Here is a 288,358-nt window from a genome sequence, read left to right as displayed (position 1 = left end):
CCACTGCATCCTGCGGGAGGATGGGGCTTTCACAGAGATCTCATAAGAACATAAGAACAGCCCCACTGGATCAGGCCATAGGCCCATCTAGTCCAGCTTCCTGTATCTCACAGCAGCCCACCGAATGTCTTAGGGAGCACACCAGATAACAAGAGACCTCATCCTGGTGCCCTCCCTTGCATCTGGCAATCTGACAAGCCCATAGCTCCTCTGGGTAAGGGAACATTTGTGCCTTCACTAAAGAAGGGTGCAACTGGAACACAAGTGAAATATGTGCTGTAAAGGCCCTCCTATCCATAACTATTACGTGATAGTGCCTAATGGTGCCTTAGAGCAGCTACTCATGGAGCCCACCAGAGGACAGGTGACTCTGGATTTAATATTGTGCAGTACTCAAGACCTGGTTAGAGATGTCAATGTTATGGAGCCATTGGGGAACAGTGATCATGCTGCGATCTGTTTCGACATGCACATCGGAGGAAGAATACCGGGCAAATTTCTCACAAAAACCCTTGACTTCCGACGGGCGGACTTACCTCAAATGAGGAGGCTGGTTAGGAAGAGGTTGAAAGGGAAGGTAAAAAGAGTCCAGTCTCTATAGAGAGCATGGAGGTTGCTCAAATCAACAGTAATAGAGGCCCAGTGCAAGTGTATACTGCAAAGGAAGAAGGGCTCCACTAAGTCCAGGAGGGTGCCCGCATGGCTAACCAGCCAAGTTAGAGAGGCTGTAAAGGGTAAGGAAGCTTCCTTCCGTAAATGAAAGTCTTGCTCTAATGAGGAGAATAAAAAGGAACATAAACTGTGGCAAAAGAAATGTAAGAAGGCGATACGGGAGGCCAAGAGAGACTATGAGAAACACATGGCCAGCAGCATTAAGGGGAATAATAAAAGCTTCTTCAAATATGTTAGAAGCAGGCAACCCGCCAGAGAAGCAGTTGGCCCTCTGGATAGTGAGGGAGGGAAAGGGGAAATAAAAGAAGACTTAAAGATGGCAGAGAAATTGAATGAGTTCTTTGCATCTGTCTTCATGGCAGAGGACCTCGGGCAGATACTGCTGCCCGAATGGCTCCTCCTGACCAAGGAATTAAGTCAGATAGAGGTTGAAAGAGAAGATGTTTCATTGATAAATTAAAGATCAATAAGTCACGAGGCCCTGATGGCATCCACCCAAGAGTTATTAAGGAATTGAAGAATGAAGTTGCTGATCTCTTGACTAAAATATGCAACTTGTCCCTCAAAATGGCCACAGTGCCAGAGGATTGGAGGATAGCAAATGTCACGCCGATCTTTAAAAAGGGAAAGAGGGGGGACCTGGGAAACTATAGGCCAGTCAACCTAACATCTATACCGGGTAAGATGGTGGAATGCCTCATCAAAGATAGAATCTCAAAACACATAGACGAACAAGCCTTGCTGAGGGAAAATTAGCATGGCTTCTGTAAGGGTAAGTCTTGCCTCACAAACCTTTTAGAATTCTTTGAAAAGGTCAACAGGCATGTGGATGTGGGAGAATCTGTGGACATTTAGTTATTTGATTTTTCTCTGTAAACTGCTTTGTGAACATTTAGGTGAAAAGCGGTATATAAATACTGTTGTTGTTATTATTATTATTATTATATATCTGGACTTTCAGAAGGCGTTCGACACGGTCCCTTATCAAAGGCTACTGAAAAAACTCCACAGTCAGGGAATTAGAGGGTAGGTCCTCTCCTGGATTGAGATCTGGTTGAAGACCAGGAAACAGAGAGTGGGTGTCAATGGGCAATTTTCACAATGGAGAGAGGTGAAAAGTGGTGTGCCCCAAGGATCTGTCCTGGGACCGGTGCTCTTCAACCTCTTCATAAATGACCTGAAGACAGGGTTGAGCAGTGAGGTTGCAAAGTTTGCAGACAACACCAAACTTTTCTGAGTGGTGAAGACCAGAAGTGATTGCAAGGAGCTCCAGAAGGATCTCTCCAAACTGGCAGAATGGGCAGCAAAATGGCAGATGTGTTTCAATGTCAGTAAGTGTAAAGTCATGCACATTGGGGCAAAAAATCAAAACTTTAGATATAGGCTGATGGGTTCTGAGCTGTCTGTGACAGATCAGGAGAGAGATCTTGGGGTGGTGGTGGACAAGTCAATGAAAGTGTCGACCCAATGTGCGGCGGCAGTAAAGAAGGCCAATTCTATGCTGGGGATCATTAGGAAGGGTATTGAGAACAAAACAGCTAATATTATAGTGCCATTGTACAAATCTATGGTAAGGCCACACCTGGAGTATTGTGTCCTGTTCTGGTCGCCGCATTGAAAAAAGGATATAGTGGAAATGAAAAAGGTGTAAAAGAGGGCAACTAAGATGATTGCTGGGCTGGGGCACCTTCCTTATGAGGAAAGGCTACAGCATTTGGGCCTCTTCAGCCTGGAAAAGAGACACCTGAGGGGGGACATGATTGAGACATACAAAATTATGCATGGGAAGGATAAAGTGGATAGAGAGATGCTCTTTACACTCTCACGTAACACCAGAACCAGGGGACATCCACTAAAATTGAGTGTTGGGAGAGTTAGAACAGACAAAAGAAAATATTTCTTTACTTAGCGCGTGGTTGGTCTGTGGAACTCCTTGCCACAGGATGTGGTGACGGCATCTGGCCTGGATGCCTTTAAAAGGGGATTGGACAAGTTTCTGGAGGAAAAATCCATTACGGGTTACAAGCCATGATGTGTATGTGCAACCTCCTGATTTTAGAAACGGGCTATGTCAGATGCAAGGGAGGGCACCAGGATGCAAGTCTCTTGTTATCGGGTGTGCTCCCTGGGGCATTTGGTGAGGCCGCTGTGAGATACAGGAAGCTGGACTAGATGGGCCTATGGCCTGATCCAGTGGGACTGTTCTTATGTGATCATCCAAGATAAAGTTGGGTCCAGGAGTATCCCCAAACTATTAACCTGCTCTTTCAGAGGGAGTTCTACCCCATCCAGTGAAGGCTATATTCCTCAATCCAGACTGGCTTTCCTGCTGACCAGTAACATTTCTGTCTCATCTGGATTCCACTTCAGTTTATTCACCCACATCCAGTCCATCCCTGATCCCACACACAGGGTGACCAGATTAAATGGAGGACAGAGAGTGCCTATAGCTTTAACCAGTGTGCAGAATAGGAAATTTTAGCAGGTGCAGCTCAACATGGAAGGGTTTAAAAAGCTACACCTGCCAAAATCCCCTCTTCTATACACTGGTTAAAGCTATAGGCATTCTGTCCTCCATTGTATCTGGTCAGCCTGCCCACACGTCAATTACAATTGATTACTTTTTTTTTTCTGAAAATCTGCTGATTCCCTTTTTCATTACTTCAGAGTCTGAAAAGATCTGGCAGCATCTCCATCCAGGGCACTTGGAGAAAGTAGTAAATATGTTTTCTCTGAGCTCCATATTTAGAAGGTTCTATTGTAATTTTCAAGGCCTCAGCAGACAGTTTCATTGCCACCAGCTACCTTGTCATTCTGGAAGCCCAAATTGTTTGAAGCGCGGCTATTGCATGTTCCTGAGCCCAAACAGGTCCAAGGTTCTTTAGAGACTTTTGATGGAGGAAGCCAACTGAGCAGATGTAGCCACATGCTAGTTCTTCCGAGGGCATTCTCTTGCATCTGACTTAAGTGTTGCAAGTGCCATACAGCCTCTCCTTGGGCAGTGCGTGCTATTCCTGGCTCTACTGTTGACTTGGTGCATGACTGTGGGATTATTACATCATTGCCTTGTGCTTCAACTTCCCCTTCTACCTTATCTCTGTCTGGTCTGATTAAAGTATAAGCTGAACACGGCAAGAACTATTCATCTACTGGGCTTGAAGACAGCATCCGGAGCAAAGGGCAACTTGAGCTGGAAGAAATCCTTGGGGTGTAAAAATAACTTGTAACATCCTATTCATAAAGCATGTTGGAATAGTGTCACAAAAATTTTTTCATGTGTCTTCTGGAAAATAGTATTTTCCCTTAAAATGCAAGAATGTTCAACCCAAATCCAATATTTGGGGTTATTTTTTAGACGCTTTGATTGAGTGACTGAGTGGTGACCAAAAAGTATGAAACTTTGGCCTTCTTATAAGTGAGCTCTTTTTCATGAGCACCAAGTGTGCCTTCTGGAACTAAGTGCCTCATTGGGACAAAATGCCAGGTAAGACAGAGACAAGTGAGTTAAGCATCTGTGAGAGTTGAGCATCAGGGCATGAGATCCAGGGCAACAAACACTTCCAATTCCAAGCATTAAACTTCCCTTGCAGAAAGGCAGTGCTATCCAATGTATTGCACAGAGTGTCCTAGAACCAGATCAGTGGATGCCAAATCAGTGGATAACAAGACATGACCTGTAATTGCTTTAAAAGTGTACTAAGTAGGTGATATTTTTGGTATAGTGTCAGCAGATGCAGTTACAGTCGTTACCCATGCACCCTTCCCATTAAGAACATAAGAACATAAGAACAGCCCCACTGGATCAGGCCATAGGCCCATCTAGTCCAGCTTCCTGTATCTCACAGCGGCCCACCAAATGCCCCAGGGAGCACACCAGATAACAAGAGACCTCATCCTGGTGCCCTCCCTTGCATCTGGCATTCTGACATAACCCATTTCTAAAATCAGGAGGTTGCGCATACAAATCATGGCTTGTACCCCATAATGGATTTTTCCTCCAGAAACTTGTCCAATCCCCTTTTAAAGGCGTCTAGGCTAGACGCCATCACCACATCCTGTGGCAAGGAGTTCCACAGACCGACCACACGCTGAGTAAAGAAATATTTTCTTTTCTCTGTCCTAACCCGCCCAACACTCAATTTTAGTGGATGTCCCCTGGTTCTGGTATTATGTGAGAGTGTAAAGAGCATCTCCCTATCCACTCTGTCCATCCCCTGCATAATTTTGTATGTCTCAATCATGTCCCCCGTCAGGCGTCTCTTTTCTAGGCTGAAGAGGCCCAAACACCGCAGCCTTTCCTCATAAGGAAGGTGCCCCAGCCCCGTAATCATCTTAGTCGCTCTCTTTTGCACCTTTTCCATTTCCACTATGTCTTTTTTGAGATGCGGCGACCAGAACTGGACACAATACTCCAGGTGTGGCCTTACCATAGATTTGTACAACGGCATTATAATACTAGCCGTTTTGTTCTCAATACCCTTCCTAATGATCCCAAGCATAGAATTGGCCTTCTTCACTGCCGCTGCACATTGGGTCGACACTTTCATCGACCTGTCCACCACCACCCCAAGATCTCTCTCCTGATCTGTTACAGACAGCTCAGAACCCATCAGCCTTTATCTAAAGTTCTGATTTTTTGCCCCAATGTGCATGACTTTACGCTTACTGACATTGAAGCGCATCTGCCATTTTGCTGCCCATTCTGCCAGTCTGGAGAGATCCTTCTGGAGCTCCTCACAATCACTTCTGGTCTTCACCACTCGGAAAAGTTTGGTGTCGTCTGCAAACTTAGCCACTTCACTGCTCAACCCTGTCTCCAGGTCATTTATGAAGAGGTTGAAAAGCACCAGTCCCAGGATAGATCCTTGGGTCACACCGCTTTTCACCTCTCTCCATTGTGAAAATTGCCCATTGACACCCACTCTCTGCTTCCTGGCCTCCAACCAGTTCTCAATCCATGAGAGGACCTGTCCTCTAATTCCCTGACTGTGGAGTTTTTTCAGTAGCCTTTGGTGAGGGACCGTGTCAAACACCTTCTGAAAGTCCAGATATATAATGTCCACGGGTTCTCCCGCATCCATATGCCTGTTGACCTTTTCAAAGAATTCTATAAGGTTCGTGAGGCAAGACTTACCCTTACAGAAGCCATGCTGACTCTCCCTCAGCAAGGCCTGTTCATCTATGTGTTTTGAGATCCTATCTTTGATGAGGCATTCCACCATCTTACCCGGTATGGATGTTAGGCTGACCGGCCTATAGTTTCCCGGGTCCCCCCCTCTTTCCCTTTTTAAAAATAGGCGTGACATTTGCTATCCTCCAATCTTCTGGCACCGCCGTTTTGAGGGACAAGTTGCATACCTTAGTCAAGAGGTCTGCAACTTCATTCTTCAATTCCTTAATAACTCTTGGGTGGATGCCATCAGGGCCCGATGACTTATTGATCTTTAATTTATCAATGATATCTGAAACATCTTCTCTTTTAACCTCTATCTGACTTAACTCCTCGGTCAGGAGGGGCTGTTCGGGCAGCGGTATCTGCCCAAGGTCTTCTGCCATGAAGACAGATGCAAAGAACTCATTTAATTTCTCTGCCATCTCTAAGTCTCCTTTTATCTCCCCTTTCCCTCCCTCACCATCCAGAGGGCCAACCGCTTCTCTGACGGGTTTCCTGCTTCGAACATATTTGAAGAAGCTTTTATTATTCCCCTTAATGTTGCTGGCCATGCGTTCCTCATAGTCTCGCTTGGCCTCCAGTATCACCTTCTTACATTTCTTTTGCCACAGTTTATGTTCCTTTTTATTCTCCTCATTAGGGCAAGACTTCCATTTACGGAAGGAAGCTTCCTTACCCTTCACAGCCTCTCTAACTTGGCTGGTTAGCCATGTGGGCACCCTCCCGGATTTAGTGGAACCCTTCTTTCTTTGCGGTATACACCTCTGCTGGGCCTCTATTACTGTTGTTTTAAGCAGCCTCCATGCACTCCGGAGAGATTGGACTCTTTTTACTCTCCCTTTCAACCTCCTTCTAACCAGCCTCCTCATTTGAGGGAAGTCCGCCCGTCGGAAGTCAAGGGTTTTTGTTAGAGATTTGCCTGGTATTCTTCCCCCAACGTGCACATCAAAACAGATCGCTGCATGATCACTGTTCCCCAATGGCTCAGTAACGTTTACATCTCTAACCAGGTCCTGCGTACCGCACAATATTAAATCCAGAGTCACCTGTCCTCTGGTGGGCTCTGTGACTAGCTGATCTAAGCCACAGTCATTTAGCATGTCAATTAAATAATTAAATAATTAAAAACAAAATAAAACAGTTTTTTAAAAACAGATTTCAGGGTGGATTTCTTTTTTTTTTTTTTTACAAAAATGAGAAACACAAAAAGTGTTGCTATGTGTTTTTATTTCATTATCACTGTTTTCTTCCACCTCTATTCATGGGCATAAGTTGTGGGTGTGTAATCAGTGAAAAGAGCTCTAGGATCACAGGGCTTCCTAGGAGCCCTGGGAGCTGACCTAGAGGAGCAGAGAAAGTCAGGGAGGACACTTACCAAGACTTCCAGGGATGTGAAGGTATTGTCCGCAGAAGTACAGCTCTTCAGCTGCCATGGAAGGAAGTCTCTGGACTGACATCTGAGGACGTCATTCTGCAGAAGAGGGAAACCTTCCTTCAATGATGACCCCAGGAGATTCACCCATATTCACTGGCACTAAGAATACCTGTTTAGGTAAGATCGGCCAGTGAGGGTGCAGTAAGGAACATAGATGGGGTATCTGTAATAGAGGTATGGACCACATGGTGACTTGCCTGGTGCAAAGGTCGATAAATTGCTAACTGAGAAAATAACCAATTGAACTTGATTGTCAATTTTTTTTCCTGCTGTATTATCTGAGTGGGAAAATGGCTATGGGGTGGTGTGAAGATCTCCTCATTCTCCCATACGGTATTTCCAGATGCGCTGCTACACCCCTCCTTCCTTGTTCTGATTTAACTTATGCTTCCACCAAAACCACTGGCCCCCACATTGCCTCTTCGCCCAGCCCTCCTGTCCAGAAACACTATCATCTTCCATTTCATACATGAGGAGATGCAACATGAGGAGATGATCAGAAGTTTTGTTTTCTCTGCTAGGGAGGGACTATGAGAGGCCTTAATCAAAATGTGAGATTTATTAAGGATTGTGTCAGTGGTTCTCAAACTATCTGGGAGAGTTTGAGAGCCACTAAGTTCTTGCGTGGGTGGGAGGGGGGAGGCAGCCCCTGCAGCCCCCCTGAGCGGTGCAATCCTGGGGATTGCACCGCTGCCTCCTCCCTGCCTCCAGGCTGCCCCTACCTCTTAAGGGGGCAGCGGCCAGGGCCCGCAGGCTGGGGCATCGCGACACCCCAGTTTGAAAAGCCCTAGATTATGTAGAAAGTGGTCAAGCTAGCTTCAGGTCTGACTGAGGGCCTCCGTATTTCTCTGCTGCTGACTTCTTCACTCAGATAAGGCAACCCTGAAAGGTCTCGATGTGCTTCCCACAGAAGCCTCTCAGACTTAAAGGAGTCTCCGTGGTTGGTGAGCCATCAGCTGCATGTGGGAGGAATGCCAGGGCCTGCCAGTTCCAACATAAACTTTATTTCAGGATTTTGTATTTCTCATGGAAACTATTATATAACAGTTATGTATAGCAAGCTATGACTATGGTAATTTAAATTAATCTGAGAGGTTGTGACATGTACCTAGTCCAAGAAAGCGTCGGGTACAGTTCAATCTACCCTTAAAAGTAACAAGGCACAACAGATATTCAAATAAGGAACAAATATTTGAGAGTGATAAAAGAAGATTCAAAAAATGAAAGGCCTGTTTGCAGGCATTAGGGTGGTGCTTTGAACATATTTGAATATTAATTGGACTTTGTTTGATCATTTGCATACTTATCAATGGAGGTTCAGGAATCTACAGAGCTCAAGCAGCTCACAGGCACAGAATGTAAACCCATAAAACTTTATTCCAACTGCAAGGCAACACATTGCAGGGATCATAGGCAAATGACAGGCAGAGAAGGAAGCAAAAGCTGTTGGTAGCAGAGGATAGAATGTAACATGGCTTCTTAAACTGTAACAGAAAATCTCTCCCCACCACAGGCATCACCGATTTTACTTTTGAAACAATTCTGGCAGCTGTGAGCATAGGAAGCTCTTGCAAACATTCACAAATTCCTTTTGCATCCAAAAGTCTCAACTTTTGTCCAAACTGAAAAGTCTCAACCAAGCGCTCTCCTCTCAGTGTTATTCTCTTCATGACAACAATGGCCATAGTGGAGCAATCACTTAACGTATACAATGTGCTTTTTGGTTGTAACTTACAATATAGATATAAGATATTCTACAAATATATCTAAGAACCTGCTTTTGACCCAGTTGAATCTCATTGCAGACCATCACTGTTTAGAGCCTTATTCTTGAGGCATTTTGTAAATACAGTAATAAACGTTTATTACAGGGATCTCCAAACCTCGGTCCAGGGGCCAGATGTGGCCCGCAGCGAGCCTCTATCCAGCCCGCAACCAGCCTCTTGTCCTCTGAAAGCCTCTGGCCCTCTCGACTGAACGTGACCAGAGCTGTGCTCTGATTGCATCTGGAGGTGTTCTGCGGGCCGGAGAGGCTGAGTGAACAAGTCCAATCATTCATTTATTCATTCATCTAAGTTCTATCTCTAATTTATTTATTTAAATTTTATATTTAAATTTTTTTCCGGCCCTCAGCACTGCGCCAGATATTTCATGCGGCCCTCTGGCCAGAAAGTTTGGAGACCCCTGGTTTATTGCAATGAGTTCAGTCATTCAACTTAGTAGCATCAGGATTTACTGCACAGCTTAACCCCAAATATGAATCATGGGCCCATTTCAAGCACTTCCTTGGCTAGCTGATCCTTTCACATGGTAAAGGCACAGGTCCATTTCCTTTCCCCACTACATGCCTAGAGCAACATGTGATCTACATGGCCCTCTACATGGGCCACATGCACAAGGAAGAGATTTGTGTGATATTTCCACTCCAAAAAAGCGTTTTCACACATGTGGGCCTCCACTTACATTATGTCTATCAAATTTTTATTCTGCTCCAACCCATGAGTGTCCTAAAGGTGGCTCAAAAATGTGTACTGTATATGGCACGGTCTGTTACAGCCCTCTTGTAGGTCTCAGTCTGGTCTGTGCCACAATGCAGGATCTCCTGGGAAGCCCACGTATGTCATCTTGAGTTCCGGTATGGAAAAATGGTGGGTTATAAATATGTGAGATGGGGGAGGGGCTGCACACACATTCCCCCACCAAATCCATTGAAGTGTAGATAAAAGGCTAAAACATGTATTGCCTTAAACATGTGTTGGCTCACTTCAAAACACAGCATGCAAAACATGGGAAAACCGTAGGGACTGGGGCACAGTAGCACTTTGCCCTAGCTGTGGTTCTGATTCAGACTACAACCCAAGCACTATTTATAGAAGGGGGGGGGGGAACTTCAATTTGCTTTCAAATGAAGCTTTTTTTCCACTATAAGCAGCATATAGTGGCACAAAATCCAGACTGCAGCTGGTATTAAAGGCCCCCGACCCAACCCATCTCTTCCTGGGCTTTGCCACATCACACAAAATCAAAGTAACATGCATTTTGTCCCTTAGTAAATGTGTAAACTATGCCTTCGTCCCTGCCTGCATTGATTGTGTTTGACTCACTATTGGTTTGTATTTCTAACAGTGTTCCTTCACATGAGAAATGTATCTTACATATTCGGGATTATTCAGTTAGGCTGACTTTATGGGACCCTGATTTCTAGTCAGAAAATATTAGTGCAGATAATGCAGATAAGGTGCAAGTAGAGATGCTTTGCTGGCCCTTCACTGTTTACTCCCCTGCATGACTAAACCGCTAGTCATAAAGAAACTGTTCTCTCCAGATTTAACTAACAAGAACAAACAACCAGTTTGATCAGCGTGAGCTTATTCAGTTTGTCTTTGTTTCATTCTCTTCCCTAGAAAGAGAAGTACATACAGAAGGCATCAATAATGAAATAAAATGTTTGTCTAGATGCTAGCAGATTGGCCTTTCCTATCCTATGTTACCGTGAATGTCTAAAATATCATGTGGGATCCAGTGTTCCTTGGGTTCATCCTATGGCATGGCCTGAATCCAGCATCATGTGGGCATCTGTTTTACAGGTCCTTTCCAGCTGCATCACTATCCCATTCCAATAAAGTGATGATTGGATAGGAAGGACAGACACACACAATTGACTTGACCCATGTCTGGGCCCTTTCAACTCTGCAGCAGACAAAGGGCACAATCCTAACCTTGAGTCGCAAATGTGCCTAGGAGGGTCGCAAACACGCCATAAAGCAGGTTTGTGCCTCCTTAGGAGCAAGCCATGCCAGTGCACAGAGGCTGAATGCAGCTTGGTGGCTTGCGCCAGGAAGTTGCATCGGCTGAGCTTGGCTGATGCTGGGGTCTGGGGAGAGCAGGGAGGAGGCGGGAGGGAGGCATTCCAGGGTGGGGGAAAGGCAGGTGAAGGGCATTCCAGGAGGTGGGCAGGGAGTGGGAGGCAGTGCTGGACCTGGCAGTTATGGCAGATCCTAACCCCGTTCCCCAAGCAGTGCGGAGCGGCTCAAAGCCACGCCGTTCTCTTCAGAGTTGTGCCACCTCCTGAGGTGGCGCAGGTCTGAGGATACCCATTGGGACTGTGGTGGGTAAGGGGAAGAGTTTCCTCTTGCCTCCTGCTGAGTGAATTCTGGATACAGGCCTCCTGGCCTGCCTGTTACAGCACAAGATAGGATTGTGCTGCATGCCATAGAAAAGCAGGTATCATTCTGCTGCTGTAAAATACACAGCATGGCATGGCTTTGGTTAAAATGCAAGTGGATATTTCATAGAAGTCTCCTCTGAAGCCACTTCAGTTTAATTATAGTGACTCAGTCTATTCAAGACAGCACAATCACACTACTACAGAATTATGCAGTTTTACCCATGAATGGGAATACATAAGAGGAACGTTGAGCATTCGACCCACCCAATGTGCAACTGCACTCGTCATTAGCAGTGTGACTGACTGTGCTGCTGTGAAAAGGCAATGAGTCGATATAATTAAGCCCACGTTGGCCCAGATGAAATGAGTATGCAATAAGTGCATGCAAACCTAAATATCACAAAGAGGATCTTGTCTGGGGCTTTCAGCACTAGTACGCAGATAATAATTATTGAAATAAAACTCCGAACCCTTTAATAGTCCTCTGCAGAGATTCAAAAGCAAGCAGGCGGCCCATGCCAGGCAGAGGGCCTTTCAACAAGTTAACAAGTTCTTCTCTGAACATTGCCTCTTACTCAAACGGCATTATTGGTTCTCTCTCCATTTTATCGGGGGGGGGGGGGGAATATATATTTTGCTCTGTGAAGCGCACTTCAAAGAAGTCTTTGATACCCTTCTATTTCAATATGAAAAGAACAGGAGACCTGTTCAGCTGAGACCCTGAATGGGTCCTGTTTTATTTCATGTGATAATCTCAGCATGGGGTTTAAAAGGGGAAAGAGGGAGGGTTTCTAAAGGTTAATCGCAAACTGCCTGCTGCATTCATTGCAGGAATGGCAGATTGATGGTCACCATTAATCACTGACCACAGGGTTAGAGGTAATGTTGAAGCACCAGGGTGGGGGGCATGGGTGAGGGCAAAGAAAGACGCGCAAGGGTGCCCAGACGCGAGCCAGCACCCAATCAGTGAAGAGTGTGAACTGTGGCTGATGACGAGACACGTGGCCTGCACACCTGCTCTCTGTTGGAAGTGCTGGGACTTTCAAGCTTCATTCTTCCTCTGGGGGAGCTGAGCGTGCCAGCAATATGGATTGTATATACATGGCCAGGCAAAGAAAGAAAGAGATTTTGCCCAGCTAACTTGCTGCTCACATATGCATTTAATTGTCCAATTGCACGTGTAAAATAGTATTGGAGCCGTGGTTTTCAACTTGTGAGACAGACCTTGCCTAGGCAATGGGGGTCTTTACTACAGGAAGAGCAGGCAGTTAACAAGTGAAAGAAAGAGCCTTCATCTTAATCTGTGGAGAGTGAAAAGTGTTTGTTGGGAATTGGTTATTTTATTGTGTTTGTCAATCTTTAGGCCACTCTCTTTACTGAATTGAACTCCCTTGGGACCGTATTTTTCTCGAGACAATCAAAGCCATAAAAGCCCACCCAAGTGGGGTCTGTGTGAGGTAGGCAAGCAATTCAACGTACAGGCTTTCCACTTTTCTGACCCAAATTAATATTTGGTGTAACTGGAACTAGAATATCTGGCAACTTGAAAGGTGCTTGCACAATGCTGAAAACAGCATCAGTCCTTAAGGTAAGCTGCACCACCCTCCAATAAGTATTTTGGTTACTTGTAGTACCAAGCCAGATTCAAATGGGACTATCAGATTAACCTGGAGACTTGCTTATATGGACTATGGGTCAATTGTGGACCAAAGCATACGGTCTTGGCCAATTTGTCTCTATGTGTCCCATAAGGTTAGGGTGACCATGTTATGTCACATTCCTGTTGACATCCTTCAGTCTCGGAAGACTGGTATCGTGCTCTGAATGGTGGTTCCGGAACAGAGTGTCCTCTCCAGTGCGCGAAGCCTGGGTAAAGTAGATATGGAGGATAGACTGTTACCCATGCAGCAAATCCCCCCTCTCCATGTCACTGAAATAGTCCAATGAAAAGGCAGAGGCCAATACAGTTGGTTCCAGCGGCGTCACAGGAGTTGCCAGAACGTGACTGTGTTCAGCCATGAACTGCCTCAGGGACTCCGGCTCCGGATTTTGCCTCAAGGTTGACTCCTGAAGCCTATGTAACCACAAGGCAGTGGAGGTTTGGGATCAGAGTTTTCCTTCTTTCAGATGAGTTGCCTTCCCAAGCTAACAATTCCCATCTACCCAGCGGTGGTTAAGTCACCTCTTACGACAAGTACAGCCAAAAATACCCACATGGTGTCACATACCCACCATCAAAACACTTATTTTGCCACATTCAGAGTTCGAGAGAGCCAAGAACATGTAAAATGAATGCATGAAACTGCCTTTGCCTGAGCCAGACCATCAACCATCTAGCCCACTAGTGTCAACTCTGACTGCTTTTCAGGGGTCTTTCCTAAATTGGAAACTTGAGAACTTTTCAGTCGTCTGTCTTGTTTCTTCTTCCCCATCTTCAGGCAAAGATCCACCTTAAAGAGCAGCATGAATGTTCATTCATGTCAATATTCATTTATCCCATTGTTTGTTTATTTATGAAATGGAAAATCCCTTTTTTTAAAAAAACTGCAAAACTTCCCTGAGGATGAAGACAAGCAAGGCTGTGATGTCACAACCAATCATTGCTGTGCATGCAATCAGCATCTGGATTGTGGATATTTCTTCTGATGGAGCAACACAATCACCTACAGTTTTGGGAATCCTGCAGTGGTAACATTGCGAGAAGATTCCTTTCCCTTAATCCGTTTGTGCAATTCATTATTTTTGCCCCAAGTACAATAATTGCACATTAGCTTTAAATTTCCGTTGGCTTGTAGAGATCAATTAAAGAGCAGGAGCTGAACCACACTCTGTACCTGTTCAGACTCTGGCTCCTCTTTGAAGAGATTGCCAGAACATTTGCCCTAATTAGTAAATTTTTAGAGACATACTTTCTGGAAAATTGCCCCCTAGGAACCAATCTTTATTTTCACACACATTGGGGGGGGGGGGAGAAAGAGAGAGAGAGAGAGAGAGAGAGAGAGAGAGAGAGAGAGAGAGAGAGAATATAATTTTATTGTATTTTAAATATAATAATCTCAATAAGATACAGAGTTGTTTTTTGTTTTGTTTTTTTATGTATGGTGTATCTTGCATAAGCCAAATCAGACATATGAAAGATATGCTATACCTTACAGGCAGATCCTCCTATTGCATTTTGTTTTCCAGATACTTAACACAGGCTTTGTTTGGAAATGCCCTAGATTTCCTTGGTAGGGCCAGATTCATCACTGAGGGTGCGCACACATGGGATTTGACTTCAGAGTATTCAGTCCTTGGGTGCATTCATCTACATTCCACAGCACTCTTGCATTGCAACAGCATGCAAAAGACCTATGCAACAAGGTGCCTTCTGATTTCAGAAGGAAATGGCTTCCCATATTTCTGGCTGACTTCTGAAATAGTGAACAGGGATGTCAGCTTGCTCTGGGGCAGAGGAGTCCCTCATCTTTGTTGGCTTTGTTCTTTCAGATGGTAATAATCTGCAATATTGATCTCTACTTAGGGACTCTAAGGAAAGTCTGCATCTGTTGTTACAACATACAGTACAGATTAATGGCACAGTCCTGAATCTTGTTGGTGCAACTTAGAAATCTTTGCAATTTTAGATGCATGACTTGACTCTAATGTTTAATTATTATTTTTTTGCTTTTATCCTGTACAGAAAAGATTGTCATCAGCATTCACATGCAAATGAGTGAATTTCAAAAGCCAGCTAAGATTAAGAGTCAGGGTTATTGTGTAATCAAAAATGACTGCAGGAAGGGAATTCTGTGGGTCTAAGTTCAATAGATATAAAACGTCTCATGTGTAGGCTCTTACTGTGTCTCTTTGGCACCTCAGAAAGGACCAAAGCCATACTGAGTTCCTTGAGTCATGCCTGGTTTTGAACAATTCTGAATATGATTCAGCCTATATACCCTTAGTAAAGAATTATTGTGCATTTATATAACTCTTCCAGCTGACATACTTTCCAGTCATACTCATAAGGCTGTGAGGGAGGTATATGAACATAGGTGTAATAACATGACATTTAAAGAATTAAACCTTAGAACCTTCTGGTATGGGTTGGAGGTAGACTCCACCCTTAGACTTTCCTTTCTTCTTCCTTTTAGTTTTTCACTTAGTTGTGTTCTGTGCTACATCCAAAAAAGCATGCTTGTTTGATTGCAATAACAGTGAGTAGAGCCCTATACAAAAATAGGAAATTGTGATACATTGACAGCCCAACTGAATCTAAATCCCATGCACTGATGCAGCAGCATGGGCTACACTGCACCCTGTGGGAAAATTTTTTAGACTGCTAGAGATCTCCTTGGAGTAAGAAGACATTTGTCCCCTTGCCTCAAGGTAAGTCCCAGTAGCCACAATAGGTTAATATCACTGGCACATGTCTGCATTGATCCATACGAATGGATCAGGCCCAGAAAGGGGCCTGGGATTTGACGTGTGCTGCCACTGCTGATGCCACCATACCCTGTCTCTTCCTCATTCTGCCCTCCCCTGTCTCTTCAACCCCCTCCATGCCCTCCCCTGTCCAGTTCCGCCCCTCCCCCACACATGGTTTGCCTGCTCCATTGGGCCTCTGTCACTCCACCAGCACATATGAGAAGGCTCCAGTCTTTCCACAGGCATGCTGGCTCCCTGCACTGTGGCAAAACTCTTTCTGTGCTTTTGCTTTGCCACTGACCTGCAGCTCCTCCCCATCATTAGATAAGCAATCATTAGACCCATTTTAAAGGTATGGAATCAAGTTTCCAAAAATAGTGGCTGCCTAAAAGTCACACATACGGTTCATAGCTAATCTCAGTCCGTGGGTAATACAGACATCCCTTTGCCCTACTATCACCACAGAACATATGTAATGATGAGAGAAACCAGTGACGTCTGATTGGCATATGGTGAAGAAAAATTGACTCTAAACCTCCTGTGCCAAAACAGCAGAATGCTTTTAATTAAAATTCTCAAAAATGCTTGCCCATTAACCCATTTTTGTCCAGCCCGCAGGTGTACACATTTGGTCCCTGTTGCATATATGCAACGTTGGGCAGAGATTGCTTAAGAACTTACAGACTAAATGGCAATTTGGCCAAAAATAAATTTGAATTAAAGTTTGTGGTGTCTGGTTTTTGCTGAACTTGACACAAAACACATTATCCGGCAGCTTGCATCTTCTTCCTCTTCCTGGTTGTGAGATCAAATAATGGCTTGATGCAAACTGCATGGGCTGCTTGTGCCCCATGAATGCCAGGGACACCCAACAACACAAGGTCTGTTTTCAAATAATGATTTTAAATTATGTTCCCTAATTATGTCTTCCTGTACATAGTCATTTTATCCTATTCCCTGTGCAACTATCTTTCTACTGCGGCTCAGATTTACCAAATGAAAAGTGAGGGGGGGGCAAGGTACCTCCCCCCCCATCTCAACACCTTCTTCCTCCATCCCACATCTCCCCACCCAGTGCCATTCTCCCAGCTTTTCACTATCGAGTTTATTTACAAGGAGTGGAACAGGATAATGGGGGCACACAAAGAAGAGAATGCAAAGGCCTCCACAAAAGGCTGCATTGTGCCGTGCTCCAGAGATGAGGGGGCTGAAAGAGAGATGGGGAGAGCGAGGGGACTACTTTGATCCATGTGGAGAAGGAGAACCAGAGGGGAGGCAGGGAGGAGCAAACAGGGAGGAGGGTCTAACAGCCCAAAAATAAACAAAACAAAAACTCTCCCAGCTGGGACACAAGTCAGAACCTTCCCTTTATTTAGATGGATAGAGCCAGACACAATGAGCGCACTGACCCACTTTCATTGTTCCAGAAGTTGGTGTGAACTCTTTCATACCCTTCTTTCCTAAAGGGCTTCTCCCTCCCACTCTTTTCACTTCTGCACCCATTTTCTTTCTTTCTACAGTCCTGATTTGTGAAGAAAGAAAGAAAGAAAGAAAGAAAGAAAGAAAGAAAGAAAGAAAGAAAGAAAGAAAGAAAGAAAGAAAGAAAGAAAGAAAGAACAATGTGGAATACATTTATTAAGGGGGTCAAAAGAGATGGAAAGTTCTGATGACAGAGGAAAAAGAGAGAACCAATAAAATGAAAGCACACGAACCAACTCAAGGTGCTATTGTTGCGGGACTTTCAAAATAAAGTGAAGCACTTGAGATACAGATAAGTGTGACACAGTCCCTGCCCAGCGTGCCTGTTTTTCAGTTTCCTGTTTGTTTTCCAGTGCCAATCCATCAAAAGACTTCACTTTTCCATTGTGGTAAATTTGAATATCCATTACACAGAGGTTTTGTTTCACAGGTATACATTTATTTACGCGCATGCGTGCATGTGTGTGTGTGCATAGGAAAACAGGCTGGGTTAGAACCTTTTTCTGTAATGTGTTAGGGCCCCATCCTATCCAACTTTCCAGCATCAATGCAGCTGCCATGCACTCCCAAGGTAAGGGAATAAACATTCCCTTACCTTAAGTAGGCCTCAGTGACTGCCCCTCCATGGCAAGATGCAGTTCATACCCCTTTGGCACAGCCGAATCAGTGCTGGAAAGTTGAATAAGATTGTGCCCTATGTGATTGGAAACGTTTGTAACTTTTGTATATCTGTCTCCAGTTACATCAAACCTCACCGAAAGTCATTTGCAGCTTGGTATTTACTATATATTCACCTAGAGCAGTAGTTCCCAAAGTGTGGGTTGAGAACCAACAGTGGGTTGCAGCCTGATTTCTGGTGGGCTGCAGAACTGTCAAGCTGATAGCCAACAAGGAAAATGTACCAAGCCCCACAGAAATGGAAAGGAGCTGCATGTGCTTGCTTACTTGTGAGTAGGTGAACATGCTTGGTTCATTTTGAAGGGCAGGTTGCGGGGAATGCAATGCCACCAGAATGGTCCTGATCCAATGGATGCTGGCCCTAACAAACTCGTGAGAAGGAAGTCCTCCCTTCCAATCTTACAAGGAAAATGTATTGAGCCATATGGAAAGCGAAACTGAGCATGTATACTCATGAGTAAACACATGTACTTATAAGTAGGCAAACATGCCTTGGCACTTATTGAAGGTCAGGCAAGGCCACCAGAATGCTCCCGATCTGATGAACATGGAGCTCAACAAATAAGCTCAACAAGTGCTCCAGAAGCCCCCAACACCATAGTAAAAAGGATAAAAACTGAGACTTAAGCAGTTGGTAAAGTAAAACATCTTTTTAGTCTCCTAAAGCTAGGTGGGTCCCAATAGAGTACCATTTTAAAAAGTGGGTCTCAGTGCCAAAAGGTTTGTGAACCACTTGACCTAGAGGCTTTTCATCCCACAATAACTTAATTAGCTGCAATAGAGTATGAGATATACAGTGCAGCCCTTGTTATCCACAGGGGTTCTGTTCCTGGAATCCCCACAGAAGCCAAAATCCATGAATGTTTGAATCAGCAGATTTGGGCCACCTGGACCCTCCAAACATGACCAGAACAAGGTTCCAGTCACATCGAGAGCCCTTCCGAGGCCCACTGTCATGTCTGGGAAGTCTTCAATGGGGTCCAGTGATGAAATCCACAGGTTCTGAATCCATGGATACAGAGGGCCTACTGTATATCTTGTGCAACAAGATGATGGAAGGTGACAAATGTCTGTGCCATGAAGGTCTCCTTGCTCATTCACACCATTGGTGAAAGAATGAATGAAAGAAGCGTCAGGGCTTCCTGCACTCACAGTTTAGAGCATACTTGCCGAACCAACAGACCAGGAAATTGCAACTTAACATTAATTCTATGACATCAATTCCAAGTTGATGCTTTTCAAATACTCAAAATGACCTCTCAAGTTCCAAAACCTTTACAACTGAACAGTCTCTGTTTGAAGGTTGCTCCAGTAATATCCATTTTAAAAATCAGACATGTGGTGGGGAGAGGGTGGCTGATAGTGGATTGTGTCCTGAGAGCAGGCGGGATTGGTGATAATGGTGGATGCAGAATTCTATCCCCCTTCCTGGGCCGGAAAACCCAATGTGAGGCAAGTCGGACTTGCACCAGCTATTTAGCTGATACAGATCCAAGTTACCCCATTGAGAAGGTTTCACATGGAAGGGAACAACATTCAAGCATGCTAGTTCTTTCCCATCACAGACAACTGCATGAATTTCACTGCACGAATGGAGCAGCTCTGCTAAATTGAGCATAATATTCTTAGCACTTGAAGGCTTCATGTCAACCGGGAGACAGCTTGATCTCTAACAGTACAGGAAGAAAAAAGCCCTTATTCTTTTAATGTAATGTGAAGGGATCTTCATCACAGAGTTTATGAAGTTGCTTTATTCTTAATGATGCTTCAACCTTTTCCTTGAAGGATGGGGTGGCTCAAGAAAAATGGTGATATATGAAACATTGCCCAGCCTATAATCCCCTTTCTGTTGGCTGAAGGCATAAAGGAGGCAACATAAACATAAACAAAAAGGTAGATACTTTTCTTGTCTGTTATAATGAAGCTAATAAAAGTAACCACCATGTTTATGAGTTGTTGCTGTTTGCTCTCAGCTAAGGCTGTGGTTGTAAGACAACTTCCTGGAGAGGGCATTTGCAATTTTAATGTCACCACTCAAATGTTCCTGCCTCCCATGCTTCTACTTCTGACTATTGCTCCTTCCCTTCCTTGGGCTGCAGTGCAAAGCTGGAGCAAGACTGCTAGCAGCAAAAAAAAAAGGAGGGGTTAGCAAACTGCTGGTGGAAAGGGAACCCAGTCCTCAAAGCACAGCTGGCTTTAGACCAATTTGACCAATTGGGGTCCACTCTTAAGGGGGTCCCATGCTAGGCTAGTGGATTGTGGCACTTGCCTGAGTCTTAAACATCACTTCCAGGCAGCACCACACCAAACCAGAGGAAGAGAGGCTACCTGGACCAAGTGAGCACTTGCAAAGCACACATCTGGCCCAATACCAGAGCCAGGGATGAACTTAGAAAAGGGGTGTCCAAATTTTTTGGCAGGAGGGCCACGTCATCTCTCTGACACTGTGTTGGGGGCCTGGAAAAAAAAAGAATTTACATTTAAAATTTGAATAAATTTACATAAATGAATACATTAGAAATGCAACTTTTGTGAATGAATGAAGGTTTTGTGGTAGCTCAAGGCCTATAAAAGACCTTGCACAAAGCAGGCCGGCCTTTCCTTTGCTGCCACTGCTGCTCCACAGACATGAAACAGCAAGCTCTGGAAGGAGCCCTCATCCCACAGCTCATGCAAGAGTCAAACAGTCGGCTCTCATGCTGAGAGAAGTCATGTCGTGCCAGTGTGAGCTCCAGCAAGTCTCTGGAGGGCTAGAGGGTCATTGGAGACTGGGGACTCCCAGCGGACCAGATTAGGGGTTCCCGAGGGCTGCAAATGGCTCCCAGGCCGGGGTTTGGGTACCCCTGCCTTAGAGCAATTCAACCAATTAGACCAAATCAAACCTTGCACCTGGAGGGGACCCTTGCTCGGCCAGCGAGTGGAGTGGTCGCAGCCACAATCAGCACCTCTGGAGTTGACACTCTGGCATGGAATCCTTCATGCCAAGGTGTCATGAGAGTGCAGCAAGAGGAGCTTTACTGCTGGATGGCCCTCCTGCTCACTCCTGCATTTGGTTGGCTTGAAATTGCCGCCCCCCCCCCCCAGCAGTTGGTGATGATGTTATCAGATCACTGCCAGCTACTTCTGGGTGCTGGACTTTGCACAGGGTGCCATCGGCCCTGGACTCACCACTGCTGCTTGTTCTGGTGAGTAGGGGCCCGGCAAAAACGTTTCGCATTGGACACTGCAGCTCCAAAGGCCAGTCCTGGCTTAAAGGCAGGCAGATGGGTTTTATTGCTGTTGAAATTATCTGCAAACTCCATCCAGGCCAGGATCTGGTAATCCCACTTATCTTTGTCTAAGCAGATGCTTACTTTTGAGATAGTATAGTATGCACAAAAAACCCCCACTAATATTGGGAGAAATTATATGCATTTCAATTAATGTATTTTAACTTGCAAACTCCATTCTGATACTGAAGTTTGGATTTTTGCAGAATTCAGAATATTTGGGAACACAATTGGAAGGTAATAAAAAAAAGAAGGGGGACATGGAGAAGGAAAGGGAGGGAGATGGCCTCTGCAAGACACAGAAACCCAAGGCCTGAACACTGCAAACTTAGCAATGGGGCTTCAACAATGTTTGCTCTGCAGTCCTAGAAAAGCAGGGCTAGAAATGTCTCCTTTTTAAAATGAAAGCTGAGATTAGCAAAAAAGGACGTTTTGCACAAGAGTCTGCACTTCAAATTCACCTTTCAATGATTTGGGGACAATTCAGAAAATGTCTCCAGTTACAGCTGCTGTTGACATTAATAGCCTGACACTGTGTCAGGGATTCTCTTGCTACACTAATAGGCATTTTCAAACTTACTGAGCACATATTGTCCCTTTTTCAAAAGCACTGCTTGTGGGCACTGTGACTATTTGCCACCCTGTGCTAAGAGCTGCTGAGTTCAAATTAGCAAGGACTTCTAATTAGCAAGCTCCAGCCTGCCAAGTTCAATGAAGACCTGAAGTCTGTCCAAACAAGAACTGTTTACTAAAGTAAAAATGGCAGAATTTTTACAGCCAAGATAAGAATATTATCTTGGCTGTACAGGCCTACAAAACTGAGGGTCAGAAAAGTTTTCCAAACTTTATGGTGGTTTGATATGAATTTGGGATGCCAATTCCAAAAATAGCACCCGTTTTGCCCTGTAACGTCTAGTTTTGGAGACACGGCATAGCCTCTTTAGTGAATGGTTCAAGCAGCTTCCTCATGAGGAAGCCATGGTGTAGGCTTCCTCATGAGGAAGCTGCTTGAACCATTCACTAAAGAGGCTATGCCGTGTCTCCAAAACTAGACGTGATAGGGCAAAACAGATGTCATTTTTAGAATCTGCACCCCAAATATACCCAGGAATTGGTGTAACGTTTAAGGAAGCAAAATGTGTGTTGGCCTGTGTAATCATTTCAAATTGAAAAATGTCTGAGTTGGTGTTGACTTGTGATTCTGGGATTTCTGTAGAACAAATAAACAAGAATATTTTAAGAATAAAATTGCCTGGGAAAAGTCATTGGCCTTTCTCCCCTTTTCTCTCAGGATTATTTTGGTCATGGCAACCTTCCACTTGCTCCCCTCAGAATAAAGTTAGAGGTAAGGCAATTCTTATGCAAGGATATCTTGACAAACCTCTGATCCTTATTCATTTGCCTTACTAAGTAAAGGTATCTCCTTATTACCTCTGGGTATAAAGGAAATTGTCTACTCATCAACCAGTTAACAATGGACCAGGCAGATTCTGACATCTTTGTCAACTCTGTACAACTATGGAACAGGAATGAAATGCAACACAGCAATAGAAGAGATACCACAATTAAGACTTCATGCCAGCCTCTAATCACCAAACATCCCCTCAATAATGTAGGACTTCTCTACCTTTTAACCCAGTCCAGTGAAGTGAGCCCATTCGATCACAATCTACATTTGGAAAGCCGAAAGTTTAACACAGAAATATACCCTAAGCCACTCTCATGGCCAAAAGTCATAGTTTTGGTTGCTTTATTTTCAGATTTTCCATTAATAGTTCAATATTATGATTTGCAATTAAGATATTTTATAAACTTGTGAATAAAGGTTACAGGAGCAGGGTTACCCCTTCCCCTGATGACAATAAAACAGTCATGTTACAATAATAGCAAAAGTGGACTATCACCTAGAATTAGCTGTATTGGTAACATTCTCACCAATATGGGGATCTGTGTGTTTGTGTAAAAATAAATACTAACTCACTCACCAAGATTGTCACCTAAGTAGTTCAGCATCTACTGTGATTTGCCATGACAACACCATGACCTGAGTGAACAGAGAACTGCCATGTGCATTTGGATTTTTATTTCTGATAGCAACACATGAGTTGCTATCAGAAATCAACACATGAGAAATCAACACATGCTATCAACACATGAGTACACCAAACTGTGAACATGTTTAGCCAACATGTTGCCATTCATTGTCAGCATGCAGCTGCTGTATTCCACTTCCATCCGCTGTGCAAACAGAAAGAGGCTCCCACTGTTTCACTACCACACAAGGGGAAAATTTAGCCTACTCCTTGAGATATCCCCCACCCCATTTGCCATGGATGGCTAAGGTTAGCATCTGTAAAGGAAGAGCAGGGACCATTACAGCCCAGAAAATCCTCTCCAGCGCTAAATGTGTATGTGATAAACAAACTCAAAGATAATGCTATCCACAGTACTAGTCTATGAATAGCAATCTAAGCAGTAGTAAAATATATTAATTATTATTATTATTATTATTATTATTCCTACTTCTGTCTCTCTGACATCCCCATTCCAACACCCAGGACAACAGAAGTGCACAGTTTCTAACAACAAAAGTTATTTATAAATAGATTTTATTTATAAAGTCAATTTACATAAAATAGGATACTCTTTAAAAACTGCATATATACAACTTGACAAGATCTAGCAAGTGCATATAAAAATACCTTCAATACATTAAAAATAAAACTTCAGGGTTTTTTCCCAAATAAATGAACCTTCACACCATACCCAAAGAACAAACAAAAGGTTTGGATATTTTCAGACAAACAGCTTTACACTCCTTTAGTAGAAAATGTTAGGAAACTTATCTACGTTGCACAAGTTCTCAAAACATCCTAGCTGGCAGTGTTAAAAAGCCAAGGGCTGAATGAACCTACAAATTTTTCCTCTCCTTTTGCAATGTCTAAAGATTTTTGTATAAAAATAAGTCTTCATATTAATAGTGTTCCCTTAGGCCATTCAAGTTATACATATAAAGTCTGTTTTTCGACATTACAAAAATCCCCTCCCCAGTCAGAAAAAGGAAGCATCAAGTTTTAATTGTTTCACCCCATTCCTTATAAAAAGTACGCACATTAAAAGACTGGAAGCTCAGGCGATCTCCACCTGTCACTGGAATCAGAAATAAGCCTTTTCATTGGTAAATCAGGAGTCAGAGGGCACCATAAACTACTGTACAACAGCAGGTAAAAACATTGGTCCCTATTATCTATTTACATAATTGCACTTTTTAAAAAAAAAAAAGAGAGAGAGAGAGAATGATCACAAACTACCAGGCTTTTGTTCTTTGAAAGAACGTTGAAACAGTTATGTCAGAGACATCTGACCATTAAAAATCCTTTAGGATGAGGCTTGAGGAAAGTAGGAAGCATGTTAAATTTCCTTGTTGCTCCTCTTCTTCATCTTAACAGGCACCTGGGACAATGAGGTACTGAGGTCCTAAACAGCACTGCTGCTTTCAGTGTTGCTGCAAAGAAAAACAGAGAGGCCATTAGGAGCATGTCACTGACACATCCAATAGAGTTCAAGGGAGATATCCAGGGGTTCATGTTCCTAGACAAATCAGAGCATTGTAACTCACTCACTCACTCACTCACACTTCTGTTCAAGTGATTGATTGTCTTTAAAAGTCTACAAAATGCAAGCAGATTTTGGCCCTCATGGTGTTTCAAAACGCCTACCCTGTTTCAGAAGGGAAAGGTGGTCTCCTATACAAATCTAGGGTCTTCCTGTTTTCCTCAGGAAGATATGACTGGATTTATGATGGGGAAGGAAAACCATTATAGCATTCTGATGAAAAGTTTCTTGCGCATAAGCAACAATCCTAAATTACCCTGAAGTGAAATCCATAGGCCTTACTCCTGAGTGAACAGATTTAGGATGAATATTTGTTAGTTAACTTGCAGGACAAATATACCTGCAAGCATTAATTTTCACCTTGATTTCTGTTCTTTCTAAATAATAAATCACAAGTGAGTCACAGACACAAAGCTCTTTCCTGCTCAAACAAAAGAATGAGAAATGATGAAACTGCAAACAGTATCCAACCTCAGATCAGAATGTTGAAAAGTTATGCAACAAACTGGTACACACCTTAGAAGAGCTATCAGTTTGGGCATTCCCCCCACCCCCAGCTTCTTGAACAGAAGTCTATTCAACTGAACACCAAGGTCAGTGATGAATCCACTCCAAGCACGTTTCTGTGGCAGTCTTAGGGCCCAATCCTATCCAATTTTCTAACTGTGCAACTGTGCCGATGGGGCATGCACTGCATCTTGTGGTTGGGGCAGCAGTCACAGATGCCGCCTTGAGGTATGGGAACATTTGTTCCCTTTCCTCAGGGCTGCGCCAGTGCTGGAAAATTGGATAGGATTGGGCCCTTACTCATTTCCAGTTCCATTCCTTGGAACTTCAAAACTGCGTAGTTAGGAGGATTCCACAATGCAAGTCACAGTCCACTGACTTGAGCCTAGAGTAAGGTAACTTTGCATGATACTGTTGGCAACTTTGCAGAATACAATCCTCAACCATCTCAAAGCTGATTCACACACCTGTATCAGCCTGCAGCAAGAGTGGTTTTCAATCAGTCAGCGCATCAAGCTAGCCAGGCTGGTGCAGAATGCCACTACCATGAACTCCACCAAGATCAGCTTTTAATCACTTCTGTGCTAACAGGCCCAAACCCAAATCTAAGCTAAGAGCAGTGATTAGACCATGATGGCAAGGCTAAGATCACTGGCATGGCAATCAGCATGGGCTGGTTGAAAACCACAGCTGCTCCCAAGAGTTGAGAGCATTGTGTGGATTCGATTCTAGCATAGTCCTAAAACAGGCCCAGCTTGTTACACCAAAAACATCAGAAGATTCTGGAGAACCGTTTTGCTGACCAGCCAACAGTTCAATGCTATGCATATTTACTCAATCACAAGTCCTGCTATGTTAAATAGGGTTTACTCTCATGTAAGGGTACACAGTATGCATCATGCAAAACTCAATGGGCCATGCATATTGTTCCATGAGCTTGCAGCTCAACTTAGGGCCCAATCCTATCCAACTTTCCAATGCCAGTGCAGCTGCAATGCAGTCCTGAGGCAAGGGAGCAAACATTCCCTTACTTGGAGGAGGCCTCTGTGACAGGTCCTCTACTGTAGGATGCAGCGCATGCCCTGTTGGCATGGCTGCACTAGCGCTGGAAAATTGGATAGTAGTTGGCCGTTAGGCTGCAATCCTATCCATACTTACCTGGGAGTAAGCCCCGTTGATTATAATGGGATTTACTTCTGAGTAATCACGCGTAGGCTTGGGCTCTCTTAAGTGCTGTGGATCAATAGACAGTCCAATCCTATGCATGCCTACTCAGAAGTAAGTCCCATTGTAGTCAATGGGGCTTACTCCCAAAGAAGTGTGGCTAGGATTGCAGCCTCAAAAAACATTCAAAAGAAAGTGGCCTGGGGTCCTGCAAAGCATATAGACAGCCTAACCCTTTGCTTATTTACTCAGAAGTAAGTCTCAAAAAGCATTCAAAAGATGGTGAAAGCAGCCTGGGGTCTTGCAAGGTGTACGGACAGCCCAATCCTCTGCGTGTCTACTCAGAAGTAAGCCCGATTGCAGTCAATGGGGCTTACTGCCAGAGAAGCGTGGCTAGGATTGCAGCCTCCAAGGCATTCAAAGCAGCCTGGGGCGCTGCCCCATCCTCTGCCTCCCAGCCAGGTCCGCGCTGTTCCCACGAGCCCCCTACCTGCTCCGGGGCTGTCAGTAGTTCCCGAACCAGCTGGTGAAGTCGAGCAGCTCCTGCTCCTCGGGGCTGAGCGCGCCCTCGTAGCCGCTCTCGTCGGAGGAGTAGGCGGAGTGCGGCGAGCCGGGCACGGAGCTGCCCTCGCGGCCGTCGAAGGAGGGCGAGGCGGAGGAGTACGAGGAGCCGGCGCAGGCGGCGCCGGGGACGCGCGCGGGCGGCAGGAGGCCCTCCTGGAAGGCGGCGCTGACGGCGTCGTGCTCGTCGAGCAGCTGCTGCAGGGCTCGGATGTACTCCACGGCCGAGCGCAGCGTCTCCACCTTGCTCATCTTCTTGGCGGCGGCGCCGTTGGGCACGTGCTGGCGCAGCGTCTGGAAGCCCAGGTTCACCAGCTTCACGCGGTTCCGCTCCCGCTCGTTGCGCCGCGCCACCGCCGCCGCCCCCCCGGCGCCGCCCCCGGCCAGGCCCGGGAACGCCAGGCGCCTCTTGCAGCGCAGCAGCTCCGGAGAGCTCGAGCGCCGCTTGGAGCCCTTGCAGCCCGCAGCCCTGGCGGGGGGCGGCTGCTGCGCGGGGCCCGGGCAGCCCTTAGCGGGGGCGGCCCACTGCGGGGGCCCCGTCGGGCAGGAGGCGGCGGCCTGCAGCTTCATCCCCAGGGAGCCTCCGCCGCAGCCGTGCAAGGGGAAGCTTTTGCACGCCGCCTGTTGCATCGCCGTCGCCACTGCCCCGCCGTTCATCCTGGCGCATCGACCCAGCCGTCGGGGCGCGCTCAGCCTGCGAGGAAGATGCCAAGGCTCGCGAGGGGCGGCAGCCGGACAACGGCGGCTGGAGGGCAGCTTCCGTCGGGCGCAAACGTGGGGAGCAGCAGCAGCCCCCCCGCTCCCTTCTCGCAAGCCAGCACCCCGCTCCTCCCGCGCGCGCTGTCAAGGCGCCTCTGCAGCGCGCTCCTCTGGGCTCTGCCCCTTATCAACACGCGCTGCTGCTGCTGCTCGCGAGCCCCCGGCAGCAGCACGCGACGGGCCGCGCGCCACACACACACACACTCGCCTCCCCGTCCTGCCACCCGCCTGGCTCCCGAGTCGCCTCCCACCCAATGGGAAGCTCGCCTGGCAACTTCGTGCGCCCGGCGCGTGGCTCCCGGCGGAGGTTCCATAAACAGTCCCTCCTCCTTGCGAGGAGCACGCGCTCGCCCTCATTTGCATCCCAATGCGGCCGGGACGCGGTCTGGGCCAGCTCTGCCTCCGCTCCGCTCCAGCACCTGCGGAGGCGAGGCGAGGCCAGGCCGGCCTGCTAGCCAGCCTCTGGTTTGCGCGGGGCCGCTGGAGAACGTCTCGGGCGAGCTCTGCTGCCCGTACGCCTCGGTTAAGGCGGCTTACAGCCAAGCCTGGGCGTGTCTACTCGGAAGTAAGTCCCATTATAGTCTATGGCGCTTACTCCCAGGTCAGTGTGGATAGGCTGGCAGAGGCTGCAGTTCAGTCCGCATTTTCCTGGGAGTAAGCCATTGACTATAATGGGACTTACTTCTGAGTAGACAGGCACAGGCTTGAGTTCTGAGAGAACAATCCTATGTGTGTCTACTCGGAAGTAAGTTCCATTATAGTCAATGGCTATACTCCCAGGTCAGTGTGGACAGGCTGGCAGCCTTAGGCTGCAATTCTGACCACACTGACCTGGGAGTAAGCTCCATTAACTATAACTGCAATTACTTCTGAGTAGACAGGCACAGACTTGGGCTCAGAGAGAACAATCCTATGAATGTCTACTTGGAAGTAAGTCCCATTATGGTCAATGGTGCTTATGCCCAGGTAAGTGTGGATAGGCTGACAGGCTGAAATCCTGACCACACTGACCTGGGAGTAAGCCCTACTGACTATAATGGGATTTACTTCTGAATAGACAGACACAGGCTTAGGTTCTGAAAGCCCAATCCTATGCATGTCTGCTCAGAAGTAAGTGCCATTATAATTAATGGGACTTACTTCCAGGTAAGTGAGGACTGGATTGCAACCTTCAAAAATAATCTCGCATGCAATCATTCTAGCATAGTCCTAAAATGAACCCAGCTGGCCACACTGAGAACATTTACTCAAACAAGTGCAATTCCTGCTGTGTTCAGTGAGGTTTACTTCCACATAAGTGTACATAGAATGCCTGCGCACTCATATTGCCCATCTTAAATGCTGTGGATCTTACTACCTGTAGTTGCTAGGAGCTGTAGTTACGTATTTGGAACTGTCATCAACTGAGTCTGGCCACTGATTCATCCTGGTCTCTGACTGGCAGCCCCTCTCCAGGATATCATGACATGTTGTACAGGTATTACAATGAGTGGGGTGGGCAGGATAATCTGTATGTGTTTCTGATCACAGTGCCTTTGGCTGAATATAGGCATTGCACTTTCAAGAACACTGCTTGCATGGTTGTGTATGCGCATAGACTATGCAGACATTCAGCTGAATGCAGAAAGGTTGGGAACTGGGACAGCAGGTGAATTCCCCCTCCCTCTAAAGTGTTCATTGTAACTTCTGTGCAGTCCTGAGTCTCATTAGGTTTGCCAACACCCTGCTGTCTGAAATCCGCTGAGAATGAACAGAATTTAAAAAATGCACATTATACACAGGGCTCTGGGTACAGAAATGGATCTAATATTCATGGGAGCAGAATGTAGCAATCTGAGGAATGTGACTTTCAAAATATAAGTTTCTATCCCTCATGGCTAGAATTGCAAGATTGTAATTCATGGCTCATTGTAATCATATCTCTTTGCAGGATTGCCTGACAAACACTGAAGCAATGCCTGGTGGAATATCAAAATCTCAGCCAAGCAACAGGTTTGAGGAGAAGTGTGTGTGTGCGCGCGCGCGCGCACCTGCATGTATGCACTAAATTGAGCATGCATCATAGAAACTCACCTATAAGGTGAGAAATGTTTGCCAATAAATCAACCTTAGATTGTCTCCTTGCCTTATCTGCAGGTCCTTCAGGAGTCAGGGCTATTCAGACATGTCATAGCAGCTAGGAGAAGCCCAGAGGAGAGCAAGAGGACACAGAGGAGGAGAATGCAGAGCTTCAGTGCTAAGTTCTCTCTTCCTGCCCTCTAGGCCAGTGTTTCTCAAACTGTGAGTTGGGACCCACTAGGTGGCTGTGAGCCAATTTCAGGTGGGTCCCCATTTATTTCAATATTTTATTTTTAATATATTAGACTTGATGGTGCAATGGTATGTGACTGCATTAGGGGAAATGTTACAGATCTGTACTTTTAACAGACTACTATGTCTATGCTTTTAACAATGATAGTAAATGGAACTTACTCCTGGGTGTAGGCAGTGGCATAGCTAATGATCGTGTACCAAGCTCAGAATGTTGCCCCAGAAGTGATGTCACAACCGGAAGTGACATCATGCCCGGGTTTTTTAAAATGTGAAAATTGGGAGGAAGCTACCTCCGCCCCCCCCCAGCAGTTCACCATTCACTTGCTCTGCTTCCTCCCCCCAGTCAGTGGCATAGCTAAGGCATCTATCTGTTACCCGGGGTCAAAGAACATTTTGTAGAGCCCCTGCATGATAAAAATCAAATTTAAATAAATAAATAAATAAAAAGTTATTAATTCCATGCTGTATCATAATAACATCTCACTGGCACTCAGAACAATCAGTCTCATAGGTCAGTTTGGAGTTAAGCAAATCCACTTTTTGTTCCACAGGTCAGTTGTGTTTTCATTTTCTGGTTAATCGGCCATAACATTTGATAGAATAAAGATATTCCAATGCAGTTTATTTCATTGCATTCTGCATTAAATTACCTTTCCAGTGATATCTAACATGATGGTGTTATTCATACATACCAAGTTTTTCACAATTTTGGTCACTAGTGTCAAGCTCAGCTGTTGCCCCCCTAAATGATGCCCGGTGCAACTGCTACCCCCTGCTCCTCCTTAGCTATGCCACTGGGTGTAGGTAGGATTGAACCCTAGAATTGTTCAATATTTTCCTGCTTGATGATGTCACTTACAGTCATGACATCACTTCCAGTGGGTCCCAACAGTTTCTCATTCTAAAAAGTGAGTTCGGGTGCCAAAAGCTGTTCCAGGCCATTCCATTACACAGAAGGGGGGAATGGCGCACAGTACTGCATAAGCACCTTGTTAACATCTTCAAAAAATGTGGTGATGCTCAGATTCTTTCTCCCTTTTCAGTCAGGCTACAGGGCAACCAGGCTCCAGGGCAAGCTGCAGTCAAAATTAATATTTTCATTCCTCCTGCGAAAAAGTAAGCCAGGGCTCAATGCTTCCATTTAAATCAAGCAAATCTTATCCTCAAGCCTGACCCTTCTGCACCATCCTTCCATCTTCATTTCCATCTGAAACAAAGTCCGAGGATACAATTCAGTGCACCTTTTCTTAAGAATACCGCCCATGGAAAGCAATGGATTTACTTCTGAGGAAATCAGGTTGAAACTATATGTAGCTGAACTTGCTAACACTCAGTCCTTGTTGCTTGTCTCTCTGCTGTGAATTGAACTACATACTCCCAGTTATATGTTATATGTAGAGCCTCTGGATTAACATACCAGGCATTTTAAAGAAGGATTTGATTAATAGTTCTGCTGGGATGTTGTTTACAGTGCACTTACTCTGATAATGTTTACAAAAAGGTTGTGAAGAACAGAATTTAAAAAGTTAATGGATAAAAATGTATCTTATGATCTTTTACTAAATTTTTAATAAATTAGAGACTGTAGCATTCTTAGGAAACAATTACTGGTAGGTTATTCTTCAGGATCTTGCCTCATGAAACTCAGACAAAATTATAGTCAGACACTCCCAATTTATTTAACTCCCCCCCCCCAACTTATTCAAAGTCACAGAAAATTCCATGAGTTTTGGCTCAAAACCTGCCCTTGACTTATTGTGAGATCAGCTTATACTCAAATATCTACAGCATCGGTACCCAGAGTCCTACTCAAATGTTGGGACCATTCTAAGTTGTTGAGGGGGCAGGGCAGGATGAGGGAGGTTGCCCCAGCAGCGCTGCAGCAATCACAGCTCTGTGGGGACCCAGGGACATCCCCACGTACCTGGGGGTGTCTTGCAGCCTCCCAGGGGGTCCTGGAAGCTTGCAACCACCTCCATGGCTCTCCATGAAGTTGCAGTGAGCTAAAATCTGCTATTGGAGCTCTCTTCCAGTTTGTTTGAAGTGAGCTTCAATAGCAGATTGGAGTTCATTGCAGCTCCACAGATACGTGGGGATGTCCCTGAGTCCTCGCAGCTCCGTGATCAAGTAAAAAATCTTTTTTACTTACCTCCCGGTAGAATGCCTCATCGCCTATGGGTCTCCTTGGGCCCCTGCCAGCTATTTTGCTGGCATAGTTCCAAGGAGAAGAAGGGGGCAGGGCAGGTTATAAATTTACTTGACAGCATCCAGTGTGCACCTTTGCTGCTGAGATTCACCCCTTCCAGCCCACTCCCCTTTTTGTGTCCTCCCTGCTCCCCAACCTGAGCCACCTACAAAGGTGCCCCCTCTGGTACCTTACCTGGTCTGGCAGAGCATCTGGGTAAATCAGGCATGTGCACAGAGCTGCTGGCCATTTCTGCCAGCAGCTCTATCACATGCAATGGCAGTGTGGCTTTGTGCTGTTGCAACAAATTAAGAGTTCGCGAGATCCACTGCCATATTCCTGTCATAGGATTAGGTCATCAGCCAGATTAATACTCCATTTAGCCCATTGCTGCCTGTGTGCAATAGCAGTACATAATTTCAAGCTGAGATCAATCCTCAACCTGTTCCCCAGGTTTGGTGCATGCAACCAAAGTGGTCCACCACTGAGATTTACACCCTGGCCACCTCCCCTTAAATTTCACTAATAGATCTAACCTGTATTAGAAATACCTAAAGATCAGAGATTTACAATAGGGTTATTCAGACTGGATTAAAATATGTAGCATTCATAGGAGTTGCCAGTCCAAAAAGTCTTCTGTAAGAAGTTCCTAATATTTTTTTAAAGCAGTTTTCTCAACGACATTTCATTAAAAGAATTTGGTACATTGTCAGTACCAAGCACTTCCACTACTTAAATTAATTTTTAGTTGGGTCACCATGGAGTTAATTTTCCTAGTTTCAGCCCTGTGTGTTGGGTGTGAACATGTAACAATAATAATTATGCTGTGATGCTGGGGGATTGCCATTGGAGAGGTTGGAGGCCTTCAAGTGCTTTCTTTCTGAGAGTGTTCTGGTATGTGCTGTAATTTTCAAACAATAATGATGTTATGGGTGATCCCATTTAGAACACAAACATTTTAATACCTGTATATCAATTTCCTGAGGCTTGCCAGTTAGGATTCAGGCTACGACACAGTGGTTTTTGGTTCAAAAACGCTGGTAACAATCCTCTTGAGCAGTGGTATTCAAACTGGGGTGTCGCGACGCCCCAGCCTGTGGGTCCTGGCCTCTGCCCCCTTAAGGGGCGGGGGCAGCTAGGAGGAAGGCAGGGACACTGCAGGGGCTTGGGTGCACTTGCCCAAGGCTCCTGCAGCCTCCCGGGAGTGCGGGGAGCCCTGCGCAACCTTTGGCAGGACTCCCCAGGTCAGGAAAAGTGAAAGCGGAGTAATCACGTCCCGCTCCACAAAACTGGAAGCGGAGTACGATCGCTCCGCTTTCCCTTCTGATGGGGCTGCAGGGACTGGGGTGCACCCTCCAGTCCCTGCAGCAGCCGTCTGTGTGCGGGGAGCCCTGCGCAAGTGCCTGCAGGGCTCCCCAGGTCAGGGAAAGGGAGTGTGGGGTGATTCCGGGAGTTTGAAACCCGCAGTAAGTCTTTGTGGGGGCGGGAGGCAGCAGGAGGCTTGGGAAAGTGCACCCAAGCCCCTGCAGCCCTGCCTTCCCCCTGTCTCCAGGCTGCCCCCGCCCCTTAAGGGGGCAGAGGCCAGGACCCACAGGCTGGGGCATCGCGACACCCCAGTTTGAATACCGCTGCTCAAGAGGATTGTTACCAACTTTTTTGCACCAAAAACCACTGCCTACCCCCTGCCCCTGCTGCCTCTCTCCCCCTCCCCCCCGCAAACACTTACTGCAGGTTTCAAACTCCCAGAGAGTTTGAGAGTTTGAGTTTGAGAAGCTCTTGAGAATGTATTTGCATGATGGCACAATCCTAACCAGGGCTACTCAGAAATAAGTCCTATTATGTTCAATGGGCCTTACTCTCAGGAAAGTGTGGTTAGGGTTGCAGCCTGAATGTCTAGCTTGACCATACACAGATCTCAATAGTGCTGCCCTCTCCCGTTCAGTTTTAAATGAAAGGAATTCATGGAAAGCAGGACTGACCAACCTGTCATCCAGGAGTCAATTTAAGCCATTTCTGCCCAATGTTGCATATATGCAGCAGGGACAAATGTGTACACCTGTGGGCCAGGCAGAAATTAAGGTGCCTGGTGATGCTTTCTTCAGCTGAGCTTGCAAGAGATTCACAATAAAACTTCATGTTCCTGTTCCCCTGCAAACACTGCCAACTGGCAGTGCTACTGTGCAGTTTAGAGTTGTTTATATAATGACAAGGCTTCTCTGCAACATTTATTTAATTGCTACTTGAAAACCCTTCACCAGCAGATTCACTTTGGACTGAGTTACAAATTTGAGAAGTCATCAGAAGGAATTTTTAAAGGCCACTTGTTGCCTTGTGTTCGGAGTTTAAAAAACATTGTCAAAGACAGGCAAAAGTGAAGAAAAAATTGCCAGTATGTCTCTCTGCTCAGAGTCTGCTACATCATTCCTTTAACTGGTGTTGAATAATCTGGTGTTTCCACTCTCAGCATAAGATGCCAGCAGAATATCTTTCATCTAATTCAGTATTTCTTACTGCCTGATTGTGAGACTCACTGGACCATTAATAGAGGTGTTTGAAAAGTGTTATTTACTTTACTTAGAAGTAAGCCCATTGTGTTCAGTAAGACTTTGACCATAAACCTACCTTACTCACCAGAAACAAAGACCTCTAGCCATTAGTGAAGCTCACAGGGTCCTAAGGATTACTCCCATGAGAGAAAACTACATCAAGTTCTGAATTGCCCCTGGCAGTGGAGCCAATTTTGTTGTTCATTCACCCAGTGTGTAAAATTACTTTTGGAGATCTTAACTGTCTGCCTGGGTTTTTTTTAATCTGTCCCAAATAATTTGGTGTTATCCTTATGTGATGGACTGTAGACCACAAAGGCTTAGGTGGAAATAAATGTGCTACAGCCCAGTTCTGAGCTGCTGGCGCATGGGGCTGTAGCAGTGCTGAAAATGGCTGCCGCTGCATCCAGCATGCCCCAAGCAGCCTCCACCACCTCCTTGGGAGAAGAGAACTTTCATCCCCTTCCCCTGGGTAAAGCGAGTAGCCCCGCAATGGGGCTGCTCAATTCTACAGTGACCAGATGGTCAGCATAGAATTCAGAGCCTCTGTGTCAGATGGACAGCCCAACACAGAGCTTCAGGATCCAGTGGAGCTAAGCTCCAATGGTTCTGCCTCCCTCCCGCCCCCTCCCTTCTCCAGCACACCTCCTCCCTGCCCTCTTCTTGCCCTCCCCCACCCCAGAATGTCTCCTCCCCACCTCCCCCCATGCCCCCCCACTTCTCCGCTGCCCACCCACTGAGTGGCAGAGCTCTGGTGGAGTGCCAGTGCTCCACTGTTGCTAGGGCCCAGGTTTGCAACAGTGTGCACCAGTGGTGAGCTGACAAGCACTGGTTCGAATTGGGCCCCTAATTTATGACTGTACCACAAGAACCTTTGTTATGTTTGCTGTTGCACAACTACCCCTCTGGAAGTTATTTCTAAACTAAGTTATCTCACTGCTTACCCCAACTGCAAATCATTTATGCATTGTTTTGGTCTCAATGTACATCCTTGAGGGATCCCACTGTTTACCGTATATTCTTGTGTTTAAGTTGAGAAATTTAGGTCTTAAAATTGATCCTAAAAACTTGGGTCAACTTATACACAAATGTATACAGAAAATCCGGTCACAAACTTGCCCTTAGAGCAAGTCTGAGAGGCAAATAGAGGTCCTAGAGAGAGAGAGAGAGAGAGAGAGAGAGTGCACAAGCATTCACCTGAGTTTTCTGAGCTGCACAGAGCATGTTTGCAGCAACACTAGCATGGTGTAATGGAACATTCTATTCCATTGCACCAGCATCAGGTTTGGTTGCAGCAACACCAGACTGGGTATATCGAAGGGTGGGAATAAACCTGTATGGCAGTGGTTTTCAAACTCTCCAGGAGTTTGAAAACTGCTCTAAGTCCTTGCAGGGGCAGGGGGAAGGCAACGGTGTGATCCCCAGGATCGTGCCGCTCAAGGGGCTCCAGGGGCTTGGGTGCACTTACCAGAGCCTCCTGCAGCCTCCCAGGGGTGCAGGGAGCCCTGTGCAACTGTCTACGGGGCTCCCCAAAGCTGCAAAAGTGAAAGTGGAGCGATCATGCTCCACTTTCACTTCTAAAGTATCGAGGAGCCCTGCAGACAGTCGCGCAGGGCTCCCTGCACCCCCAGGAGGCTGCAGGAGGCTCTGGTAAGTGCACCCAAGCCCCTGCAGCCCCCTGAGGGACACAATCCTGGGGATTGCTGCCTCCTCCCTTCCTCCTGGCTGCCCCCACCCCTTAAGGGGGCAGAGGCCAGGACCCACATGCTGGGGCGTCGCAATGCCCCAGTTTGAAAAGTCCTACTGTATGGGATAGAATGTTCCATTCCATTGTAGTAGCCTCAAAAGTTCTGAACTGTGAGCACCTGCGCATTGCCGTTGCTGCCCCAATGGCTCCGATGGCAAGTGGGAGGCACCTCTTACATGGTGTGTTGCAGGGACATGTGGTGATAGTTTTACCAGTGAGGCCCAACTGCCACCAAGCAGCATGACACGAAGTGACATCACTTTTGGGTTACATCCAGATGTGACCACTCCAGTTGCATCCAGAGGTATTCTGAAGGCTAGAGAGGCTGCATGCAGCCTCTCCAGCCCTCAGAATGCCTTCTGAGGCCTCCAGAAGGCCTTAGGAGGGTACTTCCAGTTTTTTTTTCCTAAACCAGTTTTTTTTCTGCAAACCAGTTTTTTCCTGTTTTTTTTTCAAACAGTCTCTCTGGTCCTCAGAACAACTCCGAACATGACCAGAGTTGGGCAGCTTGGGTCACATGTGGCCCTGTGTCAGGAAAGGCACTGCCTCCCCTGCCTATGGTGACAGCATGTTGTGGCACCTGCAATACTTACTGTGATGCCACCCCTGGCTACGCTACTGTAAAGGAATTTCCCATCATATACACAACACAAACATGTTTCTTTGTCACAAATATCTTTCAGATTCAGCTGACATGCTTTTTCTTCTTTGTTTCGCATCAGAGGTTTATATGGATTTTTTTGAATTCAAGTAATAGAATCAGCATACTAGAGTTTGGGTCATCGAGTTAAATTCCCTGTTCAGTGCAGGCAGCTACATCATCCTTGACAGGTGGCCATTCAGCCTCTGCCTGAAAACCTCCAACGAGAGAGAGCCAGAGCTGTTCCAGTGCTGGACAGCTCTTACAGTTGGGAATTTTTGCCTCACTTATAGCCTAAATCTACTTCCCGGTAATTTCAACCCATTAGTTCTGGTCCTGCCCTCAGAAAGTCAGATCTCCCCTTCTATGTGACAGCCTTTCCGATATGTGAAGTCTCTATTATATCTCCCATTAAGGGCCCCTATTTGATGTCACACACTATGCATCATATCCTGTCCATATCCTGAAAATGCCATTCTGACAACATATTGACACTAGTCCAACAAGAGCCAAATGCCACACCTATCCTGACAAAGCAACACTGTCATAGCCCTTCCCAATAACACCCTGATATCTGTGGGCACACTGACACAGCCTATTATCCATGGAGTTGTGTCCTGATAGCAGAATATCATTCCCATGATGTGTGAGGTATGTATGTCATCACCGTGAAGTCAGCATGTCATCTGTATGACATCCATATTCCATTGCCTTGAAGTTGGTGTGTCATTCATGTGACATCATCGATGTGATGTCCAAGGACCCAATCCCTGGATCCAATCAGCCCCAACCCTGGCAGCCAGAGAAGCACAGCCAGGGTGGACTGAACAGGAGGCATGGGCAGCGCCAATGAACAGCCAGTGCAGAAGAGATGTCTCAGCCATTAGGAATGAGCAATACAACAGGCACCACTCAATCATGTTTGAAAATGTCATTCATAGACAGTCGTGTGCCGAATTTGGATTCTCTTTCATGTCTGGAGTAGCCAAGCCTCCTACTGAGTTTGGCATGTGCCTATCAATTGGGCAGCCAAACCAGTCTGTCTAGGTAAAATGGGCTGGATAGAGTGACCCAATCCTATTGGGCCACACTACCAGTAGAATGTGCGTTCCACCAGTGGCAACTACAAATAAACAGCTGTAAAACATCCTCTAGTAGTGCACCAAATAGCATGCTGCCAGAGCACTGCAGGAAGGCCAGAGCCTTCCCGTGTGTGTTGACAGATCACCAGCCACCTGCTAAGGAAAGTAAGGTGGCAGGGAGGTGGGGAGGGGTCAGAGAGGGCAGAATGGGGGCAGGAGATGTGAAACTGGGCAGGGAGGGGGAAGGAACGGTGGGCAGGGAGGCTGTGGGCTATGGATCCAGCAGCCATGATGTGCAGCAGATCCTATCCCTTCTGGCAGCAACCTTCAAGCCCCTTTCCTCTCCTTGGACTTGCACCAACTATATTTAAGGGCTGCAGGGCTGAAAGAGAATTTCCTTTCCCTTCTAAAGCCTCCCACTCCTCCCCCTCCCCACTGGATACAGTACATGTCTTTTGGTATGGCTGCAGGGGGGGGGGGAAAGGATAGTTTGAGCTACAAATGTTACCTATCAGACAATAGTATGATATCATCAAATCAGATTACTTCAGCAAGCATGGGGATGCTTGTTATGTGTTTCTCTCAGGTCTGCCATGAAATCTGATGCTGCTCATGAAAGCCACACCCACATACTCACAAATAAGTGTAGGGAGCAAGGTTCCTGGAACAACATAAGTCACTGGCATTCCTGCAAAGGGGGGGGGGAAATGCAAAGTTTTTCAGGTGCCTGAACACCTGTGTAAAGTGGCCCCTCCCCCTCACCTCCAGAGCCATTCAAGGATGTGAAAGCAAAGTGACTTGCCCATCCTGCAACAAAGCACCCTCAAACGTATTTGGTGGTCTGGAGCTACTTTAAACATTTGAGAGCTGCGAAGTTTTCCATGTCCTTGCAATAGTCTTACCTTAAGCATCAGGCTGTTGCGTCTAGGCCAGGGTTTTTCAACCTTTTTCATCTCATGGTACATTGTCAAGACACACCATCAGTTGTTTTTTTTTACAATTGACAAGGCACATCACACTACAGGTGCAGGCTCACATACCCTATTGGCCCCACTAATAAATTACCCTTCCCCAATCTCCTGTGGCCCACCTGCAGACCATTTGCAGCACACCAATGTGGCAACAGCACAGTGGCTAAAAATTGCTAGTGTGTGTGTGAGTGTATGCACCGAACCCACACATCTGTCCTATAAGTTTACTGAGGCCATTTCATATTTTGCTCTGCATGACCTTCAGGTTATTATGTGTTCATTTAAAATGACAAATATCCCTTCACATATTGCATTTTTTCTCTTTTCTATGGAAGGAAATGGCCACAGCCTATGTCTGTGGAGAGTGAATTGAAAAAAAGAAGAGAGAAATGACTCTTCCCTCCTTCCCTTTGGTGCTCTTTTCATATGCAATGTTTTCCAAAGGTGAGTGGGCTTCTCTGGCCAAGTCCCTCAGCATCCCATTCACTCCCTTTAAATTCATTTGAAAATGCCTGGAACTCCACTTGGGTTTCTAAGGAGCATTTTGAAAATTCCCCCCCCCCCATTGGAGATTTTTGTGGGTTTTTTCTTGGTTTGGTTTGGTTTCTTTTAAGCCAGCTACAGTCCAACTTTGTTTCCATTCACTGTAGAGTCACATCATGAATGTTAAACCTGGCAAACCCAACAGCCCTCCCTATGCAACCTCTTCCGCTTCTTCTCCTCTTGAAAAGGAGACAGGCCTGGGTTTAAAAGTTTATTTTAGCTTTGATTGTGTGTATCTGCAAATGCATGTTAATCAGCTCTCACAATGCGTCCTTGTGAGGCACCAGAGAATGCAGACTTGGGCTGTAGGGGCTTTTTGTTCTCAGGTAATTGTGATGGTGAAGGGGAGCTTGCTCTAATTAATTTAGTTAGTGTATGTTTTGGTGAGGGAAAGGGGGTTGGTGATTTATAGTGCAGTGCTTTTATTCTCTTTAACAAGCAAGCTCCAAAGTGCATATAACCATATTATAGGCAGTAGGTGAAGGACTGAATGCAAGGAGCCAGGGCCAACACCCCCTGTAATTTTTTGTCCTCTTCTGAGACTGATTTCTGCAGGAAGGGAAAAGTATTTTCAATGCCCTGCTTCTTTGACTGTCTACAGTCTTGCATGCCATGAATGTCTGACTGAAACAATTTTTCATCCTATTGCTTTGTCTCAATCCCAGACAAATGCCCAGGAGACTGAAGTCCTCATAGTGGTTTCATAAGAAACACCAGATCAAAAGTCAGAATGGGATACCTAATATCAGAAGAAAAATTTTTCTTCCTTTTTACTTTTCAGCAGCAATGTTTTGGAATAAGGGGAAAGCCTTTAACTCTTGGCAATAGTAGATTCTCATTTCGGCAGCATGATATGGCACAGAAAGTTTGTAGCAGGGAAAAGGCAGAAGATGCTGGACAGATCTTGTAATTGCGGAGGGCGTTCATGGTGGGTCAGGTGGTTGAATGTTACCATAGAACTAAAATGAAGTTGTGCCTACTTAGCTTGATTGTAAACATACTTGTACATAAATAGTTACTACCTTGCCACAATGGTAGACCTCAGCCCTATTTCATTATGAGATCATCTCTATTTCACACTTATGCTGGGACAGTCTCTAAAAACTTCTGAGAACTGTGTGTTGTTGGAAGCATCTTACATGTATGTTGTGAACATTGTGGCTTTTATCAGGACTTCAAGTTCCACAGAGTTCACTAGGATAATAATACAATAGGGCCTACCCACACATTATACAGACTACAATAATATCTCCTATAACAGTGAAATATGTTCCTGGAAATCAGAGTGCTGTGTGAGACAGAGCGGTAGGAGGTAAATACAACATTGCTCTAATGTTGATTTGTTCACAGCACTGGACTCTCCAGCGTATTAATGCAGAGCCTGCTACATAATTGACTACTGCTGCTGTCATTCCTTCTGCATGGCAGTGATGGAGCATGAGCCAGGTTGTGAATCATTCTTGAGAAATACAGGCTTCTTGTTGGAGAAGACATCTAGGATAGATTGCCATGCCCACAGTTTCCTCTCCTGAAGCATTTATTGTAGCAAACAAAAGGCCCTGTGCTAGCCAGAACACACAGCTCTCATTTGTGCAGTGCTAGAATACACAACTTCTGTTGGCTAAAAGAATAGGGCAGACAGATGTACTTTTTTAATAATACTGTAAAAATTACACTCAGGACAAAGAGTGCTATAACCAAACAGTAGAAGCAGTGTCATAGAGGTACTACTGTAAGTAATGTACAGTACAATCCAATTCATGTTTACTCAGAAGTAGGTCCCATTGTGTTCAGTAAGACTCGGGGCCCAATCCTATCCGTTTCAGCACTGATGCAGCCATGCCAATGGAGCATGCGCTGCATCCTGCAGTGGGGGGCAGTCATGGAGGCCTCATCAAGGTAAGGGGACATTTGTTCTCATGTCTCAAGGCTACATTGCAGCTGCATCAGCAGCAGAAAGTTGGATAGGATTGGGCCCTTATTCTCAGGAAAATATACATAGGATTGCACCCTAAGACAGCGTTTTTCAACTGCTGTGCCGCGGCACATTAGTGTGCCACAAGACAGCCTCAGGTGTGCCACGGGACCAGAGGAAGCAGGCAGCAGCCATGAGCGCGGGGGAGAAGTGGCTGTTTTGACCCTCACGCAGCAGAAGCTTTGAAAAAGGAGCAGCTACGGCTGCTCTGCATCTCCTGCTGCTCAGCAAGAGGAAGGCTGCAACCTGTTCCTCATTTACCTGGAAGTAAGCCCCGTTGACTATTATGGGGCTTACCTCTGAGTAGACACGCCTAGGATTGGGTATCAGGTCCTTTGTTGCCTGCCCCACGTGCTGATTGGGCAGCCAGAAGAGCCTGGAGGAGGTCTGGGCGGAGTGAGTGAGAAGAGGGAGCCAGGAGCAGGCAGGCAGGAAGCCAGGGAGTCTGCTGAGGCCAGCAGCCTGAGAATGGGCTGGCTGAGGGTCCAGGAAGTCCCTTCTCCTTGCCACAGTTGCCTGCAGCGCCCCAAAGCCTTTGCCTTTCAGAGGAGGGGTGTTGGGCCACAATCCTATTCACACTTTCCTGGGAGTAAGCCTCATTGACTATAATGGGACTTACTTCTGAATAGACAGGCCTGAGCTGGGCTCTTAAGTTCCTCTCCTAGCCCCACTTTACTGGGAGTAAGCCCCATTGACTATAATGGGATTGACTTCTGAGTAGACATACCTGGGCTCTCAGGTTCCTCTCCTAGCCCCACTTTCCTGGGAGTAAGCCCCGGCAGGAGTAAGCCCCATTGCATATAATGGGGCTTGCTTCTGAGTAGACATGCCTGGGATTAGGCTTTTGGTTGCACTCTTTCTTAAATACAGGAGCAGGCAATTGGAAGTGGGGGAGTAAGTGGGGGGGAGAGAATGTGAGGCAAGTGTAAGGCAAGAGAGGTGCTAACTGCAATTATGAGATGGGGGAATGTGCCTGAGGGAGGGGGTGGGGGAGAGGAGGAGAGTGAAGTGCCAATTGCCTGCTCCTGTATTTGAGAAAAAATAGTACAACCAAAAGCCCACTCCTAGGCATGTCTACTCAGAAGTCCCACAGACACATCCCCCCCCAGGTCATCCCCCCCTTTGGCTGCAATCCTAGCCATACTCTCCTGAGAGTAAACCCCGTTGAACAAAATAGGACTTACTTCTGAGTAGACCTGGTTAGGATTGTGCCCTTTGTCATGTACTGATTTAATTGTATTAATTATATTAATTCAAGATTAATTGTAATGTAGTAATTTAATGTAAGTAAAAAACTGGGAGTGTGCCTTGACAATTTTAGTGCCTTGACAGTGTGCCCTGAGCTGAAAAAGATTGAAAATGGCTGCCCTTAAGATAAGGACTTTAAGGGCCAGATCCTATGCAGTGCACCAGCCTTACCACCAGTGGTAGGTGTAGTAAAGGTGCCATAAGGCCCTTTACCACTGGCAGCAGACACCCAGTGCCGGCAGAGAGGCCAACATCTTTGCATCAGAGAGGGCAGCCTCCAAATACCTAATAGGAAGACATATTATACCAGTGTAGGTAACATGCACACCAGGCAGGCTCCAATCTCTCATTTTAGAAAAAATGTGAAAGTTGTTATGGTTAAAAAAAAAACTAGCACTTACTCATCAGGGTAAATTAGAGTAGGGTTGTGGAGTTGATGTACTCCTAGGTCCACTTTTAAATCTGGCACAGATACATAGAATTATTCTTGGACTAAGAGCAACAAGAAGAAGCAGGTATACATTATTTTCCTATTACCATATTCATTACAAGGGTTACTACAGGGCACATCACTGGAGAGAACAAAGATCTTACTGAATATGTTGTATAATAGTAAACACTAATCTCCAAGGTTTTAGTCACACAGTCTTGCAGAGTGTACTCTAGCAATGTCTTTTTTCTTTGCAATCTTTCTGTACACTCCTCATAGTGCTACATCAAGACCCAGTAGCAGTGCCGGAGGGTGGGCCTACCTGCTGAGGGCCCCTAAGGCCACTGCCAGGGATGATCTGAAAATCTAAATGTGTGTGGTCATGATGACTAGATTGTCCTAGCTCTGTATAAAGGTCCTAGCTCTATGTGCACTCCCCCACCCCCTACATAAGGCAACTTATGGACAAGCCAACCCTGTTTACAGAAGAAACAAAAAATATAACAATTTGAGAGAGTTGGCTGCTTCTGAACTTTTGGTTTATCAACATGAAAAGAAAGTTATCTTTAAAATATCGCAGATTATTTCAGATTTGGACAACATTTTGGATCTATTTTAGATGTCAAAACAGAGTAAGAACTTGTGTACAGTACTGAGCTCTGCATTGTGAAAGGGTGTAAGGACTGCACTTTCAATAAGAGTTTGTGATTTTCCTCTTCTGAGCTTCAGAGAAACTGATTTTGGAATGACCATTATAATTTTACTCCTTAAAAGATTTACAAAATATATCACATGGGAATGGAAGAAACACAACCCTGCCAAGCACCAAGGACAGATTTTATTCACATGGGGTGGTACACAGGCTGGTAGACATTGCAGGAAGTTACCAAAACTATCCATGTGCTTTTCCAAATCCAGCCGACTTTTGACCCCACAGTATTACATTTTGTGAAAATGACCAGTAAAATTACATGAACCAATTTTATATTTGAAGCCGCCTTGAGTCCCTTTGGGGAGAAAGGCGGGGTAAAAATAAAGTATAATAATAATAATAATTAATATTTATTAACTACAGCACAATGGTTTTGGGTTTGTGTGTGTGTGTATGTGTGTGCGCCAATAAATGGAAAAATCAGCAAGCTCCCCAAAATAAGAGAGAGGATGGAAAAAGTACTGGCATTAACAGATCATTTATCCAAAACAGAAAGGTAATTATGCACAGCAAATGGATGTCTGGAGACCATTTCTGATTTTTATTATTAACTCATCATTGGCTTAATATTCTTATCTTAGGTATCTGTATCTATTTTAAGTGAATGTGCTGGGGAGTACCAGATTATATATTTTGCAGTGACTTGATTAACCTTCTATTTTTCTATTTGTATCTTTTTTTTTTATGAGATTGGTAATGTGAGGGGCTTGGAAATTGTGCAAAGGACTGTATTCTTGTTATCCAGATAGGAAATGAAGAGGCAAAACAACTTCTGTAAATTACAAGGAATGTTTCAAAGAGACAGTCAGTAAGGTTCTAGTCTAGTGAGTTCTGATGGTCTCCTTAACACCATCTGATACATCATGTAACATGACTGGTGTAAAAAATGTGTATTATTGTACTTTAATCAACTCCAGAATAAAAATAAAAATGAAAGCCTCTTTATTTGAAAAAAAAAAAAACCAACAAGAATAAATCCTTCAACCTCATGAACTAAGCATTTGGAAATGTGAGGTGGAGAAAAAACCCTGCTGAGCTCCTCTAAGGCAAACATATTAGGCAAAGGTCCACCTCATTCCTATCTTCTGCTGCTAGGTTCACATATCACAAATGAAGGGAAGAGGATAAGGTAACCCAGCCAGAAGGCAAGGTTGTTTGCTGGTTATGATGTTATCTCATCATCCCAAGAAAGCTCCCACTTCATGCCCACAAGGCTTGTTCTGAAAGATCTACTGCTGTAGGTTCCCTAGTTTCATCAGGTTATAGGCAGGATTTTGCACCAGATGAAGAAACCTTGTACACCAGCTGCCCACCCAACTTGAAAGTAAGCATAGTTTTAGAATATATTCTACTCACACACAGGAAATCATCAGTCTTCAACTATATTAATTATGATGATAAAAGAAGGATGAAATTATATTTCAGGGTCACTAGGTTATGAGCTGTAGCAAGGGTGAACAAGCTCAAGATTGCCTTGAATTTGCATCTAACTGTGCTATGGTTTGTGTGAATGTGTCCATTCATGCTACGCCTCTCAAGCATGAAAGGGGGTTGGTATTGGCAGCAGTGTTGTTGCCGATATCTGATCCCCCTTCCTGGCCTCAATATACCTCCCTGGGTCCACTTGGACTTGCACAGCCATTCATCTGAATTCAATCTAATCCATATAAAATGATCTTGACTTTGGTTGGGGTGAGGGCAGGAGAAAGCAGAGCCAGAACACATACTGTCACATATTGAAGACCCACTGACTTCCCTTTGCAAGATTTGGTGCTCCTTAGAAGCTTCTTCCTTATAGGGTAGAGAGACTCCTGAAAACTTAAGGTCCGCAAGGTTTTGCAGTATGGATTGTCAGCCCAATCCTACCTAAATCTCCCCACTGATGCAGCTGTGCCACCAGAGCATGTCCTGCATCCTACAGGAGGTCTCCTCTTGGTAAGGAAACTTTTGTTCCTTTGCCCAGTGATAAGCCTTTACTGTCCCACTGGATTTACTTGGACCTGCACCTGTACTTTTCTGGTGCAGGTCCAAGTGGACCCAGGGAGGCGTATTGAGGCTAGGAAGGGGGATCAGATATCAGCAACATCACTGCTGCCAACCCCTCTTTCCAGCCTTAATCTCCTCCCCTCCCTGTAAACTGGGGAAAGCTATTTTGCTTGCACAGGGCTGAGAAGTGTACGGGTGGGGGAAAAGGAAGGCAATAGGATACAGCCACATGCAAGTGCCACAGAACCCACCCTCTCCATCACTCATTCTGCCTCTCTCCCCACCGCCTCCCCATCCAGAAGCTCCATCAATCTTGCTTTTCCCCTGCTTCATTCTGCCCACCACTCACCCCCACTGCCAACTGACCAGCATCAGTAGATACAGTCAGCTGCACTGGTCAGCGCACCAGGCTACTAGCAGCTTCACAGGGCTCACCAATGGAAGCTACATTCTGCTGACATCCACCTGCTTCCATTGGCAGGGCAGAGTTCTTCCAGCAGGGCAGCAGGATAGGATCAGGCTGAAAATGATTCCTAAGCATTCTTTCCGTGGTCTCACTCAACAAAGCAGGGATCGAGTCAGGTGACTCAAGTCTGAGTCCTGAAAATCAGTGTTTTTTACTGACTCATGTACACTCAAGTCAGCTGCACCAATGACTCCAGAATTGACTCAAGTCTGAGGCCACTGACTCTGCACTCGGTTCCCATGCATGCAGACTCAAGCCTCTGTCTGGGTGTGTTTGCTTACTTTTTTGCGGCATGAAAGATCTTGTGGGGCCATCATTCGAACCTGGCAAGCAGCAGGGAGGTTCCAGCCAAGAGGCAGGGAAGGGTTAATGCTTGCTTTTGCATCAAGCAGAAGGGAGGCAGTAGTGAGCTCTTTTGCCCATCTCTGATAGGAAAGAAGGAACCAATGATCACTGGACAAAGGATGGGTGGTCTAATTTGTTTCTTTGGGTGAGGGAGATCAGGGGCCCAAGTGGGTTCTTTCCTTGGAATTGGCTGGAGAAGCCTAGGGAAAAAGGCTGTGGGGAAGCGGGAGGGAGGTTCATAGTAATCACGCTTTCCAACCACATGGCTGCTGTGAGCGCAGTTGTTACTTGGGAGGAGATAGCCCCATTGAATAACCAGTACAAGTGGGACTACTTCTTAGTACAGCTGCAAAGGATTGAGTCATTCTGGTAAACCTCAAAGTTGCTGTGTGTTTTGCCCCCCTTCCTCTTGTAGCTTCAGTCTCTGCTCCCACACAGCCCATCGCACCCCTCCCGCCTTGTCTAAAGATGGGTGGGGACATCAGGGGTATGTTTAAAGAGATCTCAGATGCACACACACATACCCCAGTAGCAACTCTGGTTTTCTTTCCATGGCAGGCTTTTTAAAGGGAACACTCTGGGCAACTCATAAAGTGCCCCTGTTATGACTCGTTTTTGAGTCCATGGGGGGCGGAGAATTGTGACTCGACTTCAGTCAAGTCACAGTTGACTTGCCCATCCCTGCAACAAAGCACCCTCAAACATTTGAGAACAGTGTGGGCTATAAGCCTGCATTGTAGGATGCAGGGTTTAAAGAAGGGGAAAGGTATTTTTGTTTTCCAGCCACTGATCCATTGAATATACAGTCGGTTCTCTTTACATGCTCTCTGCAAATTTGCTTATCCATGAGGGGCATAATTGCTACCATCTCTCATTATCCATGCCACCGGTCTCATGATCTGCTATGCAAAGACTTTCCGGATGCTGCAGGAATCTTCAGAATGGTGCCTGTAACTAGCGTGAACCCCTTTAAAATGGCCAGCAGAAGAACAATTTTAAAGGGCTCTGCGCTGGTTGAAGACACCATTCTGAAGGCTCCTGCACCCTCTGGAAGATCTCTGCAGCATTCAGAGATCTTTCTAGCATTTCCTGCTGCATCTGTTGACTTCCCAAAGGTCTCTGCTGGATTCTTCTGATGGCACCTCTTCCCCCCCCCCATAGTTCCCCTTGTACCTAATCCTAGCAGATAACAAGAACTGATTGTATTATTGGCTGCTTCTTCTAGCAGTAGCTCTCTGAGGTCTCACCCAAATATTATTTTCAGCTCTGCTACTTGAAATACTTTAGCGATGCTAGGAACTGGAACTTGGACCTTATGCAAGCAAAGCATGTTTCTCTATGGCAGCCATTTTCAATCTTTTTCAGCTCAGGGCACACTGTCAAGGCACTAAAATTGTCAAGGCACACTCCCAGTTTTTTACTTACATTAAATTACTACATTACAATTAATCTTGAATTAATATAATTAATACAATTAAATCATTACATGACAAAGGGCACAATCCTAACCAGGTCTACTCAGAAGTAAGTCCTATTTTGTTCAATGGGGCTAACTCTCAGGAAAGTGTGGTTAGGATTGAAGCCAAAGATTGGGGGGGGGGGGATGTGCCTGTGGGACTTACTTTTGAGTAGACATGCCTAGGATTGGCCTTTGGTTGCACTATTTTTTCTCAAATACAGGAGTAGGCAATTAACACTTCTCTTCTCCTCCTCTCCCCCACCCCCTCCCTTAGACACATTTCCCCCATTTCATAATTGCAATTAGTACCTCTCTTACTGTCCCTCCCCTCACTAGTCCACACCTTCCAAAGGTCCAGAATCACTTGCCTCACATTCTCTCCCCTCCCAAATGGCCTGCTCCTGTATTTAAGAAAAAAGAGTGCAACCAAAAGCCCAATCCCAGGCATATCTACTCAGAAGTAAGCCCCATTATATTCAATGGGGCTTATTTCAAGGAAAGTGGGGCTAGGAGAGGAACCTGAGAGCCCAGCCCAGGCATGTCTACTCAGAAGTAAGCCCCATTCTTTTCCGAGTGGTAAAGACCAGAAGTGATTGTGAGGAGCTCCAGAAGGATCTCTCCAGACTGGCAGAATGGGCAGCAAAATGGCAGATGCGCTTCAATGTCAGTAAGTGTAAAGTCATGCACATTGGGGCAAAAAATCAAAACTTTAGATATAGGCTGATGGGTTCTGAGCTGTCTGTGACAGATCAGGAGAGAGATCTTGGGGTGGTGGTGGACAGGTCGATGAAAGTGTCGACCCAATGTGCGGTGGCAGTGAAGAAGGCCAATTCTATGCTTGGGATCATTAGGAAGGGTATTGAGAACAAAACAGCTAGTATTATAATGCCGTTGTACAAATCTATGTTAAGGCCACACCTGGAGTATTGTGTCCAGTTCTGGTCACCGCATCTCAAAAAAGACATAGTGGAAATGGAAAAGGTGCAAAAGAGAGCGACTAAGATGATTATGGGGCTGGGGCACCTTCCTTATGAGGAAAGGCTATGGCGTTTGGGCCTCTTCAGCCTAGAAAAGAGACGCTTGAGGGGGGACATGATTGAGACATACAAAATTATGCAGGGAATGGACAGAGTGGATAGGGAGATGCTCTTTACACTCTCACATAATACCAGACCCAGGGGACATCCACTAAAATTGAGTGTTGGGCGGGTTAGGACAGACAAAAGAAAATATTTCTTTACTCAGCGTGTGGTCAGTCTGTGGAATTCCTTGCCACAGGATGTGGTGCTGGCATCTAGCCTAGACACCTTTAAAAGGGGATTGGACAAGTTTCTGGAGGAAAAATCCATTATGGGGTACAAACCATGATGTATATGCGCAACCTCCTGATTTTAGGAATGGGTTAAGTCAGAATGGCAGATGTAGGGGAGGGCACCAGGATGAGGTCTCTTGTTATCTGGTGTGCTCCCTGGGGCATTTGGTGGGCCGCTGTGAGATACAGGAAGCTGGACTAGATGGGCCTATGGCCTGATCCAGTGGGGCTGTTCTTATGTTCTTATGTTCTTATATTCTAGTCAATGGGGCTTACTCACCAGAAAGTGTGGATAGGATTGTGGCCCAACGCCCCTCCTCTGAAAGGCAAAGGCAAGGCAGGGAGGGTGGCTTTGGGGAGCTGCAGGCAACTGTGGCAAGGAGAAGGACATTAGAAGGACCCTCAGCCAGCCCATTCTTAGGCTGCTGACCTCAGCAGACTCTGTGGCTTCCTTCCTGCCTGCCTACCCCTGGCTCCCTTGTTCTCATTCACTCCCCCCAGACCTCCTCCAGGCTCTTCTGGCTGCCCAATCAGCACACAGGGCGGACAATGAACTATACTCAATCCTAAGGTGTGTCTACTCAGCAGTAAGTCCCAGAATAGTCAATGGGGCTTACTTCCAGGTAAATGAGAATCGGGCTGCAGCCTCCCTCTTAATCAGCAGCAGGAGATGCAAAGCCGCACTGCTGCCTACTTCCTCTGGCCCCTGGGCACACTTGAGACAGCCTCACAGCACGTTAGTGTGCTGCGGCACAGCATTGAAAACTGCTGCTCTATGGCCTTAGTGTGGCTAAGTGCAGTTACACCCTTGGGTTTAAAGCACAGATGAATAGCTTGGTAGAATTTTGCTAAGATGCAAGATTTATGTGCTCCAAACTTGCAGGACTCGCATCAAAACCCATTTTGCATTGAGACCTTTGGATCTAGTTTGCAAAGACAAGAAATTTCTGTACACTTATTGGCTCAACTCTTTTTGCTGTTAATCCAATATTAAAGCCTGTGTCTCTAACTAATAATTATAATAACAGGCAACCCAGGCTGATCTTTTAAATAAAGTACTCCGTAGTTGGGTTGACCTATTTCTGAAGTGTGGCTGTTGCCACCTGCAGGCCTTCCACTTAAAGGCAAGAGGAAGAGGAAGAACAAAGTGGACAGTTTGGTCTTCGTTTAACTGCATGCTACAAGTTGCTGGTGCTCTGCTCATATCTGTCTGAGTTCTCTTGAGTTATCTCACACCAGTGAGATGTCATCCTGCTGACAGCCAACTATCAGTGATGTGAAGTGGGAGCTAGACCACACAAAACAACATTATGTCACATTGTACGCCTAGATGGTACAAGGAAGAAGAGGGAAATTCATCTGAAGAAGCAGCATTATATTTATCATGAAGTCTAATTAAGACTTTGGTGAAACAGAAGAAATTGTGATTGATTCACACACCCGTGTATAGTCATATTATTCAATGTCAGATAACAAAGATGTGAACTTGTTTTCAGGGCGTGCATTCACCAGACAACTTTATGCATGGGAAGGATAAAGTGGATAGAGGGATGCTCTTTACACTCTCACATAACACCAGAACCAGGGGACATCCACTAAAATTGAGTGTTGGGAGGGTTAGTACAGACAAAAGAAAATATTTCTTTACTCAGCATGTGATTGGTCTGTGGAACTCCTTGCCACAGCATGTGACGGCATGTGGCCTAGATGCCTTTAAAAGGGGATTGGACAAGTTTCTGGAGGAAAAATCCATTACGGGTTACAAGCCATGATGCGTATGTGCAACCTCCTGATTTTAGAAATGGGCTATGTCAGAATGCCAGATGCAAGGGAGGGCACCAGGATGCAGGTCTCTTGTTATCTGGTGTGCTCCCTGAGGCATTTGGTGGGCCGCTGTTACAGGAAGCTGAACTAGATGGGCCTATGGCCTGATTCAGTGGGGCTTTTCTTATGTTCTTAACTTTCCCATAATTTATATATCAGGATATGACTTGTATATCAGCTGACAATCCTGCCTCTGGTCCTGATTAGCAGTCTGCTTTTTAAAAGCAGTTTGACTTTTTATCAGAAAAGGGCATCATACAGTATTAAACTAGCAGCCCTGTCCTATCCATTTCCCCACCAAAATAGGCTGCTCTGCATGCTATGGTGAGGGGTGGACTGATCAGGAAGCTTGGAAGAGGATGGGAACCTATTTTCCCTTACCATCCCACAAGCCTCCCAATTGCCAATGGGTCTCCTCTGACCTGTGCCCTCTCTTTGACTGGTGCAGGTCCAAGGAGAGAAAGGGAGCATGTCAGGAGATGAGGAAGGGGGTAGCATACTGGTGCAGGTCACATGCCACACCTCTCCCACTCCTGACCCCTCCCCAGTCTCTTCCCCTTTTCCACCCACCCCACCAGCTTAGCTATGATCCTATGTGGAACCAGGAGCTGGAGTGGCTCATCACCTTTGTGGCCATTTCTCATGGCAGTTCTGAAATGGCTGCCGGTGACCCATTCTTTTTGACGCCTTAAGGGATTCAATCCTATGCTCACCGTGAGGTTTACTTTTGAGTAGTCATATGTAGGATTGGGCTGTAAAATTCCTAATTAGGTAATTTAATGCTGCAAAGATCTGTTCCTAGAAATATACTTCCTTCAAACCAAGGGTTTCACAAACCTAATCACTGTCATTTTATCTCTTACCTTTATTGCACCATTGTTGAGAAGCTGATGTGCCCATATCCCCCTATTTACCAACCAACCACCATTAGCATTGTCCTCACATAAGTGCCCTGACCTTCAGCCAGCTGCATTTATTCTGCAGTTCCACATGAACATATGCTCCCCCTCTCTTTCATCTTACAAAGCCCAGTATAGCCCAAATGCTACTCCTATGTATTACATTATTCAGTTCACCAAAACTGAGGTCTCCAGCTTTATAAACATTCCTGAATCATGCCAACAGCTTATAGCAGAATTCGGATTTCTGTATTTGAATAGTTCTAGAGAAGGAAACATTGGCAGATTAAGCTTCTCAGACCTATACAGCTATACAGCTTTAGCCATGACAAGCTGCCGCTTCTGAAAATCTCTAAAAGAGATGGTATCTTGAAAATGTGGCCATCACTGGCATAAACCATGTAAGGGCTGCTCACCACACAATGGCACTTTTTGCTATGCTATGCAGAAACACCTTAACAATAAAAAAAGCTATTGCTTATAGCACATTGATGAAGAAAGCAAACTGGTTCTTTTAGTCTCTGAGGTCCTCTAGTGGGCAAAGTGAATTAACACCTGATTTTCCTTTATTCTACAATTTTAGAAAGGAAAAAAATATTAGAAGAGCAAAGCTGACATTTTGCCTTTTTTCCATTTTGCCTTCTAAGGGCCCAATCCTATCCAACTTTCCAGCACTGAGGCAGCTGGGTGCACATTGCATACTGTAGTGTGGGGGCAGTCTCCTCAAAGTAAGGGAACAAATGTTCTGTTACCTCAGGACTGCGTTGCAGCTGTGTGGGCACTGGAGAGTTGGACAGGATTGCATCCTTTAAGACATTGTTATCAAAGCTGTTTAAGCTATGAGCAATGAGTACTGGACTTCTGTTCCCCTGGACTTCGCGTTCCCTCCTCTGTTGGCAACCTTCAGTCTCGAAAGACTATGGTATCGCGCTCTGAATGGTGGTTCTGGAACAGCGTCTAGTGTGGCTGAAAAGGCCGATTCGGGAGTGACAATCCCTTCCACACCAGGAGCAAGTGCTGTCTGTCCCTGGTCTGTCTCCCTGGCTATGGGCCTTCCTTCTTTGCCTCTTTGCCTCAGACTGTTGGCCAAGTGTCTCTTCAAACGTTCCCTCCTCTATACTTACTCAATGTCCATTTATTAAGCCTACGTTGATTTATTACAAAGGAAAAAGGATTTTCAAATGTAGAAATACAGCACACATTTTCAATAATTAGATTTTGAAACTTTGACAAGTATAGCTTTCGTTTACTGCAAACATTTTACCTCAAGCAACCACACCTATACCTTCAAACTCAGTACAGTTCAATTTTAGTTCATTATCACTATATACAATTGCCTCCACACTTTATAACTTGCCGGGAAAACTACTCTTGATTATAGCTATCCATAAGAGCTAAATTACACATGATGTTCAGTCATACATAGTTTGACTTTGTTTTACAAAATGTAGCTGTGAAAACCACAAACTGAAGTAGAAGATTGGCATGAGGAGGTGATGATATAACTTTCCCTCATGACATTTGTTTTCTCCTAAAAATCTCACCCCACCCCACTTGATGTTTTTTGTTCTGCAGCAGAAATGACACATAGCTCTCTACTCTGCAGCTATGGTAGGAATTGAAAATGCATTTCTTCTCAGAAACAATAGGGGGGAAAAACATTCTACTGGGCTTTAAAGGCCCTTTCTCCTTAAAAAGTTCAGTTCATAGAGGTAAAAACAAAGATCGCATTAGAAGAAAGGTACTGATCTACCCAGTATGATACTGACTTTCGGGTAATTTAACTCAGCAAATCTATGCCCAGTATATATCCTGACTTTTGTACTGCCTGAAAAGCATGCCTCAGCATTGTCTGTGATGCTGGAAGTAGGATTAACACTAGAATTTTAAAAAAATGCAATTCAGAATGAATTTTAGGGTTCCTCCAAAGGAGAAACATCAGAGAATTTTCAAGGAAAGCCAGAGAAGTTTTTGCAAGACAAATGTCTTGACAAGATTTCAGTGCATTCCTAGATGGAAGGAAGACTGGGGACATTTCTCAGATGAAGTCACAACATTTGAGTATGTGTAAGGCAAGACTTACACACCAGGATTCTCTGCAATATCAGAAGGGATCTTTATTTTTATTTATTTATTTATTTATTTAAAAGCATATAGTCTGGTTTTTTTAGGCATGTGGCAACACAAAACAACGTATGCTCAAAAGAAATGGAAATACAGTAAAATGTGAACAATGAACAAAACCTGAAAATCAGCTGCAAAGAGCAGTAGAAGGTAGACCTCCCCCACTTAACAGAAAGCTGGTGCTAATTAAAATCATAATTAAGCTGCCCATCAACCAGCCAACAAAAGTGGAACAACCACAAAAGTATCTGGGAGTTCACTGGTCAGCTTGATAGAAAAACAGATGGCGTTTGGGAACTGGTAAACTGCTGTGGTCTGGCTCTGTCCTGCTCTCACTTCATGACCTTGTTTCTTCCCCTGCCATGTCCACTGTACAAACATCTCTCATTAAGGACATAACATCGCTAATATTAAGTTATGGGTAATCTAATTTCTTTGTGAGAGAACTACCATCAAATACACCTTCGTCCTCATACCTCTTGTAAAAATGTTCACTGCTGAGAGAATATTTTGCTGTGGTTAAAAGCCAACTGCATCTTGCAAGGCTTACGGGATGCAGCTCTACAGATTGTGTAATAGGCTTTCCCACACATAAGGCCTGTTTTTGCGCAATCTTTGTTTACCATTTTTCAGTTTGTAGCATGTGGTTTATTCTTTCCTGCTTTTATGTTGTCCTCATTGTTTTGTTCATTGTTCCTATTACAATGTTGTGAAACATTGTAATTATTCCAGTATTCCTTCAAAAACATTCCTACAAATGAGTCTATCCTGACAATTATGGAGATATGTTAGAACTGGCCAGCATTAATCAAGGAACTTACACTATTCCCTGCTTCCAATTGCATCTCGGCTCAGAATTCATCCAGTTCATCTCTCTCTCTCCCTCTCTCTCGCTCTCTCTCTCTGGACTGATTTCCTAATGACGATCCTGGAGTTGGAAACAGACTCAAACAAGTGCTGTGTTCTCCTGCATCTGTCTATCAAGGGTTCTTTACTACAAATGAGCCTAGACTGCTAATGCGTATAGGGCCCCCAAGCATTCACAGTGACAGGCATCTGTATAAAGCTGGTGCTGTGAGGTCATAGAATCATAGAATCATAGAGTTGGAAGGGACCTAATAGGTCATCTAGTCCAACCCCTTGCCTTAGGCAGGAAATCCTCTTAGACCATCTCCAACAGGTGCTTGAACAAGGAAAGTCACCTTGAAAAGGTGACTCCAACAGGTCACCTTTTGAAACTCATTTTTAATGCAGAATGCTCATTTGATATTTTTTGACAGGAGAAGAAAATACATCACGTGAAGAAGGCTGAAATGTGTTATGGGGCTAAGCTAAAACAAAAGCTTTTAGGTTCTTTTGTGAGTTTCAAAAGTGAAACTCTTGGAGAAGCATGAACAGAAAGTATTCTCACAGTGGTAACTGTACTAACAAATAATTGGTCAATAAGGACACCTCCCAAGATAAACACCTCCTATAAGCCAGCCCTTCTGGTCTGAAACTGTACTTTCAGCAAGTTCCCCACCTACTGATTGCCAGTATCTAGCAAGAAGAGGAAGGCATGGGATACTGGGTTCGGGCTATGAAACGTCAGCTGCTGGTGGCCAGTCTCTTTGTCATGGTAATGAAGTGAGGAGCTACTGTATGCAGAAATTGTGTTGACTAAACAGATTATGACATCTGTCAGAGGTGTTAATTTAATTTAATTAAGAAAAGTGTTAATTTAGTGTGGTTTTGAAGAGGTGTCAGCAAGGTCTAGTTAATCGGCAGGACTTGTTAATGAGTCGTTCGGGTTGTTATTGCAACCAAGCAGCTCTGCCTTTTGCTTCTTTTTTGGCTTGTGGTTCCTCTATCTGCCATTCCAAACGTTCTGAGGAAGTCCTTGAGAAACATCACACCAACAGACGTTGCCACTTGAGAGCTAAGATAGTAAAAGTCTCATTCTTTTGCTCAGAAAAAAGTCTTATTAGTACAAATAATACAAATGTAAAGGAAAATTGTATTAAAAATTGGAAAAGTGTGGGTTATCAATCATTTTGGAAATTAGGTTTATTTCCAAAATGATTGATAACCCACATTTCCCCCATTTTTAATACAATGTCTGGAAGATACAGCTTTGGATGATTTATTGGATAGTTATTGTAAAATAATCTTTTTCTTATAGGCATTTCTTTTGATTGGAAAGGATTTCTTGAAGACCTGGCCTCCTGAAATTTATTATTATTATTATTATTATTATTATTATTATTATTATTATTATTATTATTAAGACATAACCCATTTGTTGTCCAGATGTTATGAAATGCAAGGATCCTAAGCAGGCAAGTTTCTGCCAAGTAATGAAAGATAGACTCTTGATGCTTGCTTCTTGTACATTAGTGTCTTGAGATCTACAATTTGTAGTGTCTTTACTGAATATCATTTCTTCCCATTGACTTTTTTCAGCTGCTTTCATTATCGGTAACCTTTCTGACAATTATTACCTACTATGGGAAGCATTTCACTGTCATCAATGATGTCTCTTTGGAGAAAAATCCCTATAGAATTTTTCACAGTGTAGGTAAGTGCTGGGACTGTGGGAAATAGTAAACAATGAGTAGGATTCCTATCTCATATCATAGACAGAGTTTAAAACTACACTTTTAGGCTGCTGAAGAATTTGGCTGCTGGTAGGAATGCATTCTGTTTTATATTTCCTGCCCGTTTCCTTTTTTTTTCAACAGCCCTGAATTTAATGAACTTTTAGAGAAGTTGCTATGAAAGGAATACTAGAACCTGCATGTTGTATCTCAGTTTTTAAAAGAGTTTCAAATTTGAATCATAGACTGATCAACTGAAGCTTCAGAGTAATGACACCAAATTTACAGTCCAATCCTACCCAAATCCCCGCATGGCAATGCAGTGACACCAGCATGGCTATCCCCTCAGGGGATTTTTGGCTGATGGAGGTCTGTTCGAGGTAAGGGGACATTTGTTTCCTTGCCCTGGGGTAAGCCCCAGAAGCTACTATGGGTCAACTCAGACCTGCACCTGCTCAATTGCTGGCACAGGTCTGCGTTCAGGCCCAGGAAGAGGGTCAGGATTCAGTGTGTGCTGCAACTGATCCTGCCCCAGTTCTGGGCCTGATCCACTCTCCTCCCACCCCATCACCACCCCATTCTGTTCACTCCCTCCCCCATTCTGCCCAACCCATTCAAACGCATCCCTGCCATCTGCCAACCCCCTACACAGGCTTACCTGCTCCAACGGGTCTTAGTGCATCTGCTGGTGTACAGGAGGCAGTGCCAGCCTCCCCACCACTGGGCCTGCCAATAAAGACTGCTTTGCAACTGTCATAAAGCAGCCTTTGCCAGCACAGCACTTGTTATACCAACAGAGGAGGGGGATAGGATTGGACTGCTTATTCTTAAGGATGAATTTTAATTGGTGGAATTGAGATGAAAGGGTATATTGTTTTATTTGTTTGTGTGTTTGTGAGGCTATTTTGTTTCTGGTGTGTTATTGTAACAGGGAATGGGACAAAAAATATTAAAGATGACTTTCTTTCTAAAAATGAGTGGCAGCTTTGTAAAGTAGCTGAAAAAGAATATTGAAATTTCAATGATATGCAAATATATTTAAATGTGATATATTAAAAGACATAAAGGCAATCAACTAAAACTTCCCAATCACATGCAGCTCTACTCTTCCCTTCCCCATTAGACCTAAGGCCCCTCAGTGTGGAAAACCACATAGGTAGTTAGAGGTGAATTTAACTTGGAAGGGCAATGCCTCATCTCTGAATTGGAATGCAACACGCCTTCCTCTATATTCTGAGTGATCACTGGTGTTCAGGAAGCTCCTCTGTATCTAACATGTGGGGCGAACCAGTTTTTCATCTCTTCACTGGAATGTGTATAAATTCAGTGGTAACTTTGCCAACTCCTGGTCCGTCAGCTTTACATAGGCATTATTACAAACTGCACAGAGTGTCAGTGAAGGACATAATACATAAATCATCCTTCTGTACAGCTACTACAACTCAGCTTTCTGGGGAATTCTGTTGGGAATTATTATTTAGAACATGACCAAGAGAATCAAAGCACTGACTGCAACCATGTTCACAACATGCTGCTTTAGGAGAGTCTTACTGTACATAAAATAAGACGAGCACTGCCGGATCAGGCCAAAGGTCCATCTAGTCCAGCTCCTGTTTCCCACAGCAATCTACCTGCTGGAAAGTCCAGAAGAAGAAGAGAAAGGCGGACTGTCTCCCACCATTGCTCTTCTGTAACTGGTACTCACAGACATGCTGTTGCTGAACCTGGAGGCAATGCATGGCCATCAAGACTAGTAGACACTGATTGACTGTCCTCCATCCAAACAAGTGGCTGTCACCACACCTTGTAGCAATGGATTTCACAAACTAATGATGCGCTGTGTGAAGAACTGCCTTCTTTTGTAAATCCAAAATCTCCCACCAATTACTTCCATTGAATGACCTCTGGTTCTAGTATTGTGAGAGAGGGAGAAAAAATTCTATCTACTACATCATACATAATTTTATAGGCTTCCGTCATGTTCCCCCGAATTGCCTTTTTTCCAAGCTAAAAAAAAACAAAAAATGCTATAACCTTTACCTCATAAGCAAGGTATTCCAGGCCTCTCTATCATTTTGTTTCCTGTAATGAGTTCTGTGTTTGGAAAGGGTGCAGCCTATAACAGGAAAGTCATCAATGAATGGAGACTAAATTAAAAATGTCAGCCTATGTGCACTTACATGTACCTCATCTCCACTCCTCAGTTTTCTTTGCTGGGATATGTCTGAGCAGTATCCTAATCATAGCTGTCCTGCTGAGTATCGTTGCCACAGTGAGAGAACTGGAGGGCGCCATGGCAGTGGTAAGTAGAATAACATTGGACTAAAACAAACAAGCTTTCCACATTCGGGTTTTGTACTTTAGGAGTGTAGAAAGAGCAAGTCATAACTTTTCATGTCACCGTGCCGCAACTGTCATCTCACAGTGTTGGCCATCCCAGGAGGGATGTTATTTCCTAACCATGGAATATGGCGTATGGTGTGTTTCAAGGGAACAAGCAAAACTCAGTTGCTAGTACAGGGGTGTTAAAGATAAGGCCCGTGGCCTGGATCTGTCCCACAGAGCCATTTTGGACGGCCCCCCCAGGCTTTGGAGGAGTTTTGGGCTGCCCCACACCCGTTCACTCCAACTGCGAGCAGAGCTCTGCGGTCAGAGAGAGTTGGCAGGGCTGGAGCAGCCACGTGTGGAAGGGAAGACTGAGGGTTGGAGCAGTGGCGCATGGCATCCCCGACCCACGGTCTTCCCTCCGGGCGTGAGCAGGGCTCGCCCGCAGCTGGAGAGAGTTCTGAGGGCTGGAGCAGCAGTGCGCGGCATCCCCAGTCTTCGGTCCTCCCTCCAGCTGTGGCCAGAGCTCTCCTGGGCTTCGGTCATGGGGGGCCTGGGAGCTGAAGCCGCTGTGTGTGGCTTCCCTGGCCCTGAATAGTGGCAGGCAGGTGGGGGCTGGGGGGTGACTGGGAGGCTTGGCTGGCTGGCAGGCAGGGGATGCTTTGTGTTAGGATGGAGGACTGCGGGTGACTGGGACGCTTGGCTGGCTGGCTGGCAGGGGATGCTTTGTGGTAGGATGGGGGGGCTGGGGGTGACTGGGAGGCTTGGCTGGCTGGCTGGCAGGAAGTGGTGCACGTCCCATTGGCACAAGGGCACCAGCACTAGAAAATTGGATAGGATTGGGCCCTTAATCATGTCATTTAGGGTAAAACTTGATGTAGTGTGTGTGTGTGTGTGTGTGTGTGAGAGAGAGAGAGAGAGAGAGAGAGAGAGAGAGTATTAGCCGCTAGAGGGCAGCATCATGGGGTGGAACTGTAGTGAGGTGAGGCAGGGGTTTAAGATTTGGTCTAGCAATGACTCGGATTCCAATCACACCCTTTACATGCTATCTTAGTTTTAGAAACGGTTCTGTTGGCTTTTAGTCAAACCATTTTTTTCATTGAAAAGAGCAGGAGTGTCCAAACTTTTTGCCAGGAGGGCCACATCATCTTTCTGACACTGTGTTGGGGGCCGGGGAAAAAGAATTAATTTACATTTCAAATTTGAATAAATTTACATAAATGAATATATTAAAGATGGAACTTATATGAATGAATGAAGGTCTTGCAATAATTCAAGGCCTATAAAAGGCTTTGCACAAAGCAAGACCAGCCTTTCCTTTGCTGCTGCTACTTCACCACAGACGTGAAACAGCAAGCAGTGGAGGGAGCCCTCGGCCTGCAGCTCACACAAGAGGTTGAACAGTTGGCCATCATGCTGAGAACAGTTGTGTCAGGCCAATGCAGGCTCCAGCAAGTCTCTGGAGGGACAGAGGCTCATTGGAGACGGGGGGGGGGGCTGCCCACAGGCCATATTGGGAGTCCTCAAGGGCCGCAAGTGGCCCCAGGGCTGGGGTTTGGGCACCCCTGAAATAGAGCATGGAGGTGGAAGCAATCAGAATTGGAGCCATAGCAGGGGCAAAGTCCTAGAACCATCTGCCCTAATTCCCCCACTGTGGTTTCACTCTGTTTTGCCCCCCCTTCTGCTATTTTTTGTAAACGTTAGGTCATGTTACATATTCAGTGTAACATATTGTGTGACCCTGAGTTTCATTAGCTGCCCCACAGATATGTAAGGGTTTCAAATTCTGCCTAAGACATCATCTCATGTGCATTTCATGACCCTCACTGCCAGACATTCATTTTAGTTTAGTGTTCCACAAGGGTGGAACTGTCTTATCAACACAGATGTAAATGTGCCATGTCAGATAGGGGTGTTATCACTTTCATTAGGTAACTGGGGAAATGCTTGCTTTCACTTTTCACACGGTTGGTCTTAGGGATTGGTAGGAATGCAGAGGCTTCTACATGCAAAGTGACTCTGAGGATCAGGTATTCAGTGTCACTGGCACCTGCATCCAGCCCCTTCAGGACAGTACATAAGTGGGGCCACCATCTCATAGTACCATAGTAATGTGTGTGGCATTTTACCCAGCCTTTACTCAGATGGGTAAATATCTGCATCCCACACACCCTACTGCAGCCTTGATCCTTCTGTCCAGGCTATTGTGGTAGAGGTAGGCAAACCATGTTAGGAGGGGTCGCCTATGATAAGGAGGACAGTTCCTTCTAAGGTGGGTAGCCCCTCAGCAAGGGAGGGCTTTTCATATACTGGCTATACTGAAAACGTTCTGAGATGGATACTGAATAAACCGGTACAGAGTTGATTGTTTCTTATTTTGTTTTCATTAAAGCAGGTTTTACTTTTACTTAAAAGCAGTTTTTTCTCATTTTCCTTATACTGCATTTCCATTTGTATGAGGTAGCTCACAAACATAATAAACCATAATAAAAAATAACAAGCATTATTATGGCACATAATAATAAGCATACGCTATGAATTATGCTGCAGCCGCCTTTATTCTTAATCTCCTCTAAGAAGCACCAGTAAATCATTCTAAACAGCATGCAATTAAATAGACAGCCACTCAAGTCCTCAAAGTTGCTTGGATAAATTAGACTCACAGAGCTTCTTGAATCTTACGCCAGCAAGCCATCTCCGGTCATTCGTTCCAAAATCTTGGCTGTTGTGCAACAAGGCCCTGCTCTTCTCCACTGTTACTAGAATCTTCCCATGCTGGGACTCTGATCAGAGCTTGTGATGAATGCCCCATTTTTCCCTTCCTTTTAGTCTAATTTCTCTTATTTTTGGACATTTCTAGCCTCCCCCAGAAGACTTTGAGGTTCTTTGTTTGAAATGCCATTCAAACAAAGCCACATATGCAGAATGTGGATTGATTTTTGTCTGAGCCTCTCTGAAAACAATAGTTCCTAGCCAGTCCTCCTACTGAGCATGGTGTGTGACCATCAATTGGACTGACAAGCCCACCTGTCTAAGTAAAGGTCTAGGACAGGGATGCCCAAACCCCAGCCCTGGGGACACTTGCAGCCCTCAAGGCCTCTCAATGTGGCCCTCAGAGAGCCCCCAGTCTCCAGTGAGCCTGTGGCCCTCCGGAGATTTGTTGGAGCCCGCTCTGGCCCGACGCAACTGATCTCAGCGTGAGAGTGACTGTTTGACCTCTCACATGAGCTGTGGGATGAGGGCTACCTCCACTGCTTGCTGTTTCATGTCTGTGATGCAGTAGTGGCAGCAAAGGAAAGGCCAGCCTTGCTTTGTGCAAGGCCTTTTATAGGCCTTGAGCTATTGCAAGACCTTCATTCATTCATATATTCATCTTTAATATATTCATTTATGTAAACTTATGTAAATTTATTCAAATTTGAAATGTAAATTAATTCTTCCCCCCCCCCCGGCCCACAGTGTCAGAGAGCTGATGTGGCCCTCCTGCCAAAAACTTTGGACACCCCTGGTCTAGGATTTGGCCAGTTAGATAACCAAAATACATAATCAAGCCTAGATGTCTTAAGATGGAGCACAAGAACGCTTGGATGTGGTTTGCCAGGTCTGCTGTTGGGACAAACCATTTACTTCCCAGTAAGTGTAGACAGCCAGCATTCCTAGGTCAACATATGTAATAGGCAATAGGGAACTGTATTTCTAGCTAGATGCATTTAAGGAATTAATTTGGTTTTACTTGTTCTTTTCACTCCAAGCCAACCTGCAAACAACCACTATAGAGACTTAGGGGTTAGTTTTGTTTTCTTAGTAGTTACCTGGCTCCCCTTGCTGGGTATTACTAGTTACTGCATCTGATTTTGCCAGCTGTGTCTTTGTGGCTGTCATTAAAAAAATCAACAATTTTTCACCAGTTTGTTTGTTGCACTTCTATCCACCTCATCTCTTTTTTACTCAATTTTTGTTTTGTTGTTTTTTGGACTCACAGAGCTTCACCATACTGTATAAAAACAGTTTCACCTTTCCTGCTGATCAAGCCTCTCTTTTTATCCTTTTCACTATTTGGGGGACGGGGGGGGACGGGACAGGGACGGACACAACTTCTGGAGGGTTTGTTGAGCTCATGTTCATCAGAGCACAACCATTCTAGTGTCCTGCTCTTTAAAGTAGACTGAGGCACATTTGCATACTCACAAGTAAATGTGCACATGTGGCTCAGTTTCTCTTTCCATAGGGCTCAATACATTTTCTTGTCAGCTTGGAAGGGGCACCTTCCTTCTTGAGTCTTTTTTGGGGGAGGGGGGGCTGAATTCATCAGACTGGGACAGTTCTTGTGGTGTTGTTTTCCTCTTGGCCTGGACTTTGAAGTGGAATGAGGCACACTTGCCTACTCATGAGTAAACATTCACATGTGGTTCAGTTTCACTTTCCAGAGGGCTCAATACAGTCTCCTTTTCAGCTATCAGCTTTCAGTTTCACAACCAACAATCAGGTCATGACCCACTGGTGGGTTCTGACACATAATTTGGGAAACACTGGCATAGCAGAATCCAAACAATGGGTGTGTTGTTGCTATGGGAATTGTACAGCCATGGTTTAAAAATTTCTCTGTTATGAAAGTGGTTAGCTGCAGAAACCAGCACATGTTTACTTAAAAATAAGTCCCACAATGTTCATTAGGGCTTATTTGTAGGTAAGTATATATTTGAGCCCTACTCTGTACCTGTACATTTTTGCCGGCTTTGATAATCTTGCAGATTCCCCTGGAGGAAAAAATATTGCATTTGGGAGTCGGCCATCAGTGGGTGGCAAGCAGCCAGCAGTGAAATAGGCCCAGCCTAATTTGATTATAGCGAAGTGGCTGCTGCTGTCTGTCATGCTGTCTGAGTGGAGGGGCATTATCTTTTACTAGTCTTAGTACAGGTGGACTGTCTCTGTAATTTTTTCATGGCACCCCTACAGTTCAGTTGTTGTGTTTTCCTTGGAAAGGAGATGAATATTATCAAGTTTAAACTCATGTCCTGAAGCAAAATAGTCCCTTATCTACTTGCTCCTGAAATATGCCCATGCCACCACCTTTGTCATGTTCCACAAGCAGAGAGCAGTTGCAACCCTACCCAAGCAATGTTATAGGCCCCAATCCTAACAGGGCCTTATGCAGCATTAAAGGGAATTCGCACATTCTTATCTCCCTCCTTGGAATGTTATTGCCACATATTGCCAGACAGAGAGAGGACCAATGGTACACAGAGACTTTCTGCTTCAGCAGACGTAGTGAGCACGTAATGTGGAGGCTTAATTTTTCAAAGTGCATCTCAGCCTGCATCACAGTACACAGTTTAGGAATCGCTCACTTAAACATCCCACAGACTTCTGCCTAGAACTCCCTCCCTAAACACTTAGTTGGTCTCCATAGGAAGCTGCCTTCTCCTGAGTCAAGCCGCTGGTTCTTCAAGCCCAGTATTGCCAACACAAACTGGCAGTGGCTCTCCAGGATTTCAGCCAGGGATAGTTTCCAGTTCTTCCTTGGAGATGCCAGGGACTCAAGATGGTGCTTTCTGCAAGCAAATTCTCCCTAAAGATCCCTGCTCTCTCCTCCTCCTCCTCCTTCTTCCATGAAACCTTTGTCTTAAACCCTCACAATATAGCTGTTCTTGTTCACTCAGAAATTAAGTCCTACTGACCACAACTGGACTTGCTGCCAAGTAAGTGCACAAAGGAGTGCAATCTTTGTTCTCCCCCACAAATGGAAACCAAGTCCTAAGGCCAGCTTTAAGCTAATTGGACCAATTGCTCCCAACTGGACCACACAACAGGGTAATCTAATCTTGTATGCAATTTTATATTAAAATATGCTTAGATTAGATCAGTTTGGTCCATTAACTCACATGCATTTTCAAGTTCACATTTTGATTGTTTTTTATTCTACCATAGTCCCATATTCATATTCATTATTTCATATTCATATTCATAATTTCTATCTCTAAGTCTCTACAGACCTTGACTGTGAACCTGGGGCCCTGCAAAAACTCTTTCCAGTTGGGCTCCACAACTCCTAAGGCCAGCCCTGCAAAGTTCACATACTTGTAACTAGGTTTTATTTTGTTTCTTGTTTGTTTTGTACATTCTTCTCCTATTACATTTATATCTTCCTTTCCTCCTTTTTGTTGAATTTTAGATTGTGTTTACTAAACTTATCAAAATCCCTATATACAAATAAAATGTGCTTCTGTTACTCTGTACATGTACAGTGATGGTGCGATATAAATAAATAGGTGCAGAATGGTCTTGACTAAATATAATCTGTATTCCAAAAGAAAGTGGGAGAAAACCAAATTACTGAATGTGATATTCACTATTATACCACTAGGGGACACATAATTCCTCAACATAACTCCTGCCTGACATTCTTTCTGCTCTGAGTAAGGATTATCACTTTTGCTTCCTCTGTTCGTAGAGTCCACCAGTTCAGATGTTATATTTCACTGATACAAGAGCAATGCCTGTATTGCCATACATTGGTAAAAGCTATAAGGATTTATAACATGGGGGCTGAGCTGTGGACAGACTGATTGAAAACCGGCATTCAAAACAAGTTTGGAACTGCAGTAACTTTGTGGGTAAACAATTCAAGTATTTGCACCCAAAAAAATTAGCTTCAAACATGCCTCGGAAAGCCCCATATTTGAAGTAGGAACGCATTATTTAAACTCTGTACAACCAAGAGAATGATCATTCCTCTTCCTGGAAGATTATAGTGAACATAATTGGCCTGCATTCTTGTCCACAATTAGGCACAGGTAAATCTCATTATGTTCAGTGTGACTCACTTGCATATACAGTAATTGCTGGAATGGCTGCAGCCTTAACAATGTGCAACCAGTGGCTATGAAGTGGGATGAAGTTTAATTCTGAGCCACCACATCCATAGAAGGGAGGCAGCTACTGCACTCACTGGTGGCCACACTCAGGTGATAATAATCAAGGAACGGGAGCACCCAAACACTGGCATGTATCCAAGTCCATGCATAGGTCTCATGCCTGCCTCCACACCTGGGGAAAGCCTACCAATCTCTATTCTGGTCCCTCTTGTAGAACATGACCTGGAAGGATGGGAATCCAATGAAACAAACCACATTACAAATATCTCTATCTAAAGTTATAGCCAAAACACCAGCAGGGGTGGGGTAATGGTACATCACCATGCCCACTGCCAGGGCCTAGGAGAGGGGGGTAAAGGGGGTAATTTGTACCCGGGCCCAGGGTCAAAAAGGGGGCCCAGGAGCCAAAGGCCCAGTAATTTCCTGGGATCTTACACTTTCCTATTTACTCTGACTTGTTGCCCGCACGGAATGCTGGGAACACTACCACGAGTGCAGCTACTGCAGCTGCCAATCCACATGGGTGGGTAGATTTGGGCTCCAAAGACTTCTCCAGCTGTCTCCACGCTCCCCCCATCCCTTTGCCCCTCTCTGCCACCACTCTGCTTGCCCGTCACCACCCTTCCCCGCTCTGTTTCACCCCTCCCCCTTTGCAAAATGGCCCAAAATAAACTTTTGTACCCCCTGATAAAATTCCTCTCAGAAGCCCTGCCCACTGCCTGGGACATCACTGCACCCACTGCATAGGAGGAAGCCCATCATAGGGGTGACAAGCTGGCCTCCTGTACTGGGTGACACAAACCCTAGTGGCACCATTGTGGAGGCTCAATCCTATTCAACTTTACGGTACTGATGTAGCCATGCCACAGAGTGTGCGCTGCATCCTGATGGGGGGAGAGCAGTCACAGAGGCCTCCTCAAGATAAGGGTACAAATGTTCCTTTGTCTCAGGACTGCATTGCAGCTGCATTACTGTTAGAAAGTTGGATAGGATTGGGCCCTGCATCAGATATTGATCTGAGGTTCTGGAAGTACACAACGGAATGAGGTGGGAGAATTCAGAAGTAGTACAAGGATCTATACCAAGGGGCACCTTGGTATAGTACAAGGGGCTGGGGCACCTTCCTTATGAGGAAAGGCCTCTTTCAGCCTCTTGGCTGAAACGAAGCCTTGGCCTCTTGGCTTCGTTTGGGCCTCTTCAGCCTAGAAAAGAGACGCTAGAGGGGGGACATGATTGAGACATACAAAATTATGCAGGGGATGGACAGAGTGGATAGGGAGATGCTCTTTACACTCTCACATAATACCAGAACCAGGGGACATCCACTAAAATTGAGTGTTGGGCAGGTTAGGACAGACAAAAGAAAATATTTCTTTACTCAGCGCGTGGTCGGTCTGTGGAACTCCTTGCCACAGGATGTGGTGCTGGCGTCTAGCCTAGACGCCTTTAAAAGGGGATAGGACGAGTTTCTGGAGGAAAAATCCATTATGGGGTACAAGCCATGATGTGTATGCGCAACCTCCTGATTTTAGGAATGGGTTAAGTCAGAATGCCAGATGTAGGGGAGGGCACCAGGATGAGGTCTCTTGTTATCTGGTGTGCTCCCTGGGGCATTTGGTGGGCCACTGTGAGATAAGGAAGCTGGACTAGATGGGCCTATGGCCTGATCCAGTGGGGCTGTTCTTATGTTCTTACCACTGACTTCTGTAGCTGGGGTCCACACTTTCATGAAATGTTCCCTTTCATTAGAAGTTCTATGCAACCAAAGTACACAACAGGAAGAGGAATGGGCTGAAACCTTCTTTGCTTAAGAGCCAGACCTTTTTTTTCTGTTTACTTGAGGGTGCATTCAAAACCAGTATTTCTCACCAATTTGAAGCATACTAGAATGTTTTCAGAATGTGGTTTTCTTTAAAATGAGAGAGCTTGAAGATGAGATTAGATCTTTTCAGGACAACTGTGGTGTTTGAAAAACCAGCTCTGGGTTAGTGGTTATAAAATTTAAAATCCAGAATGTCTAGCTGATCCAACCCTGTTTTTCTGTGTACAGTATATGCAAATTATACCCCCCTCCTAGCAGACACTGAACATAAGCTGTCTTTGCTTTACTGCTCCCAGAGGTGAAATTGCTGGCAAATGTGTCAAGAGATTTTTCACAGTGTACCTTTCAGAACTGTTTTGTTGGGTTGCCTGTGTTAACATTTGTCTTGTACCCTCTTTGTCAATAAGGACATCATTCAGCCTGGGATGTGTCTCTGGTCGTACTGTTTCCTTCATAAAATGGCCCATGAGAAGAATGGTTGTCTCTGTGTCAATGGACCCAAAGAGGTTTTTCATAAATTTCATTGTGCTGTAGCACAACGACAGTAAAGTTACTACTACTACTCTTATACCTCCCTTCCCCCCAAAAATGCTGAATTCTTTATATAACAAAAATACTCCCCCTCCCTCCAAGTCCAGGAACAAACTGAAAAATGACAAATTCCAGTCAGGGCCCTGTGGCTTTGCACACTCCATGGCAGACAGTGAACCAACTGGTCCAGCCAGAACTCACTGGCACCTGTTACTTGGCTATCAGTTGGAGCATTTGCAGTTGAAGGACAGTGGGAGGAGATGGTTGGCAACCCCAGATGTGTGTTTCTCTTTCAGAAGCTCGCTATCACTGACATACTGGTAATTCAATAAAAACGTTGACTTGCTCCCTCTTTGTTAGCAGAGGGATCTCTCAATCTCACTTGAGTTTTCTAACATCAGCTGGCATCAGGGTGGGTCTCAGGGGGATTCTCCGCTCTCAACATCTGCAGCATCCTCATTTCATGACTCCTTGGGCTCTGGGGGGCACTCCTCTATGGTCATGAGCCCCTAATCACTGCTGCCACGGTGTATGGAAGATAGTTGCAGGGGGTGGAAAGGGCAGCTTATGGACAACCACATTGGCAGGCAGCAGTAATGAAGCAAAGGCCATCCAGTAGGAGTGTGGGTGTGGGTGTGGCTAGCTGCACAGGCTGCTGCAGCACATGCCCTCTGTCATGTGCCAGCCCAATGATTAGCCCATGCCGTGTCCCTCTGACAGGTCCATGCGCTATCGCCTCCCAGTCAAGTTATGCCAGGTGTTAATTGCTGGATAAGGTGCACTTGGTCTGTCCTGCTGTGGCTGGATGGTTAGAGGAGCTTTGTGAAATAGATCGTTTGGCTGGTGTCCATATCCACTGTGTATTTCCTATTTTAACAGTCCAAGTTTATACACGCGCGCGCACACACACACACACACACACACACAGAGGGGGGAGGGAGGGGGGAGAGAGAGAGAAAAATACTTTACTCAGATCCAAGCATCCATGACAACCAACTGAGATCATGAATTGTGAGGTCATGGTGACAAAGCATCTAGATTTGTTGTGGTAAGTCCCTCACATGCATCATATTATCACACATGCAACACTACCCAGCAAAAGAGAAAACAGATCTGTAAAACAGAAAGGTTAACACAGCTATTTTAGTGAAAACTCCCCTGAAAGCTAGTTGGCTGTAACTTTTCCTTTCCCCACAAAGTTTATCAGAAGCATTGAGAAAAACCTGAATCAGGAAGTTTGAAGGAACTTACTAGGTCACCTATAGCCCAACCCTATTTGGATGATGCACTAACACAGACGTGACTGCCATTTTCTAAGCCCATCCAGGCAACATTACTGCAGTGGAGTCCTCCTGGTAACACTGGTCCAGCCCTTCCCAGTGACAGCAACAGTGATGATGGAAATTCTGACACAGAGTGGTGTCAGGCATGGATATGCCTGGAAAAGTGTCCTAATGTCAGAACATCATTGCATCATGGGTGCAATAGCAGTATGACATACAAGGAGCCAATCACTTCCCAGCCCTAGTGCTGGCAGCCAGAGAAGTGGCTCCAAGATGAACCAAGCAGGGGGCAGGTGCAGGGCCAATGAGCAGCCATCACTGGGTGGGGGGGAATGCCTCTTCCAGCCACTTGGAATGAGCAACACAACAACAAGCACCACCCCAACCATGGGGAGATTCCTCAAAGACACCACACACACAAACATGACATGGTACGAGGATGCCACAATATCCCCACCCTCTCCAGGAGCTATTGTGGCATCAGCAGCAAAGGGTAAAAGCAAAGAACCACTAGGAATTACCACAGCCAGGGTTTAAGTACCCTTATCCCACAAAAACACACGTTCAAACATTACTTCTGTGAGCAGAGCAGAACAAGAGGAGAAAGACAGCTCTCTTAGAAGAGGGTAAGACTGTGAAACAGACACACAGTTCTTTCCATGGTGTGCGTACAAGTCCCAGTGGGAGCATTCGGCAGCTAGAAGGAACCCTTTTGCCAGGGGAGGGACTAGGACAAGTCTTAGGGGAAGCCTCCATGGCATTTGGGCAAAGCAGGGTACTGGCTCTCAGCTTGTGTCATTGCACAAAGACATAATTTGAGAATCAGGCAAGACAAGTTTTGAATCCAACCAAGGGACTTGCCCTCACCAACAAGGCACTCACTTTTTGCAAGACTGGCCAGAAACATCTATGGCATGGACAAAAAACGGGAAGGGGGAAAGTTCTAGAAAGTTCTAGAAATGCCCTGCTTTCTTCCCACTGTAAATGTTTCTCTGCTTCTCCTTTGCCAATCACAGAAAACCCAGCACAAAGCAATTGAAATATCAGAAGAGCAGTGCCTTTATTTTTAAAACCATGGGCACAACCAAGAATAGTCTCCTGCAGCTACTATTCTTTGATTCCAGTGTGCAAGGACATTAGAAAGTGTAAAGGAATGCATGAAAGATGTTCTTTCCTTCTAATGAGTAGTAGCTTACCCTACCCTAAAAAATGAGAGCTTGCCCTTCATAAAATTTTACTCTAAGGGACTTTTTTAAAAGTTTCATAATATGTACAATAAGTTTTGCCTATGGTTTAGCCCAACAGGATCAAGTTGTTAGTAACCACACTTACAGCAATTGTTTACATTCTCTCAAGCACTGGCGGTCCTAGAGGGGGGCAAATAGGGCAAATACCCCGAGCGCCGACCCTCCAGGGTGCCAACTGAGCCGCCCTCTCCCCTCCTCCTTTATAGGAGGATAGGAGACTGGCACCCTAGAGAGGCACTGACACTCTAGGGCACCCATCTCGTCTCCTCCTATAAAGGAGGAGGGGAGGGGCGGCCAAGTTGGCGCAGAGACGCTGCCTCCCAGGAGCACTCCTGGGTGCCCCTACTCTGCCTCTGAGTGCATCCCTCAGAGGCAGAGTGGAACCGGCATGCGCCTCCTCTGACTTTGGAGGAGACACGCACTGCTTCCCAGGACCCCACGGAGCCTTCTGTGCCACTTGCAAGCAGCGCAGAAGGCTCTGTGGGGGCCTCAGCTGCCTCCTCCATTCCCCCTTGTTTTCGAAGGGGTAACGGAGGAGGCAGCTGCGCGGAATTGTGGTGACGATTACGTCACCGCTATTACTTCTGGGTCAGGTGTGGGGGGGTGAAGAAGGGGGGCGAAACGGGGTGTGGGGGGGCAGAAAACTGGGTGTTGCCCCAGGCGCGGAGACCCCCAGGAACGCCACTGCTCTCAAGCCAACAAAAGTGCGATGAACACTGAATCTTTTACTTCTATATATGAAACAGTGTGGAATACAAATACTAGAAAATGCCATATTGTCACTTCCCAGTGCTGAAGGAGTATTTGTTCTAATGATGCCTTCTGTTCTCCTTAGGGGTTCTTCTGTTTTGCAGTAGTGTTCTGTGCATCAGTACAGGCAGTATGCTGGTCAATTACCAGCAGTACTAAGGTAAGTGTGGCTTCTTCTTGCAGTGGCAAGAAAGGTGATTGATAGTTGACTAAAATGCTGCAACATACATTGCTTGTCAAAATGATTGTGCAACTTCACTCATTCTAATTACAAAGTTCTCACTCGTATATAGACCTTGCACAAATTTTAAGACACAATTTGAATCTCAACTTTGATGAATGTCTGTATGTCTCTACAACCTGTATGTCTCTACAGCAAGACTGGTACACAGTTTCTGAGACACTGACAGCACAAGCCTATGAGTGTCTACTCAGATGTAAGCCCTATTGTGTTCAATGGTGCTTACTCCCAGTAAATTGTGTAAATAGGATTGCAGTCTTATGAAATATACCACAGTTTGGGAATTAGAAAACTGCTAAGTATTCAGAAAAATCCTCTTTTTGGTTGCAGCGTTTCCAAGATATTTAGGATAGGCAATTTCATGGCTTTGGAGAAAACTGGAGTCACATTTGGAATAATAATACCTTTATTTTTGGAGTGATCTGAAAAAGACTGGAGAACACAGCTGCATGTGTAGCATTCAGGGACTAGTCGACCCTTTCTGTGGTTACTTCTTGTCTTCTCTAACCCATGTGGTTTCTTTAGGCCAGTGGTTCCCAAACATTTTAGCACTGGGACCCACTTTTAAAAATGACACTCTATCAGGACCCACCCAGCTTCACAAGAGGTTTATCAGATCGGGACCATTCTGATGGCCATGTGATCCCTTCGCCTGGCTTTCAGTAAGCTCCAAGCTATGGTCACCTACTCATGAGTAAATGCACATTTGTGGCTCAGTTTCACTTTCCATAGAGCTCAATACATTTTCTTTGTGAGCTTGGGAGAGGAGGGTGGGACCGGCAAAGCCCTATTCCATTGGATTCAACGCAGATGCAGATCTTTCATCCGCAGTGGCAAATTAGCTGGTGCAGATGCGAGGAGATCCATTGCCAGAGCTGGGGCTTTCCTCAGGGGAAGGGAACAAAAGCCCTCTTCCCCTAAGAAAACTCTCAGCAAGTAGCTGCTTTGGTGCCACTACTCCAGCAGGTGCCAGGAAGCATAGAACTGGGCTGCCCCACTCTTGAAACTGTTGATAATTGCAACTATAATTTGGGCAGCTGGCTCATCGCTTATCTCACAAGCTGTGAAGCTTTGAAGATGTTGGAAATGCCTGCAGCCAGTGGTTAGGTTGGGCAGGAGGCTGTGTGTGTGTGTGTGTGTGTGTGGGACGAAGGAAGAGAGAGAGAGAGAGAGAGAGAGAGAGAGAGAGAGAGAGAGAGAGAACACATGCTTAAATGTGAATGTTTTTTTTTTTAATTTCCAGTCTCAAAACTGGTAGCATGCTATTTATAAGCAGCAAAATACACTCAGCTATGCAATTTGTGACAACTCTGTTTTATGTTTCAAACTGTGGTCACCAAGCCTGTTATGTTCTTGAGGTTAAACTGAAATGTTTGTTCATTGTGAGCACACCCTGGAAGGGCAGGCTCGGATGCTATCAACAGCCCCGCTGGAAAGCTGAAATTGTACTTTATATAGTGCAGTGTACACCAACTCCTGAATATCAAAGCAGTGTCAAATGTAGGGTGAAGCGGTGAAGGATGAGGGCTGCTGCATAAGAAAAAGTACTCTTATGGAGATAGATTTTACCTTGCACATTTCTGAACCAGAGCTGCAATTTACATTTATATTAGGATAGCTTATCCATTAACTGTAAGGAGCTGAATTTCAAAAGGTTTAAATATGCTCACTTCAGCTGCCACAAGACACATTTGTATGAATTCTTTCTTTCACTTTGCAGAAAAATTGCCTACTTGAGTAGAAGTGCTGGATGCTCTCCATTGTGCACAGGCACTCTGAGCCTATATCCAGGCAACTATCCAATGACAAGTGCTTTGTCTGGGCACCGTTCAATGAACACTCGAGACAACACACATGGGAGAAAGGGCCACTTTATTAGAATTTTAATACAGAAAGGAGGCTGAGACCTGCAGTTGCTGGGGCAGCGAAAACCCCTGTGTGGTGCAGAGGCGGGACCACTGTGCGGCCCCAGAACCAACTCTGTCCCCCAGGCTGGATATGCACCTGACTTCAAGCTGCACCCCGTTCTTGGGCAGCTCATCCAGGTCTGTCCCATAAGGGGAAGGCAGCCGGACCGCGGGCTGTGCCGCCTCGAGCCGCTGAGCCCCTGAGGAGGACACCCGCGGTCCCGGCCAGGGCCCCAGTGCCGCTGAGCCCCTGAGGACTGCTATTGGGTTCTGCCCTGCCTATGCTGTCTGAAGGTGCACTCCAAAGTCCCAAGCACGCCTCTACCGCACCACCTGCCACAAGGAGGGGTCAGCCTAGCACTTGACCCCCCGCTCCCAAACAGGGGGAGAAGCACCTTAAGGCCATCCTGCAGGTCTCTCAGAAAGATGTCCGCCCCCTGCTCAGACAAGTGCCCCCATCTCCTCTGTAGAGAGCAGGCATCGAGAAGGCAATGGCTGGATGCACAATGACCCGTCCACCGGTCCGTGCCACAAACAGACCAATCTCTTTGGCAACCTTCCTCCTCATCCTCTCCACCTTAGCACAGTGGCTGGCACCATGGCACACCCGCCACTGTAGGAAGTCCAACCAGACCACCGTGATGCCAGGCAGCCAACTCTGAAGGGTGGCAAGCTCCTTGCCTGCTCTGGGTCTGAGTGGCAGCCCGGACATCCCTCACAGTTCATTTTCATGCAGGTGGATCACCAATACATCAGGCGACAAGTTCTCCTTCAATTACTCCACCATTGCAAGCAGCAGCTGGCCCCACCACATCCCCTGCTTGGCCAGCCAGTCAACTTTCATGGTGGGGCCGAGCCCGAGCTGTGTTCCAAATTGCCTCGTGGCCACCCACTTGCGGGCCCAAACTACCATGGAATGGCTGCAGACAGTTCACAAACCGGCTTCTCACCGCATCCTGCAGAAGGAGAAAGAGAAGTTATTGCCACAAATAAATGGGAGGTGCCAATGAAGGAGCCTGCCTCTAAAAGATTGGAACGTAGCGCCTATAAGCTGCAGAACTCCAACGTCCTATCTGCTGAATGTTGCCCCCGGACAGGCACAACGCTGCAGCAGCAGAAGCCGCTTCTATACACAGGGAATGAAGGCTATACTCCTTTGGCTGCCACTCCAGGGCTATGAGGGCATGCAAAAAGACCACCCTAGACTGGATTAAAGTCAGTGGGGAGCCATCCGCTTGCTGGATCAGGGCTCCTGCTCACGCCGCTGAATGTGCTACGTACTCCTGCAGCGCCTCAACCAGGCACAGCGGCAACCCGCCTGTCAAGCAGGTTGGAAAACATCACCCCTCTCTTAAAGGAGTAGGGGTAGCTAAGCAGGTTGTCATCAGAACATCGCCCCTCCCTCACCAGAGCAGGGACCGCTCACCTGTTAAGTGAGTTGGTGGCATCGCCCCTCTCTACAACGGAATAAGGGCTCCGTACTTGTTAGCAGGTTGTTGACAGCACATCCCACCTCTCCCACTGGAGCAGGGACAGCACGCCCATTAAAGCAGTTGGTAACACTGCCTGTTAAGCAGGGTGGTAGCAACATTGCTGACATAACGTCACCCCTCCCCCGCTGGCGGGGTGTTGACAGAATGTCACCCCTCTCCCATTGGGCAGGGGTAGCACACCCATTAAGTGGGTTGGTAATAACATCGCCCTTAAAGCAGTGGGGGCCGAGCACCCGTTAAGCGGGCTGCTAACAGAAAATTCCTCCCTCTCAAGGAGAAGGGCCACAATTCTGTCAAGCGGGCTGCTAACTAGACATCACCCCTTTCCTAGGAGGAGGGGCAGAGCACACATTAAATGGTTGCTAATAGAACGCCCCCCTCTTGAAGAAGAAGGGGCCACAGATCCATAAGTGGGTTTGTAGCCAAACATTGCCCCTCCCCCAGGAGCTGGCATAGTGCACCCATTAAGTGGGCTGGTAACGAAACATCACCCCTCTCTGAGGAGAAGCGGCTAGGCAGGTTGTTAACAGAAACCTCCTCCCCTCTTCCAAAGGCCTAGGGAATTATGCCCACTAAGTGGTCTCCACTGGAACACCCCCCTTCTCTGAAAAGAGTAGGGGCAAGCGCGCAAGGGGCAAGTCCTGGTAAGCACGCTGTTGACAGAATCACCACTGCCCCCACAGGAGTCGGGTAAGCACACCCGTTAGGCAGGCTGGTAACAGATCGCCATCCTCCCCTAAGGAGAAGGGGTAGCATGCCGGTTAAGCAGGTTGGTAATGGAACGCCACTCTTCCCTTAAAGGTGTAGGGGCGGCGCACCCATTAAGCGGGGTGGTTCAGAACATATCTCCTCTTTCAAGGAGCAGGAGCAGCATGCCCACCAAGTGAGTTGCTAAATGCCCTGCTGATGCCCAGGGAAAACATAGTATTAAATGCACCAGTGCGTCCCCATCCACTCTGCTCAATTCCTTGGTTGCTGAAGCCTGGCCAGGCAGCTTTCAAAGTGGCTCCCACATAGATAGAGTGCATGCTGTAAGCAATGAGATGGCCAGTGGCTCCCCATGTGCCTCTAAAAATCCTCTGAAACTGATGAAGTATTAACAAGGAGGAGGTCAGGTGCCTGGGAGGAGATTGTTGCGGGTGGTTGGACTGGTGTAAGCTGGGCAGATGTGACAGTTAGGGGAGCCACCACCGCACCATCGTCCATGCCCCTTCTGGTCAGTCTCATCCATCTGCAGGTGGCAGTATGTTGTGTTAAGACTCAACCTGCCAAACCTGGATTTGGCAAGCAGCTTGTTGGGGGGGGATGCGCCCCCTTAAAGATACCCAGTTACTAGGCTGCCCAGTGAAGCCTCACCAGCCAAAGTGCAACAGTGAGCAAATTTCATGTTAATCCTCGCACATGATGCTGGGGGTAGCTGACTTGTGCCCATCAGCAACTATAAAGGCGGCTCTACTAAAACCCGCCAGTATCTTCCATATTTTGCAAATCCCTAGCGTAATCCCACCATCCGCTCCTGGGTCTAACTGAAAGACCTTTTTCTCTAGCACCAGTAGTGCACCAGCATGAGAGACAAAAAGGGGGGGGGGGAGGACCTTCCTTTGGGAAGGGAGCTGACCTGCCAAATCTGCTGAACCTGCATGTCTTCCTCCGGCAGCTGGATCTGAAAGGTTATGCCACCCATGCTCAGGTGGCATACTGGTCCATGTTGAGCCAAGGCACTCAGAGTCGAGGTGTGCCCCTGAGCCGTCTGCCAGGATGCTCTTCCTAAAAGGGAGAAAGAGCCTCAGCTCTGTCCTTATTTATTCAAGAGACATGCTGGGCAAAAGTGTCTGCATGTTCATTTCAAAATGCCTATAGAAGTGAAGCTCTCCCCAGACACTTGCAGAGTCCCAATGCTGGTTGCAACTTGGAACTTACAAAACTAACAAAATACCTTTGTCCCAGGCCAAGAAACTAGCAAATACACTGGTACATTGATTTAATGGTGACTGATGGTCGGGTCAAAGGCTTCAACAAATGAAGTAAACGGGGGGATCTAACCGGTGCCGCTCCCCTTTCTGGCTGCTGGCAGAGGCAGTGCATCCTCTGCAGCTATCCCGTGCTCACCCTCAGGGTCTATACCGGGCCAACTCCACCCTAAAGTGTGCGGAGACTGCTTGCTTTATGCTGCAGGCATGTGCTCGTAAGCAGTTGCCCCTAGTGAAGTTGCCGGCCAAGCTGCCTTCAAAAGTGTGTGGGATCTGCACCCATGGCACATCCCCCAGCACCTAGGACTACTAAGCCTTGCCACTAGCTATCAGGTGACTGCTACCTTTCCAGCTTCCCCAAGATCCTTTGGGTGGCATAACCACCCATGCCTCGAGCCCCACTGTGGGATTCTCCACCCCCAGTGGGGTTTTACTAGGTAGTGAAAGCCCTAAATCTAGAAATGCTGCTCACAAGCATAGCCCTGCTGAGCACAATACACCATAGCCCTGACCGGCATGGTGTCTTATGTCCCCATATTCCGACTGACTAGCCCCAGAGGGCACATCTAAATTACGGCTGAGGCGTAAATGAAAATCCCTTTTGCCAAATTGCCCAATACTTGCAACTCCCTCTCCTCCCCAACCAAGGGGGGGGGGGTAATATCCCTGTAAGATACTGTGAGTTTCTCTACCATCCCAACCACCAGAACCTGGGCTGCTCCTTGTCAGGCGCACAGTCTGTTGCCCCGTTTTTTGTTTGTTTGTTTTTTTTTGGGGGGGGGGGGAGGCAGCAGCCACAGCCACCCGCGCAAGCCAGTAAGGTGCTCCCTTTTAGGGCACCCTGGGGGGGGGCTGAATTGGACTGAGGGTAGTGCCCTCCTACAGGCCTGTGCAAGATGGGAAGTCCCAGTTCCTTGCATTCCCATGTACCCCTTTAGGACCTACTGGATTTGTGCTGGCTTGCACTCACAGGAGCTCATCTTATGCCTGTATACTCATCAGTAAGTCCCATTAAAATCGATGGAACACACTCGGAGGAAAGTGTGGACAGGATTATAGCCTTAAATCCAGCTATGTCTACCCGGAAACAAGACCCCTTATCCTCAGTGGGACTTATTCCTTGGAAGCTGGAGCAAGGATCTGAGCCCTATGTTCCAAGCCTCTGCATGCCGACTCAAAGACAAGCCCCATTATTGCCCCCAAGGGGCTTACGCCCTGGCAAGTGGGTGAGGACTGCAGCCCTATGACCAAGCCTCTGTGTGCCTGTTCAGAAGCAAGCCCCATTATAGCCCATGGGGCTTACTCCTTGGAAAGTGGGGCAAGAACTGCAGCCCTATGATCCAAGCCTCTGCATGCCCATTCTGAAGCAAGGACCCTTATAGTCCATGGGGCTTACTCCCTGGAAAGCCTGGCAAGGATTGCAGCCAAAGTCCAAGGCTTTGCCTGCCTCCTCAGAAGCAAGGTCCATTATAGACTATGGGGCTTACTCTCAGGAAAGTGTGTCTAGGATTGTGGCCAGAGTCCAAGGCTCTGCCTGCCTCCTCAGAAGCAAGGCCCATTATAGTCCAAAGGGCTTACTCCCTGGAAAGTGGACCAAGGACTGCAGCCCATGATCCAAGCCCCATGATCCAAGCCTCATTTACATTTAAGGAAGAGAGGTTGTGTTTCTGTGGAGCTCCTGGGGTGAGGCAGGAAAAAACACCTTTTTACCCCCCCCCCCCCAAAACAGAGGGTACCTTGGATCAAGGAGCAGCACCATGTAGGGGAGTCTCTGGGGTTCCGGAGGACATGGAAACCACTCCTGTACCTCTTCAGATGGAGTCAAAAAACTTTCAGGAAAATATGGATTCCTTCTTCTCTGCTGAGGAAGATGACATCTTAGGTGAGCTGCAAGCAAGCCCTGTGCTAGGGGGGACCCTGAAATCCAACACCATCCGGATTCTGGGAGGGAGGGAGACCCCCCAGCAGTTACCTGCAGGTGCCCAACAGTCTGGGGAATGACCCTATGAAGAAATTACGGGGCCTCCCCTCACCCCTGCACCCCCAGAAGGATCTTTCGAACTCATAGACCTCAATGGGGAGGATGCTCTAAGCAAGTCCCAGGCTTTTCAGGCCTTTACAGGCCGAATGGAGCAACAATTGTTTAAAGTGGAAAGCAATGCAGAGAGCTTCCAGGAAAGTGAATCTAGGGCTATAGGAGACTCCCAGTCTTCGCCACAGCTGTTCACTCAGAGGGAGGGAACTGTGGAAGGCCCCAGGCCTAGGCTGGGAAGGCTTCGCTAGGCCCCAACACAGAAAGCAACGGTGAAGAGGCTTCTGTGGTTCTGCAAGGTTGCATGGCGGGGGAGCGACTTCTGAACCGACCGGGGGGGGGGGCCCTGATTGCAGAAGAAATACCGTGTGAGCCGGCAGGCTCTGCCCAAGCGTGGCAGGAGGCTTCCACATCCCACCAAACAGATGGTCAGCTAGAAAGGAGGAAGGGAACCAGATTAAAATTGTCCTACGGCAAGCATGAGGGCTATAGCGATTCTAAGATGGCCATGAGGAACAGGAGGCACAAGGCCCCGGTGGTAACACCGGTAAATAACAGGGATCGCTCCCCTTTGAAAGAAGCAGGCTTAGAAATGAGCTCTCCCAAACTGGAATGGCAAGGGAGGAAAAACCTCTACCAGGGGCACAAGATGTACCAAGGGGAGAAAAGGAAAACTGAGGAAAGGAATACTGTGAGACTGGCCGAGTTTTCACAACCGCCGGAACCCCCACGCGCACCACAAGATACCCCTGAGCCGGCAGTGACTATCGACAGACCTCCCACGAGCGAACTGGAACACACTGACAACGGGGAGTCGGAAGACTTTGAGATGACGGATCAGGCGGACAGACCCAGACCCAATCCCAGGGACAAGGAGAGACTGATCGGATGGAGGCATCAACTCAAAGGGCCGCTTGAAGAGGTACACAGGTGGCTGCTGACCCCACCATTTGACGATAATGACCTGGTGAGGATCTGGGCCTATGTGGTAGCCCATTTGAGCTGCCCAACCAGTCCCGTGACTAAGGACTTCAACAAATACAGACAACAAAAGTCTTTCCAGTTCCTAACAAAAGCAAAGGATCTCCTGGTAGGGTTCTGAGAGAATCTCCACCTGTCTTGCCTGCCAATGCTAGCTGGATGAAGGCCATGACTCTGGCCATGACGGAGAAGATTTTGTTGATGCGTAGACTTAAGAAGACAAAAACCCTGTACCCGGAGTGGGTGAAGGAAGATGAACGCATCAAACTGTTCCAAGGTGTTTTGAGACACTGGGAGGACAGACAAGAGGTACAAGCCTCATTGGGGGATGCTGCTAACTTAACGGTGGAAGGACGCCACCGATGAGAGCTCTCTCATGCCAACTGATGACTTTGTGGACTGGTTGGCTAAGCTCATCATGTACCTGAAACAGAGGAGGAAACTGAGACAAGAGGAGGAACGACAGGACCGGGAGACCAGGTCCAGATCAACAGGCAGTAAGAGAAGACCTCGAGGCACGATCAGACGCAAGGCCAGTGACAAGAACGTGGACGACGGTGACGGAGATGAGCGGAGGAGCCCTTTCGGCATCCAGGCGACCGCCTCTGCGGAGGTGTCCTCCCAAATGGGTGAGGAAGATCGTAAGGGAAAGCGATCGACCCTGGCAAGGGAAAGGGGGGCAAAAGCGGCTCTCACATGACATTGCAGTGGGAGAAGGGAGGAGGGGACAGAGAATCTAGAATGAGTAGTGTCAGCGCAACTTCAGATCCAGAGTCCCTGCCCCCTCTGTCCTTCAACTGGGCGTCAGAGGCCGAGATGAGGGAAGAAGAGGAGATGGAACTGGGACAGGAATTGGAACTGGGAAAGGAGAAGGGAGGAGAAGGGGAAGAGATGGAACTGGAAAGGGTGGAGAAAGGGAAGAAGGTGGTGGAAAGGGTAGAGGAAGGGAAGAAGGTAGTGGAAAGGATGGAGGAGGCGGAGAGGGAGAGGGTGGAGGAGGTGGAAAAGGGGCTGAACCAAACATCCAAAGGGCAGCATACTTTGGTTGCCTCTGTTTTACCTTTAACCTCTGAGGAAGCAGGATGCAAAGAAAGAACTGGCCGAACCCCTAGCCACGGCTTTTAATAGAGCCTTATGGGAGGAGGACAAATTTAGAGATAGTTTTTATGGAGAAATCTTAACCTTCATTTATAAAGAGGGGGACCCTACTCTGCCTAAAAACTGGAGACCCATTACTCTGACAAACATCAACTATCGGATATTAGCAAAGATTTTGAATGACAGACTTTCCAAAATAGCCCCTAAGTTGATTATGAGGACCCAGACTAGTGCTGTCCCAGGGAGGAAGATGATCGATTCCTTAGTTCTGGTTAGAGAGATCTTTCAGATGGTGGAGGAGAGTGGAAAGGGATACTACAAATGGACAAATCTAAGGCCTTTGACAGAATAAACAGAAAGTATCTCTGGCAAACAGTGATGGCAAAGGGTGTCCCAGAGGTTTTCATAAACTATATAAAAACTCTGTATGAGCAGGCATCGGTTATGCCACAGGTAAACGGATGGAAGGGAAAAGTCATACCCATAGAATCAGGGATACGCCAATGATATCCATTGAGCCTGCTCCTCTGTGTTTTGGCGTTAGATCAGTTGCTGGCCATACTCCAGGCAGAGCCTAGAATAACGGGAATCTGCATGGGTGGGGAAGGGAAAAGCACAGAGGCTGGGAATGCCATAAAAACGGTAGCCCACGCAGATGATGTGTACGTTATGGTTAGAGACATGGGTGAGATGGAGACATTGAAGGGAATAATAGATGAATACAGCAGGGCCTCGGGAACGGTGATAAACGAGTATAAAACCAAATGTTATTCTCTTGGGTCGAGGGGGAAAAACATAGAGGTGAAAGCCATGGGGGCTGTTTTTGAAACAGATGAAAGGAAGTAAGAGGTTCAAAAGGTGGAATCTGTAAAAATTTTAGGTATAATTTTTGGACTGAAACAAAGAGGGTGGGAAGAGAACTGGAAACTGTGGGCCTCTAAGGTGGAGGAAAAACTGAAGAGGTGGAAAAAATGGAATTTGAACCTGTACCAGAGGGCACGTTACGTCAACGTGTATTGTGTTCCGATGGCATCCAATTTGGCGGCGATCTATCCCCCGCCGAAACAGGTGGTGGAGAAGGTTATCCATCAGGTTTTTGTTTTCTTGTGGGTCACTGCCTTCTTCCCTGTTGCCCGAGCGATGGCATATAAGAAAGTGAAAGAAGGAGGACTAGGGGTTTTGTTCCTGGGACCTTTGTTCTTGGCGACCTTTGTCTCCTATAACTTTGGCAACTGGGCAAAATGGAGGCAGAGGCCACAAGAAGGGGGAGCCTTTGCATTTGTATGGGCCCAATTCGGAGACACTTGGGAAAAGACGACCTGGGGACAGAAATGATGGGCAAAAGAAGAGACGGGATATGTACTCACTCAGGCGATAAAACGATCTTTGCCGGAGTACATGAGGGAAGAATAAATGTTTGAGGGTATTTTTCTGGTTATTATTACTTGTAAATAAATAAATAAAGCATTTCTTTTTAGATCTTTAAAAAAAAAAAGTCTGCTAAACCTAGGTGGGTCCCAATACAGTGTCATTTTAAAAAATGGGTTCTGGTGCTAAAAAGTTTGGGAACCACTGCATTATGTTGTTAAATGGTTCAAGTTCAAAGAATAGGTAAAACTCCCAGGCATCTTTCTGGTTCAATACTGAAACATTATACACACTTTTCTCCAACAATAGTTCCAATTATTTTGGCAGAGTCAACTAAAATGTGACAGGTCAAGTATTATTAGTCTTACATCTTATGAACTGCTAAAATATTAGCAGCACAGTATTGCCTATAGCAGAAGAACAGTGACAGGACCATTGCGTCCTGAACAACTGTGTCCTAGACATAGTCCTAGATGTAGTCTGTGTCCTAGATGTACCAATCTGCCCCAGCAGTGGGCTTTTGATTTTTTAAATTTGCGTCCCAGGCATTCCAGTATATGTATATTTATTTTAGATGTATTTTTTATTTTGAAAATGCAAAGGTAGAGTTGGGGTTAAGGCTGAGATAAGAGGCTTAGCATATGTTTTGTTGTCCAGTTATAGTGGACAATAAATAACTGGTGCACAAATAACTGGAGCACAGAAAAAATCCCAGACTCAAATATACAGGGATGCCAATGACCAGGATGCATTTGATTAGGACACAGTCTTCCAGGACACAAATACCCTGGTACCCTGAAGAACATAATCTTCAACATATAGTAGGATAGAGCAGCAGTTTGTCAGCTGTATGGTTAGCAAGACTAATCAGAATAAGCATAAAGGGCAAGGAGAATATGTTTGTGTATTCATACAGGATCCCATAAAGCTCTGCTTAGTCACCTTAATTACAGACAGGGGAGAATTTAATCTAGCAAACTTTATAAACACATGCTGTGAATGCAAGAAGATGTTTAGTATTCTGTAATGTGTCTTGTATATTGATTAAAATTTGTGGGAAGGCTCTGGAAGAGACATCCAGAGCCATGGAGGGTGATGCTACCAATATGCTGTTGCTACTGCAGCTGCTCCAGGAGCTGCAGTTTGTTCTGAAACAATACCTGGAACTTGGGTTAGATCTACAAACTTTAAGCTGTATTTTGCTAGTTGATGGTCTGTGACTTCTGGGGAAGTGTGTCAGTCTTAATGAACCAGATGTGCCACCTGGTGTTGTACCTCTGAGCTCAGCACTGCTTCTGGATGCTCTGGTAGTAGCTGTGCGGGAGATGCATCTAGTTACATCTGATTCCCTAGCTGTGCTTTTTTTCTGGAAGACAAGGACCTTGACATAGTTGCTCAGGCTCCATCAAACCTCCTGGATTGATGGTTGCAATGTGTTCCATGCAGGGCTACCCATGGTAGTCCAAGACAGAGCTGCACAACTGTTAATGGAGGCAAGCCACAAAGCACATAACATGGCCTTTTCACTTGATTGTGCTGGTTCTCAGTTAGCTTCCAAGCACAATTCAGGTTGCTGGTAATCACTGCTGGAACTTTAAACTATTAATTCAAAGCTATGTGTTGGGATGATCAGTTTAAATAATTAAAAGTGACGGTGTGGCCAAAGTACTGCCATAGAGAGGAGACTGCGGCTTTGTCAATTTGTTCCTCTGACTCTGCTCCCTTCCACTTGGTGCCTGCTGCAGGCCAATAATTCTCCCCATTTCTTCATTGTGTGTGCAATAGGAACTTTCAGGCACTCTCTTCCTAACCTCTGGCACAGCAAATTTCCTCAGAAAAGGCTGTGTGGCACTGCACTGGACTTGCCTTTCTCTGATCAGGAAACACACCCAGAAAAGTGATTCTGGCAAGAAAACAAGCAGTATTCTTTTTCCATTTTTTTTTTCCTAAAAAAGAATGTGTCACAGCTATCAAAAGTCTGGTCTCCATACCCATTGTAGCATTTGCACCCATATCAACCCTACCCCCTTTGGCTTCACATACTAGGATCTATGAGGGAGGCCTTGCTCTGCATATGAGAGCCCAAGAGGCGGGCAGCCCAATCCTGAGCTGCCTGGCACATGGAGCTGCAGCAGCGCTGAAAATGGCTGCTGTTGCATCCAGTCCCCCCCCCCCATGCAGCCATCGCCACCTCCTTGAGAGAAGGGGACATTCGTCCCCTTCCCCTGGGTAAAGCGAGTAGCCCTGCATTGGGGCTACTCAATTCTACAACAACCTGAGGGTCAGCGTAGAATTCAGAGCCTCCTTGTCAAGTGGACAGACCAAAATGGAGGCTCACGATCCATTGGAGCAAAGTTCCACTGGTCCCACCTCCCTCCCTTCTGCTCCCCCCGGCACACCTCCTCCCCACCCTCTCCCGTCCCTCCCTCTGTCTTCCCCCACCCTGGAATGCCTCCTCCCCACCTCCCCCCATGCCCCTACCCACTTCTCTGCGTGGTCTTCTTCACGCAGCCACAGAGTGGTGGAGCTTTGGTGCTCCACCAGCACTAGCCCAGTGCCAGCCAGTACTGGGCTAGCACAGGCACTCCACTGGCGTTAGGGCCTGCAAACATGCCTTATAGCGGTGAGCTGGCGTGCACTGAATAGGATTGAGCCCTCAATCTGTTGCTGTTCAAGGCAATGATCTCCACTGCTGGGACCATTTTTGGGACTCTCTTCCCAAGTGAATCCAGTCATGTGGATCTCTTTGTACATTTAGGAGACAGGAAACAAAGTGTGACATTGTGTTCGGTGGGGCTTACTCCCATGAAAATGTGTATAACAATGCTTCCCAAACTCCTACAAGGGAGGTGGAAGCACTGAAAGTTGTCATTGGTGCACAGCTATCCGGGGATTCCAAGGGGGGTCCTAAGGAGGTCCGGGGAGCCCTCCTCAGGGCTTTTGCTTGCAGAAGTCTTTTTAAAAGGGGGAAAGGGGGCACTTCCAGTTTCGTCATGAAAACCAGAAGTGTCTGGGTTTTTTTTTTTCTTTTTTTAGACTTTTGCATGAGGCATGAGGAACCCTGCAGAGGGCTCCCTGGACCCCATGGACCCCCTAGATGCAGTGCTGGTTGCAGGTAAGTAAAAAAAATACCCTCCCATCCCCAGAAGCAGCACAATTCTGGGGATCATATTGCTGCCTCCCTCCCTTCCTGCCCCTTAAAGGGGCAGGGACAAGTGCTTCCCTGCTGTTGGGTCGCAGCACACCAGTTTGGGAACTGCTGGGGTACTATATAGGATTGCAGCTTTAGGCAACCAAGTAGGTGACTGTGTAGGCCCTATCCTTCACTTTTAATCCATTCCTGCTGGCATGATGCTTTGGCCTCCTTTCAATACAGTTCAATTCAGCAGGTTTTTCTAGTGCTAGACTCCAAAGCTCACTCCTGAAGCATGATTACACTGCAACAATTGCTATGGTCACAATGCACTGTTAGAACAAGGAATCTGGAAGGTGTCTTCTGGCAGTTGACAGTGCAATAGAGAAAACAGATGGGAAAATAAGAAAAAAAATATCAAAACACATCTACTATGAAAACAGGGAAGGGTTCAAAATGCTTGGTCTCTTCACCCTCCCAGCCCAGGGCAAGACAAGCTGCATGCAGAAACAGGCAAAGTTGGCTGATGGAGTACTTTGCTCATGCCCATTTCACGTTCAGAAACAGTAATAATGTGGACAAATTATCTAATTACAGGGAATCACATGCATTACCCTGCATTTAGGCAAATAAATACAGTTAACAATGAGGGTCCCATCCCTTCCAAAGTTATAATTGACCACCCACTGTAAAACAGCAGGATTTTCAGTTGTGGCACTTTTTCTTCTTGAGTCTGTGATGGGTTGCCTGATGTTGCTCAGTGATGCATCTTTTGTGGGCATCCAGTTAGCTCTGAAACACTGTAATAAGATGCTACCATAAGAAATGTTGTGTGAGTCAGGTGGCACATGGTATTGCTAGATGGAAAACACATGGCATTGCTGAAATATTAAATGCACTCATGCACCCAAACAGATTATCAGATATCTTACCTAATCCTCAATCTCTCTGTGACAAATGCTGAAGTGTTCTTTGTTAATTATTGCTTAAATGTCTAATGGCAGTGGCTGTTTTGAGCTACACAAGCATTGTTCTGCCACAAGGGAATTCATGATCAGAAAGTACTCTAAATTAATAGAAGATGAAATACCCCATGCACAGTTCTTTCAGGAAATTACACCTTAAATCAACTGCATTCAACACATTTAGTTGATAAATTTAGCTGTTGATAAATGATAACTAAGGTCAGTGGTCTCACCTTGTGCAATGGTGAGTGTATATTTGCCTATGTAAATGGGCACAGGTACATCCATTGATTGGGGAAAATCAATGAGATGCTGGCAATAAAAAATGATTAAGTATCAAGTTTTTTTCTTAGATTGTTTTAAATTATTTGTCCTTTTCTGTCTTTTAAGCCAGTTTTCTCCAAAGCAGAGATTTAGCACTGCAGCAGCCACCAAAATTTGCCATGCTAAATTTGCTGAAAAGCCATTGAAGCTACAAGGTGGAAGTGGAGCTTTTGACTGCAGCTTTCCTCTCTCTCCTGCCTCTTTCCTAACCTCTCCTGGTTAACTGATTGAGAGGTGCCTGTGCTAGTTCCCTAGAAAAGATTTATTCACTGTCTTTTGGTCTCACTGATAGGACCATCAAGGTGGCTTACAATATACAATATACTCGTACACGTTTAAAAATTGTTAAACAGTTTAAAGAAAATCCCAAAGTAGAGAGAAACATCAATAACTAAGGCCAGGAGAGAAAAAGATAACAGAGCAGGGCAAAGATAACAGAGCAGTGGTTTGGCAGCACACATGGGCCAGCAAAACCACCCAAGCAGCTCTGGAGAGGGACAAAATAAGTGAAGTAGCACATTCAAGATTATGTATATTAAAAAGTACCACATGTCCTTCTGGGGGTTGGCCACTCCTACTGTAATGTATGCTGATGGTTGCTGATGGTTGCTCCTACGAGAGCTGCTACATGTTGGAACAAGCAACACCTGTTTTCCTTCAGAAGCTCCTCTCAACCCCCTTACTCCAGGCCACAGGCCAGCCCATTGATTGATCCCAGTGTTACACTGCAAAGTCTTAGTAATGGGGAATTGAATGAGAAAAACCATTTACAGCACAATCCTATAAATGTCTCCTCAGAAGGAAGTCCTGTTGAGTTCAATGGGGCTTACACCTGGGTAAGTATGTTTATCATTGCCCCTACATTTGTGAAAGGCTTTCCCCAGTTTTTCCTTATCATTATTTATATATTTGCAAATACTTTTAGCATTTCATTTATTGTGCATCTAATTCACCCTATTGCAAATGGCAATGGCAAAAAAACATCCTTCCAGCAACTCAGTTCATGAAAAAGTAAGTGTTCCTGAAAGTGTCCTTGAAGAGTATTTAATGCTTTTTGGGCTTGTTCCTGAGAAGGAAGCCGATGGATCCCTTTCTCTTCCTGACATCTCTGTCCAATAACTGCTGAGATGCCTGTGCTTGCAGCAGCTTGCTAGCTTTTGCAGCCTTTGCCTTGGGGAACTGAAAGGCCCATTTTGGTTTGAATTGATAACCAAGTATCTCAAGCCAATACAATTAAAATGAAGAGTGGAATTGACCACCTATTTATGGAAAATAAAGCGGCACCAAGGCTTTCATAAAAGAAAGTAAAAGGACAGGCTTGTGAATAGGAATTAAAAAGACAGCTCTTTAAGATGAGGAGGGGGCCTATTCTTAGGTCCAAAATAATCTAATTCATCATGCCCCTTCTAATTTCAAAAGAATTTGAATCAGGTCCTTAAAATGTTCTTCCACACCTCATTTTCAAGGTCTTAGTTTTTGCCCTAGAGTGGCAAAATTTATATTTATAAATTTTCATTTCATTTCTATTTATTATTCATTTCATTTCTTGTTTCATTTTTATGCCAGTTTATCTTTTCCATTCGTTCTTGCCATTCTAACCCTCCGTTGGCTTCTTATAAATACAGCATTGTACATATGTATCTTAATAGTGCAATCCTATATGTGTTTACTCAGAAGCAAGTCAAACTGCATTCAGTGGGGCCTACTCTCAGGTAACTGTGCATAGAATTGTAGCCTCACAGCCCAATCCTGAGCAGCCCATTGCACCGGCGGTTCCTTGGGGGCAAGGAACTTTCGTCCCTCTCCCTCAGGTAAGGCAAGCAGCCCTGCAGTGGGGCTACTCAATTCTGCAGCAGCCCTTGGGCCGCAGAATCAAAAGCCTCCGTATTGGGCTGGCAGCCTGACACAGAAACTTGTACCTTAACAGGCAGACAAATGTTAACAGTGACTACAGTTATGCCTATTTTATTTCTGAGTTGCACATTTAGAAAATTCCAGTACAGGGCCTTATATTTGTGTGCATGCACACTACTCAGAGACTGCAACATCAGATTTTTGAATGTGCATTTGTAAAGCACATTTGATCTTACATATATCAAACATAATGAGAACATTGCAGGGGGAGGCCAAGGGTCCACCTACCCTAGCATCCTGTCTCTAACAACGGACAGCAAGTTCCTTACCACAAAGGCAGGACATGTAGGAAATGCCTCTATTTTTCTCATCAGTTTATCTCACAGGTTTCACAACCCAATCTTGAAGCCGGCATCTCCACCAGGTGCAGCTGTGCCAAAATGGCTACCGCTGTATCCAGCAGCACTGTAGGACGTCACCTCCAGAGGTCTCCAGCAGCCACCAGAGGTCTCCTTAGGGGAAGGGGATGAAAGTCCCCTTCCTTGGAGTAAAGGTGCAGGGTACACAATTGGTTTCCTCCAGTCCGCACCATTTTGCCAGTGTAGACTGGAGAAGCTCCGTGTCGGACTTTTCAGCCCAACATACAGAACATACAATCTGGTCCCACTTGCCAGTCCCACCCCCCTCACACCCCAGTTCCTTCCCCTGCCCTCCCCTCCCCCACCCCATTCTGCCCACTTTCCGCCTCCCCCCACCCCAAAACTACTCACCACTGGCCGGCGCTGCTGGAGCACTGGGCGGCCCTCCATGCAACTCTGAGGCTTCTCCTCTCTGGGTGCCATGGATGTGCCTACGGCATGTTTGGGACACCCAGCACAGCTGCTGGAGCTCCATGCTGGCATTCAGGAAGTTTAGGATTGGGGCCTCAATTATTCTGGCTGCTAGTCATTGATAAACCTATCCTTATACATTTGTCAGATTTGAGGAATGTAAACCAGAACTGACCAAAACTACCCTCACCCCTTCAGATGCCAGTGGGGAGACACATTCATATACACAGGAGTCAGATCCTCCGCTTCTTGACACAGATGCTGAGGTCAAGGGATCCAGTCTGGTTCTTTTCTTTTGAATAAGGTTAGAATCTTGGCTCTTATAACGTAGTCAGACTATGAAATGGAGTGAAGAAAATGTGTTCTGTTCCATCTCTTTATCCCTTCCCAAAAACACTAATAGTAATAGATTAGTAATAAATACTTCTAATGCAGAGAACAACAACAGCCACTCTTTATAGCGTTCATAGATCTCATGAAGGCTTTTGACCTGGTCAGCAGGGACGGCCTCTTCAAGATTCTTCAAGATCAGATGTCCACCCAGGCTCCTCAGCATCATCAGGTCTTTCCACGAGAACATGAAGGGCACTGTTGTCTTCGATGGCTCCACATCAGACCCCTTTGACATCTGAAGCGGAGTGAAGCAGGGTTGTGTTCTCGCGCCGACCTTGTTTGGGATTTTCTTTGCTGTCCTGCTGAAGCAGGCCTTTGGAACTGCAACAAAAGGCATCTATCTCCAGACCAGATCAGACGGAAAGCTCTTCAACCTCTCCAGACTGAGAGCAAAGTCCAAAGTCCAGCTGAAATGTCTTCGTGACTTCCTCTTTGCCGACGATGCAGCTGTCACCGCCCACTCTGCCAAAGATCTCCAGCAGCTCATGAAGTGTTTTAGCAAGGCTTGCCAAGACTTTAGACTGACAATCAGCCTGAGGTGATTGGTTCAGGTCATGGTTCAGGTCATGGTCATGGTTCATGGATGTGGACTCGCCTCCCTGCATTACAATCTCTGCGCACAAACTGGAGGTTGTCCATGACTTTGTGTACCTTGACTCAACGATCTCCGACACTCTTTCTCTCGATACTGAGCTAAACAAATGCATCGGTAAAGCAGCTACCACATTTTCCAGACTCACAAAGAGAGTCTGGTCCAACAAGAAGCTGACGGAACATACCAAGATCCAGGTCTACAGAGCTTGCGTCCTGAGTACACTTCTGTACTGCAGCAAGTCATGGACTCTTCGCTCACAACAGGAGAGGAAACTGAATGCTTTCCACATGTGCTGCCTGCGACGCATCCTTGGCATCACCTGGCAGGACAAAGTTCCAAACAACACAGTCCTGGAATGTGCTGAAATCCCTAGCATGTATCCACTGCTGAAACAGAGACGCCTGCGTTGGCTCGGCCATGTCGTGAGAATGGATGATGGCCGGATCCCAAAGGATCTTCTCTATGGAGAACTCGTGCAAGGAAAGTGCCCTACAGGTAGACCACAGCTGCAATACAAGGACATCTGCAAGAGGGATCTGAAGGCCTTAGGAGTGGACCTCAACCGGTGGAAAAACTTGGCCTCTGAGTGGCCCGCTTGGAGGCAGGCTGTGCAGCATGGCCTTTCCCAGTTTGAAGAGACACTTGGCCAACAGTCTGAGGCTAAGAGGCAAAGAAGGAAGGCCCATAGCCAGGGAGAGAGACCAGGGACAGACTGCACTTGCTCCCAGTGTGGAAGAGATTGTCACTCCCGAATTGGCCTTTTCAGCCACACTAGACGATGTTCCAGAACCACCATTCAGAGCGCGATACCATAATCTTTCAAGACTGAAGTTTGCAAACACAGGGCTGAACTGGAATTGCATTTTCATTGGAAATGGATTTGCCACCTTGCTGCACCAGAAGTAAATTTATGACTGTCACTATAACCTGGGGACTGTGCTTGTAAACCCCTGCATGTTTTACCAATTGCAACTTGTAATTTTGTGAAGGACAGAAAGCTATAAATATACAGACTGATGGGATGGCATTAGACTGAAGGAACTGAAGGCAGAGTAAGGGTGACAAAGATGACAATGTACTAAAAGGTTGTACAAAGACAGTCTGGTCCAACAAGAAGCTGACGGAACATACCAAGATCCAGGTCTACAGAGCTTGCGTCTTGAGTACACTTCTGTACTGCAGCGAGTCATGGACTCTTCGCTCACAACAGGAGAAGAATTTGAAGACTGCCGATCTAAACATTTAGATGCACACTCATTATACCTTACGTTCAAGACAGTCAGTTTTTAGAAATCATGCCTAACTTGGGGTCAAAACAAATGTGACTTTAATTCCAACTCTACCAATGGAGACCTAGTTCAGTGAATGACTGTCTAGTTTTCTCATTACATGTACATGGAGAGGTACATGTATTCTGATGCGTGGAATACTCTTTCTGCATGCCCTGTGTGTTCATCATCATGCCTTCACTCCTTTGCCTCTTCCTAGGTCACTGCATTCCTGAGAATTTCTGTATGCATTTCAATAACCTTCAGCTGATAGTCGATCCACAATTGGAGAGTCAGCAGGGAACCCAATACTGAATGCAGCATGACTGAAACTTCTCACTTCTGAAAGAAATAAAAAGGTTCACAGGACAAAAAGAAAGACAGGGACACAAACGGACAAAAGGCTCACAGGACAGGGACCCAACTATGCATTTAGTATCATGTTTCTTTTGCTCTAGAAGGGAGCAAAATGAGTCTGCAGGCTGGAATATTGACCGGGAAGTGCAGAACAGAAGGCAGAATATACAACCAAGTGTGGAAGCTTTTATTCCCTTACCAGGGTTACTGTTGACTAATTAGGTAGGTTGTGGGCAGAGAAGACCACTAGACATTCGAAAACCAAGAACAAGCTCATTATGGGTGACATTCTAAAAGACCTATTGTTGGATGAACAATGGACTGCAGGAGCTGAAGGCACTAACCTGAAATTCTGCAGTGCTGACAACAGGCATAACAGTGGTTCTTGGGAGGCTCGCCATACCTAACATGGTTATCAACAACTGCGGGAGGAACCTCCCCAGGAAAACTTATAATAGCAGTTCCCATAAAACCCATCAATTCTGGTTTTATAATTTAGCAGTCTGCCCCATCTCAAATAACAATTATTCAGGGACACCATTAGAATTCATTCATCTTGTATTATGGTTCTAACTTGGCAGAATTTTTATTGCATCTGAGCCTCTTCCCCCCCCCCCCATTCTCCATCTCACCTTCTATTAGCACACAGCCAATTTTCCTTTCTCTCTAACAACACTTGCTGTGCCACTGATTACATTTCTGGCAACTATCACATCCACCCTGGGAAGATTATAGGTACGCCACATGCTAGAACCAACAGAACAGGCAGTCAGAATGCACTTGTCAGCTGTTCACTCACACGGGAATGCAAAACAATACACTTGCTGAGGAAATTCTGTTTGATTCCACCATTACCAGTAGAAAGCTACTCATAATGTAAAAGCCAACAGCGCAATCCTATGCATATTTACTCAGAAGTAAGTCCCACTGTATTCAATGAGGCTTACCTTCAGGTAAGTGCATATAGGATTGTAAAGCTAAAAGCAAACTAGATTCCCAGTTCTTCTTAGTTCTTATTTCCAGTTAGCTTATTTGGAAAGGCCTGGATGGGAGGCACTCCTGACAGTGTTTAGAGTCAATATAAGGTCATCTTACTTCTGTGTTTGTTGAATGTCAGGGCTGCTGAACAGGCTTGGTTAGGCAGATGGAGGACCCTTAAGAGCTGGAGCCCACTGTGAGTATGATCTCATGTAAGAATGACCTAGCAGCTGAAGTTTCCTGTGTTATAGCATTAGGGTCTGCAGGAGCACTTCATAAGGGCAAGTGACTGTAATTGACACAGTGTTGTTTGTAATTGCCATGAGGCACCCTATAGGCAGAAGAACACATTAAATGCACGTGAGCGTAAAGACCTACTTTCTCAGGGAAACGCAGCTAAGGAAGAGACAATTTTGAGCAGAAAAATGACAGGGGGTGGGGTGCTTAAACCCCTTTTCTGTCTGCTGCTGCTGCTTCTTAACTCCAAAATACCCCGAAATCTCTCTTTGCCTGAAGTGGGAGAAGGTTTCAAATGCATGTTTGTGAAGGTAAACAAGTCTGGAATTCCACAGTGACAAAAGCACATTGCATTTTAGAGGGCAGAGAAGTGGCAGTGGCCTTCCCTTCTGCAGCTGCATCTTCACCCAAAATTGCCCCCTCCCAGAGAAGCTTTACCCAGAGATGGGCAAATCTGGCATGGCTTAACTTGACTTGGGTCCCAAGACTCCGCCCCCTTTAACTTGACTCAAAAATGAGAACAGGCAGACTTTCCAAGTCACCCAGAGTCTTTTCTTTAAAAAAAGTCAGCTGCAGCTCCGCAGAATAAAATGGAGCTGCTGGTGGAGTGTGTGTATGTTGGAGGTCTCATTTAATACTCCCCTGATGACCCCATCCCATCTGAAAACAAGGTGGGAGAGACTGGGAAGAACTGCATGAGAGTGGGAACAGAAGTGGCAAGAGGGAGGAGGATCACGCACAGCAGCTGGAAGGCTTACCAGTATGACCCAATCCTTTGCAGCTCTACTCAGAAGTAGTCCCATTGTGGTCAGTCATTCAATAAGCCTGCTGAAGCCATGCCATGAGTTTCTCCTGGATGGCTAGGAACTGTCTCACCCACTCGCCTTCTCTCCTCACTTGTCCAGGGAAAAAATGTTCATCCAATGATCATCAGTTCCTTCAGAGATGGAGAAGACAATCCACTCCCACCTCCCCCCACCTCCTGCTCGATGCAAAACCAAAACATTAACCCTTTCCTGCTTCCTGGCTGGAACTTCCCTGCTGCTTGCCCAGTCTGAATGATGGCCCCATGAAGTCTTTCATACCACAAAAAAGTAAGCAAGCACACCCAGACACAGACAGACTCGAGTCTGCACATGTGGGGACTCATTTCTGTCAGTGGCCTCAGACTCGAGTCAATGTTGGAGTCATTGACATGCGAGACTTGAGTGTACACAAGTCAGCAAAAACACGTGTTTTTGCAACTCGAACTTGAGTCACCTGGCTCAAGTTCCCATCCCTGGCTTTACCATGGAAAAGCCAGAGTTGGACTTCTGCTACAGAAGTTCTGTGTGCAAGTGTAATTCCACACTAAATCTCTGCAGTGCCATGAATGTGCAGCATACTTTTATTTTTATTTTTCAGTCTGACTTTTTTACTAGTGGGATAAGAAGTCTTGAAGTGAGATTGGAGTGGCATCTGAATTGGATTGGCATCAATCCAATTAGCCTGATGGCCTGATGAAATTAGTCTGCTGAAATGGGTAGAAACTTTGCATTTCACTTCAGTGGGCCTTAGCTAACACTCTGATTTACTTGTCTTGCCTGTTCTCTGTATAATTGATTTTTGTGTTCTGAAAAACTATGATTTGCCTTCAGGACCACACAGATCAATATGAAGGAAAGGGGAAGAGAGAAAGAGTAAAAGAAATGGAAATCTACCAACTCCCTGATAAAGCCAAGATCAATGGTCTTTTCTGATTTCTAGATGATGGTTCAGATTTCTCAGAAACTCCATCACTTTAGATTTTTCAGAAAACATTTAAGATCTGATTATGAGAGTAAAGACAGATGACAATTTTCCATGGTAACTTACCACTTCCAACCTTTTTCATGTCGTGGCACACTGAAAAGGCACTAAAATGTTCAAGGCCAATGGTCAAAACATCAGTGTTTTGATCATTGACAAGGCACACCATGCTGTTGGTGGGGGACTCACATCCCCCAATGGCCCTACTAATAAATGACCCTCTACCAAATTCCCGCGGCACACCTGGGGACCCATTCGCGGCACAGTAGTGTGCCACAGCACAGTGGTTGAAAATGGCTGATCTAACTATGAGTAAACTGGTAGGTGAACCTTGCCAAAGGTTGAAGATAATCTTGCCACTTCCCTGTGAACTTGAATGTTTGACCTGGTCACGTGTGGTAAACTTCTCAGTACAAGGCAAACAATATAGATGACTTAGGGCTGAATCCTATGGGCTTCTAGTGCCAGAGCCAAGTTCCAGCACCAGCATTGGGTGTCGCAAAGGTGCTGTAAGACCATAAGGATAGACACTGCCTGAAGCAAGAGAACTCCAGGCGGCAATAAGGACTTTTGGAGCAAAGAGGTGGTGTTCCAGGGTGGGAGAGAATTGGGCAGTGGAAGGAACTGGCCTGTGAAGGGGTGGGTCCAAAGGAACCCTACTCCACCATACCCTATCCTCCATGTCAGGTTGAAGAGCCAGACACTGAGGTTCTAGAGTCTACGTCGGCAAAATAACTGGTGCAGACTTGAGAAACCCCATTGCAGGGATTGGAGCCTTCCTTGGGAGAAGGGGGTGAAAATCCCCTTTGCCCGAGAAGATCGCTGGATAAAGCAGTAGCCATTTTGGCACCGCTGCACCCAGTGGCACCACCAAGTATAGGACTGGGCTGTCATTTCCCAAATGATTACATACATACTCTGGTAACGTACCTTTTAGTACATTGTCATCTTTGTCACCCTTACTCTGCCTTCAGTTCCTTCAGTCTAATGCCATCCCATCAGTCTGTATATTTATAGCTTTCTGTCCTTCACAAAATTACAAGTTGCAATTGGTAAAACATGCAGGGGTTTACAAGCGCAGTCCCCAGGTTATAGTGACAGTCATAAACTTAATTCTGGTGCAGCAAGGTGGCAAATCCATTTCCAATGAAAATGCAATTCCAGGTCAGCCCTGGTGAGCTGTCAACATTGGTCACAAGATCTGGTGTCAGTGGTACACATACATCAAGATCTGACAGCTTGGTTGGTTGGCACATAGGGTGTGATACCGATACCTGAAACACACCATAGGGTGTGTTCCCTAATACTGTAGTTTCCTAGGATCCTGAAGTCAGGCTGCAATCCTATACAGAATTTACCCAGCAATAATTCCCATTGAACTCAGCGGGACTGACTACTGAATAGACATGCATGTGATTGTGCTATTAAAAGGGTTGGGCTAGTGCTGGGGAAAGGAGGAATGTATCCTAGCCAGTGCTGGTGAGGATCAGGCAGTGCTTGTGCTATGAGAGTATTACGGAAGGAAGCATGGTAGTGGAAACCAGAAATGATGATTGGCAACCAAGCCCAGCTGCAATTTTGGGCCACTTAAACTGAGAAGAAATTGTATTATTGGAGCTTGGAGTATGATATGTATATCCATTGCATTGTTGAATAGTATAATTTGAAGGGATTTTTAGAAATACTGTCCAACATGACAGCCCCATGAACAACTGCAGTAGGAATTGGTTAAGCTTCCCATTTATTTCTTGGAAGCATTAACAGGAACCAAAAATGTCTGTTCCACATCATAACAATACCCCCCACCTACCCCCCCCCCCAGTTTTTCCTTTTGTCCTGGGGTTGTGGCAAGAATGTGAGTGTTAACAAATACTGATCTAATTGGAACCATAGGGGAAGAACAACTTATTCATTTGGTTTTCAACTTTCTTCTTGCTCTGATCATATATTTCATATCACTTATTTATTTATATTTATTCATTTATTTTGCCCATATTTGTGTGTGGCATATTCCTGAACATTTTTCTGCATTCTCTTCTGTAACAAATCCAAGTCAGTTGCTCTTTTAGTTTGTGAATCAATCATGTAGATTTGTTTACTTGGATGAATTTTTGTTTTGCACCAAAAGGACACACTACATGGGCTGAATTCTAAGACAACAGAGAATATTAATGTCTGCTCTCTTGTCAGTGGAGTTGGTCAGGCTGGTGTCATCAGGAGGGTTATTTTTAGCTCTCTAATTTCCTTAGTTACTGCCTTTTGGTTTAGTCTCAAGAGGGTTCTTAGCAGGGCTGTATGCCTATACACTGCACTAAAGCAATTGCAATTCTATGCCCAGATAGTCCAAATTCTGCCCCAAGAAAAATTGGAATATGCAACCCATAATGTTATTTGATCAAGTTTATATAATCTGTCTGCTTGTGCATATTTTATTTTCACTTTGCTAGGTAGGAGGAGGCAACAAAAAGCTATGAAAACCATTCCAATCACTAGAACATTTCCCCAGTCACATTTCTCTGTCCTGAGATTTCAGCACACATTGCTCAAATACTTGGAAGCATATTGTTAGATTGTGAGCCCTTTGGGGGTTAAATGTGGGATCAATGTGTGGATTTATTTTACTGTGTAAACTATTTTGTGAACTACTGTTGTTGAAAAGTGGTATATAAGTATTCGTATTAATAACATCATTACTGCCAAAAAGACTAGAAACTTGTTCCTAAAACAAATAAAAAAGCACTGAATCTCAGAATTAACTCTACACCCAGTCCTACAGTGCAGTGGTTCTCAATCTTTTAGCATCGGGACCCACTTTTTAGAATGAGAATCTGTCAGGACCCCACTGGAAGAGATGTCATGACCAGAAGTGACATCATCAAGCAGGAACATTTTTAAGAATGATAGGCTGGAATCCTACCCACACTTATCCAGGAGTAAGTCCCATTGACTATCATTGTTAAAAGCATATACATAGTAGCCTGTAAAAGTACAGATCTGTAACATTTCCCCAAATGCAATCACATACCAGTCTGTTATATAGTATTGAAATGAATGGGGACCCACCTGAAATTGGCTTGTGACCCACAACCCAACTGTGGTCTCCCAACCTCCTTTTTGAGAAACACTGCGATAGTGTATAAAGAATTGCAGCCTACCCATCATGATTGCCTGATTATGAGATAATCCCCTCTCTAGTATGAATGAACCTTTCTTATTGACATGTCACCTTTCTAGGTTGAAGATGCCATGATGGATGTATACGATTTCGTTTATGAAGAAGTGAGAAACAATGCTTCCAACAGTAGAAGCCTGGAGCTGCTTACCATCCACAGAACGGTGATCTGATCACATGATTTTGTTATAGGCAGTTCCAAAAGAACTAATTTCTTGAATTTAGAACCTGATCCAGAAACAGTCTGATGTTTCACTTCAATAAACAAGATGCCATCATATTTCCATTTAGTTACAAATAATTAGGGGCATGATTCAGTCAAATTTAAGCATGTTTGAAATCCCAGTAATTTTTATGCTGGAAAGTAGGTACATGCTTAACTCCATTTAAAACCAATGGGACTTGAAATTGTTTTTAACATTGACTGGATAATGCCATTTTTTGCTTAGAGCAGGGGTGCCCAAACTTTTTGGCAGGAGGGCCACATCATCTCTCTGACACTGTGTTGGGGGCCGGGGTAAAAAAAGAATTAATTTACATTTCAAATTTGAATAAATTTACATAAATTTATTAGAGATGGAACTTATATGAATGAATGAAGGTCTTGCAATAGCTCAGGGTCTATAAAGCCTTGCACAAAGCAAGGCCAGCCTTTCCTTCTGCTGCTGCTGCTGCATCACAGACGTGAAACAGCAAGTAGCGGAAGGAGCCATCGTCCCATAGCTCACATGAAAGGTCAAACAGTCGCCCTCACACCGAGAGCAGTTGCAAAAGCAGATCCTTTATATTGCAGTCATTGTGTCTGGTTAATGAAATCTGCCTCACTGAGCCTTGGGCAAGGAAGAAAGCCAAGTCTGTCTTCAGCTTTCTCACCAAGTAGGAAGCACAGTGCTTTCTTGGTTGTTCCTGTTGACCCTCCTCTAGTATTGCTAACAGGGTGGTAATGTTTTTTCCAGCTCACAGAGATTAAAAGCTGCATCAAAGATGCTTCTACTTCACCTGATTCCTCATTTGGTAGGGACAATTCTAAAATACCTCCTATGATGTTTTGATTTTTCCATCTGTAAAATGGGAGCACAAAATGGGACTTTAAATCTGTAAAATGGGAGTTATTAGAAGCACAAAATAGGACTTTGGGTTCTTTGTGCTGAGATATGTAAGATTAGGCAAGAAAGAAGGAAGGAGATCAAAAAACCCAAAATGAGCAAATGTTGATCTTCCAGATAAATGTTTATCAGAAACAGCCCATGCTCCTGGGCCAGCATGGGCTCCAGCAAGTCTCCAGAGGGCCAGAGGCTCATTGGAGACTGGGGGCTCCCCGCAGGCCAGATTGGGTGTCCCTGAGGGCCGCAAGTGGCCCCCAGACCGGGGTTTGGGCACCCCTGGCTTAGAGCACAGTTTTGCACTGTAACTGGTACAGCTGCCTTTTAATTATTCTCTATAAGTTAGCACAACAAAAACACACACACAATTCAGGGAATCCATGAAGACAAGTATCAAAAGTCCCAGTGAATTGCTAAGATACATAGTTTGGTGGCCCAAGCTGATGGTAGAATGACTGAGAACAGGCTCCTGATAACTGAAATGACAACAGTTATAAATATGAGTAAACTTCAGTAAACTTCAGTCCATCGTATCCAATACATGATGTTTGGTTCTGATCTCTTGGAGATCATGTATGCAGCAAACTGGGATGTATGAATGGAATTAGTCTGCATGCTAACCCATCAATTTTGACTCATCTGCTGCTCATGCTACTTAGTGGAAAGTTTTCCAGACTGGGGGAAGGAAGGTTATACAGTACTGTACTTCCAGGGAGGGCAAAATGTGGCTGCCCCAAGGAGAGCAGAATGGGAAAAAGAGGTTTACATAGCATGAGTGGTTGAATCTTTGCAACTACAGTAGTAGCAACTCAGAATAGTTCAATCCTCCTTTGGCAGTAGCAAGCTTGAAACAGATAGCAGTGTTGTGTGGAGATGTGAAAGACACAGCAGTAAAGAAGGGATGTTTGTTGGAGAGGGAGAGAGACATGTACGAACTATGCAGATGTGGCTGACTAAGGGAAATACTATACCCTTGCACCACAGGAACCGTTCTTGAGAAACATTTATCTGGAAGATCAACATTTGCTCATTTTGGGTTTTTTGATCTCCTTCCTTCTTTCTTGCCTAATCTTACATATCTCAGCACAAAGAACCCAAAGTCCTATTTTGTGCTTCTAATAACAGAAAGTTTTTTGGAAGGCATTTTCCCAACAACAACTACATACATAGCCTGTGTTAGGGACACCAGGAAGGCAAAGGGAGAGCAATCGCAACCACTCCCATTTTACAGATGGAAAAATCAAAACATCATAGGAGGTATTTTAGAATTGTCCCTACCAAATGAGGAATCAGGTGAAGTAGAAGCATTACCACCCTGTTAGCAATGCTAGAGGAGGGTCAACAGGAATAACCAAGAAAACACTGTCCTTCCTACTTGGTGAGAAAGCTGAAGACAGACTTGGCTTTCATCCTTGCCCAAGGCTCAGTGAGGCAGATTTCATTAACCAGACACAATGACTGCAATATAAAGGATCTGCTTTTGCTCACAGGAGGGAATCAAGCATCTAGCCAGAATGCTCTCTCTCTCTCTCTCTCTCTCTCTCTCTCTCTCTCTCTCTCTCTCTGGCTTTTTGTTGATTGCCACTGCAGCTTTTTGTGTGGCCAAATACTGTACAAGACAATGTTCTTCTACTTTTTAAGAGTCACATAAAATAGGCAATTTCAGCAGTTGCTGCTTTTTTCACCCTGGCAGCACTGTGATAAAACGAAATGCACCTGCTGAAATTCCCAGAAGAGCCTGCCCTCTGTTCCATCTGGTCACTGTAGCGATGCCTTAGATGACAAAACAAGCAAAGAGTGCCTCTGTTAACTTCTGCTATATATTGCATTCTGGGCCTTGAATTAACTGAGATCATGCTATGAAAAATGTTGAGGCACATACAAGGTATTTAATTTTGCTGTAAAGATAAATCCAAAGCCACACTGGCTCAAAGACACAAGAAACTGATCCCTGCCCTGATACTTCCCCTCCTTGTCCAGAGCCCATCCCTGCTGCCCACTTCCTGGCACCAGCTGTGGCTGAGCGCTCCAGTGACACATGCATGCAGTTGGTCACCAGCCATTTACACTGGCCACTCCTTTCCATACCCCATGGCTGCAGCAAAAGCAGTCTGGACCTTCCATTGATGGAATAGTGCAGGGGTCTCTAAACCTTTAGGCCAGAGGGCCACATCAATTATCTGGTATGGTGTCAAGGGCCAGAAAAATAAATTTTAAATATAACATTTAAATAAGTACATTAGAAAGCCTTAGAAAGCCTAAGGTTTTCAGACTGCCCGAAATCAGGAAGACCAGGAAGTGATGTTTTCAGGCCTTTAGAAGACATTCTGAGGGGAGGCGTATGTCCTCCCCAGCCTCCAGGAGCACAGCTGTAGTCACATTTGGTTGAGTGGGCCACAGGCTTGTAGGGGACCAGAGGCTTGCCACAGGCCAGATTGAGGCTTGTTGTGGGCCACATCTGGCCCCCGGGCCAGGGTTTGGAGACCCCTGGAATAGTGGAAGGCTCAGATAGGATTAGGGCATATATTTATAAGAAGTGCAAGTGAAGAGTAAAACAGAAGCATTTCACAGCTTATTCTAACAAATGGAAACATGGATGTTGAATCTTTGCGTGACTGTTCGCTACCACTGTTGCAGTGATAGAATGCTCCACTCCCTGCTTGTTAAAACTAAACAATGCAATGTTTAAGACTGAGGAAATAAAGTTGCTATGGTTTACCAGTACTGAGAGGGGGAAAACACATCTGCTGCTAGGTCTGTATCTGAAACAGAGAGCAAGAATGAGTGGCATTTTATCTTCTTTCAGTTTCTCTGTTGTGGAAAGAAGTCGCCCTTTGGAGAAGCAATCAGTATTGGAAATGAGATCTGCCAGTCAGAAACAAAGGGAAAAGAGGTAATAATATCTGGTGGGAGGTGCTGCCATCCACTTGGGTCACTACAGTGCTCTTTAACCCATTTCTTCACAGCCCACAGGTGTACACATTTGATCCCTATTGCATGTATGAAACGTTGGGCAGAAATGGCTTAAACAGAATAGTAGTGTGAGAGCCACTTTTCCCTGGCTTCATCCCATGGTGCCAAAATACTCTTTAAAGGCCTGGCACCATGTATGTTGGGCCAATTGCACCAATCCTTACTAAATAATTCTCACCCAACTGGGATCAGACTAAGAACCTCAGCAGCGGACTTCCCCAGCCCCACACCCAGTGCAAAGGTCTTCGATGGCGCCCCCATGGGCTGTTGCCGCCCCCTTGCTCAAAAAGCCACCACCCCCCACTCACCTGAGGCTCACAGAGCCTTACGCAACCTCCAACTGCGTCGGGAAAACCTCTGTGAGGTTCCCCAACACTTTAAACTGTGCTTCCGGAAATGGGAAGCACAGTTTCTGCCCCCGTCAGGAGCCTCAGAGAGGCTTCCGCGGGGTCCTAGCAGCTAGTGCCTCGGGCTTTTGCCCCATCTTGCCTATGGGAGGTCCGCTGCTGAAGAACCTAAATAATTGGCTCTACCAGAGTGGTACTGGAACTTATATATCATAGCCCTGTTGGGATGGAGCTGTGGAAGAACTTCCAGGCCACTGTTGTAATGTACATATAAGGGACATCTGCTGCTTCATTATCCTAAAATGTGCACCTACCTTGGCTTAAGCAGAAGGAATAGTGATGGAAAACCCCCTTCACCCTGAAAGACAATTGCCTGATTCTGTAGCATGTGGCTTTGTTCATTTCCCTTGCATGACTCGTCTCAAATACTTTAGCGCTTCAGTCACCATTCTGTGTTACATCTGCTTTCTCCTTGTGGCACACTTAGAAGCTAAGCATGTTGACTTGCTGGAGACAACCAAGATTTTGGTTAGAGGTTAAGCAAAATGGTATTTTGATCCCTTTCAGTTTCATGAAAGGGTTCCTTTCTGAACAGGAACAATGTAGCACACAATAACACTGTGCCTTGGGCCAAAATTAGCACATATGGTTGACATATAGCTACCATCTAGAGCAGCGGCCCTGCCTCTTTTGTTCTCCTCTTTCCTCCATGAGGTTTGGAAATGCAAAATGTATGACATTCTATAGTGAGTTTTTGTTACCCATAAGAGGCAGCCAATAAAGTAGAGCAGGGGCAGAGAGACTCAGAATGTGGTGATGACATTGTGCATTTTGCTTCACTAAAAGTGTCATTTCAGCCTTTCTGTACTGAAGGATGCTGAGTGTATGTCATTGCTCAGATCCCATGGATCAAATGAAACACTGCTGAACGCTGAGTGCCCACGATTGAAATTTTATACACGTTCACTTAGAAGTAGGTCCTATAGATTTCATTAGAACTTGCGTCTTCCAAATAGTCCTCGGAACTACAGTAGTTCCTTGCTAAGTTTTAGATAATCAGGTAAAGTCTTCTGTTTTTTGGTCAGACCCATGACAGGGATCAAGCCAGTTCATTTGCCTTCATTGCTGATTTAGAAATTGATGTAGTTTGCGTTGTGTTTAAATGCTGTAATACTGGGAGTCTTTGGGGGTGGAAAGGCAGAATAAGAGTAGAAAAATAAAAGTAAACACTGCTGTAAATGTCCCTTTTACAAAAAAAGCAGACACAAAAATGTGTTCACTGAGTCAATTAATATATATATATACATATATTTCTTTTTAAGAGGACAGTTTAATTTAAGATGATATTTTCCTGTTTGTGAAACTAAAGCATCTGGATGTCTGCCTCCCCAAAGACACTTACTAAAACACTGGCCCAGAGTTCTTGTAGTCCCCACTTTAATTTACTTTTAATGCATGAGAGGAATAACTTCCATGGCTGTGGAAAAAAATCCAGCAAAGTATGGATGGAGGCCACCAAAGTCTCAGAAACTCTGACACTTAAATCTCCAGTGCCTCTCTTCCTCCTTTCTGATAGTCACTACTTTCTGTCTGCTACTTCTATCCAATTATGCACTTAATCTCCATCCAGACTTTCTTTTCTTTTCAACTCTGCTTCCTGATTCTTGGGATGTTGCCAGGATATACCTTTAAACTCTGAGCAAGACTTTGGAATGTGGCGAGCTGAATGCATATCTAGTATTTAATGCAACTGCTGTAGTATCTCTCTGCACAAAGTATCATTGCCAAGAATTCCCACTATTCATAACCCTGCTTTAGCCTTTCCTAATGGGTATGGAAACTAAAGCTTCAGACTGTGCTGCAATACATGCAATGTCCTTGCACTGTAAATGACACTTAGGTGTCAACTTTCTGGTTGTAAGGCAGGAGATTACAGGAAGTTGCATGACCATTGCGTATCTACAGGGAGACTGCGGGGGGCTATACACAGCCATTTGTGCTTTGTTGCTTCTCTTGTCGACAGAATGATTGCAACAGTTTGCTGTTTGGGATTCATGAGAGCACATAGTGTCCTTTGTGCTTTAAGATCATACTGGGCATAGTTTGGTAGAGTGCTGAGCAATTCTGCTCTGTTTGACAAAGCATATGAGTTATCTGAAGTTCACCACACATGCTATGAAGGCAAGCAAATGCTCACTGGATCAAGATAGAATAGAAGGCTAAGAATGAATATAGCTTTAAGAGCTCTGGCTATATGTAAATTCCTGCCCTTGTTACTGCCCTTATTCCCCACACTAGTTGACCCTTGTTATCCCTGACTGGAGAGCCTTCTGCAGGACACTGGCTCACTCAGTTACAGATGTCCAAGTTATGGATGGCTGTGTTGGTGCTTTTGCACTGGGCACCGTACATTTGTTGGTGGTGCTTTCATGCAGGCGCAATGGAGCTGAGCTGATAAGAACCTGATGTGTCAACTTAAACGGGGGGGGGGGGGGAGAGGAACCCAGGCAAATGGAACGTAAGTATAAATGTTTTATCCTTACCTCCCAGTAAGCCCTGGGGTCACCTATGGGTCTCCTCAGACATACACCACCACTTTTGGTGGCGTATGTCCAAAGCAAGGAAAGCAGTGTGGAGCATTGGAACTGGAGGGATAGGATCCAGTGTGCACCATTGCTACCTGATCAACCCCCTCCTCCGTCCTCCCTGTTCTCAGTTCATCCCCCTCCCTGCCCAGTTACTTCCCCAGTTGCAGTGGTGTCGCTAGGGGGATGCGGGGGGTACGGGCCGCACCGGGCGGCGTGTCAGGAGGGTGATGTGCCGTGGGGGGATGATGCGATAACATCTCGGCATTAGGAGCTACCCTGTCATGCCATACACCATTGGATGTGGAATGTCCAGCAGAGTGCAATGCAAAAAACAGAATTGAAATCGCTCCCTTCCTTCAAAAGTTATGGCCATAAAAACAGAAAAAAATGCATGGAGCCCTATGGAAAGTGAAAGTGAGCCGTATCGCATGTTTGCTCTCGAGTAGACGTACTTGCCATAGTCCATCGGAAAGGGCAGGCTGAGAGGAATCCAACGACACCAGAGTGGTTCTGATCCAATGAATGTAGCCCCCAAAAACACCCGAGAAGGAGGTCCCCCCTCCCAGCTGCGAGTCTATGGAGCCCTATGGAAAGCAAATCAGCCTCACAGTCGCGTTTACTCATGAGTAGGCAGACGTGCCTTGACTGGTGGTCAGCCCAGGCAAAGGGGAATGTGAGGACACCAGAATGGTCCCGATCCAATGGAGCTGGAGTGCGACAAATGCTCCAGAAGGAAGCCTCCCCCCCCCCCACTAAAAAGGACTAAAAAAGAGGCTTGAACTGGTACGGGGAAAGTTTTCTATTTTGCACTTGTAAAGCCAGGTGGGTCTTTATTCTGATATGCTTGAAGTAGAAGAACTTTAAACTGGGCACTGGGGAGGGCTCGAAATCTCACTGATTCTTTTTGGGGGGTTGTTATTGCAGACAAACTACAGAAAAAAGCTACATTGACCACTATGGGACTTACTTCTGAGTAAACATGCATAGGCTTGAGCTCACAGGCTGTAATTCTACCCACACTTTCCTGAGAGTAAGCCTCATTGACCACTATGGGACTTACTTCAGAGTAGATTCACTTGGTGGAACAGGACTGGTTCCCCCTTATTTAATTATTTCTTCAATTTTAATTTAATTATTTATAATTATTTATTTTAATTGCTTGATGATGTCACTTCTGGCCATGACATCACTTGGGCTAACAAGCTGAAATTAAATCCGGATAAGACAGAGAATCTTCTGGTTCGGAAATCCTCGATGCAGGTGCTGGACTATCGGCTTGCGCTGAATGGGGTTGCACTCCCCCTGAAGGAGCAGATCCGCAGCTTGGGGGTCCACCTGGATTCCCAGGTGGCGGTTGTGGCTAGGGGGGCCTTTGCTCAGCTTCAGCTGCTGTACCAGCTGCAGCCGTACTTGGATCATGCAGACCTGGCCATGATGATCCATGCCACGGTGACATCGAGGTTAGATTATTGTAACACGCTTTATGTGGGGCTGCCCCTGAAGATGGTTCGGAAACTGCAATTAGTGCAGAATGCGGCGGCCCGTGTGGTTACTGGAGGTAGGCAGTTTGACTCTGTCAGCCCACTTCTACAGGGGCTACATTGGCTGCCCATTCATTTCCGGGCCCAATTCAAGGTGCTGGTTTTGACCTTTAAAGCCCTATACTGTTCTGGGCCAGGGTATCTTAGAGATCGCCTACTCCCGTACAATCTGGCTCGTCCTCTTAGGTCATCAGAGAAGGCCTTTTTACAAGTGCCGCCGCCTAAGGAGGTACATGGGGCGGCGGCAAGAAATAGGGCCTTCTCAGTAGTGGCACCAACGTTATGGAACTCCCTTCCCCTTGACTTGAGAATGGCTCCCTCTCTTGAGACTTTTCGGCGAGGCCTGAAGACCCTTCTGTTTAAACAAGCCTTCTGAGTTCATGGCCTTTTAAACATCTTTTCTACATCTTTTAGTATTTTTTACAGGCCTGATTCCTTTATGACATGCTGCTATATGCTCTTTTTACCTGACTTTTTATCTGACTACTGTTTTTATGATATCTGTCAATGTGTTTAATATGTTTTTATCTGTTTGTTAAATTATGTTTTAATCTGTTTTTAACATGTTGTAAGCCGCCCTGGGTCCCTTTGGGGAGACGGGTGGGGTATAAATAAAGTTTATTATTATTATCACTTCCAATGGGTCCTGGACAGATTGTCATTCTAAAAAGTGGATCCCAGTGCTAAACGTTTGAGAACTGCTGCTATAAGATGTTAGTAAGTTGACACAGGGCGTGAGAGAGAGACTCTACAAGTTTTCAAAATCACTAAAATCAGAATTTGGAGGAATAATACCATCATGTTATATATCAATCAATGCGTAATTTCATGCAGAATGCAATGAAACAAACCACATTGAAATATCTGTGTTCTAACAAAAGGTACAGTCAAAAAACCAGTGGGGGTGGGGTGATGTTACATCACCATGCCCACCACCTGGGCATTGCTCCACCCACTGCACGGGGTGATGCGCAGGCCTCCCGCACCAGGTGACATGAATCCTACTGATGGCACTGCCCAGTTACCCAGTCTTTCCCCCTCTGTGCCTATCCCCTGCCCCTATCACTGACTTAACAGCTTCAATAGCTACAGCAGGCTCTGGTGATGGAATACTGCTGCCTCTTGAGGAAGCACTTGCAGAAATGCTCCTGATAGTGCACTGTGTGCACCTTTGGCAGCCATTTTATGACAGTGGAAGTGACTTCATACCACCTGGCAGCCCAGTCCTGAATAGGGCTGTCTCTATCTCTCATCTCTGATTGTGTTGCTGCGTGTGTGTGTCATTCTGTGAGGGAGCTTTGACTGCTTTTTACCTGCTTGTTGGAGACCTAATATCAGCCTCAAGACTCCTTCCACGCATTGCCTTGACATAGCTCTTCTGAAAATAGCACTTTTCAGTTGGAGATTCCAGTTAGATTATCTCTGGAAACTTACGTGCATCAGTTAAGAGATATAGCTCCCCCACTGCCCATGAATGAAATGCTTTCACAGCCTGTTCTTAGGCTCACCCTTTGCTTATAGTCCTTGGTTCAGGCTACAGAGAGCCTCTCCCACCTGCAGCCTTTGTCCACACACTGAACTGCCTGTACCCTTTCTTTCCTTCCTATTAATCCCCTTGACTTTTGCCCCCTTCTTCTTTCCCTCTACCCCAAAATCTTCCTTTCCACCTCCCAGGTTCCTCTGAGAGTTGCATTGTGTGCACCTGTTAGTGGTAGAATTTCCCCTATATGGTTCAAGAGTGAGTGTTTTAGCATAGCAAGTCCCAATTCAAACTGCCTGTTTTGTTTCTTGAGCACTTTTCACTGAACTTTGGTGCACCTTTTGCCTCAGTCATCTTTTCACCACTGAATTGCACAGAAGTTCCATTGGCCAGAACACTGGATCCCCACCCATGATTGTTTTTCCCCATGTATGAGTGTTACTGGTGCTTTAAAAAGCACTGTCAGTGACTTCAACATATAGAACAAATTGATCCATCCCCATATAAAAAAAATAATGGGCACATTAAAAAAATATTCAGACTGAACCTAGTTTGTTTTCCTTTTGAAATTATTTCTTCTCAGTTGAAAGCAGAAAGCTAAAATAGCCTTTTGTTGTGCAGATAATGTCTGTTAAGAATCAGTAGTCACAGGTGAACTTGACCATAAAAATAATTTTAATTTATTAAAGCTCCTTCCAGTTCTTAAAGCTGTTTTTCTCATAATGCAGGATTGCCTTCAAGAGATCCAGAACTTCTTGAAAAAGCACATGAGCTTTGTCTTCATACTGATGACCATCACAATTATAATCATGGTAATGGTGTATATTTCAGCATCTTCCCACTTTTTAGAATCTGTTCAAGCAGAGATCTGATCATTTCTATAGATGGGAGCAGTTTAGAGAGTTTAGAGCATTTAGAGAATTTGGTTCAACTAAAAGATTTACAGACAAGTCACAGGACAGGGGACAAGTTAGGCCACAGTCCTAACCCAACTTTCCAGCACTGACATAAGGGCAACACAACTCCTAGGTAAGGGAATAAACATTGCCTTACCTTGAGGAGGCCTTCATGACTGCCCCCCAACTGCAGGATGCAGCACATACCCCACTATCACAGCTATGCCAGTGCTGGAAAGTTGGTTAGGATTGCGCCCTTAGCTACTTGATGGGGACCTAAACCTTGAGAGGGACCTAAACCTTATTAAATAATTCTTCCAGCTATTTCATTGAAACAGAGGCCTTTAGGCTTTACATTTCACTGCCAGCTGTGTTCTCCTTTTTTATGGGTATGCACATATCAATAGTAGTACTCTTCAGAGACCAGAGTTATTGTACTTTGTGGTAGCAGGCGCTTAACCCCTCATTTTCTTTGCTTTTATCCACACAAAGAAGAAAAATTAAAATGAGACAGATGTTAAGATGGTATCTGTGAAATGGGTGGAGGAAGACTGCATACTTATCCTGGCTTATTCGAACAAATATCAAGCCAATATCAGCAAGCTGTGACAGCTTTCAGAAGACGTTTTGTGGATAAAATCAACCAGACCTGCCTCAAAAGTTAGAGCAGCATATATTCCAAAGGTTGACATAGTAAACCATGTTGACCCAATTGCATTAATACATTTTGATCTGTTTTTACCTCTAAAACTGACCAAATGATGAGAGAGGAATACATGACCACCTGTGCTCTTGACACTTGTTCCACTTGGCTGATGAAAGCTAGCAGGTACCATGGCTGGTTGAGGTTATAAAATGCACCCTTCGAAGAAGACCAGATGCCAGCTCTGTTGAAAGAGGTAGTTATCAGGCCCCACTTTAAGAATCTATTCTTGGATGTGGCTGTTCCACATTGTTTCTGGATATAGTAATACTAGCATTGCAATCAACACCAGCATCATAGCACTCTGGATGGAACTTCTTTGATCAATACAAGTGAACCATGGGACTGAGACGGAGAAAGCCTTGGTGGAAGGTGGAAGGATATGTTCCTAGTCATTAACCTGGATTTCTTGGGCTGCAATCCCATACTAGTATAACTGGGAGAAGAGCCCATTGAATTTACTGAGATTTACTTCTGAATAGTTATGCATAGGATAATCCTGTCTATAGTGGCTTTTGACATGGTATAACCTGCTGACTAGTGTGAAGCCAATAGTCTTTCTTCGCATGTATTCCCAGGAGCATGAGAATTGCTTCTACGTGTTGTGATTTACTGCATGCTTATTCTGTAGAAAAACTTAAAAGGGACGAACCCTACCAACATGTGGCACAATCCTAAACAACTTTCCAGCATCGAGGTAAGGGCAATGCAACTCTGAGGTAACATTGCCTTATCTTGAGAAGGCCTCTGTGGCTGCCCCACAACTGCAGGATACAGCACATAGCTATGCCAGTGCTGGAAAGTTGGTTAGGATTGTGCCCATGGTTACATTATTCAGTGCCAAACTAACTTTATTGCCTACAACCAATTACCATCGCAATTCAGAAACAAAGATCTGTTTCACTAATTACACATGCATCTCAGCAGCATACCACATGCAAGTGGCTCCTATAGTTGGGAGTGCATGTGATGTGATGATACAGAGCTGTAAAGTGCCACCTTCATACTATAGAACAGAACTCATAATTAGACACACCATTTTCAGAGCCTTAATAACCTTTATACAATTTATCTAGTCTATTTATATACAGGAGTGTTGCTCAGTTCAAGAAATTGTAGTTGATTTACTATATCAGTAAATATCAGAAAACTACTTTTAGTCAAGTAGTTGATCAGTCAACTTTGCATATATTTGCATATAAGTAAAAAAGATCATTCTGAAAAAAGGATATATTTTACATGATGAAAATAAATGTCACTGAGTAGCTCACTTAGTAGAGACATTTCTTCCTGTGCCAGGGAGAAGGAAACAAGCCTCTGCTAAGGAGGCTTTTTTGTTTTTTGTAAATAAAAACTTATTGAGAATTTTGTAAGTACCTGAACTTGTAATAAAAATAGTTACCATTTTTAATTGGAGAAACATTTTAAATGGTTAAAAGATTTGTAATTAATTAATTGGCAGCCCAATCATAGCCTATCCTTTACCATAGCATGCAGCCACACCAAAACAAGTTGTTCTGTCTGCTATTGGGGGGGGGGGGGCAGATCAGAAGGCTTGGGAGAGATAAGGGGAATATTTTCCCTTACCCCTCTATAAGCCCCTCGGTCACTGATGGGTCTCCTTGGACCTACTCCAGTACATAACTGCACCACTACTGCACTACTACTGCACCAAGCACCACTACTGCCTGCACCAAGGAAACAAAATGGGCACAGCGGAAGGCTACAGAGGGGCATCCCAATTCAAGTCACTTGTGCCAGGATAAGAGCCTCCCACTTCTGACGTTCCCCTTGTTTCACCTAAACTGCCCTGTTCCACCCACCCCATGCCCTACTCTGCCCACCCCACCAATTCAGCAAGGCCTCTTCATAACAGCGTTACAGAACATAACAGTGTTACAGAACCACTGTCACACTGCACTGCACCGCTGGAACACTAATTCCAGCAGTGGAGTGGAAGAATAGGATTGGGCAGTAAATGTTGCAACTCTGTTTGCAAAGTCCTTGCCTCCCCAGGACATGATGATTTTTATTTAAATTTTAAAGAAACTGAGGATTTATTTATTTTTTTAAAGTTTTTATCCCACTTTGGTCTTATAAGACCAAAAGCAGCTCATTAACTGACACATTAAAGGGATGCATAAAACAGCTGTGACCAAACTTGCTTAACATAAGAGCCACATACAATAAACTGCAGATATTTGAGAGCCACAAGATTTACGAAGAATTTAAATTCTTAAATATATTTACTCACCATGAACATTAAACTTACATTTTAATCCAGTAGTTTCGCCACCTCAAGCATCAGAATAACAAATCCAGAAAAAAATAAAGCATATACCTTTTTACCATATGTCTATTTACTTTGTTCCTGGTATTCATTTTCTGAAAAATGTTTCCAGGCAAGTTCGGGCCATGTAGCAATATAACTAGCAATAAATTGCTGGATGAGCTGTGTTTTGTTTTTTTTAAAATCTGATCTTGGTTTTGAACACATTCTGGATGTGCTCTCTACCACACGGACAAATGTTTGTGCACTGGTGTAGAGCCCTTAGAGGGAACTGTTTGCCCCCGTCTCAAAGCATTTTTAGGGCCCAATTCTATACAGTGCGTATTGGCTTACCACCAGCGCACACTGTCGCAAATGTGCCATATGGCATGTCTGCAGCCCTCAGTGCCGGTCCAGCGCCAGTGCTAGGTCAGCACTGGTTGGCACTGGGCTAGCACCTGTGGACCACTGCGGCTCCACAGTCACGTGGACTGCTGGGCGGCAGAGAGGTAGTGGGTCATGGGAGGAGACTGGGAGGAGGCAGGGAGAGGGCACAGACATTTTTTCCTTTTGTCCTGGGGTTGTGGCAAGAACATGAGTATAACAAATACTTATCTAATTGGAACTATAGGGGAAGAGCAACACTTATTCATTTGGTTTATGGTTTTCAACCTTCTTGCTTCGCTCCACCATCCTGAGCCTCTGTCAGGCCGCTGGCTTTTGATTCTGCGCCGACCCTTGGGTCACTGTAGAGTCAAGTAGTCGCATTGTGGGGCTGCTCGTCTTACCCTGGGAAAGGGGATGAAAGTTCCCTTCTCCCAAGGAGCCGCCAATGCTGCCCGGGTTGCCCTTAGGAGAGGCAGCCATTTTCGGCACCGCTGAAGCCCTGCACACCGGGTAGCTCAGGATTGGGCTGCTCGTGACTAGCAGTGATCTGCAGGATTAGAACAGTTTACTTTTTCTAGCAACATGAGGCAGAAGCCACATAGGTCAGTATTTCTGTACTCTGGTGAAATAATAGCAACATAACTGATGATATTTTCAATTGCTTTTCATTTATTTGTCTTTCCTAGGTATACGGGATGTTCTTAACTTCATTCCTCTGGTTTTCAATCCACTTCAACAACAGTTTGGACCGGAAGGGCAAATACATTCTTACAAACCAATAGGAAAATGGTTTTTTAAACTTCTGTACCAGTCTATGAGACCACTGGAGGTCATGAGAAAATGGGACCACATGTTGCAGCTGTGAGTGGACTACAAGTGGCCCTTAAGGTTCTTATTATTCAATATGCTTGTTTTCTTTTCACAAATTTCCAATTCGAAATGTGGTTGAACCAACATTCTGTAGCCAAGAAAGTTGTGGCATTTGTTGATAAAGACTGAAAACTGTGATGATCGGAAGCATGAAATGTTGAGTGGAAACACGAAGGCGGAATTTTAACAAGGAACCAAGATGTTGCTTGGCCACAAGTGTGTTTGCCAATTGAAAATCATACTTTAGAGCCCTCAAAATAGCTAGTCAAAACAGTACACCATATCCCAGCGAAAATGAAATGAAAGTTGCTCAGCTCAATAATCAACAAGACATTTTTAAAACTCAGGAGAAAGAAAAACAGCAGCTTGTTTTATGTTACCCTTTTCAGCAGTTGTATGGTCAGTTCTGTGGTACCTGAATTACAGCAGAGTTGCATTTTGGTTTATTTTCTCAGTTTAAATAAAGATACTATGAATGGTGAAGAAGCTATTTGCATAATAAAAAAAAATGATTGACAGAATCAGGGTATAGTCTTGTTGTATTAGATTTAGGCCTAACTTTCAAAAGTTATTCATGATCAAATCTTATTGAACATAATGGAACAAGTTAGTAATGAATGACTTAGCTAGATCAAGGCCCTAATATTCTTAGTGAACATGTAGTTTAGTTGGCAAAAACATGGGTCTCAATTCTATATCCTCCAGCAAACCCAAAGGGAAAGTGGTCTACCTGGATACTCAACCCAGCACCCAGTCTGTCAGGTCCTACACCAATCTTGAGTGACTCAGAGCAGGGACTGTGAGGCCAGGTGAACCAGACAGTTCCCTGACAAGTGTACTCTGGAACCCGATAATGAAGGGGAGGCCCTGGGGCATGATCTTGGGAAGGCTGAAGGGCCTATAAATCCTGGTGAAAGGATATGAAGAGGATCATGTATGTGCTGTGGTCCCTATGAGACAATCCAGGGTCTGTGAGGGCTGCAACACACTGACAGTATGTTACTTATGGAGCAGGGTCCTAACGTCAGCATATCAATCAGTGTGATGATGGTGTGTCCTCTTTCAGTATTGTGTAGCTGGCAAAGAGATATGTATAATCTCCATGTTAAGGCCTAACAGCCTTATTAGGGCATAGGGAACCAGGACACTACCTTATACTGAGTCTGACTACTAGTCATCCATTTAGCTCAGTATTAGTTCTGGAGCCAGCTCTCCACAGTTTCAGATGGGTTTTTTCCAACCGTACCTGGAGATATCAGAGATGGAACCTGGAAACTTCTGTATACAAACCAAGTACTCTACTGCCAAAAACAGGCTGTTTCCAGCCAGGAACCACCACTTTGTTTTGAAGTGGAGCAACAAGTAACACAATCCTATGCTGCCCTGGTGCCACGTGGTACAATGGCTCTGAAGTGGCCACCCTGTATCCTGTGATGCCAGAGAAGCCACTGGGGAACTCCTCAGGGTAAGGGAACATTGGTTCCCTTACTCAGTGTAGAAATACAGCAGCCCCAATGAGTCTACTCAGATCTGTGTCAGCTTCGTGAAAACCAAGATCTGTGTCGGGCTACGCAGCTCGGGAAGGGGGGTAAGATTTAGCGGCTGCCTCTACCATCATCCCCACCACCTCCCAGACCTGCCCTCCAGCCCCTTCTCTCTCCTTTCCAGTTTCATCCCCTCCCTCTCTCTGCCCCGAAATGCCTCCCTGCTGAATAGCAGGGACACTTATTGCTGGTTGCTCTCTGCTGGCGTCTCACCGGTGTGGAGGCCCAGCAACTACGGACACAGGCCTCTCCAGCAGTGCTGTGTGTCACCCACCAGCAGCGAAGTGAAACCCAATGCCAGTGCTGCAAGCATGGCACTGATGCGGGGCTCACAGGATTGGGCTTCAAGACTTTCACTGAAGCTTTTAAGAACTCACACCAATGAGAATGAACATATTTTTACAGACTGCAACTAATTTGCATGAAAAGGAGCACATAAGGAGAGAAAGATGTCTGTAAGATAGTTATGAAGCACCCCTACCTCTTTCATGGCTCCCCTCCACCACCCTGGACAATGTAGGTTCAGGTTCTGCTCCCCAGTCCTAAACTTGCTTTCAATAGTTGCAGCCATTTACAAACAATTCAGAGTTATCAGCATGGAAAACTTTTAGAATATGTAAGCCTTCTAAAAGGGCCTTTGCTAAGAAAACTAGCTCTTGGCAATCATTGCTAATGTTGTTATAAAGGCCAGATGGAACGTCACATGACTCCAGGCTGCTTCCAGGAAACTGAAATTAAAGTGCTCTTCTTTCTCCCTTATGTATGCAGGCAGCACTGTTAGGTATTAGCATAATGTGTATTAGGCAGTAAATCTTCCTACACCAAGACGACATAACGCACAGCTGGGAATGACTCTGCCAAAGATGCAGAGGACAAATAATATTGTCCCAGTTGAGTCTGATGCAGAATATACAGGTAACCACATTTGGTTCAGATGGAATCAGTGGGTTTTTTCCTAGCCTCTGGCCATGCTCTTTCTTTCCCTCAGCCTTGTTCCCAACACTTTACTGAAACAGACAAGCAACAGATAAATAGGCAAAAGTGGGAGGGAGTGCGTAAGACTGGTGCCAGTTTCAGAACAGCATTTGGGCTTCTTGGAACTGAACATGGATTTCACTGGGACAACACTTGAATGCAATCCTAACAGCCCTGTAACTAAGCAGGACTTACTGTGCTGAAAAAGGACAGTAGTACAGATTTTCAGTACACATGATGATGGATGGAAACTAGAAGAGAGTCACAATGTCACTGTACAACATGTTCTGCTGGTAAGCCACTCCTACAGCAACATTTTTGGTGATACCTGATCTGTAGGATCTTCTTCACTGCAATTTGAATCAGCTGCTTTTTGTCTTTCCTTCAATCATCCTGGGCCTCAGTTCTGTTTTTGCATCTATGGAAACAGCATGCTTGTGTGCAAACACACACACTTTAATTTTTTCTCTGAGTGAAGCATGCCTACTTCCTTTCATCCTTCCTTGTGTCATACGCAGCATGTCTTCTACTACAGCTCTCTACTGAATTCTTTTCAGTTTATCCCTATCCCTAGTAGTCAAGACTGGATATTGTTGATCAGAACAAGTGCTCAGCAGAGTGATAATGTTACCTTTCACACATGGCACACAATGCCCCCCAAAATGGAATTTGCCCTTCTTTCCAACATCCCATTTTTATACTTGTGATCCATCACAGCTTGTTGGCTCCTTTTGGGTAAGAAGCCATTTCGGGTCTTTGTTGTGAAGAAGGGCAAGATTCACAGCAAAGTTCAAAAACTTGATCTTCAATATATTTAAGATTAAATTGCAAAAACAGACAACTATAACATGGAACAAAATCACTGTAACAATATCGCAGTTTGAGCTTCTAAGTATTCATGCTGTGATGTTCCAGCAAATGTTCAGATTATGTATTGCACTCGTGTTTAGCATTCCAGGTATTAAAACGTGTGTGTGTGTTTTGCATTTTCATTATTTTTCATTCTCATCTTGTTAATTTGATTTGTCCTCCTCATCTGTAAATATACATATCTCGTTCTCAGTCCCCTTCATAGGTAATTTCTGATGTGCCAGTCTTTTTTCTCTTTCTGGGTTAAAAGGCAATTTAATGTGACAGATTGGACATTACCACCAGGAAAGATGAGGCTTGGGGGCTAATTCTAACTTTCCATTTTCCTACTCCTATTTCTAAAAGACATGTAGGGAAGCAGCAGAAAATGACTCATGACATAAATTTTTGTAATGTTGTTCACCAGCAATGTCAGTGATTAAATAAAAATAAATTGCTCCAAAGAGAATCCAATGCAAAACTCTGTTGGATTGAAGGTGGCATACCATGCAAGTTAGGGTTAACATTTAGAAATTCCCTGATCCTTGGAGCTTCGGGATAGAAGAATCATAAAAGACAACAACAACAAAACCAATATATTTTGGCTTACTTCTTAAGGTAAAAGATAAAAATTAAGGATTGGGAGTCTTTCTAGGTTCTGTAAGAACAGCTCAAAGAAGCAGTTGCATTGCATTCCTGGTCTTGCTGCCAGGCAGCAGGTGTACAGGGATTCCATGAGTAACACCGGACACCACCTCAAGTACCGCTAGTGGTACCCAGCTGAGAAACACTGGTGTAGCCAGTTTTTGAATGAATAAACAGGGCTCTTGACTTGTTTTGAAGAGGAACTGATGGTGTAGGGAAGACTTTGCTGGCACAGTTTCCTCCCTCCCTCCCAGAAGCAATTGTAGCCAATAGCCTAAATTTGGCCTCCAGGACCTGCCGGCTACACTTGCCCACATCGTTGGTGCCGACATGCACCACAATAGCTACCTCCTCCCCAGCACTCTCTATCAGCCTATCTAGACAAGAAGTGATGTTCACAACCTTTGCGCCAGGCAGGTAAGTCACCATGTGGTCCACACCTCCGTCACAAACCCCCCTCTCTGTGTTCCTGATAATTGAATCGCCCACTACTAGAAGTCCTCGACCCCCCTCCCACCAAGGAGTATCCTTTGTGCAAATGGATACGGGCCCATCCCCTGAAGAGGGGGTCCCCCCTAGGGGACTGTTTCCCTCCTCCCCAGAGCAACATCCTCTAGCCCAGGGGTGCTCAAACTTTCAACTTTAGGGATGCTGGACCTTTAACAAGTGTATAGAAGAGAGAATTTCAGCAGGTGCAGCTTGTCATCTGTGGGATGACAAGTTGCACCTGCTGCAATTCTCTCTTCTATACACTTGTTAAAGGTCCAGCATCCCTAAAGTTCAAAGTTTGAGCACCCCTGCTCTAGCCCCAAGACTTCCTACCAGGGCAGCTAGTGAGCTGCCCACTTGAGGATGGGACAAAGCCTGCACGTCCCTGGAAGTCCCCCTGTGGTCCCTCTTTACCTGCCTCTGCTTTTCCAAGTCGACCATCAAGACTTCAAGGGAGCAGACCCACTCCCTGAGGCCCTGGAGCTCCTTGCAACAAAAACACCAATGACTTATGCACCCAAGGCATATAGTCATACATATGGCACTCGATGCACTGGATAGCCCCCACCCTGCTGCTGGCTGCCTAACTGCATAGCTTGTATCTTGTGTAGCTATCTACAGATCCTTAGAAAGCTTAAAGCTTCCTTTCCAGATGCTCTGTCCTGGAGTTCACAGGCTCCTATCCACAGGTGAAGAGTCCTTGGTCTCTTGCCCTTCAGCTCACACCAAAGGCTCTTTACCTGGCTACAGGTGGAGAAGGGAGAGCAATTAGTTCCCCTGGAAACAGCAACTCCAGCAATCCTGCTACTGGCTGCTGCTCCTGTGCAGTGGCTTGTAATGGAGTCTCTTCCTCCTTCCTTCTCCCAACCTCTCTTATTCGTCTGCTTGGAGGGAGGGACTTCCTTCTCAGGTGTATTTGGAGCTGCATTCATTGGATCAGTATCATTCTGGTGTCATTCGATTCCTCTCAGTCTTCCCTTTCCATGGGGCTCCATGCATTTTTTGTTCTCCGGTGTTTTGGCCATACCTTTTGATAGAAAGGAGATATTTTACTCTGGGTTTTTGCATTGCATTCTGCTGGAAATTCTGCATTCAATGGTATATAACATGATGGTATTACTCCTAACCACCACAATTTTAGCATGCCAACCCCCAGTGCACATCACCCCCCATGCGCGTCACCTAGTGCACCACCTGCACCCCCTAGTGACGCCACTGGGTTTGACACCCCTAAGCTAGACCTAACCATCAGTTAGGGAAGGTGGAGCCCTTTCCCTCTCATTGTCAGAAAGAAATTGTTCTGCTCTGCTACTCTAACTTTCTCCTGCCCAGAGATAGCAGAACAGAAGGGAAGCAACCTGTGGCTTCTGCAACCATCCAGGGGACTATGGGCTGCTGAATATATGTGTGTGTTTACTATAATATTGCACACTATTGTAAGCTGCCTTGGGGATCATTTGATTGAAAAAAGAGATATGGATAAATAAACAAATAAAACTCAATTCATTTGTTAGTCTCTGATTTTCTTTTTTCATGTCTCTCTTCAGCAAGAAAATAGCTTTATGCAAGGAGACCAGGTTGGGGGCCAAAACCCAAGCTGTTTAAAAATAACTCACTGAGCAAACAAGTTGGTTCCAGTGTGTTGTAATAAAGTCAGAATCCTATTAAAAGTCTGCACTATATTTAGCTCTTTAACTTTTAACATGCTGGTTCTGTCTGTACTGGTTAGCTTGAAATTGCTTAGGATGAGTTTGACTGTCGCAGCACCAGGATTGTTAGGTCTAAAAAGTTGCTTCATATGGTAAAAATACAAAACTTTTGCTTCATCTCTGTTCCCATCTTGGAGGAATGCTTTAAAATGTGTGCAGAAATGCTCTCCTCTGATGCAAAGCTGAGCTTAGTAAATCTGAGCCAGTGCTCAGCTCTCAGAGTTATTTTCAGTTCTAGGGCTCAGGTCTGAAACACATGAAGGACATAAACAAAAGAGATTCTCTGAGTATATGCAGATGGTCCCTCACCTTGAATAACTACTACTTGTTTCCACACATTATCATCTAGAGCAGAAGTGTCAAACTTGTTTCATACTGAGGGCCGAATAGCATTCATGAGGCCTGCTGAGGGCCAAAAGTGATGTCATTAGGCAGGAAGTGATGTCATTGAACAGGTCATAACCAAAAATAAGCACTTTTTTCATTTCAGAACTCATTAGCTGCAAATGTCAGAAGAGAAAACACACAAATCCTGATCATATTGCAAGACATGGGAGAGCCTAATTTTCATGTGGGCTGCCCTTTCAGCAGTGCCATGTCAGCACTGCTAAGCAGCTGAGTGCCAGAGGGCCTGATAAAAGAACTTCCGCGGGCCGCATTCGGCCCCCAGGCCTTATGTTTGACACCCCTGATCTAGGGATTAGGGGGCACACACTACTAAGAGAGAGGAATGGATTCCAGATAGACAAGAACAACTCTTGCATGTCTGCAAACACTGTGACAGACTCATTTGGCTAAAGTTGCTGAGTTGCTCTACATGGAAGCCCATTTCCATGGCATGATTCCTTCCTTTCTGCAAGCTTCTAGAATTATGCCTCTTTCATTTATTTTAGTGAACCACAGTGGACATCCTCCTGAAAACACCCCAGCAAAACTAGGATGCAACAACAAGGCTACACAGGACTATCTTTCATAAGAACTGTTATTGGCAGAACAGTATTCTTTACTCCTGCTCATTATCCTTTCTGTATTTGACAAGCCTCAGATGTGCAAGAACATTTCACTATCACGAGCAAATTTATTTTTGACATACTCCCAGGATGGTGTGATCTCATTGCTATTTAGAAAGCATAGAATCAACTGTGTGAACATGCTTTCTCTCTCATCACTCTCATTAAAATTGTTGTGCTTCAGAACCTTTCCCTATGCTGGCTTTCTCTATATGTTGCAAGTATGTGACAATTTTACAAGGACTCACATTGATTCTAATTATTGAGAAATACTGAATCATGTGGGGGTATGGTTAATAGGATATGGCACGTGGCCAATTTCTGGATCTACAATTGCAAACTGGTGGCCTGGGGACTTAAACTACGTTCTCAAGGGGCTCTCATCTATCTCTATCACAGTCCCTGATCTAAAATAGACATCTCAGCCACCCACTCCAAGAAAAAAGCAACATTCAGCCCTCATGCACTGCCACAGCCCACTCAAATGCACAAAGGAATACATAAGTATCTCAGTCTTTTGCTCTGAGTAAGATTATCATCAACCAGACACTACAGAAACCACACAACTTCTTAATCACACATTTAGCCATTCTCCAAGCAACTGAACAGAGAAAGGACCACAACTTCATCAGAGATCATTGTTCTGGTTGCCCAGCTGGCAGCATTTAAGCTCTTCCTCCTCTCTCTTCCAAGCATAGTCAATGAGAATTTTTGTGATAGGGATTTTCTTATTTATCTTTTCACTTCTTGATGTTGCATACCAGTAGGTAACTGTTAATAAGAGTTTATTTTGATGCCAGGACTGATAATATTATCCCACACGTTATATATGTGTTTGTTCATAGATGGGTGGTCAACCCTTTCAACTTTAGGGCTCCTGGATGTTTAACAACGAAGAGGGGATTTCAGCAGCTGCAGCTTGTCATCTGTGATAACAAGCTGCACCTGCTGAAATTCCCTCTTCTGCACCTTTGTTAAAGGGCCAGAAGCCTTAAAGTTGAAAGGGTGGCCACCCCTGCACAGATGTATCAGTTACAGGACAGCAACAGTCTCAATAGGGAAATAACAATAAATTCACTGTTAATATGTCAACTACTGCTGTTAAAATATAAATACAAGAGCTTAGCTAGGTTAAACCAAAGAGTCATCTGGTCCAGCATCCTTCCCACAGTGGCCAACCAGGTGCCTTCTGGATGAAAACCCTCAAGCAGAGCATGAAGACAGAAGTCTTCTGTTATTGTTCCCCAGTACCTGGTATTCAGTGGCATTCAGAGTCTGAATGATCCATATAGCCATCAAAAACATCTACAAAATCACTACCTGAGCTTCTGCAGCAGGCTGTTTCCCATCCTCTATATTCTGACATCCAGCAAGAATCACAGGACAGCAGGTTCTCGTACAATTTAATTGTAGTCAAATTTCAAGTCTTTCAGAAAGCACTCAGAGACTCACTCGCTTGTTTTCAGCATAGCAAATCATGTCTTCCCCTTGTGGGCACTGCATTCCTCCAAGTCCTTTTCCATCTGTTTGAAAATATTCACATGATGTTTGTGACAATAATTATACCTTCCATAGGAAACTTTAACAACATTCACCACCCCTGTTCCTTAACTCCCTGCTCTTGCAGAACATGACTGGCTCACCATAGATACATGGGTATAAATATTTAAATCTGGCAAGACAGAGATACTGCACACATGGGAGCCATCTGTAGAATTATATATATATAGGAGCAGAAACCTCAAGCATCAGCACTTTCTAACATGGCAAAGAATACTGTACAATCCAGTCAACCTTAAGCACTTCTGAGATCCACTGATTTCAAGAGCTTCACAGCCCAATCCTATGCATATCTACTCAGAAGTAAGTTCCATTACAGTCAATGGGGCTTACTTTCAGGAAAGTAGGATTGGGCTGTCAGGCTGCAATCCTATGCACAAGTATCTGGGTGTAAACTCCATTGAACTCAATGGGACTTACTTTGGAGTAGACATGTATAGGATAACTGCACAGTAACTCTCCCAGTGAAATCAATTGGGCTGAAAACCTATGCACTCTTTCCTGGGAGTAAGCCCTATTGAACTCAATGGGACTTATTTCCAACTAGACATACATAGGATTGGGCTGTGGGATTTCAAGTACTATTTTGGGTTTTACTCAGAAAGGAAGGAGGGGGGGAGCTGAGACAATAAAAGTCTAAATATATAATAAAAGTAGGTATTTGGTTACACTCAGAAGGGTTCTTCTTAAATTTTATTTCAAGCATAGCTCACAATAAGGAGGAAGCAGATGCTCCCCAGGAAGCAGACAACAAATTCTGGAAAGTGCTTCCAATTAGGCATAGCAGTTTTTTCCACTGTGAAGAAAAGTGTCAGCTAGGATTATGACAGCAACACATGATAAAACATTACCTGTGTAACTTGCATGTTGCTCTTCTTACTGTGATCAAGCTCCCTGTTCAGACCATGCCCTGCTGGTTTAAAAAAGCTCTGGTAATAATTTGCTCCATAGGCAATTGTCTGCCAAGCCTAGTGAAGTCAGCTTTTATTTGCTCCCTTGGCTTTTGTGTCAACACAACATGAGCTCTATTTGTCGATTCTCTCAGCAACAGCCAGACTGAGCTTGTGCAGAGCTAGCCTTCTAGGGAGGGCAATGAATGTTCCACCTCCAGGTCTGTTCTGCAAGGATCTCAAAATACTTGATCTATGTCATGCAGAAGGGCCAGGAGTCACCATCTCAGTGAACTCTCCATTAACAAACTTCAGAAATAACATTTTCTGGTTTTGCACATAAGTGTGTCCGCTGACATAAATGCATTCAGATTCAATTGACTTTCAGCATTAATGAACACCCTTCCCCCCAGTAGTCCATTAAATCAAGGGTTGGCGGAATTATATACGAAAAGTGGAAGTGAACCAAAATAACCAACAGCTTTTGTGAACGTTTTATAATGCCAATTCCCTGGGGGCTGGGGATAAGAATAGGCCCTCGGTTTGGCTGTACTTGTTGTAAGAGGCGACTAAACAGCCACCGGGTAGATGGGACTCGTCAGCCTGGGAAGGCAGCTCATCTGAGAGAAGGAAAACTCTGATCCCAAACCTCCACTGCCTTGTGGCTACATCCAGTTATGGAAAAGGCTTCAGGAGTCAACCTCGAGGCAAAATCCGGAGCCGGAGTCCCTGAGGCAGTTCATGGCTGAACACAGTCATGTTCTGGCAATTCCTGGGACGCCGCTGGAACCAAGCGTATTGGCCTCTGCCTTTCCATTGGACCATTTCAGCGACGTGGAGAGGGGGGATTTGCTGCATGGGTAACAGCCTATCCTCCATACCTACTTTACCCAGGCTTCGCGCACTGGAGAGGACACTCTGTTCCAGAACCACCATTCAGAGCGTGACACCATAGTCTTCCAAGACTGAAGGATGCCAACATATAATGCTAACAAATGTTTCTTCTTTTTAGGCATTTTTCAGCCATCATCTTTCATTAGTGATATAATCACAAGGCCAAACCTGATTGGCTTCATGAAATTGTAAGATTCTGTTCACTGTGTAACCCCCTAAATGGGTGGAAACATTTATATATAACTGTACAGGAGAAACATGTATATGACTTCCAAAATTGCTAGTTCCTACCTGAAACAAACCTGGAGAATATCTGACACAACTCTAAATCAGTTACATTTATTGCAGAGACCCTAGAGATGAAAGTGCCTTTTGGTATTCTCAGGAGCAAAAGAGGTATGATAGGTCTGAACCTAGAACCTAGAAGGAAAGCTTCAGCTCCAAGTTCCAGTTCTTGAAAACATATACTGTTGTTAGAGGTGTTTGTTTCTGATCAGTAAAATAGGATTATAGCCTTACAGCGCAATCCTATCCACCCTTTCCTGGGAGTAGGCCCCATTGACTCTGATGGGACTTACTTCTGAGTAGACATGCATAGGATTGGGCTGTAAGTCTTAACACAAGTATGTGGGTGTACTTCTGAGTAAAATAAATAACACTGAAAACATAACCTCTAAATAACCTCTAAAAGTTATTGTCTATGCTGGTGGATTGTACTGGTCTTGATAGGTCATTAGGAATACCATTCTGCTGTAGAAGAAGAAACAAACAAACTGGCATAATCTCAGCTGGGCCACACATTTGAAGGCATATCACAAATCAGAACCTTACAGTGCAATCCTATGCATGTCTACTCAGAAGTAAGCCCCACTTTTGTGCTTTACTCCCAAATGAAGGTGTATAGGATTGCAGCCTTGGTTGATGCTCTCCTCAATATGTACACAATAGTCAGAAGAATGTATACATTCAATTTGCTCTACAATCTTTGTCTCTGGCTTCTCTCAAAAGAGTCAGGACAGCAACAATCAGTCGGCATCTCCTGGCTTCACGGCCTCATCAAGTGTCTATGGAGCACACATGTGACACACAAATGCATAATATGAAGCAAAGTATTTTTTTTTTCCTTAAATGAAGCTACCATTTTTAGCAGAGAAGAGGAGAAATGGGTGCTTAACCCTTTCCCCACCATTCAGATTTCTGCTAAAAATTGCTCCCTGCAGACAAGCTTTTGCTCCTGTAGGGCTCCAAATGGGTGTTGAATCTTTTAAGCACTCATTTCCCCAACCTCTATTCTGCTCAAAATCAAAGCCTCCTGAGGCCTTTTGTCTCTTGTTGTCAATTGTGTCTCTTTATTAGCAGACAGGGATCTCTTCTTCCAACTCCTGGTCCCAGTTGTTTTTCACCTCAGCTAGCAGCAGGTGGAACTTTGCAGGGGAAGGAGCTTCTCTGCCCTCATGGTCTGCAGTATTCTCAGTTTCTGATTCCTTGGACTCCAATGGTGATGGATGCTCCTTGCTGGTCACAAGTCTCTCTTCTTTGCTGCCATTGTACTATGGAGGCCTTAGGGCGAGGGGCATAGCACCCAGGGGGCGGGGGGGGGAGTGGAGGAGGATGAAAAGGGGAAGTGTTGTGGTTGCATCAACCACAGAGATTTCAGAGGTTGTCCCAGAGCAGGATTAAATCACACCAGTACCCTTCTCCACAGTGTGGGCTTCCCCAGCATGGCCTGGGCTCCTCATTTCCGAGCCTTCTCCCGGCAAGCATGCTCCACCTCAGCACCTGGTTGTCTCTGTCCTCTTCCTCATCATGAGCTTGAGACAGGGCTTCTAAGCCCTGCCACATCTTCTCCCTCTCCACCTCTGAAATTCCTGGATATCACATCCATGTTGTCACATCTATGGGGGTGCTCACTGGAGTGACACAAGCTGCATAGTTCATCCCTGCATGGCTGCCATCAGCTCATCCAGCAGACTGAGCAGCAGCTGCTTTGCAAGGCTAGCAATGAGGCAGGGAGCAGCCAGTCTTTGCAACAGGGTGAGGGCAGCATAATGACAGCCATGCTTTCAGATGCCAACAGTGATGTAAAGGGCATGAAGTGTGTGTGAATGTGGCTAGATGAGCAAGTTGATGCAATAGGTACCCCATGTCACATGCAAACCCAATAATTGCCCATGCAGGGCTCCTTCTGATTGATCCATATGCTAAAGTATATATAGTACCAATAGGTGTGCCTGTTTGTGATACTGCAGGATGTTAAAAATGATCCATTAAGAGCTCTCTACTTGTGTCTTGCTGTGGCTTGAGAACAGCTCTGAGAACTGCCCAGAGTGAATTCAAGACCTACTTCTACCTCTAGTTCATATCATGTATTTTTCTGGCCAGGCAGGCAAAAAGTGAATGTGATGTGGACTACAGCAAGTTCCTTGATTGGCCTTGACCCTCTCTTTCACAGCTGGACAGCCAGGATTGTTTAGTGGTTCTGGAGTTGAACATAGTCCTGGAATACCCAGGATCAAATCCTCGTTCAGCCATGAAGCTTCCTAGGTGTCCCTGGACCAGTTGTGCTCTCTCTCAGCCTCACCTACCTCATAGGATTGTTGTGAGAACAAAAGGAGAGAAGGAACCATGTATTGGTTGCTGAGTTCCTTGGAGGAAGAACTATTTAAAAATTAGTAAAACAAACAAGAAAATGAACAGTTCCCTGGCTTTTGTGCTGTGGAATACCTAGCTTGCTTGGGTGCAGCTGGGGTTCTCCTTGTGTCTCTTCCTACTCCCTCCCTGGTGAAAAGTTTCCTTCCAGCTCATAGGCTCCCCAACAGGGACTCAGGGCCCAATCACATCCAATTTTCTAGGGCTAGTTCTGCTGTGCCAATGGGTATGCACTGCTTCCTGTGTTGGGGAGGAAGTCACAGAGGCCTCCTCAAGGTATGGGAACATTTTCCCCTTACATCGGGGCTGTAGTGCAGCTGCACTGGTGCTGGAAAGTTGGATAGGATTGGGACCACACACCCTCACCCTGGAGAAGTTTGTGTTTTTACCCCCCTCCCCCCCACACCACCCTCTTCCAAGGGAGATCTATTCCTTCCCTTGATCCACTGTAGTCAAAAAGATATTTCTCAGCAATATGTTGGTGTGACTACTATAAAGGGACTCTATGAGTGATGAGATTCCAGGCATGTCTCATCTCCCTGCATCACACTAAGTACTAAGCAGTAGGAGACACAGTGACATCCTTGTGTCAGGTGGGTTGTGTGCATGGTATGTTGTTGTCATGGTGGTAACTCCTCATGGTTGATAGTGGTTGCTGCTACTGCTGTGCTACTCTTTCTCAGGTGAGTCACCTGCAGGACCGATCCTTATATATCTAACCCATGTCAAGGTGTCCTCCAGATGCCACCCTGTGAGTGGCATGTACCACCAGGGTTTTGGTTGTGTGACTGTGGGGGGAGGGGTGCCGGATTTGGCAAATGTTGTACAGCCAGCATAGTGGGACTGCCAGTGGTGCTTGGGCACTGGCGTAACCCACTAAGGGTCATATAAGTGTTATATAAGGGTCACTAAGGGCCAATGGGCATGAGCTGCATCTTGATGTGGGGGACAGTCACAGAAGGCCTCCTCGAGGTAAAGGAATGTTTGTTCCCTTACCTCAGGGCTGCACTGAGGCTGCATCAGTACTGGAAAGTTGTATAGGGTTGGGTCCTAAGGAACTTACAGCCCAATCCTATGCATGTCTACTCAGAAGTAAGTCCCATTATAGTCAATGTGGCTTATTCCCAAGTAAGTGTGGCTAGGATTGCAGCCTTGGACCCAATCCTATCCAGTTTTCCAGTGCCAGTGTAGCAATGCCAGTGGGGATGCGGTGCAGAGCCAATCACAGAGGCCTCCTCGAGATAAGGGAACATTTGTTCTCTTAACTTGAAGCTGCATTGCGACTGCACCAGTACTAGAAAGTTGAATAGGATTGGGCCCTTAAGTACAACCTGATCTCCCCTTCCCTCTCTTCTCTGGGCCTAGCAAAAACCCTGCTACAGGCCTGCCCTGCCACTATGAAGCCTCTTTTCCCTCAGCCAACACTCAACAGGCAATGCGCACAAGGGGGCAGCCTTTGTTAGGGTGACCAGGTGCCCTCTTTTTCCAGGACATGTCCCCTTTTTAGCCTCATGTCCTGGGAAAGAACTTAAATGTCCTCCTTCTCCCCTGAGTGGGCTCCTGCAGACAGCCTTCTTGTAATTAATAAAGTATACATAATAAATTATATATGATATAGTTTTAAATGTAATAAGTAATATAGCGTTTCAATTAACCACATGAAATCAATAGATGAGTCTTTTTGACTTTTATTTTGTCATATCCTACATTTTTCTGGGATGTTCTACATTTTGGGGGGGCCTTGTCCTCTTTTGCTGTTGGCAGCCCAACCTACACATGTCTACTCGGCAGTAAGTCCCATTAGTCAGTGGGGTTTACTCCCAGGAAAGTGTGGATAGGATTGTAGCCTTAGAGCCCAATCCTATGCATGTCTACTCAGCAGTAAGTCCCATTAGAGTCAACGGGGCTTACTCCCAGGAAAGTGTGGCTAGGAGTGTAGCCTTAGAGCCCAATCCTAAGCACGTTACTCAGAAGTAAGTCCCGTTCCTCCCAGCTAGGATTGGGCTGTAAGACAGCCGGTCCCCCTGAGCCTCGGTGCACTGCCTGCCAGCGCCCGCCTCCTCCATCCCTCTGAGTGTGGCGGCTCGCTGGGGCTGCGATCCTCTGCGCGCTTTCCTGGGAGCAAGCCCCATAGACTCTAACGGGGCTTACTTCAGAGTAGGCAGGCAGGCACTGGCTTGGGATCGGAGCCACGCGGCGCAAGGCAGAAGCAGTGAGGAGCAGCCACCTCCAGGAGGCAGCCTGTGAGAGGGGGAAGGGGGGGAGAAGAGGAGGAGGAACCTGGCTCGGCTCCAGGGTCGGGGGAGGGTGTCTGTGCGAGCCGAGGGAGGAAGGACACAGACCGGGGAGAGAGCCAGGCAGGCAGGCAGCGCTTCTAGCTGAGCCCCAGCAGAAAAACAAGCGAGCCCCCCGCCCGCCCGCAGCTGGCTCCTCCTCCGCTATAACAGGCCGGACCCTCGCAGGCAGCAGGCGCCACCGCAACGATGGGAGTGGAAGGCTGCACGAAATGCATCAAATACCTGCTGTTCGTCTTCAATTTCGTCTTCTGGGTGAGTGCGCAGCCTGCGGTGATGGGGAGGCAGCCGTGGCGGGTTCTGACCTCCTTCCCTCCCGTCTGCCTCGTTCAGATCCCCCCCAACAATACAATGCAGCGGGCTGGGAAGGGAAGGGAAGGGAAGGGAATGGAGGCGCCCAGGCGTTGCTCGCCCCTCCTGCCCGGGGAGAGGGAAGGGAAGGGAAAGGAAAGCTCCGCTCCAGCCTTTCCACCTGACCGCTCCACGGGCTCCACTGTGGCAGCGTCTCCGATAAAATGGGGGCTTGCTCTGGAGAGAGCTCCTTGCAAAGCCTCCGAGCCACCCGGCAAGCCTGATCCGCTTTGGGCTGCACGTGAAACCTGGTCCAAGTTGGGCTCAGCAGCCTTCAAAGTTGCGGGGACGTCCACAGAATATCTTGCCCCTGCTGCAGATGTAGCCGGTACTGTTGATGAATGAAAACACTGTTGCAAAAAGGAGGGGAGTGTGTTGGAGGGGCATTTCCGATTATCCCAGAGCAGAGCATGCAGTCTGGGACCCTAGAAAATGGTAATGGACAGAGGGAAGCGACCCTTTCCTGTCTGGTAAACAGCTGGAAGAAAAAAAAAAATCTTGCATCCTGTAGATTTGCAGCTTTTTGGAAAGAGGCTTTGTGGTATGTTTGGAAAAGCAGATCCAAATGGCTAAGCATTTAGTATTGGCTTCTGTTCTGAAGAGTGAGACTGCTTTTGGGAGAAAGGAAAGTGTTCATCTGTGTGGGTGTATTTTGGGGCGTGGAAGAAGGAACTGAAAATATTTGGAAGAAATATGGTTTTCTTCCCCCCCCTTAAAAATGGAAGGCTTGCGGTGCTTTTCAGCCTGCCTCTCATGATCTCATCTTTCCTTCTTGGCAGGGGCATTTGGTGCTGACCACACCCCAAATCCCAGAAGGATTTTGACTTCTCTGAGTTCCCTTTTGCTTTGAGCTGAGAAGGAATTGGGACCTTCTGAGATCATATTTGCTAGCTCCTGGAAGTTGATTGAGGATTGCTTTCTTCTTAAAAAGTAAATGTTCCTCCAAAGAAAAAGGGTATTTCTGGGAGCAAGGAATAGGGGGGTCATGCTTCTCAGCATGCCTTGGGTTCTACCCCATTGGAGAATAGTTACCATTTCAATTGCTACAAGTGTTTCCACCATCAGAAGTACTAGAGCCAGTGGGTTCAAAGACCGAAGCAGGCCCACTCATTTTATAAAGATAAATTAAAGCAATTTTGAAGAAGGGTTGCAAAAGCCTAGTTGTCATTCCCTACTACTTCATAATGCCCTGTAGTTCTGTATGTCACATATGTTTTGCATTTGCACATGTACATTGTCATAAATGCATTTGGATTTAATGGACTTTGGGTGTTAGCAGATGCCCTTTTCCCCCTTTATTGATCCTTTAAATTGTGGGTTTGCTGTAGTGATGCTTGGCATTTGTATAAACACTATCTAAATATGCAAAAAGCTTTGCGTGTATTATCCTGATAGCCTTACAACAGCCCTACAAGGAAAGTATCACTTATCCCAATATTGCAACTCTGAAAGGGAATGGTTTGACCAAGACCACTTAAAATGCAGTCCAGTGCATGTCTACTCAGATGTAAGTCCCATTGAGTTTAATGGGACTAACTCTTGGGTAACTGTATAGGATTGCAGCTATAATAAGGTCATGGCAGGCATGAGAATTGAACTGGGGAAGTCCTGATTTGCAGCTTAGTCTCTTGGCCATTATTTTACATCAGCATTTCTCAATGTTTGTCCACTGCTCTACCACTTTGCTTGGTCTACCTATAGGAAGTACCACCAGAAATAACTGGTGATGATGCTATTGCAAGGTACTTCCAGGTTGGGAGGCCAAACACAATGCAGCAAAAACCAATAAAAAGCTCAAGATTGACAGGAGTGCTGTTTTGAGCACATGTCCTCCAAGCAGAGCTTCCTACTGCCACTTGTCACGTTGCATTGCTGATCTTCCTGGCAGTGCTCTGGGGGTCCCACAAGTACCACCAGATGCCACCTCAAGTACCACCAGTGAGAAACCAGTACCACTGGTTGAGATACAATGTGCAGTACCAAAGGGCAATGTTCTTTCAACTTGGTTTTCTTTTTCCATTTGTTTTCATAAACCTTGATGTTTATTTATTTAGTGTGATGACTAACTGTTCATGTTGTCTCATAGATGTTAATACCATATTTCTACAAAATTTCATTTTGTTGCTAGAATTAACTCTATTTCTGAAATGTCTTTTTGTTATCAAATCAGTGTCCAGTATTTTTCTCCGGACTATGAGAAGCTTTGGGTGCAGGGCAGATTAGAATCAAGCTATCTGATCTGTTGTCCCTTTCAGCTGTGGCTCTCACAGGTAGCTGCTCTGTGGCTGAATCACCTGCACAGATTAATTCTCTGTGAGGCTTTTCAGCTGTGCAGTATGTAGAGTTTGTATTTTTTAAAATCTAAAGTTTTATTATATCTAGAAGTTGATTATGTGTTGCCTTCCCTATTGCCTTGTCTTCCAGCCACTGTCTGTAGGGATTATTCATCTCTTTGGCATGTACCATTGCCTAAGAATGTTCTGTTTAGTAATTTGTTGGTGATGTATAAATGTGATGTGCTTCATTGTCCAGTAGTGGATTTATTAGGATTTGCAAATGTTTTGATTACATTGCTTGCTTTTAATCCTATTACTTTGAGCTAAGTCGTTGCAGTTTGAATCTTCCTCCTGGAAATACTGTGAACTTATATATTACTTGGTAAATCTAAAGAATGTCAAGGATGCTTTTATTCTAGCGTAATTGCACATAAGATTAATTTTGATATTCATCCTTCATTGATCTGGCTAAGAGCAGTTCCTATGTGCCAGCCATCTGCTCTTTTACTTATTTCCATGCATTTCCTAGTGACCTTCTGTAATGTTTGTGTATGTATTGGGTGGGGAAGTAATATATGAAATATTGCTGCACAGATGTGTTCTGTTGTGGCCTCCATGATTCCAGCAACGCTTTGGAGCAGCCATAGTTGGAGCGAGCACAGCCACAGTGTATGTATGTACTACTAGTATGCAGGTTCATCCATCCAGTCATATGTCTGAAGGCAGAAGAGGGCAATGGCCTCAGAGCTGGAGGAAGGGTGACCACTTTGTATGTGTGAACCAGCCCTTGTCGCTGCTTGGAGAGCAGTCTTTTTCTTACTTATTTCATTGTGAATAGCCTCAGTGCTCAAAGTCTGTTTAGATGAGGGCAAATACACAGAAAATTAATCCAAGCAGGGTAGAGGTGGTGTGTGTTGGGAACCTTAACTCTTCTGGATGGTGCTATATGACTGGTCTCAGATGGGGTTGCAGTCCTACTGACATATAGTAAGAGGATGCAGCTGGATCTGGTGTTATCCCGGATGCCCACATTACTACCCTAGTTGAGAGTACCTTTAACCAGCTTTGGCTGTTTATCAACTATAACCTTATTCAGAGAGAGTGGACCTGATCTTGGTTATTCACACACTGGTTGTGTCTAGGTTTGGCTACGGTAATGCATTCTACATGGGACTGCCTTCGTAGATAGTTTGGAAGCTTCCATTTGTTCAGAGTGCTGCTGCTGTGATGTCAGAGCATTTAATGCCTATCTTGTTCCAGTTGCACTGGTTGCCAGTTTACTTATCGATCCAAGTGCTAATTGTGGTTTCAAAAGCTCTTTATGAGGTAAAGCTAACCAAGGTCTGTAGGGTGGTCTTCTTCCATCTTGGCCTCACTGGACTTAGACTGGAGCAGCCCTGATCCCTGCATGCTACTAATTGATAGTGTGATCTGTTGGGCATCAGATACATGACTGCTTTGGTGGCAGCACCACAGGAACTCGATGAGATGTGATTGGCTGTCTTGCTATTTTAAGTGGCAGTTGAAGACTTACTTCAGCAAACCTCCTTCCAGTGACCAACATGTAGGTTTTTTGCTGCATGTTTTTAGAGTTAATTCTGTTCTATTAACTGGTTGCTACTTGTAACCTTATTCTCTAATGCAGTGATTTTCTACCTTTTTCATCTCACAGCACACTGATACGGCACTAAAATTGTCAAGGTACACTATCAGTTTTTTGACAATTGACAAGGCACACTGCACTGATATCAGGGACTCGAAGCCCCCAGTGACCCTACTAACAAACGGTCCTCCCTCAAACTCCTGTGGCACATCTGCAGACCACATGTGGCACATCAGTGTGCCATGGCACAGTGGTTGAAAATGGCTGCTCTAATATGTTTGTTTGAAATGTGTGTCTTTGATTGCAAAGAATATTCTGAGGAAAAGCAAAGGCAGTACAGTATATAAAATAAACTTTTTTGAGATTTTGTTAAAAGCAGGATAAAAAAACCCATTCATTTAAATCAGTGGTGGGCAAACTTTCAACTTTAGGGATCCTGGACCTTTAACAATTGTATAACAGAGAATTTCAGCAGGTGCAGCTTGTCTCTTGTGTTGTAATGCCTTGTACAAATTGAATGCAGTTGTACAAATCTATGGTAAGGCCACACCTGGAGTGTTGTGTCCATTTCTGGTCACCACATGTCAAAAAGGACATAGTGGAAATGGAAACGGTGCAAAAGAGAGCCACTAAAATGATTACTGGGCTGGGGCACCTTCCTTATGAGGAAAGGCTATGTTGTTTGGGCTTCTTCAGCCTAGAAAAGAGATGCCAGAGGGGAGACATGATTGAGACATACAAAATTATGCAGGGAATGGACAGAGTGGATAGAGAGATGCTCTTTTCCCTCTCACATAACACCAGAACCAGGGGACATCCACTAAAATTGAGTGTTGGGAGAGTTAGGACAGACAAAAGAAAATATTTCTTTACTCAGTGTGTGGTTGGTCTGTGGAACTCCTTGCCACAGCATATGGTGACGGCATCTGGCCTAGATGCCTTTAAAAGGGGACTGGACAAATTTCTGGAGGAAAAATCCATTATGGGTTACAAGACATGATGTGTATGTGCAACCTCCTGATTTTAAAAATGGGCTATGTCAGATGCAAGGGAGGGCACCAGGATGCAGGTCTCTTGTTATATGGTGTTCTCCCTGGGGCATTTGGTGGGCCACTGTGAGATACAGGAAGCTGGACTAGATGGGCCTATGGCCTGATCCAGCAGGGCTGGTCTTATGTTCTTATGAAAGTTTGGCCACCCTGATTTAAATAATAAATACAAGGTTCTTAGAACTCTACCTCCTGGTTTGTGAGAACATCATCGGTATCTGTGACAGTGAGTTAAGGGCATTCCTAGTCCACTTTATATATCAAGAATGAAGTGTGTTAACATTTAACAGAATTCCACCAACACACTCCCCTCTTTTCACTTAAAATAGTAGCAAGGGAATGGAAAAACATTTTTTCTGTCTTTTTTTTTTTTTAACTTTTTCTCCAACTTCTATAGAGACCTTTTTCTTTTTACCTTCCTGTTTGTTATAGTTTGAAGTAGACTTGAGGATGCAGAGCTCTTTGTGGAAATGCTGAAATTTAGCAGGAAGGATGTATAGGCCCTACAAAACATGCCTTCCTGTTCACATCTGTGTTTTACCATGTCAGAAATGTCCATAATGTTGTGAGTATTTCAGCTTTGTATTATGTGCTCCTTTCTCTGACTATTTTGTTTCGTGCACCATTGTTTAGTACATTCTATATTAATCTATTGTTTTAATACAATAGATGCTTCTGCTGTAAAGGAAATCTTGCTATTAAATAGTGGATGCCTTTTTCTATTCTCTTCACCTAATTCTCTTCAGAATTCTCTTCAGAAATTAGGGCAGTCTGGAGTGACCTTAACCCTCAAGAGCTTCTTCACATATGTACCTTGATCATTTGACCTGCACCCAAGTGTGTGAAGTGAAATGGTTGGAAAAAACCAATATGTTAGAAGTAATAGAAAATGCATCACAATTTTTTTTCATGTTTTCATGTTTTTCGTGTTTCCTGCATGTTGTTGAATGATGAACATGCATATGAGAATTGGAATTAACCATTAGTATCTAAGAGTTGGGACCCACAAAGTACCTTTATAGAAAAAGATTAGGATTCTGTTAAGGAGAGGGAGGCAGGAGAGAGATTTACTTGAAATAATAGATTTTGACTCTTAAGGTAGGAAGTTGGTTTAGTTTTTCTCCATCTAAGCATAGTGATGGAAGGTAATGGTGACTTATCTGTTCTTGGTTCTCTGGTCTCAGACAGGTGATGTCTTAAAGTAGGCGTCTCCAAACTCTGGCCTGGGGGCCAGATGTGGCCCATGACAAGCTTCAATCCGGCCTGCGGCAAGCCTCTGGTCCCCTACAAGCCTGTGGCCCACTCAACCAAATATGACCACAGCTGTGCTCCAGTTGCGTCTGGAGGGTGTTCTGAGGGCTGGGGAGGCCATGCACCTCTCCTCAGAATGTCTTCTAAAGGCCTAAAAACATCACTTCCTGGTTTGGGGCTGTCTGAAAACCTTAGGCCAGTGTTTCTCAAACTGTGGGTTGGAACCCACTAGGTGGGTCGTGAGCCAATTTCAGGTGGGTCACCATATTAGACGATGCTACCATGATAGGTGACTGCATTTGGGGAAATGTGACAGACCTGTACTTTTAACAAGCTACTGTGTATATTCTTTAACAATGACTGTAAATGGAACTTAATCCTGGGTCAGTGAGGATAGGATTGTTAAAATTTTTCCTGCTTGTTGATGTCACTTCTGGCCATGACATCACTTCCGGTGGGTCCTGACAGATTTTCATTCTAAAAAGTGAGTCCCTGTGCTAAGTGTGTGAGAACCACTGCCTTAGGCTTTCTAATGTACTTATTTAAATGTTATATTTAAAATTTATTTTTCTGGCCCTTGACACCATGCCAGATATTTGATGTGGCCCTCTGGCCTAAATGTTTAGAGACCCCTGTCTTAAAGGAAAATAAGGCGCTTTGGGCACTAAACAAATTGGTGTGTAGGCAAGCCCCATTGATTTTCATGAGTTTAGCATTCTTAATTTGCAGTTGCTAGCATCACAGATGGTCTCGGTGGTATAGCTAGGAGTTTCCAGGTGGCTGTTCTTAGTATTTCATTTACTAGAATGATGGTAATCAAAGTTTACTGTTCTTGGAGGTGGCTGGAATGTATAAGGCAGCACTTGCAGCACAGCTTGTCTTGGATGTTGGTTTGCAAGTATGCCTGTCAAGAGAGTCTCATCTTGAAAGCTTCCACATAAGGATGATAACATTCCTCTAGAACAGGGGTGCTCAAACTTTCAACTTTAGGGATGCTGGACCTTTAACAAGTGTATAGAAGAGAGAATTGCAGCAGGTGCAACTTGTCATCCCACAGATGACAAGCTGCACCTGCTGAAATTCTCTCTTCTATACATTTGTTAAAGGTCCAGCATCCCTAAAGTTGAAAGTTTGAGCACCCCTGCTCTAGAACAGTGGTTCTCACACGTTTAGCACCGGGACCCACTTTTTAGAATGAGAATCTGTAAGGACCCACCAGAAGTGATGTCATGACCGGAAGTGACATCATTAAACAGGAAAACATTTGACAATTTCAGGCTGCAATCCTACCCACACTTACCCAGGAGTAAGTCCCATTTACTGTCATTGTTAAAAGAATATACATTGTGTATTGGCAACCTTCAGTCTCGAAAGACTATGGTATCGCGCTCTGAAAGGTGGTTCTGGCACAGCGTCTAGTGTGGCTGAAAAGGCCAATCCGGGAGTGACAATCCCTTCCACACCGGGAGCAAGTGCAGTCTGTCCCTGGTCTGTCTCCCTGGCTATGGGCCTTCCTTCTTTGCCTCTTAGCCTCAGACTGTTGGCAAAGTGTCTCTTCAAACTGGGAAAGGCCATGCTGCACAGCCTGCCTCCAAGCAGGCCGCTCAGAGGCCAGGGTTTCCCACTTGTTGAGGTCCATCCCTAAGGCCTTCAGATCCCTCTTGCAGATGTATACATAGTAGCTTGTTAAAAGTACAGGTCTGTAACATTTCCCCAAATGCAGTCACATACCATGCTAGCATCAAGTCCAATATATTAAAAATAAAATATTGAAATGAATGGTGACCCACCTGTAATTGGCTCACGGCACACCTAGTGGGACCCAACACACAGTTTGAGAAACACTGCTCTCGAAAACTGGCATGCCAGTGAGAAGGCTCTGGGCATCTGGACTGAGCATCAGTTCCTGCTTTTTTTTAAGGTTATGGGGTTGTTTTTTTTGGTCATTCTGCTTGGGGGTTGTACATAGCTGAAATACAGGTCCAGCCTTGTTATACACTGATTTTTTATACACGGATTTGACTCAACATGAATGGCCACTGCAAATGAGAAGGAATATGCTGATCCCTGGAGAAGGGGAAAAATGCATCCCTTTAAAAATCAGTTTAAAAAACTGAACAGTCCTTTAACAATAGCCTCCTTAATGGGGGGGGGCAGCTGACTGACAATCCATCAATCCTTCTCTCTCTAGGCAACCCCTCCCTTCCCTCTTAGCATGTGAAAGAAAGGTGATCACTTTGCATTGGTGAAGGGAGGGGTTGAGTGAAGCACCTTTGTAAGTGCTTGGAAGAGGACTGATTGATGGATTGTCTTCATAATGACTCTTACCTTGCATCACAAAGGTCAGCAAGGCTGTTTTTCAATCACAGGAGCAAAGAAACTTGATTTTTTAAATTGATTTGCTATAGTGAGCTCCATCTACTGAGTTCTGGGAACAGAACCCACCAGAATAAGGAGGCTTAACCTGTATATACAGAGTATGGTTGCCTCCATCTCAGTGTTTGCTTTCATAACAGTTGGAGGTCCCTGACTTTTACCCGCAAAGTTTCCTCTTTCAGTGCATACAGCATATCATGCAAAATAGGTGTGATCCTTTGGTGGTGTGTCTCTTGAATGGTATGCTGAGCACATTGATGGGGAACAACCCTGCCTGCCTACCTAGTATCATGTATGTGCAGAGGGGGTCTAATTTGCAGGTGCAGTTAAACAGCATTGCAAAACTCTAAAAACAAACTTGGGGCCCGCATTTCAGTCTGTGGTTTCTAGGCATGCAAAAAACCTGTGAGAGTCTGAAGGATTCTCTGGTCTGACACCAAACCGACTTGTTAGTATGCAGGGCTGCTCTCCCTTTGCCCCTCCATTGCTCCCTACGCTCATTTACTTATCTGTAGTCTGGCATTGTTGGCAACAAGAAGTGCGAAGTAGAACAAAAACTTTGGCAGATCTCTGCAACAAGTGTTGAGTGAAAGGGAAGCTTGTTTGGAGGCTTTAGAAGAAGAAGAAAAAGTAAAGTCTTGGCTATATTCACCAACAAGATAAAACCCTACTAGCTTTAGGGGAAGGATTTGTATTTCAAGCTCCAGTGTAAATAAGCTAACAGCTGTCTCTCCTGCTAGTGTGTCTGAGAATGTAACAATGGTCCTTACATTGGAATAATTTTTTTCTATCAGTGTACCACTTTTTAAAACTAGTGGAGTGCCCTGTTCTGGGACAGAAGGGCGGGATATAAATTCTATAAATAAGTAAATAATTTCTTTAAGCAGAAAAGAAGACTTGGGCAAAGTGGTAAAAGATGATTATTGGTATTTGCGATACCAGTTATGCCTGGGGAGGGAAACTAGAAATGCAAGTGAATGTTCTGCGTGTATAGCTTTGTGTATTGTTGGATGAACAAGTACAATGTATTCCCAAAAGAATATTTAAGCCTGCCTTGTGTGTGGTCCTGTGAACCATTGTTTGGAGAATTAGGAGGCTGCATTGCTTTGGATCCCACCTCTGTTTCGGGGTTTCATCTAATCATAATTTTCCATGAAGTCCAAAATGAATAGCGCTAACCTCCAAGAGTTAGTTTGCCTCTTCAATCCATGGTTTCAACAAATGATTTGGAGGTTAGTGCTAGTTTGCCCAGTTCAGTTTTAATAGCAGATTGTGGTTAGAGGACACCCAGAAATTGGGGTGAAGAGGGAGTGCATGACCTTTGCACGGTTGCAAAGCCTCAGTTGTGGGGTTGCGGCAACTTACAGGGATGAAAAAGGTTGCACTAGACTAGAGCACCACCAGGTAAAGGGGGAGGCATCTGTTGTGCCCCTTCGGGTACCAGGAGATTGTGTCCCAGCCCTGCTCAGGTTCTTAGCAGTTGTGCTAAAATAGCTTTCACTAGTCTCAGGCTTCACGGTAACTTTTCATTGCTTCCTCTAATAAGAATATTTGGTTACAGTAGAAAGTGCTTGGAGGATGTAGGGAGTGGGCAATGACTGGGGCAGGGGCAGGGCTGTGCAGAGTTGAATATAGGCCCAGGCCAGATGAGAAATGTAGGCTCCATTTCAAACTGTATTCTTCAAGTACTTTTGTAATCAATGCTATACATATGATTTATGTATGGGTATAAACACGTATATGTGATTTATTATATGCTTACACGTAATAGAACAGAATAAAAGAAATAGAATGGCTAAGGAGCTGCTCGTTTGATACAAAATCACGACCACTTACTTGAAATGAAGCAATTTATTCTTGGAACTATATGACCCAAGAAACCCAAATACAAACACAGTATCAAAACTACAAAGATGAACTGAGAAGTAAATTATTGCCTCAGAATGCCAGCCCAAAAATGCTTAAAACATCTCCCTCTCAAACCATGTGATCAGTTCCCAGCAAACCTAGTGCAAATTCAGCTACTAAGATGATACTAAAAGTACAGGACTGTAATGAGGAGCAACAAATGCATTCTGTATTGGGAATTTAGATCAGAAATGGCATCACTTCTTCACATTTTAGAAACACTTTATTTACTTTTCATAAACATAATCAAAGACAGAAACATCCAAATATTCAACACCAAAACATCTCGTCAAAATGTTTCTGTTCCCCCTTGTTTTCCATGAATTGTCACTCAAATTTAGCACAGAGTTGGTTTCTGTTATGTGAATATATTTGTTTATATTTTATCTGTATTAATCTTTCAAATGTTAATATTTAATGCTTAAGGATGCCCCTTAACTCTCTTGGAGTAGGCCCCCTCAAATTCTTAGTCCCATGCCAAATGGCCACACTGGCTCCCCCTCTGTTCTGACCTGGGCAGAGGTGGGTAGATAGGGTCCCGGGAGGGGGGTGAGATGAATGGAGGGTCCCCAGTCTCATTATTTATTGCATTTGTGACAAGAAATAGGTTGAAAATCAGAAGAAATCTGTCTTTTGTCCTCGGAAGATAGCAGACAATAACAAATTTTAAACCATCTATAAAAATGGTAAGATAGGATCAATGGAATGGATAGGATAAAAAAGAATGGAAGAAAGCCACAGCACTGAAAAAACTAAAAAACCATCACTTGCAAGAGGTTCAGAGATTCCTGCTAAAACAGCAGCTTCTTGAGCCTCTGTTGGAGCACAAGCAGGGAAGGTGGCCACCCACCCTTTCTTGGCTGCTACAGAAAAAAACCCTCTTGCGCATTGCGCATGTCTCAGAAAGTGATAGAGGGTCTTTCCAGAAGATCGTAAGGGGTGGGCAGACTTGTATGAAAGAAAGCAGTCCTTACATTGGTGTTAAGCTGCTCAAGGCTTTAAACGTGACAACCAACAATTTGAATCATACATAGAAATTACTGGCAACCAGTGCAGCTGCAACAACAAAAGTGTAATGTCTAGTTGTTCCTGTTAGAACTCAAGCAGCTGCATTTTGAACTACTGCTGCATTGTCTTCTCACTCAGCCTGTTACGGTCACCTGAGACCTTACTGAATTGGAATAAAGACTGATTTATTTAAAGAAGGGGAAAATGCTACAACAAAGAAATAATTGCAGTAGAGTAGCATGCAAGTGTAGCATGTGTGCATACCGTTTTCTCTCTGTGTAGGTGATTTATGCAAACCTCAAAAATGGGGTGGAAGAATTGCAGGAAACTGATGTACTGATAAGCCCCACATGGCACGTTTGCCATGTGCTGAGACACCTGCAACTACTGCCAGCTAGGTGCATAATAGGCTGGGATGGAACATATGTGAACCAATCCCAAGGCATTCATAGCGTATACTGTAGTTCTTAAAACATTCTCTGCACATAAATGTGGGAATGGGAGGAGACAGCTAGTCATCTTTCTATAATGAATAACTTCTTACAGGAGCGTATTCAGTCATGCCCTCAGCTGCAGTCTTGTAGCCCAGGCACAGATCTTTCATCTTGATGAGAAGTAGGCCACAGATGGAGGTTACCTAAGCTGATCTGCAGGATGGTGGCAGCAGCAATGATTCAGTGATTGCTTGCCTGCCTGTCATCCTTTCTTACCTTTGGCTCTGCTACTGTTTTCAAATAGAGGAGGAGAGTGGGCTGGAAGAAAGAAATTGGAAGCAGTGCTTTTCCTCATGTCTTCTTTCTGGACTGCTCTGCCATTATGTTTCTGGTTTCTACCCAAAAACTGGAAGTGCCTTTCTAAGACCTCCAGAGGCCTCAGAACAGCTCCAGACACTACCGGAGAAAAGGTCTGGTCGCGTTCGGAGCTTGGTGGACCCCAAATTTCATGTTACTTCATTTCATGCCAAATTCGGTATTTGCAAGGGTTGCAGGAACGGAATCCTGGCGAATAACCAGGGTCCACCTGTATTACCTTTAGTTTAGTCTCTAAACTTCAGTGGATAGAACAATCCATTGCATTCCAGCTCTGAGATCCCATTAAGTATTTGAAAACTGCTATCATTGTTAGTTGTTTTTTTCTCTAGACCCAGTTTAGAAACTTTTCCTTTTGGGATAGTCTTCTAAGCCCTCTATCAGTTTTGTAGTTTTTAGAGTGCTGGATGTGAGGGTGACACTACTATTTCCTAAGTCTTTGAAAATCTTCCTGCCACCATTTCATTAGCTTTGTCTGCATTATCATTATACTGTTCATCTTTGACATTGGTTCCTGTCTCAAGCATAGGCCCTTGAAGGGAGGAGGGAGAGTGCAAAGTGGGATTTTTGTTTTGGCTGCATAATCCTGTGTGTACTTCCCCTTTCATATTAATCTGTACTTTCCTACTTGTCCTGTCTGAGTGGGTAATTTTTGCTAGCAAGATTATTGACACTTCAATTTTATGGGACAATGTTAATATTTACACTTTGTTTGAATCCCACAAGTGTAATATCAGCTTTCCATTTAACAGGAGTCCAGCCTGATGCAAGGTTGCTTTGTTCACTAACCAAAGGGTTTAAAAAAAATATTTATCTGCATTTTATTCTGTATTTTAATGTATGGATTGTTAGCCGCCTTGGGTGCCCTTCTGGGAAAAAGGCAGAATATAAATCTAATAAATAAATAAATAGATGCCGCTTGTAACTCTGAACACCATCTAGCTTACAGATGAATTTTCATTGTTCTTAAGAAAGAGAGAGTTAACTTTGTGCCATGTTTAGGTGTGGAATGCCATTTTCCCATTTGCTGTGTGGTCTCCGGGTAATTGAGTCATTAAACACTACTATATATTTTGTAGCAACCTTTCAGAACCTTTGCAAGAGGGCTTGGATCTAATCCAATAATGGTACTGCTTTATCCAAACTGAGCTCTTGATATAATCCTGCACAGTCACTTCACGCTGTCTTGTTCCACAGCTCCTAAGGACAGCCCTGCTCATGCTACTGTGTCACATGAGGTAGGGAGAAACAGATCCTGGGAGGGGGACAGGATTGGCAGTGGATCAGCAGTCCCATACATTGTTTATTGGGATCATGGCATCAAAAAGGTTGAAGACCATTGGTTTAGGACCCCCCCTTTAAAACAGCTGCATTTGATATTATGCAATATAATGTCCAAATAGGGTGGAAATTCCAGGCGGTATTTCTGTTTATTTCTGACTTACTATGATTGTGCTGGAACCCTTTCTTATTCAATTGTAAAGATAACCATGTCAGTTTTAGGAGTTAAAACCTGAAACAGAGGCCTATTTGACTCTGCAGAACTTGCAAGTGTTGAAAGTAATGTAGAGCTTATTCAGTTCCATAGCTTTTCAGTTATGGAAAAGGCTTCAGGAGTCAACCTCGAGGCAAAATCCAGAGCCAGAGTCCCTGAGGCAGTTCATGGCTGAACTCAGTCACGTTCTGGCAACTCCTGCGATGCCGCTGGAACCAACCGTATTGGCTTCTGCCTTTCCATTGGACCATTCCAGCGACATGGAGAGGGGGGATTTGCTGCATGGGTAACAGTCTATCCTCCATATCTACTTTACCCAGGCTTTGCGCACTGGAGAGTACACTCTGTTCCAGAACACTATTCGGAGCGCAATACCATAGTCTTCCGAGGCTGAAGGATCCCAACAAAGAAGAGCTTATGATCTGAAAGTGGCATGCATGTGGAATTGCCCAGATTCCACAGAGAGGACTCTGTGAACCCAACTCTGAATGCTACTCTGTGACATTACTTGCTGCGTGTTTTTTAGTAAGGCAAAGTTGTGCTGGTGCTTAGGGCATCCTTAGATTTTGAGTCTTGTCAACTCTTCAAGGTATAGGAATGATTTAAAGTTCTAAGCCAAAATGGCCCATACTGGAAAGTGTCAGGTTTCACCTTTTAATGATATAATTGAATGTTTCTCCATTGTTATTGGTCTGCCTTGTAAAGATCATCCTCCTTTGTCTAATGTAGCCTGTAGCACCTGTCCAGACCTAGAGCTTGTTGTGCAGTACCAAGCAGGTACATGATTATGAGTCCGTGAGTGCGTGTGTGTGTTCAGACTTTGCTATATCTCTTTTCTTCTGCCTGTGCTATAGGTTTGGGTATAAAATAGGAGTTTGAGTCTGCAGCATTTGTTGCCTCTATGTGCTTATATATGCCTATTGGATTAGAGCTCATGCTGGGGGAAACTGTAGTGCAAGGGCTGTTGGTGTTTTTAAAATGGAGAAATGTGTACTTGGGGCTACATAGACTGACTTTGACAACACTGAATGGTACAATTGCAACTTATGCTGCTCTGATATTTTCTACCTAAAACATCTAAAATTTAGAAGTAAAATAGCATGTATTTGCATTTGTCAGAAAAACCTAATCGGCTGAGCTTAGCTGGATGTACTGTTTGCAGGTGCATCTTACTTTCAAGCTTGTGTTTTTGCAGAAAAAACTGCACCAGTGTCGGTTGGAACATGTAAAATGATTTGAAGTTGGCCCCATTTTGCATACTGAGGGGAAAAATGCTAGCCTACTCAGATTTGTTTCTGAAGTCACATCTGGTATAAATACTTACTTTTTTTCTTAATGAGAACATTCTACTTTCCATGAACATTCTACTCCTCCAGGGCAGGAGGTCTGGTCTAGAGGGTAGAGCCTCCATAAGCCCGAAGATAACATCAGAAGTTCGCCAGTTCGAGGATGCCGGCATCTCCCTAAATGGCTGAGAATGGCGAGATCTTGAAGTAGCTGACAAGCCGAGCTGAGTGATTCCACCAGCTCTTGGTGTGAGCAAGAAGCGTCTTGGCTGCCCTCCATGTGAGAGATGGAGCTGGTTGTCAGCCTGCGTGGGAGAACTGGAGGCCAGAAGTGAGACCAAACCAGGAAGATCCATTCTGAAATGTTGTTGGTTCTTGAAAGAGAGAACATCTATGTTTGTAAAAATACCCTTGAGGGATTTAGAAACGCCTGCCTATGTAAACCGCCTTGAATAAAGTCAGAGGAGTAATCCGATGACCAGAAAGTCGGTATATAAATACCTAGTTATTACTGTTATTATTACATTAGATGCTAAATTCTGTCCAGAATGATCACAACTGTGCTGATTTTGTACTGTGAACATTATTAGTTATGTACCTAATGTACCATATATATTTTCTCTAATTGACTCACTCTGGCCCCTGATGAGAGCACGACTGAGTGATTGCAGCCATGTTAACTGAAAGTTTGAGGGTCCCAGTCTTACAGTGTTCTGAAGGCCAAATCTCGAACACTGAATACCCCAGTAGAATTCTTACAGTCACCTGTCAATCATAGAACTCAGGCAACAGCACTGCAACCACTGGAAGATTTTCTTTCTGTGAGTAAAGTTGTTGGGTTATTGCTTGTTCAGTATCATGTATATTCCTTTAAAAAAAAAAAGTTCTTAGTCCACTCTGCTTTGTTACTGTGTAAAGTGAACTCAACCTCTGCTTTAAAGGTCATATTATGCAAGATCTGGAAGATTGATTGGCTCTCTCAATATCTCTTTCGAAACTTGAAATGTAGCCTCAAGGTGAAATAGGTCTAGGGTGGCATAAGGGTTGGTAAACCTCTTTCCATTCTATTCTGTGATGGAAATCCCTTCTCTCCCCCTTGAACTTGCTGGTAGCCCTGCTAGGCAAGGGAAAAGACAGGTTTCCTGAGTTTGACCCTAAATCCTAGTCTGGCCCTAAGAATTCTGGCTCCCAGTACATCAATCATATAATCAATGTCACTGCATGAGTTTCAGGTCACTTGAAAAGCACAGCAAGTAGGTTTCATTCATTTAAATCAGTGATTTTCAACCACTGTTCTGCAGCATGTTGGTTGCCATGAATGGTCTGCAGGTGTACCACAGGAGTATGAGGGAGGGTCATGCTTTACTCGGGCCATGGGGGGATGTAAACCCATGGCTGGCAGTGTGGTGTGGTTTGTCAAACTGATGGTGTATCTTTTAGTGCCTTGTCAGTGTGCATTGAGATGAAAAGGTTGGAAATGCTTATTTAAGTACTGAAAACTGATAAAATATTAAATCAGTCCTTGGGAATAAGTACACTTGTTTTGTTCCATCAACAGAATGGAATGTTCTATCAGTTGCAAAGATAGTTTTTCTTTGTATATCATTAAGACTGAAGTTTATTGAGAATCAATATGACTGTACAATCTCTTTAAATTAGGTTCTCTTATAGTTTCAGCACATTGACACCTGTTTGTGGGTTTTCTGTTTTAAAAAAATAGTTACTGCTTTCCTTTCTTGTCAGATATCTTAAGCATGTGTTTCGCACATATATATCTAAATCAAAGTTGAGTCAAATTTTTCATGTCAAGTTTTGCATGGTCAATGAAGGGACAAACTTTTGATCAAGCAGCTAGACGGATGGCACAAAAATAGGAGATGTTCATCTGGTTTTGGTAATTTTCCAGCAGCACAGCACATAGGGAGTTGTACAAGTGCACTGAAGGCTGATTTTAAGACTACTGAGAACTCTGCAGTCCCACAGGCGTTTCTCCAAGGGAATGTCCAAGCCTTTGGAAGCAAGAGAGCTTTACAGAGCTTGGTTGACCAAAACTCCTCCAATGAGTGAGTTGAGGTAGAGTATATATTTGAAGTCTCCCCTCTAAGCCAGTGGTGTCCAAACCCAGGCCCAGGGGCCAGATGCGGCCCGCGGCAGACCTCTGATCCCCTGCAAACCTCTGGTCTGCTCAACCGAATGTGCAGAGCTATGCTCCATTTGAGTCTGGAGGGTGTTCTGAGGGCTGGAGAGGCCATGCGCCTCCCCTCAGAATGCCTTCTAAAGGCCTAAAAGCATCACTTCCTGGTTTTCCTGAAAAACCAGAAGTGATGTTTTTGGGTTGTCTGAAGGCATTAGGCTTTCTCAGGCTCTCTAATGTATTTATTTAAATTTTATATTTAAGATTTATTTACTTTTCCGACCCTTGACACCATGTCAGATGTTTGATTGGGCCCTCTGGCCTAAAAGTTTAGAGACCCCCTGCCCTAGGCCATGCTCCGCCTGTGTGTTGGCGGAGAAGGCTTGCATAAAATGAGGAGCTTTGTTGAGCTTGGGCAGAGAAATTGAGGGATTGAGTACCTTTCAAAGGAGCTTCCCTGTCCTGTACCTTACATTAGAAAATATGCTTGTGTGACTCTTCTCTCTCCATTATGGGGTGCAAGCCATGATGTGTATGCGCAACCTCCTGATTTTAGAAATGGGTTATGTCAGAATGCCAGATGCAAGGGAGGGCACCAGGATGAGGTTATCTGGTGTGCTCCCTGGGGCATTTGGTGGGCCGCTGTGAGATACAGGAAGCTGGACTAGATGGGCCTATGGCCTGATCCAGTGGGGCTGTTCTTATGTTCTTATGCAGATCCTTGAATTTCTCCTTCCCTTTACGTTCTGTCCCAAGATTTGCTGACACCTGAGGTGGGGTATCGTGTACCACTACCCCTTTGCCTGGCAGCACACCAAGGCGCACAGGCTGTCATCCCAGTCTGCCTCCACTGCTCATTGTCATGTGCTCCTTGGATTCAAAATAGAAGAAAGGAATGGAGCAGAAGTATGGAGGAGAGAAGAGTGGTAGGCTAATGGTGGGTGGTCTGATGTGCTGCTCTCCTTCTGCTCTGTTCCTCTCTTCTATTTTGAATCCAAGGAGTGCGTGGTGATGAGTAGTAGTCAGATGGTGGGCACAGATAGAAATGGTGACCCCTGCTAGTCTACCACCTGAGGCCATTGCCTCATGAATGGGCTTTCCCCCTTCCCTTGTCGCAGCTAGCTATGGTGCAGTGTTAATGTCTGCACCAATACTTAAGATTTGCGATTGCTACCTCTAAGCCACAGTTTGTGCAAACAAGCTGGTGGGACGTTCCCTGAAGAGCTCAGGAATGTAGTCTGTACTGGGCCAATAAAGACAAATAAAACATCCTTTATGAACAGGATGAACTTTTTCAGGCCTGTGACATCAGGCATCCTGGTTTTAGAAATGGTCTGTGTCAGAATGCCAGATGCAAGGGAGGGCACCAGGCTGCAGGTCTCTTGTTATCTGGTGTGCTCCCTGGGGCATTTGGTGGGCCGCTGTGAGATACAGGAAGCTGGACTAGATGGGCCTATGGCCTGATCCAGTGGGGCTGTTCTTAGGTTCTTATGCTCCCATCCTATCACAAAGTCAACTGTTCTCAAAGTTCTATTTGTGCTTGTTATGAGTAACTGCAAATGCAGGTAGAGGTATTCAACCACAAGTGCCAGCCAGAGCTCTGTGTTGAGTGCTGTGAAAAGGCACTGAGCAATTCTGCTTTCGGTGGCTTTAACCACGAGTTTCAACATAGTCAAAGAAATAAAGGAATCTACAGGTTAAGGTTCACAAATGATTGATTAAATAATTGTTAGAAGAATAAAACTTATTTTCTGTGTGTTTCTCCCACATGGTGTGTGTTTGTATCAGAAACCTTGTTTCCAGATAAATAGCATGTGCTGTTGAGTTTTGAGTGAATAAATTGCTTCCCTCATGGATAAAACATTGCCCAAGTGTTCTCGGTCTGGTCTTTCCGCTGTATGTTATAAATCTGTCACAGATGTCCCAGTAACGTGTTGAAGATTGCCAGTGCAGTTGTAACTTTGGCTGTGGTCCTAACTATTCTTATGTGGAAGGTCAGGTGCTTTTCAGTTGAATTATTTCCATGTACTGTGTGTTAGGATTCAGATTGAACAATTAGTTTCTCTTTTGCATTCATTTTGCCTTTCTGACCACTTCCTAATTTACACCAGGGACCCTTACGGCATTGTTAGTTATCATTATTATTATTAGAATGTGTGTATCGCTTTTCATTGAAAGAATGTTCACAAAGCAGTTTACAGAGAAAATGTCTAATGACTCTCTGTCCCATAAGGGCTCACAATCTAAAAAAAAAAAAAAATCCTGAAGAACCCCAGCAAAAAGACACTGCTGGGTTGAAGTGGGGCAGTTGCTCTAGTTAAGGATCTTGCCCTGACAGGTTTTGGAAAATTCACTTTGTTCCATCAGTGGAAAGGCCAATGCCCTTGAATCCACGTTTTCATCACGTAGCATACATGTTTGATCAGCAGGCATAGGCTGCTTCAGAGATGGCCAGCTGGTGTATTCTTGGGGATGCGCTCTGTTCTCTAAGCATCAGTACAATGGCAAGAACTGTGTGTGTATTCCTCCTTTCAATCTAACCTCTTTGCAGGTAACCAGGTCCTGTACTAAGCCAGCACCACAATCATGGGGCATTGCATACAAAATCAAAACAATGTTTATGAACAATTGTATACAAAATTTGGAATATTTTTGTTTTATATACTACCCTAGGGGACAAAATTGTTTTTCCTTGTAAGTGTGGGCAAATCTTTCTCCAAAACTTAATAAAATCTAGTAGGACCTCTAGGGTAAGGTGTACTTGTTTTGTAGACCAGATATGCAGCAATACCTTGAATAGCACAAGGGATATGTTCCCAGAAAGTCAAGCACTGCATGAAACAGCACTACTGCAGTCATCATTGATCAGATAGGAATGGGTGCTGGTTGCCCTAGAATGCACTCTTCCCATTGGTCAGAATGTCGGACCATCACATGTGCTGTAACAAAGCAGTGTTTGGAAAGTATGTATGTCTGAACAACCCAAAGACTGCTGGTTGGCCTTTGCTTAGTTATAGAATAGATTGCCATAGTCCTTTAGCAGTGATATGCAATGGGTGAAGTCAGTCTAATAAAATCTATAGTGTATGTATGCCATGTTGAATGATGGCATGATTCACTTCATGTTGTTGGGTGTTTTGCATTCTAGGCAGAGTTTGCCAGACTGTTTTTGTTCCCTTAAATTTCACCTTAAAAGTTTTAAGACGGCGTCTTCATGCTGCTGATGTTTTATGTGAAACTTCCTTGTTCTGTTAGTTTATGTGTAAATTAACATCCAAGTGGTCCTCGGTCCAAGTCATTCTTTTAGATCTTTCTAAATAAATTACTGCAATCCTTAGGTGCCTTGTATGGGAATTGGTGGCTCAATAGGGATGTTCCCAGTCTTAGCTGAAGTGACTTTAAGTAGTTGCACCACATTTTTCAGATGATTACATAATGGTGGGATGCATAATTAGTATGATTTATGCCAGCTTTGTGAGATACAGGATATGTTAATTTCCAATCTCTTTCTTAGCTGGGACACAAATTTCAAACATATATAGTTCTGTCTCTTCCACCCCCACCCCCCCAATGTCTCTTAAGAATAGTTTTCTAGAAAAAATGCAAAATGGGTAGCTGTGTCTGATCAGGAGATAAATGTTGATACAATCACCTGCAGCTATATTTGAAAATGAGTGTGTGGATGCAAGCCTGCAAACTAAAGTTTCACATTATTATATTTTTTGCAGCTGCTATTGCTGTTTCCAGTAGATGAGATCAGTTCTTATACTCTGGTTGTGTGTCAGGCCTTCTGCTACGCGAAGTCTACAGTGTGGAAGGAATGGATTATGTTTAGTGTCTGAAGGAGTTTGCCCTTCAGTTTCCAAAGCTGAATGCTGGCCAAAGCGCTCTCTGTGTGCAGAATGTGTAATCCAAACAGTTCCTTGTGGGACAACTCTTGCGTCCTCTTCATCCCAGCATGAATTTGCCAAAATGGCCTCTGACTGCCAAGGACAATAGTGTCAGGATTTTAAACTTCTCGGTATTTTAAAAGTTTGTTGCTACTGATGAGTGGGGTAGAAGTAAACTATTTAGTTTAACTCCTTCCCCATAATATTTCAAGATGCTTATGCTGTGTCAGCTGAACAAGCATCAGAATTGCAGCTGTGATTCTGTGTCTGCTGCATCTATCTTTTTTCTCTAGTCTGGTGCAGTGCATTAAAAGTTAATTCCTTAATCTTGCCACTGGAATGTAATGTGGGTTTTCTCAAGATGCAATTAAAAGTCAAGTAGATGTACTGTAGACCTAAATGTACAGATCAACATGTGCTATTCTGTGAATGGTTGGCACATACTGTAGTTACATAAAGTTGTGGCTTAATTAGGCAGTGTATAGTTTTTTTAACATTTGCTAAAAACTTGTGCTGTGAGTGGCGTGTACTGTAAGTCTTGCCAGTTTATTTACATGGCTGCCAGTGCCCCTTCATAAATACAGTACTGCCCCAAAGAAGAGTGCAAACAGAAGTGAACTTACTTATTCCCATTGAGGTTTACTCCTGTGTTTCAGCCTGTGTTTCCTGTCTCGTATTCACTCATTTGCAGTAGATGTGTGAACTGTCTCCAAAAGCTGTTAAACCTCCAGCGAATACTGAAACAACATAACTAACTTACAGGAGCACAAGAGTGTTTGCTATTTTATTTGCGTGAACTGTCTTGGCAAACCCCTCTAAATGGGGTGCTAAAAGTGCTTGGCCAGCAAGGCAGGGCGCAATACTGAATGGGCAAAAAACCACTCCTACAAGCGCATTCATTCAGAATGGAGGGATTGGAAGCCATTTTATTTAATTAAATTAATTTCTATCCTGCCTTTCTCCCTCAGAGGGGACTCAAGGCAGCTCACCTGGTATGGTAGCCAGGATGAGGTAGTGGTTCAGGAGTTGGGCTTGGACCTGGAAGATCCAGGTTCAAATCTCTCAGCCATGAAACTTCCTGGGTGACCTTGGGCCAGTCACACTCCATCTCGCCTATCTCACAGGGTTGTTGTGAGGACAAAAGGGGCAGATGACTTATTTATACTACCCTGAGCTCCTTAGAGGTAGGGCAGTATAAAAATATGAAAAATAAATATGGCAGTACTGTTCATCAAGCCATCTTTCTTCATTTTTTAATTCTAGAGAGGTTCAAGTGACGATGTGGATTGGAAGGAAGTGGTAGTTTTAGCAAGGAACTCAAACACAATAAACTTAGACTGGAGCTTGAGTTAACAGCCATGTTGAAAATGGTCATGTAAACCAATCTCTTAAAGAGAGGGCTAAAAAACATCTTGATGATTATAGAGGAGGAAAGCCTCTCATCAGCAAGAAATGCTTAGATCTTGCTTCTGGGTTAGTGTTTCTCATTTGAAGCTAGATAAGACATCCTTGTGTAGTGGAAGTAATTAGCCACTGGGATAACTTGCCAAGTGATGCAGCAATTTTGTATTGTAGCCTTTAATCAAGATGAAGTTCTTAAGTAGAAGAACTTGGTCTGACTTGTGGAAATTAAAGGCTACTTTCTGTATAAACATGATGCCATGTGACCAAGAATACTAAAGCCATCTTGCTAAGCTTTAACATCCTGTGAGGAAAAACCCATTTTGTGAAATAATCTTACAGCCTGAACTGCCTTTTAGAAGATAAGCCTACCCTTGGAGCAGACCGAAGAGGCTGAAGTTTACAATCTTGAACATGTTTGTTCGGATATGTCCTGTTGAAAAATAAGTGAAATAAGCACGAGTATGATTGGGATGTATTTATGTCTAAATTAGGTTCTACGTGCTTTAAAGAACTTGTTGCTGTTTTTCCAGCTCAGCCTGTTCTTGGACCTCCCATGGTGACAATGCATTATTTTGTTCTTGTTCACATCAATATCTGGCAGTCTTTTCACTAACAATATGCAATTACTATCTCTTCTTCAGCATGTATTTTTTTTGGCTGCAATTGTGTTCACTGTGAAAGGTGTCTTCAGATTTCAAGTACAGAAAATGTTGAGACTGTATACAAGAAGCCCGGTCTTGCTGCCAGTCCAATAATTGCTGCTGTTGGACCTGGTAACTTTCTCCTTCTCTGCCCCCCCATCCCATATAATAAAAGTTTGGGTAGATCTGAAACTTAACTTTCATTTCTGTAGTTACCATGCTAGGGTTTGTAGCTTGCATGCAGAATAATCAGGACTTGTAACCTGGGGAGGTTTCGTTTATTTAAGAGCATATTGTGAAAATGTAGCAGTTTTTCAAGGATTTCCCAGAAGGTGTTTTTGAATGTATTTATCTTCTGCTAATATATGGCCAGCCAAATGTGGACATATGAACATTATATAATTGATTTATCAGAAGGATAGCAGCTATCTTACAGAAACTTGTGGTGTAGACCTATCCAAAGGGTAGACACTGCTCACAAAAAGGCAACCAGGCCTAAGGCAAATTGGCAGAATACACCATTGGGTCCAGGAGGCATCCCTTTGACTTACTGCCCCTCAGGCATTGCTTGACTAGGGGTCTGCCTCCCAGTAGCCTAAGAATCTGATCTCCTATGGAGTAGTGAGGTCTGCTTGATTGTATGTTCGGACTAATAGAGCAATTGTGAGTTAAGGGAAATTTGGAGCTGTGCGATTCGGTGTATTTACTGTGTCTTAAATAAAACTGCTCTATAGGGAAGCTGTGGTTTGTTTATTACATGCTTATGGAGATAAATAAATTGTTCAAGTGGGCCAAGTTACCTCTTGGCATTTCCCTCTTCATGTCGAAAGATCTCTTAACATTAAAAACGTTTTTGAAGATAGAATCTGGATTGCGGCCTCCAAGTAAGACTGAAACAGCAGAAGGGGCCATGTTGTGCTCCTCACCAAGTATCTGCAGTGATTACTTGGCCTTTTTCCCCTTCCCCTGTTCCCATAGGTGAATATTGGCTTAAGCAATGTTTGTTTAAAACATTTGTAATCTGCCTTGCTAAAAGTTGAAGGTGGCTTACAGTACTCAATAAAAATTGATTTAAAATCCAAAGTTATAAGAGATATGTTTATAGCATACAAAGTTAAAACAAATTTAAAATCCAAAACATACTTAAGAAGCCAGAGCAACAGATGGTAGCAACATTTGAATAAAAACCCTTATGGTAGCAAAGCAGCACACAACAAGCTAAAGATACTGAGGCAGCGAAAAGCATGCAGATACATGATAAAAGAAATGGGCCATATGAAAGCATCCAGGTATATCCCACCCTTGCCCAACTCAAAAAACTGGTGTTAATAATAATAATAATAAAACTTTATTTCTATCCCGCCCTTCTCCCCAAAGGGACCCAGGGCGGCTAACAACATATTAAAACAGATTAAAACATAATTTCACAACAGATAAAAACATATTAAAAACACATTGGCAGAACCCATAAAAACAGTAGTCAGATAAAAATCAGAATAAAAGAGCATAAAACAGCAGTTCTTAGAGGAATCAGGCCTGTAAAAAAGCAACTAAAAGATGTATAAAAGATGTTAAAAAGGCCATGAAGTCAGAAGGCTTGGTTAAACAGCAAGGTCTTCAGGCCTCGCCGAAAAGTCTCAAGAGAGGGAGCTATTCTCAAGTACATCTTAATAAAGATGTATTAAAACCTCACTGAAGAGGCGGATCTTAGATTTTCCGGTAGCAAGTTCCACAAAAATGGTGCCACAATGGAGAAGACCCTGTTGCCACACATGTGAGAGAGCTTATATAATCATGAAAGCTGAGGACCTCCATATCCTAAGGTCTTTCACATTGCAAAAAAAGTAAGCAGACAATACCCAGATACAGGCAGACTTGAGTCTGCACATGTTGGGACTCATTTGCAAGTCAATGATGTCAGACTCAAGTCAGAGCCAGAGTCATTGATGCATGTGACTCGAGTATACACGTGTTGGCAAAAATACATTTTTGCGACTTGGACTCAAGTCACCTGACTCGGGTTCCCATCCCTGGTAAGGAGTGCCATTTTTTCCTTCCTCCCCAGAACACACATTTGAAGATTCCTGATGGATAACCTGGCAATGCGTTGGTAAGCAGAAATTCTTGTCCCACTGAAGAACTTTAACTTTGGAGAGGGGCTTATTGGGGAGGATGAGTTTTCATCATTCAAAGCTGAGCATTCGCTAAACTGTTTCGTAGTTTGTTCTAATAATTAGTTTTCCAAGCTTTCATTCAGTAGACAGCAACAATATGGAGAGCCAGTCTTACTCAAAACTTTGCCCAAGATGATCTGTGGAGAACTACCCCCCCCCCCCGTTTATTTTCTTTCCCAACTTTCACAGTACTCAAAAGCTAGGAATTCCTTTCTAATTAACTGTGTATGGGGAGGGGAGAGAAACAGGAGAGCTGTCACTGTTCTTTCCTGGAAGCAATAAATCTTTGGCTGGGAAAACCGTAGAAAAAAGGCAATGAAGGCTGTGTGAGAGACACCAAGTCTGTCTTGCATATACAGGAACTCTCATGCAGCCAGCCATAGCTTGGGGTGTATTTCCAAGGCCAAACCCTCATTCGCTTCGACCCTGAGTCTCTGTCTATAGCTGTCCAGACTGTGGCCATTCAGTAGGGTTTCTTCATGGAATTTCCTAGGCTTGGATCTGATTTCTCCACACCACCCACCAACGCAGAGAGCAAGATATCATCTGCCAATCTCTTCTTCAAAAACCTCTTCAAAGACAGGAGAGAGGCGATCCCCATAGTCTACATTTTCCAGTTCTGAAAAGCCTTTGCAATTGCTATATGAAATTCTTCCTAGTGTTTATCTGTAGAATCTATTTCTGAAATCAGCTGCAGTAGTTTACCTTCTGAATTGTAACTGTGGTATGGGGGGGGGGAGCATGTGAGCCAGAAACCCAATTCCAGTCATCTTTCAGAGAAATGGTGTCTGAGCAGATCCTCTGCCTAGGACTAAACATGGGTTGGGGATTGAGCTGGAATTGCAGATTGGCATAAGTTTAGAGTTTGTAAGTATAGGAAAGTATATTTGAATATATACAGATAGTAAAACATAAGGAACACAGGCAACATGATAAAAAGGAATTTTAAAAGTTGGTTTTACATTTTGATTTTTGACATAGGAATAAAAGAGTCCTTTCAAATAGTTGTTAGGTAAGCATGTTTGCATTTTCAGATGGAAAGGAATCTAGTACTGTACAGAAGTATGAATTCTGATAGCTTCCATACACAGCAGTCTTTTTTCAACATAGATTCCAGAAAGGGAATACAGGTCCAGTCTATTTATACACGGATTTTTTATACACGAATTTGACTCAATACGAATTGCCCCTGCAAATGAGAAGGAATGTGCTGATCCCTGGAGAAGGCGAAAATGCATCCCTTTAAAATCAGTTTAAAAAACTGAACAGTCCTTTAACAATAGCCTCTTTAATGAGAGGGGGAGAGAGAGGGCAGCTGGCTGGCAATCCATCAGTCCTTCTCTCTCCAGCGGACCCCTCCCTTGCCCCTGAGCATGTGAAAGAAAGGTGATCATTTTGCATTGGTGAAGGGAGGGGCTGAGTGCAGCGCCTTTGTAAGCTCTTGGAGGATGACTGTTTGATGGATTGTCTTCTTAATGACTCTTATCTTACATCACAAAGGTCATCAGGACTGTTTTTTAAATCACTGGAGTAAAGAAACTTGGTTTTTTAATTTGATTTGCTATAGTGCGTTTTTTGCCATCCACATGAGTGCTTGGAAAGGAACCTACGAGAATAATTAGTTTCAACCTGTAGGTACTTGAGGTACTTGACTAATATTTTTCTAGAGTCTCAAATAATGTAAGATAGGAGTTCCAGTCTTGACCAGTGTGTACCAAAATCTCATGTGTGACATGTCTCCTTTTAAAACTACCCTTTTGGTTGTAGAAAAGATTCCCCAACTTTACTTTCATTGTATTCCTTATGGCAGTGGTTCTCAAACTGGGGTGTTTGTGATGCCCCAACCAGAGAACCCTGGCCTCTGCACCCTTAAAGGGCACGGGACAGTGACACGATCACCAGAATTGCATACTGTTGAGGTGTGCAGGGGCTTGTTTAGACTTACCAGAGGCTGGAGCAGGCTCCCAGGGGTGCGGGGAGCCCCCTGCCAGCCTCTGCAGGGACCCCAAAAGCACACAAACTGTCAAAGTAACGATCGTGACCCATTTCCAGTTGTGACCAAAAAAACAGCCCCCCCCCAAAAGCGCACAGACACTTAAAATAATGATTGAGACCCACTTCTGGTTTTCGGTCACAAAACTGGAAATGGGTCATGATCGTTACTTTGACAGTTTGTGTGCTTTTGGGGTCCCTGCAGAGGCTGGCGCAGGGCTCCCCGAACCCCCGGGAGCCTGCTCCAGCCTCTGGTAAGTCTAAGCAACCCCTGTGCCCCTCAACAGTATGCGATTCTGGCGATCGTGTCACTGTCTCCTTCCTCCCCCACAAGGACTTACAGCAGGGCTCAAACTTCCTGAGAGTTTGAGAACCGCTACCTTATGGGCTGAAGGAGTTTTTTTTACTTTAAAAAGGTTGATGGACCATTAAAATAAGGAAGGGTGGTTGTTTCACCAAGGTGTGTTCATATCAAAGGACGTTTAAGGAAATAAAAACTCCCTAGAGCGTACAACCTGTAGTTTACCTGCTAGAAGACAGGATTTATGATAACAGCTACCAAAAAAAAGGTTTTACTGTCACAAGCAGTTCAGAAAGGTGGAATGAGAACTGGTGTGACTGTTAGTTGTCACCTGGCAGCCTGTATTGTATAGCAGGCCTTGATCTTTCCATGTATAAGTATTTCTGGGTGCCAAAAATGGGGATGGGGAAAAAGAAACCCTCACACCTCAGTTAGAAGTTTAATGGAACCCTGATGTCCATTTCAAAATTTAGGATTTCGTTTGTGTAAGATGGCAAAATATGGCACAATGATGATGCACATCTAGACGCAGCCTAGATGCAATGCATTTCATTCGATCCCGCAGCTGCAGCAAGCTCTCTATTCGATTCGCAGCTAGCCTCTGATCGCCTGAGAACCTCTGGCCCAGTTGACCAAACACAACCAGAGTTGTGCTTGTGGGGTGGTGGAATGGGGGTTCATTTAAGTGTGTGCTTTATTTCTTGGGCTGTGTTCATGCTTGGAGAAGTCCTGGGCATTTGAGCCCATTCATTTATTCATTCATTTAAGTTTCATCTCTAATGTATGTATTTGAATTTTATATTTAATTTTTTTTCCGGCCCTCGATACTGTGCCAGATATTTGATGCGGCCCTTTGGCCAAAAAGTTTAGCGACCCCTGCATTAGATGTTCAAGTTTTACTTTCTTCCTAAACTTGTCTCTAGTCAAAAATAAAATCAAATGTTCACTGCATTACTCTAAAATGTACTTATAGGCTTTCTGTGTTAGTTGCAGAACACCAACACGTGAAATAAATTATGACCTCTTGTGCAAATACTTGAATCTCCCCCCACCCCAAATCTGGCAAAAGGCACCTTAAAGATAACTGAGTTTGATATGAAAAGAGACTTGTGGCTCCACTATTATTTATTTATTTTGTATGCAAACTTCTGTTCGAGATTGCAGCTTCCTTTAGCTGCTTAGGGTTAAAATGCATTGCATGTAGTTTGACTCTCAAATTACCAAAAAGCATTTCTCCCTAAGAGATCTTGTGCATAGTGATTACTAGCTAGAATTGTAGTTGGTTACAACTGTTCCAGGGGTGGTGACCATTGCATATTTATAAATATGTAGTTCTGGTATTTATATGTATTTGAAACAGAATTCCATCTGGATTTGTTTAACACTTGTTAGGCAGTAACTCTAGAAGAATTTTGCTGCAAGACAGTTATCCTCCTACCACTTGAAACTTCTACCAACAGCAAATGAGCATAGTGAATTTGAGTGGTGGTGTCAAAACAAAAGCTTCCATAGAGTTTAAACCAGTATATTTTACTTTTTAAATGTGGCATGGGGGATCTAGCCCAGATGTCTGAGCTCATTTACTTGCCCTTGCTCTCTTAATGATTTTGCATTTTCCTTGCTGCCCCCACAACTGGGGGGCAAGAAAATCTTGCTTCTTAGAAGTAGTTTAGGATTTTTCCTCTGTTCCTACCATAGCTCTTATGGTGTTTCTTTGGCCATCTGCAGGTGGGCCTTTTGTTGTCGTTGGCCACACCAAGAAGCAAACATCCTAAGTCAGATTGGTAACTGGCCAGTTGCCACAGACCTCTTGCATTAAATACATTAAATTTGATGTTCCCTATATGAGGCTGAGGAGGAGAAAGGGATATGCCTCCTCCTTGTTTGGTTTTCTGAGAACCTTCTCCATGCAATGCCATATAAAGAAGTATTGCAGGTAAAATTGGGGGCAGGATGACAATTACCCATCTCTGTAACTATCCCTCTGGTTCCACTACCTTCTCCTGAAGCTATTTTCCCCACAGTGAGTTACAAGCTATGCACTGAATACAAAGGCATTTTGAGAAGTGGTGACAAAATAATGTTTTATGTTGCTGTGATTAGTGCTCTGCAAAAACTTCAAAAATTGGAAAGTTTCATTAAGAAATGAAACTTACGTGCTACTGCAGGTTTTATTTATAGCTCCCAAATATTTGAAAAATGGAAAACATGGATGAAAATGTTCTTTGTTGGGACTACCTTTCAACAATATATCCCCAGTACACAGAGATAGACATATGTGAGATTCATACCCCCCCCCCCACACACACACCTGGACGCAATACTCAGAAACCTTCCATGAGGTCTTGCTGTTTTGGCCAAAATATTGAGCTGTTCTTTCAGCTCAAGTGGAATAAAGGCTGTACTTTGCACTAAGTGAAGGATGTTGCTAGGATATTTCATGGCATTTCTCCCATGTTCTGAAACCCTCATTAGTCTTAGAGCCAGATGCAGCTATGATCTGTCCAGGCTTTTAATATCCAGGCTTTGCACATCCTCAGTTAACTGTTTTTTGAAAGTGTTTAGACAGGTAGTGTGTTTGTATCGCCAATTGAATGTCTGTTTCCTTCTTGTTAGAAGAGTTGATGTTTTTTGTCCTGGATGGAGAAGTGCAACAAGTTTAACATATCTTCTGGAGTTTGTTAAAAATAGAAAATTTTCTTATGGGAGGAGGGACAGTTGATTGAATAGACTCTTTAAAAGGAGTACTGTAGTAGCAAATGAATGTACAGGTTCTTATATGATGATTCCCAAACAGAAATTAAAATTAATGAGTGTTGCTGATTTAAATGGCTTGAATTCTGGTGAGCTTTTCCCACGATCTTTATGTACTGGACACTCTAGAGCAGGGGGGCCACTTATGGTCCTTGGGGACCCCCGGTTTGGCCCACAGGGAGCCCCCAATCCCCAATGAGCATCTGGGCCTCCGGAGACTTGCTGGAGCCCACGTTGGCCCGACACAACTGCTCTCAGCCAAGAGCCGACTGTTTGACCTCTCACATGGGCTGTGGGCTAAGGACTCCCTCTGCCTCTTGCTGTTTCACATCTGTGAAGCGGCAGCAAAGGAGAGGCCAGCCTTGCTTTGTGCAAGGTGTTTTATAGGCGTTGAGCTATTGCAAGACCTTGATTCATTCTCTGATATATTCATTTATGTAAATTTATTCAAATTTCAAACAAATTTTTCCCAAGCCCCCAACACAGAGAGATCATGTGACCCTCTTGTCACAAAATTTGGACACCCCTGCTCTAGGGATTGGATGTACTTGATTTTCACTTGTGCGATGCAAGCCGATATGTGCAGAAAACAGTGAAATAACCCACGTTCATCTGTTGGCACAGTTTTTTCCAACACAGTCTGTCTTCTGTGATGACTTTGTGCTTGTCTCCAATTGGGAGACAATTGGACTCCCCAAGGCATTTTGCGAGTAGGCCTGTAAAACCAAGTCCACTTACTATTGGGTAAACATGATCACAGTCCAGTTTTTGTGCTGCAGTCTTGTGAACTTGTTACTTAGAAATAAAGCGCACCAAAATCAGTGGGCTTGCAAAAAATGATGTTGGCATGAGAATAGAAAATTTAGCTATGAAGTTCTTGGAAGCACTGACTGAAGACATATTTTTTAAAAGATAATTCATCTGGTTATAACTATCTCGGAAAAATGTATGTGTATTGGCTATGGGGTCCTCCTTTATTTAATCACGGCTTAGCTTCACTAGGCCTGAGTCCAGCTACAGCAAGATAAAATTAATTTCATGCTGCCTGCCTTTGCAGTTCTCTTGTCTATTTCCCCCAGCATCTGTTGAAATCTCCTATTCTGCACTACCATGTTAAGTGTCCAGGAGCCCTGCCCTCCTTTCGTAATTGTGGACTGGCAGGGGTTGTACTCGAACTTGTAGGTCCCCTCCAGTTCTACAGTCCTCCTTGGCAACACTGTGTTCTAGCTGCAGTCTCTCGCATTCACTCTGTACAGTAAATTTTTTCTTAACCAGCACTCCTGACTAACCAGCGTCTTTACCCTCTTGAGAAGGCAGGCAGAGATGCCAGTTAAGTGAGTTTGCTGTTTAATAAAGTGAGGGCCCCCTCCCTTGTTTATGAGTCAAGGCTCCCCCTGTCGTGCTGCTCAGCCTCCTTCCTTCTCAGGGGCCCAGCCTAGGGAGTATCAAGGCCCTTGTGAAAAAGAAAGGAGGACTGTGGGACTTTGCAGGGGAAGTTCTGTCCAGTAATGGTGGGGGTGGATACCGTAAAAACTTGAATGGGCATATCTGGTTTACTGGCAATCCCTGTTCCTTAATACAGTTTTTACTGTGTTAAGGTTATTGTATTTTTGTTGCCAGTGTGTTCCATAGATTGAAAGGCAACCAGGACACGCTTCAGTAGATCATATAGAAAAACCCTTCAGGTGTAAGCTGTCCTGTACAGGCTTGGATACAACTGTTCACAGGTAACTATTCCCTCTAATTCAGGCTTGTCACTGTGCTGTTACAAACAAGAAATCAGACTCTTCTGTTTCTGAAAAGGGGAAGCAGGAGTGCCCTATGATACCATCTCAGGTCCACTGCCCCTGTGCACAAAAAACTCCACCCCAAACCCTTATCCTTCTACTTGTGCGTTGCTGTGAAACAGGGCACGAGAGGCGCATGATCTGCTTCTTGCTCAGGAAGCAGGAGAATGATCTGTTTCTTACTCAAGAAACAGTGGGAAGTGAGTGGGAAGCAGAACATTGCAGCCTGCATTGGAGGCAAGCAGCAACAGTAGGTTTGGGTGAAAGACCCCCCCCTAATCAGCCACTCCCTCAGACTCCTCGCAATCTGTCAATGATGCAGCCTGCATAAAGTGGCCTCATAGATGAGCCAGCAATGAAGAGAAGGAGTCAGAACAATTGAGCCAGATTTGCACCCTTTGGCAAAAGGAGAGTATTGGGGGCTTTGTTTAAAATCCTCTTTAAGATAATTAGAACCCAGATATAAAATCTTGAATTCAGTGCATTGATGAGTGGTGTAATTGTTGGCTATAAATCTCACAAAGTTGTATAAAAACAGCTCTCACAAAGCTGTTTCTGAACTTTAAACTAGAAAAGCCCCTTTTTCTCTTTTAGGAAGAGGAAGGAAATCAATTTCTGGAGGCAACCTAAAAAAAATTCAGTGACTGAAGTGTATTCAAATCTGAACTTGTTCTGTGTGCAGACATCGCCCACTCACCCACCCCGGCCTCCTGTGAGAAACTGAAAGTAACAGTCTGGGGTTGCTGGTAGTTGAGGCCTTATCTTATGCTGGAATATGGCAGACAGAACTAAATACCTGGAAAAGCAACTGGAAAAAGAGTGCTAGAAATCAAGACCCATGCAGTATGTTTTCAATTTGTCAAAATTCTTTCTAACTCTGAGCGGAAAATGCAAAATTGCAGTATGCGTCAGTGTTTAGTTTTCCTCTTGGATTTTATGAGCAGCTCCAGGCTGTTTTCTTATGAGCCTGATGCTGAAGTGGAAGCCAGAGTTTCTGTGGCACTGCCAGATGTTTGTTCAAGGCTCCAAAAAGGAGTCCGAGTCCCAGGTTGACTTGAATTTTTCTGTTGATTGCATGATGCATTTGCCAGATTTGGAGCAATGGCCTAGTAGGGTCTGCAAATGGGCTGGGGATGTGTTGGCATCTGATTTTATGGGTCCACTGATCAGTTTAGGATTGGGTCCAGATCCCTTTGGAGTCAGGACTTAGCCTGATGAGATGAATCTGTTTTTGCAGGGGGAAGGGAGGAAAAGCACACTCTCCATTGTCCTTTTTCCAGAATTTACATCCATGTGATTATGGGTGAATAAGACTTGCAGCAGGAAAGCCAAGTTCTGTCCCTCTTAGAATGGGGCGATACTGCTGTGCATGCTCACCATGGCATCTGGGCCTTACCTGTGTCCAGGTAAGCAGGGAAAATGAGACACTTGTGATGAAGTGTCAGGTTTAGAGATGTGAAACTTCTAGCAGTTTTCAAGCTACAGAATGTGCCATTTTTTTCCCCCAGGAAAAAAAGGGAATGTTTTAAAATATTGAAATGCATGCAATGCTTGTCAAGTCAGAACTGATTAGGGTGGGGCCATTGTGTAGGTAATCCTGATCAGAACTGTGTGGAAAACAAACTCTTTTCATCCTTCCACTTTTCGTGAAGGAAGAGGCACTTTCAGTTTTAAGCTCTATCTTAAAAGCATACTTGGGTGAATGTATAGTTTGGCTTGTGTGTTCCATGTTATAATTCTTCAATAATTTTGTCATCATATTCAACAGTAGTAAGTAAATAAAATTAGCCACATAAAATCCCAAACATGTTCAGCTGCAGACCAGCTTCTTTCCCATGCGCTAGAACAGGGTGTCCAAAGTTTTTGGCAGGAGGGCCACATCATATCTCTGACACTGTGTCGGGGGCCAGGGAAAAAAATAATTTACATTTAAAATTTGAATACATTTACATAAATGAATTTATTAGAGATGGAACTTATATGAATGAATGAAGGTCTTGCAATAGCTCAAGCCCTAAAAAAGGCCTTGCACAAAGCAAGGCTGGCCTTTCCTTTGCTGCTGCTACTGCATCACAGATGTGAAACAGCAAGCAGTGGAGGGAGCCCTCATCCCACAGCTCACACGAGAGGTCAAACAGTTGCCCTCATGCTGAGAGCAGTTGTGTCGGGCCAGTGCGGGCTCCAACAAATCTCCAGAGGGCCAGAGGCTCATTGGAGACTGGGGGTTCCCTGAGGGCTGCATTGAGAGTCCTCGAGGGCCACATGTGGCCCCAGGGCCGGGGTTTGGGCACCCCTGCGCTAGAAGATGAGAAATATCTGAAGCATTTGAAAGGATTTGGGAGTTGTACATGTCTGCATCATACAGGAATTGTAATTGCCTAAGGGCGCAATCCTAACCAACTTTCCAGCACTGGCATAGCTGTGCCAGGGGAGCATGTGCTGCATCCTGCAGTTGGGGGGCAGTCATGGAGGCCTCCTCAAGGTAGGTCAATGTTTGTTCCCTTACCTAGGAGTTGCATTGCCCTTATGTCAATGCTGGAAAGTTGGTTAGGATCGCGGCCTAATTTGTGTAATGTAGGGACGCTGTCACGAAGGCGCTGGCAAACCACGCCACCCGTGATTCAGCCTCCTTGCCTCAAACCCAATCAACAAAAGGCAGATGTGGTGTGAGAGGATTAGCTTGTTTGATTAGGCAAAGAGAGTGTCTGGAAGAGGGGATAAAAATAAAGAGCTCTGGAAAAAGAGCAAGAGATCTTGCACCAAGCCCAGCCCTCGTCTCTCTTATTCATCTCTATTTGAGATCCCATATTCTGTATTCATCTCTATTGAGATCCCACAGTGTAAATCATGCAGAGAATGCATTTTGAGGGGGTAAAGTTCAGCTAAAACAATGTTCTGAAGCCTTACCTTTAAAATGTTGGGAAAAAAGGGGGGGTAAATAGGGAAATTTCATATGAAATGTTTTCCCTTTAAATATGAGAAAATATTTCATAAGAATTTCTGAGTATTAAACATTTCTGCTAATTTGGTTAGGATTTGGCTTGCTCAAGTCTAGAGTGCATTTAAGTCCCAGATTCTATTGCTGAACATCTGGAGCAGTGGTTCTCATTCCTTTAGCACCAGGACCCACTTTTTAGAATGAGAATCTGTCAGAACCCACTGGAAGCGATGTCATGATCGGAAGTGACATAATCAAGCAGGAAAATTTTTTAACAGTCTTTGGGTGCAATCCTAACCCACTTTCCAGCACTGGCATAGTGGTGCCAGTGGGCCATGTGCTGCATCCTGCAGTTGGGTGTCACTCACGGAGGGAATGTTTGTTCCCTTACCTTGGAGCTGCATTGCCCTTATGTCAGTGCTGGAAAGCACTGACATAAGGAATTAGGATTGCGCCCTTAGGCTGCAATCCTACCCACACTTTCCTAGGAGTAAGTCCCATTGACTATCATTGTTAAAAGCAGCCTGTTACATTTCCCCAAATATAGTCACTTACCAGGGTAGCATCTAGTCTAATATATTAAAATATATTGAAATAAATGGGGGCCCACTTGAAATTGGCTTGCGACCCACAATTTGGAAAACACCAATCTGGAGAATGCTTGGCAACCTAGTCCAGCAGCTCCTGAATTATTTCCCATGCTAAAATTTGGGGGCAGGGTATGCATCATACAGGAAGTGTCTATCTATTTAATGTGACGTCTATCTTCTTGTACTACGTGGAGATTCAACCCATATACTCCTTGCTGAGTTGACTTGGCCATGGCATTTTTTCCTTGCTAGCATCTCTTTCCCTTCTCTTTTTCCTCCTGTGCCCTGTTCTGGTCAGTGAACTCCAGACTTGTAAAATGCTCCCTTTTGGTAGGGCAAAACTAGGTTCTGACTCTGTTTCCATTGACAACCAATGAGAAAATAGCAGCTGGCTGAACTGGATTACCCAGATTTTGGAATGGCTTAGATCAGCTTGAGAGGGGATTTTCTGATGCTGATACTTATTTATTAATGCTCATGTTTCTCTTTGTTGAAAGGATAGATAGATAGATAGATAGATAGATAGATAGATAGATAGATAGATACATAGATAGATAGATACGCCAAAATTCCATCTCCAGTTATTGAGATTGTCCTTGATTTTAATTCTTTTTTTTTCTTAATGCAGGAAGCTTAGTCATTGCAATGTTGGTGATGTCACTTTGCTTTTCAAGTTATCCTGGTTGCTCACATTTCATTCTTGTGGCTAACATTTGCTACTTCCAAACAAAGAGGACTGTCCTTGCAAACACATATTCACCATTTGATGACTGACACACATGAATGATCTTCATAGATCAAGCTCCACAGTTAGGATTTTTATATCAACTCACATTGCTGTTCAATGAGTTCACCTCTCCTTTGACTCACCTGTGCTCCCTTTCGTAGGTACTTGAATGAGCATCTCAGACTTAATCAAGATTCTTTTAAGGGCTTTTCTGTTTTTAAAACTTTACACAAAACCATATACAATTTAAATAACAAACACAAAATTAACTCTAGGTAAAGGGCATCAACAAGTTTTGTTGCCAGATAAAACAGGCTTTGCCAAGAAACTCAGCTTTTCTCCACAAGCACAAGATACAGGTCCAGCCTATTTATGCACGGATTTTTTTATACACGGATTTGACTCAACAGGAATGCCCCATGCAAATGAGAGAGAATGTGCTGATCCCTGGAGAAGGGGAAAAATGCATCCCTTTAAAATCAGTTTTAGAAACTGAACAGTTCTTTAACAGCCTCTTTAATGAGAGAGAGGGCAGCAGGCTAACAATCCATCAGTCCTTCTCTCTCCTTCGGACCCCTCCCTTCCCCCAGCAGAAAGAAAGGGATCATTTTGCATTGGTGAAGGGAGGGGCTGAGTGAACTGCTGATGGATTGTCTTCATAATGACTCTTATCTTAGTCAAAAGGTCAGCAAGGCTGTTTTTCAATCACTGGAGCAAAGAAACTTTGTTTTTTAAATTGATTTGCTATAGTGTGTTTTTTTTAATCCATGTGAGTGCTTGGAAAGGAACCCACAGGAATAATTAGTCTCAGCCTGTATTATCCTACTCAACTTGCATGTATATCTCTTCCAAAAGCTAGTTTCTAGACCTTATGGCTGTGAAGATAACCCTAGTTATGTATAGAGCAATGCCTAGTATAGTCTCACCAGGTGCCCAAGTCCTCAATTCATTAAACTTTGACTTCAGTCAAAGGTGGGTTGCAGGCAGAGGGAAGCCCAGTAGCCTTTCTGCTCAAATGTGGTATTTCAGGAATTAGAGCAGTTGAAATAAGATATAGGAGACAATAGTTCAAGTCTTGTTCCTCCTGGGAGAAGAATTGCGTATTCTCCTTGCCCCTAATGTCTCTTCATCCAGAAGCGCACATGTGGATAAGTGTGAGAATTTGTATCATACGAAGAGGAAGATCAAATTAGATAGTGTGTTACAAGTGGGAGTTGGGCAGCAATAGCAAATGGGAGTGTTCAAACTGAGCTTTTTGAAGTTACCACTACTTTGCAGCTCCAGCCCAATTGCAGGTGATGCAAGGCCAAGCATATTGTACAGTAGCAGCCCTTCGTGAAATGGGAAAAGGAGGAAACTGCAAGAGAAGCAGATTGAAATGGAACGAGAGCCCTGCTCTCGTATTCCAGACGGAGAGTACCCAAACGTATCCAACTATATCAAAGAGCAGTCAAATGTACTCAACAGAGAGCAATGCTGTATATTCACAGTAGGACTGAGGGCAATGACAACATTTTTCATAGTGCTTTCCAAGAGTGCATATCTCTTGTGTGTTTTTTTAAATCCACATTGACTTCAAAGAGTGGGCCTATTTGGATACATGCTGGGGTCAAGGGGTCCTCGGTTCCTGGCCAATTCAACCTCCTTCCCCTGTTTCTTAGAAATCTGAATTCTGCACTGGTCCTGGACTTTTACAGAATCTTAGCCTACTGACAGCCCCAACAGTAGGTGATGGATTGAAAATGTTGGGTTGCCTCTTCAAATGTGGCCGAAGCAGTCCTAGCTGAAAGAACTGCGAACATTAGAAGTTAGGCTTCTTCTTCCCTGCTCAGCAGTCTCTGGGATGACCTTTAGACAAGTCAGCCCTTCTAAAAAGATGTTCAGATCAATCTGAATACTTGGGGAATACAGTACATTGCTTTTAACTAATCTAAGCATTCTCTGCATTTCATCTATTACAGGATACGAGAACCGGTTTTAAACTACTTTTATTTTTATTTCTTTTCAGCTGGCAGGAGGAATCATTCTAGGCGTGGCACTCTGGCTCCGTCATGATTCGCAGACCACACGTATCTTAGGAGCAACACTAGATGACCAGCAGGCTCCTAGCACATTCTATGTTGGTAAGCTGCCAGGGAGGGGAGAGGACATTGAAAAGTGAACAGAATCACGATGTATTTTGTATTTATCTCTGTATGGGTATTGCCTCTACAGTTTAATTTTCAGCAAGTCTTCAGAGCATTAACTGCTCCTGCAAGAAATACATGTACAAAAACGGCATTTTGTGTAGTGGCAAATGCAGTGCATTACTACAAAAATTTCTGAGTAAGATTGTTGTCCTAGTGCAGGCACGCTTCTGATCCTTTCCAGAGCAATGTTTCTATCATGATGTGTGTATTGAAAAGGTACATATTGCCAAAATATTGTAATTTTTATCTTGAAAGCCACTTTAAGTTACCCATTAGGGTTAAGAGGATACAAATATTCTAAATATCAAAATTGTGCACTGCCCAAGTTTCAAAACCCAAACAGAATCTTTTTATTACTGTAGTATTACCAATTTAAGAGGCGAAACAGCTACAACAGAATTTTAAATCTGTCTTTCTCTGCTAACTACAGCAGAGTTACACAATACAAACAGTTTCTCTGTTTGTATTGACAAACAGAGGGTTTGTCAATACAGTTGGCCCCTAATGCTCCCATCAAATCTTATTCCTTGTTGTTTTGGTTACCTGGCTACCTCACCCTTGTGACTGTTTGTCCCATCCAGGCTAGTCTGCTCTGATACTGATACAGTATCAGTACACCTTTGCAAGCACGGCTTGCTCTCTTGCAGCAGTTTGGTTTTGTTTGATGGAGTTAAGTGGTTGAGCAGCCTGGGGATCAGGTGAGAGAAGTACACAGGCAAATATAAGAATGAAAACAGCAACCCACTCTGAATTCCTTCTGCCCAAATGCCCTGGCAGGTGATGGGGTAGTAAGGTGCAAAAAATGAGGATCTGTGGTGTGAGAGCATTCAGTCTATCCATGGTTTTTCTGGCGAGAGACAAAGGCACTATCTGCTGTAGGAGCCTGTCCCTCTTTGGCATTTTACATATGTCTTCCCCATCCTCTGGTTGGGAGTTCTACCCCACAGTTTGAGAACCATTGCTCTACTGAAAAAGACCCAACTGTCTTCAGTTGGAAACAAATTGCGAGGTTTGGTATGACTTGCGTTTGTATGCGTGCACGAGTATGTGCATGTTTGCCTGTCTGCATAAGTGTCTCTTCTTAATATTACTTTCTGAGTAAATCGGTCAGATTGTTGACTTGCTCAGATAAGTTCAGGCCCTTATTAGAACATGATCATCTCATCTTGGGTAGCAGTCTGATACAATGGCACATCAAATCTATGCAAAGCTTCAGCTTCCAGAGGTCCAGTTCCCCTGTGTGACTTGGCAGTGACACCAGCATTGAGGACTTATGCTCTCCTGCAGCTACCTCCCTCTTTTGAACATAAAAGTAATGGGACTAGGAGAAAAGGAGTGCCCCCATCCCATCACCTCCATACTTAATGCCCACTTGCTATGGATGTATCATGGTGTTGATGTTGTGCACAGGACAAAAGCTTCAAATCTTAGCTTGTGGGCATGGAGCTACAGGGAATCAAAGTCACGTAATTTGTATTTTTAAAGATTAGGTGATGGCTGCTGAGTTGTCTTGAAAAGTATTCCACATAGTACTGAGATGGATGCAGAATGATGTTTGCATTTAAAAATGGAACAAATCTATATTTATAGTGTGAAATAGTCAGCAGTCTCCTGTTTGGTTATTTCTGCCGTAAAAGAGACCATCTCTTGCCAGATCTTTGTTAGTCATTCAGCAATCTACTTCCTGACTCCATAGATGTAATAGGAGTTTGTTTAAAACAAAACATTTATATCCTGCCCTCCAGCTGTAGTGTTCCTAGAGTGACTTACATGTAAAATGTGAATGAAACATTTGCACAATAAAATCCAAGAAGTGCTTCAAAACATACTGGCAAAACAGCATAATGTGGTGTAAAATAGTGTTAAAGCTCTGGGGGGAAAAAAGTCTTCTCCTGGCGTTGGGAAGACCATGTAGGTACTAGGCGAACTTTCCTGGGAGAGTCTCAGCACCATTCTCAAGAGCAGCCTTCTCCTTCAGCCAGCATCTGCTTTACCTTGGACAGTGGGGCACCCAGAGGAAGTCCTCAGAAAATGAGCTCAATATATGGGCAGGCCACTACAAGAGTAGCCAACTCAGAAACCGGGGGCCTTAGCCATGTACCCTAATTAAAGCTGATACAGCAAAACACTAGGCAAGGGCAGAGATTTATTTCAAGGGAGCAGTAAAATTAGCCTTGCTGTTGTCCAAAAACTGATCCAACTTCTTGTGGAGCTGCCTGTGTTTGAGCTATATTCAGCAAATGCTCTGCTTAGATTCCTTGGGATATTTGTCATTTCCATGCAGTAACAGTAGCAGAGTATTTTCTTCAGCTGTCCCCACCAGTCTTCCCAAGTCTGGAGCCTCTGACTTCTACATCTGAGAGATTTGTTTCCAGACTCACCACACCCAGCTGAGCTCCAGTGTCTGTTCCTCAAACCACTGCACTGTTGCTCAGTGCAATTCTGCCTGCCCCCTTGTATCGGCTCACTTTCCCAAATGTGCTGGAATATTTCAGCCATGTTGGTAGACCGGCATGTGCATCTAGAGGCAGGAGCTTTTCAATAAAATGTCCTCTATATGTTGTATTGGAAACACATTTCGCAAACTTGCATGGATTTTCTTTAATTGGTATGTAAGACACCAATTTGCCCAGCTATGCAATTTAAAAAGAGGGAGATGCAGTTATGTAGAAGACTACCTAATACTTCTGGGGAGGGGGTGGGAATTGCAAAGACATTGACCATGAGTTTTGGAGAGTAACTTATATCCATGCTAACAGAGTAAGTATTGCCTGATCACCAGTGTTCCCTCTGATCTTCAGCCCTGATTGCGCAGAACCTTACCCTGCATGCGCAGGACACCTCCAGAGGCTTTCATTAGAAGTGCACAGCCATGCAGGTTAGTGGGAATAGCGCTGAGCACCCCACCCTGTTTCTCTAAATTTGCCACTCAGTCGTCTTCTCCAGTTACTTGAATTAGTACAGGCAGATGACTCTTTTTTTCTGTGCAGAGAAGGAAACTGAAAACATATTTAAAAATAAAAAGAGAGATGCTCAGTCGGTTGAATTTGATCCTCTGTGATCCCAGAAGCCCTGACTTCAGGGGAACATAAAGCATTAGAATTTTCATGCAAGGAAACTTTGGCTGCCATCAGTGCTTAATTAAAAGTCGCAGTATCTATAATCTCTGCAGAAGCCAGCTACCTTCACATAGGAGTTGGGTTAGTGACATTCTGCCCAGTGTGGTTGGGAGGAAAGGAAATGATAACTGGAGAGGCGCAGCAGCCCCCTGCGTTTGTACCTGCCAAATCAGTCATTGGAGCCGAAGCCAGTGACTGAGGATGTATTACAGAGTGTGTGGGAAGCAACAGACAGCTGCAGGGATTATAAGTGCACCAGGAACCGGCATTTGTGGCACTCTCACAGGGTGTGTCACTGTTGGGTGGCTTCATCTCCCTTCCCAGAAATGAAGTCTTGTTGCCGAGACGCCTCCCTTACCCCTCGTCTCTCTCTCTCTCTCTCTCTCTCTTGTGTGTGTTCTCCAGCAGCCTTCATTCCATCTTGGCAGAGTGAGTGGAGCAGCTGGATGTCTTTTTCATTGCTAGGAGAAGGGAATTCTTTTTCCATTCTGCTGCAGCTCTGGCTATCAAGGCTGGGCCTCAGTACCGCGATGCCTGTTTACTGTCAGCTAAAGAAGGAAGAGTTCTGGAGGGGGACAAGCAGTGTGAAATTGAGGGCAGTGGGTGGGGCAGAAAAGAGAAGATCTCTCTTCCATGATGCATTCCCATGGCTTTTGCCGTTGCTGCCATCTGTGGCTTCAAATCTATAACCACGGAGGACAGCTGCTGCTGTCTCAATTCATGTTTTTGTTATCTAGCTCAAAAGAGGTTGAGTATCTTCACCTTTCGTAGAGACATCTTTCTATGTGTTTTCCTCCTGGTGAACCTGATAGTTTGGACTAATATGATGCTTCAGCTTATTCTGGTTGCCTAGGGGACAGCACAGCTTGCAGAGGCTGGATGCAAACCAGCATGTTCTTTGCAGTCATCAAGGCTTGGCCTCCCACAAAGAGTATCCTAGATAAATACCATTCTGTTCCTCTTTCCCAGAGAACCTATTCCCTGGAACCACAGCATCAAATTAGTACTCCAAGGAGTAAGCTAGCTGTGCCTGCTCTTCAGTTCCAATGCACAACCTATTTATTATGTTGTGAGTTCCTTTGAATCCTTTTGGGAAATCATTTAATTACTATAATAAATTCTGACTTAAGAGAAGGTCTCTCTCTCTCTTTTAAATTGGCTTGGCTTCTATGTTGCCTATATTTGTTGCCGTACAGCTCCATTTTGCTCCCCCGCCAGGAATGGCTCCGAAGGGAGGGGCCGCTTGCCCGCTCCCTGCCAGCCTGGGTGCTCCGCCCCCCTCCAGCTATGCCACCGCCTGTATTTACGCCCAACCCTCTCATCTTAGGACCATATCACACAGATGCATTTAGCATAATTGTTCAGTTGCAGGCTTATGCCTACTCAAGTGCAGCAGCTGCACAGGGCTGCAGTGTGGAGGTTATTTAACTCTTATGTCTGATGCCGTTTTCCTGCTAAAAGGCACCCCTCAAGGGCTGCTTAATCTAAAAATACTATTGTAGTAAATGGCACATGAAGGGCTGAATAGCATGTTCAGAGAGGCAGTTCCACGTGGAGGGGATGACTTCTGTAATCCCTGTTCTAGGCAATAGTGAATTTAATCTCCGGCTGTGGTCTTGCACCTCATTGTTTTTTCCCATTTTCCTCAGATTGTCTCCAAGTATCCCGAACCCTTTGGTATGCCTCAGCCACTCTGGTTAACTTCTTTCATGTTTCAAGATGCTGATGTCTCCCCCTCATCTCATTCCCCCACTCCTTCTGCTCCCTCCCGCTCTCTCCTTCCTGAGGAAGTTAAGCCTTCCTCTCCTCTCCCTGCCCACCTACTAACTAATAATAATAATAATAACAGGTATTTATATACCGCCTTTCTTGGTCTTTATTCAAGACTTTATTCAAGGCGGTTTACATAGGCAGGCTTTATTAAATCCCTATTAAATAGGGATTTTTACAATTTCAAAGAAGGTTCTTTCTTTCAAGAACGACTACATTCAAGGTGTTTCATTCCGATCTGGCTTCACATTCTGGCCTCCATCCTCCCACGCTCAGAGCAGATGGAATAGCTCGGCTTCAGCCTGTCAGCTGCTCCAAGGTCGCACGGTGCCGGTGGCCTCGAACTGGCGACCTTGTGGATGTTATCTTCAGGCAGACGGAGGCTCTACCCTCTAGACCAGACCTCCTGCCCTGGTTCTTAATGCTTCTTAAAGTTCAACCGCCTCTGTGTACATGCTTAATTGTTTCAGTTTTCATTTCCCTTTCCCTCTTCACAGTAGTGTTGCACTTATATGCTTATCTTCCTCAGTGTCTAATACCAAGTTCTACTGAGGTGTGCCGAAGCCAGTTGCACAAATATCCTTGCAAAGGTGCTTGACTTCTCCCTCAAGCACATGACACATATCCTAGAGCAGTGCTTCTCAAAGTGTGGTCTGCCTGCCAGTCTGCAGTGTCTCCTGATGCTTCCCCCATCTGTCTTCTCAGAGTCTCCCAACACTTTCTGCACAATGTGAATGAACAGCAAGCAGGGCCTAGGAGGGGGGGTAAAGGGGTAATTTGTACCTGGACCAAGAATCAGTAAGGGGGCCCAGGAGCCAAAGAAGGAGGCCCAGAAATGTCCTGGGATCTTCCATTTTGCAATCTCACCCAGACTCACTGCCCACATGGGATGCTGGGGACATTACCATGGACACGTGGAGGTGACTACTGCCACGAGCAATACACACCAGGCTCAGGAATACATACATTCCTTAACAGTGTCAAATCTGGGGGGAAACTGGCCTGCTACAGGAGCTCTTTGGCTTGTGTATCCGCTAACCATGAAGGACACAGCTGCAGGGCTACAGCTGCTGCAGAAGTCACTTTTGGTGTACACAGGACACTCTCCTTTCTAGTGTGAGCCTAAATACAGTGATACTAATCTCTGCAATGGTTTTCTATATTGGAAAGATTTTAGAGAGGAGTGTGTCTGGTTTTCTGTATCTAGCTGCTAACACCGGGCAGGCAGATAGTCCTGAGCTCTGCATTGGGAAGACTGGTAGATCTGGGATCCAGAGACTATTCTGGCTGCTGCCACTTCCCCCTGCCTGTTTTGCTCTCATTCTGCCCACACCCACTGCCACCCCCTGACTCTGTTACACCTGCTCCCTCTTTGGGAAGGGTCCCAAAAGAAATTTTGTATTCCCTGATAAAATTCTTCTCAGAAGCCCCGACACCAAGCTATTCTAGAAGTTTTGAGAAGCCAGAAGAAGGAAGCAGAAAAGACCAGGTAAGCCTGTTTGTCACAGACTGGCACTACATTAGCACCCATCCACATCACAGCAGGGGAGGGATTGGGGAACTTGCCAGTCCACAACATAGAGCCTTTGAGAAGCACTGTCATAGAACACACTTGCAACATTTCCTGTCTGAAATTTCCTGTCTGTTGCCTCACTGTTAACACTGGTGCTCAGATTATTTATTTGGAAAATTAAAGAATGCAGGGTCAACTTCAGGATGATCTGGGTGGCTAAGTGCTTTCCAGCCTTAATTTTCCCTCTATGAGCACTAAGTGAAACAGGATATTTTAGGCTGTGCATTGGTGAAAACTAATTCAAGAGACTGAAAAAGAAATTTTTTCAAAGGCACAGGAGATTTAGTTCATGAAAAGGTTGTAACAAGAAAAGGATATAAGCAAAACAGTTTCGTCAAAGCCTAACCAAGTGTGTACAAGTGCCTGCTTTGTGGTGGATGGATGTTTGCAATGTGTGCTTGGTGGAATAGAAAAAAGGAACAGTTTTCCTGGGAAGGTGGCTTAGGAATCTTTTGCCCCGATTCCTAAACTGAGATGGAAGAAGAATGAGTGAGATAGAGGGTGAAAGGGAAAAGAGAGTTCCAAACTGTGATTACAGCTACCTGATTCTAAAATGGTATGAGGGATCCTTGGTTCAGGCAGCATAGATAGCCTAATCCAGGGGTGTCCAAAGTTTTTGGCAGGAGGGCCACATCATCTCTCTGACACTGTGTCAGGGGCTGGAGGAAAAAAGAATTAATTTACATTTAAAATTTGAATAAATTTACATAAGTTTACATAAATGAATATATTAAAGATGAATTTATATGAATGAATGAAGGTCTTGCAATAGCTCAAGACCTATAAAAGGTCTTGCAAAAAGCAAGGCTGGCCTTTCCTTTGCTGCCTCTAATGCACCACAGATGTGAAACAGTAAGCAGTGGAGGAAGCCCTCATCCCACAGCTCATGCGAGAGGTCAAACAGTTGCCTTCATGCTGAGACCAGTTGCGTCAGGCCAGTGTGGGCTTCAACAAATCTCCAGAGGGCCAGAGGCTCATTGGAGACTGGGGGCTCCCTGAGGGCCGCATTGAGAGGCATTGAGGGCCACGTGTGGCCCCAGGGCCGGGGTTTGGGCACCCCTGGCCTAGCCTGACCAGGCACAACACACACACATCAGGTTGTTGCACCAAGATGAATAACTTGCTGGTCAAAATTCTCTCGATATTTATAGACGTTTTGGGAAGCTGCCTGTGTGTGGCTCTGAGAGCTGGCTGACTACAATGCCTTAATCCAATTACCAGGGGGCTGATGGAGTTTCACCAGTTCCTGTATTTGCATATAAGTATATAAACTGGTGGGTCAGTAGGATCGAAGTGGATATTGATATGGCCCTTCCCAGCAGCAGCACTTCTGAATGGAGAGAGCCTAACTGCAAATATCACAGAGGAGCATTTAATGAGTAGCTGCAGAATGCAGATGTATAAGGGATATTTAAGAGGTAACTCCAGAATCCGAATAGGCAGAGAGGGAGCCAGGCAGATACAAACAGGAGGTAGAAGTTAATACAGTTAGATAATGGTTACATACTTATTCCAAAGGTACATTATGGCAAACAGAGCTCAGGGCATGAGTTCTCATGAGTGTCTGTGTTTCAATTTATAGTCCATTGTGGTATATGGATCCAAAGAAAATGGTCAAACAATGCTTTGTTGGTAGCATCAAGTGTGGTATTCAGGGTCTCTAGTTGTATCACTTTGAGGGACTTCAACATCTACACTGAGGCTCTGTTATGTACCAGGATCTTCAACAACCATGAGTGGGTTTCTAATTATATCTGACCCTGTGCATTTGCCAGGTCATACACTTATTTTGGTATGTTGTAGTAGGAAACAGTTTAGGCGACTAAACAGCCACCGGGTAGATGGGACTCGTCAGCCTGGGAAGGCAGCTCATCTGAGAGAAGGAAAACTCTGATCCCAAACCTCCACTGCCTTGTGGCTACATCCACTTATGGAAAAGGCTTCAGGAGTCAACCTCGAGGCAAAATCTGGAGCCGGAGTCCCTGAGGCAATTCATGGCTGAACACAGTCACGTTCTGGCAACTCCTGCGATGCCGCTGGAACCAACCGTATTGGCTTCTGCCTTTCCATTGGACCATTTCAGCGACATGGAGAGGGGGGATTTGCTGCATGGGTAACAGTCTATCCTCCATATCTACTTTACCCAGGTTTCGCGCACTGGAGAGGACACTCTGTTCCAGAACACTATTCAGAGCGCGATACCATAGTCTTCCGAGACTGAAGGATGCCAACAACTGTAGCAGGAAGAAGAGAATGATTTGTGAATAGGGCATCTATTTGTTGAATTTTGGCCATTCGAAAGATCACTAGACTTTCAGGTATTTGTAATCTCCAATTAAGATGCTTTACCCGAAAGATCCTAATGGTTTGCTAATGGCACTTGTGGAGTTCTGTATTGATGATTGGATAGCCAAGAGGATCTGCAAGAGGGATCTGAAGGCCTTAGGAGTGGACCTCAACAAGTGGGAAACCCTGGCCTCTGAGCGGCCCGCTTGGAGGCAGGCTGTGCAGCATGGCCTTTCCCAGTTTGAAGAGACACTTGGCCAACAGTCTGAGGCAAAGAGGCAAAGAAGGAAGACAGTTTGAAGAGACACTTGGCCAACAGTCTGAGGCAAAGAAGGAAGGCCCATAGCCAGGGAGACAGACCAGGGACAGACTGCACTTGCTCCCAGTGTGGAAGGGATTGTCACTCCCGAATCGGCCTTTTCAGCCACTCTAGACGCTGTTCCAGAACAACCATCCAGAGCATGATACCATAGTCTTTCGAGACTGAAGGTTGCCAACAGGATAGCCAAAACCGTGGCTGACCAGGAAATTCACTGACTGGAAACTAGGTGCAGTTGGTCTTAGATCACATCTCTTTTTGGTAAAGCTCTTTTTGGTAAAGCTTGCTGATATGCAAGGGAGCTTGAAAGGGTGACATAGCAGCAGGGATGGCTGGTAGGGGAGCAGGAGCATTCGGAATGAATTGAATCTGACCAGATGCAGGCTAGAACCCATTTAAAGCGGCTTTGTGATGGTAAAAATGGTGGCAAAGAAAGCTGTACCAACTTTTTTTAAAAAACCTTTTTGAAGTTGTAAGTTAAAAACAGGACAGCAGGGGAAAAAAACTTTTAAGCCTAATGTTGTAGTTAGCTGCTCCTTCTGTTTCAGGCTGGGTTTGGGATGTGTGTGTGGTGGGTAACTTTGGAAAAGTGGCACATAATTTATTTTGAGTGCCTGCTGTTCAGATTTGATGATGCACCATGTGTATTTGAATATTTTATATGGATACTTTTGGTCCCAGATTTTAAAGCATGGGGTGTGAACTTCTTCAAAACAAGCAAGCTGGGCTTGTAAAGTGCTACTCTTCACAGCATATGCACTGGGAATAGGGGGGGAGGGGGAGAGAAATGGCAGTTCTCACCTTTTAAATAAGGCTGTGTTTCTGAGATTATTTGAGGGATTTCTGTGGGGAATAAAATAGTGTAGAAGTGTGACCCTTGAAACAATATCGCTTCTAAATAGGAAATCTTACCTATCTGTTTTTCCCTCCCTACGGAGATCAACCTCTATACCATGTGCTCAGAGAGGAATTAATGTATTCTTTTTAAACAAGGGAAAAAACATTTGGACCTTTAATTGCAATCTCTCTTCACACACCAGTACATCCCATCAGTTTCAGTAGTCTTAGGCCTCCTCTGAATAGGCTATTACCAATTAAAATAGGCAAATGGGGCAAATTAACGTGTCCATGACAGTAGCAATATTGCAGGTGGCACTTTAAGAACCTTAAAAATGCAGAAGGATTCCATTGTGCTATTTTTCATTACAAACACACAGCCTATTTCCCCTTCATATGCACAGCCATGGACCCTTATTGAACATGTATCTGCATGCAGTCATTGGGGGGGGGGAATGTTTTTGGTGTGAATCGGTTTGTGTATGGATACAGTTCATTGTTAAAATAAAATTAAAGTTCTGCTCTTCTAGAAGCCACCGGCTGCTGAATGCTGTGAGTTGGGAGATGACTGGCAGATGAGCTGGATAACTGAAATTTTAGCTGGAGTTGCATTTTAGTTAGGCAGATGGGTCCTGACTTTGTGTGAGTGTGAGTCTGTGTGCCCTGCTTGTGCTGCCATATGTTTGCTGTGTGAGAGAGGGCAGTTTCTGTATGATTCGTGAATCTGTATGCTGTGATTAAGCTTCTTTCAGTTTGAGCATTCTCCATTCTGAAAATACTTGTATAGACTGTGGGGGAAGTTAGCCATCTCCTCTAGATGTAGGTTATTTTCTCACTGTGGCAGTGGTCATCTGGATTGTGTTGGGATCCAGAGGAAAGAGGTAAACAACTGTTGAAGCCATCCCTGATCTTTGGAGTGAGGAACTTCGTTCCAAGTCTAGTTGTGTATTTAGGCAACAAACACAAATTCTTTTGGAAGCCAGAGGAATTTGCAACCGCTCAGTAGATCATTTAGTAATGATGTGCAAATTATACCTGTTTTTCATCTAGACAGCTGTCGCTTACAGTTTTGGAACAAGGAAGAAGAGTACTGTGCATTCCAATGAAAATCGTTGAATGGTCCAGTCCTGTACTCGGGGTGTATGCATGTGCATGTGAGACTATTTTAGGCTTCTGACAGCAGGACTCACTTGTGCACTGTTGTCTAGAGAAACTGGCTTGCTGTAACCATACCAGTCCCAAGCAGCTAACAGCTCCTGGAAGATGTTTACATTTAGGCGTTTTTCCAAAGCTGACTTCAGGCTGCCCTGACTGCCCCTCCTAGTAGCCATACTGTGTTGGATCCCTGAAAGACTTTCCCATGGCTGGGCTTGGTGTGGCTGCTGTAGCATCTGGAACTCATCAGTGACCACAGAGTTCCTCAGCAAGGGACTTTCCACCTCTTCCTTCCAATGTCAGCTAAGGAAAGGGGGGAGGGGAGAATTTGCTACTGCAAGATAACAGATGAGCTTGGATGAGTGTGCATCCAAAATAAGTGGCTGGGTGGACTGGCTCTGCTGAGTAGCTGAGGGACATACACCCTTTCCAGTATGTTTGTTCATTTTGTAATTTTCCTTCTCCTGTTTATAAACAGTTCACGCGTTTTGAATTTTCCTGCCTGCCAGAGTTCTATATTTTTTTTCCACTGAGTAGAAACCTCTTGTTCGCTTCCAATCATTTTTATCCTGCTTTTCCATTTCAAAAGATACTCCAAGTGGGAGATCATTGTAATGCTGCAACATAAGGGCCCCATGTCTGTTTCCTTAACTTGTAAACATTTTCCATGTTAGAACTTTGACCAAATAATTCATTGAGATGTTTTGTTTACATTTATATTCCACCATTCCCCTTTCTTAAACAAAAGATGCCCAAGGTTGAACAATAAGGTTCAAGATGGGAGGGTCTCCAGTGAAGTCTGTAAAGACTTCCTGCCTGATACATTTTTTTTATTCCAGAACCTTCCTCACCACACTATTCTGGTGTCCTTTCTGCATTTGAACATGGAGAAAGCTTGCCTGCTAGAAAGTGACATACAAACTGTGAGGCATAGTTTCATATAGTAATCATCGCATATAGAGTTGTTAGCATGTGTATCACTACCACTGCTTGAAGAGTTTTGCATAAAACCACTTGTCCTCCCTGATCACACAATTGCAGGAAATGTGGAAGAAAATCATTTATAAAGAAATCATGTTCTGAACCCTAATTGCATTACTTGTTTTGTTTATAAATACAAGAGGGTAGGAATGTAATTGGAAAATAAAATGCTTTCCATAGTGTTCTTGTCCAGCAAACAAGACCAGGTAACCAATCTGACAGGAGGATAGGATACAGCCAAATTAAGCATTCAGCATGGTTTTTTTGGCTGAAGGTGGAGCATAGATGCAACTGTGTTCACACCCTAGTTTTTTGCTCTAATTGAAAAAAAATCACTTTTTGTAAGATAATCAAGATGGTAAAGATGGCTCTACCGGCTGTAGAAGAGTGACTTTCAATAAATAATTGCTCCCCATCTCTCCCCTCTGTACACAGATGTTAATATGGGAGGGAAAAGGGTTAAATGTGCAGAAGAATCCTGCTCTGTTTGCTTCCAGTTGTCTATTTGGCTTTGGCTGTTGGTGACAAAGAGGAGCTCAATAAAGGCTATCTGTCTGTAGCTTATAACGAATCTGGCTCTTCTCCCAAAGGCTTCTTGATCATTTTGTTGCTTCCAGGCTTTGCACTTTTTCACTCTCCAGTGCACTCGCACCATGCCCCTCCCACTTCTCTTGACAAACAGTTTTTTCCACCCTCCTCAGTGTCAGTCAAGAAATTTCAGTAGATCATTTATATTAGAAAACTCCTCTGGTCTGCTGCCTGGATTCTTTACACTTCTTCTGAAAAATTCACTCTTCTGGAGCTGCCTGATGCCTCCCTACTGACCAAAGGTTGAACTCAACCCTCGTAAATTTCACTTAAGTCTTAAATGGTGGCCATCCACCTAAAGGGAATTCTGCACTTACCTGTTTCGGGACCTCAGTCCTTGGATGGGAGGCTGCAGTAATCCGCTTCATGTCAAAGCTTCATGCAGGAGCTGTAACCTGTGGAAGCCTCTTATTTATACCCTCTTTCTGCGTCTGGAGAGGCCAGCTAAGGCAACTTACAATGTTTTTGAAAACAATTACATAAAAGCAAATCCCACCAATCTAATTGAAAATGATTGTTAATTAAGGACAGGAAATAACAAACCCCGATGTAGTGGAACTAATGAAAAACCTGTCTCCACTAAAAAAAAAGTTATTAAATGGCAAAACTACTATTAAGGGAACCAAAAGGGCCTCTGAGGGAAGGATGTTTTGGATTTTGGGGACCATAACCAAAAAGACCCTTCCCTGGATGTTGGGAAAAGGAGGAACATGGAGCAAGAACCAAGATGTTGAATGAAGCAGGTGCACAGGTTCAAAGAAAGAGAGAGAGAGAGCGCTCAGGCTGTTAAGGACATTAAAGATTATAACCAACACCCTGAATTGAGCCTGGAAGTACAGTGGCCCTCTGTGGCCATGGAGGATCTATTTCCGGACCCCCCGTGGATAACAATATCCACAGATAAACATATCAGTGGTCAGCCCTTACAGGACCTCCCAGACATGACCAGCAGTGTTCTGAGGTGGTCAAGGGCAACCTCCCTATGCCTCAGAACTTTTCTCAGACACAACCAGAAGATGCTCTCAGTTGTGTCTGGGAGGTCCTTAAGCCCCTTCAGATGTGTGTTGGCACCTACATCACGTCAATTCTGTGAGTGCTGAACCCACAGGTATGATGGGGCCACTGTATACTGGTAACCTGCAAAGGTAATCTAAAATGGGAATTAAATGCTTTCACACACATGTACCATCTAGAACCCATTCTGTAGCATTTTTTATTGGCTAAAGCTTCCATACACACGTTGAAGTTAGCCCCATGTGCTACAATAGCCCAATTTGTGACTAAGGCATATGTTATACAGGCCAGATGTGTCACCTTCAGAAATGGGTGCAGCTGGCCCACAAGCCAAAGGGTGCAGTCCTAACCAACTTTCCAGCACTGACTTAGCCACAATGCATCCCCCAAGGTAAGGTACCTGACATGCCCTTAGCTTGAGGAGGCTGCCTTGACTACCTCCCCACTGCAGGATGCAGCGCACACCACACTGGCACAGCTATGTCAGTGCTGGAAAGTTGGTTAGGATCATGCCCAAAGTTTGGCAACTGTGCTCCTGGCTGTGGCCATTACCAGACCATCCAGGAGCACTCCCAGAACTATGACTCTGATCTAGAAGGGTTAGTATTTCCCCTAAAAGAACAATTTAGATTCTCAAATCCAAGTTGGCTCCTACTGATTAGAAAGAATCAGTATCTACTGGATTCATTCTTAGCATTTAAGCGACATCCAATCCATCACTGAGTTCAGACACTAAGTCAAAAGCTTTGCCGCCTCCCTAGAATCAAATGGACAGTAGAGGTTAAAGGCAGGTATCAGTAACTGGTGATGCTTTAGCTTGAACTTCCACCTTCTCACTCCTACCCTTCAGAAAGAAGTGAGGCCGCTACAAAGCTGTGCCTCCCCAAACCCAATCCATCAGAAGGATGCCATGGTCTGTATCAAAAGCTACTGAGAGGTGCAGCAGAACTACCAGAGACTCACTACCTCCAAGCCATTTAGTTCTCAACATAAGATGATTCATCAGGGTGGGCAAGGCAATTTGAGTCTCAAAACCAGACTAATAAGTATCCAGACAATCAGCTTGTCTCCCTCTCCTGTGACATTCATTTTTTACCTAAAAGACAGCTCTTTGTACTGGAATTGGCCTGTCACATTCTGTATTCTGACCAGAAATTGGTTGTTGGCCTAAAACATTTGTTGACCTGAAAAGGACAGCAAGGGAGAAATATAAAACAAACCTTTCTGTTTGTTTACCTGAAGATGATTCTTTGTGGTTACCAGGAGATGAGTGATTACTCGGCAGCCCAAAATAAAATAACTTTATTTTACCATCTTCTACTTGGTTCCTGTTTCTCCAATAGAGCCTCTCTAATATCAGTTTTTGTTCTCTTATTGGCTCCAAGAGACTAACTTCAATTATATTCTAAGGTTTGTGTTTCTTTTTAAAAAGTGTTCCCCTTCTCTACTCCTCCTGCAAAAAAAGAAATAGTGGTATAGTTTTGTGAAAGCTTTCATATCAGGTCTTTGTGTGGAGTTTCTTGCCTTACTTGTGGCCACCTGCCAGTCTACCTGCCAGTACTATCAGATCTCTACCTCTTAGCCCACACCAAATCTATCATTCACCTTGTTCTTCTTGGCTGGTCGCCATTTCTCATCTTGAACTCATTGTAGATTTGGGACAGAGCTCTGTGGGGGTATGTGTGTGAGAGAGACTGAGAGAGAGATTATTTTAGAAATAAGTAAAAGGAACATTGGATGAAGAATTCACAATGGGAGAAGCAAGTTCTGTTTTGGTTTGTGACTTCCCTGTATACCCTTTATTTACTGTATTAATATATTCATGCCAAGCCCAGTTAGTACAATTGTTCTTTTAAAAGTATTGGTGGGGTTTTCTGCCCGCCACCTCATATAGGAAGGTTTATAAAGGGATTTAACATTCATAGAGAATGGATCTATTAGCCACACTTACTGAATGCAAGCGTTGTCAGATTTCCTAGAAGCATCTGGTTAGCTACTTCTGAAGCAGAATGATGCACCCTGGTCTAATCTAGCAGGGCTCATTTGTCCTGCTGCTAGTTAATTTACATAGCATCATCTTTTGTGAATGGTGCTTTATAAAGTATAAGTCTCTGCTTTGAGATGCTTACAATCTATGATTTGGTACAAGGGACATTAAAGTAGAAGAAAGAAATAAAGGTAGGGACAGTACAACTATAACTATTGTTTATGACATTGCACTACTACAGTAGGCTGCAGGAACTATAATACAACTTGCATGAGCAACAAAGGCCTCTTGGTTGTGCAACTAGAAATTTCTGGTTAGATTTATTTAAAAGTTAGAGCTCAAATAGCATAGTGGCTAAGAGACTGAGGCTGCAATCCTAACCACACTTGCCTGAGAGTAAGCCCCATTGAACAAAATAGGACTTACTTCTGAGTAGACCTGGTTAGGATTGTGCCCTGAGTTGAGCTTCCCCTGTTCAAATCTGGCCTTATCTATGAATTCACTAGGTCTCACCCTTTTCAGCCACTTCTGAGAATGACAATCTGTCTGGGACCCACCAGAAGTGATGTCATCAACCTGGAAGTGATGTCACGGCCAGAAGTGACATCATAAAACAAGAAGTGACATCACTGTTCTTACCTAGGGACTCAAACTGTAAATAACAAGAGAAAACATTCCAGCTCAGAAGCTGGGGATTTGGCTATAGTGGGAAAGGAAAGGAACAGGGGAATAGGGAAAGAAGTGGAAGAAATACAAAGGTTCGGCCATGATGAAAGACCATGGCAGAGCTGTAGTTCTCTGAAGACTTAACCAGAGATACAAGCAAGGAGTGTGGGCTTTGAAATCATTCAGCTGCCAGGACAACCACCACCTCCCATCATGAGTAACGCACCCGATTTCACAAATTATCCTGAAAATTCCAAATGCTTCTCTGCCACACACTCTGACTTTACTTTCAGTCAATTTCACCCAAAGATCACCAAAATCATGGAGCTGGAAGGGAAGTAAGAGGTAATCTAGTCCAACCCCCTGTCTATAGCTTCTCAAACATATGTTCAGTTCTTACTGTCAGCCAATTTGACATACAACCCTGAAGATTACCAAAATTATGGAATGACCTAAAAGGTCCTCTAGTCCAACCCCCTGTCTGTGGCTTCTCAGACATATGCTCAGAGATGGCCAAGGCACTTGGAGAGATGTATCACATCTGTTTGACTATTTTTAATGGTGTGCATCAGAGAAGTGTGGGGGAAGGAAATGGAGCATCCCCCTCACAGTTGAAGAAGGAAGATAGGGATGCCCTACTGCTCTCCGTCCTTGGTTAAAAGGAACTGACAGTGGAAGGGAGCGCTTGCTTGTCGTGGCTGGGAGAGGTGGCGAGGTGCAACAACTGAGGGGTCTCCATGATGATTGCCTGGCTGGCAAGATGCAAGCACACGGGACCAGGCTCCATGCTCAGAAGAGGGAGGAGGGGGCGGGGGCAAGCCTGCCATGTGGGAGGGGTCTGCGCCACAATGGGGGCAGCGGAGTCAGCTTTGCAGAGGGTGGGAGAGGGGTGGGCTGGGGGGCTGCGAGGACCACCAGCAGCAGCAGCAGGCAAGGGGCACCCAGGCACACCTGTTGATGGAGCAGGGACCAACACACTCAGTCAGGTGAGAAGAGAGGCTCAGCCAGGAGAGGCGAGGGCGCTGCAGTCTCTGCCGCCACCCACGGGCTCCATCCCAAGGCGCCTCTCCACACTCCCTCTCACCTGCATAAGGTTAAAAGGGAGCCAAACAGAGGGGCTCTGCGCCCCCCAAGGATGAGGGATCACACACCTGAAAATCTCCAAGCACGTTCTCCTTCAAATGGGACCAGGCAGCAGCACACTCACAAAGGAAAAGCAGCACGCTGCCTGCCCTGCACATGTGCAAGCCGCTCTTTCTATTTACTCTGTGTCTGGAAGCCTAAAATGCCCCCCCCCCGGTCTGCTTGCCCTTTTTCAAAATGGCACTGCTTGGGTCTGTTTGCCCTTTTTCAAGACAGTGGCCACCAGCTTCTTGTGACCCGCCAGAAGTTGAATCATGACCCACTATGTGGGTCGTGACCCACAGTTTAGAGAACCTGTGCACTAGGTTGTCTTGGGCATTCTACTCCGCCAGCTGCCATATGGAGGTAATAATACTGCCTTATTGGGTTGTTGTCAAGAAAGCATCAAGAAAAATACATGTGAAGTGCTTTGCGGACCCAAAGCACTATGCAGATATTCAGTATTAAGACACATGCCTTCCTTTTTGTCTTCCTCTGCAGGAATCTACATCCTGATTGCTGTTGGAGCGGTGATGATGTTTGTGGGGTTCCTAGGATGCTATGGTGCTATCCAAGAGTCTCAGTGCCTTCTGGGAACAGTAAGAGACCAAAATGTTTAACAGTTTCCAAACTGTTTCCAAACTGCTCTGCAATAATTACTGTAATGATTCATGACAGGGGAAAGGGTGGTGCTCCCAGGGAGCGCTGCAACAATTTTGCTCATCCTTGGCTTTGTTTTTCAAAAGGAACTGGAAAGTAGAAGAGAAAAATAGAATACTGATGTCCTGTTCATGCAAAATACTTCTGGAATTTTCCACGCAAGTGCTGCAGCTACTAGAGCTAGTGCCACCTTGTTTCTCAATTGGGGGGATGGCGGTGGGGCAGGAAGAAGACATGAAGCTTGTTCAATATTTCTGGGTGGGATTGCCTTTGGCTGTGATGACACAATCTGGGAATGATCATTAGTTTGGACTCAGTCCAGACTAAGAATGAGCAACAGTTCTGGCAAAGAAAGCTGAAAGGCAGGTGGATTTTCTTGTTCAGTTACTTAGAATTTTGTATTTCATACCCCCTTCCCTCTGAATGGAAATGTGGGGCAGTTGAAACACTATGAAATGGTAAAATGGTAAAATTGGATTGCAGTCAACTGAGTACCATCAAAAAGTGCTCATGATGTACATTTTAAAATACCAATGACACAATGTAGTCCCAAGCAGGTGCAGCAGTACATCCTGTTACAGACGTGAAATATGGTATTTGCCGACTTCTTCATGAAGTGCTTAGTTTAAACGGAAAAAATCTCCTAGTGCAAACAATATCTGATTTATTGTAATGAGTTAATTTTAAAGCAGCGTGGAAGTGAGTGCCAGCAAAGGGAGGTCAAAGTTTACAGAAGCAAACGAAGCCCGAGCAGAACTCTAGGAAAAAGCAAGAGACAGTGTGGAGAACTGGTGGCTGCCTTTCTCTCCCCTCCCCATGTATTAATTTTAAAACAGAACTTTACAAAATTGTGTAAAGCAGGAAAACATTCCTCATGGACAACATGAAGGCAGTAGACATCTGCCATTGACTTTTTATATTTTATCCTGACCTATCCCACACAAGCCCATCTAGTGTTGGTCCCGTTTCTCGTGTTCTTTCACCTCATCCCTGTGTATTTTTCCATACTGCTCCACAGACCTGGAGTAATTGCTCCCCTCACTCTTCAATGAAATTCCTCCAGTTTTGATAGCAAGATGGGCTTGCTACCACTGTTCTGTAGTATCCTGAAGAGCCCTGCTTGATCAGGCCAGCGGCTCATCTAGTTCAGCTTCCTGTAATAGATGCCTCTGGGGGCACACCAAGTTCCTGTATCTTGTTGCCACTCTCTTCCACCCAGCATTCAGTTACCAACTTACCAACTCTGTCCATTAGGTAATGCCCTCTGCTCCCTTGAAGCCACTCCTGAAGATTCACTTCTACAGCAAAGTTAATCCTGAACCACCTTTTTTCTAAACACGTTTTGAACCTTCTGTTGAGGCTGAACGTACACTGTCTTGCCCATTCCTTTCTACAATGCACGTCTCACTTTTTTTAAAGTTTCACAAACCTCAACAAAACTCTTTTCATCCCTCTTCTAATATGCTATCATTTTGTGAAATTCCTGTTTTACTTTCATTTCGGAATGCCAAATGGAATTGCCTTCTTTTAGCCAAAGCAACAATTCTGAGCCCTACAGAGGCCATGAGCGAACACATAGGTGATTTTTTTAAATAATTAACCCTTTTGAGAACTCGGAGGAGAAAGTACTGGGCCACCCCCCAGTACTTTCCTGTAATGACAGGAGAAAGAAAATATGCATATAGGGCTACAGCAGTAGAGGACATAAGTATGGACAACTTTTTTGTCTAGTTTCTCAAAAGGTTGAGGACTTAAATATGGGGAAACATATAATGGGGGAACCCCCCCCCCCACACACACACAGTAACATATGGTACATGCAAATGCATATACTCGCTCTCGCACAAAGGTCTTTCTCCATTTTTTGTCAGTGCTGCTATGTTCTTATGATCTGTGCTTTATTTGCAGTTTTTCACATGCCTTGTGATCTTGTTTGCTTGTGAAGTGGCTGCTGGAATCTGGGGGTTCGTTAACAAGGATCAGGTAAGGAGTTAATTTTGTTATCCAAAACTGCCTGACAGTTTAGACTGACAAATTTATGATGGCATGACCAGCATAAGTCATAGTTCTCATTTTTTGTCTGCACAAAAGTGGGGACTGCCTCTTCCCCATGTCTCTTTGCTTGCTTGTCTGTGTAATGTGTTGGTGCAAACAGCCTCCGGCGCCATCATTGTACTGAGTGTCTTGCCACCCAGTGAACCGAAGCAGGAAGATGTTGCATCATCACGATAATGTTGCATCACTTACAGTTTGCATTAGGTGTCCCAGGGAAATGAAAGCAAAGAGACATGAAGCAGCAGCAATGCTTGTCTCTTTTATCATGTCTCATTTCATAAAGAGAGACATTCCCAAGACTTTCCTGTGTGCTTTAGTGTTGAGCAGGGATTTGAATCATAAAACAAAGGTAATGCGCATGGGGAGGGAGCTGCTGTTTATATAGGGTTCCCCCATATCCCCAGTTTCCGTATCCATGGAAGTGGGGCCCGGAACAGAGCCTTCGACGTTACTGGGGAATACATGTACACTTTTCTACAACCTTGTCTCACTGTAGTCTCAAATGGCACTCACCAATAACTCTAAAATTAGTTACTAGCATTCATCCAGTGAATCACAAACATATTTTGAAAGGGAAGGAATGGTTACTTGGGAGCAGTAGAAAAAAATATCAATTCTGAGGGTTTCAGTTTTTTTCCTGAAGGCAATAAGACACTCTTCTCTTTTCCCACCGTCAACACAGTCCTGCTTCTTCCTGGATGTCATCCTTGTCTTCCTCCTTCTGTCTGCCTCTGCTCTGTCCCTGTTGGGTCCCAATCTGACTTCTCCTTTATAGGGAGACTCAACATGATAAATGTGATTTCTGCTAAATGATACTGATATTTATTTCCGAGTTTCACTTATCCTGCCACTTGGAGAAGTTTGACTGTCTGATTACACAAAGAGGAATGAAGCCCCAGCCCCATTCTGAGATGTATGAGGAATAGTTTAAATAATACACTCGCCCACCTCATTTCTCTATATCAAAAGGCCACTTGCTTTCGTTGGCACTGATGTCATCTGAGCCTTTGTATATGCTGTACACAGCAAGAGGAAATTATATTATCAGTGTTTTATCCACTAATCAGTTCCAGATGGCTCAGAAGAAATGAAATGGGGGCATTTTGCAGTGCTTGACAGACTTCCCTCTGGGAAAATTATTTCCTAATAAAAAAGCTTCCCACTCTCACTCTTTTAAATGAAATCGAACATGCTGGTTTTAAACTTCTCACTTCCCAAGAGTCATTTTGGATTGGTTTGGAAAGGAAGGTGCACATTCCCTTTAATGTGGTAGCAAAGATCTGACCCAGACTTGTAATTCTCAAAGCAATTTTTTTCTAATTTTTCTTTTTCAATCCAATCCAATAACCTTTATTGGCATACAGATTTTTCACTTTTTTGGCATGTAAGAGACCAGATGTATTTTTCTTATTTTTCGTTCTACAAGCCACTTGCTCTGTAATAGCCCCATTAACTATAATAGGATTGCTTTAAATTTAAGTGGCTGCATTCATGAAGCTTTATTAAAAATATTTATATCCCATATCTCAGCTTTCAAGAAGGCACTCAAGGCAGCTTGCATCCTGCGTAAAAACAATAAACAGCAACCATCTTTAAAACTTTCATTACAAACTCACAAGGAAAGACTTGCTCTCTTACTCATGTACATTTCAGCCTGAGCATACAGGTCACAATCTGTCATCCGTGGGTTTTTCATCTGCAGATTTGTCTCAATGTGGGTTACCTGATCCACATTGAGTCCTGACCTGAACCTTCCAAACACCAGTGGAGCTGTGCTCTGGTGGCATCTGGAGGGTGTTCTGAGCGGCAGGGAGGTCACCTGCAGCCTCCCCAACCCTCAGAATATCTTCAATAAGCATAAAAACACTACTTCTGGTTTCTCAGGGGAAACCGGAAGTGACGTTTTATACCCTTATAAGGCATTCTGAGGTCCAGGCAGCCTTCTAGGCCCTTAGAACACCCTCTGGATGTGACTAAAGCACAGCTCTGGCTGCATTCAGAGGTTTTTTTGTGCCCTAATCTTCTGATTTGATTATCTGCAGACTTTGGTATCTGTGGAGGTTCCTTCTGGAAACGGAACCCCTGTGGATACAGAGTCATGACCTGTATAAGATCCAGGTGATCATCATGCTCAGAGATGAAAAAGGAAACAACATTCTACCTTCCTCCCGCAGGCTCCTTTGCTGCCTTAAGCCTCTCCCAGTCTGGGTCTTTTGCTTCTCTTTTCCCATCTGCTTTGCCACTTTTCCTGTATTGAATGCCTCTAAAAAGACATGCATCTCTTGAGACCCACATAGCATAAATACTGCCTCTCTCGTCTTATCAAAACTTCTGAAAGCGATCTGTTTATCACCAATACCAGCTTAGAACTCTAACTAGGAGAATTGTTTTGTGTGTGAGCGGGGGGGGGGATATTGTAAGGGGAAAGCAACTGGTGTGAGAAGGATGTGTTTTGTTTATATTCTCCTTTTCGACTTAAGTCCTCAAATAGGTCACAAGAAGAATTAATATATCTGTTAAGAATGTAAACAATACAGGTCATGCCTTGTCATCCACTAGGGTTCCATATCAGAACCCCTAGCGGATTAAAAAAAAATCAATGGATACCAAATCAGGGGAAAAATAGTTTTAAAGACCAATTTCCAGGTTTCTTGCTTCTATTGTTGCCCCAGAATGCATCGGTATAGACAGGATACCGCATTCAGCCACTAGTTGAGATGAATAGTGGAATCTTATGGAATGAAATTATAATTATTTAAGAGCGCTAAGGCAGGAAATTAGATTTTGGTGCTTTCTTCCCCTTGTTACAAGACATTTAAAGGTGGACCTCGGTATCAGAGGTAAGTCAAATCGGTAGATACAAAATCATTGGATACAAAGGTCCCACCTGTATTGGCATTAAAACAAGTAACGTGGGGGTCCTAAACCACACTGGACAACACACAGTTTCATAGGCAAATGAAAATAACTAATCTTTACTCAATTTGGTGTACCAAACATGAAAATGACGATTTTCTGGACAATCGAAATCTGTCGATTGGCTCTAGTTTAGGAGAAACTTCAATACATTGTGTACATAGATGGTGGGAAGAAGTTGACATATACCAGCACATGTCTATGGAGCTGTCTCTTGTGGATCTCTCACAAACTGTAGCCACTTTTGCATTTTCATTGTCATATTCATGTTCAGCACCTCAAAATCTATAAGAAATTACTAATCTTGGGACGTAAGTTTTGTAAAAATATGTTGTCCCGTGTAACCTGCTCTTTTAGGGGGATATGACTCCATCCAGGATGAGCATTTCTGTTGCCTTGATCATCAACATAACCCTCTCTGTTTTGTCTAAACTGAATTTCTGTTGAGCATTTCGCCTTAGAGGTTTTCAGGCAGGGTCTGGATGGCTGTCTCTTGGTCAGGGACGTTGTAGCAGTTGCTTGCACTTGAGAGGAGGAGACTAGATGACTTCCAAGGTCCCTGCCACCTCTACCATGTTGTTTTTTTTCCATGTCAATTGCTCCCTCCTGATGTTCACTTGCAACTAAGCAGCAGAAGCAGGGAACTTAAACTGCAAGTTGGCTGGTAGCAAATTGTTCTAGCCTCACTAGTCATGCCTCTTTCCATGCATCAGGGACAAGTGTTTGGGACATTCACATACCCTGTTTATCAGTGGCATCATTCTTCCTGTTCCAAACCTGTAAGATGAGTGCTTGGAAGAGTCTCTAGTACCAAATTGAGTATACTGAAACTGAAATGTTAAAGTACAAACAGGTATCTTTGTTGTGACTAGCTTTCCCCCTCCTTCCTTTGCAGATTGCCAAAGACATCAAACAGTTTTATGACCAGGCTTTGCACCAAACAAAGGACAAAGATTCTGACAAAGCAAAAAAAGCAGCAGCAGTTGTGAAAACTTTCCATGAAACGGTGAGCATGCTCTGTTAAGGAACTAGATGTAATCTTCAAGCAGACTTGTCTACTTTAATAAATATCTCTAGGCTGTTATGCTGTGTGGTGTAGCAGTACCTTGTTGAATTAAGAGGATCGTTCTTATTACTCATGAACTGGTGGTTTCTTCAAGAGTGGTGGCTTCTTCAAGCTTTTGGGTGGTCAACTTAAGACAGACACAATGCAAAGAAGAGGATGTAAGTTTTAACTGTCTGAGAAAACCTAAAGGGGGATGGGGAAATGGCCCCACCCTGACCCAGACTGGCCCTTTTCAAAAACTTTATCCCAAGAAGAAATGGTGGCAGGAAATGAGGTCTACCAAAGAGAATCCAGTGCTGCTTTTCATTAGACTGCGCTGGAAATGTGTGGTCATTAGTGAAGTCCTTAAAGGAGGAAATAGAGGAGAAACTGCTTCCTGCAAAAGCTTCACGTTTCTCTTTGTATAGGGTTGCCAACCTCCTGTCAAAACTTGAAACTTTTCAAGGCCTCCAGTGCAGGGACGAATTGGTTGAGATCTCCCCCCCCCCCTTTGGATACTGTTAGAATGCCTGCCTCAATGCATCTCTTGTCTCTTTCTATATGATGCATGAATCCACTCCAGGTAATATGGAAGAACATATGGTTAGGGCATCTGACTGAAGTAGCTGAGCCTAGCAGCAGTGGAAAAAATTGATTTGATTCCTTTCTTCTCTGGATGTTAGTTGTTTCAAGTTAATTTTATTCCAGGTGACATATTGTACTAGTGATGTTTTGGTCATCTTTAGCAGGTGTTCAGTAACATTAGAATGAGTGCCTCAGTGATGAATGATTGTTCATAATGACCACTGCATTGTATTCCTTTTAGAATCTGCTGTGGGAAGTTCTCGGTGACCAATCTGAAAAATGTATGTCAAACTTTGGAGAGGGATGTGTCTGCACTTGATTGATTTCTGCCTTTTTCTGTTTGCAGCTAAATTGCTGTGGTACGACTACCGTGGGAGCTGCAGTCAATGTATTTACTGACAATGACCTTTGCCCTAAGAGAAACCTTAATGAAGTTTTAAGCACTGTAAGGAAAATATCTTATTTACAACCATGGTGTTCAATGGGTATGTGTGTTCTCTCCAACAAAACTTCAGAAGATTGGGGGTGAGAAGGTAAAGTGGTACACCAGTTGTTAACCAGTACCACTAGCCTCTGCTGTGGGATGGTTGCAGCATGCCCTTCACTCCAGTGCTGGGTCTTTCAGTCAATGCCTAAAATGCACGCATGAATGTTATCAGTGTAGAAAGGAACCAGTGGAGTTACTATGGGGGTGTGGACTGCACTGGGTGTGACGCGCTCAGGGGGGTGACACGGCTACTGGCAAAAATTGTAAAATCTTGGTATTTTCAAATAATTCCATCATACTGTATATCATTTGTGGCAGAATACCAGTATATATTTTCAAGAATCTTGCTCAATTAACTGTTGAGTAGGAACCGTAACTCCTAAAGTTTTTGTTTTGAAGGCCCTCACTTAGAGTAATACAGGAAACGTGTGCTGCAGAATAGGCTTACTTCTGCCTCTAAAAATCAAAACTAATTATTTGATGGCTATACTATGGTGGTTGGAAGGAAAGAGTGTTCTTGTACAGAACATTTACCTGTTTACATGCATTATTTCTCCTGTAGGACTTCAACTGTCACAATAAGATTGATGAATTGTTCTCAGGAAAGCTGTACCTGATTGGTATTGCTGCCATTGTGGTGGCTGTGATCATGGTAAGTAGTGGAGGCAGAACACATGACCAGCAGGTGAGAATCTGTTGGACAAAATCATAGTGTGCTTTCCCAGGCATGCTCAGCTTTGTATGTTAGACTTGGCTTCTGGCATGATGGAGTGAGGGAGGCCAGCAAAGGCATGATGAGGGGGAAGCTTGGGGACCTGGGTAGCTCAAATCGATCTTCTCTCCACCTCTGAACTGCATATGGGGTTAGAGAGTTGGCAAATGCTGCCCATCCCCAATTTGGTGGCTGTGTAATCTTGTAATCTTTGCCCCAGAGGGATGTTTTTACTCCTAGGGAAGCCAAAGTTCATGGGCTTCGATTAAAAAAGTCTTCCCTCCCAAAGTTGCCAGTTTCTCCTTTTTTCTTCCTTTGCAGAACTAGGTCAGAATTTCTCTTCCCTAGGCAGCAAGGGGGAGGGAATATTCTCAACATGTGCTTAGGCCTCTGTGCCATTCGAGAAGCAGGGCCAGAAAATTTTCTCTCTTCCTTCCTACAGAAGATAAAGGATGGTCTTAAAATTTTGGCCCTTTTTAAAAAAAAAAAATGTGTTTGGTTCCTTTCTGTTCTTTTTCTATGATTCTTGGATGTTCTCCTTTATCTTCTGTAGGAAGGCTTTCATTTCCAATTTTATTAATTGGTATTAATTTTCTGAAAAATATAGTTGAAATATATTTTCTGATTTATCAACTTTAAATCCATTAAAGGAAAACCTTTATGAGGGAAACGTGAAATTTGGAGGAATACTGAGCAGCACAATTCAATCTAAAAGTTTGTGTGTGGGTTTTTAAATGTTTTCTACTAAGCAATGTTAAAAAGTAGTTGGAGTTTAAAAAAAAAACCAATTTGGGATAATGTTCTTAAATGAAAATCAGTTCTGCATCCTTTGCTAGAATTGGCTTCTCTCTGGAATTCTTGCAGGTCTAAATAGGAGTAAGCGGGTGTGTAGGCAGGACAGACCTGCCTGCAGTAGTTACTTTGTATGGAAGTGTAACTTCTGCTTCTGAGCTGGCATCTTACTGTTTTCCCCTCTTGGTCTGCAGATCTTTGAGATGATCCTGAGCATGGTGTTGTGCTGTGGCATCAGAAACAGCTCTGTCTATTGAGAAGTGGAAGGGCAGGGGTGAAGCAATGGTGTCGAAGGGACCCCGAAGTGCCACTGTCTGACTAGAAGACGCTTCCAACAAAAGACAAAATTATGTATATAAATATTTCAGATATTACCCTACAGTACTTTATCATTCTTACTTGGAAGTTTTTTTTATGAGGGGAGGGGGGAGAGAGTTTTCCATATACTTATGGCAGGGTTAGTTACACATCAGCTTGTGTGGTAGAAAAGATATCATGCCAGTGGTTCCAGGCCTTTATCTAAGAGAGCCTTTCTCTCCCCGCCTCTCCTCTTGTCATTATTCCTGTGCTGCCAACATGGAATTACAGAGTACCACGCACAGGTGCCACCCTTTGTCTGAGGAACATGGACACTTTTGGATCTGTTCCCTCAGACAGGATTTGCATGAGAGGAGGAAGTAAACTGAATCAGTCTTTTTGAGGATTTCTCTTGTTAGGAGCCATCTGGTTCCTGATCTAAATCTGTAACGATGAAGGGCATGCAAGAGTTCCTTGCTGTGAGGTGCTTCTTTCAGTCCTGCCACTTCGTTGTCAAACATGCAAACTTGTATTTCCCACAACCACCTTTCAGCGATGAGCGAGGAGACATTTTCAGTTCCATTCACTTGTATTTGATGTCTCCGGAAGTCACAATGTGGATGTGAATGAAGGTCAGATATCTGAAATTCTGGTAGTCCTCATAAGCTCAGTTTTTATAATGAGGAGAGTCTAGCACCACCCCCACCACCCCCCAAATCAGGTCTTTAATGTTGATGTAACACCTCTGCACAAATCTTTAGAGAAGGAAAATAAACATGTCTGGTACTGGAATGCTAAAGCTTTCTATAGCTCACTCTTAATACTAAACTGCCATGTGTGCTTTCATGATTAGTACTGAGACGCAAGTATTGTCTGATGTCATTTACTTAGCAACTGCATAGTACTCTAATGATGCCAAAAAAAAGTATCCATGAAGGAAATATGTAAAATAATGGCTGGAAAACTACTCATTAAAGATGCAATTTTTAAGGAGGCAACTATTCTTGTGCCTTTTTAAAAGAGAGACATACACACACACAGTATGACTTGGATAATTGCCAACTAGATGTAGAAGGGTGTGCATATAGAATTTGGAACACGTTCTCTCTGTGCACCAAAAGTATAGCAAGAGGCTGATCATGTGCTGCTTAAGCAAACCTGTTTTCTAGTTCTCTACCTGCCCCACCTGAGCTGCAAATACATAGGGCATAATTCTAACCCACTTTCCAGCACCGACATAAGGGCAATGAAGCTCCAAAGTAAGGGAACAAACATTACCTTATTTTGAGGAAGACTCTGTGCGTGCCACCCAACTGCAGGATGCAGCACATGACCCATTGGCACCACTGTGCCAGTGCTAGAAAGTTGGTTAGGATTTGAGCCATAGTATCTTTTGTTTCTCTTCATTTTGACAGCTCAAGAGATATCCCCTCATAGAGTTTTAAGACCAGTTTCTATAAGCTTTTGAAAGTTGCAACCCCAGGGTTTGGAACAAGAGGCCGTGTGTGTTGTCCACTAACCTCTTCCCTGAGATAATGGCCTTGTATCCATGAGGGTGAGGTATTTTGTGGCTTTATTTTTTGTAGCGTAAGATTAACTGCCACTCAGACTAATCCTGTACCATCATCTCTACTAAACAGTATAATTTCTATGCTGTTCGCAGATTGTGGTTCTTGCAGAAGTTCATTATAATCTTTGTTTTCCTCTGCTGTTCCTCTCTAGTTACAGTGGATTCTGGGAAGCCCTTGAAAACACTTAGGGACAGGATAAACAAACACACATTAAGAATACTGTAGCAATGATCTTCCAGCCATGGTTGGAATGATTGCAGTGCTCATTTAGAACTTGACACACACAAACTCTCAAGCCACTATTTCGTTTTCTAAATGCAACAACTGGAGCAAAACAGAGGTTCGGTGCCGATACACCCCTTGGGTATTCAAGACATTTCAGAAAACAAGCTGAACCATTTTTGTTTTTTTACTTGCTCTAGTGTGATGATCCTGGAGCTCCCCTATATATAAACTCCTTAAAAGCTACCCCCAAACAAACTGTATCAATTATGTCCAAGAGTAACAGTATCTCATAGTCTCCTGGAAGTGACTGAAGGGGAATACATCTTTTAGCCTTAGAAACAGCCTTAAAGAACACTGCCCTGAATGTCAAGCTTTGCATGCACTGGAAAGGAGGAGTTGATTCCACCCACTCACCCTTCAACGGCTTCTGGTTCACATGCTCCGGTATAGTAGGCTTAGATGTACATTTTATAGATCTCAATTGTGCATGTACATTTATTTACATATATATGCGCACTGGAGTTACCAGCATACATAATGGATGTGTAACTTGCTGCCTTTTGTTGAGTGTCCTTGAGAAATGTGTATATAAATACGCCACTAAACATTTTTTGGTTTGTTCTATACAGTGTTTGATATTGTTCAGCATTCAGTTGATATACAATCACTCAGAGCTCTGTTTGGTCTATCCTCCAAGTTCTGAACATGGATCAAGCAAGTATTTAAGAAAAACATCTACTTTTGGTGCAGGACATGCTTTTGGGACACCGTTTCTAGAGAGAGTGGGAGTAGAATACTGTTGTATCATGTTGCATTTGAATCCTCGTAGTCAGAAGGAATAGTTCTGTGGAGTTTGTCTCATGGGTGAAGACCAAACTACCCATTGCATACAAATGTATGTAACAAAGCCTTTTTGCAGCAGGAGGGAAAGGGATGTATAACCATTGTTAACTGCACATCTGGAACCTTGCATGGATGGGAGGTAATGACAGGGCCTGTTCCATCTTCCTTTTGTTGCAGAACTACAAAAAGAGTGACAGCTTCAGAATTTGAATGATTGGCTTGACAAATGAGGATGGATGTGTTATGTACATTAACTCTAGTGTAGAAGGGTCTGCTACAGAATGTTTTAAGGCTGCAGCCTTATGCTCGTCTACTTGGGAATAAATTCCATTGAAAACTAAGATTTACTTCCAAGTAGACGTGCATTGGATTGTGGAAGTGCCTAGGTAATTGGGGCAATGAAGATCAGGGCTTCAGTATTTCAAAGATGAGATCTTGAGATCTAGAGGACTATTCCTAAAATTAAAGAGGGAAGAGAATGCAGGTATAGGTACTCATTTGTGAAGCAAAAGATCCGAACAACTGTTAATTGTTCCAACCAACTGGTTACCTGTATTTGGACAATAGACAGTAGTACTGCGTGAAGCATTATCTTCATAAAAGTATACAGATCTGAGACCGGATAAAGGAAACCTCTTATGGGTTGTAGTTCCCCAGAGAGCATCTGTTGGCAGGGTTGGGCCTCTACAGTATCATTATGCAGAAAGGCTTCTCTTTTGAAGACTGTTGTTTTCTTCTTGGAAGAAATTATAACTTTTTTTTTTTTGGTGAGCCAGAGGGAGAGCAGAACACTTCCTTTTTTGGAATTTGGATCAGTGCTGGGTGAAGCAGCACATTTTCTGCACAACTGATACAACAGTCATCCTAGAGGAAGACCAAACAGAGCTGCTGGCCACAGTGTGCTGAATGCTTAGGGTTCTTTTGACCGTGGAGCATGCCACAAGCTATATGCGTGTTAATTACTATTTCTTCTCTGCCTTTTTGTCACTTTTTAAATTTTTAATAAACATTTCTCCTGGTGTGTGTTGTGTGGTGATGCCCCTTGTTTCTTATAGCCAGTAAATCCTAACACCAGAATGCTTCACCCATTAAGTCTTCATATCACTAACCAAGCCAGTCTTGGGAAAGGGGAACAAATGGGGCATGGTGAAGAAGCCAAAGAAAGAGTGAAATGACCCCTGTCGATCGCAGTTGTCATTGGCCAGCCAAGTCCTCCTTTGTCCCACAAGAAAGCCATGATGCAACATTCGACTTCCCAAGCAGTTGGGCTTAATTTAGGGAAACAAAATTAGCTTCTGAAAAGAAGTATAAGCTGTCCCAAAGAAACTGGTGTTCCCAATTAACCTAATGGGACCGGTAGTTATCTGTCTTGAGGGCTATTACTGTCCATCTCAACTACAAGTTGTTGCAAACCAGCACCTGTAAGCAAGAGCATGCATACCTGTAGTGTTGTGCGTAGTCTTGCCTCTTTGGGGTTATAGCAAACTGACTTGCTTAACAACTTACTCCTCTTTGCCTCTAAAAGGGGCACGAGCTGGTGAGAACGACTTGCTAAGGGAATGTTAAGGGAATCTGTCAAAATATCTTTTTTATTTTTTACAAAAGTGATTTGTACACTTTTTACAAAAGTGATTTTACAAAAGTGATTACACACAATTAAACGGCCAAAAAGCTAGTGGTTGTACTGTCAGATTTATTCCTTCCCAAATGCCATGGAGTGAGTATACGATCTCTGGCTTTCTAGACAAAGTCCAGCTTGGGTGAATTCTGTTTCCTTAATGTTTTTTTCTCTTCCTGCTTAAAGGCAGCGGTCACCGGCATTTGTTGTATATATGAGAAAGCTACAGCTGCTGCTATTTCAAAAGCGTTTGTGCAACATCCTGGTATTGTGCAACATGACCCCCATATCTCCTGAGTCAGAACACTCGGTAGCAGTATCCGTCATTTAGGCTTAAAAGTAAAGATAGCTTCTGTGGAAAGGGAAGTAGTGGAGAATGTCTGTGTGGAAGAGGTGTGAGCTATGGTCGGCTTTAAATCTGACTCACCTAGTCTGTCTTCCTTGCTATGCACATGAAAGGCAGAGGCTGCTGTCATCTCATTTGAGCTGTGCTTGCTGGACTAGGAGACTATTTTTGGACACCCATTGTACTGCCCAGTTGAGATGCTGTATGGCAGAATAGGGAATGTTGGCCATAGGAGGTGTTGTGATCTGTGCCCTCAACCCTGTGCCCTCAACCCATCACAGTCGAGAAAGAGGGACAGCAGTGTTAAGGTTTGCAGGGGACCTTTGGGTGTGTCCCAGTTTCAAGGCAGAATGCAAAGAAAAACGGCATACACAGCAGAGTCCTTTTAACTTTCAGCAGTTGTATTATAGCAAGAAAAATAGTCACAACAGGGTCCAAGTCATACAGGAAAGATCACAGCAGTCCAGTTTACCTTATCCGAATCAGTTTCCAAACAACACAGTCAGTTATCAGTCCAAGGTCAGTCACAGCATAAACTCAGTTCAACACAGTCACGGGCAGCAGTCTCTCGGTTTGCACACCTACTACTGCATTTGTGTATCAGCAGACCAAGGCTTAAGTTTTCTGAATACCCAATCAGAGTTGGCTCAGTTTAACCCAGGGTGTGGCAGGCACAGGTGCAGAGTGACTCATTGTCCCTCAGCTGCCTGCAACTAGCCATAAACCAAAATGGTTAGCTTGGTTTCTGACTCAGCACAGTCAGAGAGCTAACAAGCAGCTGTGTCAGGAACCAAGCAGAGCCAGGTGACAGCGTCCTATATCAGGAGGGCAGGTTGATCTCCTGCCTTGGGCCATGCCTCCCAGGTGCAGTGGATTATCTTTGGACACCCACTGTAGGCAGTGGCTCATCATCAAAGGGGCAATGCCAAAGGCAGAATACTCAAGAGAGGTCACTGAAAGGCTAATAGGTAAAGGGGAGGGGACAGTTTATTATTAAGAATTACTGTTGCACCTGTTGCCTGCCATTTTAGTCTTATGATCCCTGGTCTTTCCAGCTAGGCTCAAGAGAGATGCTAGTCTGAAACATGGAGAGCTACACCCAGTCGGTAGGGAATAAGGAGCTTGGGGGACCAAAGGTAAGGACCAAAGATCCTTACACTTGTGGTTCTTCACTGTTCTGTCATTGAAGTTCTTATGGTTTAGCAAAAACCTGTTTGAGTTTTGCTGTTGCTAGTTTCTCCACAGCATTGTTCAGAACTTTTATTTGCTTTCTTTTGAGCTGCTCCAGCACGTGGTTTGGAGGAAACAGCTTTAAAGTCTGTTCTCCTTTGCACTTCCTTAATTCACATTTTTTTTTCTTAATATACCAAAAGCCTCAAGAACACCACAAGTTCTGCTGGTTGAGCCACCAGGAATGCAAGCTGCATCCTTAATTCATTGGTGTGCACTGAGTTCGTCTAAGAGCAAGAGGTTGCTACAGTTCCAGTGGCATTTGGAACATAGGAGGGCTGGGGAGAGGCTTGCAAACATCCCCCCACCTCTTATGTCTGCCAGAAGGTGCAAGTAGCTGCAACAGTTGCCTGAGTGAGGAAGCCCCAGTCTGGGAGGGCCTTATAATATCTGACTGTTCAGATAGTCATTTCTAGACTGGGGTTGCAGTTAATAAGAGCTGTCCTTTATATGCTCTTTTGTTACAAGACATGATCCAGTCTGATTCTGTTTATTTGAATAATTACAGGATTCTAATTAAGTTTCTTGTAGACACGCTTGGCCAGCAATATCCTTCCACCCTGAGAGTTAAACCAGGCAACGATTGCTGGTGTTGTGATCATTTATGTAAATTTCTAAAGTGGGATATGTGCAGAATTTATAAAGAGTATAGAGTATGTATTCTATTTTAGTACAAAGCAGTCTTTAGTGGAGACAATCAAGCGTAATTTGCAACAAGCAAGTCAGGCTCGTTTGCATCACTTGTCAAAGGCAGTCTTATCTAACAATTCAAAACTCTTTTGGGAATCCATATCCGGCTACTTAACTCCTATGAGCCCTGATTCCATTCTTCTGATTCCTACTCAAACCTGGGAATCTCATTTCAGTTCTTTGTTGACTGTCTCCAGGGGTCTTCACTTAATTCTAAAGTGCTGGAGGAGATGCCGAAATGGCCTCCAGTTGCCACTGATGGAGTAAAGGCATTTATTCATCAACTGAAGACAGGGAAAGTGGCAGGGCTCAATAAAATCCCATCTGACCTGCTAAAAGCCACACCCTAGTGGTGGGCCTCTATTTTTGCAGACCTTGTTACCTAGGTGGACAGAACTGGGAATATGCCCAAATCTTGGTCCAAGTCGATTGTTGTACCCACAAATTATAGCCAATAAGTCTTTCTGTCCCAGGTAAATTATATGCATTCCATCTTTTTAAAAGGCTCACCACATGGGTAGCGGATCATGACATCCTGGGCCCTGGGCAAGCCGGGCTCAGGCCAGGAAAATCTGCAAAGGACCACTGCTTATTCCTACCACACTTAGTTAAAAAGCAGCTTTCTGGCTCGCATTCCAGATTATTTACAGCTTTCCTAGACCTCAATGTTGCTTTTGACACAGTAAATAGAAACTCCAAGCTTTTTAAGTTGGGCTACTGGTTAAGTTTTTTTTTTTTTTTTTTTACACTGGGCTACTGTACTCAATCCAGAGTTTGTATCCTAACACCTCATGCCAGGTCAGATTAAATTCATAAGGTAAACTTTCTGAGTTAATACCTACTAACAAAGGCATAAAGCAAGGACCTGTTCTTGCTCCCTTAGTATATAAAACTTTTATTAATGATTTATCTGCACATTTGTCTATCGTAGATTCTCATTGCCCCAAACTTGGTAGCCTACCAATACCTATATTACTTTGCTGATGATATGGTCCTAATTTCATGGACCCATCTAGGTATGAGACAGCTGAATATTGGAAGCATGGAGTACTTTAACAACAACAACCTGCAGCTTTAACTATGCCAAATCAAAAATCCTAGTATTTGAGAAGACCTGGAAACATTGCTGTTGGCTATTCCATGGCAAATCTATTCAACAAGTTAAAACATTCAAATACTTGGGTCTGAATTTCCATTATAGCTTATCTTGGGCTCACCATTGGCTTTTTGTGGTTAAATCCGATACATTTACAACTCAGATTATTCTGCGCTTTTTCTACGCCCAGGGTAATTTATACATACTGGCTGCTCTACGTATTTTTAATGCCAAAATCTCTGCCCAACTTCTTTATGGCAACCAAATTTGGCTGCCTGCCTTTAATTCTGAGGTCAAAAGAATCCACTCAACTTTTTTGCACAAGATCTTTACCCACTGTGTCCCTTATGCAGCTGTATGCCTGGAGGCTGGTCAGCCTGGGTTAGAGTATCTAGCATGTGCCAGATTTCTCAAATTCTGGTTCAGTGTTTGTTTTAAAGCTGAGCAAGCTCCACTCCTTAAAGTCATGTTATCCAGCTCCATGCAATCTATGGGCTACTCTCTTTTCATTTCCAAAATCCGCTCTATTGGATTTTGACTGAAATCACTTGGGAGCAGGAACCCTGAATAGCTCTCTAAAGAGTCTTTTGCTTAGACTACCGGACACTGAAAGACAGGAAATCTATTCAGCAGCATACAGGGGTTGCTCTCCTTCTCACCTACAATTACCAACTATTTTTGGGTATACCCCCAGATATCTATATTTGATTGAAGATCCCCAGGTCAGTCATGCTTATATATTAGCATGATGTAATTAGCTTGTCAAAGGAACTGTATGCTGGATTTAATCAGAGTCTGGTGGTTGATAGATGCTGTGACTGTATTCTATACATTATGTGCTAAAGATTAAGTATTTTATTGTTCTTGGTATGAGGACGCATACTTTTTTTTTAATCTATTACTGACCTGCTACTTGGAGACCCACAATTATGTAACTTTGCGCTTCATTCTACTTCTGACAAGTCAATCATTACCCAATTTGCTGATTACACAGGCCTACAAAATTGAGGGTCAGAAAAGTTTTTCCCAAACTTTATGGTGGTTTGATATGAATTTGGGGTGCCGATTCCAAAAATGGCATCCGTTTTGCCCTATCACGTCTAGTTTTGGAGATATAGTATAGCCTCATTGGTGAATGGTTCACGCAGCTTCCTCATGAGGAACCCATGGTGTAGGCTTCCTCATGAGTAAGCTGCTTGAACCATTCACTAAAGAGGCTATGCCATGTCTCTAAAGTAGATGTAATAGGGCAAAATGGATGCCATTTTTGGAATCGGCACCCCAAATATACTCACGAATTGGTGTAACATTTAAGGAAGCAAAATGTGTGTTGGCCTGTGTTATCTCTAGGCTATGATTCAGAGATGCAAAGTTCAGAGATGCAAAGTTCTCAATCTGTTGCTCCCCATAGAGCTGTTAATATGAGTTTGTAGGAACTGCCGTTTTAGGGGCAGGCCATTTCTGTCCACCTTGTTAGGAGCTGAAGGAAATATTGACAGTCCAGGCAAAGACATCTTGTCCAGTGAGGAACTCTGAAATATGTATTTTTGGTGTGCTAGTGTGCCATTGAAACATATTGGCAATTGCCTCAAGAGTTTCTGTTGGGGGCAAGATAAAAATATTTCAAATGGAAAATGAGCAAATAGCTTCTCCTAGGCCCTAAACAGGAAGGAATCCCACACAAGTCAGCAAAAGATGGAACAAAAGAAGCTACCAGTCAGGCAATCATTTCTGTGAAGGTGACCACTGCCCCAAACTGCTAGATCAGATGAAGAAGCTAAGTTTATGCCCTTGCATCATCTTTTGCCGGTGGACAGAGACAAAGAACCCCATCCTATCCAACTGTCCAGCGTTGATGCACCCCAAAGTAAGGGAACAAGCATTCTCTTACCTTGAAGAGGCCTCTGTGACACCCCCCCCCCTACAAAATGCAGCATGGACCCCACTGGCACAGCTGCCTGGATGCTGGAAGTTGGGTAGGATTGGACCCCAAATTATTTTGCTTAATCTACTTGAATGATAACTTTATTTAACTGAACTGGGAGCATTTTAGGCATCTGTACGTTTACTTGGTAACAAACCGGCAGCAAGTGCTAAAGCTGTGTGCACACAGGGACCAAGGCTTCAAAATGGTCTAGAGGGCATTCAAATATTTGACTAATGGGCAGAACAGCTGTGCCAGTTTCCTTGGCTTCTGCCTCTCTATGCAAATGAAGTTCTGGTGACTGCTGTAATCTATGAGACTTCCTGTTAGCTTTGCCAACACTTGGCTTTGGAAATGTGTTCATGTGCCTTTAAGAGTTGCCTTCTACATCATGTACATCATGTAGAACTTTCAGTGACCCAGCACCCTCATGAACTGTAGTATAAGTGAAGAAACGGGCTGAAGGGTCTCTGGTAGTGGCATCATGGCACAACTGGCATTAATGCATCAATGCTTCAGTGCCTTTCCTCTACCTCTAGCACTACTAGGTAGGGCCACATAAGGGTTGGTTTTAATCCTGTATTTTGATATCTAATGGATGATTTGACATTGGTTTGAGTTTACTTGCTTGCCAAACACAGATCCAATAGAAGTGACCCTTGGTTTTTCCCTGGTCAAGAGGCATGTCAGACACAGGATGTGGTGCTGGCGTCTAGCCTAGACGCCTTTAAAAGGGGATTGGACAAGTTTCTGGAGGAAAAATCCATTATGGGGTACAAGCCATGATGTGTATGCGCAACCTCCTGATTTTAGGAATGGGTTAAGTCAGAATGCCAGATGTAGGGGAGAGCACCAGGACGAGGTCTCTTGTTATCTGGTGTGCTCCCTGGGGCATTTGGTGGGCCGCTGTGAGATACAGGAAGCTGGACTACATGGGCCTATGGCCTGATCCAGTGGGGCTGTTCTTATGTTCTTATGTTCTTATTTGTACATTAGTTCACATGGGTGGGAATTTGATTCCACACTTCTCTGAAAAATGACATACTAAGGAATACTCCTAGACAAATATTTATGTGGACCGGAGGGGAAATATCACATGCCCATGAATCCCCAAAGCAGCTCATAAGATAAGGGAATGTGCAACTGCATTTCAGCATAATCCTAGGCTGATTGACTCAGAAGTAAGTTCCACTGAGTTCAATAGGACTTACTCCCAGATAAGTCTGTATAGCAGTGGTTCTCAAACATTTAGCACTGGGATCCACTTTCTCTCTCTCTCTCTCTCTCTCTCTCTCTCTCTCTCTCTCTCCTCCTCAGTAACCTTTATTGGCATATTAAGAGTTTATAAAAACAAATATATCACAATAAAATAGGTACAACTTTACAAAAGGATGTTAGCTTCTGATTCTAGCCTTAGAGACTGCTGCTAGAAATTCCGCCACCAGGTTGGTAATGGGAGGGGAAAAATCGCTGAGGAGAATTGGGAAAGGATCAACAAGGGAAACAGGAAGGGAGGAAAGAAAAGGGTCAAGTAAGTGAGACCTAAGATTATAATGAGCAGTGCACCAAAGGAGGATGTGATCCAAGGTATCTGGTTCAACTGAACAAAATAAACATAATCTGTTTGGACGTGGGGTTTTAGAAAATCTCCCTTGGTGTATTGCGGATGGAAATATATTCAGTCTCACCAACATAAAAGCCCGACTTTTACTAGGGTTAGTAAGTTGGACAAAGTAATTCGCAGGACGACCAAGGGAGGGGGACAAACCAAAAAAGAGGGGTGAGCAGATCGGATTTAAGTTAGACAGTAGTATTACATAAGAACATAAGAACAGCCCCACTGGATCAGGCCATAGGCCCATCTAGTCCAGCTTCCTGTATCTCACAGCGGCCCACCAAATGCCCCAGGGAGCACACCAGATAACAAGAGACCTCATCCTGGTGCTCTCCCCTACATCTGGCATTCTGACTTAACCCATTCCTAAAATCAGGAGGTTGCGCATACACATCATGGCTTGTACCCCATAATGGATTTTTCCTCCAGAAACTCGTCCAATCCCCTTTTAAAGGCGTCTAGGCTAGACGCCAGCACCACATCCTGTGGCAAGGAGTTCCACAGACCGACCACGCACTGAGTAAAGAAATATTTTCTTTTGTCTGTCCTAACCCGCCCAACACTCAATTTTAGTGGATGTCCCCTGGTTCTGGTATTATGTGAGAGTGTAAAGAGCATCTCCCTATCCACTCTGTCCATCCCCTGCATAATTTTGTATGTCTCAATCAATCAATATTGTCTCAATCAATCAATATTGAGACATACAATATTGAGACTCAATCAATCAATCAATCAATCAATCAATCAATCAATCAATATTGCGTGTTCCTGCTCCCAAAGTTTAAGTTTAATGAGATGATGCGCTTTTTGAAGGTTCATATCAGCTAAAAGTTCAGGAGAAAGAGCTAAAGAAGATAATTTAGCATCAATAAATTTAAACCAATTAGATGAGAAAGGGTCTTTTAATAGATCTAGGAGAATAGAATTCAGGTGAATATTAAGATGGAGTCTAAGCCAAAACTTAAAAGTGGAAGTCCAAGCTATAGTTGTGGGAAGATGTATACCCAATTCCAAAATCATGGTGGACAATCTCATTAAGTTTGGAACTCCAAGAATTCTTCTCAAAAATTTAGCGGCTGCCTTATCTATCTCCTGATTAGCTGCTTCAATCCAAACAGCTGCTCCATATAATAATTGAGGGAAAACTTGAATTTGGAGGGCATGAATGGCAGCAGGGAGGATCCACTTTTTAGAATGAAAATCTGTTGGGACCCACCAGAAGTGATGTAATGACCAGAAGTGACATTTTTTAACAATCCTAGGCTACAATTTTACCCAAGAGTAAGTTTCATTTATTACAGAGTAGTCTGTAATTTATAAGGAGTATACATTTATACAGAGTAGTCTGTTAAAAATACAAATCTGTAACATTTTCTCCAATACAGTCACATATCAGAGTAGCATCAAGTCTAATATATTAAAAATGAAATATTGAAATGGATGGGGACCCACCTAGTGGGTCCCGACCTACAGTTTGTGAAACCCTGCTGTATAGGGCTGCAGCTGTAGGCAGCAACAATTACAGGAGAAGATTCAGTTGAAGTCTCTTATCCATGGAAGCATTCATTCTCTCTCCACACTGCTGCTCCATGAATTTCTATGAAATGCTTGGCTTTAGGAATTTTGTACAAGAGTGTTCATTGACTCTTACAATGGAAAAAAAACCCAAAAACTACAGTACTTCTTATTTTAAAACCTCCTCTGTGAAGCCAGGACAAAGATTATTTCATTCTCTGTTACCACTTATTACTGCCAAACATTTGAAAAACAATTCACTTAACCTAAATTACTATAATTAGCAATCCTCAAGAACCAAATACCCTAGTAGGTTAAAAAACTCACAATGTAAATGAAAGACCAGTAGTTCATACTCCAGATGGTCCTATTAAGGGATATGGAGACTACAAAGGTGCCTTCAAGTCTTCAGGACTACAATTATAACATAACTTTGGAGATGTGCAACCTCATGAAGCCTTGTTGGTTTCCTTTGGGCCACACTATTGCTAAAAATGTCAAAAAAAAAATTGGTACAGATAGACAGCTGATTTTATTTCTGCTCTTTAAAAACGTACACAGCAGCAACCCTCTAGAAAGCAACCAACCTTTCTTAAAATCTGAAGGCTGGCATCAGATCATAATTCCCTGTCATGTTCAACTAATGTCAATCATTACTTTGTTAGTAGCTTGGAGATGTTTTATTATTATGACAGCTAACATTTGGTGGTTTGGTGGGAAAAAGCTTGTTTTCAACGGAGACATAGCAGGAATGGATAGAATGCTATTGTTGTCCCTCCTCAGATTATGCTGTGACTCTTACCCCAATGGAAAGTTCACCACTATTGCCACCTCACTTTTGCACATATATATTCCCACTATCATCCCAGCCTGTTAGTTCCACTTGCTGTTTTATTAAACAGCAATGATTCTGAATTCTATCCCCATTGAAACCTCTTTTATTCCTAGTGCACTTGCCCCTCCTTCCCAACTTCACATTAGATTTCCTTCACTTCTCACTGGCATTCATGTAAGTAATACTGAATATTGACAGATGCATTTGCAGTATTGTTTCCTATGCTCTTTAACATCTATGTAAAGTCTTTGGGACAGGTCATCCAGAGGTCTGGACTGAGGTGTCATCAATATGTCAGTGATACCCAACTTTACCTCTTGTTTCCAGCTGAACATTTCAGTGGAGCAACTGAAGTCTTGAATCAATGTCTGGAATGAGTTCTGGTCTGGATGAGGATGAGCAAACTCAATCCTCATCCAGACAAGATGAAGATCTTACCAGGGTAACTTCACCAATACAACTGGAGGTGAGCTACCTATATTAAACAGGGTTGCACTCCATCTGAAGTGACAGTTATATAGGTTGGGGTACACCTACATCCAGTGCTGACCATGGACAGGCAGGCTTATCAGATGCCAGGAATGTTTTTTACATGGTTTAGCTGGTACACTAAACCAACTATCCAACTACTATCAGGAAGATGTTGATCTAGTCACAGTCAGTTACACATGTGCTAATCAAATCTAAGTTAGATTTCTGCAATGTGCTCTACATACGGCTGCTTTTGACAACAGTCTTAAAACTTCAGTAGGTCCAAAAGGAAGTGGCAGGATTGTCAACAAAGGTGCCATGGGCAACACAAGTACTATGCCAGCTGCAGTGGCTGCCAATGTGTTTCTGGGCAAAATCTGAAGTGCTGGTGTTGACTTATAAAACTCTAAATGGAAACAGGTTAGTGCCTTCACCAATATGTACCTATTAGAGGGTTAAAATCTGCTTCATAAGCCCTACTTTCTGACCTATAGGCACTTGAAGTACACGTGGCAGGTACTGGGGACAGTGATTTTTCAGGGGCAGCCCCCCAGCTGTGGAACTGTCTCCTGGAGGTTGTCTGCCAAGCCCTAGTCTTACCTACGCTCAGGTGCCTACTGAAAATGCCACTGTTCCATGGAGCAGTGGTTCTCAAACTTTTGGCACTGTGACCTACTTTTTAGAATGACAATCTGTCAGGACCCCCGGAAGTGATGTCATGACTAGAAGTGAAGCAGGATCATCAAGCAGGAAAATTTTTAACAATCCTAGGCTGCAATCCTACCCACACTTTCCCAGGAGTAAGACCCATTTTTAAATGGGTCTTACTCCTTCTGGGCCTTTGTTAACAGCATATACATTGTTATCATTGTTAACAGCATATACGTAGTAGCCTGTTCAAAGTACATATCTGTATCATTTCCCCAAATGCAGTCACATACAATGGTAGCATCAAGTCTAGTATATTTAAAATATTGAAATGAATGGGGACCCACCTTGTAGGTCATAAGAACATAAGAACATAAGAACAGCCCCACTGGATCAGGCCATAGGCCCATCTAGTCCAGCTTCCTGTATCTCACAGCGGCCCACCAAATGCCCCAGGGAGCACACCAGACAACAAGAGACCTCGTCCTGGTGCTCTCCCCTACATCTGGCATTCTGACTTAACCCATTCCTAAAATCAGGAGGTTGCGCATACACATCATGGCTTGTACCCCATAATGGATTTTTCCTCCAGAAACTCGTCCAATCCCCTTTTAAAGGCGTCTAGGCTAGACGCCAGCACCACATCCTGTGGCAAGGAGTTCCACAGACTGACCACGCGCTGAGTAAAGAAATATTTTCTTTTGTCTGTCCTAACCCGCCCAACACTCAATTTGAGTGGATGTCCCCTGGTTCTGGTATTATGTGAGAGTGTAAAGAGCATCTCCCTATCCACTCTGTCCATCCCCTGCATAATTTTGTATGTCTCAATCATGTCCCCCCTCAAGCGTCTCTTTTCTAGGCTGAAGAGGCCCAAACGCCGTAGCCTTTCCTCATAAGGAAGGTGCCCCAGCCCCGTAATCAGCTTAGTCGCTCTCTTTTGTACCTTTTCCATTTCCACTATGTCTTTTTTGAGATGCGGCGACCAGAACTGGACACAATACTCCAGGTGTGGCCTTACCATAGATTTGTACAACGGCATTATAATACTAGCCGTTTTGTTCTCAATACCCTTCCTAATGATCCCAAGCATAGAATTGGCCTTCTTCACTGCCGCCGCACATTGGGTCGACACTTTCATCAACCTGTCCACCACCACCCCAAGATCTCTCTCCTGATCTGTCACAGACAGCTCAGAACCCATCAGCCTATATCTAAAGTTTTGATTTTTTGCCCCAATGTGCATGACTTTACACTTACTGACATTGAAGCGCATCTGCCATTTTGCTGCCCATTCTGCCAGTCTGGAGAGATCCTTCTGGAGCTCCTCACAATCACTTCTGGTCTTTACCACTCGGAAAAGTTTGGTGTCGTCTGCAAACTTAGCCACTTCACTGCTCAACCCTGTCTCCAGGTCATTTATGAAGAGGTTGAAAAGCACCGGTCCCAGGACAGATCCTTGGGGCACACCGCTTTTCACCTCTCTCCATTGTGAAAATTGCCCATTGACACCCACTCTCTGCTTCCTGGCCTCCAACCAGTTCTCAATCCACGAGAGGACCTGTCCTCTAATTCCCTGACTGTGGAGTTTTTTCAGTAGCCTTTGGTGAGGGACCGTGTCAAATGCCTTCTGAAAGTCCAGATATATAATGTCCACGGGTTCTCCCGCATCCACATGCCTGTTAACCTTTTCAAAGAATTCTATAAGGTTCGTGAGGCAAGACTTACCCTTACAGAAGCCATGCTGACTCTCCCTCAGCAAGGCCTGTTCGTCTATGTGTTTTGAGATCCTATCTTTGATGAGGCATTCCACCATCTTACCCGGTATAGATGTTAGGCTGACCGGCCTATAGTTTCCCGGGTCCCCCCTCTTTCCCTTTTTAAAAATAGGCGTGACATTTGCTATCCTCCAATCTTCTGGTACTGTGGCTGTTTTGAGGGACAAGTTGCATACCTTAGTCAAGAGATCTGCAACTTCATTCTTCAATTCCTTAATAACCCTTGGGTGTATGCCATCAGGGCCCGGTGACTTATTGATCTTTAATTTATCAATGAGGTCTGAAACATCTTCTCTTTTAACCTCTATCTGACTTAACTCCTCGGTTAGGAGGGGCCGTTCGGGCAGCGGTATCTGCCCGAGGTCTTCTGCCGTGAAGACAGATGCAAAGAACTCATTTAATTTCTCTGCCATCTCTAAGTCTCCTTTTATCTCCCCTTTCCCTCCCTCACCATCCAGAGGGCCAACCGCTTCTCTGGCGGGTTTCCTGCTTCTAACATATTTGAAGAAGCTTTTATTATTCCCCTTAATGTTGCTGGCCATGCGTTCCTCATAGTCTCGCTTGGCCTCCCCTATCACCTTCTTACATTTCTTTTGCCACAGTTTATGTTCCTTTTATTCTCTTCATTAGGGCAAGACTTCCATTTACGGAAGGAAGCTTCCTTGCCCTTCACAGCCTCTCTAACTTGGCTGGTTAGCCATGCGGGCACTCTCCTGGATTTAGTGGAACCCTTCTTTCTTTGTGGTATACACCTCTGCTGGGCCTCTATTACTGTTGTTTTAAGCAGCCTCCATGCACTCTGGAGAGACTGGACTCTTTTTACCCTCCCTTTCAACCTCCTTCTAACCAGCCTCCTCATTTGAGGGAAGTCCGCCCGTCGGAAGTCAAGGGTTTTTGTTAGAGATTTGCCTGGTATTCTTCCCCCAACGTGCATGTCAAAACGGATCGCAGCATGATCACTGTTCCCCAATGGCTCAGTAACGTTTACATCTCTAACCAGGTCCTGCGTACCGCACAATATTAAATCCAGAGTCACCTGTCCTCTGGTGGGCTCCTTGACTAGCTGATCTAAGCCACAGTCATTTAGCACGTCAAGAAATCCGGTTTCCTTATCGTGACCAGAACACAAATTGACCCAGTCAATATGAGGATAATTGAAGTCCCCCATGATTACAACCCTGTCCTTCCTTGTCACCTCCCTGATCTGTTTCCTCATTTCAAGGTCCCCATCAGATTTCTGGTCTGGAGGACGATAGCACACCCCCAGTATTACATCGCTGCACAAGCCTGGTAATTTAACCCACAGAGATTCTACGGTGGAGTCGGACCCACCTTCAATCTCTACTTTGCTGGATTCTATCCCTTCATTCTGGATTCTGTCCCTCCTAGGTCCCGACAGGGCCTAGGAGACGGGGGTAAAGGGGGTAATTTGTACCCGGGCCCAGGGTCAGAAAGGGGGCCCAGGAGCCAAAGGAGGGGGCCCAGAAAGTTCCTGGGATCTGACATTTTCCTATCTAACCTGAACTCGCTGCCTGTGCATGATGCCAGGACACAACCATGTGCATGCAGTGTTATGCACACCAGGACCAGGAATGCATCCATGACCCTCCTTAACACAGTGTCAAATTTGGAAGGAAACTGGCCTGCCACCGTAGCTCTTTAGCTTGTGGATCCCATAACCACAAAGGAGTGTATAGAAGCTCAGGGACCCAGCTGTGGGGCTACAGTTGCTGCAGAAGTTCATTTTGGTCCATTCTAGTGTGAGTCTAAATACAATGATGCTAATTTTCTGCAATGGATTTTCTATATTTCAAAGATTTTAGAGAGACTTAGGAGTGTGTTTGGTTTTCAATATTACTTTATCTAGCTGCCAATGCCACATGGTTGGGTAGACCTGGGCTCTACATCAAGGAGTCTAGTAGACCTGGGCTCCAAAGATTATTGTGGCTGTCAGCACTCTCCCTCTGCCATATTCCCCCCCCCATCTGCCCGCTCCCATTGCCCCTCTCCCCCCTTTGGGAAGAGGCCCAGAAGAAGCTTTGTACCCCCTGATAAAATTCCTGTCATAGGCCCTGGGTCCCGACCCACAGTTTGAGAAACACTGTATTTGGTGGCAACCTCCAGCCTTGTTCACTGATACATTCTACTTTGTGATGCTGGAGATTAATGCTGGATCCTGGCGACTCCTCCTCTTAGTATTACAAGTTCTCCAATGATCTCTGTAGTGACTGGACTGATAAGCAACCCTACCTGTCACACCTTATAGAGTAACCAATTTATGTCCAGGGACATGTGGTGGGTGGGGAGGCAGGTGAGGCAGAGCCTCCCCACTGGAGTCATCCAAAAAGCACTGCTGCACATGCACTTTGCACATTGGTTTTGGGTGCGTTACACAGTGGTGGTGCTTTTTGAAGGACTCCAGTGGGGACGGTCTGTATCGCCTGCTTCCCCACCCACTGCATGTCCCTGGCATTCTTCAAGGAGTTTGGTGGAGAGGCTCTGTCTCACCTTACGCAGTGGTGGCAGGACTTTTCGAAGGACTCTGGTGGGGAGGCTCTGCCTCACCTGCCTTCCCACCCACCGCACATCCCTGTTTATGTCATTTTGCTAATATGCTCTAACACCACAAATCATCATGTATGTGCTTGAGTTTGGTTTCCAGCCAAAGATTTTCCAGCCAAAACCAAACATATCTCAGGCTGCAAAGTGAATCCACCACCAACTCCTTTAAGAAAAGGAAAAAAAGACCAACTTATGCAAAAGGTTCTCCTTGCTGGAGATTTGTTGAGATCTACAACGTTGAGAGCCACTACAGAGATCCCTAGAGATTTTATACCACCAGGGACAGGTGTCTTCCTAACTCAGTGGCTGATGGACACTTTATGCACAATACCTTTATCAGCCACCAAAAAACTACAGCTCCCATGATGCATCGGGAAAAGGAACGGAGGGAAGAGGCTCTTGGGAGTTTCCTTACGGCGTAAAATGCCTTCTGGGATATGTAGTCCTCACAGACCCGAGGTGACCGTTGGTGTCGACGGTGCTTCGAAGAGAAGGGGAAACTTCATGTCCCAAGGTGCACTGGGAAGGATTGCGCAGAAAGGGTCGCAGAAGCAGCCGGGCGCTGATGTGAGCTTTTGCTCGTGCTGCGAGCGAGGGACGTCGCGGAGGTTCTTGCTGCAGGCGGAGGTAAGGCCGAACGTTGAAAGGTCGCGTGCTTGTTGCCTAGGAGACGGGCTGGTGCCTGGGGGCGGCGGCAGGGTGAACAGATACGGTGGAGAGCAGGGCGCCTGTGCCTTTAACCACTGCATGGAAGAGGGAATGTTGGCAGGTGCAGCTCAGCAGGGAGGGATTTAAGAAGCTGCACCTGCCAGCATTCCCTCTTCCATGCAGTGGTTAAAGGCACAGGCACTCTGCTCTCCACTGTATCTGGCCACCCGGGGGGGGGGGAGGGGGACAAGCCTTTCTGGGCCTATTATGTTGCCCACAGTGGCCAGCCAGTGCCTCTGGGGAGCCCATTACAGGACTTGGGACCGTAGTGTGTGTGCCCCCCTGCAGATTTTTAGAGGTAGACTGCTCCTGACTCTGGAGGTTCCATTGAGCTGTCAAGCCTAAGAACCACGTAACCTGCTTTGAAATAATCCGACTTGAGTGGCCGTTCCCCAAACCTTGAGGCAGATCATTCCCCACTGTGTGTTCTGTGAAGGGCTTTCTCTTCTGAAACTACTGCCCTGTCGAGCTTGTGGTGTGAATGTTCACCCCCTTTCTGGTTGCAGGAGAGAGGAAGAAGAATTTCTTGCCTTCTTAACTCCCGCCCTGGTCATCATCCTCCGCTTGAAGCACCACAGATTAAAACACCCACATACATGAAGTTGTGCTCCCCCCTGATTTTACAGCCTGCCCTGTCCCAAGGCAGAGCAAGTGGATTCCTCTCTTTCCCCCTCCCATGAGTTATATGCTTTGGACAAGCTACAAAAATAAAAAAAAATGTTTCCTAAATGGTGGGCCATGAAACGGAAAAGCTGATGGCTGCCAAGGAAAATGCATGGAGTCCTATGGAAAGTGAAACTGAGCTACTTGTGCATGGTTCCTCACAAGTGAGCAATTGTGCCTTGGCTCCTATCAGACCAGGCGAAGGGGAATGCAAGGCTACCAGAATGGTCTTGATCCTATGTACATGGAGCTCAACAAACATTCCAGAAGGCACATTCCCCCCCCCCCCCGTAGCAAAAAGGATAAAACTCGAGACTTGACCTTGAACTAGAGTCTCATAAAGCTAGGTGGGTCCCAAAAGTGGGTCCTGGTGCTAAAAAGTTTGGGAACCACTGATCTAGCTTGATGAGAAATGCACCGTCACATTTTTGGAATCCATGAGACAACTTGCACTCAGATCTAAGAATAAGGACTTTGTGAGCTGGAGAAAACATAATGTACTCTTTGGCTTTCCCACAGTTGAGACAGGGACCAAGACTAGTATGGAAGATTCTGATGGGGACCTTTCCGCTCAGAGAGAAGCCTTCCAGTCTGAATTATATTATAATCAGATCCATGCAAAAAACCTGTGAGTGTTTTCTTTCTGGAAATTATTTTTCATCTTTCAGTTTACTGCCCTTTAGGGAGCATCTAAAGCCTCACTTGAAACAATGGGACCCATACAATATAGATTTGTTGTTCCAGCCTTTTGATTTTTTCCATTTATTCACTGTACTGTAATGCCTAAGAAACAAAGCTATTAACCAAATCTAACTTGCATTAGTTTCTTTTCTCCCCATGCCTCTCAAATGTTTCTCCTAACATTAGGAAATTAAATAGGTTTCTTATTAGTAGCTCTGTTTAGACACCAGTTTTGATGGTGACTGTTTGAATGATAGCGTTCAAATCCCTGTGCATTACATAGTGAAATGTGGTAAGCATACATGGGCATGCTTCATTCCCTGCAAGATATTTGCAGAGCTGCTGTCCAGTTTAAAAATACTTTGCAGCTATCTTATCAGTGGCTAGGAGCTAGAGGCCATGCCTGCCAAAATGACATGTACTGTTGACATGCTAGACAATTGCTATTATGCACTATTTCTTTGTGCTGATGACATGTCCAACCTCTTACTGCCAGGGTACAACATCTGAGAACCTTGGTGGCTTTAACTGACCCAGAGGATGGGATACTTCAGATGGTGAGTGGCTAGTAGATTTTTCTGTGCCTATTTACCGTCACCATACAGTAGGGACCTACTTCAGCTACTGTCCAGTACAATTATTGCCTATTAGCGAATTAGTTATGATCTAAAAATCTATTTTAGGGTCACTGAGGTAGGTATCCAAATGGATGCAAGAAAAAAAACTCATGTAAAATGGCCCTTTGATGCGTGAGAGAGTGTGTATTATGGATGAAGCTTTCCCAGCCAGCTTAGTGTTTGATAGACAGAAACCTACTATAGAAGTTCAGTATGCTTTGTGAACCCAATTTCCTTGTCATTTTTGTAAACTATTCTGAGAATTTTTTTTCAATCATGCTACATTCTGGAGTTGGGCACAGCCATAAAGAGAAATGATGCCACTACATCAGTGCAGACCTTATTTTAAAAACAAACAAAAAAACTGCATCATAATTGTGGAAAAAAGACACTTTTTAAGTGGAGTGGGCCTGGGAGGGGGCGGGGACAGTGGCAGCCTCTGCCACCATATCCTGAACCCCCTCCCAGGCCGGGAAACACAACATGGGTCTCCTCGGTTCTGAAGCCAGCTCAATAGCAGGACCGATCCAAGGAGACCTATTGGGGCTACCTGGGTCTTACATTGGGGTAACATTTATTCCTTCACCCTGAGGAAACCTGGCACTGTTCCCTGCCCCATAGGATACAGTGGTTGCCATTTTGGCACTGCTGCAGCCCTGGGCGCTAGGGAAACATCAGATTGGGCTATTACTTCCTTGTAAGTAGGAGCCTCGCCTTATATTTAGTCCCAGAGTGCAAACCTGTTCATTAGTTAAAAAGAATTTAATTTAATTGGACTGGAATCCTATACTTTTACCTGGGAGTCAGTCTCTTTGAAAGTGGGGTTACTTCTGAGCATCCATGTATAATATTACACTGTAAGTATATTACTACTGCATTGTGTGATTGTGTTGCTGGCTTTATTTAAACCAGACATTTAAGAAACAGATTCCTATTGTGTGGCATGCTGTAAAAAACAGAAATGCTGTTGTAGTGTATAAGGAGTATAGTTTTAGAGACAGTTACATCACAAAGAGGGGCATGAAATCCTATTGTGGGCAGTGCTTAGCTGTAAGAGTTGACACCACATTGCAGTACTAGAGCTGTTTGTGAGGAAAAAAAGCAAAACCAGAACTACTATGGGCACAATCCTAGCCCCTTTTGTCAGTGCTTTCTAGCACTGACATCAGGGCAATGGAGCTCCAAGGTAAGGGAACAAACATTCCCTTACTTTGAGGAGGCCTCCGTGAGTGACACCCAACTGCAGGATGCGGCACATGTCCCATTGGCTGGAAAGCACTGACATAAGGGGTTAGGATTGCACCCTATGTTGAGAAGATAGCTGACTTGGGCCTTCCACGCTAATCTTTCTCTCTCCTTTTTGCTGTCTTGGAGTTATTCATTTTGAAGCTTTTTGTTGTGATTGAAGGTTTCTTAAGTCAAGTCCTTTTCACTTTTTAATCGTTCCTTTTTGTTGTAGGATCTAAACTCCTTGGACTGCTGGAAGACTTAATTTGCCACAGCGGGGCCTAAGCATAACCAACGAACCGTTCAAAGATGGGAGATGAAGGTGCAGGTGAACCCTTTGTGGGTATAGTGGCTGATGGGGCCACAGATTATGAGGGTGTCCTTCCCTCTGACACAATTTCCCTGAGTGATTCTGATTCAGAAGACTTTGGGTTCATAGGTGAGGCTGAAGTTGATACAATATCTCCGGAGGAACCCCATCCCTCAGATGAGATGAGTTGTGGATCAGTTGAAAGTGGTGACACTTTGTCCAGCAAGTGTAAATCACCTGTCCAGCCCTTTCATCTGAAAGGCATGAGCTCAAGCTTCTCCCAGCGCAGCCAGAGCATTTTTGACTGTCTGGAAGGAGCAGCTAAACAAGCCATGCCGTCAATGGCTGAAGACAATGTTATGGATGGAAGGTTTAAGCGCCCTCTGCCACCACCTAACCTCTCAAGCAAGATGCCTGCAGAAAGCCTTGGAAGACCAAGTAGACCACCATCATCTTGTAAGAGCTCTCCAGCGGTGCCTGACTATGTGGCACATCCAGAACGTTGGACCAAGTATAGCCTGGAGGATGTTTCGGAGTCGAGTGATAAGACCAACAGGTCAGTTGCCATGGAGTTTCTGGAAGGCTTGAAGAAGAGTAGAATGGAACAAAGTTCTACTGGTCCTGATAGCTACACCCCATCTTTTAACCAGGATCCCTCCAGCTCTGGTGTTGGAAGGATTGTCTTTACCAAACCCACAAAGCCTGGATTAGATAGGTCGGAAAGGAAGCACACAGCTGTGAAGGAAGATGAAGAGGCCAAGGTTATTGATGTAAGTCAGGCGGTCAAAGGGAAACCACAAAAAAGGCCTAACACTGACAACGAGGAGGAGGAGTTTGGACTAGATCACTTAGATAGAGGCATGAAGAAAGTGGAGAATTGGAAGAAACTGAACTTGGAGGAGCTCGGTGTTCAAAGAGAATCTGATGCAGATTCTGCTGAGGCACATGAAGATACAGTGGTGGTGACCGTAGGGTTCCATGGTAGCAAGAAAAGGAACAGGAAACATTTCCGTCCCAAAAGCAGTCATGAGGAAGAAGAAGAAGAATCCTAAAAGTTTTGAGAAAATGGGGCTTATTTTCCCACAGGAGTTTCCACAAAATATTTTCTCCATTGTTTGCCAGTTTTGCATGAGTTGGGCAAATTGCTTGTTTTGTTTAATGTTCATGGAGCTGTGTCTTAAAATAGCCATCATGTTACCCTTCTCCTCGCCAAGACATCCTTCTGTGTTACAAAATCTAAACTAGAAGTAGTGCTAGGTTTAAGTGGAATAGAAATACCTATAAATATTCAGCATCATAAATTCTGGTGCATGTAGGAAGGTCTATTTTCATTACATTTTTTCAGTTGCAGAATACAAGCCTAGTGATAGTATTTCCAATGTAGATTTTCTGTTCTAGGGGTTATTGTTAAGCGACTTTGTCTCCACTATTCATGCACAAACTTTCAGTATGTATCCTATCACTAATGAATGTCACATGGACAAGGTCCAAAATGTATCAGTGTTCATGTGCTTGATTGAAATCAAGAGAAACAAAGCTTTGATTGATACCTTCAAACAGCGCCAATGAAAATAAAAGCACAGTAAACAACATGTCTGTTTTGTAAAGGCAAAGATGCTGTAACAGCTTGAAAAATTGATTGAGACAGTCATAATGTGACTTTGTTCATAATGCAAGTGCATGTGTGTGTGAGCCTGCACATGGCCATTGATACATGCAGCAAAAAAAACCATGACTAAGGGCGCAATCCTAACCAACTTTCCTGCACTGACCTAGCCACAACACAGCCCCAAGGTAAGGTAACAAACATGCCCTTACCTTGAGGAGGCCTCCTTGACTGTCTCCCCTCTCAGCATGCAGCACATGCCACATTGGCACAACTATGTCAGTGCTGGAAAGTTGGTTAGGATTGAGCCCTTGGAAGGTTAGATATAGGAGAAATAGTATGGGATGACTTTTAAGCTTAAACACATACTGTCTACAAATCCAGGCCTGGAAAAGATAGAGAAGGGTTTTGGCCCTGGATGGTCTCCCTGACTTCCTTTGTAACAATGGTATTTTCATCTGCATATCTAAATGCTGTTCCCGAAGGTTTTGTGATTTCATATTGGCCTAACTGGATTTGTTTGGATATTAAGGGGCTTAAAATGGGCTTTTTAAAGAACTACCATAAGATCCTTTTCATATTTTTGGTGTCAATAAAACTCTGAATTGCTGCTTGGTCTATGTTTCCAAATCTTGTGTCTATTACTGGTAACTAGACTATCAACATGTGACAGGTTTATTTCCCTCTCTTCTTGTGCTTGTTGCAGTAGCTGAAGATATTTTTTTCTACACTTCAGTAATTGTAGGGGAAGCTGTTTAGTTGAACTGTCATTGGAGTGGTGTGAGTGACCAACTTTTTCTTTACCCATCCAGCCCCTGTATCTTGACCAGGCTGCTTCCTCACTGCCTGTTTGGAGTCCAAATATACAGAAACTCTAAATGTCCAATAAGGATGAAAATGGTTCTCAAATTATTGATTGATAGCCTTGCTTTGACCTTATGCAATTAGTCATATGATATTTTAGATATCAGCTGTATATTGGCTCACATCTGAGCTCTAGCCAGGTAACAGGAGTGTACCAGTGGCTTGCTTTAGAGATTGTCTCTGAGCTGTATCTGCTCCAGTGGCTTGAAGTTCTTTCACAAAAAGCCTCTTGCTGTTTATGGGAATGTAATTTTGCTTTTGATAAGACTATCAGGGAAAAGGGACCCAAAAGAGCAGGCTGAGTAGGGCAAGTAGTGCCTAATGGTCAGCATGCACACATCCCTTCCAGCTTGCCCTTTACTGGGCCACCAGCTGAACAGGGGAGGAAACTGGTAGTTTCTATCTGCTACCACAATCCCAGGTTTACAGAGAACAAGGCAGAGGTGGTTAGAAACAGATTTTATGATCCAGTGGATTATTTTGCTTAAGATTGATGTTTGTGATTTGACGAAGCCTAAAGCCACAGTTATACGCAACAAGAAGTTAGTTGTTGTATGAAAGAAAATAGGAAGATTTGATCAAGCCCTGGTAGTTCACTAGCAGAGTAGTATATTTATCAAAAATATATATAAAGAAACCTTTGATGTAACATACCAGTTTATTTGCATACTACATGCTATTATAATGATGTTTCCAGCTAGTTTGAACAAACACAAGCATTGCTGAGCATAAAGTTACTATCTGTTAGCAAGTATTGAAATCCAATTTGCTTGCTACAGTTAAGCTGCCCCTTAGAACTTGATACCCATGCCCTATTCACAGTCCCAGTACAGTGTAGATCAGTGTCTCTCACAGTGTGCTCCTAGGAGCCCAAAGGCTCCACGAGCACACCATAAGTGGTTGCTATCTGCTTGGCACTGCACCACTCCATACATGTGCCAGCACTCTGGGGTGCCCTGAGACTCTATGTATGTGCTAGTAGTGTTCCCTGAGACGGTTTAGGAGTATAAAGGGCTCCAGAGACCAAAAAGCTTGAGAGCCGCTGGTGGAGTTCATTTGTAGAATGAAGAGAACAGCAAATCTCCCTCCCACATTTTTTTAACTCATTGAAGTTACATCTTTATTAAAAATCAGGTCCCAAGCTTAATCCAAGAATTTTAAGTTTGCACATAAATGAGGCAAACATAACTTTAATATGTACACAATTTTCTTCTGGGACTGAATTAATTCCTTCAGAATGAAAAAATGGAGTGTCAGTGATAAAAATGGAATGGAAGTTCTATAAGTGATCTATGTGTATGACAAACATTGCGCAGATGATGGGTGTTGGCAAATATAAGGTGGATCCAAATTTGAAACAAAGAATAAAATATGTAGTAATAAGACTTGGGGGGAAATCTGAATATGGGGGAAACATGAACCATTTCTGGGAAAGATAAAAACCAGGGAATGTACATGAAGAAAGTATTGTACTGTATATTTTGCCTAGATTTGGGTTGCCATTGCTGATAAAGTTCAGAATGCTCTGGCACCATGAGTGAATTTGCAGAAGTGTCACATCATACAAGAATTACTTGCATGATTTACTTGCAAAGGTTCTGGCCAAACTATGCAAGAACATGAGCATGTAATTTCAACTGGTAGCACCTCTTTTTTTCCTTAGCTAGCTACTGGGAGGTGCAATCCTAGTCAAAACTGGGTCACTGGGCGAATGGGGTCATTTATTTCCTAAATGCGGTTTTTATTCTGAAAATTGCCCTGCTGAAGTATTTACCCCTGAAGCAGCAGCAGTTAAGAAATAGGTGGCATTGTTGGAAGCCGTGGAAATAGTGTAGACACTTTTAAGACTCATACATCAGATGCAATACTAACAGCAGGTAAGCATGATATGACTGCTGTAAGAGATAGACCAGCACCCTGCAATTAAAGGAAGACATCTATCAGGAAATGGAAGACCTTGTCAAGAAGGTCAAAAAGATGCTCCACAGTTGAGCAAAATGTTTGATCTGCAAGAGTGAAAGTTAGTTATCAATGTACATCATGTCATCATCACGGGAATAGATAAACTCTCCATCTTCACTCCTTTCAGGTGCAGGGATTTGATGAGTGCCTGTATTCATAAGACCTATTGAAGTTTAAAAAAAAAAAAAAAGCATTGGTTAAATGAGCTGGCACAGGAGTCCCTGGATAAGATCCTCAGTTTATGCAATCATTTGTAGAGATGTTTCCTTATTCCATTTATCAGTTATTTTGGGTTTTAAAAGCGGACAGGGAAGCATTGAGGTCTCTTAATTGTGCTTATTTACTATACGATTATTCATTCAATAAATTATGAGATTCTATCTCTGCTCCACGTCAGGGGTTTGTTGTATTAGGCTGTAGCTATAAAATTAATTAGTTCTATGGTACAATGAAGGCCTAACAGATTTATTGTAGCACAAGCTTTTATGGATTAGAACCCACTTGGTCAGAAGCATGAAATGTTATCCTCAGTTCTCTGACCCTTATGGATATTGGGAAGACAAAATGGAAAACAGAAAGAAAAACTGAAATGCAAAAGGTACACTAGTTTTGCGACATTGATGCAAACCTCAAAAGTGGCCCATTCATAATACTAGTTATTGGTGATACTACCTTTCTACCTATGCTAAACTAATTTTTACACCTTTGACTTATCTTGAAGCATGTTTTCCATTACAGATGTTAATTTAACTTGGCACAAATGATACTGTCACCCATCACTGCTGTTGTGAATTGGTCACTTCATGTCTTGTATATAATATCCTAGGCTTCTTGTATGTTATAGCCTTTTACAGTTTTTCTGCTTTCACATGATTTTTATGGAGTCTGATCGCTATTCCACATGAATGTTTTCATCCAAGCTTTCTTAGTCATGCAGTTGACTGTCCAATTTTCGTTATCTCCCACTAAACCATTTCAATATTTTCCAGCTAATTCAAGTAACCTTCTGATAGTGAATTCACATTCATAGTATTTCATGGGTGTGTTCCAAAGTAGTTCTGAATACCTTCACGAGATGACTGACAGGCAGAACTGACTGAGATTTCCTACAGGTCAACAACTCCACACCCTGCATTTTTCAGTGCATTTCCAATTGGAAAAACCACCAGGGAACAAATCAGAAGTGAGTCAATTCCCACTGTGTTCCGGCCTGGAGACTAGTATGCCTGGTGTCTTTTTGGTTTTTCCTAATAAAGGTAGTACCAGATAGTTGCTTTGAGATTTTTTCTTATGTAGACCAACACAGCTACCTACCATTTTTACTTACCTGTGTAGCTCAGAGCTGGTCTGTTGCAAAGGAAGCTGTTTTTGGTTAAGTTATCTGCCACTGAAGAAAGGGTAACTGTACAGTAGCTGATCTACAAACGAATTACACAAATTGTTTCAACATCAATCCATTTTCCATCAAAATAACATACTGGAATTGCAAGCATAGGGAGCTATGAAGACACCTTTGCTTGGAACACAAGCAGAATGTACTGGTTCTGTGGCACTTCAATGGTGTACCACATAGTACACCCCATCCTAAGGGTTTGTCTGCAGATGTTGTATGTTTTGTTTTTGAAAAGCCCCAACTACTAAGCAACAGTGAGGTTTCATAATGATGTTTTCATCGTGTATCTCTTTAGCAGTCTTGACAGTGCTGAAACACTTCTTCCAGTCATTAAGCAGCCATGTCACAGTAGCTCAGACAACAAAAATTTGCATAAATTTAAGAGATTTTGGAGGCTATTTGATGTATCTATGATTATATTTCAGCAGAAGTGAAAAGAAAATCCTAAGCAAAGTTTAGACTCAAGTCAGAAAATAAGACAGTACCAGAATTCCCAGAAGAGTAACCCACAAGTGAAAGAAGAATGGAGAACTGTTGTTTGTAGGACATGGCCAAATATCAGACAGTCTGATCCTTCCATTATCTGTCAAGGCCAAGAAATTGTATCCCCACTGGATAAAGAGGTAGTCATAAACTGTCATTTACACCCTTTTGAGGATAGTTCAAAGATGAAGATAGTTCATGTGAATCAAGATGTGAGGAGATCCCAGGGCATATATTAGGTTGTTAAGCGCCCAATCCTATTCCATTTTCCAGTGCCAGTGCAGCCGTGCCGATGGGACGTGCACTGCGTCCTGTGGGGGAGAGGCAGTCACAGAGGCCTCCTCAAGGTATGGGAACATTTGTTCCCTTACCTAGGGGTTGCATTGCCACTGCACCGATGCTGGAAAGTTGGATAGGATTGGGCCCTAAGGCTTCACTTCTGTATTGCCCAAGATGGATAAGGTAAGGCATACAGTCCTGGCCACAAAAGATATTTTAAAGCAGACCTTGGAAAAAAATCCAGTTTAATCTATGCTAACATTTCCTATAAGCATATCCTACGCATTTCTGAAGAATGAGGAACAGAATCCTTACTTGCGATTCCAAGGATCTAAGTTGTTTTTCTTGTTCTTTCAGACCACTAAAATATTTTGAAATATTGTTCACTCTGTTTCAGAAAAAAATGACAAAAGTAGAGTATAATGAACAAAGAACCTTTGGCTCTAAACAACTTCATCCATGAATGCTTCAAGATGAGGTTTACAGAAGTTTTGTTCCCTGTGACCCCAATTCCTCACTGTTGACAGCTGTAATAGTGCAAATTGTGTTAGTCACATGTCAGCCCCACAAGGAGATGCAAATTAATGCTTCCATGCAAACCCAAATTGGACAGTCCTGCAGGGACCATGGAGTAGCCATTAGGAGTCTATCCTATTTGTGTCAACATAAGGGCCATGCGATATATACAATGAATAGTTTGTATTAATGCTACAGTTCTCTTACAAAATGTGTCTTTCAGAAAATTGTGTCATATATAAAGTTGACAGATTTAGGCCCCAATCCTAACAAACTTTCCAGCTCTGAAATAGTTGTGCCAATGGGGCATGTGCTGCATCTTTACGTCTTGCAGTTGGGGGGGGGGCAGTCACAAAGGCCTCCTCAAGGTAAGAGAATGTTTGTTCCCTGACCTTGGAGCAGCACTGCCCTTACCTTGCTGCTGGAAAGTTGGTTAGGATTGCGCCCTTATTCTTTTAGCCTAGAGCAGGGGGTCTCCAAACTTTTTTGCCAGAGGGCCGTGTCAAATATCTGGCGTGGTGTGGAGGGCCGGAAAAAAAATTTCAATATAAAATTAAAATAAATAAATTAGAGATGGAACTTAGATGAGTGAATAAATGAATGAATGGGCTCATTCATTCAACCCCTCTGACCCTCAGAACACCCTCCAGACACAATCAGAGCACAGTTCTGGTTATGTTCAGTTGAGTGGGCCAGAGGCTTTCAGGGGACCAGAGGCTTGCTGTGGGCCGCATCCGGCCCCTGGGCCAGGGTTTGGAGACCCCTGGCCTAGAGAAGAGACCTGCTTATCTACTGTTGTCTTTCTATTAGCACCAAAATGCAGGTTTGGAAATCTTGAACAACTGATAATTACTTCTCTGACATTTTCTTTAACCTCTCTTCATTGCTCTCTTTTTTCTTTGTTTCCAGATTAGCCAGGTAGTTTTCTTTTTGCAACATCTCCCATGTTATGATTTGTTGATCTAGAGCTTCTGGAAGATCTTTCTCTATACAAAAAGAAGCAAAAAAGGTACACTATGATTAAATGAGGGGAGTGGCTTAAATGAAGATCAGAATTCAGTTTATCAAGTTTGACTTGCAATGAGTAATCATCATTAGTATTATTCATCAATATAGTTTTTGGTTTGAGGCCATGATCTGGAGAACACTGAGCAACTCGGATGTGCCCATGTTAGTACTCACAAATGCATACTCCCCTTCATATGTTCAGCAATGTGAGACATAATAGCACTAACCATTAATTAGGTGGGTGAGATGGGAGACATTGTACTAGCTAATCTCAGCTGTACATATCCACCATGGCTTGTGACCTGTGATGGGTTTTTCCTCCAGATATCAGTTCAATCCCCTTTAAAAGGCATCTAGGACACCACATCCTGCAGCAAGGAGTTCCACAGACTAATTACATGTTGGGTAAAGAAATATTTTCTTCCCCCCCCCCCCCACTCTCCCTCTACCTGGGAGGTTTTCCCACACCCTGTCTACCTGAATGCCTGAACAGGGCTACAGATATACACACACATGTGAACAAGCCCTCAAGTGTTCACAAGTTCCAGTCAGCCCCCTGCCATTTCCTCTTTGCTTACCCAGGTGCTCCTTCTTATGCTCTGTCTTCTTAAAGATTCTTCTCAGAAACAGTTTAACATGATCAATAATGATAAAGGGAGGGGCAAATGCAGGCCGCCCGTGATATTCAACAATCAAGTTGTAACGCTGAAATTTCCAGAAGATGTCTGCATTTCCCTGAACAACCTGAAAAGTGTAACTTAAAAGGGGGGAAAAGCGAGCACAAATATTCTCTAATAAAATTCAGTTTTCAAATACATTAAGCACAATTTTTTAAAAATTACAGTAAGAGAGCACTGCAATTTAAGCTGTGCATGCTCCATGTCCCAGGTAACAATACACTACCAGGTAGGGGGCGGTTAAGAGGCAGAATCCTACAAGCTTAACGTTTCCCAGAAGATCAAGCTATTCAGTGACTCCACCTGGCATCAATGCTTCCAAGTCAAGCAAGTGCTGTTGCAACAATTGGCTGACCTGAGCAATCCACTCACTTGAATGGACTGACTTGCTGGGACGACCTGTGCTTTTATACATCCCTCTCTCCCCTGACCCATGTTGGATGTTTGAAGCACCTAAGATGATAACTATGATTGGTAAAGGCTAACCTGACCAAGAGAGAAGTCCAGACAATTGCTGAGTTGATCCATGCAGGCCGATCAGGCCCAGGAAAAGGGTTAGGATTAACAGCCACCGTTAATCCCACCCTCCTCCCAGGCCCAATCTGACCACCCCTGCACCATCTCCTCATCATTCTCTATCCCTGCCCTGTTCAACCCCTCCCTGCCCTCTCTCCACCCCATGCCAGGCTTATTTTCTCTGGCAGGCCTCTGACGGTATGCACAGTAAGGCCCTGGGCTTCCCAGTGGCATGCTGGCTCCCTGCACTGCTGCAAAGTGCTTTACAGCTCATTTGCAGCAGCCTACACTGGCAGAATGAGCGTTCCACAGGCACAGACCTTGGATAGGACTGGACTGTCACACTCATATATTTCAATGGGGCTTAGGTGTTCTTGAATTTTTTCTGCATTTCACATGTAATTTGAAGATAACCACCAATACCTATATTGTAATAGTTTATGTGCCATTGCTACATAGAAGACCCATTATATGTTTCTTTTCTCCTTTTATAATAGCCAAAGTATTACTTGCCTGAACATGGCAATCAGAAGATTCATAAGCAGCACATTGGTAACCAGTAGGAAAATGACCAAGAGAAGTATGACAAGCCAATTGGCATAGACATTGGGGCACAACGCTACATTCTCCAGCAGGTTCTCCAGTGGATTGGTTGTGCAATTTTCCAGATTCATGCGAGATGCTGTAGTGAAGTGAAAACAAAGCAATTGGCTGAAACTATGCTAAGACTTCAAAAGCTCTATATGGACTTGCCAAGAGACAGATCTCAAACATGAAGCAGGCCAAACCAGACATGATGCAAAACATGTCATCTTGTCCCTTTTTTTTTTTTAAAGTAACAGCCACAGGAGACCTGATACAGGTCAGGACCACAGTGCTGGAGAGTGGATTAATCATTTCACCCTGTGCTACAATCAGGGCCAGCCCATCCATGAGGCCAGCTGAAGCACTTGCCTTAGCCAGCAGATTGGAGGGGGGCACCAATCTCTGTTTGCTAACTTGCCTCCACTGTTCCTAATTCTCCTTCCACTCTCAGAATTAGAAAAGGGAGAGGGGAACAGAGAAGAAGAGGAAATGTGGAAGGGAGGGGAGTGCTGAGCTAGAATACTGAAGTGTGGGAAAAGCAGGGGGTTGGTACATTATTGGGTAAGAGGGGCAGCAATTGGCATGCTGTCTCTGGCATCAGGAGGTCTTGGGCCAGATCTCAAGCTAAATTGCATTCCTGAAGCTACTACGTGCGCCAGAGGGTCAAGGCCAGGAAGGGGGCAATATTGGTGGCAGCAGCTCCTCTGATATCCTATCCCCTTTCCCAACCTTGATCACCCACCCCAGGTCCAGTTGGACTTCTTCCAGAGAAATAGCTGGCACAGATCAGAGTGGACCCATTGGGGTAGCACAGGCTTGTCCTGGGAAAAGGGAACAAATGTTCCTTGACCTCAAGGAGGACTCTGGGATTCAAAACTCCCCCACAGAATGCTGTGTGCACTGTTGGTGCTTCTTCATTAGCATCAGGGGAGGTTAGTATTGGGCTGCCCATTGCTTTCTCTTGTCATTTCAGGCACTAAAGCAGTGGTTCTCACACATTTAGCACCGGGACCCACTTTTCAGAATGAGAATCTGTCAGGACCTACCAGAAGTGATGTCATGACCGGAAGTGACATCATCAAGCAGGAACATTTTTAACAATCCTAGGCTGCAATCCTACCCACACTTACCCAGGAGTAAGTCCTATTTACTATCATTGTTAAAAGCATATACATAGTAGTCTGTTAAAAGTACAGGTCTGCAACATTTCCCCAAATGCAGTCACATGCTATGGTAGCATCAAGTCTAATATATTAAAAATAAAATATCGAAATGAATGGGGCCCCACCTGAAATTGGCCTGCGATCCACCTAGTGGGTCCCGACCCTTTTTGTTTGTTGTTGGCAACCTTCAGTCTCGAAAGACTATGGTATCGTGCTCTGAATGGTGGTTCTGGCACAGCGTCTAGTGTGGCTGAAAAGGCCAATTCGGGAGTGACAATCCCTTCCACACAGGGAGCAAGTGCAGTCTGTCCCTGGTCTGTCTCCCTGGCTATGGGCCTTCCTTCTTTGCCTCTTTGCCTCAGTCTGTTGGCCAAGTGTCTCTTCAAACTGGGAAAGGCCATGCTGCACAGCCTGCCTCCAAGCAGGCTGCTCAGAGGCCAGGGTTTCCCACTTGTTGAGGTCCACTCCTAAGGCCTTCAGATCCCTCTTGCAGATGTCCTTGTATCGCAGCTGTGGTCTACCTGTAGGGCGCTTTCCTTGCACAAGTTCTCCATAGAGGAGATCCTTTGGGATCCGGCCATCATCCATTCCCGACCCACAGTTTGAGAAACGCTGCACTAAATGGTATTTAATTAAAGTTCAGGCACAAGATGAGTACACTAAAGCAGGGGCCTCCAAACCCCGGCCCAGGGGCCAGATGCGGCCCACGACAAGCCACTATCCAGCCCGCAGTCAGCCTCTTGTCCCCTGAAAGCCTCTGGCCCACTCAACTGTACATGACCAAAGTTGTGCTCTGGTTGTATCTGGAGGGTGTTCTGAGGGCCAGAGAGGTTGATTGAATGAGCCCATTCATTCATTTATTCACGCATCTAAGTTTCATCTCTAATTTATTTATTTAAATTTTACATTTAAATTTTTTTCCCGGCCCTCAACACCATGCCAGATATTTGATGCGGCCCTCTGGTCAAAAAGTTTGGAGACCCCTGCACTAAAGGGTATATAATTAAACTTACAATCTATTTCATCCAGTGGAATCTGTCCAAAGATCTGAAGATAGGGACGATAGAGAACCCTTCTAAAGATCCATTCAGCCCGACTGTCAGAAGGATGGAGCAAAGCTTGTGTAGTTACACCATAGGCAATAAGCCACACACTCAAGAAAAAGAGAAAGAAGAAAACATCCTTCATCTGTAAAACACCAACAACAAAAAGCTGTTGACTGAAACTGATACAGAGAGTAGAAAAGCTGAATTTAATAAGAGGATTTGTGCCTGAGAATGGTCTCTTTGCATGTACTTGTCAAAAGCCACTTCCACAGTCAACTAGGACCCAGGCCTGCTAGCAGGACAGTTTTGTGCTACATGCATGCCATAAAGCTGGATTGAAATGGTCACCAGATGGTAGGAAGTAGCACAGAACTGGTCCCATGCCAGCTCCATCATGAGTGAAGACTCTTTTTTAATCCAATCCATGCTATTAGGTCACTTTCATGACTGTGCTAGATACTGCGTAGAACAATGCCAAAACAATACTTTGCTTGGGGGTTGCTAGTAAGATGGACAGGACAATGGCGAAAGGACCAAACAGAGCTGCTTCATAGAAGTAGCAGTGAGAAGGGGTGGGGGTTTAACTGGCCACGGATGCGAAAAGAGATCCAAGAAAGGGGTTGCAGAAGGAGTGTGCTTTGAAGACGAACTAAACCAAGCCTAGACGGTTACAAAGCCTTCATGATTCTGTAGCCTTTCAACATGAGGTCAAAACATTTCGAGGTTTAGAAAAGGAGTTTAACTGATCAAGGCTTGTGCCTGAAATCTGTTTGCAAACCATAGAACAAGTGAAACGGTAATAAAGAAGAAGATTATTCCTCTGAGAATATGCAGAACGCCTTTCATTTACCATTGTGTAACCACAAGTAACCAACACACATCAGTCACCTTTTAGGAATTTAGATCCCACACACAGAAGGGCTGGATACCTTGTAATTCACATATGCTATATACTGAGTTCAACCCCATGCAGTGTTTGCAAATGAACCTCCTTTTACTGCCACTATTCATGTTGCTCTAATCTCCCAATCCTATGAATTCTGAGTAGCAGAGCTTTCCACATGACAACACATCTTGTCCCACACAAATCCTGTCATGCATAAACCCTTACCATGAAAGTCAAGCCATTTGTGTGTAGAGTTATCACACCAGCTGTCCAGGTTATCAATTGTTGACAAGTTAGCTCTACCCACAAATAAGCCAACTCATGCAAGAAGTGTATCTATATGTGGCAGGACCTCTAATTTGGTTAGAGCAGCCATTTTCAACCACTGTGCTGTGGCACACTGGTGTGCCGTGAATGGTCTTCAGGTGTGCTGCAGTAGTTTGGGGGAGGATTGTTTATTAGTAGGGCTATTGGGGAATGTGAGCCCCACCAACAGCATGGTGTGCCTTGTCAATTGTCAAAAAATCAATGGTGTGCCTTGACAGTTTTAGTACCTTGTCAGTGTGCTGTGAGATGAAAAAGGTTGAAAATCACTGGGTTAGAGGGTAGGAGGACAGAAAAGCTGATGAGCAGTTTATCCTTAAATGGAGTTTATTTGTCCAGTTTTGGAATGGCAAAGTACAAGAAAATATGCAGCCCTTTCGTTAGGTACAAGTACTTGTGATGTGCCTTCCCTGCAATCATTTTTAGCTACAGAGACACCAAGCACTGTTTGTGCTGTAACTATTGAGCCCTTAGGATCAAATATATGCGGCTTAAGTGCCCAACTATTTGCTTTGTGCCATGTAAAAAATTTAGCAGGTTCTTCATTTCTGTATAGGAGAAACAGCAGAAGCTTCTCTAAAGTCTTCAAACGTCTGTAATAATTTGTTTTCACATCTTGCTACGAAATTTTGTACTTACCATTCTCTCCACAATAATAATCTTTGGGCCCAGCTGCTTATGAATGGCAAAAATATGAATCAGTCTGAGAGTAAACACCATAAAATCAATAGCTAGTATTGTACGGCCATCCTGGAAGGCTGAATTAAACATTCTGTGGCAAGAAAACAATAAGAAAATGTGATTTGACTCCTTTCAGATCAATTGTAATCATTTTATTTGTAGGATAGTATATGGTAAATACTAAAAAGGGTTGTATCCTAAGAAGGTTAGTCATGCCTAACCTAAGCACCATGGAAATCATTAAGGCTGCTATCCTATCCACACTCACTTGGGAGTAAGCCCTATTGACTAAAATGGAATTTACCTCTGAGGCCGGGGTGCCCAAACCCCGGCCCTTGGGCCACATGAGGCCCTCGAGGCCTCTCAATGCAGCCCTCAGGAAGTCCCCAGTCTCCAATGAGACTCCGGCCCTCCAGAGATTTGCTGGAGCCCGCACTGGCTCAACGCAACTGCTTGCAGCGTGAGGACGACTGTTTGACCTCTCACATGAGCTGTGGGGTGAGTGATCCCTCCACTTCTTGCTGTTTCATGTCTGTGATGCAGTAGCGACAGCAAAGGAAAGGCCAGCCTTGCTTTGTGCAAGGCCTTTTATAGGCCTTGAGCTATTGCAAGACCTTCATTCATTCATATAGGTTTGTCTTTAATATATTCATTTATGTAAACTTATGTAAATTTATTCAAATTTTAAATGTAAATTAATTCTTTTTTTCCCTGGCCCCCGACACAGTGTCAGAGAGCTGATGTGGCCCTCCTGCCAAAAACTTTGGACACCCTTGCTCTGAGGAAACATGCGTAGGACTGGGCTCTGAGACAAACTAGTCAAGGGAATTTGACACCACTCCATGAGGACTAAATATCCATGAGGATACAGTGAGCAGGAATTGGAATAAGTACCAAGGAAAACATTCTTTTTCAATGAGTGAGTGTCTCATAGTAACCATTTCCAGAATAACACTAATCTTATCATTCACCACTTGTTTGGTCCCCATCCCCCCAAACTCTATACAAACTCTATTCTCTTCTATGGTTTTCATTGACTAAATGTTAATATCTTCAGGGGCTCTACAGTGCTTTCATTATGTCAACAACAAACTACAAAACTACTAGGGGAAACTATTTTCCCCTATTGACTGTTTTTCGAAGCCATGCATAATTCTGAAATGTTGACCTTTTTCACATTCACAGTTACAGTGCGGGTCTCATATCCCGGGTTATTTCATCATCTTTTCAAGAAATTTTTCTGTGAAATTGTATCCCTTGTTAGCTATGGCATCACATAAAAGAAATACACAAACAAACTCTTGAATTTGCAAACCTGCAGGTGACGCCAATTATGAACAAGAAGATGGCAACCATATCACACTTGTTCCAGTTATCTTCTACGTACAATTTGAATTTTTTCATTAAATTCATATCTTCATCAGTAAAGAAACTCTGTAAGTAAATGACAGTTGTGGTTGTGTTAAGCATTGACATAGCCTATCATTAACTTAATGTTGCAGGTTAACAAGAATGGACTAGGAGCATTGTGTCAGTAATACCCCTCCCCCCCCCCAAAGGCAGATTTTCAGCCCTATTCAGTGCCCAGTTCAATTCTTCTGTTTAAACAAGTTCAGTGTGATTTGGGACAAAATCAGTTTTAAATCCAACATTTTTTTTTTTTTTTGGAGGGGGGGGCTAGAAATTGAGATTCAAAGCTTCCCTCCAAATACAATTAAAAACCCAGAGCAATGAGGAGAGAAAATGAGGCTCCACAGGAGGGGGAGGGAGGAGCCTGGAAAAGATACCAACAAGCAATAAGGAAAAGACGCAAACAATGCAAAGGACATCACTTTATTTTCCAATAAAGAAATGGTTCAAAACCACCAGAACCCACTTTTTAAAATGGCAACAATTAAGACTGAAAAAAAAAAGTTTCACCTTACCAGCTGAAGCTTCCCTTTTTACCCTTTTCGTGGTGGATGGGGCGCTACCTTCTGGAGCAGGTATGCTCAATAGGTGGATCGCGATCTACCAGTAGATCACGAGGCAAAATGAGTAGATCGCAGAGTGCCGACGCCCCCCCTTCAGGTGCCTCTGGGAGGAAACGCCGGGAGTAAGGCCCATTGTATTCAATGGGGCTTACTCCCAGGTAAGTGTGGCTAGGATTGCAGCCTCACAGCCTAATCCTAGGCATGTCTACTCAGGAGTAAGTCCTGTTATACTCAGTGGGGCTCAAGGTACACCAACATACATTGTACACATAAATGTTATATGTTATGATGGCGCGAACATTGTAAAAAAAACTCTGGTAGATCTCCGGGCCTTGCTGGGTTTCAAAGTAGCTCTCGAGCCAAAAAAGTGTGAGCACCCCTGTTCTGGAGCATTCGTTGAGCTCCACATTCATCAAATCAGAACCATTCTGATGGCCTTGCATTCCCCTTCACCTGACTTTCAATATGAGCCAAGGAACATTTGCTTGCTCATGAGTAAATGCCAATATGGGCGCAATCCTAACCAAATTTCCAGCACTGACATAGCTGTGCCAATGTGGTGTGCACTGCATCTTGCACTGGGGAGGCAATCAAGGGGGCCTCCTCAAGGTAAGGGCATGTTTGTAACCTTAACTTGGGGCTGCATTGTGGCTAAGTCAGCGCTGGAAAGTTGGTTAGGATTGCACCCTACGTAGATTAGTTTTGCTTTCCATAGGGCTCAATACGTTCATCAGTTTGGAGGGAAGGACTTTCTTCTCAGGTGTGTTGGGGGGAGGCGGGTTTATTGGATTGGGACCATTCTGGTGGCACTGGATTCCTCTCACCATGCCCTTCGGAATGCACAAGGCAAGGTTGTTTACTCAAGAGTAAACAAACAGTGTGGCTCAGTTTTACTTTCCATAGGGCTACATGCATTTTCCTTCTCTGTTATCAGCTTGTCAGTTTCAGCTTTGTGAACCACCAAGTGGACCCACAGTTTGAGAAACCCTGCTCTAGCCCTTAAATTTTTTAATAGCTGAAGATACTTATTTGTTCATTATAAAATGCTTGTTTATACCATTAAGTTACTGACCTGTCGGATTTCTTCCAAGACCAGTGTGAAAACCCAAAAGTAAAGTATGATCTCAAGGATGGACGGACCTTCAGGTGGGGGTGGTTTAAAATTCACCAAGATGACGTAGGCAAACAGGAAGAGGAAGGCAAAGTACATGATGACATTTCCCATAAATACTGTGACAGGAGCAGTCCAGAATTTTTTCCATTGTGTACACACAAATGTTGCACATGCTACATTTTCAGAATCAATCTGTGTTTCCAATTTGTCATCTCCTCTGCCCCCCCAAAAAAAAATGCAAAACAAAAGCAAAAACAAATTTCATTACTAATGAGAATGAATCACTGAATCATTAGCATTTGTCTCAACAGCAGGTCGTAAAGCGATGTTATAGTTTGATTGTGAGCTGCATGGATTGACTAGTCCAGGTTGCCCAATCCCCAGCCATTTGCAGCCCTTGGGGACCCCCAATCCAGCCCGCGGGGAATCTCCAGTCTCCAATGAGCCTCTGGCCCTCCAAAGACTTGCTGGAGCCTGAACTGGCCCAACGCAACAGCCAACTGTTTGCCCTCTCACACAAGCTGCGGGCCAAGGGCTCCCTCCGCTGTTTGCTGTTACATGTCTGTGAAGCAGTAGCAGCAAAGGAAAGGCCAGCCCTGCTTTGCGCAAGGCCTTGAGCTATCGTGAGGCCTTCATTCATTTGAATATGTTCCATCTCTAATACAGTCAATTATGTAAATTTATGTAAATTTATTCTAATTTTAAATGTAAATTTATTCTTTTTTCCCAGCCCCCAATACAAGGGTATTGGAGATATAATGTGGCCCTCCTGCCAAAAAGTTTGGGCACCCCTGGACTAGTCACTAGGACAGTATCTTCAAACAGAGACAAGTTTCCTATCAAAGAATGTACAGAAAATTCTCTTTTTCCAAATTCTTTAGCATAAATTGTTACCTAAACTTAGCTATTCAGATTTGTAATTTATTTTCACATGTACAGCTTCATAATCTCAACAAAGACAGTATAGTAACTCTTTGTTTTATCTGTTGTCTAATCAAAGCAGGAAGAATATTCAGTACAACTTTTAGGAAAATATTCTGGCTTCACTGAAATTAATTCTCAAACTCCAACCGATTCCAGTCATAGTCTGAACACATCAACCATTGTTTCCCCGATTGCTAATCATACAGACGCAGTCTGTTGAAGGATGAGTTCGTGTGAATCACCTATCAAAAATGATCCATGGCATCATAATGGCTCAATGGGATTTAGGTTCCAACATAAGACAATGAAAGTATCTATGGATTCTATCTGTGTCATTCTGAACATGGAAGTGAATTGGGAATCCTTTAACCACTTGGTAACAAGATCTAAACAAGTCAGATTTCACATGTCCATGAAAAGTGGCTTTACCACATTCTGCTCACTGACAGACCAATCCTGAGCTGCCCGGGGCGCGCAGCTGCAGCAACGCCGAAAACGGAAGCCCCGCAATGGGGCTACTCGTTTCAGGGAAGAGCGTTCATGTTAGGCGGCGAGCCCTGCATGAACGCTTTGGATCTGGTGGAGCGGAGCCCCACTGGTCCTGCCTCTCTGCCTCTCCGCTTCCACACCCCCAGCACACCTCCTGCCTCACCATCACACCTCCTCCCTGTCATGAATAACTACATGTTAGGCCTAGGTTGGCATGTGAAGCCTGAACCAAACTAAGACAGTGTAACTGAGAAGTTACTAGCAGTTCCCAGCTGCAGGAATGTGAGTAAATAAACAAAAGGATTTGTTGTCTCCTTTGCTGGCCAGGAAGGACAGATAACAAGAATTACAACCAATTGGAATGTTTAGCACCTTCGCAGACAGAGAGGCGCCTTATCAAGGGTGATTGAGTGCAGCTGTGGATCTCCAGTTGGGAGGGGTAAGAACTATGAGGGGTTAGCAACCAGGCCAACTTCGAGAAGGTTCTGTTCCTCAAGGGTTCTGATTGGACAGTCTAATAAGTATGAAGTCACCTCAGTACTATTAGCATAGGAAGTATAATAATGAGTGCCCAGGGGGTGTGAGGGGTTCCTTCTTGGAGAGAGTTTTGGGTGAAACACCCTGCACGCGTGTGAGCTCCATTGTCCATCATGGGCACCTGGCCCCATAAGTAGCCCTGGAGCTAAGAGATCTACAAGAGTAACTGACCCAGGTGAGAGATAGGTATTGAGATAGCCAGCTAGCTTTATTATTTTATTGCTGATATGCTTCCTAGATGTTTATGTCTCTAGCATTTGCTGCCTTATTGTAGAGTGTGTAACCTTATGTACTTAATAAACTAAAATATCTTTTACTAAGTTGTTTCACTGTCTGTTGGGGACAAAGGTTCAGAATCCTGCCTAGCCGTTCCGCAACCTACCAAGTGCTTGTTGAGGTCTAGTAACTTGAGGACTGAGGCTTTAATTGGAGAAAGAGCTCGGTGCCTGCAAGGGATAGAATTAAGCCTAGAGGACCTGGACTGAGGCACTGGCACAAACAGGGTGGTGGTAGTACTACTGGGCAAGGGGCCTTGAGGGTTTTAAGGTTCGAAAACTAAGAACCCTAAGCCCCCAAACCCCCCTTTGTATATGACACTCCCCACCCTCTCTTCACTCTCCACCAGACTCCTCCCTCCCTGTCACACCTCTGCCTCTCCCCCCGTCCCCACTTTCCACAGCTTGGCGGTCCATGAGACTGCCGAGTGGCAGAGGCTGTGTGCCTGCCAGGTTCTAGCCTGGCACTAGCCCAGCACCAGCCAACGCTGGGCTAGTACAGGCAGTTAGCCCAGTGGTTTAGGCTGCAATCCGAAACACACTTTCCTGGGAGTGAGCCCCATTAAACACAATGGGACTTATTACTGAATAGACATGCATAGGACTGTGCCCTAAATCTCACTGATCTAAATGAAATTTCATGCCAGTAAATATTTGTATGATTACATCCCAAGTTTTCTTCAAACCCTGACTGTTCAAACAGAATGATGTTGTGGAGGAACTCTTGATGACTGAACTTGTGTAACTCTGGCTCTGCCTTTGCATTGTCTTGTGGAGAGGGCTTCTTTAGGGCTTCTTCTTGCTTCCTAACTAAAGCCTAAAGAGCACTGGGTTCCATTCCAAATGAAGTAAGCCACTCTGAAAAAGTCACTGTTCCTATTAACATTCTATACTCAATTTTTATAGTACTGGCAGCATTGATCTGGGTACCATTATGAATAAACAATTACTCAAGCTGCCCTTTGAATCTGAGTTTCTCCCAGCCAGATGCTAATGTCAAGAAACACCTTTTTTCTTGCTTTGTTTGAATGCTTCCAAATTACATTAACTTGTGATCTTACCTATCCACTTCCATGGGAAAAAGCAATGACTTTTCTGTATCCAGGCTGTCAAGCTCTTTAAATGATTCTGACTTGTTCATGGATTGTGTTTCCTCACTGTAAAGAAACAGATTTGCTGAAAGATATTGGAAAAGCAGTTTTTCACTACTGAGGTGAGATGAGATTTTCACTGTTGAGGGGCAATCCACCATCTCCCTTGGTAATCTGTTCCACTGCCAAACTGCTCTTACCATCAAGAATTTCTTCCTGATATCCAATTGGAATCTCCTGTCTTGCCGTTTGTAACCACTGGATGTGGTTCTACTCTCAGAGGCAGTTGACAGCAAATTTGTCCCTTTTTCCACATGACAGCCCTTCAGGTATTTGAAGAGCACTATCATATCCCCTCTCAGTCTTTCTTCTCCAGGCTAAATATACCAAGTTCCCTCAACTTTTCCTTGTAGGGCTTTTTCTCCACTCCTCTGATCATCCTCGTTCACACTTCTCTGAACCAAACTCCAGTTTGGATGCATCTTTCCTAAAGTGAGGTGCCTAGAATTTGATAAAGTACTCCAGGTGAGGTCTGATCAATGCGGTGTAAAGTGGTACCACTACCTCTCACAACTTGAAAGCTACAAGCAGGCTTAAATTGCATTAGTTTCCTTTGCAGTTGCATCACACTGCTGACTCATGTTCATCTTGTGATCCACTGCAACTTCAAGATCCATCTCACATGTTGTGCTGCCAAGCCAGGTATCTCCCATTATATACTTGCGTCTTTGGTTATTTTTGCCTAAGTGCAGAACCTTCAATTGTCTCTTTGAACTTCATCTTATTCAGAGCCCAATCCTGAGCTCTTCAGTGCCGGTGGTACAAGTGTACCGCTGGTGCTGGATGTTGCAAATGTGTCATAAAGCATGTTTATGGCACCCTAGGAGTAGGGAATGCCAGTACCAGTTGGCTCTGAACCCCAGTACAGCGGGGACAGTTGGCCAGCGCTCCTGCAGCACAGGCCAGCGGTAAGGCTTTCTGAGGCTGGGGGAGGCAGGGAGTGAGCGGAATGGGCTGGAGGGAAGGGAGGATCAGGCCTGGGACAGGATGAGACCGGCAGAGAATGCCTCTGCCAGAGACTATGCTTCAAGTCAGGCTAAAAAGCCCAGCACAGAGCTCCTCCAGTCGGAGCCAGCAAAATAACCCATGCAGAGTGAAGGAGACCAATTGCAGGGCCTGCACCCGTACTAGGCGGAAAGGCACAAATGTCCCCTTCCTCTGAAGAGACCTCCAGTAGCTACCGCAGCACTCACAGGAAGCAGTGGTAGCCATTTTGACACTACTGCTCATCCGGGCACCAGGCAGCTTAGGATGGGGCTGCCCTTCAGCCCAGTATTCCATTCTGTTGGGGTCTTCCTGGATGATTCTACTGTCTTCTCTTGTGTTCACTACTCCTCCAGGTTTGGTATCATCCACAATTTGATGAGGCCTCCTCATATCCCTTCATCCAAATCACTGATGATGTGGAAGAGAACTGAGCATAAGACACAGCCCTGGGGCACTCCACTTGAAACTCTCCTTCAGGTTGACGCAAAGCCATTGACGAGCACCCTTTTTGTATGCTCTTCCAACCGGTTGTGAATCCACCTACCGATTGTACCAGCCTATATTTTACCCTCTTGCTGATTAAGATGTCAGGGGGAACCTTGTCAAATGCCTTACTGATGTCAAGATAAATTATATCCATAGCATTTCCACTGCCCATTAAACTTGTAATCTTATCAAAAAAGGAAATGAGATTTGTCTGCCAAGATTTATTTTTAACAAATTCATACAACTAAGCTAAGTTAGTGTAACCTATTTTTGCATATTCTTGAACTCGTAGAGGGAAAGAGCAGAAATAATAAATAATAATAATACAGGTATTTATATACCGCCTTTCTTGGTCTTTATTCAAGACTTTATTCAAGGCAGTTTACATAGGCAGGCTGATTAAATCGCCGTAGGGATTTTTACAATTGAAAGAAGGTTCTATCTTTCAAGAACCACAACAGTCCAGTTGTTTCACTCTGATCTGGTTTCACATTCTAGCCTCCATCCTCCCACACTCAGAGCAGATGGAATAATTCGGCTCAGCTTGTCAGCTGCTTCAAGGTCGCACGGTGCCGGTGGCCTCAAACTGACGACCTTGTGGATGTTATCTTCAGGCAAATGGAGGCTCTACCCTCTAGACCAGACCATCCAGAACTGGATGTGCTGCCTCATTCCTGCTCCTGGCCACCACATGTTCCTTTAAAGGTCATACTTGATTCTATGCATGTACAACTATACACATATAGCTTTCTTTTCATATGTTTGGGAACTTTGGGTTTCCCCTGCTATGCATTCAAAGAAGGGCTTTTATGCCAATAATCTCTGCTAATTGGCCAAAGAGGCATGGTTGAAAGTGGTGCCTCTTTATTAAATGTCCTCTTATATATAGCAGGGGGGGAGCAATCTTGTAGCTCTTGGCTGTGTCCCTTACTTCATCTTTTTTCTTTTTCTTTTTTAGACTGTAAGCCCTTTAGGGACAGGGTACCATTAATAAAATTGATTTATTTTGCTATGTAAATTACTTTGGGTACAACAATCCTAGCATGTGCTAGAACAGGCAGGCAGTCTGGTCTGTGCTGAATCCAGGGCAAGGTAGGTGCTAGGGGTGCAACTTGGAATAAAGGGATCTTATTCCCCTTACCCTGTGTCATGCACCAGACAGCCCTATGGTGCTTCTAGAATCTGTACCCACAATTTTGCGGGCACAAATCTGAGCAGTCCATATAAAGCTACTCAACCCAGGGACACGGATTACTATCCAGCCTGCACTGCTGCAGCCGGTCCCCCCCCCGACCCAATCTGCCTCCCTTGAGCCTGCTGGGGGGGGGGGTTGGATTGTGCTCTCTGTAAACTACTTCTAGTTGAAAGGTAATACATAAATATTTTTAATAATAATAATAATTTCCTTTGGGTAACATGTAAAATGGCAGGAAAGTAAAGGATTTACTTTCCCCCACATCCTGATCCAAATTGAGGCCCCCACTACTGCTATTTTAAAGTGAAGAGGAGTTTAAACTTGATGAAGATGCATTTATCGCTATGTTTAGTTTCTTACATTTTATGACATCTGTTTGAATTCCTTTACATGTTCTCTATATAAGGAAGCAAACCTAATTTCATATATGCTTCTTTCTTTTAATTTTATAGGGCTTTTAGGTCATGGCAGGAACATATATGCTACCATCGATTCAACATTTTTAATACCTATACCATGTTTTTCATTACCTTTTCTTTTCTGAATCTCTTTACGCAAAGCAACACAACGGTTCGTACCTGAATGATATCAAGTTGGTATAGATCAAGAGAGGACACCAAAATCCACAGATTAGCTTCAAGATTGGAGTGGATGTTGACATATCTCCCCACCAAATTTTTGTCAGAAAAGCCTGAAATTTAGAGGAGTAAAATGCAGAGAGAAAATGAGAAAGAGGATATGATTAAATTTTCACCCCCCACCACCATTTTTAAAATGGTTTCCTATGGAACTTATGATGGGAAAGAGACATCTTAAACTATGAATGGTTAGGTCTTAAGGAGTCCTGCAAGGAACTGATATGATACTGTATTTCACTATGTTTTTTATTTAAGTCATGTTTGAGATCCCCTGGGTTGAGTTTTAACCCTGAGCTTTAAGACAGTGACATGACTACCATTTATGCATACACTTCCATAGAATATATATGCTATGCTATCTTCTCAGTTGCTCTGTGTGCTGATGTTCTGTGCTGCCCTTCATTACATTTTAAATTAAATAAATACCTCTCTCTTGTTTCAGAAGCCAGAATTCTAATATCCTCCTTATGTTCCGAAAATGTAAATAAGCCACCCTAATTGTGGACTCTATATACTTAGAGAAGGCTATTTACGCCCCTTATTCTCAAACTGAAATGAGCATTTGCAATCCCTTCAAAAGTACAGTTTGATTCTGACTCACCTGCACTCCATCATGTGCAAAGAAAGACTTGGTGTCTGCTTCCTTAGCTAAGTGGAGACAAGTGGTTTTGCTCCAGTACTGGTTTCTCCTCACCAGCAAAGCAAAAGCTCGATCCTCACTATTGTGGTAGCATTCGCTGAACAATTCTTCCAGATGTGAAGATTCCAGAAAATAGAATGTGTGCACATGTGTGGGACACAAAATAATACATAATTAAAACTAGTTTTAAGTTAAGATGTTTACCCAGGTAGCTTAGGAAAATCAACATGTTCTTTGACATGTTTCCTTGGTTATATATGATGATGCAGCTGTGCCAATGGGGTGTGAGCTGCATCCTGTGGTGGTGGCGGGGACAGTCACAGATGCCTTCTCAAAGTAACATTTGTTCCCTTACCTTGGGGCTGCATAGGCACTGGAAGGTTGGATAGGTTGGGCCCTGACTGACCCTTGGGAGATCCTACTTCTTGGAGGAGAGGAAATTGTGTGAAAACATATATTAATGATTGCTTTCTTTGGAGCGATATTTCATTCATGTATAAGCACTGGAAGCCACATGGAAGAAGCAGGTTGAATTGATTAAAAAAACAGAAACTATTAATCCAAGCTATTGATCAAACATCAAAGATGATTTCAAGTTTGAAATCTGCCTAGCTGTGCGTTTCAAAAATAACTTTCACACACTTCTTTGTTTCTTGATTTATTTTATGGAGGAAGTTCTCAAAATATTTGCATTCCAGCCTGGACAATAGAAGGAAATAATGCACATCTTGTGCGAGGGGTTTCTCTGCTGTGAGGGTCTAAAAGGATACAGCGGAAACAGCAGGGACTAGGCCAGAGGTGGAAGAGATCAGATGGGCAGCTACCACATCCCTCAAGTGGCAATCATGTGCACACATCCTTGACAGTAAAGTCTTCCTGAATTCAGAGAAATCACTTCTGAATAAACCTGCATAGGACCGTACTGTTAAACTCAAAAAGGAGTCTCTGTCTCTGTCTCTCTGTCTCTCTGTCTCTCTGTCTCTCTCTCTCACACACACACACACACACACACACACACACACACACATACACACACTCACTCACTCACTCACTCACTCACTCACTGTTCACTACCACAATTCCCTGCTGTTTGTGTCACACTGGATGTGACCCACAACATGTAAGTGAACCTGCCAGTTTTTGTTTTATTTTAGTAAACCATGCATAGGGGACAGGGGCAATGGTGGGCTTTAGTGCTTAGCCTCCACCCGTTCCAAAATTGTGGGTGACGTGTTCCCATTGCTCTTGGAAGTTATCATTTCTACAAGCCAGATGACGGATTTCTCTCACCAGGTTGCCAGCATGACTTTCAACGTTTGGCAAGGCATATGCTGCTTACCCACAGCAAGCTGCTCGTATTTTGCTTCTTTCATTAGACGGACAACTTCAGCTTCTGTCTCCAGGTGGGACATCTCGCGGAGGATTTTGCAAGCTGCCAAGGCTGCAGCTACACCTTCCTGACCCTGAAAATCCCCAACACAAAATCACTCAATGTCTTTGGACCTAAAAGATCTAACATAGAAAAAATGTTCCCTTAAGTCTCAGTTTGCATTGTTTTTTCCTGTTTCCCAACTACACATTCAGTAGTCTGCATCTTTCTGAACAGTACTGTATATGCTTAGCCATAAGTGCTGAAAACTACTTATTAGAGCCATCTAGACTTTTGGGGAGAATTCTAAGAACATAAGAAGAGCCCTGCTGGATCAGGCCAAGAGCCCATCTAGTCTAACTTCCTGTATCTCACAGTGATCCACCAAATGCCTGAAGGAGCACACAAGACAACAGACACAACCTGCGTCCTGCTACCCTCCCCTGCATCTGGCAATCAGAGGCAGCCTGCCTCTAAAACCAAGAGCTTGCACATACCTACTATGACTTGTAACCCGTAATGAACTTCTCCAGAAATTTGTCCAATCCCCCCTTAAAGGCATCCAGGTAAGATGCCATCACTACTTCCTGTGACAAAGAGTTCCACAGACTAATTACACACTGGGTAAAGAAATATTTTCTTCTTCTGTCCTAACTCTCCCAACACTCAACATTCATGGATGGCCCCTGGTTCTGGTGTTATGTGAGAGGGAAAAGAGCGTCTCTCTATCCACTCTGTCCATCCCCTGCATGATTTTGTATTCTCTTTTGGGGGGAGGGGGGAATGATTGGAGTCTCAGCTGTTTATGTTAAAAATTGTCTCTGGTTAGGAATAGTTTAACAAAAACTTATTCATATTTCGTTTTCATTCCTAAATTGTTGTGATCAAGGGTCCCTGACACAGGGCACTATTTTTATTAACAATTACAATGATGAAGTTGCTATTCTCTTCCATTCTGGCTTTAACAGTCTCCTGGAGGATTTTGTTTCTCCTGCAATTACGCCTCTCAGTTGTCTTCAGCTGCTGCTCTGATAGACGCAAGTGCCCAAGCTGTGCAATGGTTAGTCTCACACCGATCCCACTTTCCCAGTTAAGAACCTTTCTGTGACATGCCAGAAGTAGCAGTGCTTCCCTTTAATGTCAAGAAACAGAATGCCTTGTTCATGTTGCTCCTTAATTGTGGGAAAGGATTTCTTGCTTAACTCTCATATGGTGACCCTTCCCCCCTCAGTTAGAAGGAAGGGCACTCTACCCATGGCTGATCTCAGGAAGAATGAAAGCTTTGGTGTTCCTCTTTCCCAGTTGGACTTTTGATTCTTCACTCTCACTCTCTATGGACTGTGCCTGGTCCCAAGTGTGTGGGAACAAGGGATGAACTAAAAGGCTTCACATCTCCCCAAGCAGCAAACTGCATCTTCTCTCTTGCCCTTTTCAGGCTGCAGCAATGGAGAGAAAATGTGTTTCCTGAGCTAGACCAAACCTGATGTGAGACATCCACAGTCTCCCATTTAAAAAATTATATATAGATATATAGAGATATAAATAACAATGATCAGGGAAGTCTCTATTTGGATTGCAGCTGCTGCACTGGAAGAATAATGTTTAATCCTTTTCTAATCCAAATTCGCTCACCACAAATTTGTGGTTGGCTCCACAAGGGAAAGCAGGAAAGTGAAAATACATTTGTAAAACCCAGCATTGCACTTTGACACTTACCATAGCCCAGAAGTAGTATGCCATCTTGTGTCGATTCTGAAGTACTGCCCATAAAAATAAATCTCGCCAAGGATTTTCACTTTTCTGATTCATATCTAAAGGAACCGGCAACCTTTTTGCATTTATTTTATCCTAAACAAAAGCAAATTATAATATTATTTATATATTTAATGTTTAATAATAGTTATATGTTATTTATATGCAGAAAAGCATTATGCTCCAAACTATTATATACATTGAGGAACCAATCCTGTCTCTGGCCAGTCCATTGCACACAGTGCTCACTGCATGCAATGGTGTGGGGGGGGGGATGGGACAGGATGACCAGACAGTCCAAGAAAGGTAAGTAAAAAAGTTTTTACTTCTCCATAGGCCACCTGGTCTCCAGTGGGTCTCTTTAGACCTCTGCCAGCTATTTCTTTGGTGTAAGGGCAGGAGGTCTGGCTCAGCTGGTAGAGCTGCTGCCTTGTATGCCTGAAGATCTAAGGCTGCCAGTTCAAAACAACTGGAAGTGCCCGAGAACTGACAACATGCTGATGTACTGATGAGCTGACCCTCGGTGGCAGAGAGCAGTTGCCATCAAGTGGAGGATGGGAGGTGAAGGGCCAGAGAGAGGCCAGACCGGGAAGGAATCCAGCTGGAAGGAGGAGTTCTATGAAAGACTAGAACTATTCCATTGTAAAAAATCCCTACGGGGGTTTAGAACAGCCTGCCTATGTAAACCGCCTTGGATTAAAGTCTGAGGAGAAATCTGACGACCAAAGAAAGGCGGTATATAAATACCTGTATAAACAAATAAATAAATAAGTCAGAGAAGAGTTGGGGCATGTGGGGACAGGAAAAGGGGGATAGGATCATGGCATGTGATGGCTACTGCAGATAAGCTCATCCCCACCCCCCAAATCACCTGCAGCTCAGCCTGCTCTCACCCTGAACTACCCATGATTCTGCTCCCCCCAACTGCTGACATACCACCAGCAGCACAGAACAGAGAAGATTTAGTGGAGTACTATCTTCTTACATAGGCCTCCAGGCATTAACCCTGGTGGCCATGGCACAGAGCAACCTTTGCGCAGATTCAGCTGCAGGAGTGCCAGATCACATTTTCCAAAAACAGACACTCTCCCTGCTTCACTGCTAATTCATGGAATCCAGTATGAGCTTCCTTACCATCACTACTACAGTTTTCTCTATATTCCATTTTTTAATTTGTTGACTTGTTTAATTTGTTAAACTTGTTTTTTAAAAATATTGTATAAAATAATAAATGAAGAGCTCTGCATTCTTCAACAGATGAGCACACAGAATTGCCCCTTGTGAGGAAGTAAACTGGGATGTCCCAAGAAAAGACATAGCATACACACAGAGCTCCGGATCAGGATAACTGAGAGTACTCTAGTATTCTCTGTTCCATGTAGCAGTCATCTAAAATAGGAGGTAAATCTTTTAAAATAAAAGTTGCTCTTTCTATTTGGGAATATTTGGCAAACTCCTGTATAACTGCATGTGTTATATTCCTTTATAGGGAAATACATTTCTAATGCAGGTAAATGTTATGCTCCCCATAGTGACTCTCATCCAGGGAGCATGGATGGAGCACTAATATCTGTTAGGAGCCAAATTGCTGTTAGGTCAATTCCAACAGCAAAACCTGATCTCTCAGGTCCAGCTTCCTTTAATAAGCCTCTTGCATTTTTTCTTTTCTTTTTCTTCCAGGACTATGTGATAATTTATTCACCGTTGCTACTGAATTAAAGGGCTGCTGTATCCTAGATACAAACTAATAGGTATGAGAACACCCTGTATGAGTTATTGTGCAAAGAAACCACAATTAACCATATGACCCGGTTGTCTGTTACATCAGATTCTATTGGCAAAAAGAGTGCACTTTTCAGCGGGTACTAATTAATGATGTTTTTCATTAAAATTCAGGCAAGTCTTCACAAAGCCTAGTATGCCAAAGCAAGGATACTGCTTTAAAAATGGAAGAAAAGGATTTACAGCATAGTTCCAAGCATATTTACTCAGAACTAATCACCTTGCACTTGGGTTGCACCGTAGGGGAGCATACAGTCTCCAAGAAAGCTTAAAAGAGAATACTGTACACAGAACATGATAGGCATGGACTGGAGATTTGTGCCATCACAGGAAAATATCCAATAAGTAACCATGACATTTGTACAACCATATTCCATGGCAAATATAACAACTCAGGGCGCAATCCCAACCCCCAGGTTAGGCCAGTGAAAGTCACTTGTGCTGACCCAGGGGTGTTGCAAATGTACTATAAGGCACATTCGTGTCAACTTAAGAGTCAGGTTGGCCTGCACGAGGAGTTGCGCTGGCTTCCCCAAACTGGATCCAGGCCTGGCATGGTAAGATTGTGTCGGCAGAGCTTGGCCAATGCAGGGGTCTGGGGAGGCGTGGGGAGGGTGGGGAGGAGGTGTTCCAGGGCAGGGGCAGCAGCAGGTGTTCCCAAGGGCAGGCAAGTGGGGAGTGGCCCACTGCCCAGCAGCTTGCCTGGACCACCGAGTGGCACGGAGAAAGGCAGGGAGGAAGCGTTCTGGAGCAGGGAGGAGGCATGGTGAGGAGAGAGACTGGGGGGGGGGCAGAATCAGCAGAGCTCAGTTCCACTAGATCCAGAGCCCCGTGTCAGGCCGCGTGGCCCGACACAGGACTCCTTGATTCTTCGCCAGCTAAAGAGCTGCTGCAGAATTGAGTGGCTCCATTGCAGGGCTACTTCCCTTACCCAGGGGAAGGGGACGAAAGTCCCCTTCCCCTGAAGAACCAGCAGCAGCTCTTTAGGATGCCACAGCAGCCATTTTCGGCACCACAGCAGTGCTATGTGCTGGGAAGCTCAGGATTGGGCTGTAAGTGCCTTAAAGGTGAGGGTTTTTTGCCTTTTTTTTTTTTTTTAAGCAGAAGCTTGCCCAGAGGCCTGCTCAGACTGAACGGTTTAAGTTTCTCTCAGGTAAGAACAGCTGAAGTTTGCACAAGTGAGATTGCCTGGGAGGAAAACACAGGTGGACCATAAAGAGGGTGGTCTTCGGACATCATGAGACCAGGCAGTGGAGAATGCAATGATCTTGCTTCATGGATTAGGGAGCCTGAGAAAAGCAGACACATTTTAAAGACGATACTGAAAGCAAAAGGAACTCCATTAAGGGAAAACTTTGTCCAAAATAGGCTATGCGCTATCCCCCTTTCCCAGTATAGACCTGCCCCCTGAGGCTCCTCTAGCATATGAGGCCCCTCTAGCATATGCTGGCTAAATAGCTGGCATAGGTCCAAGGAGACCCATTGACAGCCAGGCAGCCTACAGAGAGATAAGTAATCAAGATTTTAACTGCCTCTCCCAGGCCATTTGGTCTCAGTGCACACTCCATCAGCAATGCTGCATGCTATGGACTGTGCATGCGGTCCATAGTATGCATGCATAGTGGGGGACAAGGTTGGGCTGTTATAGTGCAGTCATGTATGGGATGATCAGGGTGCATTTTGCTGTATTCGGTGGGAATTGTTCACTGGGCCAGGTGTTTGTTCTTTCAGCCTGAAATAATCTAGCAAGCTGTTAGCTTTAAATAAAAGACAGGAAAGTTTAGGTGAGTTTTTGCAAACTAGTATTATTTAGGTATGATGCATTAGTTTATTTACACTGCGATCCTATCTTGCTCTGAAACAGGCAGGCCAGGAGGCCTGTGCTGCACCCAGTGCAAGATAGGGGCCCAAAGCGGCTCAGCCGGAGGTAAGGTGAAACTCTTCCCCTTACACCCAGGTAAGCCACTGCAACTCCAATGGGTCTTCTTGGATTTGTGCCACCTCAGGAGGTGGCATAAGTACGAGAAGAGTGGAGCAGCTTGCAGCTGCTCCGCACCACTCAGGAACAGGGGCTAGGATCCAGCATATCTGCTGGGTTCCCCTGCCTCCTGCTCTCCAACCGCCCCCCCCAGACTGCCCTCCGCCCACCCGCCCCGCCCAAGAACCCTCTCTCCCGCCTCCTCCCCACCTCTTCCCTGCCCTCTATAGACCCTTGGGTCGGCCGAGCTCAGCCAATGCTAGCCTCCCTTTATAAGTCGGCACGGAGGCTGGATTGAGCCTCCGTGGGCTGGCGTGCTTCCCTGCGCTGGTCCAGCTGACTCTTGGGGAGGTGCAAATGTGCCGTATGGCACATTTGCAACCCTCCTGGGTGTGCATAAGGGCCCAAGGTGCAGTTTGGATTGTGCCCTTAAATACATTATATTGATAATTGTCCCATGTTTAATCATTATACTCATTTATTGCACTTTATAATTTTATATCAGTTGCTTTGTCAATCCAACTTCTGTTTGGCATCTCTATTTGCTCCATGATTACATTTGCTTTGTCATCTCTTCAGTAAATCAATAAACCATTTACTGCAGTTTAGTTACAGCATTGGATCTGTGGTTTATTTCTACTTAGAAGTAAGTTGCATTGTGTTCAGTTGAGAAAGTGTGAATAGGATTGCAGCCTATGAGGAACAGAAGTTCTTAAAGAGGCAGCAGCAGTACCTAGAGTATGTGCATTCTTCACTTCCCACACTGAACTGAACCCCTAGGGAAATTATGGAGTGCAATGGAATTAGTCTTTTGGGCACAGGCCACCATTAGATTGATTGAATTTTGAGAGGTTTAATCCACTTAAGCAGTAAATCTTGCTGCTACTAGGGTTGACAAGCTGGCTGCCCAATTTTGGCTTCCACCCACAGTTTAAAAGATATCTTATTGCTATGACATTTCTTGGAAATAATATTTTCAAGAATGTCTTCAGGAACGATGGACAGGTTTTTTGGGGTTTTTTTTTTTTTTTTTGGTAGCATACTGTATTTCCCATTTGAACTTTCCTTACACCTGTCATTCATTCTAATATACTACATAATATGAGAGGGGCGGAAAACAAGTTTGGATTTGTCTAAAAACAGGGGTGTAAAATCCAAATGATGGGAGGGTCAAATTCCCCACCCAGAGGTTTCATCTGTAATTTTTCAATTCCCCCTCAGTTTGATGAGCATGAATTTCTGAAACACTTCTTCATCATCTCATCATCCACCCCATCATCCTGGGTAGGAAAGTGCTGCAAGAGGTGGTTTTAGAAAAGGTGGTTTTAGAAAAGGACGCTCAGTCAGTCTACTTCCTAATGTTCCTCTTGCACTGATCAACAAACATTGACTTGTTGCAAGCTTATCTCAAGTATGTGAGATGATTTCAATGGCAAGCAGGGGACATTTCAATAGCAGTTCTACTTGCAAACACACCAGCCTGCTACTTGTGACTTTTGGGCCAGAAAAATGATGGAATTACCTGGAGTACAATGAATCCTGTTGGGAACTTCATAGGGTCTGAATATGCCTAAGAGCTTTATGTTTGACATTTCTGATTTAAAATGTATGTTTTTTAAAGACTTACAGATTTCTTCTTGAATCCAGACTTATGGTCTTGGTAGAAACCTTTGCATGCATCATGTAGAAAATCCTTCAGCACCCTGGAAACTTCATGAAGAGTGAAGAGTGGGCAAGTATCCATTACTTCCTTGTGTTGTTGACCACTCATCCCTGCCAACGTGAGTCTGCTCTCTTCATGTTTTCTAAGCAGAAGTGTATAGAGGAGACATTTTGGAGAGATGGTGCAGTAGAGCTTCTGAAGTCGGCTGTATGTCAAGAAGTCATATATGTTGGCCCCATTATCAATAAATAAGTTGACAAATTCTGGCTTATCATTCACCAGAGCATCCATCATCACTTCCTCTAGGTCACATGACTGCGTTGAAAAGAAATGGAAAATAATTTTTTTTTCAATGGGAGTAGCCATGGGTAGGAATTCCTGATATTAATGCTAGGAATTGTGCCATCTTTTTCTAACATATCATGTGGAAATCCATGAGGAGGGCCATTGGATTGAAAATACAAAAACAAAGCAGAGAGAGAATATTCCATGTTCTTGCCACATTTCAGTCTACTTCAGCAAACATTGGACTCTATTAAACAACATGGAGGTTCACCAAGACTACCATGCAGCAATTTTGCATCAATGGGGCAAAGTGACTGGGAGATGGTTATCTAGGCATTATGTACAGCATATACATCAGGCAGCATCCTTATAGTAAATCCCTCCAGCTAGGTAGTAATGAAAGTGTGAGTAGGGAATATGACGTAGTGAGTTTCCCCCTCATTAAAAGCTTTAACTGATGAAGTGGGGAAATGTACTATAGGATGATCTCAACAAATTTTAGCAGATTCTGTTAGAAGATATCACTAGGGAAAATTTACCACAAGGTTGCCAATCCCGAAGGTAAATGCAACATATAGACCCACTCCAGGCTTCATGCCAGTATTGCATGAAGGATGGGATAGCAAATGACAGCAAATGATCCAATACCAGATATGAAATAATTGGAGTTAATCCTAAATCTCTATACACAAATGTCCATCTATACTTTAAAAACATTAGAGAATTCCCACGGAAATTAAAGCGATGGGGCTAGTGTGCCTTCTGACTTGCATGTAGTCCTTTGACCCTTTGTATTTCCAATGATTGTAGAAAAATACCTCCCTTTGGTTGTCGGTACACCATCTTTCTAAAACAGCACAAAAGTTTATCTTGGCGTGTAACACGCTCTAAAAGTCAGCCTATAATATTGGAAGTCAGTGATGGGAGATGGAAGCAGGAAGTCAGTGGTTCAGGATTTCTGGAACAGTGCTTGCCCATGAATATCACAAGTTTTTGAGTTTCTTCATCTTCTGGACTAGCCATATTTGCAACTCAGTCAAAAGCTTCATCCACCCAGTGATGTTGGTTCAAAAGAGTATCCCTAAATTAAGTTTTTCCTTCTCAGTTTCCCTTCTTTTCTGAAATCAACATAACTGCACTGCTGCAACCAATCATTGATGTAGCATTATTAGTAAAAATAATACAAGTACATAAAAGAGCCTACCTTCCACTCAACATCCCCATTGAAAATTTCACTCTTTGCTATGTCCACTCTGTTCCAAGCCACAGCCAGCTTCAGTTCATCCAGATATTCTTGGGCTTCCTGGCTATGACTCTTACAGGCTATCGCAGGAGATAGGAAAACAAATTCACCACTGAATTTAGAGTGGATAGAATCTCTCAAGGCTTAATAACAAAAAATATGAACTAAAAAGGGACCTTATCTCTGCTATTTTTAATCCTTTTTCAGTTCCTAGTTTTTGTTTGTTTTTAAATGCCTGTCTTGCCATTTAAAGTGTCCCACACTAATCAAAGACGGCTTGGGCATGATCGAGTCAATTAAGCCCTTTTAAGCCCCTTTTGACTTAAATGGAAGAGGATTGGGCATGTTCTTAATTTGCTTACTGAAATGAATGGAATTTAAAAACATTTTACTTTAGCTGGAACTGTGTCCATTTTTATTTGAAGTCAATCCTTTTGTCATAGAAATTAGAATTTCTTAAGAGTACCATAAAGGCCAAGTGCCTTTGTTCAAGCTGTGAAGTTTCCATTCCACTTCACCCTTTTAAAACAAAATATTTTTTAATTGAAATATAACAAAAAGTATATCAAGAGATCAACATATCTGTCACGATGCAATCATCACTTTGTTCTACATCTTTTCTACAATTTTTAAAAATTTCTGTATAGCATATTACAAGGGAAGTAAATACCAAGAAACTGCTATAGCCCAGTCCTAACCAATTTTCCAGCACCAATGCAGCCCTGCCAAAGAGATACATGCTGCATTCTGTGGTGGTGGGGGGCAGTCATGGAGATCTCGTCAATGTAAGGAAATTTTTGTTCATAAGAATATAAGAACAGCCCCACTGGATCAGGCCATAGGCCCATCTAGTCCAGTTTCCTGTATCTCACAGCGGCCCGCCAAATGCCCCAGGGAGCGCACCAGATAACAAGAGACCTCATTCTGGTGCCCTCCCTTGCATCTGGCATTCTGACATAGCCCATTTCTAAAATCAGGAGGTTACACTTACACATCATGGCTTGTAACCAGTAATGGATTTTTCCTCCAGCAAACTTGTCCAATCCTCCCTTAAAGGCATCCAGGCCAGATGCCGTCACCACATCCTGTGGCAAGGAGTTCCACTTTCCTCATTAGGAAGGTGCCCAAGCCCAGTAATCATTTTGGTTGCTCTCTTTTGCACCTTTTCCATTTTCACTATGTCCTTTTTGAGACCAGAACTGGACGCAATACTCCAGGTTTAGCCTTACCATCAATTTGTACAATGGCATTATAATATTAGCTGTTTTGTTCTCAATACCTTTTCTGATGATCCCAAGCATAGTATTAGCCTTTTTTACTGCCACCACACATTGGGTCGACACTTTCATCGACTTGTCCACCACGAGTTGGCAACCTTCAGTCTCGAAAGACTATGGTGTTGTGTTGGCAACCTTCAGTCTCGAAAGACTATGGTATTGTGCTCTGAATGGTGGTTCTGGAACAGCGTCTAGTGTGGCTGAAAAGGCCAATTCGGGAGTGACAATCCCTTCCACACTGGGAGCAAGTGCAGTCTGTCCCTGTCCCTGGCTATGGGCCTTCCTTCTTTGCCTCTTTGCCTCAGTCTGTTGGCCAAGTGTCTCTTCAAACCGGGAAAGGCCATGCTGCACAGCCTGCCTCCAAGCGGGCCGCTCAGAGACCAGGGTTTCCCACTTGTTGAGGTCCACTCCTAAGGCCTTCAGATCCCTCTTGCAGATGTCCTTGTATCGCAGCTGTGGTCTACCTGTAGGGCGCTTTCCTTGCACGAGTTCTCCATATGGAGATCCTTTGGGATGCGGCCATCATCCATTCTCACAACATGACCAAGCCAACGCAGGTGTCTCTGTTTCAGCAGTGCATACATGATAAGGATTCCAGCACGTTCCAGGACTGTGTTGTTTGGAACTTTGTCCTGCCAGGTGATGCCAAGAATGTGTCGGAGGCAACGCATGTGGAAAGCATTCAGTTTCCTCTCCTGTTGTGAGCGAAGAGTACATGGCTCGCTGCAGTACAGAAGTGTACTCAAGACGCAAGCTCTGTAGACCTGGATCTTGGTATGTTCCATCAGCTTCTTGTTGGACCAGACTCTCTTTGTGAGTCTGGAAAACATGGTAGCTGCTTTACCGATGCGTTTGTTTAGCTCGGTATTGAGAGAAAGAGTGTCGGAGATCGTTGAGCCAAGGTACACAAAGTCATGGACAAACCCCAGTTCATGCTCAGAGATTGTAATGCAGGGAGGTGAGTCCACATCCTGAACCATGACCTGTGTTTTCTTAAGGCTGATTGTCAGTCCAAAATCTTGGCAGGCCTTGCTAAAACGATCCATGAGCTGCTGGAGATCTTTGGCAGAGTGGGTAGTGACAGCTGCATCATCGGCAAAGAGGAAGTCATGCAGACATTTCAGCTGGACTTTGAACTTTGTTCTCAGTCTGGAGGGGTTGAAGAGCTTTCTGTCTGATTTGGTCTGGAGATAGATGCCTTCTGTTGCAGTTCCAAAGGCATGCTTCAGCAGGACAGCAAAGAAAATCCCAAACAAGGTTGGTGCAAGAACATAGCCCTGCTTCAAGCCGCTTCGGATGTCAAAGGGGTCTGATGTGGAGCCATCAAAGACAAAGTGCCCTTCATGTCCTTGTGGAAAGATCTGATGATGCTGAGGAGCCTGGGTGGACATCCGATCTTGGGGAGAATCTTGAAGAGATGTAGTGACCAGAACTGGACACAATACTCCAGGTGTGGCCTTTCCATCCATTTGTACAACTGCATTATAATATTAGCCGTTTTGTTCTCAATACCTTTTCTAATGATCCCAAGCATAGAATTGGCCTTCTTTACTGCCGCCGCACATTGGGTCGACACTTTCATCGACCTGTCCACCACCACCCCAAAATCTCTCTCCTGATCTGTCACAGACAGCTCAGAACCCATCACCCTATATGTGAAGTTTTGATTTTTTTGCCCCAATGTGCATGACCTTACACTTACTGACATTGAAACGCATCTGTCATTTTGCTGCCCATTCTGCCAGTTTGGAGAGATCCTTCTGGAGCTCCTCACAATCACTTCTGGTCTTCACCACTCAGAATGAAGTGGTCATTTGCAGATGAAGCCACATCAATCCATTTGCCTACCTCCTCTGCTCTTTCCTCACATGGTTTCTTTGAATTTAAAGGGACTACATGAGAAAGGAGCAAAGTGAGTAGATAGGGAAACAGATCACCACTGCCCATGCCCCTCAAACAGTGGTGTCGCTAGGGGGGTTCGGGCGGTACGAACCCCACTGGGTGACATGCACGGGGGGGGGGTGACATGCACTGGGGGGGTGATGTGCTAAAATCGCAGTGGTTAGGAGTAACCCAACGGTATATAATATGGGGGATGTGGAATTTCGAGCAGAATGCAATGCAAAAAACCAGAGTGTAATATCTCCTTTCTATCAAAAGTTATGGTCAAAAAACTGGAGAACAAAAATGCATGGATTCCTATGGAAAGTGAGCCGTATTGTGTGTTTACTCGTGAGTAGGCGAACTTGCCTTAGTCCTTTGGAAAGGGAAGGCTGAGAGGAATCCAATGACACCAGAACAGTCCTGATCCAATGTATGCAGCCCCCAAAAATACCTGAGAAGAAAGTCCCTCTCTCCAAGCAGATGAATGTATTGAGCCCTATGGAAAGCGAAACTAAGCCTCAGGGTTGCATTTACTCACAAGTAAGTAAACATGGCTTGGCTGATGTGGAAGATCAGGTGCAGGAGAGTGTAAGGCTACCAGAATGGTCCTGATCCTATGCACCTGGAGCTAAACAAGTGCTCCAGAAGGCAGCCTCCCCCCCCAAAAAAGGATCAAAACAGGCTTCAGCTGATAAGGTGAACCTTTTTGAGACTTGTAAAGCCAGGTGGATCCTGAAAGTGATCTGGTTTAAACAGAAGTTCTTAAATTGAACTGGGCACTGGGTAGGGCTGAAAACCTTACTGGTTTTGGAGGGGGATGTTATTGCAGGCAGGCTACAGAGAAAATTCACTTGGTGGCTGGCTTAAGAACATAAGAACATAAGAACAGCCCCACTGGATCAGGCCATAGGCCCATCTAGTCCAGCTTCCTGTATCTCACAGCGGCCCACCAAATGCCCCAGGGAGCACACCAGAGCACACCAGGGAGCACACCAGGCTTCTGCTTATTTAATTGTTTTACATTAATTATTTATACTTATTTATTTTAATTTGCCTGATTATGTCACTTCCACTATGACATCAATTCTGGTGGGTCTTGGACAGACTGTCATTCTAAAAAGTGGGTCCCAGAGAGTGGAGGAGGAGCCAACAGTGGATGAACAGACATGTTTCCAGGGGCTCCTGAGAGAGAGTCTGTTTTCCCCCAAAAAACTGCAGGTCTGAAGAGGATCTGAAGATCTTTATCAGGAGAGAGAAGATCTTTCCACAGTGCAGGTACCAGAGATTTTGAAAGCCCGACTGGGGGGGGGGGCCCTTCTTCTCGGAAACCTAATAATCATGGACAGTATTGGGGGAGGTGCAGTGTCTGCAGTCAAGCTGCTGGCTCCATGCTAAGATACCATATGGAAGAAAAAGCATGAAGTGTAAAGTTTAAGTTGGAAATTTAAGATAAGTATGTGTTAATATTGTCCCCGACTTTGATTGACTGATTTGGTTAGAAGCCCTGGATACACTGAAGGCATTAATGAGAAATATTTTAAGGATATTGGAAGTGCTCTTTATCTTTGTAGTGGAATAAATCAGTCGTGGATTATAACTATAAATATAATTTGATGTGTGGACTAAAATCCAGAATTACTTGTGGACATAATTTTTATTAGACTTGAAAGAGTTTTGTCTTCTTGAGACTGTTTCTTTCATTTTGCTTTTCTCCATTAACCACACTGTTATCTGCAAGAAAAATTCAAAGAAAGCCTGACTGAAAAATCATGTGGTAAAAGTAAGGAGAATAATATGCTGTGGACATGTTGTGCATTAGAGAGAAATTGCAAGATGGAGCCTGTTCCAGATATTTGGACTCAAATGATCCTCAAAAATTTGGAAAAATTGCTCACAATGAGAAGACAGCAGTTGAGTTGATCTTTGTAGATTCAAGCCAGTTTAAAGACTCTCTCTCAACAGACAGATGTGTGCAAGGAGCAATTAGAAGACCTCCTTTCTATCAAAGGAGATAGAAGATAAACAGAAGGAGAAAGCGGAAAAGATGATGGTGAGAGATGAAATCATCACCAGAAGACTGGATACAGAAATTAGAAGAGTGGAAAATCAACAGGATCTAGAGGGGACGTTGATGGAGATAGAAATAAAGAAGATGGATAGAGTAACATGGGTGCACAAAATACAAAATTTGTTGGAACAACAAGAAGAAAACATATCCCAGTTAATTGAACATACCTTATACAAGAAAGTGTGGGCTTATTGGATTCTGTTATGGAGATAAATTATTAAAGATATTACAGGAGAAAAAATGGAAAGAAAGAAAAAGAAACCTGAGGGTTAACCTGAGGGTTAAAGAAAATTGGAGGATTTTATTTAGTTAAATTTACTTAAAAAACAAATATATACGAAACTGATATATAATATGAATTAGAAAAAATAGCTGGAAATGTTAGCGTGTGGATTAATTGTTTTATAGGTGGTTATTATGTTAAAGAAAAAAATCTAATCAGATTGGAGAATTAGATTGGAGAATGGTAAAGAACATATTATAAGAGATTGTTGGTTTTATTATAATTTGCAAATTAGATTATTATTATTATTTGATATTAATGAGTAATTGAACTAGTTGAGATGATAAAAAGTGAATATTTAGAAAAGATATTATAGGGAATTAGGAAAAATCTATTATATTTGATATAAGAAATATATAAATGAGTAGAAGAGTTAGAAGTAGATGGAAGAGTTGTTTTATATGTTGTTATACTTTGGTAATTAGATTATTTTGTTTTAATATTAATGAGTAATTGAAGTAAGTTTATTTTTTGATAGACAGTGAAAATTTAGAAAATATAGTACAGGGCATGAGGGAAAATTTAATATATATTATAAAAATAAATGGATAAACTAATAAGAGGCAGAATTAGATGAGTAGTAGATTAGTAGTGGTAGTAGATTAGGAGATATAGTATGATTAATGAGTAATGGTATATGGTATTTAGCACTCCTAAATGAATGTGATATGTCTGTATGTCAGGGAATTAGAGGGCAGGTCCTCTTCTGGATTAGGAACAGGTTGAAGGCCAGGAAACAGAGAGTGGGTGTCAATGGGCAATTTTCACAATGGAAAGAGGTGAAAAGCGGTGTGCCCCAAGGATCTGTCCTGGGACCGGTGCTTTTCAACCTCTTCATAAATGACCTGGAGACAGGGTTGAGCAGTGAGGTGGCTAAGTTTGCAGACGACACCAAACTTTTCTGAGTAGTGAAGACCAGAAGTGATTGTGAGGAGCTCCAGAAGGATCTCTCCATACTGGCAGAATGGGCAGCAAAATGGCAGATGCGCTTCAATGTCAGTAAGTGTAAGGTCATGCACACTGGGGCAAAAAATCAAAACTTCACTTATAGGGTGATGGGTTCTGAGCTGTCTGTGACAGATCAGGAGAGAGATCTTGGGGTGGTGGTGGACAGGTCGATGAAAGTGTCGACTCAATGTGCAGCAGCAATAAATAAGGCCAATTCTATGCTTGGGATCATTAGAAAAGGTATTGAGAACAAAACGGCTAATATTATAATGCCGTTGTACAAATCTATGGTAACACCTGGAGTATTGTGTCCAGTTCTGGTTGCCGCATCTCAAAAAAGACATAGTGGAAATGGAAAAGGAAATGGAAAAGGTGCAAAAGAGAGCAACTAAGATGATTACTGGGCTGGGGCACCTTCCTTATGAGGAAAGGCTATGGCGTTTGGGCCTCTTCAGCCTAGAAAAGAGGCGCCTCAGGGGGGACATGATTGAGACATACAAAATTTTGCAGGGGATGGACAGAGTGGATAGGGAGATGCTCTTTACACTCTCACATAATACCAGAACCAGGGGACATCCACTAAAATTGAGTGTCGGGAGAGTTAGGACAGACAAAAGAAAAAATTTATTTACACAGAAATTGGTCTGTGTGGTTGGTCTGTGGAACTCCTTGCCACAGGATGTGGTGATGGCGTCTGGCCTGAACGCCTTTAAAAGGGGATTGGACAAGTTTCTGGAGGAAAAATCCATTACGGGTTACAAGCCATGATGTGTATGTGCAACCTCCTGATTTTAGAAATGGGCTATGTCATAATGCCAGATGCAAGGGAGGGCGCCAGGATGCAGGTCTCTTGTTATCTGGTGTGCTCCCTGGTGCATTTGGTGGGCCGCTGTGAGATACAGGAAGCTGGACTAGATGGGCCTATGGCCTGACAGCCTATGGCTGTTCTTATGTCAGTGTGTGTTAATTCTAAATAAATAAATAAATAAATAAATAAATAAATAAAATAAAAAGTGATTTCCAGCGCTAAAAGTTTGAGAACCGCTACAATAAGGTGTTAGTAAGTTGACACCCGGGTGGGTGTGTGACACCACTAGTGATCAAAATCACTAAAATCACAGTTTGGAGGAATAATACCAGCACATTATATATCAATCAATGCGTAATTTCATGCAGAATGTGCTCTATCTTTGTTCTATCAAAAGGTACAGCCAAAAAACCAGTGGGGGCGGAGCGATGGTACCTCACCACACCCACCACCTGGGGTATTGCCCCGCCCACTGCATGGGGGGATGACGCGCTGGCATCCCGCTCTGGGTGACGTGAACCCTAGTCAAGCCACTGCCCCCAAAACCCACTCAACCAGCTTCTTCCTCACACTTTCCTTTAAACTTACGGACGAATGAGGAAGGAGTGAGGTGGTGGGGTGGGGAAGCAGCTACTATCTCCTTCTGTTCGCAGCATCACCCACACTTCCTGTTTTGTTGAAGAGGATCATGCAGGAAGGAAAGAAGTAGGTGGCTGCGTTTTGTTTTTTGTTTCTGAGTTCTTCGTGGAAAGCATGCAAGGGGGTGGCGGCAGCATTATAGGTTGGAGTGGCATTGGATGGTGGATTAAGAGGCTTCAATAGGGTTTGTGCCACCTGCTGCAAGATCTCATTGTGTCACCCCCATGACAGACCCCCTCCTGTATCAGACTATACAGAATAAATTACAGTATCATACTCACTACCTAAATGCAGTGTTATCACTAGGGTTGATGTCAGCCCCATTAACTTTGTTTACTTTAATATATCACAGTACAGGTCACCCAACAAATCACTAACCAACAAAAAACCAGCGGCTATCTTGATGGCACTCACACAACTTAATAGAGCCCAATCCTGAGCTGCCCGGCACACAGAGCTGCCACAGCACCAAAAATTGCTTCCGTGGCATCCTGTGCAAACAGGCAGCTGCTGGTGGCTCCTTCAGAGACGGGGATATTCATCCCTTTCCCCTGAGTAAAGGAACTAGCCCTGCAATGGGGCTACTTGACTCTGCGGCAGCTCTTAAGCTCTTGAGCCTGTGCGCACTGCATAGGATAGGGACCTAAGAGTTCTAGATATAGCTCTGATACATGGAAATGAGAGCTGACTTATACTAACACCTCACTGTTTCCCTGCTATGCCATTATAACACCTCATTGGCTCTTGGAACAATCCATTTCATTGTTCAGTTCTGAGTTAGGAAAATCCACTTTTTGTTACATAAGGCAGTTGTGTTTTCCTTTTCCAGTTATTTAGTTATAACTTTTGAGAGAATACAGATATTTAAACATGATGTGTTTCATTGTATTCTACATGCAATTGTATATAACATGATGGTATTATTTGAAAATACCAAGATTTCACAATTTTGACTAATTTTGACCCACCAATGTAAGTGGGTCACATGGTGCAGGTCGCACCCCCCACAACCTCCCTAGCAATGCTACTGGTCCATCCTTAGGAAGGGTGCATTTAGATGTTCCAGCTTGGCACCAAAATGTCTTAGACTAGTTCCAGTTTTGTGGAATACACTTCCCAGAGACACCCAAAAATCTTTTCACAGTACAAGAGAAAGACCCACCCTTTTTGACAAAAATTTAATTTTAAATGGTTTTAATATTTTACCATTTTCAGGGGAATTGTTTTGTATACGGATGTATTTTTCTTGTATAATTTTGAGCATTTATAACAGCAGCAGTAAATACATAATTGAGAAAGTACTGAACTAGGATTTCTTTTTTAATAGGTAGCATTGGTTCAAAATATGTTACCTTTAACCAGAGCTTTCAAAATGACTGTGTCCAGTTCTTCTGAACCTTCTTGTTCGAAGTTATGCACTGTTAAAAGGTGCTGCTGGGTAATAATGCTTTGGATCTAAATAATCAAAACAAATTAATTCATTAATTCACCTCCTCTATGTTAGAAGCAGAGTTAAAATATATAAACTTGCCCTGCTTTAATTACACATTATTCTTTCCAGAGTGTCAAGAAGTGTCAAGACTAAGCAGTGGCCTTTGGGTCCCAGTTAGTGAAAGCACATTAGGAGGTTAGAGGCCATGCAAGACAGCACATGGTCAACCCATCCATGAGGCCAGATGAAGTGGCTGAAAGAGGTGCCTGCTAACCCTCCCCATTCTCTTTTGACCACTCCTCCTGCTTCCTGGATTCAAAATGAAGAGAAGGGCAAACTGGAAGAGGAAGTTTGGAGAACAGTGAGCTAGAGCAGCTTCAGCGCTCCAGCCCACCACTCTTCTCTTCTACACTTCCTCTTCTGCTTTGTTTTAAATCAGGGGTGCCCAAACCCCGGCCTGGGGGCCACTTGCGGCCCTTGGGGGCTCTCAATCAGGCCCTCGGGGAGCTCCCAGTCTCCAATGAGCCTCTGGCCCTCCAGAGACTTGTTGGAGCCCATGCTGGCCCGACGCAACTGCTGTCAGCAAGTGAACGACTGTTCGACTTCTCACCTGAGCTGTGGGACAAGGGCTCCCTCCACTACTTGCTGTTTCACGTCTGTGATGCAGCAGTAGCAGCGAAGGAAAGGCTGGCCTTGCTTTGTGCGAGGCCTTTATTCATTCATGTAAGTTCCATCTCTAATATATTCATTTATGTAAATTTATTCAAATTTTAAATTGTAAATTAATTCTTTTTTTCCTGGTCCCTGACACAGTATCAGAGAGATGATGTGGCCCTCCTGCCAAAATGTTTGGACACCCCTGTTTTAAATTCTTCATCTTTTAGTCCAAGGAGTTGGAGGAGTTGGTGGCGGCAACAGAGGCTGGCACATTACCAGGGGAATGGATTCTGCAAGGTGTCATGCAAAGAGATGGTGACATTTGGTGCAAAGCCTGAGGTGCCACTTAGCCTTGAATGATCCCTGAGGTAGGACCTGGGCAGAGAACTAAGTGGAGAGGTGTTCACTACATGCTGCCCATGCAAAACGTTATTCCTGTCAGAATCCATGTTACCCCAAAAGAGCAACATCACAGAAGAGAGATGTGACAAGGGCCATGCTAATGACAGATGCTATGAGCAGGCCTGCTGTGAAATGAATCCACATGTGGCAAAATTTCCCCTTCCTTCCTTTCAAAATGGGCTAATTGATTCTTTAGAATTGCCATCATTAGAAGTCAGCACATGGTCTACTCTTCTAGGGCTTAACCCCTTCAATCCAGAATAAAGATGAGTAGTTAGACAGGGGTCGACAACCTTAAACATTCAAAGAGCCATTTGGACCCGTTTTCTGGAGAAAAGAAAACCTCAGGAGCCACAAAACCCTTTTGACATCTAAAATGAAGATAACACTGCATATATAGGTTTTTTTACCTTTATGATCTGCTGCAAGCTCCCCTTCCTGTGCTAACCAGACAATCTACTTATTGTCAAGATAGATATATCTTGACTGAGGGCCCAATCCTATCTAACTTTCCAGCACTGATGCAGCCCTGAGGAAAGGAAACAAATGTTCCCATACCTTGAGGAGGCCTCTGTGACTGACTCCCCACTACAAGATGCAGTGCATGCCCCATTAGAATGGCTGCACTGACACTGGAAAACTGGATAGGATTGGGCCCTGAGACGGCACTCTGAGGCACACACAGGGTGACCAGAGGTCATAACAATAAAAGAGGACAAGTCACTCCAAAATGTAGGATATTGAAGAAAAATGTAGGACCACAAAATAAAAGCTAAAAACATTCATCTATATTGATTATATATTGATCAATATATAGATTATATATTTATTATATATTGTATTATTGATCTCATGTGCTTAATTAAAAATTACTTATTATTGAATTTAAAACTGTATTACATATAATTAATTACAAGAGGGGATGAGTTGCCTGCTCACAGGGAAAAGCAGGACATTTAAGTTCTTTTCCAGGACATGGGGCTAAAAATAGGACATGTCCTGGAAAAAGAGGACCTCTGGTCACCCTGGGCACACACTGGGACGGTGCATGCTAAGATGGCACCCTTGAATTTAGCACTCTTCATTTTCCCCAGGTCAACCCCCATCTTTCTTGCTCCTGAAAGAGCACCCCTTTCTAAGGCTCCCACAGCCCCATCTCTGCCCTCCTGCTCCCCATGGCACCCCAGAAAAGCAAGGTAAAGATGGAGTTACACAGGCAGCCCTTCCACAGCCTCCCTCTTCCCCACCCACCCACCCTTGCAAAGTCAACACTCCCCCCCTCTCCCAATGCTCTGCCTCACCTATTGCCCTACAAGACAAAAGTGAGGTCATCCCCATTGCCTCACTGTGCCAAGCTCCACCCCACAGCTATGTGCACAGGAGATGCCCACAAGGGGACTGCAGGTGCCTTCTGCCCTCTCCTGGGAGCTGCCCCTGCCTCCCCCCACACAGGCAGCCCTGCCTGGGCTCCCCCTCCTGCCTCTGCGCCCCCCACCGACCCCCCACTGGAAGCCCACTCGCCTGGCACCCCCACCCCTTGCCAGCCACACTCAGGGTGGCAGGAAGCCAGGAGGGGAGCCTGGCTGCTGTCAGCCACACTCACCATATACACGACGTAGAGGGCGCACAGTGCATTACGGGAGCAGGCGAAGCCCCAGCACACCATCTTCCCTGGCAGGAGCGGCCAAGCCCCCCTTTCCCTCCCCTGCAGCACAAAACAATCTCCCACTCCCCCCAAGGGGAAAGCAGCAGCAGCCCGTCCTGCACAAAACAATCTCCCCCTCTGCCCAAGGGGAAAGCAGCAGCAGCCCGTCCTGCCCCTTTAAATTCCAGCCTGCAGGAGCCAGAGCAGATGGCTGAAAGAGCCGCATGCGGCTCTAAAAACACATGTTGCCGATCCCAGAGTTAGAGAGAAGAAGGAGAATGCTTATGCCATCAAGCAATACACTTACCACCGTGGTCCACTGAAGAATGTCCTTCCACAAGAACACTTCAGTAGGAAATTTGTCTTTTAATTGTTTTTCCACCATTTTTGGCACAATTAGGTGTGGCTCATTCAGTAATGCTGCTAGAATGTCAGCTGTGCCACCAGATCCTGCCAAGATGAGCCAGGGAGCAGAATTTTCTAATCCCCTGCAAATTCGCTGTTGTTGTTAAATAATAATAATATTAAAACAAGTTAGCCTATACATATTCAAATGCAATAAATTGTTTCTAAATTATTGTTTGGTCCAAATCTAAATCAAAATTTAGTTATAGTTTAGTTAGATCTGTGGAACTCCTTGCCACAGGATGTGGTGATGGCATAAAAATCTATTATGGTCACAAGCCATGATGTGTATGCGCAACCTCCTGATTTTAGAAATGGGCTATGTCAGAATGCCAGATGCAAGGGAGGGCACCCGGATGCAGGTCTCTTGTTGTGCTCCTTGGGGCATTTGGTGGGCTGCTGTGAGATACAGGAAGCTGGACTAGATGGGCCTATGGCCTGATCCAGCAGGGCTGTTCTTATACATTTGCTTCCTGATGTATTTGATTCCAAGACTTTAAGAATTAAGCTTTCTCCTATCTAGACAAACCATCATGATTCCATTTCTTGGCCATGTTATGGAATGCTGGGGACTGGTTTTCATATACAAAGGATTGTATTCAAAGACCTGTGAATAAAGTTTAACCTACACACAGTGGGGCTTCCTGCTACAGGCTCCTGCCAAAAAGCTATTGCTGGAGGACAAAGGATCTTGCAGAATGGTGTGCATTGTGGCATGGAGGGCTACAACTGGAAGAGACTTGGAGAAACACATAGTTACAGCTGGGAAGAAACTGGACATGTACACATGAACACACTTGGACACGAACACGCAAATGCTAGCCGATTTTGGAACCAGAAGTACCCATAAGGAATTTAGCCCATTGCAAGAATTTTTGCAAGGAAAATCCATGACTTGCATTGTCCATGTGGGAATTCAGCAGAGGACCTCAAACATACTCCAGACGGTGAGAGGTTCAGAAGAGAAATACCAGGGTACCAGACATAAAAAACTGAGGGGAAATGACAGCAAAAGAGACTCTTCCAAACTTGGGTACCTGGTGAGAAAAGAACGCTGAATACTTCTTTAATGCCAAGTTAATGTAACCCTTACAACAACCTGACATTCAGACACAAACCAAACTGTATGGTATTCCATTTATGTGCATTATCAGCACGAAACAGTGCAAACCTGATGTGGCACAGTTTAGAATGTGAAGTTGCTTTAGACCAAGTCAGACCACTAGTTCACCTAGCTCAGTATTGTCAGCACTAACCAGTAGCAGCTCTCCAAGATTTTAGATAGGAGTTTCCCTCTGCCCTCTGTGGAGATGCAGCCAGAGATTAAACCTGGGGCCTCTTGATGCAAAGCAAGTGCTCATCCACTGCACTACAGTCTCTCCATTGCACACCCAGCAATCTTTTCAGCCATCTGTTTACAATTCGTTAACAATTCCTCAAATGTTGTTCTTTAAACAGGATACATAGCCTCTTACCTCAAGTGTATTAGGTCTTCCATTGACAAGTAAGCAGAGCACCGGAATTTCAATGCTACCCGTTCCTGGAGAACAGATGATGAAAGATGCCTTAATAAAAATCTCAGAAGCAGTCACAGTTCTTGTTAACTGATGAAAAACTTTCTATTCATCTCACCTGTGTATTTGTTTCTCATCTATGGGCATGCTTATGCCTGCCACCATTATTTCTTTATCATGGTAAAAAAGAGGAGACTGGGCTTTGAGGTATCTTGTACCTTCTTAAAAAATAATTGTTGTATCATGGAAGTACCTGATGCTTTTACTGAAAGGCCCTTCCATCCTACGGGCAGTCAGCAGTGATATAAACAGGTCAGAATTTGCACAAGACCACTATTGGATGGACTCCTATGCTGCTCTGGAATCAGGCTGTTGAACTTTTTGTGTTCCCATGTCAGTCTAGCTGAAGCCAGCTACAGTATGGCAACAACATGGCCTCTCTGGTGCTGCCTGGGTCCATGATAGAACAGGAATTACATGTGGTGCTGTATGGAAGTGTTTTAAACAGGGGTCTGGTTCAGTCCATCTAAGAGCACTGTCCTATTGAGCCACTAGATTTGTGAATATTGTTACACACTACCCAAATCTCCCCTCCAGTTGGCGTCCTGTGGCTTACCATGCAAAGAAGAGTGGAGCAACATATGCAGCAATTCTTCTTTCCTGGGTTGGCCATTTTAATATTCTCAGCTACCCCAGTCCCCAGTACTGCCTCAAGGACATGGCATCTGGGAATTTTATAATGGCTGACATCCGGAAGGCGGAGGACTGCTGATGCTGCTACGTTCTTTCCCTATAGCCTGGTAAGCCATGGAATGCCTACTGGGCAATGGAGGGAAGCAGCAGCCATAGTAGCCAGGTGCCCTGACCAGGCCTGACCTGTGACATCAGCCTTGCCCTAAGCCCCAGCTAATGTTTTTTCCCATGTCATGCCCACCTGTGAGATAGCATTACAACATGTAGTTTGGCCAGAAATGAGATACAAGTTGCTGTAATAAAAATATCTCCTGTCTCTATTTAAAAGGATCTCCTCTATGGAGAACTCGTGCAAGGAAAGCGCCCTACAGGTAGAACACAGCTGCGATACAAGAACATCTGCAAGAGGGATCTGAAGGCCTTAGGAGTGGACCTCAACAAGTGGGAAACCCTGGCCTCTGAGCGGCCCGCTTGGAGGCAGGCTGTGCAGCACTGCCTTTCCCAGTTTGAAGAGACACTTGGCCAACAGTCTGAGGCTAAGAGGCAAAGAAGGAAGGCCCATAGCCAGGGAGACAGACCAGGGACAGACTGCACTTGCTCCCAGTGTGGAAGGGATTGTCACTCCCGAATTGGCCTTTTCAGCCACACTAGATGCTGTTCCAGAACCACCATTCAGAGCGCGATACCATAGACTTTCGAGACTGAAGGTTGCCAACAGACTGTCTTGTAAAATACCAGAAACCTTAACAGTGAACCAAAGCATCTTTCTTTCATCTCTGCCTACCTCCATAGCCAGTGCGCTGTTCTGAAATGTGCTTCTCCAGGGCAAGACGTAGCCTTGTGGTCTCATCTGGTTCACTGGGAATGTTTTCATCCACCAAAATAAAATGGGAATGATTGTTGTCAAGAGAATATAGAGGACCTTGGGTGTTATGGTCGGGTTTGTAGCTTATATGACTGTCATTCTAGGAAAAAGAAAGGTTACTCTTCACACATATGTTTAAATTGCTTCTGGAATGTGCTTTGCTTATATATTTATTTTTACTTCACTCCACCTAAGAATAATAATATTTTTAACACATTGTGTAAGAAATACTTTTTAATTACAATCCTTGTGTGCGTGCAAGGTTTTCCCATTTGTCAATGACATTTGGCACTGAAAGTTGTTTATGTCGCTTCTGCTCTGTCAACCCCTGTCATCACTCTGGCATTAACATGGAGACAGAGTATTTCCTGAGCTTCAAAGGCACCCCATTTGGCTAAGAATTGGTAAAACTCATTAGAAACTAAATCCATCTCATACTCTCCAGTAGCTGCTCCAGCCCCATAGGATGCAGCAGTAGTCGTTTCAGTGCAGCTGTTCCTTTGGGCACCTGGGCAGCATAGGATTGGGCTCTAAGTAAATTCAGAAATTCTTTCATAATTCATAATGCTCCCACCTGAGCAACACCGGGCATTTAAATTCGATGCCCATTTCTAACCATTTCATGAGCTTCAGATCCTCATCACCCACTCAAAGTCTCCTTAGGCAAAACCACAGTGATAGACTCATTCACAGGAATCAAACAGCAAGCTCATGGTAATGTTTTTATTTTTAGCAGTGCAAACCAGTTTGGCATTCTCAACCAAAAGATTGTGCAACTGAATACGTGTTCAGTAATTAACTTGGTTGTTCCAGATGTTTACAGATCCAAGGATTATCATCCTAAATCAACAAGGCTTGACAGGGAAAAAATTCACTCCTATACTTCATATATCTGGCCACACTGGACCATTTTGCATGTGCAAATGTCTGAATTTCAGTCATTCAGTTGCAAACAAGATAACAGTAATGGCTTGATCCAAGTGTTGTCCCTTCTGAAAAGGAAAGGAGGGGAGCTGCAACAGAATGAACAAGAGAAGGGGAGAAAAGTACAGAACAAAACAGCATATATTCATGTTTTATTTTTTATTTCTCTTAATTACTTTCAAAATAATTTAAAAAGAAAATCTGCTCCCCACCTCCTCCAGACACCTTCTCTGTTTCAGAATGCCCACAATCCTCCCCCTTCCTGTCCCCAATCCTCCACTCCTCCCCACCTAGCTAAGCCTCCCAGAACTTCTGCTGCATGTGCTGCTCCATTTGATGCAGTGACCTGGCAGCATGTGGCAGTGGCCTGGTTTTCCTGCCATTGTGAAAGGGCCTTAAGCTGCCAGAACAAAAGTTCCAGTGGCATGAGGCCTCAATAGGATTGAGCCCTTAGAACTTTAAAAAAAAAAATTCAATTGCTACCACGGCTCTGTCCCAGCAACCTTGACAAGGGGAGACAAATGTTCTAATTATTCTCCGACATACTGTATAAGTATGAGTACCATTTTTATTTGTTTCAATATATACATACCTTAACATTATCCAGAAGTTCTCTGTGACAAATTTTTCCCAGTGAAGTTATTCCTATTGCAACCACTTTTACCGTGGATGATGTACTTGCCAACATATGATCTCGAACTGCTTGGCCTACATGTTTCGTTATTCCGACTCTTAAGGCGCTGGTAAAGATCCATGCACCTGAAATTAATGTTTATAACTGTAAGGTATTGGATAATGCTACTGACTTGTTCTGGCCTGAAAAAGATGACACATGCATTACTTTATAGAAATACAGCCAGGGCATTGTGCAAGCTTTCACCCAGTGCAAATATAGGTCCTGGGTGAATATTTACAAAGTTCAAACCTCAACTCAGGTCTTGCGATTTCAACATCTCATTTCAATCTTAATTAATGGGACTTGCTGAGAATAGGGCATTGCAGTATTGGGTTGAAGAGAAACAGGTATTGTGGTACCTGTGCTGTAAGGCTTAGCTAAGGACCCAAAGCTAAGGATCTAAATATTGTGGCATTGGAAATTCTGAAGATTCTGAGGATGAGATCAAAACCATCAGTAAAACCTGTTATTTTTGACCTCTTCTTTATTTGGATTGTCTTTTTTGCTGACATTATGCCAAATTTTGACAAGAATACTCCAATATTTCTAGTTGGTGAGCACAACTACACAGGCAGTATTAGTCTGTGACAATCACCTCCATCATTCTGTTCTCATCTGTTCTCCAAGTTCTTTATTAGACTAATACCCTTCTCTTCTAATAGTAAAAACACATAAGATTTGTTCTTAGTCATCTTGTCAGTTATAGCACTATGTGGTAGAAATATCTGTGTATAACAGAAATATCTGACTCAAGAAATTTTTATTTAACTCATCCATAAACAATTTTCAAAACATTGACACAAGAGCACATGTTGAAGCCACCTGGTGTTCAATGTTTGACTAATTTAAGCATTAATTAAAGACAAAATTAAAGACAAAACTGGCTATGGCCCAATTCTCAAGTGCTTAATATTTTTGAATAATGCCATTTCTGATATTAGTTCAGGTAGACTCTCAACAGAAATGGTATTGCAACAACATCGGACACAGCCTGATTTTCAGTAAAAACTTAGTACATGAAATAAACAGGAATTGAAGTATTTTGAAAAGCCTGAACCAATTTTAGGGCCCAGTCCTACTGAGTGTGCACCAGCTCACTGCTGGTGCGCATTGTTGCAAACATGTAATAAAGTGGGAAGGAGGCGTTCTGGGGCAGAGGGTAGTGGAAGGTGTGGCGGGGAGGGAGTGAGGTGGTTAGGGGCAGGACCAGTGAAACTCGGCTCTGCCAGATACAGAGTTCTGTGTCAGGGTAACTTGATTCTGCGCTGGTTAAAGAGCCATTGCAGAGTTGAGTAGCCCCCTGATGGAGCTACTTCCCTTACTTGGGGAAGGGGATGAATGTCCCCTTCTCCCAGGGAGTCACCACCAGCTGCCCGGCGCGTGCAGGATACCATGGCAGCCATTTCTTGTGCCGTGGCAGCCCTAAACAGCTCAGGATTGGGCTGCCTGTATGCATAACCTTTAGAAAAAATTTCCCCTTTGCCAAGTATAAACCATTTTGGACAGAGATGTAAAGAACTCTGCTCTCATTCCAGAAGTAGAACTAACCAGTGCTTTGGGCAGCCTTTACCAGTCCTTTCCTAAAGGTGTCACGCAGCCAAGGTTTCATCTGGAAATTTTCTTCTTCTCCGACTAAAGAAACAACCAGGTTGGGGGCTGGGAGATTCCATTTGTTACTCATAACATCAAATATAACTCTGGGATGGATGGCACATGGGACCTTAATAAACTGTAATAAAGAAAATTGCATTGAGCAGCACAGCAAAAGAAGAGAGATACAGAGGATGTCTTCACCTTTCACTAATATCTATGCAACACACAGAAACTGGGTGGAGCGTATTCGCAATCGCAGTGGAGGCTGAGCTCTCACTGTCACACCTCTAGTCTCTTCCTGTATAGTAACAAGCATGTGCCTGTTACTGTACAAGGAGACTAGACTAGAGTTGTGGCAGTGAGAGCTCAGCCTCCCCTGTGGTTTTACGTGAGCTGTGGTTTCAATGTAGCCCCCAGAATGCCTTGCAGCACCACAGCAAGTGCCTCTCCAGCCATTCACTTTACCACTCACTACAAGCCTGCTTCACACTAGCTCAGTTCACCATATCTTCAGATGCATGCGTACAATGCTTGCTTGATATCAGCCGCAGTTCTTGACTGTTGCCACAAAGAAACGTAGGCCCAGTGTTAAGCACCAAACTATGAATTTATCATGAAAATGAACCACTCACAGGTGAGCTGAAATAGATTCCTGGGGTGGATTGGAAAGGAAACCTCATGCAATTAACCTGACAAATGAGGGGGGGGGGGAACTCACATGGTTAGACAAATAATCAAGAGGCAAGCATTCTGTTTAGACCAGGTCTAAGAAGTGACCAATGATGATAGAAAAGATTTTCAGAGCAAAGAATGCTGACAGGATTCAAGCTGATGCCACTAATGTGAGAAGTGGCTACCTTTCCCCGTTTCTTTCCAGAAGCCATGAAGTCAATTTCTCCTGTGCAATATGGCAATTCCTGTCGGGGTCCTTCTTCTTTGTCACTGTTGAAACGTTTGGCTTCTCTATCACCCTCTGGGGCCTTTTCAGGATCATTGGTCTGACTGGATTCTCTGAAAAAAAATTATCAAAAAATGAGGGACGAATTTACCAAAACCATCACAAGATCTCATCCAAGAAAGTACTTTTTCAAATGTGAAGGTAGTTTTCAGAACTCATCCTGTCCTGCCTCTGCTTCTTCTAAGCTGATTTCAAGAATGCAGTGTTTTATAATTTATTATATATAGCTGCCATGAAGAGAAGCTGACTAATGGTCTAATTCAGTGGTCCCAAACTGGTGGGTTGCAACCCATCAGTCTGGAAGCACTGACCAAAGCCCCTTTAAGGGGCTGGGAGAGGGGAAGGCAGTGACATGATCCCTAGTCCTGGGGGGTCTGGGCATTGAAAAGTGGAAAAAAGGGGCACTTCTGGTTTTCATGAAGAAACCAGAAGTGCCTGTTCTTTTCTTTTTTTTTTCTTTTCCACTTTTGCAGACACAGGGAGCCCTGCACCCACTGCATCCTTCCAGGACTGCAGCACTGGTTGCAGGTAAGAAGAAAACTCCCCTCCCATCCTGGGGATTGTGTTGCTGCCTTCCCCTCTCCCCTTCAACAACTTACAGTGCTCCCAACTCCCTTGTAGGAGTTTGAGAAGCACTGGTCTAAAACATGTTATGTTTAGATGCATAGTTTGGCCCTTGCATGATCAAATTTTGTTTGTTAAAAATCAGCCATGAGGAGAGACAATCCAGATTGGGACCATGAAAAGAGTGGATGGAGACTTTAACCGTTTTTCTCTGTCAGAGTCCCAGTGCGGATTGATGGAACCTGCAGCTGAAATTTCTACAGAAGAGAAGTTTTCATTGGGGCCCATGTATCGACTGTCCAATATATCTGGAATGTTGTTCTCATGGGCAGAAGCCCCTCCTTCTGACCCTCCAACAGAGTTGGAATTCCTTACCATAAACCAGAAGCCTCATAATTAAAAAAAAAAAGTCTTAATGGTTATATTTTAATGTTCTTATTCAAATGTTTTTATCCTTTTATGTTTATGTTGTACCCCACTTCAAGTACCAGAAAAGTGGTGTGTGTGTGTGTGTGTGTGTGTGTGTGTGTGTGTGTGAAAATGTACTTTATACATATACCTATAGGACAACCTGCATGTTGGGGACAACCATCTGTGTGTTAAACTTGTGTTTGCTCCATTCACCTAGAACAGGGGTGCCAAAACCCCGGCCCTGGGGCCACTTGTGGCCCTCAAGGACTCCCAATGCGGCCCTCAGGGAGTCCCCAGTCTCCAGTGAGCCTCTGGCCCTCTGGAGACTTGTTGGAGCTCTCACCAGCCCAACACAACTGCTCTCAGTGTGAGGGCGACTGTTTGACCTCTCACATGAGCTGTGGGATGAGGGCTTCCTCCACTGTTTGCTGTTTCATGTCTGTGATGCAGTAGCAGCAGCAAAGGAAAGGCCAGTGTTGCTTTGTGCAAGGCCTTTTATAGGCCTTGAGCTATTGCAAGACCTTCATTCATTCATATAAGTTCATCTTTAATATATTCATTTACGTAAACTTATGTAAATTTATTCAAATTTTAAATGTAAATTAATTATTTTTTTCCCCGGCCCCTGACACAGTGTCAGAGAGATAATGTGGCCCTCTTGCCAAAACCTTTGGACACCCCTGACCTAGAACAATGGTTCCCAACCTTTAGGAGGCTGCGGACCACTGAGGCCAAAATTGGAATTGTCATGGACTAGATGCAATCTCCCACCCCTGCACAAAAATAATAAACTTAAATTTGTAAGACAGGCAGCCCTCGTTATCCACAGAGGTTCTATTCCTGGAACCCCTACAGATGAAAACCGCAGGTATTCCAAACCTGCAGTTTTTGCCCCCAACACTGAACCCAACTGGAGCTGAGTTCCAGTCAGTCTGAAGGCTTTTCTGAAACCCTCAGAGGCCACGGGTGGACATGCATGGCTTCTGCAGGTTTCAGAAGAGCCTCCAGAGGTAAGAGGAACACAGCTCCCCTTGGAGCAGTTACATAACTAGTGAGGGGTGGGAGGCAGTTCGCTCTAGGTACCAGCCAAGGGTACCAGCCAAGGGTGTCAGCCAAGGGTGACACCACAAGTGATCAAAACCACTAAAATCACGGTTTAAACGAATAATACCATCATGCTATATACCGTGGGATGCGGAATTTACTATGACTATTCCTATTCCTCAGTCTCACCTACCTCACAGGGTTGTTGTGAGGACAAAATAAGGGGAGGAACCATGCCCACCACCCTGAGCTCTTTAGAGGTAGGTGGTATAAAAATGTGAAAATGTCATATGCGGGGTGACAAAAATTTATGGGCTCTGGGTGTCAAATGACCTCGCTACGTCACTGCCTCAGAGGCTCCAGGTCGGCCCACACTAAGGGTTCGGGGACCCGCAAATGGACAAATCCACAGGTACCGAACCCATGGATCGTGTGAGCTGCCTGTAATTAGAAAATATTTATTTGTTTATAGGTAAATAAAATTTGTGGTTTGCTGCTTTTGCTGCCAGCTGCAGACTGTCCATTCTCAGACCTCTCTGGTGGTCCTTGGGGGACTGCTCACTCAGAAAGATGCTGGAAGAGATCAAAAGTGATTTTTTTCCTGAGGCATCGCAGACCACTTCTCAGGGTCTTGGGTCCCACGTTGGAAACCAGTGACTTATAAAGAAGTTAGGGGCCCACTCTGCATACCCAAAGGAATGCACAGGGAAGAGAACCCTTCTTACAGTTCTGCAATCTGCTACTTTATGAGAAGTGTTTCACCTCAGCCCAGCCCTGATACTGGAAGTGAGCCAGGCAAGGAGAAAATTGCCTAAGGCAACCAAGAACCATGAAGCAGAGGGGAAGAGTTTGTCTCCTCCGGCACATGTTCCAATAAAACAGGAATCTCCTCCCTTTACATTACTTACAGTGTCTTAATTCTTTCATGCTAGTATGTGTGTTTTTGAGAAATGATTTCATTATAATTTTGGTACTGATAATAATACATAATGATACAGTACATAATATGTACATTACATAATACAGTACAACCCAACACAATAAGTGCATAATAACAAAAAGTAGACACCCCCACTTCCATTTCACAAGCAATTGGGGCAAGTATGTGTTTAATATACGGTTGCCCAAATATAGGGTTTGCAGTTGATCTCGAACATGTGCCTAATGAAACAGTCTACCACAGCGTTTCTCAAACTTTGGGTTGGGGCCCAACAGGTAGGTCACAAGTCAATTTCAGGTGGGTGGTGTAGCACCTAGCTTGTCCGCCACTGAAAATACACAGTTAAAAACAAGGGATATAGAGCTACTAGAAAAGGTGGACTCCCAGTGGGAGAGAGGCATGGTGTTTTTCCCTGAATAGATAGGAAGATGGGATACTGGGAGGGGGACTGTGTGGTTGGAGAAGGATCACAACGTGCATTCTGCTTTGACTTCTGAGCTGGAATGTTTGAATTCTGAGCTATGCAAAGTAACAGCATGAGCATATTTGCAGTTTAAGCTTGAAGCCTAAGTTGATGATGTCACTTCTGGCCATGACATCACTTCCAGGTTAATGACATTACTTCTAGTGGAGTCCAACAGGTTGTCATTCTAAAAAGTGGGTTCTGGTGCTAAAATGTTTGAGATCCACTGGACTATCATGATCATGAGCCGCTGAGGTTTGTAAGAATACATTTACAAGAATACATTGCTCCCGTGCTTTCCTATTACTGACAAATACTTGACTGATATTTATCAGCTAACCCCCAACACTGCTGTGTCAGTTTCTTTTTCCACATTCTAGAACTTTTACTAGCCAGGGTTCTAGACAGTCTTACCTCTACAGACAAGTGCTGAACATGGGGAGTGTGGGGGCATGACTACAGGGCATACTGTCTCCAGAGAGTGTGGCTAGCCAGCATGTTTCTCCCACCCACCCCCCACATACACTTGAAGAGGACTTTGAAGAGTGAGAGATTCAATTCATATTTTCTCTTTCTTTGTGAAGACACCACAAGTTCATCACAAAATAACTGCACTTACACTTCATTCTGTAAGTCTGATTTATCACTTGAGTTGCTTTCTCTTTTTCCAAAAGCTTGGAGAACAATAGTCTATGGAGGAAAAGATCAAGAATCATTTAACTTGCAACATTCCAATATTAATCCAGCCAATAATTATTTCACAATGATATCAGAGCAAAGAATTCAGACTTGAAGAAGAGAATTCAAGTTTGGAACATTAGATACAATGAGAATGAAGAATTATAATCCTGGCACTAAAAATGTGAGGGCAGGTTAATATACAATTCAGGTCACAGAATTAATAGAAATTGTACGGATTCTACACAGTTAAACTTCAACTTCACTATTTGGTTCAGAACATTTACAATTAACCTTCTGTATCCATGGGTTCCGCAACCGCAGATTCAACCAACCATAGATCAAAAAAATTCTGTAGGTAGCGGGGTGAGCAGAGAGAGACAACCACTCCTTGTTTTGTCCAGGGTGGATGTTGGTGTATCCAGTGACTGAGTCAGTCACCAGTGAGAGCCATAATGGCTTGCAATGCCACAGGTCTGGACTGACTGTGGCCACAGCAGAGAGCAAGTGAGGAAAGTGGTCGTCCATTACTGCCACTCCCAGATGGGCCTCTAGTCGAGCTAATCCCACTCTTTCACTAGCTGGAGGTAAGGGGGCAGAGTAAGGTCCAGCCCCTTGCCTGCTATTGCCATGACAACCACCTACCTTGAGCATCCACTGATTTTGGTATCTGCGGGGTGTGTGTGTGTGTGGAACCAATTTTGAATCAATCCCCCACGGATAGTGAGGGACAACCTACCCCTCCACCTATCCTTCCCCATCACTTCTTTTGGCACTTAGATTCCATCTACACCTTATGCAAAGGACAACAATAAAAATGCATGGCAAATCATGGCATTGTCTCCTGGACCTCTGAGGGGCACAAAGTTTCTTTTGGGCCCCTTTCCAAAGGGGGAGCTGAAACAGAGCAAGTGGTGGCACAGAGTAGGCAGAATGGGGGGAGGGGAAACTGTGGCAGGGGGTGGGCAGAATAGGGTTAGGGGAGGGTGGTAACACGCAGACTATTCTTTGGAGCCCAAGTTTACCAGGCCTCCCAGTACAGAGTTCAGGTCTACCTGCCCATGTGCTGCTGGCACCTAGGTACAGTGATACAGAAAACCAAACACACTCCTAAATCTCTCTAAAATCTTTTCAATATGGAAAGTATAGAAAATCATTGCAGAAAATTAGCATCATTGTATTCTCACACTAGAATGGGAAGTGTCCTATGTGTACCAAAACTTACTTCTATAGCAGCTGTAGTCGTGCAGCTGTGTCCCTGAGCTCCTGTACACTCTCCTTCATGGTCAGTGGATCCATATATTAAAATTATGCTTATATTTTAATTGTATCTGGAAGTCACTTTGAATGCCCGAGAGGCAGAGAAAGTGGGGTGTTTATTGTAAATAAATAAATAAATAAATAAATGTGGTTTGTGAAAGCAGCAGCTGCTGTGTGCCCACGATAGTGCCCCCAGCATCCTGCACAGGCAGTGAGTCTGGGTGAGATGGGAAAATGTAAGTTCCCAGGTAATTTCTGGCCCCACTCCTTTGGTTCTTGGGCCCCCTTTTTGACCCTGGACCTAGGTACAAATTACACCCTGTACCCCTCTCATGGGCTCTGCTTACCTCAGCTCTACACATAGACTCTCTAGCCCTGTTCAGACAATGTATTCATGTTGACTGATCATGTACAGGGATAATGTCCATTAGTCCTAAAGCCATCATAATTTCTGAATAGAGCCTACAAACTGTAGGCTCATTTACAAACTGTACATAGGGTTGGATTATATATACAAAGTCTAAGATACTTAGGCATATTTTATTTTAATTGAGAATATGTTCGTGGTTTACCAACTTTTATTTAACTCTTACAATGGTTAGGGTGGTGGTGGTGCTGGTTCTCCTCTCCCTCCAGAAATGAATTGCTTTCTATATATTTTTAATTACATATCCTGGATGCAATCTAGGTGATGTACTGACTTAAGGTGTGGCTGTATTAATAGGGCCATACTGCCCTAGATACCTCTGACCCATCGATTGTGTTGAAAAGGAAGTGTCTCCAGATTAATGGGAAGTTAACACAAATATCCCTTGCAAGAATGTGGCCATGCAATTATGATGTAACTAAAATACAGTAACCAAGAGACTATGGTAAACTCGTCTAACAGGTTAAACTCAATCAGAAAAATAGAGCAGCCAACACCACCTACACATTAGAACTTAATGTTCTGGTAATGGCTTAGAGTAGACCCAGTAATGACCTCAATATTCGAATCAATGTCTGTGTGATCTGTCTACTATGACTTTAAAAAGACATTTAGCAGAAGCTACCTTCATGGACTTTGTAAACTATGTTTAGAATACCTTCTGTCCTGACTGGCTCAGCTCAGCAGCAATTCTATTCCTATAATACAAGACCAATTCTATTCTATAATACAATAGATGGCTGGAAGTGACATCATTAGGCAGAAAGTGACATCATTAAGCAGAAGATGACCAGAAATAAGCACTTTGTTCTCACTTAGAAACTTATTAGCTTAGAAATTCACTTAGAAACTCATTGGTAGCTTCCGACAAATAGCAATTCTATTCCTATAATACAAGACCAAAATCTCCCACCGCCCAATCCATTACTTTATTACTATTTTGCTAGTGTCAAATCATCCAAGTGTGTTGCTTTCTTCTATATCTCACTCCACTATAGGATGGATAGTTTGCACATATTTGAATTTAAAGGCATATATACATACTGTAAATATATGGAGTTATCCCTGTCTAGTAAATACCTTTCTAGCAGAGATAGCAGTTCTGTGCCTTAATAGGCATTCATATTGTGTTCATTGTGGTTGTGATGGACCCAAGCAAACAGCAAATGCAGGACATCTGGGTCTGGAAGCACGTGCACTGGAGCCCAATTCTAACCTTCCCTAGCACCTACAGCTCCAGTGGTGCTGAAATGACTACCGCTGAATCCAATGGGGCCAGGAAAGCAGCCATAGGTCTCCTTGGGGTAAGAGAACAAAGGGGGTTCCTTGGCCCCATGTCTACCTACAGTGGCCCCAATCGGTCTATTTGGATCTGCCCCCAACTTTGAGCGGGCAAAGAACTAAGGAGACACATGTCGGGTCTTCCAGCTCAGGAGAGGGGGCAGGATACAGCAGCAGACTCTGCCACATCTTCACCCCTTCCCCTCACTCCACCCTCCCTCTACCCAGTTCTGCCCCCCTCCCCGGCTCCCCCCTGCATTCCTCCTGCCCCCCAAACCCTTCGTGCCAGCCAGCAGCAACACTCACAACTACCCACAGCTCAGCATCAGGCTCCTGGCACTGAAGAACAGCACTAGCAGCACGTTGCTACCATCAGCAACAAACTGCCTTGTGGGCACTTTTGCAAGCCAGAGTTGGCAGGAGCAGCATACTACTGACCCTGTCGCAGACAGGATCGGGCCCTTATTCCTGTATATACCTTTGACTTCCCCCAACTCCCCCAAACTCCTCAGATGGATGTAATGTTCATACTTCTGAGTATGTGTCCCTTGCTTATGTCTGGACAAAAACACAAGACGTCCTTCATTCGCACCATGATCTTGCCCAGCATTAAATAGAGCTGATATTTTAAAAATGAAGTTCATGTTAAATACGGTAATCACCAAAGATGTAATCCTGTCCTGCCAGTAAAGGGGGATCAGGAGGGAGAAGAATACATTACCTTGAATAATTCTCCCAATGTTACAGTATCACAGAGATGTCTCCAGGTTCTCCCATTATGCAATCTACATTCAAACTACAGCTATGTGTAGGAGTACATGTCTATATCTACATACATATAGCGTGTATTTAAAATAACCCAAGTCCATCCTCTTGAAAGTGGCAGCAGATTTGTAGTCCAAATGCGGAGTACAACTGGGACATGACACAAACACATGGGATGGGTTCCCTGCTTTGTGACAGCACATACAAGCTTCATACTCAGAAGGTGTCAAGTTCAATCCTCGGCATTTCCTGGTTAACCCCTGCTAACCGGACAAAGAAGAATGTAAACTGCTTTGTGAACTCCTTTTTGCTGGAAAGCAGCATATAACTATTATCATCATCATCATCATCATCATCATCATCATCATCATTATTAACAACAACAATTCCCAGGTAGGGTTGGGAGAGACCTCTTCCTGAGACCCTGGAGAGCTGGTGCAAATCAAAGCTGCCAGTCCTGACCTAGTCAAAGCAATGGATCAACAACCTACAGATTAGAACAATGAGTCAGACATTGTTCAGAATCAGGTTTCTCTGTACACAATTATGTGTTGGCAACCTTCAGTCTCAAGAGAGTCTGGTATCGCGCTCTGAGTGGTGGTTCTGGAACAGCGCCTAGTGTGGCTGAAAAGGCTGATTCAGGAGTGACAATCCCCTCCACACTGGGAGCAAGTGCAGTCTGTCCCTGGTCTGTCTCCCTGGCTATGGGCCTTCCTTCTTTGCCTCTTTGCCTCAGTCTGTTGGCCAAGTGTCTCTTCAAACTGGGAAAAGCCATGCTGCACAGCCTGCCTCCAAGCGGGCTGCTCAGAGGCCAGGGTTTCCCACCTGTTGAGGTCCACTCCTAAGGCCTTCAGATCCCTCTTAGAGATCCCTCTGTAGATCCCTCTTGCAGACACAATTATACAACTGATATAAGAAATGTTACCACTACATCTGTGCACTAATAGCTTCCTTCCAAATTTACTTAGGGGAAACATCAAAGGAGTTCATAGCTGGCCCTCGACAATCATCAAGGTTTAAATGCAGCTAGCATTGTTCTCACAAGACTGTTCTTTGTATAGTCTGTTTCTAGGATATACAAAATTGGTTGGAAAGTAGACCTAGCTGAGCCACCCGTTACCCTTTTCTCAACACAACCTGAATTATCCTATGCATTGTTAGTTGCCCATAAGGGAAATCAATTGTCTATGTGGCTCTAGCTGGAAGAATGGATGCCAATTCATCTATACACCCTCACTGGGATAAGAATTTTCCCTGAGCAACAATGCAGCCAGTAAGCCTGTTTTCGCCTCCACTCCCTCCAATAGCACCATGACATTAGAACAGGGATGTCAAACATAAGGCCCATGGCCTAAATGTGGCCCCTGGAAGCAATTTATCTGGCCCCCATTATAATTGGGTTCTCCCAGCATGATAATTGGGCTCTCCCATATCCTTAAAATATGAACAAGATTTGCACATTTTGTCTTCTGTCATTGGCAGCTAATGAGTTTCTAAGTGAGAACAAAGTGCTTATTTGTGGTCATCTTCTGCCTAATGATGTCACTTCCGGCCCTCAGCAGCACCATGATTGCTAACTTCGGTCCTCTGTAAGGAACAGGTTTGACATTCCTGAATTAGAAGCTATATAGTATTTTTTTAAACACATTTTCACAACCTCAGCAGGCATTCCAAATCTTTCAGTTGGCCCTGTTTGCCAGGTCCTCCATGTTTGGACCCATTTGACAGCTTACCTAAATTCTCCCACTGCTGCTGGATCTCTTGACCTAGCTCTGCTATGAAGTTATCTTACCAACAACTCCCGAATAAATCGGGTCACGTGTGATCCTGCACCCACCTGCCTTTTCCATTCATTTCATTTCCATTCATTTCATTGGTAAATAAAGTGACATTCCCTGTAAGATTCTTTCCTTCCATTTAGTACACATAGGTGTGCAGTATCAACATACTCATGCAAATAAGTTCACTTTGCCTCTTCATTTGTGAGCTCAACACTGTATACAATACCTGTAGTTATTTGTCTATCATCATTTTAGCAAGCCAGAAAAAATTTGTTTATGTGCTCTCATGGGCCTGAACTCTAGCTGGAGGAGGAAAGAGGAGCATAGAAAAGGGAGAGGGCGGAGGCAAACAGCCAAATCCAGTGCAAATTCCCCCACACCAATGCAGCAGTGCCAGTGTGGCTTGTACTGCATCCCACAGACTGGTTTTACATGCTGGAGGCCTCCTCATGGTAAGGGGACATGCGTCCCTTGCCCCAGGGAAAGCCCCAACCAGTGCAATGAGTCTAATCCAGCCATTTTCAACTATTTTGTCATGGCACATTGATGTGCCATGAATGGTCCCCAGGTGTACTGCGGGAATTTGGGAGAAGGTCATTTATTAGTAGGGCCATTGGGGGATGTGAGTCCCCCATTGGGAGCACAGTGTGCCTCGACCATTTTAGTGCCTGGGCAGTGTGATGTGAGATGAAAAAGATTGAAAATCACTGGTTTAATCAGACCAGTGCCAATGAAATCACTGGCACAAGTCCGTGTTGATCTATGTTGGCAGATCAGGCTTGGGAAGGGGGATAGGATATGGCACACACCAGCACTGCCCCCCAGCCCCCTCCTAGGCCCAATCTGCCAACCCCCTCCCACTGCCACCCTCTTCCACTCTGTTTCCCCCCTGCACTGCTCAGTGCAGAGCTTACCTGCTCAACTGGCATGTGTGGGAAGGCTGTGGCCTTCCTACCAGCGGGCCTGGAGATTGAAATATTGCAATGTGCTTTACAGATCATTTGCAACAGTGCACTCTGGCAGAGCAGCAACTTCGCAAGTGCAGCCAAAGGTTAGGACTGTGCCAAAAATCGGACAGAGAAAATTAGAAATGAAGAAAGCAAAAGCACTGCTTGGAAAAGGATAGCCATCTGAAACTGAAGTGTTGTGAAATAAAGTTTCCTAGGGGGGGAGTCTGATTATCCGTGGATTTTTCATCCACAGATCTGGCTCAATGCGGGTCCCCTGAGCTGCATTGAGCCAGACTGGGGGGGGGGCCTGTTTATCCATAGATTTTACAGGGGGAGCCCTGTCGGGGAGCCCCTGACCTGCATTGAACCAGACTTGGCTCCACCTGATCCCTCTGAAGTGGACCTGAGCTGTGCTCTGGTCCCCTCCAGAGGGCTTTCTGAAGCCCACAGAAGCAGCATGTGTCCACCTAGGGGCTTCCTTGAACCTCAGAATGCCTTTCTGCCCCCCAAAAAGCCATTTCCAGTTTCCCTCGGGAAACCAGAAGTGGTGTTTGTTTCACCTATCTGGGACATCCTGAAGCCGCAGAGGCAGCAGGTGGACACGCACTGCTTCTGTGGGCTTCAGAAAGTCCTCTGCAGGGGACTGGAGTGCAGTTCCAAAATCGCAGGGGCCAAAAATTGCAGATTTGATTATCCATGATTTTCAGTATCCGGGGGGATCCGAGAACAGATCTGCCATGGATATCAAGGCCCCACCTGTAGTACTGTACAGTAGAGTAAACTGAAGTTAACAACTGAAATTCATGTTCTCCTGCAAATGCCTCCTACACTCTAGCTTTCATCCTTCCTCCCTGATCAGTCTCCTCTCCATTTTTCCGTACTTCTTCTACCACACTTTACTCCAGGATTCTGCCTCATCTTTATATCCTTCTCATACCCGTTTCTTAACCTTAAGGGAGCCTCCTTCTGGCCTCCTCCACTTTCTGAGACTTTTATCTATTCAAGCTTCCTAGGCTCACTGATTTGTTTGCCAAAAGAACTCAGTTCTTCCTTTACTTTGGGTCTTATGTAAGGCTTTTCTCTCAGACCAGCTAGCTTGTTGTTCATTCTCCAGCAGAACCTGCACTGTTTGTGGATGTCATAGAGCTAATGTATTTCTCCTCTGCAGTTATGTTTCTGAAGGGTATATGATGTTTTCCTGTCGTTCAGCCTATGATTGGGTGACTGCTGACAACTGACAGTTTTCTGTAGTTTCATGAACAGATAATTTGGGCATTAGAGTCCAATCCTATTTCCCACCAGCCCAAACCATGCAGCACTGTCAACAGAATGCATACTGCATCCTATGGGTTGGGGGTGGGGAGACCAGACAGCCCAGGAGAGGTAAAAAAAATTGTTACTTCTCCATAGGCTGCCTGTTTTCCATTCATTCTCCTCAGACCTATGCCAGCTCTTTGCTAGTGGATTCCAGAGCGGGGCAGGTGTGGACTGGGCAGGCAGGATAGGTTCTAAGCATGCAGAGCTGCTACCAATATCTTCCCCTTTCTGCCTCTGGCCTGCTCTGTTCCCTACCCCAATCTATCCCCACTACTACCTGCTCCAGCAGAGATTCAGTAGCCTGCCAGAACAGAACTTACTGGTTCCTGCACCATCAGTAGCAAGCTGTCCAACTATCAGTGGCTTGCGCAATGGTGGGTCTGGCCATATGCTGATAGATCACAATGTCCATCAGCATAAGGCCCAGACAGGATTGGGCCATGAGTTTAGTTTATTTCAATCACCCGGGGGTGTTTCCATACTACAAACTCACTTTTGGATATACCAGGTTGGAGCCCATGGAAGACAGTCACCTGGAAGAGTTCAGTGCATGGAGAGCAATGTGGGCATCATGCTTTCAGAAAAGAGTTGCTGTGCTTTGGTCTGGGACTTTGATGCTGAGGGAAGCAGTTTAATCTTTTCTCTGTTGGTTTCTCTCCCCCCTTGCCAATTAAGGGACCAATCCTAAACCAGGCCAGCATTGGCACCGAGTCCTCACACAGACGCTGGGTGCCATAAATATACCTTAAAACCCATTTACAGTACCTGGTAAGTAGGAAGCATCAGCGCTGGGCCTACACCATTCAGGTGCCGAGCCCAGTGCCAGCAGAAGAACGCGCCACCACCAGGGTGAGTGCCAACTGCTGGGTGGTGGTGTGGCCTCTGGGAGGGTGGGAGGAGGGCAGAATGAGGGCAGGGTGAGGGGGGGGAACCTGGGTGGGAAGGGGACAGGATTGGCAGAGCTCTGCTCCACTGTATCCTGAACTCCATGTGGGGTTAGAAGGACTGACCTGGAATTTCTCAGGTCTGCGCTGGCAAAACAGTGGGGCTGCAGCTGTACAGAAAACAGCTGCAGCTGCATCCAGAGCACCCCAGGCAGCCACAGCCGCCTCCTTGGGAGAAGGAAACTTTCATCCTCTTCCCCCGGGTAAAGCGAGTAGCCCTGCAAAGGGGCTACTCAATTCTACAATGACCTGAGGGTCAGCATAGAATTCAGAGCCTCCGTGTCCCACCTCCCTCCCACCCCACTCCCTTTCCCGGTATGCCTCCCCCCCACCTTCTCCCCACCCTCCTTTCGCCTCCCCCTGCACCGAAACATCTCCTCCTTGTCTCCCCCCATGCTCCCTCCTACCTCTCCACTGTCGGGCGGTCTGCTCGACTGCTGAGCAGTGGAGCTTTGGTGCTCCACCGGTGCTAACCCAGCACCAGCGCTCCACTGGTGCTAGGGCCCGCAAACATGCCTTATGGCATGTTTGCAACAGTGTGCTCCAGCAGAGAGCAAAATTAGCTTGACTAATAATTATTTGGTTTTTATATATTTGTATCTGAGCCTCCCCCTTCCCCTCAAAAGCTCAGGGTGGCATACACAGGGTTATTCAATTGCATTCTGTCTCTCAAAAACAAACAAACAAACTTGTCCATTTGCTTCATAGTTGAGCAGGGATTTGTAGGTCTCCACACTCAATACACTCAATACACTATGCAACCTTGCAGGCCAATGTAAAATGAGATTAAAATGATCTTTACAACAGACAGCAATTAATGATTCTGATGCAATAAATTCTGCCTTAATCCTATAGCTATAGAAAATATTTCCAGTGAGAATCTGTATGTGAATAGTGTATGTTTATATACTGCTTTATATTTTAAAAATTAGCTTCATATAAAATAATCTTGCACTTATATATGGTTTTTCATTAAAATGTCACATGCAGGTTTCAAGAGGAAGTGTATACAAATTCAGATACCTTTTTTGCATAAAGCAGAAAGGCTGTGGGTTTTTAAATGACAGTGCTAGATGATCTAACTTCATCTGTTTTGTTTTTAAAATTCAACACAGCCACTGAAATTTGAGTCCTTTTGCACACCATCTCTTGCAATGGAGGGGAGTTTTCTAAGGAAATGGTGTACAGGTACTGCCATCACTGAACATCAATTTTGGGAAAAGTTGCACTTAATTTATCATTAAGGTGGACTCGTCCCAGGCTATGTTTAAAGAATTACTATGTTTTCACATGTGTTCAACTTTTTCCTGAAAGGTTGGAGGGAGGAGAATTGACAACCTTTCCAGGTTCTGAATTCCATTGGTGAACTGCTCTCAGGCAGTTTTTCTTTTATGTCTGCCCTAAATTTACATCCCTGCAGTCTTAAACCATTCCCACTTGTTCACTCTTCAAGGAGTACAGTGAATCAGGCCACGATCCAGACCCACACCAGATCTGAGGATAGAAAATTTGCGGATAATCAGGTTCAACCTGTATCACTGTTTTTTGATGCCAGGAGAAAGATCTCCCTACCTCTTACAAATAAACAAACCTCAGTATGTTTGTTCTGTATGAAAAGTTTTAAAAGGTAATACAGATCTGGTTATAATACAATCTTATTGGTACTAACCCATGGCTAACCCTTTCTAGGTGCTATATACCAAGTAAATATTTATCTATTGTATGTTTCGTCATAGTGGACCTATGACAGATGAATACAGATTTTTATCTAGAATAAGCAGCTGCCCACAGCAAGTCCAGGGAATGCAAATAGAGTATAGTACAGTAACACATGTGTGCAGTGCAACAATCACTAAATGTAGATATTTACTGAAATATCTGCATATAAGGCCCAAAGATTCACAGCCCAATCCTATGCACATCTACTCAGAAATAAGTTCCATTAGATTCAATGGGGCTTACTCCTAGGAGAGTGGGGATAGAATTGGGCTGCAAATCATCTCCAACACCTGCAGAAATATCTCTATATTTATGGTCACCTGTATGTTTAAAAAGCTTACATTTTCTTACCTGCTGATTATCCTTTGTGGAGGACATGACTGAGTACTGGCAATGCTGAAGCTACATCAGGGAATTATGCCATTGTTGCTTTCCCCCTCTTTTTCAGTGATGAAGACAGTTGTTTCTGCTTTAGCCAAAACAGCTTTCCAACTAACCTGCAGAAGAGGTAACGCAAGCACCTACTAGAAGCCAATAGCTGTTTTCAGGATGTGCATTGGTTCTCAGGCAAACAAATACAAATATGCAAGTCATAGGCAAATATTTCTGTTGCGATACCTAAGGCAGTTAGGGAGGAAATAACCACCAGAACCTGACTGAGTGATAAAAATACCCACAAACATTTAATATGAAGTAAAACTAATTTCAAAGAGAAGTTACCAAAATCTCAATCCAGTTTCACCCTGGCCAATAAAGATTCTTTCCCTCTGTCAAAAAAAAAAAAAAAAAAAATGCCTTCATTTATGGAAGTCTAAAAATAAATTGACTACCACCTTTCTTCAAAGGGGATAA

General features: G+C 44.3%; 5 protein-coding genes and 1 long non-coding RNA gene across 8 annotated transcripts; 3 read left to right on the top strand and 3 right to left on the bottom strand.

Annotated features, from left to right (window-relative positions):
* Positions 1-27,071: 27,071 nt before the first annotated feature.
* On the bottom strand, positions 27,072-27,785 carry ASCL2 (achaete-scute family bHLH transcription factor 2). Its single transcript, XM_066610768.1, has 2 exons — positions 27,768-27,785; positions 27,072-27,614 (listed from the first exon to the last, which is right to left on the bottom strand). The coding sequence occupies exons 1-2, from the start codon at positions 27,783-27,785 to the stop codon at positions 27,072-27,074; spliced, it is 561 nt and encodes a 186-aa protein (XP_066466865.1).
* A 28,455-nt stretch (positions 27,786-56,240) lies between these two features.
* Positions 56,241-114,799, top strand: TSPAN32 (tetraspanin 32). The gene is made up of 8 exons (XM_066635821.1): positions 56,241-56,312; positions 57,137-57,251; positions 59,475-59,572; positions 72,189-72,263; positions 99,150-99,251; positions 102,997-103,083; positions 109,848-109,931; positions 114,061-114,799. The coding sequence occupies exons 1-8, from the start codon at positions 56,253-56,255 to the stop codon at positions 114,154-114,156; spliced, it is 717 nt and encodes a 238-aa protein (XP_066491918.1). The 5' UTR covers positions 56,241-56,252; the 3' UTR covers positions 114,157-114,799.
* A 4,226-nt stretch (positions 114,800-119,025) lies between these two features.
* On the bottom strand, positions 119,026-123,941 carry LOC136636303 (uncharacterized). The gene is made up of 3 exons (XR_010793511.1): positions 123,877-123,941; positions 122,786-122,988; positions 119,026-119,773 (listed from the first exon to the last, which is right to left on the bottom strand). It is a non-coding gene; the product is annotated as an uncharacterized lncRNA (long non-coding RNA).
* Positions 123,942-129,768: 5,827 nt separating this feature from the next.
* On the top strand, positions 129,769-199,311 carry CD81 (CD81 molecule). The gene is made up of 8 exons (XM_066610076.1): positions 129,769-130,007; positions 168,505-168,619; positions 186,604-186,701; positions 188,671-188,745; positions 192,629-192,739; positions 193,710-193,808; positions 194,413-194,502; positions 195,549-199,311. The coding sequence occupies exons 1-8, from the start codon at positions 129,942-129,944 to the stop codon at positions 195,609-195,611; spliced, it is 717 nt and encodes a 238-aa protein (XP_066466173.1). The 5' UTR covers positions 129,769-129,941; the 3' UTR covers positions 195,612-199,311.
* A 15,809-nt stretch (positions 199,312-215,120) lies between these two features.
* TSSC4 (tumor suppressing subtransferable candidate 4) lies at positions 215,121-221,037 on the top strand. Of its 3 annotated transcripts, XM_066632590.1 has the most exons (4): positions 215,121-215,242; positions 216,506-216,614; positions 217,164-217,224; positions 218,744-221,037. In XM_066632590.1, the coding sequence occupies exon 4, from the start codon at positions 218,821-218,823 to the stop codon at positions 219,871-219,873; it is 1,053 nt and encodes a 350-aa protein (XP_066488687.1). In that variant the 5' UTR covers positions 215,121-215,242; positions 216,506-216,614; positions 217,164-217,224; positions 218,744-218,820; the 3' UTR covers positions 219,874-221,037. The 3 variants fall into 3 exon arrangements, with proteins under 3 accessions (XP_066488687.1, XP_066488696.1, XP_066488706.1); XM_066632599.1 differs by lacking the exon at positions 217,164-217,224; XM_066632609.1 differs by lacking the exons at positions 216,506-216,614; positions 217,164-217,224.
* Positions 221,038-223,312: 2,275 nt separating this feature from the next.
* TRPM5 (transient receptor potential cation channel subfamily M member 5) lies at positions 223,313-287,884 on the bottom strand. Its single transcript, XM_066619444.1, has 28 exons — positions 287,858-287,884; positions 281,064-281,257; positions 280,867-280,945; positions 277,004-277,074; positions 272,862-273,015; positions 271,960-272,140; positions 270,328-270,494; positions 268,731-268,911; positions 267,215-267,279; positions 265,642-265,833; positions 262,551-262,653; positions 253,253-253,371; positions 251,728-252,078; positions 246,305-246,436; positions 244,559-244,682; positions 243,181-243,326; positions 242,520-242,632; positions 239,184-239,279; positions 235,856-236,114; positions 234,126-234,244; positions 232,769-232,901; positions 230,887-231,061; positions 228,639-228,807; positions 227,511-227,689; positions 226,778-226,910; positions 225,724-225,796; positions 224,581-224,671; positions 223,313-223,416 (listed from the first exon to the last, which is right to left on the bottom strand). Exons 1-28 carry the CDS (start codon positions 287,882-287,884, stop codon positions 223,313-223,315), a joined length of 3,930 nt encoding a protein of 1,309 aa, XP_066475541.1.
* Positions 287,885-288,358: the final 474 nt, after the last annotated feature.

This window comes from Tiliqua scincoides, chromosome 1 (genome assembly GCF_035046505.1).
Source record: "Tiliqua scincoides isolate rTilSci1 chromosome 1, rTilSci1.hap2, whole genome shotgun sequence".
In the NCBI taxonomy this organism is placed as follows: domain Eukaryota; kingdom Metazoa; phylum Chordata; class Lepidosauria; order Squamata; family Scincidae; genus Tiliqua; species Tiliqua scincoides.
This window is presented reverse-complemented; position numbering and strand designations above follow the sequence as displayed.

What these genes read in the sequence shown, in the direction of transcription:
- TSPAN32 (XM_066635821.1), top strand. Translation starts at nt 56,253, where the DNA reads ATGGGATACTGGGTTCGGGCTATGAAACGTCAGCTGCTGGTGGCCAGT. An exon ending in TAGAATTTTTCACAGTGTAG is followed by an intron (nt 57,252 to 59,474) that starts GTAAGTGCTGGG and finishes TCCACTCCTCAG; the next exon opens with TTTTCTTTGCTGGGATATGT. An exon ending in TGGAGGGCGCCATGGCAGTG is followed by an intron (nt 59,573 to 72,188) that starts GTAAGTAGAATA and finishes TGTTCTCCTTAG; the next exon opens with GGGTTCTTCTGTTTTGCAGT.
- CD81 (XM_066610076.1), top strand. Translation starts at nt 129,942, where the DNA reads ATGGGAGTGGAAGGCTGCACGAAATGCATCAAATACCTGCTGTTCGTC. An exon ending in GGTTCGTTAACAAGGATCAG is followed by an intron (nt 188,746 to 192,628) that starts GTAAGGAGTTAA and finishes CTTCCTTTGCAG; the next exon opens with ATTGCCAAAGACATCAAACA. An exon ending in TGAAAACTTTCCATGAAACG is followed by an intron (nt 192,740 to 193,709) that starts GTGAGCATGCTC and finishes TTCTGTTTGCAG; the next exon opens with CTAAATTGCTGTGGTACGAC.
- TSSC4 (XM_066632609.1), top strand. Translation starts at nt 218,821, where the DNA reads ATGGGAGATGAAGGTGCAGGTGAACCCTTTGTGGGTATAGTGGCTGAT.
- TRPM5 (XM_066619444.1), bottom strand. Translation starts at nt 287,884, where the DNA reads ATGTCCTCCACAAAGGATAATCAGCAG. An exon ending in CCACAAAGGATAATCAGCAG is followed by an intron (nt 281,258 to 287,857) that starts GTAAGAAAATGT and finishes TGCTTTGACTAG; the next exon opens with GTCAGGACTGGCAGCTTTGA. An exon ending in AACTTCTGGATAATGTTAAG is followed by an intron (nt 268,912 to 270,327) that starts GTATGTATATAT and finishes TCTTTTTCCTAG; the next exon opens with AATGACAGTCATATAAGCTA.